The sequence below is a fragment of the Tauraco erythrolophus genome, chromosome 10 (assembly GCF_009769465.1).
Source record: "Tauraco erythrolophus isolate bTauEry1 chromosome 10, bTauEry1.pri, whole genome shotgun sequence".
NCBI classification, from domain to species: Eukaryota; Metazoa; Chordata; class Aves; order Musophagiformes; family Musophagidae; genus Tauraco; species Tauraco erythrolophus.
Window position 1 is genome coordinate 28,577,350 of NC_141474.1, and position 234,312 is coordinate 28,811,661.

At 39.7% G+C, this 234,312-nt stretch overlaps 4 protein-coding genes across 15 annotated transcripts; 1 reads left to right on the plus strand and 3 right to left on the minus strand.

Annotated features, from left to right (window-relative positions):
• Window positions 1-5,346: 5,346 nt before the first annotated feature.
• Window positions 5,347-59,310, minus strand: EPS15 (epidermal growth factor receptor pathway substrate 15). Of its 7 annotated transcripts, none has more exons than XM_086617096.1 (26): window positions 59,200-59,310; window positions 51,432-51,473; window positions 46,303-46,392; window positions 45,922-45,969; window positions 44,831-44,926; window positions 44,336-44,401; window positions 43,769-43,894; window positions 43,212-43,271; window positions 41,409-41,609; window positions 39,707-39,852; window positions 38,654-38,813; window positions 35,081-35,166; window positions 29,280-29,352; window positions 23,628-23,789; window positions 22,819-23,016; window positions 20,651-20,848; window positions 20,015-20,092; window positions 19,566-19,656; window positions 18,134-18,169; window positions 15,500-15,636; window positions 13,854-13,923; window positions 12,561-12,637; window positions 11,896-12,058; window positions 9,164-9,264; window positions 8,562-8,612; window positions 5,347-7,240 (listed from the first exon to the last, which is right to left on the minus strand). In XM_086617096.1, the coding sequence occupies exons 1-26, from the start codon at window positions 59,224-59,226 to the stop codon at window positions 7,094-7,096; spliced, it is 2,730 nt and encodes a 909-aa protein (XP_086473222.1). In that variant the 5' UTR covers window positions 59,227-59,310; the 3' UTR covers window positions 5,347-7,093. The 7 variants fall into 7 exon arrangements, with proteins under 7 accessions (XP_086473222.1, XP_086473220.1, XP_086473221.1 ...); XM_086617094.1 differs by having other exon boundaries at window positions 9,164-9,342; XM_086617097.1 differs by having other exon boundaries at window positions 7,198-7,240; window positions 8,562-8,598; window positions 9,164-9,342.
• A 21,466-nt stretch (window positions 59,311-80,776) lies between these two features.
• OSBPL9 (oxysterol binding protein like 9) lies at window positions 80,777-147,132 on the plus strand. 6 transcript variants are annotated; one of them, XM_086617482.1, is made up of 24 exons: window positions 80,777-80,967; window positions 91,611-91,661; window positions 96,065-96,143; window positions 108,573-108,649; window positions 119,038-119,133; window positions 121,142-121,189; window positions 126,228-126,257; window positions 127,139-127,189; window positions 131,557-131,595; window positions 134,604-134,697; window positions 135,196-135,297; window positions 137,547-137,706; window positions 138,409-138,521; window positions 138,774-138,892; window positions 140,312-140,397; window positions 140,635-140,813; window positions 142,306-142,383; window positions 142,651-142,761; window positions 143,142-143,205; window positions 143,314-143,454; window positions 144,390-144,468; window positions 144,842-144,933; window positions 145,386-145,521; window positions 145,625-147,132. In XM_086617482.1, the coding sequence occupies exons 1-24, from the start codon at window positions 80,857-80,859 to the stop codon at window positions 145,697-145,699; spliced, it is 2,211 nt and encodes a 736-aa protein (XP_086473608.1). In that variant the 5' UTR covers window positions 80,777-80,856; the 3' UTR covers window positions 145,700-147,132. The 6 variants fall into 6 exon arrangements, with proteins under 6 accessions (XP_086473608.1, XP_086473609.1, XP_086473604.1 ...); XM_086617478.1 differs by having other exon boundaries at window positions 80,818-80,967; window positions 140,635-140,809; window positions 142,299-142,383; XM_086617483.1 differs by lacking the exon at window positions 131,557-131,595.
• Window positions 147,133-147,186: 54 nt separating this feature from the next.
• On the minus strand, window positions 147,187-177,377 carry NRDC (nardilysin convertase). Its single transcript, XM_086617476.1, has 31 exons — window positions 177,046-177,377; window positions 171,716-172,040; window positions 171,443-171,524; window positions 170,613-170,766; window positions 168,755-168,828; window positions 167,465-167,560; window positions 166,411-166,533; window positions 164,854-164,911; window positions 163,770-163,843; window positions 163,506-163,575; window positions 163,027-163,104; window positions 162,479-162,599; window positions 162,341-162,399; window positions 161,677-161,731; window positions 159,071-159,175; window positions 158,675-158,798; window positions 158,050-158,136; window positions 157,328-157,447; window positions 156,535-156,586; window positions 155,318-155,468; window positions 154,191-154,318; window positions 153,667-153,829; window positions 152,331-152,362; window positions 151,902-152,040; window positions 151,384-151,431; window positions 150,966-151,018; window positions 150,133-150,216; window positions 148,466-148,556; window positions 148,022-148,138; window positions 147,680-147,769; window positions 147,187-147,404 (listed from the first exon to the last, which is right to left on the minus strand). Exons 1-31 carry the CDS (start codon window positions 177,375-177,377, stop codon window positions 147,207-147,209), a joined length of 3,483 nt encoding a protein of 1,160 aa, XP_086473602.1. The 3' UTR covers window positions 147,187-147,206.
• A 4,705-nt stretch (window positions 177,378-182,082) lies between these two features.
• RAB3B (RAB3B, member RAS oncogene family) lies at window positions 182,083-233,891 on the minus strand. The gene is made up of 5 exons (XM_009981465.2): window positions 233,871-233,891; window positions 227,507-227,734; window positions 194,052-194,170; window positions 186,008-186,132; window positions 182,083-182,270 (listed from the first exon to the last, which is right to left on the minus strand). The coding sequence occupies exons 1-5, from the start codon at window positions 233,889-233,891 to the stop codon at window positions 182,083-182,085; spliced, it is 681 nt and encodes a 226-aa protein (XP_009979767.2).
• Window positions 233,892-234,312: the final 421 nt, after the last annotated feature.

The window sequence follows — 234,312 nt, forward strand, 5'->3', positions numbered from 1 at the left end:
CAAAGCCTCGGGGGAGGCAGTGCCGGTCCCGCGGGACGCCCCGCCGCCCCGTCGGGGGCTGCAGGCGGTGGCTCCGGCGGGAGAGATGCTGCTGCCCCCCGCGGCCTGAGGTAACGGCGCCGGCGCCCCCTCCGACGGCCGCGGCCCCCCCGCCCCGCCTCAGCCCCGTACCGGGCGTCGCCGCTCCCGCCGTTGGCCGCGCGGGAGTCCATGAAAGCGTCCCGCGGGGCGTCGCCGGCTCCAGAAGCTGCGGGAAGGGAGGCCGGAGCCGAGGGCTGGCAGCGCTGCTGTTCCCGGGCGCCGGCGGCAGCCGCCTCGCATGGTGCGGAGCGACGGCGGCGGCGCGCCTCGGCGCATGTTCGGGCGGGGCCGGGCCGCGCCGCGCCGGGCGGAGGAGCCGCCCCCGCAGGTGAGCGGCGGCGGCAGCGCCCGCCCCTCCGCCCCGGCCGCGGTGCTGGGAGGGTTCGCTCGGTACCGGGGGCCGGTGCCGTGTGGGACGAAGGGCTTCAAGGCAGCCGGTAAACCGAAGGGAGCCCTGCGGGCCCCGAGAACGGCCGAGAGGAAGGCGCGCGTTATTACTGTACGCTACAATTAGAGTCGTTAGTTCCTCCTGAGGAAAAAAAAAACCAGGAGGAAAATATAATTCATATTTAGCGGAGTTCTAAATGAGCCTACGCGTCGTCACAGCCTGGTCCCAAGAACGTGTTTGCCTGGGTGGAGCCCTCTACCCCAACACACAATGGTCAGTTAATGGCACAAAAGGAGTTAACACCCACCGGTGCGCTCATTTCAAATCAGCACTTTATGAACAAATTATTTAAAATAAAGTACAGAGTCAAAAGAAGCTAATCCAATTGAAAGTACTAACGGATATGCAATACTGAAAGAAACTTTTTTAATTTGGCCATTTCATAATTATAATCATATCAGTCAAGCAGCTTCAGGGTTACAGGGATAACAAAAGAAATGAGTTTGTGGAAGGAAATGAACACGGGGAAAGAAGGCAAAGGTATACATGGCCGAGGGAGCGGCAGGACAAACAGAAGGACTGGGTTGACATAAAGAAACAATGGGCGCATTAATGACGACAGTGGGCGTATAAGGTTAAAAAAAGAAAGATTTTTATGAGCTGAACACCAACAATGTGGTTCGTGATGTGCGGAACGAGGGGTAGGCGGCAGGCCTGCCTCACGCTCCGGTGCACGGGCGCAGCTGCTTCCAGAGGGAAGCTAAGACAATTGAAGGGAGCACATTTGATCCGTTTGAGCGTGATTCTTTAGTCAGACAACAGGCAAAAATTCATCATTGTCTTGGCTAAATCAAACATTTTAGATAAATGAGGGATGTTGTAAGGAGTGGTGACAAGCACCTTCTCGGAGCTATTTTGGTACAGATGCAAAACCACATTTTTCAGCGTAAAATACTTGTTACATACATTTAGGTTTTTGACCTGGGAAGCTCATTTATTCCAACTCACAGCTTTCATAAAGAAGACAGACTTGCTGTGCGGATCTGCACTTCAGATACAGCCCATATTATATTCAGATACAGCCAGTCACATTTAGCCTAAAGAACATTTTCATTAAAAAACACCCCAGAATATACTCTAAGTTGCTTTTTAGAACTTTTAGGAATTCTGTTGTAGGGAAGTTGAAAAAGCTAAAACTGAAGGACAAATTTGCATCATTAGCTTAACTGCGGTTTGAATTATTCTCCCAAGTATACTATTGTATGTTCATAAACACCATATTTGTAATTTTAATGTCTGACAGTAAAATAAATTAAATATTTTAAGATAAATTGATAGCATATCAAGGAAAATTAGAGAATTTAAATCTATGACAAATATTCAACTAGTACTTTTACATACCATTTTCAGGATTTTGGGTCACTGGTTTGAACCTCAACTGAGTTATTTATTCAGTAAAAGTTATTACTGGATGTGGGCCCAAAATGGGTTTCATACTCCAAACTCCTCAGAACTCTTTGGAACTCTAGTCTATATTACAGAAGAGCATTTAAGAATAAGGAGGTATTAGTAGAGCTTCAGATAGTATTTTTAAATTTAAAAAAAAAAATCTACAAGAAGAATTTTACCTAAAAATGCATTTGGCCTTTTCAAAATTATTTTTTTTCTGTCTAAGTGACCACACCGTTCATTTAACATCTCAAGAGAGACTGCATTCTGTGGAAAACAATCCTGAAGACCTTTGGGCTTTGAATATAAGGTAGTTCAATGCTACATAGTCTCAACAGAATAAATATTGAATCTGTCCACACAGGATAATGAGTCTGATTAAGTGAATCTGGATGAATCCTTCTGTTGACTTGGGCACTGTCAGACGCAAAACCAAGAAAGCTGACAGACAGTGTTACAAGGATCTCTTGCTGACTAACGCCAGCTGGGACAGACCTCTGAAATCAAAGGTAAGAATTTCACCTTGTATTATCAGCAAACTAAATCCTCGAGCAAGTATCTTGTTCAAAGCAGCACTTCTGTTCAAATTCTTAATCTATTTCCAGTTATTTGTATAGTCCTGGAGTGCAACTGGCTGCTTATACTAACAGAGAAGAGAAAACACCTTGTAACATCTCTCCTACCTATAGGATACAGGCAAGTAAAATGGGGTAAAATTCCTTTTACACTGCAGATTGTCTTTCTAAATTACAGCAGTTACATAATATGCTGTCTGACCCATTGTCATTTAGAAAACAGCAAACAGACTGGCATTAAGAAGTGGTTTGTCCACTTAAATCTGCAAGAGAACTAGAAACAATGTCCTGACCTCTTGAATACAGATCCAAACAACTAAGCGTTTTTCCCCCTCCATCAGCAAACTACTTGATCACCTGCTTTAAAAACTAATGCTTTTTGTTTTCAGTTTGAAATCGAAGGTCCTAGGAGCTCTAGATCTCTCCATTTTAGCACAACAGGAATTCTTAAGTATTCTGAGCAAGGAGTGGCAATGCAGCTGGTATTATTTATGTGGTTTTTTTGTTGTTATTCATGTTTCTTTAAACATATTGTGGTTGAAAATAACTTATGTTTCAGGATTTTACTGACCTAGACTTGGTGGTTTGTCACCTGACAAATTCAAAGTTCCTTCCCATCTTTTCTAGGAGAACAAACATAGGCCAAAATTTACTGTGAAGCTTCCCACAAAAACCCCCAACAAGGGATTCTCATACTCATCTATCTGTCTATAAGCACAAGAGGAAAATATTTTTACTTGCTTTTTGCCCTCCCTGACTTTTCTTCACAGAACAAATTCCTTTACACTTGCATGGGTAGTGAGTTACAGTTCTGCAATGAGTGCACATGGCAGCTTTCTTCATTTTAGCCTCACAGCTCTGTGGAAACACAACTCTGCAGAGAGTTCAAGACTTCAGTAACACTCATGTAGGCAACTAAAGCTCGACTCTACCTACCAAAATGGTAAATTTCAAACGTGCATCAAGAAAGATCTTCAATTTGGGAACGTGACTGTACTTCCAGTATGACCTGTTGACTATCTGCTTTTAATTTGACATTGTCTTGTGTTTGATAATTGCACAAAGCAAACAAATCCTCTTCCTTCTTCTGATAAAAAATGGATGCATATGAAAGCTGACCTTCATGTTCACTCTAATTAACAACGGAATTAAATTCAGGAGTATTCAGTGACATGATACAGAGTTCCATAAAGACATATGACTTTAGTTGCCAATGTTTTGAACAGATACGTTACTTTTCCAATTTTACTCTTTTATAAATTAAACCTGTACGCTCTATATTATCTAAAACCACCATTCTATCAATATTGCAAAAACATGAGGTTGCACATCTATGTACACAAACACTTCAAAGATTCAGGCTAAGGCATGACTAAAACTTTGTAATACTTAAGTTATAATTTTGCTAAATATTCAAATTCTGAAAACAGTCAATTTAAATTTAAGTAGCTAAACAAAACTGTTGCGAATTTAGTGAGGAAACAACACTAGGCAACATGGCTCTGACAGCTGGATGCTATTTCTGTGAAGAGGTGACATACAGCAGGTGGGTCAGGCGGCAAAGGATGGCAAGGAAGTCCATGTGCACCAAAGAACGTGGTAAGTCCAATACTGACGTCTAAACACAATAGCTTTTAAGTATTAAGCAGAAGGGTTAGTATTCTCTGTGACATCAAGTCTCCTGGCTTAAAGTCCACTGTGCTGAAGCAGACAGCTTTTTAGAGAACTCCACTTAAAAGTCAACCTGGTATGTTAGCACCTTTACTGCCATTTTATTCCTTGTCAATTCTTCACTGTGATATTAACAGGCTTAACATTCATCCCCAGTACATTCTTCCAATACGGTTTCTAGTTAACTTGCACTGGAAACATACCTGTCAAGCAGCCAAGTCATCTGCCAGGCGTTAGATAATCTCTTCATCTTTTGAGTGCAATGGTATTCTGTGAGTACAAGAGAAACTTTTACATGATAGTTAGAACTTCATAGTATCGGAAGTAAGAGAAAGACAGTGAAAAGGGGATATCAAATTATTCAAGATGATTAGCAACCATCTTCAGTTTCATAATAAAGAGTGAAATGGCGAACTGCACACAATTTGGAGGGGAGAGAGGGTTGAAAGCCACACAGTCAGAGGCAAAGCATACCCAGGATGGAAACTTGACAGAGGATTTCAAAGGGGAAAAAAAACACAACACAGAACAACAGATAGCCTGCAGAAGGATTCTAATAGCCTCAAGAATGTGTGTGAACCTGATAAAATTCATGAAGATATTACGTTGCCTAATCCAACTGATGTCTTACTAAAAGAAAAGAGGCAAAAAGATCTGGGTCCACTTAGTCAAGGATATTAAAACCTAGCACTTCTGTAACAAAAGATCAAATACATGTAAATGGTTGCTGGAACTCCTTGACCTCTGACCAAAACAGTCTATGCCTTGACATAAAGGAGACGTTACGCTCACAGACATGTTTAGAAGAATCATATATGCTGGGTCAAACTAAATATCTCTTAAACCTTGTATGTTGACAGGAGCCAGCAGAGGATGCTTAAGATTTATCTGTGAGGATGCATAAGGAAACATTTAGACTCTGGAACCCTTCTGCAGGCAAAAAACCTTGGACAAGAGCAGCTTGAGTTTTCTTTGATGCTGCCACAGCTCCTAATGAAGCAAGTGACCGCTGGGATTAGTGTGCACTTCAGATAACCTCGAGATTCAGGCAACTTTTTTCTCTGATGATTAACCCGCTCCCATCAGACTACAACTGGAAAGCTTTATGTTGTTTGCATTACATTTACACGTTGCTTTATAGCTCACAGCACCCTTTTGAAATAATAGGCAAACAGTTCACACTTATGTACTTAAACTTTATTTCTTCATAATTACAGGCTATTGTTAGAATTTTTAAACAAAAAGGAAGTCTATAAATAGAGGCTAATCCCACCTGAACAAGTTGTTGGTTTTTTTTTAAAAAAAACAGTTAAAACTTCATAAAGTAATGCCATTTAGCTCACAGCAGTGGTTTGTTGGTAGTCTGAGTAAAAGTACTATAAGTCAGAGTCAGTAACATGAAATGTAACATCAAATGACTCAAAACTTTAAATTCCATAAAGGAAAGCAGGAATATATATATAATATATACATATAATATTGTGTTGGTCCACTGAGTACACATTTTTAACAAAAGATAAGAAACTATGTAATCCAGTTAAGCATATGATTTGCAAGATTAGTGTACACTCATTACAAAGATGTATAGATAAGTTATTACTATTTAATACTTGCAAAATTTTAAGTGACTTTTTTTGAGCAGGTGTTCAAACGCTCATTTCCCAGTGCAAAAGAAAAACCATCTCAGTCAGGTCACCCATGTTTCCTGAAAAATTGAAAACTGCCCTCAAACTTGTGCAACAGCAGCATTGATAGGTAATGGGAAGAGCTTAAATATACTGAAGCATGTCTGAGTTTTCCCCTTTTCTCCCCAGTGCTGTGTGTTGAAACACGTCAATGTCCTCAACAGAAATACCACAGGTTAAAAGTGCAAGAAAAAAAAAAATCTCTTTATATTTATGCTGCTGCCATCCATTTTTCTTAGATAGGGCAAAAGATTATTCTTTTTGGAATTATTTTAATGAAACTGATTCTCCAAAATAGAGTTCTTTCAAAATGAACAATAAGTTATTTTCATTAAGTTATTTTCATTAACATTCTATCAATCCTACTCTGACTCAGTGACCATAAAGAAATCATTCAGTTTAAGGTGCAACTATCAGTTGGCATTCAATAAATTACATATACAGAAAACAACCGCGGTTAAAAAAAATAAAATCAGACTACCTGTTTCTTCTTTCTATTCTCAATCTTATTTCAAATTGAACTTCTTAACTTGCCAGTTCAGCTGCATATTTCACAGGCAAAAGTGGCTCAAATAGCAGTGGGGTCTCCTATTTCGACAGTCATCTTGGCCAACAGCAAATGCACATGAATCTTCAACTTAATTGCTTTATAAAACAAAATAACAGGTCTGTCTTAAAACCTGTAACCATGCAAGAAAAGCAGTAAAGTTTTCAGAAAGACGCACTCTTTCTTAGACTCCATGAAGATTGTTACTTCAAATCCAAACGTAGAATCGTCAATGAAGAGAAAAGTCTTTACGCATACATGTAAAATAAAGCACTCCACAACTCTGGCATTACTAAAATCTCTTTAGAAGGATAAAAGGTTTCAAATGACTAACTGCTTGATGGGAGACAGTCAGCCATGGCAGAATAATTGCTATGTTCACTTTATGCTCGATTACCAACTGCTGACAGGTTACAGTCAAACTACAATCTCACTATCTGCATTTTAAACTGATTTGCTTACAGCTGGGAAAAGCACTTTGTTCTGAAAACTTGAGGGAAATTGAATGCTAAACTTAAGTTATTCAAACAATAACCAAAAGGACTGAATTTAGCAGAAACATTCACACCACCTTCAGAAATTTAAAACCTTTCATAGTTCCTTGTATATATGTATTTTCTGATTAACATTTAAACAGGTTAAGTATTCAGGAAAAGGGACAAAACAGTTGACATAAGACAAACTCTTATTCTAAACTTCATGCTTCTGATATTTCAGATTTACTGAGTGCAATAGCCAGTTCCAAGTCTTCTTGCTCTTGCTGTTTTAGTCTCGCCAATCTTTCTTTCTCTTCTCTCTCACTTTCCCTCTTAGCCCATTCAATCATGTCTTCCTCAGTAGAATACTGCATTTTTAAAAGACAAAATAAACTAGATTAATAATACAATAATAACTAATACTGTCCAAGTCCTTGGTTTAAGAGACAATTACAGTTTTCCAAAATATTGTATATATTCTAGTCTATAATATTCTATATATTGTATATCTAGTATTATATTCTATAATATTCAAATATTACTTGCTTTTTAATACGCTATTAAGATTAGCTTAGCCTAAGGTTTACCTTATTATTAAGAGCGGCACTGAAGCCATCCAATTGATGTATTTTAATGAAATATGCCATGTTTCAAATTTCAGTATTAAGTTTTGAAAAAGTTACTGAGCAGAAAGTGCTATAATTTAAATTCAAACTCTTCTGGATAAAAAACAGTCTATGTAAGAAAAATTTTGAATAAATCAGGAGAACATACTGCCAAACACAGCCCTAACCACACTGCGGAACATCCCGATCTACCCTACTTTAATTAGGGATGATTTTTCCAGGTGACAATGACTGCAAAAGTTAGCTGTAGAATGACTGGGTTTAATTGTGCAGATGAAAAATACTCTTGCCAAGAAGCAGCCAAATAAGGTAACCATACAGTTAGAAGCCTCGTAGTAACATAGAGAAAGGTCAGTGTGATGTAATAGAAAAAAAAAAAGAACAGATTCTTTCCATGTATGTTGATGTGAACAGAACGTGAACTCAATTTCTGTGGCACAATGATTATAAATCAGAGACAGTTAAGGGTATTATATAAAATACAAAAGAGTATGCTAAAGTCTGTTTCTAGTCAGCATGCAGAAAAGCTAAGAGGTAGGTGAAGCCCATGTCTTCATGAATGTACCAACGTTAAGTCTGAAACAATTATAATATACTCCAGCTAGTTTCTGCTTTGAGCTGCTGCTTTGGGGAACAAATGCAGGAAAGCTTGAGTTATTTCCATAGTTCACTCAGTATTTTCAGTAATTGCAGCTGGAAAAGAGTACTTTTTCCTTCATAAAGATAATGAACACTTTTGCTTTCTCCTCCGTATTCCACATTCCCTCCTCCCAACTGGCTTCTCGGTCCCTCTAACTAATAACAGTGATCAATAACAGCATTTCAGAAATTATCATGCTACAGACACATCAACCAGTGCAAGTCAATTTTGAGAGCCTGTCAATCCTCAGTTTACTTCAATCAAGCACATAGTTTATTAGGCCTGAAAATAAAAAAAGCAGTATGATCACGATACTGTAAATGCAAACTGCATTTAATAGGTATCAAGTTTGAAAGTGAGATGATGCCTTTCAAAACTTCTTTTTGCAAAAGCTCAAAAGAAAAAAAAAAGGCATGCACAAACCTTTAGATTTGCTTCTACTGCTTGGACACCACGACTTCTATGAAACGGATTCTGGTTATAAAGAGACACTTACTACTTTTTACTTCATTGTACATGTCTGGAATTTACTAGCCATTCAAAACTCATCAAATTATATTTCATTAAGATACACTGTTATGAGGCTGTTTATCAATATTTCAGTACATTGAAATTATGACCAAACGGTTCAGTGACAGCTAAATTAAAATCACACGGTTTATTTTTAATTGGATAGTTAACAGTGTGCTTGTTATAGATAGATCATTTAAATCTGCTGCGTGCTCGGATAAAATGGATAATCCCTAGAACATAGATATTTAAAAAGTCCTATTTTCTAAAAGCTAGGAGGCCTTCAAGAAAAGACTCATAAAAGCAATGAACTTAAATATTAACTACAACATTTTGCAGTATTTTGTTTTAGGACAGCCTCAGCTGTAAACTAAACGTAAATACTGTTTTAACTGGAAGCCAGATCCTTTTGTACATGGGATATGTTTTAATATTTTAAATTAGAGTGAAGACTTCAGTGTGAACAATTCAAAGCTGTCATTATACTGAAACAAATGTAAAAAGTGTTTACTCACAGTACTGAAGTTTGCAAAATTGTTGGGGTCAGCCTCTTTACTGATGCTGGTGGGAGCAAATGGATCACAGAATAGATCTGCTTCTTGTTCTTTGGGAATGTCTGGGGTGGGGAAAGGCTGAAATGGGTCGCTCGGTTTAAAGGAATCTGAAGAGTCTATTTGATTGATAGGTCTTTTCCCTTAGATTAAAACGAATTTAAAATGAATTTAAGATAGCAGGTAATAACATGCCAAAAATAGTAAAAAAACAAAATTCAAAAGCTACTTGGAATGCAACCTCTTCTAGCAAACTAGTGTAGTTGCAAAGACTTCAGAGGAAGGGTTGCCAATTTAAAAATGAGGGTATGGTCCACGTTTTGTTAAAGGGTAATCAGATAAAAAGGAACACATGTATGTTAATAATTCAAGAACACAGTTATGTACTAATTAACTGTTTTGGGAAGAAAATTCCTAACAGTTTTGAGCTCCTATGCTATCAGCACAGTATTTTTCCTTCTGCTTACCAACTGTCCATGGTAATTCCAGCAAGGCTCTTTTATTATTTGTTTGGATCAGGTTAACACAATTTCTTTCAGAGAACAGAAATATGTTTGTAAGTCTTCAAAACACTGTATCCTCTCACTATGCTAACACCTGGAATTTTTGTAGCTCTTAAACTAACAGGATGAAGGAGTATGATAACAAGTCATCACAGGCTTAACTCTTTTGTTAATCCTTGCCTAAGTAGCTGCACATATAACAGACTCAGGCAGAAGCCCCTCACTTATCTTGTTCTTTTTTTCAGCTTAACCCCAGTCAGCTTTCAACACCTTTGAGGACATTAACCCAAATACTTCCAAGAACATTTGAGCTGAATTTCATCCCACCATTCATTCTCTCCACATGTTATTGCTTACAGAAAAAGTTTCTTTGCAGTTTCCTGAACTCAACTAGCAGGTTCTGCAAGTGGTTCGACACTTAACAATGGCTGTATTTTAAAACTTGCTTCTGTTGCCATTTTAGATTAAAACTGCAGAATCGAACAAAAGTGCTTATTATTTTGCATATCACTTTTCCAATTTAGTTTAAAAATTCTTTCATAGACCAAAAGACATTCTAATTTGGCAATGATTTAGAGAATACCCCCTGTGGAATATATCATTTTAGACACTTCACAGATAACTTTGCCGTGACAGCTCTCACTCACTGATGATGTTCTATTCCTGGCAAACAACCCATGTCTAGTTCTTGAATAGTGTGGAAGAAGCAGCTTCAGGTGATATCTAGGGAATTTTATTTCTACATGGGAAGGAGTAATAAGAATATGAAGTATACCATCTCCAAATCTGCCCCCAAAAAATCATTAAATGAGGGTCCTTACCAGTATCTAGAAAGGCAACTGATTTCAGAGGCAAGCAAACAGCCCTGCTGCATGCTTTCCAGTAGCATGACAAATTAAGAGAAAGATTTTGGGGGCATTTCTTTGAAAAAGCATTCTCTGCACCTAAGTATCTCCAATTTTTATTTCCATTAGAAAAATAATTTATTTGGAATGGTTATCAAGATAACCACAGTATCATTTTTAGTACATACAGATCAAAACAGGCCACTTTTTTCTAGTCAACCATTCATAAAGATGCTGTTGTTCTGCCACTAGAAGCTTGCACTCGAAAAGAGGATCTGTATACCATGTCATAGCCACTCCCATACAATGAAGTCAGAAATCCTTTTTTTGTTTTAAATAAGGACCACTGTAAGAAGAAACACTATCAAATATTCAAATTATCGTCATGTCAGCTGTTTGAATTTTATTTACAATGAAACTGATTTCTTGCATAAGCATGAACCAGATCTCACATACCATTAGAAACTCAACAGCTTAGTTTAAACTTTAACATTAATACTTTTACATTTACCATGTTCCCCTTCTTTTAAGAACAAAGATGAATATATGTTTTAAGTTTCATGCTAGTTTTCCAAAGCACCTTAGGATTCATCCATATAATGTAATAGTGAAGGAACAGTACAGTAGTTTTTGAAGAAAATTAAAGAAAGGACAGGAACTTAAAAAGGAATACCAGTAATATATTTTTCCAATCTACACCAAAAAAAAATTGAGAGTGAGGAGTCTGTTGTAACACGGGCTTGTTGCAACCACAAGAAGGTGTTATCTTGGCCTTTTCTGGAAAGCAGAGCTGTTTGTGTCATGGAGTAGACCAGAGGACTCGGCTACCACAGCGCAGAAAATGGCACAGGAAACTTGCATTTATCACTATTACCTTGGCTAGGTTTATTACTACAGATCCCTGGCAAGGCCATCTGGAAAAAGTTAATCTGAAAACCTGAGACAGACGTTTAACCCCATTTAATTCATTTCTCATTACAACCAGAGGTTTTGCAATGGATAAAACACCAGTCTCTCACTTTAAGCACAATTTAACGCAAGATTCACAATGTACCACATTAGTAACCATTTAATTTGTAGCTATGCTATGTTCTTGCAGATACTTGTAATAACTCTTTTTTTTTTTTTTTCCTGTTTTCTAAATCCTTTCTCTCTTCAAAAAACAATGACCCCAAACGCCATGCCAAATTTAACTCTGAGGAAACCACCAACAGATCAAGAACATACTTGTTTCACATCTTGCTCATTCATTCTAAATCCAGACTCCGCACCATCCCCTCCTAACTGCTGTCCCACTGCCAATATCAAAGGGGGGAATTGTTAACAATATCTCCGTGTCATCTCTTACCAGGCGGTGGTGGACAGGGCCTTGTGGGAGTTCCTGTTTTAGGGGGCAATGCAGGAGGAACATCCTCATTTTTAGCTGGTGGTTCCTCAAATAAGTTTTTAGTTATGATCACATTGTTGACAGAACTTGATGTGGAAGAGCTAAAGGGATCCTCATTGTTGGCCTTCAACAAAGAAAAGAGCAACATACACATTTTCAGTGCAATTCTACTAATAATTTCCCATCTTTTCAATACTGCAATATTTATTTAGAACTGAAAGTTTGGACTAAGACAAAAAGAAAATACTTTTGTTTGTTTTTAAACATACCATCTACATACTCCAGGAGATTTAAAATAAAGACAAATCAGCAATGGCTCATGTGCACAGCAATATAAAGTTTAGTACAGATATATATGCAAAAGTAATACTTTTGCTGCTAAACTCAGCAATTTTTTTAAAAATAATATGATTCTATAAAGAGAAAATACTTATAAAGCCACATTGCATTCTGCACAGTGGAACTGCAGGACAATTTACTATAAAGACCTCTTTTTCAAGAAACTCAGCCATGACAGATTTTAAGTAGTGGCAAAATTATAATGAAACCGTTGGTAGAGACAGTAAGCTACGTCTTGTTGCTGCAGTTTCATGCATTTTCTATGAGTGGCAGTAGCTTCATGTTACCTTTGACAGCGTGCTAAAGTCAGCAAAGCCGCTTCCAAAGGATTCATTTCCAAACAGAGAGGCAAAGGGGTCTGTAGCTAAATACACACAAATCAAGCAAACAATAAAATTAAAAGTATGAAAGAGATTGAAGAAAATCCCACAACAAAAAAGCAACTGGTACGTATTTTGCAGCACAGACTAATTCAAGTGAAATGTTCTATGAAGTGGCCGCTTTTATTTAAGTTACTAAGTAGCTTTTACAAAAACTTAAAGTGTCAACTACTGATTAATAATTCTTCTGAACGGGAAGTAATTAAAAAGAAGGTACTGGTATTCTGGTTGCCTACATTTAAAAAGCTCAATTCCATTGACAGTATTAAATAACCATACTACTAGACGTTCTGCTGAGACACATCTGTATATACAGAGGTATTTGTTTGTGTGCATACCCCTATAAATATACACACACAGACATCTCTGTGTGTGTGTGTGTATGTATGTATGAACAAGAACAAGGGCTCACTTCTGACTGCAGGCTCGCTTGTGGAATAAAGTATCTGAATCTCGTATCTTTTCGACCTAATTCAACAGTATCCTTTCATTCCTATGTGCCTCAGAATATGTAAAACCTGCAATTCTACTGTAAAGCAAGAGGTGCGCCATCTTTACCAATAGTCACTTCTGCAACTCTAGAAAATAGCAAGGTTTCATCCTACAATTAAACCGAACAGGTTTACAATCGGAAATCACATGTGGATTCGTGTTTTGGTTTACCTCTTCTCAGTGTAACTTAGGAAAATAGGAGATTAGAGTCTTCCCTAAAACATCTTTAGTCCTCAGATGAGAGAGGGTCATAGGAAAACAAAAGGAGCAAACTTTTAACAGTAAAAACTGATGAAGTAGTTATTCTATCCCACAGCTCCTCTCATAGTACAAAGCTATCTTTGTTACTTTGTATGTTACTTAGAAAGTAACATGAAATCTCTAAAAACAACCCTAGCCCTACAAACCACTCAAATAGTCTAAATGCTTGGTTCAGAATATTTTACCAGTTTTAGGTAAGGCAGAGGAACATTGTTGCAGTTAACAGTCTTCAGTAATATGCACTTTAGATAATGAGATAGTTTTGTTTTCCAAAAATACTCCCCTGCAAACCTGCACCTCATGCCATATTTCATAGGAAAATTCAGAAAACTTAGGAAATCCCTAAAACGCTCCATCACACTTTCAGTTAAAGGACTAGAAACAAAAATATACAAAAGCAAATAAAAATGAAACGCAAGAAGTCTGATGTATATAATCTACTTTTACCTAGATCATTTGATGTCGTAACAGTTGTTCCACCAGGAGCAAAAGGGTCGTTCTTCTTCGATATCTCTGTCTAAAATAAAAAATTCCTTTGGAGGGAAGTTTGTTTTTCAGCTTAAAGAGGTTCCTCATTCTAATACAATCATGATTTATTTCAGTTTAGAAGAAGTTTTAAGATAAAATATTTTTGAATTAGCTTTCATCAGCATGAATAAACTAGTCTGTTAACAGAAACTCCTCTTCAAAACAGTGATTAACTCTTTCGAAGGATGGAAAAAAGGTACAAAATGTGCAACGTACTTGGTAACCACTAACACAAAATTTAAGAATATCTACCACTCATTTTTTTCTCAGATTTCTACAACCAGAGCCACCTTCGTGAAGATATAACTACAAGATATTAACACCACAAAGGTGCACTAAAGCTTTCAGGATGAATGCGTAACTTCAGTTCAGAAATACACATCTCTCAAGAACCAACTGCTAATTCCACACCACAGCTCTGACCCTTTTATTTTATTTCCTCTTCTGTACTTCTCTTATTATGAGACTGTATTATGGCCAAGAATTGGTTATATTGGAATATTAAGACTTGGCAAAGGATAGTGTGCTGAGGAAGTAGTAAAAGTGTAGACTGTGGTGTGTAACACGACCTGCGTGCACACGACATGGAAGGACACCGCCACCACTGGCAGGTGCAGTGATTGCTCACTACCTTGGCTGTTGCGGGTTTGCCTCAGGCACACTCTGCAGCCACTTCACTTGCTTCCTAATCCACAGGAAATTAGATTCCTAATCCTAATCTAATTTTATGTACGTATGTGCATATTTTATACACACAAAATCAGAAGTGAGGAGTGAACAGAAGCAGTACTAAGAAGGAAAGGACAAGCCAAAAGCATGGAGATGAACTTAAGACATGAAGAATTTCAGCTTCTTAGATTGTTTGACAACTCTAGATATTACCTCATTTTTATCAAGTTCTGTCCTAGATCAGAGAGGGTTTCATTCCCAACTCTACCTTATTATAGGCTCAAGACTAATCAATAACTGCTCAGTTATAATGTGAACAGCTAAAAGTTACACCTAAGTGCACTTCAGAAGTATGTTCGGTAACAATCTCCACATTATGAGAGGGCTTCAATGACTTACTAAAAAAACTACAATGAAACCCAAACAACATACCCCTATAGAACAACTTGACTTTTCAAAGGGAAACTCCGTACCACATCAGATTTCAGGTAAGATATAGAATATACTTATTGATCCTGTAAGCTTTGGAGGCAGAAATCAAGTGTCTCAACACAACTTGGCAAGATCAATCTTTAGTTTCTTTCAATGTTTAGTACGTTCCACCAGCTACCAATAGAACTTAGTTCATTATTCTTAAAAGTTCTTTTCTGTGGAGCAATGAAGCTCCACACTGAAATATTTACAAACTGGTTTTATTTTTACTTCTGCTTCATCTGTGACTATTTCTAAAAAATACAACACAAAAAAAGACAAGTCAGAGCCATAGGGTAAGAGGTAACCTTTTATCTATATGATTTCGGAGTATCAGCATTTCAAGCCATGTCCAAATGTACAAAATAGGTTATTTTGTACAAATTGTACATAGAAAGTAGTAAAAAGTATGTTATTGAACGTACCGTGATATTACTACTGTTGTCTGCAGTGCTAAATGGATCACTGCCAGCAGTCACAAAAGGATCAGTGGAGGACTGTTTGAAAAAACAGTCAGCCGCAAAAGGATCCGAGCCTTTGAAGGGATCACCACCAAAGGGATCTAAAAAGTAAACATCTCATTAACATTTCTGCTAGCTTTACTTAGCTTGATAGTTTAAAAATTAAACGTTATATTGCTTTTTTCATATTGCAAGAAAGTGACACATTTAAGATAAAGGATCTTTGAAGTACAAAATTCATCTGTGAATAATTTGTATTCTGTGATTCAAAACATTAGACAAGCCAACGTTTTCTGCACATCATGAAAAACTCTGGAATGTGTCAGTGGTTCAGTTCATGAATCACCTGAGCATATAGGTTTTTTAACCAGTTCCCCTAAACCCAAAGCATTTTACAAAACCTCATGCTTCTCAGAACTCTCCTACCCTTCTCTCCTTCACTCTCCAAACACAATTCATGTTTTCTTACTTGGCACTTGATTGCACAAGGCTATTTTGCTAGAGCCTTCCCACTGGCCGTTTTGCTTTTTTGTCACCAGTAACTCCATTCGGGACCCAACAAATAACACAATGATGTTGCCTGTACAGCCAATCTCAATACACACTTCCCACCTTTTTCAATATTTACTACTAAAGAAAGTTGGTAAATTAAGAGCCTTTAAAAGAGTACAGTCCTACTTCTTCGCATACAAAACAGGCAGGAGGATTTCAAGGCCTTCACATACTTAAATCCCAACTAAGGATACTTCCAACAGCAAAAGAGAAGTTCACTGGCAACAGGCTTCTCTGAAAAGCTTTAACACAAGTGGCCAGCTCCTACTGTCATATCCATCTACCCCACAGTAACTTTTTGGGTCATTTCATAGAATCACAGAATAGTTTAAGCGGGAAGGGACCTTTAAACGTCATCTAGTCCAACTCCCTCCTGCTGCGGGCAAGGACATCTTCAGTAGATCAGGTTGCTCAGAGCCCGGTCCACCCTGACTTTAAATGTTTCCTGTGATGGAGCATCTACCACCTCTCTGGGCAACCTGGTCCAGTGTTTCACCACTCCCATCCTAAAAAACTTTCTCCCTTATATCTAGTCTAAATCTACCCTCTTTCAGTGTAAAGCCATTGCCCCTTGTAAAAAGTCCCTCTCCAGCTTTCTTGTAGGTCCCCTTTAAGTACTGGAAGGCTGCCGTAAGGTCTCTCTGGAGCCTTCTCCAGGCAGAACAACCTCAACTCTCTCAATCTGTCTTCATAAGAGAGATGCTCCAGCCCTTGGGTCATCTTTGTGGTCCTCCTCTGGACTCAATCCAGCAGGTCCATTCTCTTCTTATGGTGGGGGCCCAAGAGTTGCCTGTAGTACTCCAGATGGGGTGTCATAAGAGCAGAGTAGAGGGGGAGAATCACTTCACTGGACCTACTGGCCACACTTCTTCTGATGCAGCCCAGGATACAGTTGACTTTCTGGGCTGACTAATTCCTTGAACAGCTGAAATTTTGCTTTCTTAAAATTCAGGGTCCTGACTTTACTCTTTGCCCGACCCATATCCCTTAGGACTGCAAACTCCACCAGTGTGTGATACTTCAGCCCAGGACACCAACCACAAGGTTCCCTTTGTTGCCTCGGTCTCTAATTCTTACCCATAAGCTTTCAACCTGCTCGTGACTATACTTTAGAGACAGCTCTTCACACTCTATCCATTTCTTGATGTAAAGGGCAATCGCTCTGCTGCTCCTTCCTTGCCTGTTCCTTCTGAACAGCTTGTAGCCATTGACAGCCACACTCCAGCCATGGGATTCATCCCACCAAGTTTCAGCAATAGCACGAGGTCACAGCTTTCTAGCAGTATGGTGGCTTCCAGCTTCCCCTGTTTGCTGCCAATGCTATGTGCATTGGTGTAGAGGCACTTGAGCTGGGCTGTCAGTCATGTCACCTTCTTAGAGGAACACCCTTTAATTCCTTTGAGGTATTGCACTGGTGTTTCCTTGTTGGCTCCTATAACATCAGAAGCCCCTGGCTCATCTCTGTAAGACTTCAACTGTGCTCCAGTGTAGCCAGAGCCTCTCAGAGCAACGGGCTGAGGGCCGTCGCTAGCACCCCATCCCTCTAACCTTGGCATGTCATCCTACAGCTTGTCACAGGCAGGTCTGATATTATCCCCCTCCCCCTTCAGGTCTAGTTTAAAGCCCTGTCAATGAGCCCCACTAGGTCAGAAGCAAAGACCCTCCTCCCTCTTTGAGAAAGGTGAATCCCATCTGACATCAGCAAGCCTGGTTCCATGTAGGCCATCCTATGATGGAAAAACCAAAAATTGCAGCAGTGACATCAGTCATGGAGCCACGTATTAATAGACTGGGTGCATCCGTTCCTTCTAGTGTTGCTGCCCAAAACTGGAAGGAGAAAGGGAAAAATAACCTGTGCTCCAGATTCCCTTACCAACTAGTCCCAAGGCCCTGAAGTCTCTTTTGCCCTTGGACTACATGTTGCAGCTTCATCACCATCAACATGGAAGAGCAGTAATTTCCACCTTTTTTGCGCTGAAAACACATACTCTGCTAGTAGGAATCAGTTAGAAGAACAAACACATTAGAAGTTACAAAGTTACTTACCAATTTTCCCAAAAGGGTCATCTTTGAAGGGATCATCTTTTTTAAAAAAAAAAAATAAAAAATATTACTTGTCATAAAGCATGTGCTCAATTGAAGTCTTTTGGACACAAACTCATTTCTACAGCTAGAATTTAAACAACTCTCACTCAGAAACAATTTCACTATTTTCAGTGGAATGACAAGAGTGAACATTAGAAAAAGCAAATATTAATCAAGTAGCTCATTACCAGCATGACACACACAAAAAAAGCAGCCATCTCAAAGACGCATTTCTGTTGGCTATTATCCATACACACCTACATTATACAGTATTTACCACCACAGTAATCCAGGCTAACCACGGATAGAAGGTTAGTCTCAGTTTTGATTAATTCTCACCATGGATGGTAGCTCCTAAGTGTTCATTTCTGTACTGGATACATGGTTCCAAGTGCATCAATTGCACTCCCTCATCTACATCTGAGGCATACATGTACTGTCTCTTAGCTGTAGGTATCCACTCCTGAACATACTGAGCACACAAAGACCAAAAGGTTGGCTACAACAGACATATCTTTCTCCTCTGAAAGAAAGGCCTTGTCATGTGCTGTAAGTAGAACCACTTCAATATAAACAAAAATCAAGCAATATCTACACAGAAGCATTCAAGCTGTTTTCAATTAGTTCATTTATTCATTAAAAGTATTAAACCTGCACTGACATTCTTTCAGAAGCCAAGTGATCTGTAACAAATTTAGCTTGTTTTCCTTTCAAAGCAATACAAGCTAAATTGATCAGACCATGTTGATTCTGAAAGCATGTAAAATCATTAATGTGGCTGAAAACATTTGCTTCAGCAGTTAATTCAAATTAACTCCCCTTCTCCAAGTGGCTCCATACATACAGATCACTTCTTCCAACATAAAAGAAAAAAAATCAGAGCAGCAGCATTCGTAAGTGTCAAGTTCTTAAAATAAAGCATAGCACTTCCACAAGACGAACAGATGGTGCAGTTCCATGTCACCTTTTTCTGAGTGCCAAAGTCACCATAAGTAGGCCACAGCCATTCATTCTCAGCCACCCACACCCTCCCCACACCACAGCTCACTGAACCCTCAGCTGATCTGTTTGTTGATCTGTCCTGCAAATCAGGGGTGTGGGAAGGAGGGAGAGGAAGTAGAAGATGTGCTCAGGAAGAGCGGTGAGGGAAGGGTGCAATTTTCACAGCTAATTAGAAAGTCCAGATGAGTTTCCAGTCCTTCCAGATGAATGAAGGAGAAACCCCGGAACTCTCATTTCCATTTTTGTAATGCTATTGGCTCCACGCTCCTGTCACTCAAACACCTTCACATTTATTCTATAAAGAGCAGTTCCAAGGTGAAGATTAGTCTGAGATGTGTTCATACAAGACATATTTCTGCAAATCTGCACTTAGTGAGAAAAGTTTACTTACTGTCAACAAAAGGGTCAGACTGGAAGAACTCTAAGCTGGCTTCAGAAACTAGGTCAGGCAATGGATGAGATTCAGCATCAAATGGATCTTCCTGGGTAATGCAAAAGAAGTAGAGAAAGGTATTAAACTTTTAAGACACACAGGACGGAAAACGCTTATGTCGTCTTGTGGTACCATTTAGTACTTTCTTAAAGCTGAAAGAAAAAAGAGACAGCTAGAATTCTACATAATTCATCAACGGAGATGCAAAATATTTCTCAACAACCTGCCTGCTATATGAGATGACATGTTTGCAAGACATTACACTCTAAATAAAAACAGCAAGAAGTGACAATTTTATTTCTCTGTTGTTCTATGACCATCAAGCAAGTGACAGGATCCAAACTTGAAACAGCTTAACTAATTTTTTTTAATTTACTTTTTCCTCCCCCGAATCTGAACAAACTCACTTTTTTGGTAATAGTTGCAGCTGGGGTCTCTTTCTCTTCTTCTACAACAGGGGCTGTTGTTTCAGGACTATTCCTCATCTATATAAGGATAAAAGCAATCATAAATAAATAATCAGAAGACTACACAATATACATAATTTTAAGTATTAAATAGCTAAAAGAATATACTAAATGGCACTTCAAGAGGTTCGTACTTAATACAGAACATACTGAAATGTTCCATAAATCTCGTGAAAGTTTAAAAAAAAAGAAATCAATCAAGAATCTACTGAGACATAAGGAGAGACATTTAAAGCAAGACAGCTTTAGGTTTTCTGTACTATTCCTTATTCCATTCTTGTTACATCAACTGGAGACAGCTGCTCTCCTTTAACATTAATTCTACTATTCAGTTGATGATATTTGCTTTGGAAACAAACACAGAAAAATTTTTAATGCCACTTTCCAGCCAAGCTAAAATTACCTCCTTTTCTGCTTATCAACTTTCAGATTGCTGAAATATAGCCCCTCAGAATAACGCCCTGAAATTTCACTTGTGCAACTGTTTAAAAACATAATCAATCTCGATACATTCCTAACTTATTCCAACTTCACAGCTGCATTGCATCATGACTAAGCAGGCAAAACACTACTCACTGGAGACACACTGTTTATTTGTTCATCTTCTGCTATACTCTCCCTTTCAGCATTCTCATTAAGGTTAGCAGTTTCACTGCTGCTGTTACTTAGACTAGAATGATCCGCAGTTCCATTAACAAGTGCATTATGTGGCTGAGGCGGCCAACTAAATTGGTTATTTTCCAATTCTTTCAGCTCAAGAAGTTTTGTCTGCACCTGTAAACAGAAATAAATATATATGCATCAGTAAGGCAGCACACAGAAGCTAGTATATGACCATCAGCTCTTAAATATAAGATGCAAGTTATATATCTGAAATTCTTATTTTCAAAAGCAAATATAATAAAAACCTTGTTCTTTCAATCAAAGGGTGAAATCTGAGAGATAAGCATAAATATGATTTACAAGGGAAGCAACATGGTTGAAGGACAGACCTGAGAACCTTCTGCCAAGGAAGCACACTGCATCACTAGCAAGATCATGACTTGTTGCTTTATTTCTACTCAAACTCATAAAAAGAGTTGCAAAGCTTTCAGGATTTTTTTTATTTGGATGGTTTTGTTTGAGTTTAGGCTTTTTTTCATGGTTGTTTTTTTGTTTGTTTGTTTGTTTTTAAATCACGTATTTGCAATTGCCTTAAACTGTAAATTAAAAAAAGCTGTTATCAAAATTCTCATCTTCCAAGAAGGAAAATTACAAATTCATGATCTTTTCCCACATGACCATTGAAGTCTACAAAATCCACAGTACGTATTCCTAAGCAGTTACATCCCCATGTTATTATTGCAGCAATATGCTTAATGCAGTGCCTTATGGCAAACATTTACAGCCAACCTGCCAATTATGAAGGAATTGAACAATTTGGCAGATTATGCAGAAGGATGAATGTAGTTCAGATATTTAGGTGTCTAAATCTCACTGACTTCTGGTAGGTCAATCACCTAAAAGAGTTTCCATTGCATTGCACCTGTCACAAGTCAGGTGGCAGCAAAGACAATACCAGGTGTCTTTCAAATACACTGACCTCCGCCCAGCCATTAGAAAATCTTGCCTAAAGCACCAAAGCACCTATTGTTGATTATGTGTGAGCCAAGAGCAATAAAAATCAAGAGTACTGATATAAAATCTATTAAAAAAGTTTCTAGTACAGTCAAGCATAACCACTCATATTATCAGCCTCAAATCTGTTGATTGCAAGTACCTCTTGCTAGTACGTTAATATTGAAACAGCACAACCTTCCCTCTACCTGTGATGAAACAATGGAAAGTACGTTTGTTTATTTCTCAGTTTCTAAACCTCAAAGCCAAATTTTAAAATTATGAATATGTTACAAGGCTCTTCAACAGAATAAAGTGTTCTTGCATGAACACTAGCAGTGGAAGTCTTAAGAAAAACAAATTGTGTTAACAAGTTAGACATGAATTGTGTGAAATGACCAACCCAAAATTCAGCCATTTCTAGGGTTCAAAGTTAATAGGAAGGCTTTTTGTTTTAACTTGATAATGATGTGGTTCTGGCTAATGTATTAGACAGCTGCTAGCAAGTCTGAAGGAGAAGAATGATGAGGAAAGGGTGTGCAAGCTAACAGACCACTGAAGTTAATAGTAAATCACTGACTACAGACAGGAGCTAAAAGCGTTCCTTTAACGTAACAGCAGGCACTTCAAACCACAGTTCCGTGCTTAAAAAACAGCGCAGCCATCTCTGCTGCTTAGTATCTAGTTTCAATCCAAATGATTCTTACCTTCACCTTACTTTTCCCCCTTCAACAATGCACTAAGTCAATGTTGTTAGTAATTTTGCACTGACATCACATCAATTAAAGAATAGTGAGAGCATGCCCAAGGCCACGGCTGAGGAAGAAGGCTTAAATAACTATCGGACATGGAGAATTTAAACATGCATTACCCATTTTTCATTCATTACATTAAGACAAATTTATGAAGTATAACAAATTAATCCCTTTTTATTAACAAAACTTGGAGAAAAATCATTAAGTACTTTGAGTGACTTGACTCAGCCTCTAAGAATCCCAACAACTAGTAGCACAAAACACGTGTAAGCAACTAAAGACATGAGCATACAGCGAAGAAAAAAACCCCACCACCTTCCCCTTAAGAAAAAACACACTAAAGGCTGTCAGCTAAAAACCTTATTTTTTTTTTGGTCTTTCACACTGCCTTACTGAATTGATTTCCTGTTGTGAATCCTGCAGATGTTGCTGAAGAGGTCCCAGCTGTGCTTTCCCAGACTCTATGCAATGCTCAAGCTCTGCAGTTTCTTGCTGCAAGCGACTCAGCTCCTCTTGAGCTTTGGTCAGTTCATCTTCATATGCTGAAATTTTTGATTCCTGGCTTGTTATTTCAGCCTTCAGCATGGCAATCTAAAGCACAAACAAGTATTTCAAAACCAAATGAAAAAAAACACCACACTACCAAACACCGCCAAACACATTATTTGTGACCAGAAAAAGTAAAAACCTCATAGCTATTGCAGAGATTATAGATCATATCTGAATGAAAGGTAATTCACTATTGGTCTCTATAAGATCATAGTATTCTAGCTGTTTTCCTGACCAACACAGATGTTTCTAATACTGAAAATGTAATTTTAGACCTTAGAGAAATAATATAGCTTTATATTAGAAAATAAATCTACATAAACATTATTTTTTAACTGCTACAAAATCAGACCTATTAATTAGTGCTTCTAATTACACTTATATTGCAGAATAATTCAGCAGCATTTTTTATTTGCACTTAATCTTATCTGTGTTCAAGTATATCTCAGTATATTTGTTGACACACTGAGACAAAATTAGGAGGTCACTGAAGTGAGCGATATAATTCCTATTCTCTGTTGGTCGCAAAACCTTGACACTCAGGCTGTGTATTCATTAACGTTTTTTCTCCTGCCCCAACAACTGTAATGCTGCAAGTCCAAGTTCTTCAAAATGAGGCATTTAGTCTAAGGGCCTTAGCCACGAGACCTTACCAAATGGGCCTCCTCTGCACACTTCTGCCTGATATCATTAAGTTGCTCTTCCAACTTGGCCTTCTGCTCATCAAGATCGTTAAGGATTTCCTGTGCTTCCTGTTTCTGAGCTTGCAGCTTTTGCAGATTATTGCTCTCCCGCTTTACTTCATCTTGTAGATCCTGTAAAAAAACAGATTAGCTTTGCATTTGTTCCCTCTCTCCTAACTACTAAACTCCACAGTACAAATTACAGTATTAAATCAGGTTTCAAAGTATCAACAAATTATCTTTCAAAAGCCAGCATTTATAACATGTCAGGCAAGCAAGTATCCTCAGATTCTAAGGTATAAAAATAATGAAGTTATTTGCTTTTTCCTTTTCTTTAGTAAAAAGAACCTGTCCGAAACATTGAAGATCGTGCATCAGCACAGATTAACTGTCTTACTCACAGGGAGGTGTGCTGATTTTGGCTGGGATAGAATTAATTTTCTTCACAGTAGCCAGTATGGGGCTATGTTTCAGATTTGTGCTGAAAACAGTGTTGATAACACGGGGATGTTTTCGTTATCACTGAGCAGTGCTTACACAGAGCCAAGGCCTTTTCTCCTTCCCACCCCACCAGCGAGCAGGCTGGAGGTGCATAAGAAGTTGGGAGGGGACACAGCTGGGACAGCTGACCCCAACTGATCAAAGGGATATTCCATATCATATGACATCATGCTCAGCATATAAAGCTGGAGGAAGAAGGAAGTGAGACATGTTGGGAGCAACGAAGTTTGTCTTCCCAAGAAACCGTTGTGCATGACGGAGCTCTGCCTTCCTGAGGATGGCTGAACTCCCGCCTGCCCATGGGAAGGAGTGAATGAATTCCTTGTTTTGCTTTGCTTGTGTGTGCTGCTTTGGCTTTGCTTATTAAGCTGTCTTTATCTCAACCCACGAGTTTTCTCACTTTTACTCTTCTGATTCCCTCCCCCATCCCACCAGGGAGGAGCGAGCGAGCAGCTATGTGGGGCTCGGTTGTCGGCTGGGGTTAAACCACAACAGGAGGTTAGGGTTTCATTTTGAATTTTGAAGTCATCTTTATTCAGGATGCTACATTGTCTCTCTCCTATATTTTAGCAATATGTTACTGAGTTCCTTAATAATAGAAATTCTTTGTTCTGCTCCTCCCTCTTCAAGAATATAGCACCAAAAATAGGAATGTGTTTTAGCAACATGCTAAAGGACCAAACCAAATGCACTCCCTTCTAGAGCCTCCCTGCCTCTGATTTTTGCAAAATCAACCAAAAACTTGTTTTCCATAAAACAGCACTGGTAAGAAATGCACATTCCATACACAACGATATAGGATTTTTAATTTATGAAACAGCAATAAGTATGTATTTTGTGTTCTAAGTACATTAAGTAGCATCATATGAAAACTAGCTCATTTCTGAGCAACAGGAATGGTTATAGTTCAACAAACTGCAGAGATAACATTGAAAAAATGTCAAGAAAAGAATTTAGGAAGAAAGAATCGTCAAAGTCAAGAGGAAGAGATAATACAGGGAGATCAAAAAGGATTAATACAAAAGGAAAAGCATTAGATGAAAAGAGAAGATTGCAGCCTTTCTGAGAAAATATGGTAATTGAAGGAAGAATCATGAACAACAGTAAAGAAATGAATAGAGATAAAAGAAAGTTAAGAAGGATAAAATCATCTAACATGAATTTCTAATTAAATCACACATCTGTGTGCTGCTCTAGGCTGAGATCCTCCTGTCCTTTCTCAGGAGTGTTTTGTTTGGTGGTTTTGGGGTTTTTCTTTGGTGAGGGAGATAGTTTATGCACACGTGTGAACACCTCCAGATAATCAGGACAAAAGCCAGTTGAAACAGAAAAGCGTAGGGTGCAGCAGTCAGATGCTAGAGAAACAGGTAACCTCAAAACAACTTGAAGACTACCTAAATAAACATCATAAATGCTTTAATGAAAAGCAAACAAACCCCAAACAAAGTGAAACACAAAACGGCAAAAAACCACACAAAACCCTCCAAATTAAATATAAAGTTCAGTAAAGGGTATATGCAGGGTATGCAGCAGTCAGACTACGTGAATTACTGGTTCTCTCTAATCTAGGAACGACAAGCCAGAGCACACACAAAAACTCTTACAGCAGCTACTGACTTGGGTAATTGGGACACTCTCGGTGCATTCATTTTTAAAATCCCTTTGAAAAGCAAGTATCAGCTGACACTCAACCCAAGCAATGAGGGAAAAAGTAACAGCTTAAAGAGATTTCAGTCTCCTTTCTCCGAAGGGAAGCAAGAATTCACATATGCACATGCTAAATATAGATCATCTCCGCTCTTGCTACTGTTCCTTGAATCCCAATGTCTGTCCTAGGCACAGCAGTAGAGAAGCAATGAAGTGACCTGACTAAGCCTGATGGCTCCCAGAAGAGAAAAGGGAAAAAACCACAAACCCAAACGTTCATGTAACCACTCCAAAATTAAAGGTCGGAGTAGATACAATATACAGCACTGGGGATAATACTCAAAGATACAACTTCATGCAGTAAATCAGGCTCCAGTTAAGCTTCGACTTCAAAGAACACCCTCAGCAGAGAAGCAGCATCTTAACGTTCAAGCACTGAATGAGATTCTACATGAAAACCATTAAAATACTTGAAGTGGTACAAACTAGCATTTTTATGGTAACAGTAATATTTGTATTAGATTTACGATCATTGTAACTCTCCATGCTAATGTAGAGTAGGACAAGGAAAGTCTAGAGGTCTGTATTTCCACAGAGAGAGAGAACGGATTTAACAGCTTCTCAGTCTGTGCTCCACCAAATGATTCATGTGCTAGAGAATGGTTACCTGGAACAGCACAGAAAAGTTAAAACTTCAATTACTTGCTAATGGCTTTGGTGCACTGCAACAAAGAATAAGGAACATCCGAAGCTGAGCGGGATAGCGTAGATGTGTTTAAGAAAACTCAGGCCAGCAAGGAGATCAAAACGCTTGAAGAGAACACCAGAAACCTTCTGGACTACTTGGAATGTCACGGTCCCAAAATACCTTTCACTTTCCTCCCCTCCCCACTTCTGTGAAGCAGTGTCTCACATACAGTTACATTTTTTTCCCAGTTGATGTAAACACATTATTATGCTTCGTTTGGGAGTTACATGCATTTGTTCTAAAAATTTCTTAACAAAGTTTCAGTATCTCATTGAAAAGCAAAACATAGACCTTTTGACTTCATGTCAATAACATTCCAGGGAACATGCCAGGAGAATCTCCACTTATTTCAGAGTCCTAGCAGGCAGACTGACAAACCATGCCCATACATGTGAAATGCTAGACAGAAGATGAGAGTCTTGTGAATGTGTCCAAAAGCCCACTCCTTGAGGCAGTGCCTAGCTGCTGAGGCACACTGTCCTTCAACATGTGTGTCTAGAAGAGCAAGCTGGTGATTGAGAGAGCAAGGGGACAGCCAGGTGAAGACACTTTCAGATGCCACTTGGTATGTGGCCAAAAACTAATGTTTCGGTTACACACCAACTCTGTAAAACGAAGTCCTCTATTGCCAAGAACATTTCATATATGAGTTGATTACTCTCATATTTATAGAAAAATGCTAATCTGAACATAGAAAAAGTTAAGGAAATGGCACCTTAGAAGTTTCCTGATCTTACTCTGCCCATAACTTCCAGAAAAAACACCCCTTAATCTTTCCTACTAAAGAGCTAATATTTTAATAAGCTCATTAAAACTCACCAGTAGGCTATGTTTTCCTGTCAACTCTTCTTGTCTCTTTGCTTTTTAGTATCTATTTACATAGCATATGAATTATTTTATAGAAGATAAATGGTCATTCTTTCCCTCCTCCCATACAAATTGGTTTGACCCATCACAGATCATGACTATATTTGAGATTATAATTTGTGTCTATGGAAGTAATTCCAGCATCAGAAACCCTGGAGTGTGATGCCACGAAAATCGCTTGATCCAAGGTGGCAGATTAGAACACACTGATTTTGTACACCATCTTTAGAAGTGTCACCATTAGAATAAAACCAGAAGAAAAAAGCACGAGGTAAAGATATTCTTAGTCTGCCACCACTATTCTCTGCAGTTCTAGAAAGTTTCACTGAAACATGCACGTCCTCCAAGATTCAGGATCAAGAAAGGGACCAGAGATAAAGGGCCACCAGCTTAAATACACGCTGCAGCCATATCCTATTTGATCCAGATGGTTTCTCATTTTTCTGACAAGCCATAATAGACTGTTCATTCTCTGCAGACTGACAGAATTCTAATTCTATATTTAACGAGGGACAAATAGCTGTGCGATTACTAAGAGGTTAAAGACCTGAGACAGTTGCTTCCAACGTTACTGCTCTAGATACAATGACTGAACTGATTGTGTGATGCTGCTGACTACCAAAAACTAAACATAATGCAGATTACACTAATACTGTAACATTAAAGGTTGCAAAGGCACCAGAGAACTCAATCTTCACATGAGCACACACAGATTCCAGAACACACTAAACAAAAAAAATAATCCTGCATACGAGATCAGGAATATCCATAAGCATTTTTAACAGTGTGAAAAGGCAATCTGCAGGGCAAGGAAGGGAATGACCGCTGCATGCACGGACAGAATCACAGACATGGGCAACTTCTGTACGCATTCCTGCAGCTGCTGAATCTGGCTGCCATCGCGGCTAACGAGCCAGCATCTGATTATCTTCTGAAAGGTCAGACTATTAATTACCATCCAGGCTTTAAGGATATTAAATAGCCAAGCACAAAATTCACAACAGTCGTAACACATTGTGTTGGGCAGAAAAAGAGCCAAAGTAAAATGAAGAAATCCTGCATTATTTGCTTTTAATCACACAAAGATTATTTGAAATAATAAAGATTTCTAAAATAAACGTAGAAATAGATGTAAGTGATCAGATATCACAATGAAGTTTTTTCCTAAAGCAGCAACTCCAGCTGCTTCTGCAGCTTGAAATTTAATTGAAATATTGCTTTGCAGCATTTAATTCAGGGCTTGGCTAGACTGTTAGCACCTTAAACACTGATGCTGACTGTATAATTTCTAATCCCTGCAAAACACTTGTAAAATTTTAATTTTTCAACATTCTGGAAATTCAATGTCATCCTTTAAAATAAAAATAATTTTTAAAATTCACTTCTGTTAGGTAAAATTAACTTGAGGCAACATTCCTCCCAAGGTGGTAATTACTGCGACTCTTAAGCAGCAGCCCCATATACAAGCCCTTTTCATTTAGCCACTTAAGTTTATTAATTTGCAGTTCAACAGTATCTTATTTAGTTTTAATTACAATTAGATAGCCTTGCTAAAAAACAAAACAACAGAAATCTATTCTTTTGTCATAATTTTCACTTAAAACTCTATACAAGCTACATATCCTAGGAGCTTGCACGTTTATATACACACCTGCACCAACCCACATTGACACAGAAAATATGCTTCAAAGGAAATTCTTTCTTAGCCACCAATTTTTTTTTTTTTTTTTTTTAATTTTCATACTGATCATCACATCACTGAATAAGTAATGTGATCTAAAGACTCAGTAACCCCACTACCATTAAAGCACCACATGGTGCAATATCAGGTCTCCGAACAATAATTGTGTCTTATTTACCTGAACCTCACTTGTCCTCTGCTTGATGGTATCTTCTTTGTCCTTCAGGTCTTGTTCTACATTATTCTTTTCCCTAGAAGACCAGCAAACAATGCAAGAATACTTAAGAACATCAGCTACAGCAGGTACAGTTATCCAGCCCCCTAAGCCTGTATCTCTCTTTAAATACATAGTGAAACATTAAACACAAAAGATGTGAGGGATTTCTGCTTTCCAAATTATTTACAAGACAGAAGCCCACACAAGTGTTCTGCATAAAACCCCCCTGTCTTTTCACCCAACTGCACTTCAGTGATAAGAATGGCTCAAAAATGGAAGGGGGCGGGAGGGAGAAATCAATGAAATACTGTCTCCAGTGATCTCACTGTTGCTATGGAGCACTTGTCTAATGAAAACTGCTGGGAAAAGTGGGAGGGATTGCATCAGATTCCATCTATTAACCCCTGCAAACACAGTAATTCCTATGCTAACAGCAGCTAGAAAACATTTCCGGCAGGCCCATCTAGCTGATTAATTAACTTTCAGAATTTCAGAATCTCGGAATTAACTAATCAGAATTTAGACATATCTTTTGGTTAGCCCAGTCACGAGAAGAAAGGTTAGCTTGCTCTAACCACTATCTGCTCAGAGACATCATACAGAGTTATTTGCTGTGTCATATCAAGTCTGTCTCTACAGACATTTATTCAAGTTTTAAAATGACTACTGATGACAGGGGAATTTACCATCAATAAATTCTTGGCAGTCAAACATAACAATAGCTTTAAGAATGGGAAAAAAACAACATACAACTCAGAAGTCGTACTGTTTTAAAAAAATCACAAAAGCATTTCTCTCTAGACAGCATATGGCATCTTTCCTCCTTTCGCGGATACAGAAAAGCACTAAGCTTTACAGTTTTAACAATATCTTCTGTATACAGATATTTACTTTCATAAAGATTTTGTTAATAAACTAGGACACACATTAAAATTTAGAATTTGAACGACAAACCTAACATTTCTAAATGAAATGCCATGGTGAAAAGCTATCAAATTATATTACTAGCACATATTGAAATTAAGGTAACTTCATATTTTAATAGCAGTAGACTGATTACCAATCTAAAACTATTAATCTTATTGTTTACTGTTATCTAATACAGAACAAAGCATTTCTGTTTCCAAAGTAAAGCAGGTCTACTCTAAGTTCTCTTTATTCAAGCTGAGGCATACTTGTTTACTGCTAAATCATATACAATGAAAAATAAAAAAATCCAGATGTCACAGATATTAAATGAACATTTGCTCTGAACACTATGTTCTGCTATTATTTATCTCAGTATCTGTTTAAAGAACAACTTGCTGAACATGCCCAAAGGGAAGGTTTACACAGAAGGAAAAGGAAAGATGTGGAAAGAAGGACTTTGAAGAACAAATTTTAAGTGTGAACCTTCAAGTTTCATGAAATTCCTTACTCTCCATTCACCAGAAAGAAGTATCATGGAAATTCTAAGCAGATCGTTACCATTTCCCTCAAAGCTATAGCACACTCCTCTAGCTCAATAAGCCAGCATTTGTAGCACAGCGTACTCAGATATTCAAAGCATTGCAACACTAGGTTGAAACAAGTTCTGTTGATTTTGCCTATGGTAACTTTCCATGAACAAAGGGTCTCAATCTCAACAAAGCACTTCCACAGATCTAAATACAAGTCAGGCTGAAAAATACCTTCAAGCCCTCAGACAAGCAGAGCAAACACCCAGGCATGCTATTCCTGATGGAAGATAAAGGAGAATAATTGACTAGGTAAGCAAATACTTGTTATTTTTCCTGCTGGGGTATGACAACTGAGCAGGAAACAGAAACGCAAGCAAGTATGTATGCTTTAATGTACAACCTTTCCACATTACTGACACTGATACGCCTAACAGACTGTCAGAGATGAAGATCACTTCCCTTTTATTTCAACAGAAGCCAGGTACCTAAGCCTTGCAATGTGGGCTATGCTAAGCAACAGGATACAATACCCACCCACAGGCAGCTTACACTGGCCAAATCACAACACAAACAATGAATTGGAAAAAATCAAGTGAAAGAAGTATTGTCAGGCAGAACAAGAAAAGCTTAGGCAGCAGTCTCAGGCAAAGGAAAACAAGCTGAGTGTATATAGTCTACACATAACACATCCCCTCCTCCCTCCCAGTAATGTGTCTTTGTTTCAAAAAAAAGACAACACAGACCTACTTAATTCACTAATTCTTCTGAATGCCTTCATTTCTTTTACAAACTATCTGGTATGCCCCTGTAGGAATGCTCAGCAACTGAAAGAACCAAAATCAAGTAACAAAATTGATTTATTGGATATGACATATTTCCTGGATCATAAAGTCCTTTACCACATCAGCACTTGAAAAAAACCCAAAACAACCCAAAAAGAACTGTGGTCTTGCCAATAAAGGACACTTGAAACCAATTCAAGTCAATTTATGAAAACAATATAATTTCCCTATGTATTTTAATAGTAGTCAGGTCAGGAGAATCTCCTACCAAAGAAACTAAAAGCAATGATTAAAAAAACTCCCACAAACTAACAGATGGTTTCTCCAATGCAGATATCTCATGATTTACAATCAAATAACCTTAGCAAATCTGTAAGTTTTACAATAATTTGTGAATGGAGCAATTTATAAATGGGAGCCAGCACATTGCAAATATTTGTTATAGCTGACAACTGTGGAGTCCCCAGGTCAGTAGAGGCATTCCAGTCAAACATGAAACAAGCCTGGCCAGGGCTTCTGTGATGGCCTACACTTAGAACCACCTTAGTTACAAAAGCAAAAAAAAAACAACTCATAGTTCTTTTCCATAACAAGTGACAAATGACTACTCACAGAGCTGGTAGCATTATCTACACTCACAGTCGACAAACATTTCTTATTTTCACATACATTTGTGATTTTGGGAATTCCTAGTGCAGTAGTACTTCAGTATGGCAATGCTAGAAAAACGCCTAGGGTTTGCCAAGTTCTTTCTCCCTTTTGTTCCCCCAACCTTTTCAGCTGCAACAGCTGTTACTTCCAAACCAGAGGTTAGAAGAAACAATCTAGCCTACATTAAAATTCTTACCTGTGGATCTCTGAGCTTTGAAACAAAGGCTTGATGCACGTGTACGGCAGGAAGAGGTTGCCCTGTTTTTCTGGGGATGTTTTGCTGTTTCCTTAACTTTTGAGAGACCAACTTACCAGCTTCATGGTCCTTTTAACCTGATTTATATTCAGGACAAATAACTGTTGCTGTCCAAAACGCGTGAAGGACAGCACCTCTGGTGAGGCAGACTAAGTTAAGCTCAACTACTTAACACACTTAGAGAGGAGCACAGTATTGGTAAAGCTTGAAGAAATTCCACTAATTTGTGGGCTGTAGCCAGCTTTGAATGCACGAAAGCAAAGCAGGGTTAGCTGGCTAAGAAAAAGGTTTTATGGCTCAAAAAAGAATATTAAGAACATCTGGTCTAGCCTCCCACAATGCCGATCAAAAAGCTTCAAATAGCTTTCTAAAAATACAGCAGTGCAACTGAAACACAGAACTTACAGGCAGCAGTCTGACAGGCTCAAAACGATGCAGATTCCACAACATCCCTAGGCAAATCATTCCTTTTACCAGAGGGGAATTATCCTCGCTAACAAGCATTCCGCATTTTATTCTTCATCTGATCCTAAACCTCCACCTTCCGGACACTGTTTTTATTTAATTAGATTAAAAAACTATTGGCTACCAGAAATCTTTCCCACACAAGCTGTTGAGCTACAAACATATCACCTCTGTATTCTTTGCTCAGTCTCTCAAAAAGCTGTTTTTCACACACTGTCATTCTTTTGGGCATTTCCTCTGCTTTTTTTTTTTTTTCAGTGCACTTCAAAAATAGATTCTATTATTGGGTCTCAAAAGCAGCTCTCATGGTTACTTCAATGGAATCATGGACTAGAACTATTACATATTGAGTTCAGCAGATGAACAATATATCTTGTTTAATAATGAACAAAAATATCTTAAGTTTAAATCACAGTTTTATGCTATAACTATAAAGACTGAAGGTGTACTTTACCAGTTATAACAAAAAATGTAGATTTGCTAAAGATGAAAAAGGTTTCCTACATTTACCATAAAGACTAATTTGTTGCCTAGCACTGCCACCTGTGCTTAGGGAAGGTAGAGAAAAGTAACATTTACTCTGCTACCAAAATAACTCTTCTAACAGTGGCTACAGGATTTCCAAGTAATCAAAAAAATAATTTTCTTGAAAAAAATAAAAATGAAAAAATTTTGCTTGAGTCACGATTCACTTCACAACATTGAGAGTTTGCTAGTCATTCTCAATGAAACCACACAAACCTCTTACTATTGCACTTCGGTTTGACAACACAGGCTTAAGACTCTGGTTGTTAATCCAGTTCTGTTCTGAACCTCCAAATCATATGCAAGTAAATTTCCCCTTTCTAAAAATAAATACATATTAATAGTTGCCCCTACCAGATCTTTGACAATCTAGTACCATTCAAATGTGCCTTAAATAATTGTCCAAGTATATTTGCCACTGAAGAAATGGAAGCAATGTCTTTACAAAAGCCATGGTTCATCCATACCTCACAGTAAGGAAAGAAAACAAGACAAACAGACTGGCTTGCATGTTAGGCTGCAAGCTCACACACTGAAAGCCAACTTCATCTAAAAATTCATGCTAGTGAACAATTTGTTTCCCCTCTAAGATACTAAAAGCAAATATACATGGTTGTAAATGCTATTTCAGGTTAATAACTGTGAGAGTCCAAAACTGGAATTAATACTACCTAAAGAACAGAGGAAGGCAGAGCAGAGAGAAGTGAGGAGGTAGTGGGAGTAGTAAGAGGGAGAATAAGCAGCTGAAGTGAAAAAACATTTATGTATTTAGGAAACAGACTGTGCTTTGACACATAGCCAAATTAAATCATTCCTGCAAGTGACATGAACAAGACAGACAGATTTCACCATGACAAACCACCCTCGTTTATAAAACAGTAGAATTAACTGTTCTTAATAGAATTTTCAGCAGATTTATGGTAGCAGAAAGAAAAAAAAAAATCAGTGGAGAAAAATATCTGCTATGTCTTTAGAGTATGATGAAGACTATACAATATATATGAACTTGATTTTCTCAGTCTCTCTAAGTCATCTTCTTAATTTCTTAGAAATAATTAGTGGAACTCAAGGGTCTGCAGACCTTAAAACAATTTTTCTCAGTGCAACAGTTAATTTTACTAAACAGAAGCAAAGCAAGTCCATCTTTATCACCACCAAAAACCCTAGCAGAGATCCATATACAAACTGTCATCTTCCCACTCTCTACCCTACATACTTCTTGATCTTTCCCATCTTGCTTCCTTACTGCCACTAGAAAAAAGTCCTTAGAACTCCCGCTACAAATCAAAGACAACTGATACCAATTTATATCATGGTTCCAGCATCCTAAAGATCTGCTCCATTCTCATCTGCCAATAAAGAGGAAGAGAGAATATTTACATCTCGGGATGCTAAGATATGCAGCTCTGAAACATACCCAGAAGGCATGATGGACAGACCTTTCACAGTCTTGTTACTAAATGCACTCATCTGAGTGAACAAAGAGTAGAAGTGTTAAACAGTATTACAGACATGCTAATCATTTATTTTAGCAAAGCAGACTATTACCATCTGGTTTTCTCTTATGCATTAAATTGTTTTTACAAAAACAGTAAGTAGCACAACGGAATCTAAGGCAACTATGACTATTCCTCTTTTACCTACCTCTGCAGGTCTACTATTTCATTGTTTAATGTATCAAGTTCTTTAATTGCAGAAAAATCTGCTACAGAATTCAGTCCTTGAGTACTCTGAAAGATAAAAAATAAATAACGTTAGTTTTTAGTTTATGCTGTCCAACAACCATATTCACTTTACTTTTGTGACAGCATGAGCTATATCCTCTTGTAACCACTGTTTGAAGTACTGTATTTCAAATCTTCAATCCTAAAACACCCAAAACAGTCCAGATGTTTTATTAACAGAACACAACATACATCCAATGCATCTAGTAATTCAGAGTTTGTCTCCTGTAAACTCTTGAAGATAACTTCTGCAAAAGCACAGGACCACCTGATCATGAAAAAAAAAAAAAAGATCTAGTTCTAAAATGAGATTTATTTTACAGTTTATGTTTAGCTGGCTTCCTAGCATTCATTTAAGAGTGGTTTGGTTTGTTTGCTACTTTTACATTTATATTTCTTCATCTGGTGATTCTCCTGTTGCACAGTATAGACACTTATTTGCAATGCATTACATCATACTAGGCTAGTTTGACATGAACCTCCAGAGTCCTGAATGAAACTTTGATAATACAAAGTGATAGGTAAGTTACACCCATGACTTCCCATTTACTCAATGTCTGCATTATAAAGACAGCAAATGTAATACAAATTATTTGTTTCAAAAAAGCACACATAAATGACTAGAGAACAAATGCTGAAGACAGAAATTAAGAAATACTGTAATTGTTCTGCTATGCCTTGTCACAACATGAACATGCCACTGTAACTATAACTTCTATAAATACATTAGTTCCTTCAAGTCTTGAATAAAGTCATCCAGGACAAACAAAAGTTCAGAGGAAATACACGTATAATTAAAAAAGCCAAGTGATATCCCCAAAGTAACACAAGTCATCAAATGTTGAAGTTTCTCTAAAGATAAATCAAGATGCTATTAACTATGTGTTTACTCAAGTTTATACTTAGGAAAAAAAAATAACAGCCATGAGAAGATCTAAACAGTAAATCTGAGCACACAGAGGCAGCAAACATTATTCAGGAGAACTACAGATTATTCAGACATGTTTTATAAGAGCAAATGGCGAGAACTGAGAATAAAAACAAACTATAAAGCTATTCTTAAACCGGTTAGCGTACAGCTTCCCAACTGGGCAACATAGCTATGAAGTTCAACCCTATTCTAAAGGAATTAAGCAGGAGTTTTGTGGAGTTGGTCATGGTGTTCCAACAAGAAAGTTTTTACTTCTCCTATGAAGGGGACAGAAGAACAACATTGAGCTATTAGCTACAAATACAAATTCCTTCCAGGTCTCCTTCACTAAAGAAATTCTGCACACTAACATCAGCATCAAACTTAAAGAAAATGTAGTTCAATCTTATTTTCAGTTGTTCAGAACTGGTGTGAGGGAGGAAGACAAAAGGCAACGTTTTTAGCTTCAGTAAGCAAGTTAAAAAAGACAAAAAATTAGAACTATGTGCTGCCATTTACTACACTGCAACATGCTAGCAAACAACACTGAGTTTTTAACCCAAAATAGTAACAAAAGTCAATTCCTGTCAAAATTCTTTAACAGGAACTTGCATGTAAGTTTAAGTTTTATGGCTGGTAATGCAAGTGCAATTTGCTGACTACAAATAGTTCTAAAAGGAACAAAAAGAAACACAGCAATGAGTACTAGACTGCTGCTGCATTCCATTCATGGGATCTGCAATCAAGCCTCAAAACTGAAATAAAAGTTACGCTACTGTGGTAATAAAATTCTGTGAGGAAACCAAGTATTTGCATTATGAATATCTACCAAGAAGGATCACAAGTTAGCTTTCTCTACTTTAAAAACCACAACAGATTTCCATTATATTTACTGATAGTTCTGCTACTACCTTTGCACTGGTCAATTCAGAAGATGAAGCCTAAGGTCTTTGGCTTCCCCCCCTCCAATGTCAGCCATGTCACTTCAAGAAAACCAGCAAAAAGTCTGTTTCTGCCTACTGCTCTTATCCTTTGGGTTCAATTTTGAGCAATAATTTTGGACAAATGGGTTCCTTCACATCAACATCATCTATTTTGAAAAAGCTCAAAACAAGCTGAAGGCTCAGCTCAATCTAGTAAAGGTAAGGTGAATCTTTGGTAAGGATTTACAGAGCTAACTAAAAACTAACTTACCTTCTTTCACAATATTCTTATTTATGTTAGTAATGCAAAAAAAAAGTCACGCTGGTATCTTTAAGATTTCTACAAAAACAATTTGCACAGACAGAACAGCAGTAACCAACACTGATCTCATCTAATATGTTCTAATCACTACATCTTCTGCAATATAATCAGTAAAACCATGTGTATTAACCCTAATAACTGTCAACTGTCACATTGGGCTACTACTCTGTCACCACTTTGCCAGCAATTTCAACAGGATAAATTTAAAACAGAAAATGCAGGTAAGAGTCACAGAAGTCTGGGTTCAGGGAAGAACCTTGGGGTTCTTCCAGATGAACAACACCGGAAATTCACAATAATTTGAGATTGCAACACACTATGACACTTCAGAGAAGTGCTGTGCTATTTCAGTGATTATGTAAGAGTCTTAGAAGGATGTTCATTATTAAACCAACAGACAGTAAATATTAGAAAAGCAAAGATTCTCTAACCTTGAGAAAGCAGAGTTAACAAACTGACAGAATAATAAGGATGAAAAGCAGAGTGGTGCAGAATGGAAAAAACAGTCCAAACTAGAAAAGAGACATAGAAAGGAAAGCAAACATACAAAAAAAGATTAGTAGAGTTGCAAATAAAGCAATTACTTTTTAAAAACAGAATGTAGAAAGAAATTAGATACCAGTTACAGAAACTCAAAAGTAGTGCCAAATTTTGAGTTTCATTTTTTCAGATGCAAATTTTTCATTCTGTTTAAGAAAGCTGTAGAATTAGGTCAATGTTTTGCACAACCAAGAAAAGGCAACTCACATCAGACTTCATGATGTGTAAAACAAGAATTTGTGATGACCTCTACCATTCTGAGAAATACAACTTGAACTGCTGAGGTACAGTCTACTGCTGGATTAAGATAGATGGCAATCAACAGACTATGAAGACGTTTAAACTATCTGTGAAGTATAAAATGGAGGACCATTGACTTTTAAAATTTTAAATATGTAACTCTACACTTTATTTACTTCACATTGTTTCCAGACTTCTTGATCAGTGTAAAAAATAACTGTGAACACATTAGGAGAAAAACATTGAACTTGTGCATGCTATTTCAGATGCAAGCTAAAATTTCTTTAGATAAGCAGTAGAAGGATTATTCTTCCAGAATACAAAATAATGCTTTCTCAACATAAGATCTCTCTGCTTGGTTGGCAGGCGTAATAAATGACAGTTTCATTTTGAAAAATGGATGGAATAGTTTTTTGTCAATTCTTTGCACTTAAGACTTGTTTTCTTCCTGATATTATGACAGATTTAAGGTATGTCAGTACTTGAGGTGCTTCTTGCATAGCTTTTGAAATTAACATTCTTTGAGATTTATACCAAAAATGAGAAACCCATCCTTACCTTCTGTAAACTGACACCCCTGTCTGAAGGTGGAACCATCTCTGGAGTCAGAGCCTGAGGTGGATCAATGCCCTTTGTTAACTTCTGATTAATTAAATAAAAAGCCAAAGCAAACTGTTCCTTTGAAAGCTTTCCGCAGTCCTTTGTGTCACAGAGAGCCCTGTACAGAGATGCAGATGAAATAAATCAAATCCTCATTTCTGCAAGTACAGCCCTATTTATCGTACTTGCTGTCATTTAGAAACGTGAAAATTGCTAGTGTGTAGCTCCTCTTCTAAAAAAACACAATACAGAAGTAAGGTATAGTAATACATGGGAAATATTACTCAAATATACACAACCACTTTCTCTTTGCATGCTAAGGTCCACAGCTCTGTTACAGTAAGTTCTGATTTGCTGAAAGGCAGAATCAGGTCTAGGAGTCACTAACACCACCTGAGTATCTGTAACTGAAGTTCCTTTTAAATTAAAGGACCTTTCACAGCCAACACAAGTTTATCTAAATTTTCTAAATGAGAGGTTGTGTGTTAACTGTATCTTTGGGGGACACACGTTTTTCCTATCAGAGTGCCCACAAAACCTTGTGGTGGGGAAAGAATTAAAAAAGCTGTGGGTGTCACTACCAGCTGTAATGAAAGACAAATAAGTTGTAGAATGAGATGAGCTACAAGTCCTGCATGCTAAGAATTTTATACAGATAATTCTCCTTACCAGTATATGGATACTATCAGTGTTTAGATACACAGCAACACTATGATGCCTTAAATGCAGGGCTTTAGCTGAAGTGCAGTATTTGTTTGTAACAATGTGTTCAGGCACTTTACCTCCTTCCCTAAGACATGATGCATAGCATAAACCCATTCCCCCCCTCCCGATTTCTGTCCAAAAGTAAAGGCAAATAAATTACCACTGCTTATATAGAGGCCACACGATTACATACAAAAAACAACTTTCACTTTCCAGAAATGTCAACTAGCACTTTTCTTGAAAAGTGCTAAGAAGAAGCGAGAACCATGCCATCGTCTAAACAGCTGCCATGGAAAAAAAACCTACCAGATATGCGCAAGAAGAGCAGAAGGCAGTCCTGTCTTCAAGAACAGTTCTCTGGCTTCCACACCTGACACAAATCCATCCATGTCCTTGTCAGTTTTCACAAAGATCTCATCATACTTAATTTTGTCTGCAGGCGATACAACCCACTGAAGGGGGGTGGAGATGGAAGGAAAAAAAACACAACAAGAACAAAAACCACAATACTAAGATATAGGCAGTTCTGTTTTCAGATAGTTACTTTCAGAGTTACATAATTCAAGAACTACAGCACAGATTTTAAAAGTGATATAGGTGCCTAGTTCACGAATCAGTTTTGTCCTCCCAAATACAGACACACACAGAGATCCACAAGCAACTCTGAAAGCAGAAGCAAAGTATTTTCATCAGTGAAGCACCAAGGCTGGTTGGTACTGCTCTGCTTCTTTGCCTATGCATTAAAAGTATTTCCTGCAGCCTAGATCTCCTCCCAGCATGGGGTTGTGCTCAGTCAACAGTCTCGCTTACTGTCTGGCTCTATCAATTTTATTCCTCTTTACACAGCTGGACAGCTTTAGCTGGAGGGACTGAAAAACTGCTCAAGCCCAGACTGTCAACAGCTGGTGCGTTCCAAATTGTAGAATTTACCTCTGATCAATGTAAAGACAGGAATTAGGGTTACTTGTCTTATTTCATCAATTTTTCCAAGCACTAACCCACTATAAAGATAGGGGTGTTTTTGAGTGAAAATGGCTTCAGGTGTGTGCTTACAAACACTTATTAATTTCAACATACAAGGACACTTAACAGATGAATCCCAAATTGTGCTGTACATAAAACATACACTGAAACACTCATCCAGAATGGCAGTGCTTTGTAATACATATAGCAAGACCTACCGTCAGTCAAGTAAGTGTCAGATAAAAACCTTGGAATCTCCAGAACTAAGACGCCAGTTTCCTACCAATTACTCAAACATGGGTACCCAAATGTCCAAGCAGCATCTTAGGCATTAAGTACTACAGTCTTTACCTTAGATTCCCCTCTCAATTTTTCCTTCTTTTGAATAGAACATGCAAGTTATAATCCACTTGGAAAGGCATTTTCCCAAATTCTAAAATGACCAGGAGTACATACAATTCTTGGGGGGGGGAGTTAAGTTTCTTAATAATCACATTTGGAACAAACACCAAGTCTAATGTATTTAGGTGAATATGCCAGATCTTTTGTCTGCTTTTCCCACTGCGTGCATTTATCACTCCGTTTTCATTAATGTTTTCTTCAAACAGCATGCTTGCACACGCATACAACAGCATATACATGTCTGCCACTATTTGTTTGAAGAACTTGTCCATATTCAAATCAGTCTTCAGCCAGAACATTCTGCAGATGTGTACCTGGACTACATTTTAAAACTGTTTTCTTAATATTCTGACTTTTGGGTTGAGCTTGATGCCTTGAAACAATTTATTTTAAAAAATATCTTCAAAATTGCTACTAAATAATATCTTTTTATCCAGTTCCTTACATCTGAAGACATATAGAAAAACCAGAACAAGGTAAATTTCATAGCTGGTCTTCCCATCAGCATCCTCAAATTCATCAACCAATCAACAGGGCAAGAAAGAAACTAAAAACCTGTCTCAAGACTCTTCATACAGGCAGTCTCCAAAGCAGAGCTTTAAGAGCAGAAATCTTCTAACTCCAAGTAACTTCAGAATTGTACCTGTGTTAATGGTGTTTTGGCAGCTAAAATGCCTACAGGTGGCAAGGACTGATGAGACTCTTTGGTAGATGTCGAAGATGGAATCAACGGCATTGCTCCTGGAACACCAACAGGCTTTCTCTTGGATGGTGGCACCAAAGCTGCAGGCAAGGACATTGGCACTGGTTCTTTCTCCAAAGCGCAGTACACCAAAAACATGGCCTGAGCAAGAAAACAAGGTGTACAGATGTAAATATATAAGTATATATATAAATTAAAGAATTAGTTAAGAAATAATGAAAAAATGCTACAAAGTTATGTTTCTTCTTCACAAGCCCCCTCAACCAAATTGCAGCTTATTGCCTTCTGATTTGTGTTTATCTACTTTCTTTTGAGGTTCAGTGCTTAGGCAAACAAAGTTCAGTATCTTTTAAAACATTAAAATGATTCTCCTAACTATGACCAAGCTTGTGCCATCACTTGCGGAATTTTACACTTTAAAACACTTAATTTTAATGTTATCACTGTTTTTGCAGGAGTCGCTCCACTTAGTGACTATTCTTTTGTTGCGGTTGTACGTTTTAATAATTTTATGACTGTTCAAGAAACAGAACTGCATCTTAAATAATACTTCACAGAGTATCAATTTATGTCCAACATTTGCCTAGAGCATATCAATCCTCTAATCTCAAAGCAAAGCCTGAAGAATTGCAGCATAAACACAGGAAATCAAGTATAGTAACAGCTAACTACTGTTACTATATACACAGGGTCTTAAAGGAATTGGTTTCAGAAGAAACCGAAGCATACAAGTGACTGAAGATGACAAGAACAATATTTGAGAAAGTAATTTTTACATTTTTATCCTTTCTCAAAAATATACATGATAGCAGAAAAAGGTAATTCATCATATTTATCTTTGAAAAAAAAAAAAGCGAGGTTTTGACACTGTAAAGTCAATTCTCGGCAATTAAACATATTTTTAACTTTCTTTTCACTATATTTTTTAACTTGGACCCTGAAAGGATGAGCAGTAGTTTAGTTTGTAGAAAATAAAATTAAAATGAAAGGCTGGCTTTAGTCCCACCTGAGGACAGAAAGGTCACATTGTTTTTTCAAGATTCTTGCAGCGCAGAATGCCGTTAAGATACTTTGTTAGCTTTGGCAAACCTTTAAACTTAGGTTTGATGTTTCTCTGAGTAAACTGAAACCCTCTCCTCCAGAGTGGATGTAAAATTCCTTCCTCTCTAATTCACTTACATACAAAACCAATCTGAAAGTTTTGAGAAAAAGTTGATGCATGTTTATTATCACATTCAAGAGTTCCAGAGTCTTTGGAAGCAAGAGCTTCCCACTCTCTCCTCACCTGCCATCTCTTGGGGGAAGAGAAACTTATTTACCACTTCTTACATTAGTTCATCCGTCCTGGCATTAATAGTGTTAAAATTCTAACTTGTTACGAACTTTTGAAAAATTTATACATAATTGCTTTAAAATTTTCCTCAACGGTATCTTGAGGCATTCAAGTACTATAAACACTGAAGGTTAAGGTAAAACTTATTCAGCAAAATCACTCGGTCTCTCATGGGACAGCAGATCACAGGTGTAAGTTTTTAATGGCTCATTTAGCCCACAAAGAAAGTTACTGCCGTGTAATGAGAGGCACTCAATAAACTGACAGAAACATTACCTAGTACTAAAACTTGATTAAGGTCTCTAAACAAAGACCATAAATGAACATACAGGCAAAAATTAATACATAAAGCATCTATTTAAACCTCTGCCATTAGGCTTCCAAAATCCCAAGAGGCAGAAGATACTTACAACTGCAAACTCATCTCGATCCAACATTCCATCACGGTCAATATCGCTCAATTCCCACACCTACCAATAAAAAGCAGAATATAGATATGTTTGCCTAAACTGCAGCAGTTTTCAATTTAAAACCTCATTAACAACAAATGTGAGAACAGCCTCCCTTCACCATATCCTAAGTTCTATTAAGATTAATAGCATTATTTTTCTGTGAGAAACACACAATTGATATAAACCGTGCAAAAGTAGAGAGATTAAGTTGGAGACAGAGTGCACTAACAGCCCCTGTCCTAAACCAAGTGTTAAAAAGAGTACATGTAATTGATACACTGTGTTAAGAGATAATCTATCAAAAAAAATTTGGGGTTTTTTCGGGGGGTTTTTTGGTTTGTTTGGGTTTTTTTTTTTTCACAGTATAACAGTTACGCATGTGTGGCTACTCCATAAGATAGTATTTAATATAGTTAGGCTTATTACTACAAATCTTCCATTTGAAAAACAGATATTGCTGAGTGCAGCACAGATAGTATGTGTGAATTAACAATTAAGTATAAAAATATTCTTACTCGTCCTAAGATATCCACTGGCAGTTTTGAGTTAAGGAGTACAGGTTTCACCTTGTCACCTGACAACAGTCCATTGACAGGATTTAGGCTGTCAAAAATAGCATCATACTTGGTCTTGTCTTCCAGCTGCAGGGACAGAAGAGGAATATTACCTATTGAAATAGTCACACTAGTAGGCCAAGAAGCAGTAGTTCTTTCAAAAGTATTAACTTTTTTTTTTTTAAGTTACAGTTGGAAACACAGAGATTGCAGCTCCTGAAGTTTAAAAGAAAATATGAAAAAGATACTATTTCTAAGTCATCCAGAGACTCATCCTAAACACAGTGAGATTTATTCCTCAATTATTTTCATGGCTATTCTTAATAAATCAAATTTCTAAACGCAAAGAGATTTCCCAAGGGACAAATGTTTTTATCACATTAGGTCTACTAGCCCAATTACAACTTTGACATGAATGGTAATTTATCATACTTTATAAACTATAGCTACCAGTAGCATTATGTTTTTCTCAGACTTTTCTTACAAACTACACCATAGTTCTAGGTACCAGCCCAATCTTTAGTTTACCTTAACAGCCCATGGCACATCACTTGATGCTGTTCCACTGAGTAGCAAAGGACTACTAGTATCAGTCTAAAGAAAAGCAAGAAAAAAATCCACATTAAAAGAGAAATGGTTCTGACCTTGCAAAAATCACTCCCTTATTTGAGAAGGTGCTCTTTCTCAAAGCCAGCACTACATTTCAGTCTCTCATATCTTAGTTAAGGATATTAAAATTTACAGTAAGAAATTTGAAATATTTCTTCCATTAAGGACAACACTAATAGAACCAACACCATATATATTCAAATTATATACAATTTTATATCCAAATCCCCACTAGAACATTTAGCACTTTATTCGTATTCCACATTGCTTAGTTTTCTCCTATTGTAGGGCCTTATTACCCTACAACATTACTTTCAAATGTTATTTGGTATTTATACCAAACCTTCCTAGTTGTTCAGTTAAAAGTAGTTCTTATTAATGAGTTGATACGTTCAATTAAAAAAGAAATCTTACAAATCTTGGTGGAGGAACAGGCAAATTAAGACTACTCAGGGAAACATCCAATCCATTCTGTGCACATGCTACAAGTCGTAAAGCCACAAAAAATTCCTACAGGAAAAATGAAATTTTAAAGGATTTATTATATGAAAATACTCAAATTTCAGAAGAATTAAGAGCGTTTCTAGTATTGCTATATGTACAAAGAGTTGCAAATGGCCTCAAAGGTGGTCAGAAAGTGACAGAAAGCTGCAGTCAGCAACCACTGAATTGCTCCAGCGAGGCAAAGTTTGTAATTACTAGCTCCAAGCATGTAGTAGCTTCCTGGCTAGTGTAGTCAGTTCTCAGCACTCAGTTCCTCTATGGCAGAGCACTGAAAATTTAAAGTAGCAATTACAGCTGTTTATCTTGGAAAAACAGCGTTGATCTCAAAGGAAGCAGCTGATGTGGAAAGAGGAGAGAAAGGTACAACAGGTGAGAAAAATGAATCAAAAGGAGAAGTCTGAAAAAAATTTCTTTGGTAGATGCTACAACTCCTCCTTTTCCTACCATGGGATGAAGCAGCTAGCTCTCCACATGTCCTCATTTAAATAACAACACTTCAAACCAAACAGCAACGAACATTAGAGCTTTTCAGCCGCACCACAGATACGCACGTCTGACTGCCCGTACTGCTCAAAGCTACAGCTTTGGAAGAACAACTCCAAACAGAATGTGTCAATGTGAAATCCACCAAAATGAGATAAATAAAAATTCTGAAGATTTTACTAGAATTTTGATTTCTGCATGAAGTTTCCTCCAAGATTAAGAGTCACATTTGTAGTAAACAGAGGACATTAACCCTTAAATTACTTCTCACTATATTGTATTGCACAGCAGCTCATTTTATGACTTGGGACAAAAAAAAAAAAAAGAGGTAGCTGAAGGCTGCTTAATTTACTGTAGCTTACACTGACATGAGAAGTACATATCTAGTTCCAATTACAACATTCTGAAAATAATCGGCTAGAAAAACTACTTTCCTGAAGCAGAAATCTTAGCTTTTATCTTATTTCAAGGCTTGTTCACAGTTAGAGTAACCTCATACATCATATTAATAATCGTACCTGTTTGTTCAGGATACCTTTGCCATCAGTGTCAGCTAAGTCCCAAATCTAAAACAGAAAAAAAAAAAACAGACACAAAGTGTTCTACAACACTGAGAGGAAGCTGGCACATTCTCACTCCATTTAGCTACGCATTCTTGGATGAAAGTTCAGGTCTCAACTTTCAGGATAGCACTTACTAGTGGTGACAAATTTAAATATTGTTTTAATTTCCACCACACAATACATACATAGTAAAATAAGCAAGGACACCGAAGTTGGAAACAACTGAAAACACATGAGGGAAGATCACGTATCCTGTAGTATCACTAAATACTTTAATTTATATGAGATACTAACTGAAGCAAGAGATGGAATAATTAAATAATTGTCATTAAATACCTTTCCAAGTACCAAATCTGTCAATCCAGACTTTTTCAAGAACACAGCTGCATCAGAAGCTAACACTCTTCCAGCATTAGCAGAATCAACCTTGGAGGAGAAAAAAGCTCACGTGACAAACTAGCTTTTGAATTGATGCAATCTCTTTTACACAGGCTCTCAAAAAGCTAGCAAAGAAGAATGCTCCAGTTAAGATAGCCACTTTGAGAACAATCTTTAGACTTTTTTTTAAAAAAGAAAAACTCTCTTTTGTTGAAAATAATGTTACATTAAACGACATTCTGAACTAGCTGCTCCAGATTTCATATTAACAGGCAGGCTTTGGAAGTTGATATCTTATATCTTAAATTTGTCAATGTTAGTTTATTATGCATATATATATAGGCATCTTTCCCACTCGTATGCTTTACAATGTTCCAGAAAAATAATCTCCATCTGTCAGTACATGACTAAGGCACAGAACAAGAATTTTGCCTAGATGATTCAGTTTGGGTAGAAGCAGGAGACCTGGGTTACCTTCCTCAAGTCACAAGCCAGCACCCCAATACAAGCTTACTCTTACAGGTCATCAATGAAGACTGAGATTAATTCCACTTAAAAACTGAGGAAAAAACACTAATACACATGCAATAAATGTCCACTGTTTTAATGCTTGGATTTCAAGCTCTCCAGCAGAAAGTTTCAAGTACAGACAAAGGCCCCAGAATTTCTCAAGAAATTATGCAGTAGACAGGGAAGCTTGTTCATAGCAGACAATCATCCGAACCTATCTAATTAGCCTTTTGTAGTCACAGCATTTTCTTCTTGATGCCTGCAAAACATTTGATTTGCAAAGACAGAAGTCCCAGAGTTTGACTACATTTGATTGTCCAGCTCCGAATTCATTACTGTTAACGATCTGAAAAAAAGGCTCTGTTTGAAGATACACCTTTACCATCCTAGAAGAGGGAAATGCCTACTCCCTGAAGTGAAACTTATTTACACAATGAAGTGAGTGATAGTCTTGACAGAAGATCAACCATCATGCACTTCTCCCTTGATCAATAGGGAGATAATTAAAATAGATTGCTACTGAAGTTCCTAAATGAAAACAGTACCTCAGCTATATCTTTGGGTGGAAGAAGAATGCAGTAAAACTTATGTCACATACATTAGGACAAGTTAAATAGAGGAAAAGCTGTGAGTCTTTGAATGCCTAAAGCAAAAGGATGCCTAAAAAGGGCATGGTATGAAGATGATGACTAAGAGAATCTTTGGTCAATTCAAACTATCAGGCTTACTACAGCAGACAGGTAGCTGTACAGGTCCTACAAGATCTGGAGATCAAATAATCTATTACATTTTATAGATAAATATTATACAATATTATCTTCAAAAACAGAGTCTTTCCATCTACGATCAGCTAAGGTGCCCTGCAACTCTGAAGGATTTGTGACATGATAAACATTTCAAAGGACAGGAAAGAAGCAACAAAGGTCACTTACTTTCCACACTTCCTGAAGAGATCGGGAGAGAGAACTGAAACTGAAATCGTACAAAGCATGCGTGGAAAACTGTACATGCACAGAAAGAATAACTTGATGCTAGCAATAGATTTCCCAGTACTCCCTCTTGAAAACCAATGCTTTTGGAGCACTTGCTGAACACTGAGTCATCATGGCTGTCTGAAACAGCCTGAGAACGTCGAGTAAAAACCGGTGCTTCAGACAGAACAGCAAGTTTGGGAATATACAGTAAAACACTTGATGATGATGATGATGCATTGCATCATTTACAGTCTTGCACAAAGACTGTATTTAATGTTTTGTTTGGAACATAAGACCAACCTTTCACGTTGACAGGAGCAGCACACACAAGGTGCTCAAAGCAAACCGCTCCCAATGATGGGCTTAAACTAGTTAGTGAACGACTGCAGAGAATTTATCATTTAGGAAGCATGCTGCAGCAGATGAAAGTTGTCTGTAGACACTTCTGCTTCTAAAAATGAGCAAAAAGCTTCGAAAGCAATCCTGAAAGCATCATTTAATACGAAAATGAAAACACCTTTTGTTCTCATTATAACGAATATGATTTTAATTATAAGAGGTTGTTTCCTATAATTGAGGGCTCCCTAGTCAGGGCAATAAAACTACAAACACTACAGCCTTGTAGTTAGCTTGCTCCTCAGATCCTTAAAATATCTAATTCAGCCTGTACGAGAGCGCTGTTCACATTCTAGGCAAAAAGTTGCCAAGACACTGCATCAAATCCCCTTTTCAGTTAGTAGAACCGACCTTGTCCATAAGCACAGTAATCTTGGCATACTCAGTCTCCAGCCTAGGACTTTCCTACTCTTTTGGCAAGGTCACAAAGCAACATAGCATCGGTTGTGTTTATTTTTTATTTCCTCATCTCCAAACCAGAGGAAGGTGACTTTAAGAGATTTAAGCAGGATTCTTATTTAACCTGATATGGATACGGTTTCTTTTTGTGCAACCAATTCCCTAAATTTTAGTAATTTTTTTTTTAAAGGGCTGATTTAAATTTCTTTACAAATTACTTGAGTCTTGCATGCTGGGATGGGGGTACTTACTAAGCATTAAAATTGTGCAGAAAATTGGCTTATGCCTGACTATCGCCCTGAGAAGACCACTGTTGTTTCTCAGTTATACACCAGCTCAGTAGAACTTTTTCTCTGATGTGCAAAAAGCAGTTTTCACAGCTGTACTCGCCAACAATTCTTGTTGCAAGTTCTTTATTGTAGGGCCAGAAATGATCAGAAGTTAAAAATGTACCAATGATGTCATTAGGTCATAAGGTAACGGTGAGAAGTACTTCAACTCAGGATTCACTAAGAACTTATTAGCAGCTCAGGTATGGCTTTTCTGCTACACCGCATCACATGATTAAGTAATTCCCTACTACTTTATCACACATATTTCAATTTATCCTTTAAGCTCACTCTGTTTTGAGAGTCAGTCTAGACAAGGTTAAATGGAAAAACTTTTATCTGAAAGAAAAGTGTTCCCACTGAAAGGTTAAGATTTCAATTACATTTTAAGTACAAAGCCTGGGATTAATACCCATTTCACAGGACAGGTTACGCAAGATTAATTACTTTAAGTTTCTGATAGAACTGGAAGTGTACTAAGCATCAGAGCTATGTCAGGTGGTAAGTTTATTCTCAAGTTGCATGGGAACACTCTGAACCGTTTCTGGTATGAAAGAATAAAAAACACACTCTACCAGCACCACAAGACAAAGTGGGAAATGTCCTTTTAACGTTTCTATTCTGAGAGTTGACATCTCCTTATCTACGGGAGGGAAGCAAAAAGTTAAGACTTGCAGTTGCACAAGGTAAGACATAGTACATTTGAAAGCTACTGTTTATGAAAAATGCTTGCAGAAGAGAGTTTGGCTGAGCAAGTCAGAAAACAATCCCCTGGAAAACAAAATTATTGGCACAACTTCAGTAACAGTAACATCACGATTAAGGAATCCCTGTTCCTGTATACTACTGAGGCTGTTGGACAACACACACTGCTCCAGTTTCACCAGGCTATATATTCCAACAAACGCAAGAGGCTAAGTGACTTAGCAACCAATATCTCAATTGTGCTCAAACTCAGTTTCTGTATCCAACTTTTTGCTTCTCACTGCAGTGGTTAAGCAACTGCAGTCAGGAGGAAGAGCCAGACAGGCATATGGCAAAGATGACACATGGCAGCAATAGTCAGTATTGAGCTAGGAAACTTAAGGCAGAAAAAAATCAGTTCCTTGCCTTTTCTTGTGACCTGACAGTGATCACCATAACATGTGATTCTCTTAAGGCTTTTAATCCAATGCTTAGAGAGACACACAGTGGATTTGTCCATCAGAGTGAAGAAAAACTTTTGTGAGGGTGAAACTATCTCCTTCAACCTTCAAGAGCCACCCGAACTTAGATAAAGCTAAACTCTCTCTTCTTGTTCAGCAGTTTCAAAATTGCTACTCTCCTGAAGTGGAAAAAAACTCCTTGTGAAAGTAAAATAGAAAGCTCAAACTTTTCAGGCATCATAGGCTGATACACTTTAACTGCAGTTTTATGTGCTTGATAACAGGACTAATCCTCTAAACACAATCCAAAAATAGAGCACAGACAGACATGGTGGTCTTCTCTCTCCCCCAGCAGACAAGCTTACATTCTAGTGTTGATGCCCAAAAGAAGTTCCTAAATAAACAGGTCATATAAACTATATCCTGTCTTAGGACAGACAGGAACATTACCAGTTGCACAAAGGAAAAAAAACTTCCTATAAGGTTGTTTTTTTTACAGGGTTCATCAATTACTCATCAGGTCTTTCTATTAAAAAAAAAACCACCCACACCAAAAATATTTTAAATTGTTTTATATAGTCATTAATTTAATTTTTATTTCCTTTAAAGTTTTCATATATCTATGTTTGTACAATATATTATGCACATGATACTAAATATCGCTATTACAGAGTAGCTGAAACAGCTATTTTTTCAAAAAAGCTGTATTTATATGAATTAATGAACCTTATTTTTGCTAGGACTAAATGTAAAAGACAAATGATAAATAAAATTTATATTATTATATTTTAATTTTTATACATTATTTTATTTTTACATTATAAAGTCAAAAGATTTCTATCTGTTGAGTGAAGCTGCAAGAACTACATGTGTTCTTTTGGCCTTCCATCCAAATGCCACTCCTTACAGCATCCTGTAAGAACTTCTGGGGATACTCAGAGAGATGCAAGTCCTACATAACACTAACCGCACTACAAACAGAAGAAATTCAGCTTTGCTTGTAAAAAGGAACAAAGAACATCTCAATGCAGTATTTCACAAGAATTTACTCCATTCCAAGAGCTAACAGTGTTACAACTGTAAAGTGACGTGTCATACGTACCTGGTAGTTCCCTACTAAATTATATAAGTCATCTTACAACCAATATTAAATTTATACTGATATAGCTCAGACCTAAGTGTTAGTTACTATTAAAATATATTTTTAAGCAGAATAATTTTCCTTGAACTTTTATTGTTTAAACACTGTTGGCCATGCTTACGTCTGTAACAAAAGAATATTCTTTCTTTCAAACACAAAATAAAGTTTCTTCTCTCAATAAGAACACACATACCTGCCGATAGAACTTCTCATACACAGGATTTGCACTCGATAGCTGTAAAAGAGAGAGAAAGATAAAGTTAGCCCTAAACATTCCTATTTCAATTCCCTTCTTCCTGGATAAATAAACACAGGAAACACTTTCCACTGGTCTTCCAAGAAGCATTAAACATTTATATAATTCTGTTTATTCTGTAAAACGATGAGGTCTATGACAACTCTTCATGCTGTAACTTTTAGAAGATAAATTCGTGTTTCAGAGTCAGTGATACTAGGCCACTATCAGATTACTCTCAGACAGGTCACCAGGTTAGGCAGTGTGACACAAGAATTCTCAAGCAAGATCATCTATAGGCAGAAGAAAAAACCTGAAACAATACAGGCTACGAAATGCTCTCTAATGAATACAAAGCAATATAATTCCATTTCCTTATTCACTGCATCATTCTTTAGATTTTAGTGTCATATGCAACGAGTCTGTAAAATTTTCAGATATCCAAACTAATTATTGGATTCACAACTAAATCCACAGCAATGGTGCAACATTAAAAAAAAAAACAACAAACAAACCCGACAAAACTTAGTTTTTTAATCTGAATCCATGCCAGAGATAACTTCTCCCTTAATTCCACTGCCATCTACCAGGCATTGAGTTCTCACCTAAACTTCAGTGGACAAGGATAAAACAGCTTCTTTGGAAAAAGTCCTTTCTTTATGAATTTCCTTTTGAACCATTCTTAGAAACTCTAAAAAAGGCCAAAGCCTGAAACTATGCAAAACCTAATATCTTGGTCTACACTAAATACCCTTACCCAAGACATTCTCAAGACACGTACCGTTAGGGTTACCTCTTTTCCTCTACATAAAAACATGCACAAAATTAGATACTAATTTCATGAAGTGCATGTTGCCTAAACCAAAGTCTGTGTGTGCATGACTGGGTGCATTTGTGCAGAGGATAACCTGAGAATAATCGCAATGTGTTGCCCTCACAAACCCAGCTGGAACAACTGAGCATAACACAAGTTAATTATATCATACATACTTAAAAAAAACCAACCAAACATCCAACCACACAAAAATAGATTTCTCCCCCTTAAGAGGAATATGATCTTAAAATCGAGGATTTACAGACCTTTGAACAAACTGAAACCAAACAAAGTAGCTTTTTTGGCTTTAAAATTTGGAAATTTGCATTGAAATAGGGACCCAACAGTATTCTAGGTGTTGTCACAAAGTTGTGGAAAACACTTTACTACAGCACATATAAACAGTGACAGCTTAAATAAAACCACACAGATTTTCCTATAGCAACAACTAATATAGTTGTTGTTTTGGCTAAGCTCTTAGTTGTTCATAGGTGTCAAATATCAAAGAATATTAAGAGGGGAAGTTTGGTAGAAATCAGGGGCTTAGTGTCATCCTGTTCAACTACAGAAAGCGTGCAGTATCACCAGAACACCCTGAAAGATAAATTGTAAAGAACAGCTAGAAACAACAGGAGAGCCTTCACTGAGATCTTGATATCTGCTTTTCAGCAAGTACACTGCTCCGGAGACACTCGGTTTCTTCTAAGAGCCACATGGCATTTCTGATTCTCTAGGGGGTTTTGTTTGGTTTTGGTTGGTAGGGAGTTTGGGAGCAGGAGGAGGGAGGGGATGGTGAGTTTTTGTTTGTTTGTTTGTTGGGAAATAACCTTGCACATAGCAAAAATTACACATGCTGGCAAATCATCATTGCTGTTCACTGCAATGCCTCCTTTTCTACACCTTGACCTTGCTCTGGTACCCAAAGACTTTTATTATTTCAGCCATCAACTAAGCAAGTGTTTACACATCTCTTAAAATAGCCTGATGAAACATATTCAAGTTTTGCCAGACCTCTGACTACCATAACACCAATATTACAAACACCACTTTCAAACACTTTCCAGCGTGCTCCAGAGCATACTGTAACTGCTTAACTAAACCTCAAACACTTTACCTACCAACACAGCTACACTTTGAACAGCAATCTAGAGGCAGAGTTCTCCTACACAGTCAAGTTTTTTACTTACTATTACTGCATTACAACGTAAAAGTATAGGCACAGAATCAAATTAAAGCTATGAGCAGAAACTAGAACAGAGTTGGCCAGCGCACATGCTGGAAGTATCAATTCTCATGCACCATCCCTCTTGCCCAATATCATCCTTCGTTCAGCCAAATATTTACTACAGCCAAACCGATCATGGTCACTCCTGGACAGGAAACATCATGTTGATGTCCTGCAAGGAAAACACTAAGTGTAAAACAATTTTTTCATTCAGTACTTAGAGTACAAGCCAGTAATTCTTATTTCGTTAGTGCTTCCAGTGTCCATTTTAACATCAGTATCACTGCAATAACTGGAATTTCCTGTGATGCCAAATAGAATAATAGCAGTAAAAAAAATCCCAGGCTATTTTACTAGTCATAGACTTGTTTTTCCTTCAAAGTATACCTCACTATAAAATAACAGATACAAATATAGTCTAGGATATTCTTATCTTCTTGGATAAGAAGAAAAATACTGCTCAGCATCTTTCAAAGTGCTGCTGCAGAATCTACCTGGCAAAATTATTTTTATGGGATCTAAAACATCCAATCATAGAGAATAAACTCAACTTGTTTTCCATGCAAAAAGGAGGGAAAAAAGGTCAGATTTCACAGCGTGCAAAACCAGAAATGTATTATTATGATTCCATTTAAAAGTTTATAACTTCATAAGAGTAACTTCTGTTCTAGTAATTACAATCTTTGTTACAAACCTATGAACTTTAGAATACTATCCCAGGAAATAAAACACACCTTCAGGGACACCCGTCTTTTTCATCTTTTGGTGTCAATCAAGCCTTTATATCCCCATGTTTTCAACCCTCTGGCACGCTCCCATTTAGATGTAATAAGATACTACTACCAGTCTCTCCACCCCATCCATCCACAACCTTCCTTTGCACAAAAAGGTTTAAAAACAAACAAAAAGCTCTCCATTGAGAAAAACGAAAAGAACTTTCCCCTCCAACCCAAACGAGATAGAAGTGGAGAAACAAGCTATTCTATCTTGATTAAAATCCAAAATACTGTATTCTATCATGATGCAAAGCTCTAGGATTCTTTAAGAGTTTCCAGGCCAAATGGCACAACCTGGTTGTAAATGTTTTTCACATAGTTGCCCTCTTGATGTTTCCTGGATCCCAAAGGACTCAGTGTGGAAAAGAGCAGTTCCTCTAAAACACTGGAAGAACCCCAGCTCTCTACTTTCCAGAAGAAAAGAAGGGACCATATGGAGGAATAAAGCGCAAGCAGTTCCTATCAGCACTCTTTCACCATTAGATGCAGTTCCTCCTAAAGTTGGAGAATGGTATGAAATTAATCCAAGAAGACAGCCATAACTACGAGGAATTATCCTCCTTGGAACATTTTCTACAGCAGCGGGTAGCCTGGACACAGTACTGCTAGGACTACAAGCAAGAGATAAAATAGCAAGAAAAAAAAAGCCAGCCAGCCAGCAGGTAACTTCAAGGCACGCTGTTTTTTTTATGATGTCCTTTACAAACAATCAACTCATCTCTTTCCACCTACTGCTCTACTGTCTGATCCAAAGTGTTCCATGGTAAAGCCTTCTACCACTTTCCATTCTATAGCCAAGCACACCTCCTACAGCAATAACAAAAGTAAAGATAAGAAAATATTTACTATAAATTTATATACAAACATTACCAAGTGCTTCAAGATTCAGCACTTTCATTCCCATTGAACAGCTGAAGCATGCACTGAAACCGTCATTTCCTCTCTGCATAGATGTCTGCCACTGAACAATTAAGAACGGTTCGATTTAATTTTAAAATCACTACAGGAAGCCTCCACCATCTTCTTATCAGTACTGAACAATGCCTGTGTAACACAAAAGAGTAGCTTCACTGCCTTTTTATATGCAGCTACTCTCTAATGTGGTTGATGCAGTATCAATCAAAAAAACGTAAATCCTATGTGCTTTAGGAGCAGTCAGTTCTTATGCAAGCTTAAACACACACACATATGCATGCTCAGATTTCCTCATCTTTCACGAAGGACAGAAAGAAGAACAATAGATCTCTCACTCTGGTAAAAAGCACAAACTAAGATCTTAATTTAAAATTTTGTTGATACCTAAAAAAAAATAAAATCAGAAGTTTGCCTCCAAAGCTTTAGGTCTACGTTATGCGTAACATATGTGTTTCCACGGGACTGTCATTCATAGAGAATGTATTTACGTCCTACGTATTTCAGCAACAAGACATGAATCCTGGCAACGTGGGCAATAGGCAGGCACCTTGCTTAGCCTCAGCTGTAACAGTCAATGCTTCCCTTTGACAGCAAAGCACAGCGCTTGGCTCCGTGACACAACACTGAAGTTTAAACTGAGACATGCATCTAATTAGGATACAAATTCATATTGCATGACTTTGTCTTGTTTACCAAAGCAGCTCACAACTACTTTGACTACCACGTTTTTCACAAAGGGTATTTCACCACATCAGGAAAACAAACATGAAAAGTTATCTTCCCATTCCCTGAAAATTTCTTTACACCAATTTCTTTCTACCTCTAACTGTGAGTTCCCCCCTCGATCACACATAGGCAGTGTTTAAGAATAAACCACAAGTTCCATTTTCAAGAGCAACAAGTTTTTGAATGTCTGTATTACATTAGCTTTCAACAAACGTATCTTCCCCAGTCTCAACATGCATTTTTTCCTTCTCCAGTTTTCTGTTTTTCCTCCCTAAACAAAATAGGCCCAATAAGCAACCATCCTCAGAAGGTCAAAAATACAACTCCTCACACTGGCCATAGCTTAATTTGAGTTTTCCAACAACAGATGACAATTTATGAGATAGGAACTGCTCCCTCTCATGGATGTTCCTAGCTTATTTTCCAACTAAAAGCAAACAACAGAACATTCGCTTGGTAGAAGTCGTCTTAGAAGTTCCGTATTAAATTCGCAGTTATGCTCAGCCCGTAACACTTAGTGAGTAAATGCAAGTGGCAACAAGATGCTGCAGAATTAGTTCAAAAAGGGGAGATAAAAGATACTTCAGATTATTACTACACTGAGGGGAGGAGGAGATAATGACCTTCATTTTGCCACGCTCTTTCAAGCATACTTGGTGCAATAGATTTCACCTCAGCTATGTGGTCCTGAAATATTTTTACTAATCAGCCAAGAGAATACAATTAGCACCAAAAAGTTTCAAATTACTTCAACAGAGCTTTGATATTTAAATGAAGGACGTCCAGCCCTTTCAGATGCTGCAGCTGCAAAGTCATCTGAAAATACCCTAGTCTCATTTGGAAATACCCAACTTCCTAACCACGTTAAAACACCGTCAAACCAAGCATGGGAAGGGAAAAGAAAATTCGACACAACTGTGAGCTTGACTGCAGGTTAATATGCCTCTTATTCTCTGCATGTGGTCTGCAGCAGAAAGTACCGATTCTGTGTTCTTTTTATTGCTGGTGTTAGCAACTGATTTAACTGCAGCCAGAAACTGTACCCCTCACCCCTCATACTGCTGTTTTCACTTCCTCATGCCCATCTAAACAGATTTAGAACACTTAATTTGTTACATCTTTTCATTACACTGAAATTCCAGAAGTTAGAACCTACACTGAAAAAATTATCTTTAGGCTTGCTTGACTTTCTAAGATGATTCTTATGCAATGCAAGAAGAAAAAAAAAAAAAAAGAAATCCCCCACAAATGTCAACACCAACAGAAATAGCTTTCTCAATTTAACCACTGCTGTAAGCTGTAGTCACAATGGTTTTAAGGATACTGGTGATTTTTCTGCTTCTGTCAACATTATCACATTTGTATTTAGTTCCCCTTCCACGTGACCAAAAAAGTAAATAAATTCCACAATGAAAGGATTACACAGCCTGTAAACAATAATGTCTTGCTGTAGAACACACCAGAGCAGCCACCTCTCCCCAGATAAAGAGCCGGAATAGCCCATGCCTTTAGACCAGCAGAATTAAGGCTGCTGGTCTACGAAAACCTTCCTCCTCTTCAGGAAGATGTTTTAAACTTTTTCCTTTTGCTTAGACTGTTGACAAAGAGACACAGAAAAGTCTAGCCTAACATTTTTTAATATCCAAGCAAGCTTTCACAGAAGGTAGAAGGTACCATACTTCATAACTATATATCTTTAGAGCTTTAAAGACACATTCATTTTCTCCACATATTTGAAGTTCATCTTTTCACTGAACTATCCTCTTCTCTTCCCTTGAAATAGTTGACGATTTTCTCAAAAGTCAACTACATCAGCAACTGCAAATTGAGCAGTCTTGCTGCCAGCTTCTGAAGTTTGCTTACACGTGCTTGAGTGAGTCACCCTTATTTACCAGCTTTACTTTCTGTAAATGTGACAACTGATTGAAGCATCCCAAGCCAATAGGCCTGCCTCAGGCTTATGTCAGGTAGGAATGCAAGTTTCTCACATCACCAATAAATGAAACAGAAAAGTACCAAAAAGTACAGTTTATTAGCTATCAAAACTCTAGGGAATTAACATAGTCCTAACAGTATAGAATAACCTGTATGAAGTGATTCTACTAACATCAGGAAAAAAAAAACCACTAGCAACAAAGATTTAGGCACAGTGAGATCACAAAATGGTGCCAAGGCTCTCCAAGTTTTCAGACCACCAGCGGCAAAGCTCTTCAAGATTAGGCACCTGCACAGGCAGTATGCAAAAACGGTGTCCCCACACCACGGGGCCCACCAAAAAAACGGTAAAATGACTTCCAAGAAATATCTTTGGAGTTAAACTTCTGCTGAAGCGAGAAGCTAAACTCTCCTTTCCAAGCTCCTTTTCCTGCACTCTGCCCACTAACACGCTGACACTTGCCGACAGTCACCGCCCGAGAATCGCTCGGTCCCGTTGCTCCCCACGCCGCCGGCGGCAGAGCTCCGGGAACGGGCAGGGAGGCCGGGCAGGCGGCTGCCCGCACCAACACCCGGGCACAGTTACCTAATCCAGGGCTATCGCGTTTCAAGCCCTCTGCGAACACTCCCGTGGCCTCCGAGCTCACCACCTGCCTCCAGAATTCACAGGGCAGGTTTTATTTTTATTGTTGTTGTTTAAACCAGGCGCCCGGCGCCCTTCCAGGAGACAAAAGCCCGACCGCGATTACAGCCGCCGCAGCCCAGACCTCTGCGGGCTGCCGGAGGGCCGCTCCCCGGCCAGGGGCGCACCTGCGGCCGTGCCCCGCCGCGCTCCGGCAGGCTCGGTTCCCCCCGCCGCCCCGAGCGGAGGCACCTGCAGCCGGGCGACATTTCGTTTCACGCCCGCGGCGCCCCGGGGCCGCGGCTCGGTGTCACCCGGGCGAGCTCGGGGCTGCCCGCTCGGCCGCCCCCCCACCGCCTCCCTCACAGACACAGCCCCGTCCCCCGCCGCGCCTCCGCGGGCACCTGACGGCGGCGGCGGCCGTTAGCGCGGCGGGGCAGGGCCGGGCTGAGCCGAGGGGCGGCGGCGGCCACACAAAGCCGCGCCGCCGAGGGGCCCTCCGGGGAGCACCGAGCCACTCCCCAGCGGCGCCGAGGCGGCCCCGCCACCCGCCTCAGCGCTGCAGGAGCGGGGAAGCCTCAGGCCCCGCTGCTGTCCCGAGCCCCCCACCCCACCCCCGGGCGGCGCCGCGCCTCGGGGCACGCGGGGGAGGGAGGCGAGCGGCGGGCAGGGGTGGGCAGCCCCCTCCCCGCGCGGAGGCCGGCGGGAGGTACCTGTGTCAGGGAGAGGTGGGCGGCCATGCTGCTTCCATCATGCACCGGCCGGGCCGCAGGAAGGACGCGCCGCGGCCCCGGCACTCACGGCCCAACTTCAGCAACTTCCCAGCCGGCCCCGGCCAAAACCCGGCACCGGATCCCGGCCCGACCGCCAGAGCGGAGCCTCGTCCGCCAGCGCACGGCGGCGGAAGCCGCAAGCAAAACCGGGCGCCGGAGCACACTCGCCGGAGCCGGAGCCCACTCGAGGCAGCTGCCACAAAAACCCGGAGCCGGAGTTATTGGCCGGATCTGGCGGCCAGAATCCCCGCGCCCGGTTCCTGGCCCTGGCCTGCCCTTCTCTGTCGGCCGTGCTGCCGCTTTGGATGCTTCGAGCATTCTGAACGGTCACGGTCCCCGAGTTTAGTCACGGCACAGGGTGGGGAAGTCCCAAAACAGGAGCTGCACCAGGTCTGGGCTCTGTTGCAACGATCGGGCGCAGGGCCCGAGAGGAAGCGGCGCGTGAGCCGGGCAGGATGTGCTGACCCGACACATCCTCTCCTGGCTCAGCAGCCCTGAGGGGCAGCCCTGGGCCTGGCCTCCCGCTTCTCCCCGCTCACAGGAAATTATGTGCCTGCCCAGGCAACTGCTGGCTGTACCGTCCATCTCCCCGTCAGACGGTTTGTGCTCGGTGGAACAGTGCGTCTTCTGAAGGACAAAAAGCAGAAAGGGGATGAGCAACCCTTATGACAGGAGAAACCATGAGACAACGTAGGCAGCGAGGGAAAAAGGAGCAAGCTGGAGCAAGAGGTGAACTGCACCAAGTTCTCCTAACCTGCGAGAAACAATTGTGGACAAACTGGCTGAAAGTGATGTTCCTGTCACCACTTTCTTGCTCTTTCTCCAGCTCAGGGCCCCAGCTTCGCCCAGGCAAATCTCCCTCTGGCACACAGAGCCAGGGAACAGGAGAGCACGAACTGATCCTCCTGTACCTGCTCGCTCCCATGCGCTGGCTCTTTCAACCACTATTCTGAGCTCTTTGCACTACCACATCATACATCCGTCACTGAGGGTGGAGGGAAAAACATTCCTATTTTTTAGCTTTACTCCAAGATGGACTAGGCACAAATTTGGACTGGACATACACATCAGACCAGAAAGAGGAAATCACCTGGAGTCATACCTGATTATTGGACGGGTGCCACAGTGTGCTTTGTTTTCTTTCTCTATTCTTAGTTCTCTACCACTCTGCATTTTTTTGTCCGCTTTGGCTCAGTTTCACGTCTGTGAAATGCTTGTGCCTCACCTCTGCATCCTGTCATTCCTCAGCTGGCAGTCATTCTGAGCTGCCATTTTGCATCATCTGCCGTGAAACGTGTGGGATCCCTCCTTCCCACCTATTCTCTGGCAAAGGTTTTACAGAAGCTCTGCTCTACCAACCTGTTTTTCAGTCATTGTTTCAGCAAGAAAAAGAAGATATGGAAGGGAAGAATATGAAAAACAAACAGTATAGATGTAAAAATACTCACACCATTCACATATTCACTGTCACACCTCGTACTCCACCTCACACTCATTTCCTCTTAAGTAAAATCCCTAGAAAATAGCAGTCTATTACATTTCTAGGTTGATTTTTTCTTCTTTGATTAAAATTGGAATACTATCCCACAATAATTAATACCTGGAAATTAAACCAGAAGATTGTAAAACTACAGCTGTGTCTCCTGGGTCAGCAGTGCGTGAGCCCGGTGGTATTTGGGAGGGGGTCCCTCGGTAGAGATGTGGAGGGCCTGGGTTTCTGTTAGCTGCCATGATCTCACACAGATGCCCTTTGCTCTCTCAGTTGTTTTTCCCTTCTCTCAGTCTCCTCTCCTTGGGGCGAGGAGAACAGCTACAGCTTGGCGGCAGACTGGCCGCCTCTCAGGAAAGAGGTTACGCCCAAGCTGATGTCTTCTCATTGCAAATAGAAGGGAAATGAAAAACAGAGTAATAGGATCTGGCTCTGGAGTTAGAGGCTGGATGTAGAGAGCTGTTGCGAGCAGGATTTTGTGAGCAGGCTATTTGACTTGGCAGATGTGTCCTTGCTGCTGTCCCCTTTCTCTCTGCCGAGTATTGCATCAAGTGTTTCCCATCTGGTCCAGGACTAGAGCCACAGCTGCAGTGAGGCTACTGAAATAAGGGTGTTGAGTCCAGGAACCCCAGGGACTTGTAAGGGCACTCGCCTCTCCCAGCAGAGCCCTTCATGCAGGGCAGCCTCACCCAGAGCACAATTAAATGTCTCACTTCCCCTCTGAGCAGGATGTTCTGTCCAGGAGCTATGTCTGCTCTGGCCTGATGACCATTCCTGAGGGCCTGACCTTTCTGAAGCCTCTGAGTCAGAAAATAAACACAACAAGACCCACCGTTTTACTCCCTGCAGCTGTGAAGTGCACGGCGGTCTGCTGATGCAGAGAACATTTTCATGCTGCTGTTGAGCTCTCCTGAGTGGCAGCAGCAGCAGACTACGTGGCACTTGCTGCTTAGGAACGGGCACTCAGTGCCAGGTACGTGGTTACGTACCATCACACCCTGGCCGTGCATACAGCACGCTTGGCTCCTCTGAGAGGTGGACAGACTTTCAAACCACATGGTCATCACACATGATCACTCTGCCCGCAGTCAGAGTGCGAGAACCACTCAAATTAATCACTGTGGCCTCTGCAAATTAAAATAATGAGTTCCATTCAATCAGCACTGGATTGGTGTGGTCACATAGATCTTTGCTGTTGTTGAGTGTTCTGTGCCTCCCACAGGCAAACGTTGTCCTGGAAGCCTCCAACCACCCGACTTAAACCAACTAGCTCATGGCCTCAGACATCTCTGTAATAGTTACAACAGTACTTGCCAGCCTGCTGACGATGAATTGTTGTACTGCAGATTTCTATGGATCTAGAGTGACAGCTCCCAGAGGGAAATAGCTATCTGCTTCTAAGCTGGAATCAAAATGTCATCTCTTGACATAGGATCATAAAACTGGACTTCATACTTACTCTCTGTCAAGAGAAAAATTAGGGCTACTAAAATTTACCTGAAACCATTGACAGGTTTACAAAGCAATGCCCTCCAACTGCTTTCTCGGCTTAGCCACAAGCAGCTCTCTAGGACCTGGCTAGGGTGGAAGAGAACCTGAAATCTGGAACTGGGGGAGTTACTAAATGTACCTCTCCCCTTATTTGCTCCTCAGTGGAAACCCTGTTTTCCTGTCTCTCCCTTTGCTGACCCCAGGAGTCTTGGCTTTTTGCAATATCTCCTGCACTGAGAATTGTGTAGATGTTGAAGGGGTGGTGGGATTGCATGCTGGGTTTTTGGGAAAGCTTGTTAAGAACATAAGAAAGTCAAAAGGTCAATGAACTAGGTAAAAACTGAAATTAATGGTTTCATTGTATATCTTCTCACATTCAACATAATTATCTTGCAGGAAATGTGTTTATCTGTAACCCGCTCTGTAATAACTGCTACATGTTGATCTACTTGTCATAAGATCCTCCAGTACAGGACACTTTTGATACCAAAAGGACACGGAGAACAGTATTAGCATGCTATTACTTATAAGTACAATAGGATTTTCTATGATTTTAAGTACTGACATTTTGGGAAATGAGTACCAGATCTCAGTGGGTTTTATTGTTTCTTTAAAAGTAGAATGCCCAAGGTTAAGTCTACACTGGACAAGCAAGTGACTACTAACAAATCAAAACCAGCCAAATGACTTGTGAAGAACGGGGCTTGCACCAGCGCTGCTACAATAGCCACAGCAGAACCACTGTGGTGCAAATCCCCATTGTTAGATACTTCGTGAGTGTATAAAGTGACTTGTTCTAGTACAGCTGACTTGAATTTGAAACCTGTGCTGCAGCCAGACAGCATAGAAAGATCTTACACATCAGAATCAGACACTAATGACCTCTGTGTTCTATAAATATCTTATGATCACCAAATATCTCTGTTAGTAAAGCTAATAACATTTTAATCATATCCACTGGTCTCCCTGGAAATAGCATCTTAAGTGTCCATCCCTTCCTTTTTTATAACTTTGTTTACATTATGGATCAGCACGCAGGAAGCCCATTACCTTTTTTCCAAAACAACACGTAGGCATTTAGTATGACCTGTTCTGCTCGTTCTAGGAAATGTATTATTACCACCCATGAACACTCGGGAGGCTGACTAGAGGAGTGACTCACTCCTGCCTCCTGCATACCTGAACACGAAATGACCTACTCAGCTTTCTGATTTTTGGTGCAAAGCAGATTAGTACCTCCAGTATTACAAACACAGAAGGAAGGATGTAAATATCAGAAGGATTAAACCATTTTGAGTTTTACTGAGCAAAAGGAACCATATGCATGAACACACAGAATGCTGGCAAAAAAAAGAATTACTGTTCTGTGATCAGAGAATGAAATGCCAGGGAACCGGCTCGCTCACAGGTAAACAGACTGTCTTATGTTGCACAGGTTTTGGAAAGCCAAGCAACAGCTGTGCTTCTGATGCACAACGGCCTTTTCCCACACTATTATTGGAGATTTCCCACACTATTATTGGAGATTATTGAGAGATTCGTCCTGAGACATGAGGAAGATCATCATACAAAACTTTGATGACCTTTTGGACTGAAGGCACCTTTTATCAGAAATCTCAGAGTGCTTTCCAGGACTAGTGACACAAGTTGTTTTAGGAAGTCACAACTACAGGCGTGCCTTTAACTGGAAATACACCCCAGGATAGGCTTTATGTGCTCTTTACATTTTATGCAGTTGCAAGTTTTCTAGACATAGGGTTACTGATAGGCTGGTATGTTTTAAGGCCACAAGAGACCATTACAATAATCTAACCTGACCTTCTTCAGATCTGGTATAGAGATTTGTTTTGGGTTTTTTTTGCATAAAACCTGTAATGCAAGAGTCCTACAGTGTATCTTCTAGGAGACTGTCTCATTACTAGAGTATGTCCACTGATCACTATGAAGACTGCATAGGACTAATCTGCTAATTCCTCTTGTGCTGTGCTCTTGGCTCCTCATGGTGGTCTGCAGACTTTCAAAGTTATAGCTGCCGTGAAAGTGTTTTGAAGTGGGTTGTGGGATGATCAAATTTATACAAAACTGTAGCAGTGTTAAAGAAGCACGAACTTGGATATTAAGGTATCTTTGCATATTTCTTCATCTGAACAGTATTTTCTGTTCAGATGTTCAGAAACAGTTGAATATATCTGAATTTCATTTCTTCATCTGTCACATAGAAACAGAGTACAGTATGGAATAATTGTACCCCTTTGTTTTTGTAAAACGATGTCATTTATATTGCAAATATTCAGAATGCCAAAGGGCAAAACTATTTTTGAACTGTGATAATTAGAAAGAACAATCTTGAATTTTTGTTGAGAGATTGGAATGTTACAGTTGATAATAACCTGAATAACACTTGAGTCAATCTCTTCAAAACAATTATGTTTGGTGGAAGAGTCGGCAAATTTAAAATGCAGCACTACAGACCCATCTATACCATTTAAAAATATACACAAATTATTTTTTTCATTAAGACTGTAAGCATATTTTCTCCAACTAATTTGTATGAACCAATTTCATGGGGCTATACCTCATGCCGCAAAAGAATTAGAGAAAATGTAGGTATATACCAGAAGTCAACTTGACCTCTTTATAAGGAGACAGATGGACACAGCAGAGTGACATTTTTCACATAGGACTTGATTTTTAATTCAAGATCAAATTTGAAACCCAGAAAAATCTTTAATAGGCACTAATTTGACATGATGTTCAGCTAATATAGCATTTGGATATTTAGCAATTCCTTGTACAGCTTAATATATGCTCTGAGAGACACAGAACAAGCAATACCACTGCTGAAACAGCAACAGTCTTCATTATAAATTAAACACATCGATATCATAATGTGTATTGCATATTCAACCAAAATCAGGGTTGAAAACTAATATGTTTACAAAGTAGTGGGCAGAAGGGCTTCTGCCAACAGTTTCTTCTGTTCCCTTTCTCCTTAGGCATGTTATCTGTACTATAAATCCAGGGAATGCATGGCTCACCTTTCTGAAACAATTACAAGTCTATTATATTTTAAGTAAATAGAAAATATTAAAAAACAAAAAGTCTACACACTGAATTCCCAGCATTCCCCTAACCTAGAACTAATTCACTCTGCACTTCACAAAGATTATTAATTCATTTCAGAATTAAAAGGTACATGAAGTAATTAGGTAAAAGAGCATGTTATTGACTGATTTTTTTTCCTTCTCAGGAAATGGTTTGTCTTTAAGACAAACTCATAACTATTTACAGCATGATGCCATTTTTATGGTGTTACTGTAAATCTTGATACTAGCAAGTGTTTCTTCTTGAAACTCTCCTTTTTTGTCTTCCTAACTTTTTATCTTCTTATATATTCTTACCCTCAATTTGCTTTCATCTTCTAGTCTTAATTACAATCATAACAATGTAAGAATGGTTTAGAAAATAGAATTCTGTATAGAATAGAGGTAATTCAACCATGTTAGTTAACCATGATTAAGCCACATTTAAAACTGCACTAACTAAAATATATGTTTTGATGCCTTTGCTGCTTTGGAAAAGATCACAAATTTCTGACAAATATAATGAGAGGCAAGAGCAAAGCATTACTTGTCTACACCTGTATCAGTCACGTGTGCTGCAAGGGAGACTGCACGTTGTACTTATGCAGGCTATCAGGTAGTATATTGCAGCATTCTTTCTGCAGACAGAAGGAATTTGGTGTGATTCTGTAGGAATCTCTACAGATATTCTTTCTGCTCTACTCTTCCTTCTCAGAACCACAACCCTGCTGTATGTCTATAAATGAGAAACCATCATGAGGGATTATTTTTGATTTACAGCTCTGTAGCAGGGAGAGGAATCCGTTCTGTTTCTTGGCCAACTATTGCACAACACCGGCAGGCAAAATGTTCCTTAAAGTGCAAAACATACAGTCCCACTGGTGTCAACATGTAAGACACAGGAATGCTGCCTTAAAACCTCTCTTTGTTTTCTAGACTCCTGAATTATTAATGTGTAATTAAATTTTTTCATTCTCCTAAATTGGTTTGGTACTATTGATAACAGTAATGTAACTTGCCTGATGAGATAGCGCCTAAAATATTTTCCTTCATGAAAAACATTTTAAATACGTACAGTAAGTATCACTGCTAAATATCAGAGACTGAATATTATCTCATTGCTGTAAGGTATGGGAGCAGTGAATAGTTCACAATCCAATATATGTTCCTGTTTGGTTGCACACACAATGCAATTGAAACGTGAAATATCCTTAAAGATGACCAAATTAGTTGCCTAATGACTGATTTGGTTTCTGTTTGGTTTTGGTTTTTTTTTTTTTAAGATTAAGTTGCAGAATTAATGCAGCAGTGATTCAGCCTTGATGGAACAGTTTAAGGTATGCACGTGACTGATCAGATGCAAAAGAGCATTAGTTGAATTTGAACTTCATCAGCTGACAAGGACTTACCTCTGTGTCATCTTATGTTTCTTTCCTTTGACCTGTAATAAAAGATGTTTCATCAGCTTCACCTGTTGTCTTCAACAGATGTAGCTACAAAAGTCTTGGGATCATTCATAAGAATATTTAACTGAATTTTAGTAGCAATTAAAGCAGCCATGGAAAATACTTCCAGTGTAATAATCACTGTGCCTGTGAAAACTACCTAACGGATTTCAGTAGTTTCACAATAGGTCTTCTATCAAACTTGCTCAGTTTACAAATAAAATTACATTTAAATGTGTTCTGGCCTCAAAAATGCACTCCAGAATCTGAAAGATAAGCTGAGTTAACTCCTGCTGTTATTGGTAATATTAATTTAAATGAGATGCACAAAAGTTAATAAGCAATTGAAGACTGTATCAGTGTATTTGTACATACATATATGTATCAGATTACAAAAATTACTGATGATGATGATGCACAAGCATCATACCAGCCAGAGTTTTCAGATTTCTGCATCAGTTTAATTTGTGCAAACATGACAAACAAATTTGTCATTCCTTAGAAGAGCAAATCCCCAAGGTGCTCACAAGACAAATAGATATGATGAATAAAAATGATACAAAGAACATTGTGGTGCAAAAGAGGAAAGAATCGAGGATTTAAGTGTAAGGCAGAGAAAGAAGCCATATAAGCTAACTAAGATCTAAAAGCTAGAGGAGTTGTGCAGAAACAGAGGATGTTCTCTTCATAAAAGAATCTCCATGGTTCAAAAGTCTTTCAAATTACATCCAAAACTGAAACATTCTTGATTGTCAGTCAGTCTCTTCCTGTTTACTGAAGAGGCAGGATTTGTTCCTGTTTAAATCAAGTTTACCCTAGTGATTTTCGTTAGAGAAATATTTGTAGAAAATGATTTATTGACTTTGTCTCCTTTTCTTGTGATAGCTCTAGATGATGGTAAATTACATACATACAGATAAGCATGAGAAAAAAATACTTGAAAATCATCAGTATAGCTATTTAGTTAACTGTAAAATGAATATATAGATGAGATACTTAATTTAACTCCAATTCTCCTAAGTAGGGAGTGAATCCAAAGCTAAAAGTGAGCTGCATGCGACTACAGAGCAAATCCTTTAGCTAGATGGCACAACTCTCGGCCCAAAAATACAAACCAGAGGGGCACCTTGCAGAGGTCAAGGTCAAGAAAACCTGTATTGTTGTGTTTGTAAATACAGGTATCTGCTGTTTATTCTCGCTTTTCAGTCTCCTTATTTTGCTAGCTAGGATTCTCAGGTATGAAAGAGTCTGTTAACTCTAAACAACAAAAGTTTGTGACAGGCCTGGATGATATCATAAAGTTTACTGTATTCAAACACAATTTATTTTTAAAAGTCAACATAATATCTAATTCTGGTAATTTCAAATTCCTTCTTCCAGTATATGGAGTTCCTACAATAGCAACTTAAAATCTACAGTTACCTCAATATGGGATTGAGACTTGTGTTCACAGAATAATTTAAAAGATTAAGTGAGTTACCAATATTGTCACACAGATGTAGGCTTTGGGGGGGAGGGGGAAGCCTATCTCTGTCTTTTGCAAAAATAAAGTACAGAAAACAAAGCTACTACCTGTAGCATCTCAGAAAGAGTAGTTGCTAATTAAAAGAATGAGAAGATTTGTCTGGATTTTGTTTTATTTGAAGTTTTGGTTCTGTTTTGTTTTTTAAGTATGTCTTTATCATGTGCATTGGACAGCAAATTGTAACAGATCCTACGGCCAGGCTGTTTTGCTGTCAGTGAGGCTTGAAAGGGGAAAAGTGTTCAAAAATTGCTTCAGGTCATGGAATAGGAAACTTTTGATGAAGGTCTCTGACAGAAGCACAGAAGCTTGGATCGCTCCCTTGGGTTTCTAAATCACTTAATAGATACATTTCCAATCAGGTAACTGGGAATTACTGCATTTTAAATCAAATTCCTACTTCAAGAAATGTGGTAGAGGCAGGACAGGGGGCTTGGCCTATATAACAACTGGCACAGATGAAAGCCAGCCAGATGGCATTACTCTAAAAGAGTTCTCTCACCCAAAACATAGCACCTATGTCCTCAGCAGATTCTAAAACCAGCAGAGAATCTCTCTCTCTACCCCCTCGCCCTCAAACATTATCATACAGCTCACTTTTCTATATACCTGCAGTTCTGTCCCCTGCCCTTGTAGCTTTGTAATAACTTCACAAATTGACCATATGAGAAAAGCATTTATTCTACTAACAAGATCCAAAAAGTCAAAATTTTAACTGGACATTTTTTTTGTTTCAGGTACCTCAGTTTTGTAACATTGCTGAAATAACATTCATCAATTCCTGTAGCTCTTTGGAACTGCTAATTTTAAAAGTAATACGACTTAATACTTGAGTAAACAATGTAATATAAATATCTATTTTTGAGCAGATGAGCAGATGAAGTATACTACGGGAAGTAACATTTCTAAAATTTTAGATGTGCAAATTGCACATATACAATTATCTGATTAAATGAGCTGTATGTGCAACTTCTAGCAGGTAGAAATATTTCCAAGCACCTCACTCAACCTAATGTCATAATTAGACTCTTCATGCACGTCGAATAAGATCTTCCCAAACAACATAATAGATCTACATTTGGTCAATGTTCTGTTCACAATTTATTATAAACTATATTTTTATATATATATCAGATTTCAGTCTGATCCTCATCACCAGAGGACTTAAACTTTGCTGATAATGCAGACAATGTGAGGGTTTGGCTAATGTGAAAAACTATAAAAAGGAAATACAGTAATCTAGAAAGAGAATTTATGACAAAATTACACTTATTCCTCAAGTTTCCTGGCTGGTTCTAGATTTACAATTACTTCCATCACTGCACTACATAAGTCAAATTTCCTTCTCTTATACACAACTGCACAACTGCTACCCGAGTCCACAGTTTCGGTGTATTCCATGAAGAGAAGATGGTCTGCTTGGAAAGAAATCTCTCCCATCTCCAGCCAGCATGTTATTCAACAGCCACAACAGAGCTGCACAATGCTGATGAGAGGGAAGTAATGTGTTCCACTGAAAACCAGAGAAGGAAATGCCTAAAACTGCAAGCTGACTGAAAGAGTAAAAGGAATCGAGTCAGCATTCTGGGGAAAGGAAGGAATAGGGAGGGGAGGAACAAGCAGTATATTCTTCAAAAAAAAACGTATGGTCAAAGCAGATAACATATGAGAAAGAGAAGTGCTACTAGTATGCCATAAATAATACAAAATTTACCTAATGCATCATTAAAGTTTATGGATCAAATCCTCTTTCCTGGCCAAGATGTACTTGCATAACAAAGTGAATTGGTTATAGCTTTCTGATTCACCACCTCCAGCACTGTGATGGGATTGGAGGTGATTCATTAATGGAGGGAGCCAAATTGCAGCTTCTCTACCCTACGATCCCGTTAAAACACTGTTTAAATGGGCTGTAAAACTGGTCACTATATCATGTCTTAGCCCATTAAGAACTTTTAAGCCTAGAAGAGAAATTTCCTGTCTGAAGACCTTGGGTGGTTTTCTCTTACTTTGCACTGCCTGAGCACTGTGTAAGGGACACAGGACAGTGAACACGGCCGAAGGCTTTCCCCTTACAACCTTCCGCAGGTTTCTCCAGCTGTATAAATGCTACAATTTCCCCAAAATAAACAAGAGTTTATTTGGATGTATGATTACACATCCATGTTTACAGGTTGCTAAACTGCAAATCCAATTCAAATTTCTTGTTTTCGGGGGAACTGTATCCCTGGATGCAATGTGCCCTCTGAGCATGCATAATTTGAAACAGATGGCTCAGCAGATGAGCTGCCAAACACACAAGGCCAATTCAAATGCCATCCAAAAGTAAAAGTTAAGTGGGATAAAAGTTTTCCTTGTCTCACTTTAGATAAACAGGACCTATCTGCTTGGAAGATGCTTTTTTCTCATTTTCTGCCTTTCTACTTACTCTTTTCAAATATGGCATGCTCTAGAAAACAAATTCAGTTTTATCAGCTCCCAAAATTTTATAATCTATTTTCCAATTATTATTTTTTTTTAATAAAGCTCCAGCCTCTGGAGTTAAGCGCTTGCATGGGTTACTTGAGCTTTAATTAAAAAAAGGAAACAAGAAAGCAGCAAAACATAGGACCTTTTTCGCCTTCGAGGTTGCCAAGGAAAGCTTGAAAATGTGAACCCTGAAGGTTCAGAGACCAAAATTCCTTTTTAACTTATGCTTTGGTTGGCAGAGCTTAGCATAAATAAAATGCCTGGAATATGAAGCCTACCGATTTCCCATTTGAACAATCTGACACAGGAACAGCTACCAGAAAGTTCTGCCGAGCTTGTAATATTTTCTAGCCATTCCACAGGACCCCCTGCCAAACACTTGGTTCGTTGCTTGCCTAAGTGGAGTCATTGCTCCTGCTGGCATTATTATGGCTTAGGCAATGCCTTCACTGTAAACTAAACCTGACTTAAAGCTACCATATGTCTTGATATTTCCCAGATATGCCAGTTTTATCCATCTGGATTTTTTTCCTGAGGATACACACACATCTGTGTACATCTATATCTATTAATCTGTCCGTCTCCCCAAACTCTGTATCTAGTTGTCTGAATTTCCTAGCATCGGGAATCCGACACGGTACATTCAAAAAAACCCAGAGGATGGCAGACTGCATACTGTAGAGTTTCTCTGTGCACGAAAAAAACAAGCATTTCCATGAAGTAAGTACACTGTCTGAGCATTCACTGTAGAGAACATGCCCATGTTGCTACTGGGAACAGAAATGACAGCCATCACTTCAGCCAGTCAAGCACTACTAAGATGAGTTAGACTGCCCAGCATTACCTGTGCTTCACACAGCCACTGCGTCAGCCAACCCTGCACTGATCCTCCCCAGAAATCTTTCAAGTACTACAATGCTACAATTAAGGATTTGTGGGTATACGGGATTAAAGCTAAAAACCACAAAGAAATTGTGAGTTGAATTAACTCTACAGCCAAGAGAAATACTCTGGATATAAGATTGGTTCTCTACCTACAAGAAAAAGAACGTTGTCCTTGTGTTTTAGACGTTCAGTGCCATGAGTAAATTCAATGCAGCAACTCTGCAGTGATGAAAGGTATGAGACATCACCCTGATATTTAACAGATTAAATTCCCATCCAAAAGTGTGAAGCCACGTAGATACAACCTTTACAGACAGAACAGGTTAATGTTATCAGCATGTAAATGATAGTTGAATCAGGGAAGACTGTGGGTAGGATTTGGTTTTGTTTAAAATTGTCAGATATGTAAACCGAAATCTGAAAGACTGGTAAGACAACAGTTCAATTGCTACTGATTCTGCTCTGTTCAGAAGAGCTGCATCTTTTCACTAGTTGGCATACCAGAAATAGCATAATTAGAACTAGTCAGCGTAAATCAGACAGTGTCATACTCCTGAAAAGCTCAGATCCTCCTCCTTTCTTACACAATATGAATAGCAGAGCTTAACTTTGGGTATTTATGTGCTTTAATCTTTAAGTCAATCGGATAAATTTTGCTCTTGATTATGTACATGAAAGCACATCAACACCAATGGAACACACAAGTATGAACAACTTTTGGCCTGTTCAGCCTGAACTGGAAACACCCAGCCAAACTCATGCTTTGGTTTGTTGTTATCTTATTTCAAAAGGCTTAATGCTGCCAGTCTACAAACTATACTGCAAACTTGACCAGTAAATTAAAACAAACTATTTATTGTGCATACCTCAAGTAAATACACAACTGTAAGAAACTGTGAACCTCCTAAACATTACCAACTTCAGCTTATGCTATGGAAATCAAAGTCTCATTGTATATTGCAGACTACTTTTATAGTTAGATTTGCTTGTTAGTATATTCCTTACAAGTTTATTTTCAAAAATTAATACTCTTGGGCAATGGAAAGCAAATGATGTAAGTCTTCATTTTCTGACAATGATTCGGTTAACTCTAGTAGCATTTACAGATTTTAATATTCATGTTATTTTAGCATTTGCTTAAAAGTTACATTGCAGTTACTGTTCAAATTACATAGTTTACCAGGGCACTGGGAAGTACTAACAGAACAGCCTGAACGTTTGAAACTTGCAAGCAAACAGATGCAAGAAGGCCTGGATTTTCAAGTTCTTGGCTTCGAAGCTGAGTAACAGAGTCCCCCTGTGTGTGCTGCTGCTGCCTACAAGCTGAGTAGGATTCCCTTTGTTTCAGTTCGTGACATCTGGGTGTATTTCAGCAGTTCTGAGCAACTTCAGCTCCAGCAAAAGTCAGTGAAACTGATAATGTTAGAGAACGGCCAAAATAAGGCTTGACTACTACAATGTAAAATTAGGCTACAATATCATTAAAGATCTCCACGGAAGTTCCACTATTTCACTGGAAGAAAAACCAAACAATAAAACCCTCCTTGACAGGATACCTACAGAGTCCCTTAGCTAACTCTGTGAAAATAAGAACATAGGAATGGAGGTAGTGGCTCAGAACAAAGGTCCAAACAGGCCAGTGTCCTGTCTCCAGCAGTGGCAACAGCTAGTAGCTATGGAAGATGGTAGGAATAGATAAGTGTGTAGCGAAACAGCTCTAGTGTACTTTCCAAACCTCCAATGATTTACAGCTCAGAAGTTACCTGAGCTGGAGTTGTTCAGTTGGTATGAGTGGTTGTTTTAGTCTAGACAGCTGATGAATGTGTCCTTTAATATGTCCCAGGCTTTTGTCTTCATACTACTAAGGCTGGAGACCCAGCCAGGGTACGCTAGAGCTTTCCCCTGATCTTTGAACCTGGGTTTTCTTCCTGCTGATACCAAGCTGGTGAAGCTGCAGGAGGTGCTGCTGTGAACTGAGGTCTCACTTCATCTGGAAATCAGATGTGGCTGCATCTTGCACATGAGTCTGCAAGTTCACACACAGCCGGAATAGTCTCCTGACAGCTCCTGAGAGCTGTCGAAGTAGCAAATCATCCATCTGCTCTCTAAATTGAGGTCCAAGTGCAGATCATGATTTTTGGGGAGCGATTTGAGTTTATTCTGCCAGTTCTGGTGGCTGCTTATTTTTCTTTTACTGAATCAATTATCCACTTCCTTCTCCATTTCTCATGGAAGACAGAGAGAGACTTGAGTAGGATGAAAAAAACAATTTCTGCATTTTCGCTTCCATCAGAACAAGGAGGAAGCAAATATTTCAAGCAGGGACCAAAAAGGATTATTTTAATTCTCAAATAAAAAGACTTCTCCAATTTTTGGTAGGATAAGCCTTGCTACCTTTGTCTCCCAGCCTTATACAAGAAACAGTAGCCCTAAAGAAAGATCTTTTTGGCATCCCCAAATCAGGGCAGTATTAGATGAGGGATTATACTTTATATAGGGCTCCTCCTATGTACAAATCACTGGGAGTGATTATAGATCTAAAGAAAAATTATTTGTCCTTCAGTCTCAGAGTGAAATGCAGAAGGAGTCAGGAAACTGATTCTAAATTGACACAACTGAAACTTAAGTTCTAATACATACCCCTTTAATACTTCCAGCTATGGAAATAAAATGAGTAATGGAAGCACTCATGGGATAGTGCTCATCCTATATGCTTGTGTTTTATAATTGATTGCTGAGCTCTAGGTCTCCTTGACTTTACTTTTATCTTCCATCTCCTTCGATTTCCCACCCAGTACCCTAAAAATTACCATAGTCAGATTTATGCTTAAGTCTAATACATATTTCTGCTATTTACCTGGACAAACAAACAAAAAAAAAAAAAAGAAAAAAAAAACAACACAAACAGAAGGAAAAAGGTATTTTTCCTCCAGATTTGAATAAGACTTTGTACCAGACAGCATGGAAACTGTTCATAACAGCTTAATAATACACATATATTTTGGAACCTACCGTGTGTGTATATACATTAGCTTTAAATACCAGCTTTGATATTGCTGTATCTATTAATAACAAATAAATATAATGTATAAAGAAAAAAGAAACACTCCTTACTGAAAATAGACATAACATATAATACTTATGATTAATGACAATATTCTTTAAAGTATGAAATCAGTTCATACCTTTCCCTTGCTAAATTTGCTACACATCAAACACTTCTGTAAATAGTCTAAATTTTGCAAGAAGACAATGTATCCATTGCATTCTTGCAAAACAAATTGACTACAAAGAGCAAGTAGCCTTATTTGAAACATATTAATATGCCCAACACTATGAAAAGAGGTGATGCTGAGAAAGCTTTGGGAAAAGAGACTGCCTATTTGCCTTTTTGTACCAGTGGGCTGCATACTGTGGCTGCAGTGAAGTAAACATTCCAGTTAAGCAGCATTCCTCTGTATATTTTCAAAGTCTCTGTGGAGACTAAAGCAGAAATCACTTATTTGTGGTTGAGAAAATAGCATGGACTTCTGCATTAAATTTTAAATAAATTCTGCCCACAGGATGATAAGATGCTTAAATCAAATGATGAGACGTTACCCATCTAGGCAATGCATTAGGAGTACATAATGTGATTCACCATGCCGTGAACTCTAAACTCTTGTACTCAGCAAAGACATCAGGCCCGTTGTTCTCAAGAATAAATTATGATGTTGGAAGTTTTATAATAAAATAATACTAAGATTAAAGTGAATTGTTCACCCTGCAAAACTCATTCCAGCATTTTTCTAGTTGCTAGATTGATTTCCAGATTACCAGAGCTCAGTCTATGTGCAGATGGAAAATAGCTTGTATAACTGTTTCTTCAGTGTAAAGGCTAGGCAAATCTTTGAATTCTTTTGGACTAGATTTATAGTATATTTCAGTTACAGATTTTGTTAGAAGGTGCTCTCCCTATTAAGTTTCTACTGCTATTAATGCCTTCATCTCTGAACACTGAAAGATATCTCAAGTTGACAGAGGCATGTGGGAGGAATTTTCTGCCCTCCTCTGTTGCAAAGGGATTACAGAAGATACCCACACTTGCATTTCTAAATGACAAACCCCTCAGCAAGTTCAGAAATGTACTTGAAGAAATGTTGAGTCTTAAAATGTCAGTTTACGTCTCTTGCAACTCCCAGATAAGGTTGTTATGTCAAACTGTCCTGCAAAACTGTAACCTGAATTTACTCTCTTGTGAGACCATAATAAAATTTATGTTGTTGTTATAAAGCTACTGAAATTTGGAATGCCCTTACCATGTGTTTCTCTGTAGACCTTGCAACAGGATTTGGTCAGTAAGTCAGTCACTTGAATTGCTTAACTGGATACCATCACACCCTGATTTTAACACATTCTGCAGCATCTGACAAACTTTTCCTAGTCCTGTAAAGTATCGGTGCCAGTTAGGTGAGTCAGCTGTGTCTTTACTGTGTCATCCTCCAGACGTACACCAGTACTAGAGAGGATTAAATAACTACAGATAAAATAAATCTTATAGTTTCAGAATAATCTATCTGTTTTAAACGCACGAGAGATTCTTCAGCCCTTTCTTAAGTGGTACCACATTTTGGCCAAATGTGTTCTGGCGAAATGGCTCCGGTATCATAATACTCTCCAGTGTAGCTCTAAACATAGAATCACAGAATAGTTTGTGTTGGAAGGGACCTCCAAAGATCATCCAACTTCCCTGCAATGAGCAGGGACTTCTTCAACTAGATGAGGATGCTCAGAGCTCCGTCCAACAAACATGCCATGAAAGGACGAGAATCTGGACAGTAATAACACAGATCATCATGAAGTTCAGGAGGAAAAGTCCCTTCTCTTGTGAAACCTAGTCCAAACACAGCCATAAGCTACAAGCAGAAGCAGAACAGGGACTCTGAGGCCTGAGGACTTAAATTCCATACAGCCTGTGGTAATCTGACTTCTTCTGATGTATGCTAATATGGAGACAGTTAGAAGACTCAGAAAGGTCTGCTTAGCCCTCAGTGAGGTTCCTCATCCCTGACCTACAGGATTTTATGACAATTCATTAAGATCAGAGAAAAACTAGATTAAAATGGACAGGATTGGGAAAATTTATTGCTAAGGGCTTTTATCTGCTGGGATCATACAGGAATTGGCAAGGAAGGTCCAAGACAGAATTGTTTGCCTCAGAAAGACAGAGAACCAACTACTGTCTTCGTTCCACTGCAATGCTGATTTTTTTCATAAACATTTGTATTAAAAACCGTGACAGTATAATAAATCTATTCAGAAAATCTACTTACAATGGCACTTATTGGCGTATTTGATTTAATTATCCTCTTTTAAGAATGACTGCTTGTACGGTAAAGGCGATTCTCTCCCATCTATCTTCTTCTCTGTAATCCCCTAAACCAAACATAATTCTGAAGAAATAAAATAAAAAGTGCTTAGGCTCTGCTATTGTTCTTATTCTTAGTGTAGTTGGCAGATGCATAGAGGGATTAGAAAATACCTTTAAAGGACACTAGCAGGAGACTGAAGATGACACAGAAGGCTTAATCTTCTACTTGATTGTAGTTTATTAGTGCGTTTGTTACCCATAAAAAAGTCAAACGGAGGAAATTTTTTCCTGAAAGTACAAATAAAAGACATTACTTGCTACCAACAAGCAGAAAAAGAATCACCCACCATTGGGGTATAACATAATTTCTTAATTACGATGATTATGTTGTCAGTAGTTGACACAGTGACCTGATAGGACAAGAAATACAAAATAAAACTACCAGTTCATTCCTGAACTGGAAAAGGGAAAGGAAACAAAACGTCATTTGTTCTCTTCTCAAATGGCTTCCTTATGTTCTACAGAACCCCAAGCAATTGCAGCTGTTGGAAGAAGCTAAAGCGACTTTCACTACTGCCAGTCACCACTCCCAGACACCCTTAAGGAAACCCATAAGCCGCACAACTTCATCACTGAGGTTCTTCAAAGTTAGTTCAGCTATAACTTTAGAAAAATTTACAATAGAAAAGCATTTTCTTCTTAAAGAATCAGACTTTCAGTATACTCCTGCTTCTCATTCCCTCTACCCTGGTCCTTCTCTGGTATTTACTCTAAATGGGCAGGGCCTTCGTCTTGGCTACACATTTAAACTATAATAGCCAAAAAAACCCAGATGTAATTTACTGGACAAGCTTGGACAACGGAAAAGAAAATAGAAGAAAATTTTAAAAGTAGGGTGCAAGTTGGGATGTCCTGGAAAACACAGTAAGGACTGGACATAACTGAGGTTTCACCCTACCTTCCTGCTGGGACAGTGTGAGTACTCCAGAGGCCGCTTTAAGGGCTAAACATTGTAGCTAGTCAGGAAATCTGTGTGTGGCTGGAGCACCACAGAAAGATAATTAGTTGAGGCCTCTATGTGGCAAGAGAATGACACTGGACAAGACTTTCAGCTGATGGAGCAGTGCATAAAACAAAGGCAGGACAAGGCAACAGCTGCTGCTTTCCGCCCAGTTCTGTCGATCTCTGTAGTACCTAATTCTCTCAGATGGCAGTAGGTACTCTACTTAATGTTAAAGGGGGGTGACATACTAGTCCAATTTAAGTTTTGTAAAATATGGAGAACATCACAATGAAACTGTCTGTAATTACAGAAAATAACAGCTCTTTGTAACTGTTCCAAATCGAATATAGCCAGAACGTGTTACAGCAAACTAAATTCTTCTATTAAGGAAGTAACTTACTAACTTCTATTTCAAGTAACTTTTTATTCAAAATCATTGATGCTGATGATGTAACATACAAAGTATATAAAGGTAGGTTATATCACAGCTGCGGCTGATTTCAGTTTGTTGACAAACTAAATTAACTAAAATGTTTGCACTGATCTTTAAAAAAGATTTGAATGGGCACCTAGAATCTTTATCAGAAGGATCTAGCTAATTAAGCCTAATCTCTTCAGCAATGCCCTCATGAACCATGTTCAATATATACTGGAGTAATCTGATATACACAGAATATACATCATTCTGGCACGTCAAGAAAGTACATAAAACTATATGATATTGTATCCTGAATACTGGTAACAGACTATGATTTCGTATGTATTTATTTCAATTTGTGTGGGGTTTTTTTTTGAAAAGCAATAATTCTCTGATCTCTGCCAAATTACCTAAAGAGAATATCCACACTACATTTCTAACAGAAACCTGGAGATGAATTGCCCTTTAACACCTGTTAACACAACTCTTTCATCCTCCCTAGGGCTTTTAAGGTTTAGCTAAACTGAGCTAGCTACAATACATGCTTTTTCTAGTAGAGACAAGTCTTTGGCACGTTTCCCTTCAAAAAACTCAAAGAGAACAAAGAACTAGTGCAATATTCAGTGTATGCCAAAGTTCAGCAAATTCAGCCTCTAGCAAACCAAAGTAAACGGAAAGCTCTTCTGTCGAGAATTTCTCATTGACAATGCTTTGCCTAAAGACAGTCCTTTAACAGTTAAGCCAAGAGGGTTTTTTTGCACAAACTCTGCATAGTTTCAGCTCTTGTGATATAATACAGCCAAAGAAGCGAACTGAGATAATAAAGCTCCAGTCCAACGACAGCTTTAAATGGTAGTACTAGTAATGTTCTGGCACCATCTGATGTTTTTTGTTTTGCTTTCCTGGGTATAATCTCTAGGCAGCCACGCTTTGTTTAGTCAGTGAAACTAAAGAAGAAAACAGACTACTAAGGTCATATGCAGCTTGAGAAAGAATGTTATCAGAACTAACAAACTGGGTTTCAAGACCAAATTGTACATTAGCTAGATTAAACTGGTAACACCATGCATAAACACACCACCAGGTAACTCCAAGGGGTATTATAAAGTCAATGCTATAAATTCCACTTGGTAACAAACTAGTAAGCAATGTGACACGTTGAAATGGAAAGATGAATTAGAAACATGTAGGTATTTATTTTCTAAGATCAAACACAGAAGCTCTGCCTTTGAGTGATTCTTTTTCACAAAAGGGGTAACTGGAGATTTTCCTATTAAAATTAGCTTAACTTAGTACTAAGTTGCAATGTTTTAAGACACCAGACCTATCTCAGCTCTACCATAAAAAGATTTATATATTAAATTCATAAAAAGAAAAAAACAGGCTTATATTTGGTTAAAAAAAGGAAAAAGTTATTCCATGAATACCATAAAGATTGCACAACAAACAAAAACCTCATGGTGAAAGTGCTATTTCTGCAGCCACACTGTCGATCCCTAGGAAAGAACATGAGTATCTCTATGGGTCCTTTTAAGTTTTTACGTTGAAGTACAACTGAAGTTATGTACTCAAGTCAGAGAAGATCAGTGCCAAAGAACATGCCTTGCACTGAACAACAGATTTACAATTGTCCACAGCTCCTGGGGAATTCATTCCACATTCTTGGATCAGACCACAGGAAAGCTGTGTCCCATTTAAACAAGCCTTACCCTTAAAAGGTTATCTCAAGTCCTGAATATGTTTGGTTTTGGTTGTTTTTTGTTTTTGTTTTTGTTTTTTACACACCCTGGCCGTGTAGCCCCTTCAGGAGAAGACCCAGGCCCTTAGACTCAATTCAGAAGCCCAACAGGTGCTTTGGACAGGCAAACAGCAGAGAGGCACAGGGACAGGCACAACAGCGAGAGAAATTAACACGTGTCGTGGTGCCAGGTATTTTAGGGGACAGGATAACGCTCCCTCGCCCTCACACAACCGAAGCACCCGGGCGCTCCCTCACGCCGTGCCCTCTGCCTCCCCGGAGCAGTGAGGGGAAGCCCCGCTATACCTCAGGGATGGCATCCCTCAGGTAGGACCCACGAATCCAAAGCCCCCCGGCTCCCGCCGGACACCCCGACTCGTGTCGCATCCCCTGCTCTCCTCACCACACACTACCTCGCCCCCACCCGCCTTCCCATCGCCTCAGGGCGCCGCACCGCCCCTCCCGCCACCGGGCTGCCCGCCCCACCCCGCCCCGCCCGCCCCGCCCCGCCCCGCCCCCGGCGCGCGCCCCAGCTGCGCGCGCAAACCACGCCCCTTCCCCATCCGCCCTCCGGGGAAGAGTGGCCTGTGGCCCCGCCCCCTCCCTGCGCGGCCCGCCCCCTCCCCTCCCGGCGGCGGCCGTGTCTCTTCCCTGCTCCCCTCACCGAACGGGCGGTGTGCGGTGGTGCCGGTTCGGTGCCTAAGATGGCGTCTATCATGGAGGGCCCGCTGAGCAAATGGACCAATGTCATGAAGGGCTGGCAGTACCGCTGGTTCGTGCTGGACTACAACGCCGGGCTCCTCTCCTACTACACGGTGAGGGGCAGCGGCGGGCCGGGCGGGTGAGGAGCCGGGAGACCGGTGGAGGCGCAGGGTGGGGGTGGGGAGGGGAGTCGGGGCGGCGTGAGCGCTCGGGTGGCCAATGGGGAAGGAGGAGGCGGCGGGAGCAGCCAATGGGATGGCCCTGCGGGGAGACAGAGCGGTGGGGGCGAGCGGCGTTGTTATTGTTGGCGGCGGGCGCGGGGGGAGAGGGCGGCTCCGGGGCGGGGTCGCGGAGCGGGAGCGGCGCTTGTCCCCGCGCGGGGAGTTCCCCGGAGGCCGCGGAGTCGGCCTGGCCGGTGGGGTCTGCGAAGCCGTAGGTGCTTCCCGCTGCCCCCTGGGGCCTCGCACCCACCCCCGGGCGGGCGGCGACTCCTCCGCCCCGGGGGAGCGGGGCCGGCTCGCTCGCTCCGGGTGGTCCGGAGCCGCGCTCGGTGATGGCCTCGGGCTCCTGCGTCCCGCTGCCTCAGCGGCCCCCGCTCCGTCCAGCGAGAACTTGCTCTCGCCCTGGTTTGGCCGCTCCGCCCGGGCGACGGGCCCGCGAGGGTGCCGCCTTCCCGGGCGGCTCGCCTCGAACGGCTGCGCCGAGCTGTGGTCTCCTCCGGCGCTTCTTACCGAGGGCCGCGGACACGTTACCGCTACCAGCGCTGGGGTCGCTGCCCAGTTTGAGACTGACTTTCCTGTTTCCGCCGAGGACTTCCTACTTCGAAGCACGAACTTTTGAAGTGCGGTGCATTAAGAAACCGTGATGTTTTTCTTGACTCTGTGTTTGCGTAACCGCTGGCAGATCCTGACTCGCTGGCTTGTTCAGCTTCTTATATCAAAATGTGAATTAAATCACGAATAGCTTTATGGTACGAATTAAGTTTTTCAGAGATACGCCTTTAAATGGGAAGGCTAACTGGCTGAACCACATGCATGCGTAGTTAAGTTTTCTTAGCATGGAGCAATTCATGTTATAGTCTGTATAGAACACAAATTTAACCTGTAGTAAATTGTAATCGATTTACAGCAAATAACTTGGAGTATCATGCTGTCTGTGAAAATGTATTTGTACGGAAGCATTGCGTATAAACTTTTTTCCCCTAAATCTGGATTTCCAGTCCTACTTGGAGAGAGTTTATCTCTCCAGATCTAGGAGTTTGTAAGGCTTTCAGCATAAAACAGTTACAGACACAAACAATTTTGGTTCGCGTAGGTTCAAAATCCCTTACCTGGAATATGGATGGAGAAATAAAAGTGCTTTTATAGTTGCTTTTTAATGTCTGTTCAAATGTCAACCGTTTGACTGAAATGAATTAGTGAGTGTAGTCAAAGTAGAGGTCCAAGGTGCAAAGTCATGTAATGCTCAGCTACAGAAACATTTGCTGATGTGTATAATAACGATTCTGGTTATTGCAGTGACTTTTATTCTATGGTCTTCACCTGTTTAATAAAAATCAGTTCTTACATTTCATTATTTGCTATGATTAAGTATCCTTTCATATGCATTACGCTTTTATTTTGTATAAAGTATTATGTTCTCTGTCATTATAGACTTTTAGTGCACAAATTTAAAACCCCTTTTTTTAACTACGTGTCCTAAAAAATTCAAGTTGAGATCAAGAAATAAAATCATGTTCTCTGCTTTGTGTGGCTTTTACCACTAAGAAACGCCTGCAGTTAACATTTACTTTAGAATGCTTTCCTTATCCATGTGCTGTCTTTTCCGCACATATGTCTGTAACGTACGTGTTACGCCATTCTCTAGACGTCTGAATTCATTCTTGTACTTAAGGGTGTGTATCGTGTTGAACTTAAGCTGGTGAAAGACTGACTGCCAAAAGAAGTGATCCTTCAGCGCGCACGCTTCTCCATGTGTGCTGGTGTGATTAGTCATAGGGCTGTAGGGTCAGCTGGAGCATGGGTTTGAAAGATAATTCAGATCAAGTCCCAGTTGACCACATGCCTCACAAGTACTAATATTAGCACTCAGAAGGTAGTGGGATACTGTTTCTTTCAACTCTACCTTTACTTTTGCAGAGTAAGTCCTGACCGTGGTACATATGCAACGTTAATGTGGAGCGTTGGCAGGTTTGGGGGCTTTATGTATATCGAGAAATGGCCTGTTGTGATTCTGTACATGCAGAGTTGTATTTTGAATTAAAAGTCTTATCTATGTGAGCGGATACGTACGGTCGTGTACTCCGTTTCCTCTGGGCCAGTTTCAGTCTGCCTTTGGAAGGGAATGATTTCCAGGCTGAAACTGGTCCTACCCTGTGAGTGTAATGCGTGGGTGGGGTACACTGAGATTGTTTCCACCTGGCTGTTTCGACATGAAATCTGGAAACAGTTTTGCTGATAGGAGAGATTATGTTTTAACTGATCAGTTTTTACCTGCTCCTCGCCTCTGGTGGACTCCTTAGCCCATTTCAATCCAGACAGTTGCACAGGCAGGACATGCTTTCTCCAGCAGATCAAATAGCCAATTAACCTTTGGCGGAGGAGCTGTGGAAAACTGCGGGGTAATAACTTCTGATGCAGCTGAACTTTCCATTAGAGCTAGAGCCAGAAACATGTCTCTTCATAGGTGTGTCCTTGCACTGTTGTGTTTAGCCTTCTTTGCTAGTAACTTAAAATAGACTGCAGAAAAGTACCCCTAATGTGGAATAAACATTGAAGCAGAATTAGTGTGCAACAGTACTGCATTGGGGGGGGGAAGCAGCACCTAAATTAGTGTGCTTTGTCTTTTGGTAAAATGAGTAGATGTTGACCTGAATATGTTTTGGGCACATACATCAGAAGCAAGTGAATTCAATTAAATTTACATTTCTGACGTGATTAGAACTTTCAAGGAGCAAGGCAAAAGACTTTACATTAAGTCTGAGTCAGAGAAAAGATGAGAATTTAATGTTCGTGCTTCTTTCTGGTTTAATTTGTGTATTCTTTCCTCTCTACTTAGTTGTATTGCAGTGAATACTAGGTGTACTACTTGAAAGCATGAATGCAAATGTTTCTCACACACATTTCCAGATGAGTTTACAAAAGTTGTTTTTTGCAATGCCAAATTCTTTGCTTTTTCCCCCCACTTCTTCTGTGGTTTGTGTTTGTATGTTTCTATTTTGAAAGAAAAAAATCCTCAAATTTGCTTACAATTATATTTCTTCAAATGTATTTGTGAGATATATATTTCAGAGAGTATGATCTGGACTTGTCATCCAAACATTGTCTTTACATGGTTTTGCTCAAATAAATGATTGTCTAGTAGCAGTAAATGGTTACTTCTTTCCTTCTTTTTGGAAGAGCAAAATATGAAATAAATGACTGCCATTTTGGATCAGTTTGACCACTGATTTCACAAATTACTACTTCTTTTTTTTCCCCTCAATATTCTTTGATTTGTGAACCCACCAGTGTTTTCTCCTGGAGATGTAGCATATGTAAGTCTGCTGAAGCATTGTGGATTTTATGATGTGTAGTTGGCTGCACTGACACTATTTAACAGAAACATTTTGAAGTGGCTCATTTCTGCCTTCTGCTGGCACACGAGCTGTAAAGTTATTTTGTGAGTTGGATTCCAGCTGAAAAATAACTTTCTGATGATTTATTTTTTCAGCTGAATTTGTTCTGTAGTTTGTTTTCTGCATGTCAGTATAAAAATGTGTTGGCATTGTACTGGAAGATAGCATGAAGACAAAGAAATGGCTGGGGACGAAGAAGGGAGTTGAATGCAACTCGCTTTTTGTTTGTGTTTTCTGGCAGAAGTACTGTCTTAAATACGCATCAGCTATAGCCTGGATTGCCTTTGGGAATCCTGTAGAAATAATCCAGAGAACCCCTGAAGGTTGAAAATCTGATTTAAATTCTTGGTTTTAGTGTATTCTTTAAAATAAATACTTTAATTGTATAATAAATTAAAAGCAGAATTGGCAGAGCTATGCAAACAATGCTAAAACCAGGGCCAGTAGATAGGAAGGTCAGTTCCTTAAAAGTATTCTAAAACTTTGTGGATATTTGACGTATGGTGGTATTGAAAGGAGAACTGTTCAAAATATTGCAGACTTAAACAGCTGCCTTGCATATTGAATGAGAGTTGGGAAAAAAATTACTGTGTATGACAACTCCATAGTGTGTATTCTTGAAGCGAAACTGGGTAGCCTCCCATCATCTTAACAGTACTTGCATCAGTAAATGCCTAAATAATAGATTTAAATGTTTAGATATTCTATTGTTTTGTTGATCGTTCCATCAAACTACTTTTAATAACATGCTGGTTGAATGCTTTCAGGAGTAAAATCTGCATGAAAACAGTCATGAGGGGGAAGTAGTTGTAGTGGTGTAAAAATATTTTTCTGCTCATGCTTTTTGAAGATTGCTGCTAGTTGACAACTTTGATGCTGGTTGTACTGTATTGAAGAACTGCTTGCAGATCGTACAGTCCGGATCTTGAGGAGAGGAACTCAAATTTTGCAGCAGTTTCATGAACCTTTGGTGGTGAACTGAAAACAAATCTTCTCAACTTGATTTCAAATAATGCCTCTGAAGCTGGAGTCATGGCTCACTGCCGCTATAGCAGAGACTTTCAGTTGAAGGCATTTTCCTGCTTTTTCCAAATATGGTTTCTGAATCAATAGCTGCTTGCAAAAATCCCAAGAAAACATGAAAAGAAAATCTGCTTTAGCACAGACATTCCCTTTGAGGTCTCTGCTTTTCATTCTCAGCCAAGGTGACACTTTTTCTTGTAGTAACTTGGTCTGCCACGTGCACTGCAAACAGCTCGGTGACCTTAATAAAAACAGACAAAACTATAAGCAAACTAGGTATAATAAGAAAAAGAATTCTGAATTTCTGAATTCAGGATAAAAAATATTGATGGCTGCTACACAACAGTATCTAAATTGAAGTTTGTGTGTAGTTTTAACTTTGTATCACAAGTTTTGATGCACTGAATAAGTTGTTACAGGACTATAATTTAAGTAGTTGGCTCCTCTTTAGTAGTTAGGCTATGGGTCTGGTTTTAGGTCTCGTGGTGCTTGATCATCACTTTGCAGTTAATGTCCGTGGCATTTCTCATCCGATATAAACATTTTGTTGCTGTTTGGATTTGTTCAAAAGTATTTGGTAGATTAATTTTGTACTGGCACGCTGAACTGCATGTGATCTGTCCTCCCAAAGTCGGCTGTGTTGTCTGCCCTACCAACTTGCTGAAATGTAGTTGAGTGCTCATGTAGGGTCCGGATCACGATGGGTACAGTTTGGCAGATCAGTAGAGTACAGATCATGTGCTGATTGTGGATCCAAAGAAAACCAGTTCGGTACTAAATCTGTTCACTTACCTGCAAAATCTCATCTATTGCATGTTTTTTGTATTTTTTTTTTGTTTATATAGTGTGCAAAATAAAACCAGTAGCAATTTAGAGAATCAAATTATTTTTTTTTTAAATTAGGTTACATCTTAGTTTAAGGCTTCTAGCTATTTAAAAGCCTTTCCTCAAAGCAGGTTGGGAGCAGAGGAGTTCAGCTGAGTCTAATGAGCTAATGAACTGTCAGGTGAGAGAGAAAATTTAATGAATAAGCTTTATTTAAAATAACTTAGAATTATACAGTATGAACTTTTAATATCAATTACCGTATTTAGAAACCTGAAAAGATGGACTTAGTGATCAGATACCCAGTTCTGTTGCAGATATTGTCTGTTTAGTCTGTAGCTGCACTTCTTGGGGAAGAGGCGGAAGGGAGAGTCCTGTGGCTGTGCTGTATCTTCTACACCTTGATCCAGTTAAGGCCTCTCATGTATTAATTTTTTGTAGGATTCTATAAGCAGTGTAATGCTTTTCCATGGCAGGAACCATTTCAGATACACATGGCATCTGTTGGGGTTAAATGGTCCCTGGTAAGAGCAACTGCTGCCTGATAGTGGGTAAAGCTTAGCCAGTTTTTGCTCTTAACATTTAAACTCTACAGGAACTTTTCTCAGATTTTTATAATTATTTTTTCAAGACATCTATAAGCACCAACATATAGTTGTTTGCTTGCTATGAAGGAGTAATTAGAAATCACTGAACATACTGCAGCCTACCTGAGTTTTTTTGTTTGTTTTGTTTCTAGAAAAACAGTTGAATAGTAGGTGCTATTGACACACATTGAATCCCTAGAAATAGAAGCTTGGTCTCCCACCTTTGATTTGTAGACTGAACAGTAACGTGCATCATGTGGGAGCAGATGCATAATCTAAGCATTAGAAATTTGAATTTTGGTAAGACAAAGTTTAGAGACTGGTTTTGTTCTGGGAGGAGAGTTTTGTGGCTTATATGAGGCAAGTTTTCCTCCAGTGTTTGGTTAACTTTAGCTGCATATGCTTTCCTTTCAAAAAGAAAATATGAATTCGTGCACAATTTGTAGGAAGCCAGTTGTTGCAGCCTTTATTTCACTGCAAATTTTTATATATATATCTATGCACATTATCAGACAATAAATGCATTGATTTGGTGTAACTGAGTCTCTTAAGAAAGAGGATTTTTCTTAAGAAACAATGATTTTTAAAAGGTTTTGTTTCTACTTTCTTTTTAACAGTGGCTTGGGTTTATACTGTGTGCTTTTTCTGAACATACTATCTTTCCACTGAAAATGAGTTTCTTGCATCTCTTACACTCTCAAAATCTGAGAAAAAAATCCGCTTTTCTTACAATCCTGAATCACGCTTTAGGACTTACTGGTGCCCCTGTGGCATCCTCAGTTACTGCTGCAGTGTTTTGGTACCTGCTTTATGACTGCATCCGCAGAAGTCAAAGCTTTATCTGCAGCAATGACATGGCTGTTGGATGGTGTCCCTGTGCGCAAGGAGGCCCTTCTCTGAGACTGGGGTGCACCTTGCAAGGGAGCTAGAGGAATGGTGGGCTGGGAGTAGCATGCTAAGTTTTTTAATTGTTGGGGGTTATTTCTGCTTGAAAAATGAGGGTTGCCTTAGCATTTGATGAGAACAATAACTTTTATGGAAAGTGGTCCAAAACTAAAGCTTCTCCTGTAGGTGAAGTCAAACAGCAAAAATCACTGTTTATAAACAGAGCTTTTTCCAAGTTCTTCATCCCTAACGGGAAATAAGTGACCGAAGTGGTTTTGCTCATCTGTGTACTTAAGTTAGAGATTTCCTTGACAGCACTGTGTGGGTCAAGAATGTGCCTCTTCAAGTTCTGTGCACTTCTGCACATGCAGAACTTGAGCCTGAGAAGTTTGGGAGGCAGACAGCAGCTGGGTTTTATATTGAAATCTTAAACTTTCCATGCAACAGCTAGAACTCAAATGAAATAGTAGTAGTTCTAAAGATGAAGGAGTGCTGGGGGCCTCTGGGGGATTAAGATTTTAATTTCTCTAAGAAATTGTAGGTAACCTGAAATGCCTCCTGTTAGATCAGTTCTGTATTTGATCAACTTCACTATGTGGATGTAAAAAAGAAAGCAATAAAGGCTATATTTTTTTGAGATATCCCTACATTCCCCCTGCAGTAATACTGTATAGCTTTTTTCATTTTTACCGATTTTGATTTGAGTTTCAGCTGAAATTTATCTCATGTTGCTGTCTGCTTGTAACCTATTCAAGTTTATTATCATCAAAATCAGTGCACTGTGTATCGAAAGTTTATTGAAAATGTAATTTTCTGTCATTTTGTCTGGTCATAGACAGACACTGAAAGATGATAGCTGCATATTAAAACTTTAATTGTAAAAAGAAAGTAAAATGGGACATTTTATTAGCCGTTCAATTAGTAGCAGCCCTTTTTCTGCTGTTTGAGATTTTGTTCAGTGGAATGGAACCATTCCTCAAAACAGTTATGGGATGGCTTTATTTATCCAAGAATACTTGACCAAGTGTAGGACATATTGGATACCCACGCCTAATTTTTTGCCCTTCAACCAAAGAGTAGAACATAACAGTCTGAGGGGAAGCTGTCTGAATTGTGTTTTTTTATAATATCTTACTTTGGGGTAGGGAGAGGGGAGTCTGAAATGTCAGCTGAGTTATGTTTTGAAGTACTTGTCCTGCAGCAATCAGTAGAAGATTTGCTGTATTCCGATAAGAGAATAGAGCACTATGTGCGATGATAGCTGCATGTACAGGGAGTTCAGATACTGGAACGATAGGTGCTTTATTCCACTTGGGTAGAATGAATTAGATTTACCGCTTCATTATAGTTGGTATTAACTAATTAAAGCTCTGTCTGAAGATGAGGAGATTGTAAGTTTATGGGACCACACTCTGAACCGATGAGTTATCTTGTGAATCTTTTTGCAGACTAAGAACATTATAATGTTTAAACTTCATTTCCATTCCATTAAAATGTGATGTACAAGAAAAAGGAAGGCTTTTACAGTATCTTTTGCAGTTGAGTCGATAGCCGGCCTGCACAGTGGAAATCAGGGCTGTTGTGACTCTGCCCTCTCTGGCACTAGGATAGCTCTCATCTTCCCTCCGTTTACCTGGTTGAGGGGATCTAAACCAAGCCAAAACGAATGTCTTTCTTGCTACCTTTGGGTTTTGTGTGATTCGGTTCCCCAGCTGTGTTCCGTGCAGCGAGCGAGGTGCTGTGCCGGGCATGCCGGAGGGCCTGGCGTGTGTCAGCCGGACAGTCAGACCTGGTGGGTTTGGTTCAGCTGCTGCGGAGTTGCATCCTCAGTCCAGATATTTTCTTTCCTGCTAAGGCAATGACAATATTTCTTCTGGAAACCACCAGAGGGAGTAATAAGCTCTCAGTAGTGTCCTCCCATTTTAAGAGAACATGCACCATAAAAAATGAAACTGTGCTCCAGTGAGGTGTGTCCCAAGTATATGTAATTTGTGATAGAAAATTATTGGAGTAACTTTGTTTCTAGATCTTTTCCTGGTTTTGAGCTATTAAAAAAAAAATCAAAGAAATCTTTTCTATGTAGAAGTTTTCACTCAGGAAATCTACAAAGAAGTTGTATATCTGTGGAATACATTACGGATGCACTGCTGGTTTTTACATCCATTTCATTTCGACCAGCTAACATGTATTGATGTAAAAACAGATAGATTAATGCTGATGGTTTCTAACTTTCAGAAGTCAACTCTGACAAATTAGAGACTGAATTGAGTGAGAGATCAGCAAAAGCATAACTTTATTTGAAGCTCTGACTGCTATATTTTTAAATTTTATTTGAAGCTCTGACTGCTATATTTTTAAATTATCTTTAGTGAATAGGACTTGCTGTGACTGCTTCCTGCTTTCCTTGTAGCTATGTCTCAAATATGTAGCAGATGAAAAATAATTTGTTGCTGTTAAGACTGATGGTTCTGGTTCCTGTCTTTTATCTGGCTGATATCAATAAGATTTAATTGCCTAATGGCTTCAGGGAAAACAGGGCTGGTCATAATCACATCAATATATTGTCTAGATAGAATTGTTAAGACATTGTTGGAAAAAAAGTGGATATTTCAGAAGAGGACAGCAAGAGAACCTGTTCATGAGACACCAGTGATAGCTGTGTTTTCATGACCTGAAAGAATGTAGTTTGAATATTGGATGGTAAGAGAGAAGGGGTTGTATTAGTCAAGACTGGCTTTGCAGATAAGGCTACAATGGCATGTAATGTATCATTTAAAAATCAGAAAGTGTGTGTGTGTAGTTAAAAAACAGATGATGTTTTACATCTATTAAAAAAACTGAATATTTAGGATGTCCGTAATGTTTTGGATTTTTCTTTGTCTTAGAGAGTTTGTGTGTGTGCTACTTGGGTTTGCAAATATTGCCCGATAACCCTTACGACATTGGCAGGAAGTTACTGGCAAATCTACCTGAGTCAGTGCTGGGAACAGCCGAAAGTTCAAGGTATCACAATTTCAAGCTAGAAGTGAGTTGGCTGTTTGTTGGCTGTTCAGAATTACCTGTTTGGAGGGTTGAAGTTTTTTTCCCTGGAATTCCCTTGTCAGTGGTTCAAACAGATACTGAAGAAGAGATTCAGTAATTTAGCTGCAAGGTGGGCTAGTCTACAGATTTGAGCGCTGATTATGGACGTAGGAATCCTGTTTTCTGATCTGAGTTCTTTCTGCTTAAATGGCTGTAAAGATAACTTTTCTAACTGTTGTAATGAAAACAGGCTGTGCTATCTAGGAAGTAGACATAGAAACCTGTCTAAATGTGAAATTTATATCTGTATGAAAGGGTGTAAGAATCTGGGAATCTTTCTGGCAGAAATGTAATTTCATTTGTACAATTCTGCCTGTACAGCTGGATTTTGTTATATACTTTTCTGAGAGTAGGAGAGAAAGGAGAAAGGTGTAAATCAGTGTAGTGCCACTTTTTAATATTGCTTAATTACTTTTTTCTTCACTTCTTACTTACTGTAAAGGTGTAGACTGCATCTTCTAAGTATTTCTTCAAGGTATCTACAAAAGTTCTTTAAGTGTATTCTTAAGATATTGTATTCTTATTTTTTAAAGGATTACTTTTTTGATACCACAGTGGTGTACTTTCTTTTGTGTGAGAATGAACCTATTTTCTAACAGAAGTTGCATCTCGTTTAATCAGTCAATAAAAATGATATAAAAATGCTTTATTCTTTTCTCAGTTGCTTTGAATAACTAACTTTCTCCTTGCATTTCTTACTGTATTTGTTAATCCAGTGATCTGTTTTTTTCTATTTTAGTCAAAAGACAAAATGATGAGAGGATCACGCCGAGGGTGTGTTAGACTCAGGGTAAGTGTTTTATTCAGTCCTTAATGACTTACTGTGAATAATGTGGCATGATGGAGACAACTGCAAGGAGACTTTTGAGGTTTGGGCTCTACTCCTGACTCAGCAAAATACTGAAATAGTGAAAGTATTTAAAGAAACAAAAGATTAGAGGTCAAGTGACATGCTGGGCTAATTATATTCTATAATTTTATATACTGTATAAAACCTTGTATTTTATGCATTGTATAAAAAGCTATGTGACAGTAAGATGGGTTAGTAGCAGCGTGCTATGATAAAGTTGCTGTTTGCAGTTCTCATTGCTTTGTGTGTGGAGATATATATGTATATACACGTATGTTCTGTACCTACAGAAGTCATTGCAAAGCCATTTCCTTCTGTCCTTCTGATTTCCCTTTATTCTCTTACGATGTCCTCCATTCTGCCAGTTTGAACACCCTTTAGGCATGCCACTTGACTATGCTTGAGCTAGGTAAAACAAAGGAGGACTGGAAAGGGAAGGAGGAACACAGCAGGAAAAGTTTTTGAAATATCAGCTGAGAGTGGGATGCAAATTGAGGAAAAGTGGGAAAGCTGAGTGTTGCCTGTTTGAGGCACTGGACTTGGCACATATAACCTTGAATGGAAGTGCCAGTACTGAAGGGAGCTGGGAATGCTGGAATGTCTTTGCACGTGCCCAGTTTCTACCTCTGGGTGATGCATTTACCAAAAATATTTCTTGCACAGGTCCTTTTTCTGTATTTTTCCCCATTCCTTATAGAATCTCTGGTTTCAGTACGCAGTGGTGTTGTGAAGAGCTGAGGTAAATAGGAGGAAGAAGTCAGGAGGATGATGAGTGTGCATGGGAGCATTTTGAGTCTTGAAGTAAGAGAAGTACAGGGAAGGTGATCTGTGGTCTGACACACAATGTATGAGTATTGCAGCAGAACTCTGCTTCTTCCAGTTATTCCGTCCTTCTGTTCTTGGTCCTTTCTAGTCTTTTTGTGGGCCTTATAAAGGGGAACCAATAACCTTTTGAGATTCATACAGAGAATCTTCATTCATCTGGATTCCAGATACTTTTTTGCACTTTCCCCTGTTTAACGTATTGGTATCTTAATTTAGAATTTATTTAAGGGTCATGTGAACTCAAACCGCTGTCTAGAACATTACATTCCCAAAGATTCATGAGAACTTTGTAGAAGAATTTAATGTGAAAAACCGTGCCTGCTTTAATAGTGTTGTGAGCCAGTTAATGTGGAGGTTGGTCTCAGCCTGCCAGCTTAGGAAATATTAAAAGTGAACAATCTGTTCAATATTGCATGATACATTTTTATATGTATTTAACATAAAACAATCCTTTTCTTTTCCCCTATCTGTCACTTTCCTACCCCAAATTACTCTTTGGAGTTTTCTGAAGATTTCCTGACTCCATCCTTTCTCTGAATGTGTGCGTTTTGGGGATTTTTTTGGGAAGGAGGAAGGAATCTTTCTTTTTTCTGCTTTTGTAAAGCAGCTTTTCTGGCAGATGACAGTGATACTGATAGCTGAACAGATGGGCTTCTGCAGTCTGAAATTCTATCAAAGAGGTTTTCTGTTTAGAGTAATTGTTGATTTGTAACTGTAAGTGTGAATATAAACAAACATGTACTTTAAGCAATTTGGCTGAAACACTTCCTTTTTTCTTGAATGGATTTTTAAAAGCTTGTTCCTCACCTTTTTGCTCTTGATACACCTCTCATGGGCCTGAAGTTTCATCTTCAAATTCTTTTGTTGACTGTCATAGTGTATTTAGGAAGGTGTGTTCATAGAGGAATCTATGTCATCTATACTATGCTTAGCTCCTGATTAAGTTTTCTGGAATATACACTTATATTTTAGTTTTTCTTTTACTTGTCCATGTGTATTATCTATATGTCGACAGAACCACCTTCTATGCTTATGCTCCAACCCTTTGCCTCAGTGTTGCAATTAGAGTGTGTGCACTTGGTGCAGCTTTGTGCTGAGATCACGGACAGTGGAGTGCTCTTCCTCCTCCTCAGTTTCCTCCTACCACTTAGGATGGAGGCAGGTCTTAGCTGTCCTAGTCTGACCTTTTGAGCCTTACATTAGTTTTACCTCTATTCTCGGGGGAGAATATTTTGGTCATGTTCTTGGTGTCTGACTTACAGGTCTTTTATGTAGCAGGTGAGGAGAATGATACTGTACAGCTTGCAGTGATCTGATTTATTGCGTAGCAAAATATGTACTTCAAGGGCCAGACATTTTTTATCTATTGATGTATTTAAAAAAAGGTCATTCTGGCAAAATGGATCTGGCCCGTCATGTCATGTCACTGGCACACTGCATGATTACCAGATAGTGTCCAAATGTAAGGGCTGGTCATTTGGTGGTTATGTCCTGACGCTAAAAGCATCCACGTTTGCAATGGCTTGGTTACACTTTTTAGGTGCCTCTTTTATAGCAATCACAGAGCTGTCCTTGGAAAGCCTGTATGGAAGATACTCTTTTGGAGAAGTTAAGTGGTACCTTTTTGGCAGTGGCGAGAAGAAAAAACAGTTTGGAGCTATCCTTTCCTGCTATACAGCCTTGAACTACAGATGGTTGGCGCTGTTCCTAAATAGGACCTGTTCCTTCCACTCTGTCTTGTGGTGCCTGTGGTAGCCACAGCCACGCATGAGCTGGCACCATTGGCCAGAAACCTCATGTAGGGGCTATGAAGAATATGTGTGAATAAGATTGATTCCGGATCCCTCTGCCCTTAAGTTTATACCAAAATAATTCTTATGTTTTGGCCAGCCTGATATTTACATAACCCCCTGCTCTGCACTTGCTGTGTGATACTTGGCCGAATGAAATAAAGTGGTTGTTGGAATTGACTCACAGGTGCTCGAACTACTGTCGCTTCCTCTGTACTTACTAAGGGCAGATTTTAGCCTTTAAATATGTGCGCCTTTGTGCTAATTTTGGCTGGGATAGAGTTAATTTTCTTCACAGTAGCCAGTATGGGGCTATGTTTCAGGTTTGTGCTGAAAACAGCGTTGATAACACGGGGATGTTTTCGTTATCACTGAGCAGTGCTTACACAGAGCCAAGGCCTTTTCTCCTTCCCACACCACCCCACCAGCGAGCAGGATGGGGGTGCACAAGAAGTTGGGAGGGGGCACAGCTGGGACAGCTGACCCCAACTGACCAAAGGGATATTCCATATCATATGGCGTCATGCTCAGCATATAAAGCTGGGGGGAGAAGAAGGAAGGGGAGGACATTTGGAGTGATGACGTTTGTCTTCCCAAGTCACCGTTACGCATGACGGAGCTCTGCTTTCCTGGAGATGGCTGGTCCTGCTTGTTTTGCCTTGCTTGTGTGTGTGACTTTTGCTTTACTGATTAAGCTGTCTTTTATCTCAACCCACGAGTTTTCTCACTTTTGCTCTTCTGATTCTCTCCCCACTCCGTGTGGGGAGAGTGAGCAGCTGTGTGGGGCGCAGTTCCCAGCGGGGTTAAACCATGACAACCTTCCAGTGAGGTCTGTCTGTTTTGTGGGAAGGGGAAGGACAAAACAGATCCTGACGCTGTGTCTCCTGGAGAAGGAGAGAGAAACTGAGTAAATCCATTGTTTTTTTAAGTATTTTGAACTAAATGTCGTAATTTGTTGGAGAGTTGACAGAGGCTTGGAATTGTTCTTTTTCAGTGTCGTCTTCTGTGTGAAAAACTTATTTATTAAGTGTTTGAGGTTGATTTGAGGAATGAAGATGATGTGGATAGATTTGTAATAGCTGAACACAGGTGGCCTTTAACTCTATAATTTATTTGCATTTCCTTCTAATAATTCATGAGGAATTAGAAGACAAAGCTAGTTGCTTTTGATATATCCTGTTGACTTACTGATAATATTTACTTAGGGATTGAAAATCAGATCATCCAGTGTAGCAGTCACGTGACACAATGGGCCAAATTAATTTTGCTGGATTTTTTTTTTTTTTTTACTAAACTGGTAGATAAAATCAGGTCAAGAGCTTCTTTTCGTAGAGTTTCTATGAATTAGTATTTTTGTACATGGAAACTACTTATAAAATATTGCTCCCCACTCTTCTTTAAAATATAAGTTGGAATATAGTAGAAAACTGTTTACTATAATGATGCTGTAGTGTAAAGACACCTCCATTACAAAAATAAAAGATGCATATTATTACTCAGAAAATCACAGTTTTACAAAAAATTACTGTTTTTTTCTGCAACTAAAAATTTCTTATTTTAAAGAACTAACTTGCATCCTATGACTAAATAGAGAATCTTTCTGCTCTTTACTGTATTCTGTTTGCTTCTAATTTGTCAATGCTTTTTAAATTCCAGTGGTGTAGTGATAGAGTGTATGCTGCTGATGTCACTGCTTGCCTTATCAGGATTTTGTTCTTTGTTTCACAGGGAGCTGTGATTGGTATAGACGATGAGGACGACAGCACCTTCACAATAACTGTTGATCAGAAAACCTTCCATTTTCAGGGTGAGCTGAAAGAAGAGATTGTTTTTTTCTTATAATAGATGCCACTTGTATTTGATGGATGATTTTAAATGTTTGGCAACAGAACAGCATGAATGAGCACACTGAGAACATTCTGGATCCAGGGGTGCTGCAGGTTAGGCAGGGATTTACATCTGCAGTGAATACATATATGCTAGAAAGAGACTGTAGCTCTGGCAGGATTTGGAGATTAAAAATGTAACAAAAAATCACTCAAGGGGAGAAAGTGATGGGCTTCTGATTATGGGTTTCGCTTACAAACCGTTTCTGATCTTCGTTATCAAGATACAATTATGCGTTTCTGTATGAAGAGCATCAAGACTGGTCTGAAGGTTGCAATTTGTATCCAAATAGAACTTAATGCTCAATTATGAGGAGACTAGAGGCAACATTTGGCTTAAAGGTGGAGCTTTGCTTCAAGATTTACCAGCTTGCATTCATTTCATCTACATTTCTGTGTCTTATCTGCCAGTCACCATTTCTCTGCTATTATCCTTTTATTCACATTTACTAACACCAATGCCATCTGCCACTGCTATGTTTCGTCATTGCATGCTATGGTTCACCGGTAGAAAGGGTAAGGTACTATATAATTGTTATGTACTCCTTAAATTATTTTATCTGCAGCAGTAGGACAAAATACTGTGATAATACTGACTAGAGAACTTCTCTTTTTTGAATGTTAAAATCCTAGGGAAGTGTGCTGAAAATATTTTTCAACTAACATTTGTTAGTCCTTTTGCTTTTCCTTTAAAATGTAGTGACTAAATCATTTAATTGTTTTGCATAGAGCTGCAAACTGTAAATATCTGAGAGGCACATTTGCATGTAAGCAGTCAATTTATATAAACTGGAATAATTCTATAACCTATATGGTACTGTACATATTTTTAAATCAGTAATTTGGAAATGTGAGTTATCATTAATACTGCTGTGTTTGTAAGAATATTTCTAATGATAAAATATTAATTGTACACCATATTGTCACTGGTATCTGTATTCCTTGTGCTACAGTTCTTCCTAAATGCTGCTGCTGTACTCTGGCTTTTTTACTGCATTAAGCCTCATAAACATGCCTTCATAATGCTGAGCTCACAGTAATACTTAAATCTACTGTTCCTAAGGATAACTGATAAAATGCAAGCTAATTGCTAATGCAGTAATGGAATGCTGTACTGTGGCAGTCTTTCAGTACTATGAAGCTAAATACTGCTGAATATTTGAGAACTTGATACAGGTAAATCTAGAAATCTCTCATCTTCAGTTACTATGATATACCTTTTTTAATATGTCTTATTTGCATTGATTTCTTTTGTGCTATATTCTCTTTTGGATAGTCAGATGCCTTAAAAGAAGACTGATAGTATTTGATAGCAATAATGTTCTGCTCTGAGTAATATTGATAGTTTTTGAACACCAGTTTTGTCACATAAAATCTCATGCTTTATAATCTCAATTTGTGTGCGTTTCATATAAGGTCAGGATTTGTGTATGCTCATTTAGTGTAGGACTAAGATCTTGTACACTATTTTCTGTATTATGGTTTTTCTATTAGTGTGTTATGAAGATATCGTCCCTGATATTCAGCAAATTGTAATGATACAAGCACAGTATTAGTATTTGTAGCTCTATAGCGAAAATGTGAAAAGATAGGTAAGATATTAGTGCTGGGATATTTCAGTACAAAACAGCTCTGTGGAGCTATATCTGTAGTTCTTACGGTCACTGTAAATGTATTCTCATCTCATGCAACCCTTATGTCATATATATAAAATGTTTGTTCATTATATGAAATTAATTCAGTATTACACAGGCTTTAATTTGTGAAATATAGGTCACTATCAGTCATGAATAGTGAATGGGTAATAATGTAAGTACTACAATGTGTATTCTGAGACTACATAGGATACGAATGATACGAAGAACAGATTCTGAGATACTTTATTCCTAGCAATTTCTTTCTAAGATTTTTTTTATACACTATCCAGATAGAGCTTTTTGTTCTGTGAGATAGTCACAGCTATAAACACATTCACTCTTTATAAAAGAAGTCTTGTACAAGAGAAAAACTGCTTCAGAAATGGCAACTTTTTAAAAGATACAATCTCTTCCTTCCTTCTTACTGCCTGCCTTCATTCTCAAAGACAGACAGCCAGGGATCCAAACAACCTGGAGCTTAGTTGGGAAAACGACAGAACTTTAAAAATACCCAGATTTCAAAGATCTGCTGACCTGCGTGTACGTTAGGGTCCCATTTGCAGTGGAACAGTTTCTCTTTCAGGCTGCAGAAGAAAAATGTTTTCTGTACTGAGACTTTAAGTACTGATTGGTGAAGACTCGAATCTTCTTTGGCCTCAGTGAAGTTTTGCTGATAGGCAGTGATAGAATTTGAATTTGGGAAAAGAAAGAAAAACTTTGTACTGGATTCATTAATTATTTCTTAGTGTCAGTTGCTCAAAATTCCACAGCTGTCTAACACGCTAAAGATGTAAGTAAAGAGATGAAGGGCAAATAAGTAATTTAAAGATGTCTGATCAACTTCTCACAGGGATGTTAGTTCCTTATGTGTGTATGTATGTGTAACTGAATTTCTGAAGCGCTAAACCTTCAGCATTTTCCACTAAGAGTTGCCCGTCTGTGGATCTTGGGAAATTCCGAGTCTTTCCAGTGTGTAGTTTGTATTTTGTTGCTGCCTGTGACAATCTCCCTCGATTCCATTTGCAGCTGTACTTCCTAGTGGCCATCTCTGAATTGAACATTAGTAAAAGTTAAAAAGTTTTTATTACCAAGCAAATATAGGCTTTGAATGATGACTGCCTAAATATCAAATGCTATCCATGTACTTAGTACCTGGGTATAAATGAAAGAAGCGAATTTAATAAATATGGGCAATAAAACAAACAATATGTTTTGCTTTTACTGTCAGCTTAACTTCAGCTCTTCCAGAGTGCCCAGCAGATTTTTTTCCTTTATTTTATTGCTATGTAGAACTGTATTGATACCCATTCACACTGGAGGGGAAGGAAGGGGTAGAATGTCCAAAAAAAAATCAAAATATGTTTAAAAGTAATGTATTTCATCTCCCAATTTGTCCTTGTTTGATTATACTATATATCCAGTTTCATGGCTTGATTCTAAGTCTTCTGAATTAGGTAGATCTCAAAGCACTCCCTTATGGGTTTGTTCAGATTAGATGCAAAAATCCATTCAAATTGCTGCAAGGTATTTGGGATAATACTCTTAGTCTAATGCACCTTCCTGTCAGGAAGCTCTTTCTTGATAATATATTTTTCTTGCTGTAATACATGTCCCTGTTCTAAATGTTCCATAGCCTTCAAACACTGGGGGGGGTGTTGTGTTTTTATTTTTATTTTAACATCTTCATATCGTCACTTAGCCATAAGCTCTTTCCATTTGGAAAGTCAGTTCTTCTGTCCTTCATATCACTTAGCTGCTCTTTCTGCTCACTAGGATGCTTGTGGCTTAAATTCAAGAGTGGGAACATGATGTTCAATATAGTCCGTCAAGGGTATTGTTGCCTCCTTTGTATTTGAAATGCTGTCTAACCTGAAGCAATAATGGCTTTTATTTGGACTGAAATACTTCACTAAACACACACTGTATGCAGAAACAAGAATTCAGATTTTTAAACACCTACCTGATAACCCAGCTCTTATTGTTACAGCCTGCAGCACAGTTCCTTGGAAGGCCAATCAGTCTTGTCTCCACTGTTGTGTAATAAAGGATTGAAAGATTGGAAGCAGTCCAGTGCATTGATCTGAGATGATTTTGCTTTAGCTTTTGTCTTTCCTTTCCTACTCCTGCCGCAAAAGTATCTAAGAAATGAAGCATGAATGTTGCTGTGCAGCTTATTCTCCTATTACATGAAAGCTGTCAGCTGGTAAAGGTAGATTTCTCCTTCTTCCCCATCCTGCCCCAGTTTCTAGCTTGATTTGTGACTGCCTACCATCCCAGCTGAGAAGAGAGGGAGATATGCATAGTAAGAGATTTCTTTAATGTTGTAACAGCAAGGAATTTTTGTTAATGTGGCACACAGCTATTGCTAAGGATATACTGTGATCCACAAAGGCCTCAGTTGCTGAGCAGTATCAGAATTTGAGATTTTAAGTATTTGTATTAAGTATCAAAATTAAGTATAATGGCTTTAGACCTGCATTTCACCACTACTTGGGAAAATAGTCAATATTTATCGTCTTTACAAAACCTTAGCATTGTCCACCAAATAGATGACAGGAAGCTGAGTGCCCTTGTGGTATAAAGAGGCACTTTAGTCTATCAGATTACCCAATTTAAGTAACAATTCATAAATTGCAGCCTTTTTCCCAAAAAGTTTTGAGACCTTTTTTAATTTAATATTGAAAAATGCCTAGAAAGAGATTTTGGTGTGAAATCTTCATCTGTGCTAGTTTCCTCAATGATGTTTATAACTGCTGTGACTGCATTGTTTGCCCTAAGCTAATGTTTTTCAGGGCCTTTTGGAGTTCTGGTATGGCAGAGGAGGACGAGCAGTGGTGTGAAACTTCTAGTCTTGTCCCTTCATACATTTCCACCAGAGCTGTGCTATCCATCCTCTTCCCTTTTCATAATACAAACACTACTTCTGCTTTGTGATCCTGACCAGATCTGTGCTACTCAAAGTTCCGTGCTGCATCTCGTCCTCTCCAGACTGGCAAAACTGCAGTAATTCCTCTGCGAAGCAGAACTAGGTTTAGCTTCTGCAGTATGATTTTTCTGTCTTCCTCGCTCTTCTGTCTACCTGCTTTTTGCTACTAATGTATTATACTAATATTTTGAGCAGTTGGAACTTGTGACCAGAGCGCAGAGAATGGTGTGTGGTTGTGCTTTTAAGGTTTCATGCAGTTCTTTCTTGCATCCGCAGCATCCTGTATAATAAGTGTCCATTTTCCAATCATACCATGAGTATGCCATTTTTAATGGGGCTATCTGCACTCAATTTTTATGGTCATATATCAACACCTCCTGGTTTTCCTTTTCTTGAGGTTGAAGTAGCAGCTTTCACAATGTATGTTAAACTTGAGATTAGCAAAGAAAAGAATACCTTGAAACAGTATTTGTGTGATATGTCCAGTTGTTTTCTTTTTTCCTTGCTCTGGAAGAAACAACATATTTATTGCTTGTTACTTTTGGCATCTATCTAAAGGTGTTCTCTCAACTGTATATATGGTACACGGCAACTATTTTGGAAAGATGAGCTTTGTCAGTGTGAGAAAAAGGTATAGTGAAAGGGGAGAAATGGTCAGAGAAGGTCTCACTATAAGGAGGGGAGGGATACTAAGAAGTTCCATGTTCTTTTCCTTCTATTATAGCAAGGAATTCCAAGTAGCAATAAGCTTGAATTTGACCTGTTAAATTGAGAACTATATTATTGGCTAAGGAAAACGGTTATATTTTTGTTGTTCTGGTTTTATTTTTTTTTTAGTTCAAGCCAAAATACAGTTTCTACCTTAAACTAGTAGTTTCTGAGCTAGTTCAGTGTGATCTGCAAAGGCTTTTAGAAGCAAACATACCTTGAAAGCCATTTCCACGGAATATACCGTATAAAGTATTATTTAGAGTTACTACTATGATTAATATTTAAATATTGACATTCTCTAGTGAAAACTCAGATACTTGCAGATTGTCCCACATTCAAAATTTTTTCATTACTAAATTGCACGTTGTCTATGAATTCCTAGAGAGAACCAATAGGATCTTGTTTGTGTGTCTCCTTTGTCACCCAGGTTTCCACCCGAAGGTATGTTTATGGGCTGATTATAAAGCTTGCTAAAAAAGCTTTTGAGCTTGGGTAACATTGAAACAGCAGTTTAGTTGGTTTCTCAAGATCACAGATTAATCTTACCGATACATTTTACACAGGAGATCCATTTGATGGTTCTTTTTGGAAAAGATTAGACTTTCTCTCTTGTGACTGTGCTGGGGTCTTCAGCAGGTACAGGGAGAGCAGGCTGGTCAAACACCTGCAGAACAAAGTGAGAGTTGATTTATATGTGTGAGTGGAGAATGGCATCAGGAGGAAGATTAGTAGAAGAGAGACTAATGACTGTGCCAACTCTAAAGTTATGATACAGAGGAAATAGAACTATGTTCAACCTACTGACAGATGTGGCAGCTGCATGTGGTAGAAGGGTATTTGTAAGCAATGAAACTATAGTATTTTGGTACGCTTATATGAAATGCTGCTGCATCTTGCATGTTTTTCTATGGTTTGAAAGGCCTTCAGTGACTTTAAAAGGAGATTTATTTAGCCACGAAACAGTCCATTGATCTGTGACTTTTCCACCTTATTGGGCACTACTGATAAAATCTCTCTTCATTGAAATTGGTGGCAAAAATCCCATCGATCTCAATATAGTCAGAGTTTCACCTCTATCATCTGGTTATTTGTGTGTAAAGATACTACGTTAGTTCTGCACTTGGCTGAGAAAATGCAGTAATTTTGCATAAAAACCAGTGGAGGTTTTGTCAGAATGAAGGCTGCATAATTGACTCTATTGACTCTGTGGGTGTAATAGACTTTTTAACTGAGTTCTGCCTGTAAGTAGGTCACAGTGAATGAAAATAAAATAAGCATTTCACTTTGCAACAGTATGGTGTATTTATAAGTAATCTAGTGATTTTTTTTTTTTTAACTAATTCTTGAGGTTTTTCTTTCATCCTGATGCCCATGTAGATGCACGCAGGAAAAAAAAAAAAAGCGCCAGTATGCTAATTCTGAGGTGATATGTTTTATATATTCAGTCTTCCAAGTACTGCTGTGCGTGACCTAGAAATGCTAGTGGTAAATGCTTTATCGTGGAGCAGAGTTGTTAAACTTGTTTATATCTAATCTTCAGATGCTATCAAGCTTAGGCTAGAAAAAGTAATCTGTTTTATGCTGTACTTTAACATTTGGTATACGTTATATAAACACATATAATCTCTTCACAACAAAGTGAATATTATAGAAACTCCAAATTACAAAATTTATTCTCTATTTGGGAAATTAATAGAGGCTGAGAGCTTTTAATGTAGTTGCATTTCATTTGCCTTCTTATCTTCATAGAATAGAACTTTTAAAAATCCCTGCTGTATCTGACTTGGCAGTTTAGGAAGTTCAGAGATAAGGGATTATTTTAGGGGTTGTAAAACATTGTTTTTCTGAATTACAGAAATTCCTCAGTAGAAGCAATGATTCTTGTCTTTAGTACTTTTTTCATTCTATAATCTTCTCCTTGGTAAAATAATTGCTTTTCTTTCTTTGTACCTCCTCTAGGAAAGAGTTCAGATTTTATTTTTTTTTAAGTAAAAAATGGATGTTAAAAATGTCTTATGAATGTGTCAAGCAGACAAATCACCAAAAAAAGCATGTCTTTAAAAATATTATTATCATATTAAATTTCACTGTAATGCAATTACATACTTTTCAAGTGTGCTTCTCTGAACTAGTCACAAACAGGACTGTGTTTGTGTTAAGTACCTGGTGGTTGTCTCAGACCTGCCTGAGATGTCACAATAAATCATACAGGTACCTTTTGAAGGATGCACTGTAGACAGAGGAGGGAAAGGTTAAGCATATGGGAACAAATTGTAATCTAGCTCATAAATACTAGTTCTGCTAGAAAAATATAACAGTAGCTTAGCTGACATAATCATGGTAAATTTGCAGTTTTTCAGCTATAAATGATTCCAGCCTCACGCATACAGCAGTGAACGTGTAGCTCTATGTGGATTTAGCTGGTTCCGTGTGCAAATGTTCACTGTTAAATTGCAGTAAAAACTGAGTTAATGATTCTGGCACTTAAAATAGAGAAAAGCACAGGGACTGCTAGTGTTCTCTCAATTGCAGACAGCATTGATATTTTTTTGGATATTTGATGCCCTCGTACAATTTGAAGTTCGTCTGACAAGGTAACTGTCGCATTAACCCCTCAGGCTAAGAACCACAGTGAATATTCATGTAGTGTAGTGGGCTTCTCTATTTAATTTCTTTTTCTGATTAGTATAAAAAAAATTGAATCGTTTATGAACAGCCGAAGTAACACCTTGTATGTTTTTTAAGTGCCAGGTATTTCTCATGTAGATGTCTCAGTGTTTCTTATTTGTCTTTTGTCATGCTGTTATTCTAGTCAGCCTAGGAAAAAGTAACTTGTTTCTGTCTCTTGCCCCCTGCCCTTCTTCTTTCTAGAAGTTTTGTGTCAGGAGAGGCCACGTATCATTCCTCCGTTTTTATATAAGCACAGATACTAGTGAAATTCCTTGGTCTTGATAATAATTGCCTTATCCCAAATATGTTGGCAGAAAGAAATCCTGGAGAAAGAAATCCAGGGAAATCCTGGCGTTCTTGTCCCCTACCTGGTGAAGAAAGCCTCCAGCATTTGCTGATGCAGAGTGGATATCATGTAGTGTGCATAACAAACTTTTTAGCTGAAAAAATATTAGAGCTTTTTCTTTGGCCAAAGTTGCCCTCTTTAAATGAAAAATGTCTCGGATATCTAGCTTTCCCTACAGATGGGTGGATAATGATCTCTGACCATTGTGTGTAGATTTTTCCCATAAATTGTTTCTGAGTGTGTTGGCTAATCTCTTTTTTGAATGTTCCCATTGATTTTTTTTTTCATCAGTGATCTTTTGGCAGCTGTTCAGTTCTAAATTGCTTTTACCATTACGGAGCTTTTACTTTCACCTAATCTCACAGCAGCCATTTTGATTAGATTTAATATAACTTTTCTCACAGCTTGCTTTACTAAAAGCTGCATCCTACTGTTTTCTCCATGGTTTTCTTAAAAGAGTGTATGGAGGAAAGCCAGAAGGATCTGCTGTATGATAGATGATCTGGAAGTTAAACCGGTGTCTTGAACAGAGACTGCTTAAAAGGTTACAATGCCATGTGTTTCCGTGCAGTAAGCAGTCTTCTCACGGCAGCGTTCCGGATTTATCGTGGCTGAGACTTTGTCTTAGCAGGAGGGTTGATGAGATTCATGTGTTCTACCTAAGGATTGATCATCTTGCAATGTCTAGTATATGAGGAAAAACCACAGCTTTTTTCCTTCTGCTGAACCCTGGTAGAAAGAGCTATGAAAGGAGTGTTAGAGAAATAGAAGCTTCAAAAGTTTGGTTTGTTCATGAGCATGGGAAAGTCAGTTCAGTTTTCTGTACTGGTTGGTTGGTTTCTAGGGCTCCCCTGTTGCTGTAAGCCTTCTCTGTGCTGGTAGTGGTTCATATACAAGTCTTAATGTGATAACCTTTGTTAATGGGCTGCTGTGTATTGAGATCAGTATTTAACTAATGCAGTGACCTCTTTTTGCTGCCGGTATGGAAGATCATAGGAAGTCTGTTGCAATACAAGGATTAATTCATTGGCCTGCATCTTAATTGTTCCTTTTTCACTTTAAATAATTGTGCTCAAAATCTTGAACACGGGATTTTTGTATCCTGTGAATTACTTAGTAGCTCCTCAAAGACTTGCACTCCGGTTCCCCAGTAAGATGTTCTTTGGGACTGGGAGACAGTTGATTAAAAAAAACACAAAAAACCAGAAAACAAACCCGAGAAACCTTACACACGTTGAAATACGTTAACCATTGCCACTTTGAACACACCTTTGAAAAGCTGAAGCATTGATACATTTGGAGTACTGATAGATTAATGACACAGGTAACTTTATATGTTTACTGTTCAATGGTGACTGGTGTAAGAAGCATTAAGATTGATTAATATGTCTGTCAGGACCAGGCAAAGGGGCTTGTTCTTGGTAAGCAGAACCAAAGAAGCTAATAAGCATTAGAATTACTGTCAGAGGAGGATATACCTGGTTCTAATTGACTAATTCAGTAATGGAAATTAGTGTTAAAGTGTAAGCTGTGCCATGAAAAAAGAACAGGGTGTTTGTGTGTGCATGTGTGTGTACATAATGTGAAAAGAAAAATTATAATTTGCATATTGCAAAATATATTTGGCTTAATGCAGTCATCTGGGCAGAGTTCCTAGGGTTTCTGTCCCTTCATCCTGTCTAGTTTCACTGCGTTGTAAACTTGTCCTCAGCAGCTACTTCAGCTTTTCAATTAAAATATAGAGAACTAGTAGAAAGAACCCCTGTAAGTTAGAAGTTCCTTCTAATGAGTTTTTGAGAGTATTACAGATGGCAAAATACAGCTTTTTAATACTTGCTGCAGTTCCTGCAGGAGAGTTATTTACCTGCTGTTCCGAGTAACATTTAATTACTTTAACTTCTTCCTACAGGCTTCCTTTGTGCATATGAGAGCACTTTGGGTAGTCACTTTCCCTTATGTCTAGTTTTTATTTGTGCAGGTTAATGGTATCGTTACCAGAATACCTGTGGCAATTGATCACCCTTTACCGTTTTAAAAGAACAAAGAATAGAGATTGACTTATAGTATCTGGGAAAATATGTATTTTTTAAAAAACTAGCTAGATTTCAAGCTAGGCTTTTACTTTTACCTCACGTGTAACAGAAGTTTTGCCGCAGTACTTTGTACGACCACCTCATCAGTTAGACTTGGAACAAGTTTCTGTATTAGAAAGACGTTCTTATGTATTTCTCACAAACACATAAATTGTCAATTCTTTCCTGACAGTTTTGTTAATTTGACATAATTAGTGTATATACACTGAAGTAAACAATGCAGTACGTTTATCTTGATATTGATAGGGTTTTCTTCCGGGAGTCTCAGAAAAATCTACACCTTCCTCCTCCTGCATGCAGAGGGGGTGTAAGAAAGAGATTCTTCTGTGGATTTCTGATTCTGTCTCCCTCATCCCTTCTTCTGGCCAATGAAATACCCTTTATAGGAATGGATGTGTGAAAAAGTAATACATAATTTCCTAAAGGAGAGTTTATTTAAGACATTTGGAAGACCTGCGGTGGTTTAGAGTATAGATAGGTTTGAGCTGCAGAATTACAAAGAATAAAAGCAATGGAAATATAAGGGTGAGAAAGGGAACATTGAAAACAAAGCATTTTGAGGCTGGAGAGTACATTTCAGTATAATAACTTGCAGATATTTCCTCTGAACTCCATAACAAATAAGTCAGATAGCAATCTTGGTTCTCTGATTCATAATAGGTGCTAGCTCACTTCAGCTTTCCTTGCTTTTAGCAGGCTTCCTGTTTCTTTTAAATGCTTTCCACTTGAATAAATACCTTCCACTTGAACAAGGAACTAGAAACAATTGTCAATAACTATTCTAAATCTGTATACGGGCCAGTTTGCTTACAGTCTATTTAATGCCTGTGGATTTTTCTCTTCTTTCTCCACCTGGAGGCCGCTGACTCTGCTCCTGTGTTTTTTAAACACCCTTAGAGCACAGCAAGGAACTCTTTCAAACTAGTAAAGTAAAGGTGGCATATCTGTTCTGGGAGTAAGGGGAGAAGAAAAGCAGTATCGGGGGGGAAAAAAAAGCCGATGATAGTCCTTAGTCTGTTTCGATCTGTTCTTCATCCTCCTTCTCCAGCTTCTCTTTTCTTCCTTGTTCCCCCAGTCCTGAAAGCGATCCACTGCCTCCTTTAATCATCACTTAGTATATTGCTTTCTTAACTATCACCATCTGCAACTGAGAAGCATCATCATCTCATTTTGTCATTACTTCCTGACTTGGATTCTTAATTAAAACTGTATGGTGGTCTGTTGCAGAAGTATGAAAAAATATTATTGTGTGTGTTGTTTTTAACATATGATGCAGGTTCTATTCAGTTTTAGAGTAGAATTGTCTCGAGTTTAAAAATGTTTATTATATATTTCAGATTATTCTTTGTGCTTCATTATTCACATTTGTGACCTATTAGAGTTGGTGTTTGTCCTGTCTTACGAATCCGTACCTGAAAGGCTAACTTATTCAAAGTCACTATGTCCACCCTGAAGTAGAATTACTGGGTAACTTATTACAGGCTGAACAGCTTCTCGTAACTAAGAAAATTTAAAAATTACTTAATGAGTTAAGTGAGGAATGTCTGTGCAAACTCTTCTTACGTATGCCCCTAAAGATGGACAAGGCACAGATAATCACAAATAGCAATAATGCAGATCTTTGTTATGTTTTTCATATTCTTAGATTTGGATTTTTTTCATTTGACATATATGGTACAGAGTCATTAGTAGAATACAATTTCTGTCAAAGCAGAAAGGTTTTTGCATGCATGGTTGTTTAAAACATCTCTCCAGTACCACAGAGTAGATTAACACAATAATGTTACAGAGCTGTAATCACAGAAAACCAAACAAGATATTAAGACAGCTGTGGAATGATGTCCTTGGTGACTTAACAAAGATAGTATGGTTTAATTTCCATATTTAGTGAGGACATCAGACCTGTTTGCTTACGGCTTTTAGTATGCTGCATAGAATTTAACGATATCTTTTGAATACTTTTTCAGCTCGAGATGCGGATGAGAGAGAGAAGTGGATTCATGCTTTAGAGGACACCATTCTCCGCCATACCCTCCAGCTTCAGGCAAGTGTCACTTTCACTTTTATCTTGTTCTACTTTCTTTTTTTTCAAAGTAATGAAATACAATGGCATGACTGCTAATATCAAACATATCTTGTTTAACATCTGGCTGCTCTATGGCCTATACAGTATGACACAAGTATAGATACCTGAGATTAGGTTTGAGTCTTTCTGTTGCTATTTTCTTGTTTTACCATAATGAAAAGTCAGTATATGGCTTCTTTTTATTAACTTATATTTTTAATTGGTGGTTCCAGACTGATAATTGCGTGTTGAGTTTGGTTTTTTGTTTGTTTGTTTTTTCCCCCCTTAAACTGGGAGTAGTTAGTTGTTTTTGTGTCAAGCAGAGTGAGACATCTGGAAGCCTGTTGTGTGCTTGTACATCACCAGATTTTGAAATTAAAATGAGGCAGCAGCATTGGTAAATAGCTTCTGTTTGAACGTGTGAGCTGGGTATTGGTAGTTTTCTGCTTCTGAAAGCAGATGGTTGGACTGAGGATGGTTCTTAGCACTAGTTACCTAAGATCAGTTCCTGGAAATGTTCTAGACTTGGGACATGCCTACAACCCTTGCGAATACTTTATTTTTGCCCTAGAAAGAAGCTCAAACTCTTCATGAAAGGGATTTTCTCATACTTGGTTTGTACCACACAGGTTTCTGATGACAGTGTAGAAACCTTGAAACAGGTATTCATTATTTGTGTTGAATAAAGGTTTAGTATGCTTTTGGAGGGAGTACAAGAGAATTAGGTCTCTTAATGATTGACACTGTGTAAAGAAAGACACATTAAAATCCCTAATATCACAGAAACAGAAGCAGCTTATAAAGACTGATTTAGATGACATTTGCCCAATCTAAAGAGTTAGAACAAGCCTGGATTTATCCCATCCAACTTTAGGCAGTTGTGCTATCTCAGTCAATTTACCTTAACTTCCTGCTAAGTAGTGGCTTTCAACTTGTTAAAGACCACTACAAATTTTCTAGTGGATAGCAGACCTCTGGATAAAATTTCAAGTTTGACAATCAGCTTTGTATCCCTAGTAACATGTCATGGATATTTTAGAAGTATTCTCTCTATCTGGACAGAGTAGCTGACCACAGACTTAAGAACTCCACTCTGCAGTGGGTATGAGGAGACAGATCTAGAGAACAACATGAGGACTTAAAAGGGCCAAGCTGCTTCCCAAGGGATGCCTCTTTCCCCATCCTCAGCTTGGAGAGAGAAAGTGAATAGGTTAACTTGAGTGGTATAGGATCTGAAATGAAGTAAAAGGAATCTTTGCAGTTTTCTCCACCTGGAAGACTTTTTATGGCTTGGAGATACCGAGTACAGAATGAAACATCAAAATACACTGTGGTTTTATCAAAATGTACACTTCCACGCTCTCTAGAAATTCTGATTGTAGTTTTATTGGCAGACATAGATTTCATGATTGCAGCTAATGACAGGACTGTTTCCCATTCATAACCTGTTCATGTTCCAGGAGTTTTTCAAATAAGTAAGGCATATTTAGATAAAAAAGCCTAAGTTAGTAATTCATCTTGTAACGTTTGAGGGAATAATGAAAAATCTAGAACCGATTACTAAGAAACATATCCTCGTCCCTATTAAATATGTTCACCATTGAGCATACTACCTTGTGGGCCACTGTTGTGAGTTCACCATTCATTTCCAAGAACCTTCTTCAGTGTGCCAGTCATGGAACGTTTCCGAGGCCCTTGTTTTTAGGCTACACCCCAGTTCAGGATCTGTCAAGGCTCGCCATCTTCACTGACATGAGCTGCTGGGCAGATACTGATTTACGAATGGAACTTGCAAAACCTCTTTCTTTCATGAGGCAGGACGGAAGGTCTCCGTTGTCGTTCACCCGCCGGGCACTCGCGCCTCGCGGGCGGGACGCGTGGGCAATGAACGAGCTCCGCGGGGCCCGGGCGGAAGCTGCGGAGGCAGCCTGCAGCGCCGGGCACCGCGCGTCTCCCCGGGCACGAACCGCTCGGTGCCGCTCGACAGCCGGCCGGCTCCTGCCGGGCGTTCCGAGCGTGCTCTCGGCTCGGCCGCTGCTGGAGCCCGCGGTGCCTCTGACGGGGCGACCTCGACGCCGCCTTCCCGGCGCCCCGGAGCGCCGCGCCGGGCTGCTGAGGGGCCTCGCCCGCCGCGCGGCGCCCCGCGCGTTTTGTTCCAGTGATCGGACGCGCGGCGCCGCGCCCGCCCTCGCAGCCTGGCCGCGGCCGGCCCTTGCCGCCGGCCTTCCCTCACGGCGCGGCCGCCGCTCCCGGGGCGTCCCCCCTCCCCGTGACCGCCATTCTCCGGAGGGAGGGCGCCGCCCCGCCCGCCCGCCAATCGGCGGCCGCCTTGTTCGTGATGCGAGCGGCGGGCCCGCGGCCGGGGGGGGGCCTGTTTCCTTCCCGGCCCCGCCGCCGCTGCTCGCCCCGCCGGAGCCCGGCGGGCGGCCAGCCAGCCCCGCCGCTCCGCACCCCTCGCCGCAGCGCGCGGAGGAATGGCCGGTGTGAGTACGGGGCAGGGAAGGACGGGGGGGCAGGGGCAGGGCTGTCGGGTGCCCCCTCCGGGGCACGTCCCCAGCCCGCCGCAGCCCCGTGGCGCCTTCCGGGCTGGAAGCCGAGCGCTGCCTTCACCCCGCGGCGGCCGAGCGGCTCTGGCCGTGCCCTGCCCCGCCCGGGCGGGCGCTCGGGGCAGCCGCGGGGCAGCGGCGGCGGAGATCGGCGTTAGGCAGCACCCCGGGAGCGGGGCTCCGCAGGGACGGCGGGCACGGGCTTCCTGCGCAGGGGGCTGGCGGAGTCGCCGGGAATGGCTTTGATTCCTTAGCGGAGTGCCCCGAGTTCCTGTGCGCCCCGCGTGCCTGGAGGGATGCTTTCGTCCGCTTACAAGAGCCCGTTGTACGCAAACACGCCTTGGCTGCGAGTAACGTTTGAAACAAAACGCCACTTCATGCACTTGATGTGCTTTTCTTTCCTTTTTGTTCGGACAATAAAATCAAATGAGTTCCTTGGGAGGATTATTGGCTCAGCGGGTATGGATGGGGGTTTCAGTGCTGCAGCAGAGATTATTTTCCGTAAGGGTATTTTCTTCGGTTCTTAGTTTCTGTCGCAAACAGAAACACGTGGTTATCTGTCATATAAAGCCTTTGTGCATCTGTTTTTGTCCAAAAGGGTCTGAGTCTTTTTTCTGAGTCTTTTTTCAGATTTTCATGTGACTTTCAGTCTGCCTGTTCTGTTACTGGGCTGTTCAAGTTGGGAAAGTCAGACTTTGATTAAGTTTTCTTCATACTGTCAAACATACATACGTAAGATGCAAGAAAGTGTACTGATACCTAAGTAGTTCGTGTCTTGTGTGAACCAAATCAGAAGGGATAAGGAATTAACGTGAGGTGGAGAGGTGAAGTGATGTCTGGGTGTTCTCTAGTCTGATTAATCTTTCTAAGTTTATTTTTGCCTGAATGTCCTACTGTATTGTCCTGCAGTCTTTGTAACTGAAATGTTTTTGAAACACTTAAAAATAAACACACCTTCCCCTTCCCCCCCCAACAGACTTAAACTTGCAAGAATGAGCTACAGTCTGCAGAAGAACTGGGTCATAAATATAAAGAATGAATAAAGGGATCTTAGCTGTCCAGAGGAGTGACAATTAGTAATGTTGTATTCGAATGAAACAAGGGAGGAAACATTTCAGATACACCTGTAATCTAATTTCTCTGAATTTTGAAACTGAAGTTTCAAAAGTTTCAGAAACTGAAGTTTCTGAATTTTGAATCTGAAATTTCAGGTATGCCTGTAATCTAATTTCTCTGAATTTTGAAACTGAAGTCTGTCTGGCTGTCTTTTTGTATGTTCTTATATTAAAAGCATTACTAAAGGCATTACTGCATGCATAGTTCTTCTAGTGTTAGCTTTGTCTATTGAAAAGTCCTTGAACAGTAGATGTTGCGATAGTATTAGAAGTACCATTCTGAATCCACCAGTGTTTTTCCCTTACCTCTCCCAAGATGTTATTGTTGTGGAATTATCAGGTCAGTGGCTTTGCAGTGGCAGCACATCAGTTGCTTCGTACCCACAAGAGATAAGGGGAAGGGTGTGCATGGGGTGAAGGTGTATTGTGGCTTGGCTTTCTTGTTTGTCTGGACAGAGGTAGGACAGTGATAAGTTGTCTCCAATTTTCTTTTGTACCTCACCAGCATCTTATGCCAACCAGCAATCCCATTCAGACTGGGAGTACTTCTAGTCTTCTTGTTTAGCATAAGTGTCCTGCTTTTGTCATCTGTCTTTCAAGTGGTATCCTAGTGCTACGTGTACTTTTTGGATCTGGAATTCTGTGTGAAAATCATTTGAAGATAGCTCATGTCTTTTAGGACCACAGTAACTTTCTTCTTTCATCTGAAAAGTCCAAGACCACTGTTAAAATACGAATCTACCTAAAACCCACCAGTAACTATATTCTTCTCATGCTATAAAGGAATTCAGTAAAAACCAGAATAAATTTTAAAATTCTAAATGACTGAGTGTGTGCATGTGTTCTGGTAGTGTTATCTGTAGGAGTCATGCTCACCCTGAGCTGGAGGGATGAACTTTGCTTTTTTTGTTTGGTTGGTTTTTATTTTTTTTTTCCTCCTCCTCCCTCCTGTTAACTGAAGCTTTCACACTCATTCTTGCCTTAAGTCCAGTGTTTGAAATGTACTCTTCCCCTGTGCTGTTCTAGTGCTGCTAGAGCATCTTGGTAAGTGTCTCAAAGTGCTAACTATAGAAGCTGTTGAGAATTGGATAAAAGACAACTGACTACCAACTTGATTTAAAAAGTAAGTAAAAATGCAAAGCTGAAACTTGCATGTTTTACAAATAAGATGTCTTTCATGCTTTCCGAGTAGGTATGACAGTGATAATCCACGTTAGAGAATCTTTAAATACTTGCAGGCTACAAAGGATTTTCTACCCAAGCTTATGAAAGCCTTTCAGGTAATGCCCCAAACTATTTCAGACTCTTAAGTGCACTTACTGTAGAGACAAAGGAACTGAAGTTACTGTCAGTACAAAGGTGGGCCATTTCTTACCGCCATAAAAGTGACAGGAATTTAAAAAAATGAATTGCTCTGTAGTTTGATACTTCCATAATTTAAACAAGGTGTTTATTTCATAAATAGCAAATAGTAGGGTAAAAAACTGTATTCTAAGATCTGGGATGGTTGCTGTGAAGAGTGATAGAATGACTTAAGAGTTACACCATGGCTTCACCAATACTTAAAAGTTGGTATTGCTTCTGGAAACAGTCCTGTCTCGCTTCTCCTGTTGAGAGAGAAGAGGCAGTGTGGCAAGAATAGCTGAATTTGGAACTGGATTCGGAACTGGCCCAAATTAAAACTACTTTTCCTGCTGCCCTCCCTTTCTGAGTTTAGTTTTAACCCAAATTTGTTTACACATTGAGTTGATTATCTGGCAAGGTAAATGTTTATGCTGACTCAAAAGAAAGAGCAGAGTAATGATGAGAATAAAGAACAGGGGAACTGATTTGTTTCTCGTTCACTTATGCTGGTGTAGAGTGCTTATGAAACTGTGTTGCTAGTAGCAGTTCACTTAGTATCACATTAACAAGGATTTTTGATGACGTTTTTAAAGCTGCAAACCAAGAATAAAAGATGGAGTAAAGCTTCCTTATATGTTTCTCTGAAGTGTATTTTGTTGTTACTCACTGGCTTTCCAACGCTGCTTCTAGTGTGAGTCAAGAATGCTTGCATAAAACTAGGAACAGGTTCTTTTAGATTGAGAGTATATCCAATACAGATGTGTTTCAAGTGCAGGTGGAAGGGTATAGAGTTGACAGGCATGCTGCCCTTTTTCAAATTTTGCTAACAAAGTAACTATGATAGTGAATAAGCACGTTAGAGCATGTGCACTGTCTACATCCATAATAAATTATGTAGGTAAATGAATGGGACTCTAGGATATACTTGGTGTTTGAGAGGTTTCAGGATTGTGACCTATGCTATAAAACAGAATTTTACATCAGTATGTAAATACTTCTGGTTTTTGAACTCTTTCTGTTTTCCTAGAAGACCTGATAATATCTAGAGCTACATAGTCTTTGTTAAGCATTTTGTGTTTTGTCAAGCAGAAATACTTCTCTTTTTAAAAAAAAAAAGAAGTACAATATTCTGTTTGGAAGGCTCATATGCCTTCCAGAACTTGTATGTTTGTTTTTAAACTTATTTTGAGACATTTACATTCTGAGCTTTAAATATTGCTTAAAAATCTAGCAGAGGAAAAAAATATAGTTGTCTGCCACAAATAAAAATAAAAGAAGGTGCCATTGTTTAGTGGCTTACTAGTTGATTTGTTGTTTTTCTTCAGTTTTCTGTCAGTGCTTCTTATAGGCGATGTCCCACTTGACAAACATGCTGTAGGCAGAAGATATGTTTCTGATGAGGTATTGCAGATGGAGGGAAAATGCTCGTACTCGCTTCTTTTAAACTAACTCCCAACAAGATTTTTTTGTTGGACTTGAGTATCCTAATTAAATGAAGAATGTATCTTCAGAGCGATAAGAAAGTCCGCTCTGTACAGCTTGCTCTTTTCCTCCTCCAGTAAAGCTATTCTGCGAGGACAGCTCTTGTCAAGTCTTTGCTGTTGCCTCTATCTTTTTCTTTGTTTCCCTGCCTTCATTACTGTTCGTTTTCCGCAGAGCTTGTTATTGTAATGCTTTTAGTTGAGAAATATATTTGAATTTTTCTGGTGTGCTTCTTCTAAGGATGATGCAATCTCTTCATCCCATCCTCATTTGAAAGAACTAGTTTAAATTAAGCTGGAATTACTTCTCAGCATGGACAAGTTTTGAATAGAAATGCATTAGTGATATGTGTGACTTCTAATTTGGAGGACAAGGAAAAAACGTATTAACTCCCTTAGTGCTAGCGGTTCTATAATGGAAATAAGGCTCATAATATGTATTTTTAATTGATTTATGTTTTGTTATTGCCCTCCTGTTTACCCCCTCCAAAAAAAGGTTCGTGTATGAAGGGAATAATTTTGCAGGACTCCTAGCATGAAAGTTCTTTACTCGCCCCCAGACCAGCACGTAAAACCTTTCCTAGGATAACCATCCTGTCTCACTCATTAGCGAGTGTCGAGCAGATCACACTGGGAGACCGCTAATTGGGCAGGCCAGTGTGCTGCACGGCCCTGTTTTCTCCTTTCTACCTACAGACACTGGGATTGGCATGTGCCCTGTTGAGTGTAGTCTTCAAGCTTTTGATACGTCCTGAAGGGACATCCCAGAAGTTGTAGGAGGGAGGGAGGGATGAGGGAAAGAATGCTATGTTACCTTTTCCTTTTTTCCCTAGAGTTGTTATCAATATGGGCTTCTTTGTGGGGAGGAGTCAGATACCAAATGTATTGTTGTGGGAGGTGGTGGGCAGACTAGAAGTTACATAAATCACTTGCTTCTGCACCTATTTCATCTGGTAATATAACTGTTAATTCCTTAAAACCTACATGAACACAGAGTAGTCGTTATTTGAGGGAAATAAAGTGTACTTACCAATAGATCTAGTTATTCCATGGAAAACCAGGTTATGTTACTTTGAATCGGTACTGACAATAAGAAAGAATCAGTGTATTTCTGAAGATCTGAAATAGCCTGGGTTCCTATTATTTTTAATAATTTGAAGATACTTATTTTAGAATCACAGTATAACTTGAGCTGGAGAGGACCTCTAGAAGTTGCCTGGTCCAAGCCCCGTCTCATCATGAGACCAACTTCTAGGTTAGATCAGGTTGTCGAGGGTCAAATCCAGTTGAGTCTTGAACTCTGCTCTCCAAGGGTGGAGGTTCAGCAGTATCTGCAGGCAACCTCTTTTGTCAGTTTATGAATAGGTGAACAGCATATAATGCAAGTTTGTCATAAAAATTTTATTGCTAGTTCACATGTGCAGTTTCCTAATTTACATGTTTAACAAGCTGTTAAATGCCATTCTGTTGACACTGCTCACCCATTTCTTTTGAAGCCTCATTTCCTACATGCCAGGGGAGGGAAGAAAGAGAAAGGGTCCCCTTTTTTTCCTCTACTGTGTCTTTGGGTGACCAGATGATGAAGAAATCAGGATTTGTTATGCAAATCTGCACTTTGTATATCTGCTCTTTCTAATTTACTGCTGGGTTTGAAATACTCATTGATTTTGTTTGCTGTTTATACAGTGTTTTTTTCTGTGCTTTTGCTAATCTTGATATTTTTAACTTTCCAATTATCTTTTGGTTTTAGATTTTAAAACTATGTGAGAACTTACAGTTATTAACCTAATCTCATATAACACGGACTAGTAAATTTGCTCAGTAGGTTATCAAATTTCATCTAAACTGTCTTTATACAAACCAAGCGCAAACTAGTGAAGTGCTACAGCTTTATGTACCTGTGCTTCTTTTCAAAATTATTTTCATCTTTCATCTCTGTGCTGTGTCAGCTTGACACTGTACTCGGTTTTATGGCTTTCTCATTACGTTGATTGAAGTTTTAACCTTTTAATAGAATTCTTAGGTCACAGTTTTCACTCTGTGTTTGATAGGGATGTCTGCTCAGTTGTAACACAAAATGTTGTAATCAGCTTTTCCCTTAGTGCTAAGAGGCTGAAATTTTAGAATGGCATTTCATCTTTAAGCCACCACTAAAAATACCAGATTGTTACATACTAGTAGTCATAGACTGATGACTGAAATAAAAATCAGCATTTTGATGCAACATTCAGATAACTTGCACCATAAACTATATTTCTGTGTATAGTATCTTCAGCAGAAATTTTCCGTATAGTTCATGCAATTTTGGTGTATGAAATCTGACCTCCAGAATTTTTTAACTAGACCGTTTGCTGAAATGGTGTTGGCTGCTAGCTGTACAGCCTATTCTGTTTTGAACAAGGAAGTAGAATACTAATTTGATATAGTTTCAGATCTAGCTTGGGTGTAATTTTAAACTTGACTAGTTTGAGGGAGTGTAAGAAGTTTCCTGGTTGAAAGGACTCTCCCTTCTGCCTATTAGTTTCTTTTTGATAGCTTGTTACACTAGGGTTTTTTTTTTTGTCTTTTCTTAATTTCTTGGCATAGTCAAAATGGTTGCTTTCTTTTCTTCTCTTCTCCCTCTTCCTTGTTTCACAACACTATTTCTAAATTTTTCCAGTGTGGACTGTCTAATACAGGGTGAAGTATCTTTTTTATGCTGGTTTACAAACTGATCTGTATGGATAGATTTACTGATGTAGAACTGTTGTCAAGACCTGGGTCTTGATCATATTTTAGATCGTATTTTAGATCAATGTGAACATGGGTGAAAATATTTAGGCTGGTAGGAAAGTCTTGTCACTGCTGTGATGTTCTCAGGGTTATGCTTCTGTTATAACCAATGTTTGCTTCTTTATCCTTTGTGGTTTTTTTCCTCATATATGTTTAGCTTGCATTGTACCATCTTTTTTAAGCTGAGAGTGTGTCAGTATTTGTTTTGCAGTTCCATTTACATTAAAGGTGTTATATAAATAAACCTTAAAATGTGTTTATGTAGCATGTGTGCATGAAGTCAGAAGTAACCAATTTCAAGAATCCTCTCTTTTCTTTCCTGTGATTAAAGATGTGGCAACCTAGTGGGAATTCATTCAGGTCTTTAAATACATGGGGTTTTAGTTTGAAGGTAGGGATTATGCTCTATGCAGAAACGTGCTTTGAGTCTTATATTATTAAGCGAAACAAACTTGCAAGCAAGAAAATATAAAAGTAATCATTCTCATGGCACTCATGCTTTGTCCTTGTTGGCATATGTGTGACAAAATGTAAGAAACCAAATATAGTGACAAGGATGCAAATTGTTATAGCTATAAAGGAACTAGGGCAACCAGGAGTAATAATTTTGAATTTCTCGGCTCAAAAGTGAGTCCGTGTTTAAGAAGAGAGCTAGCACTCATTAGCTCAGTTCTTGGCTAAGGAGCTGTGAGTTGAGCAATATTGTCTGAAGTGTGAAAAGTACAGTTGTCCAGTTGGGTATGGTTTTTGTCTTCCTTAACTGAAATGTAAGAATATGGAATCACAAGACAGTCTTCAGAAAAACTTGAATTCTCCTTTTTATTTTCCAAAGAAACTTTAATTAGTGTAATTTTGATTCAATCATAAGTAATGAAATACTCTAGTGTCTGATGATTATACCTCCCACTGAAAATGTGTAGCAATTTACTGTTACTGATTTAGCTGCAAATAGAAGACAAATGTGTTCAGCTGTGTGCCTGCGTTTGCACATGGCAGGACGAGAGGCAAGGCAGTGTTTTATCAGTCAGTTGTCAGGCAAAACTATTTTTTTTTTCCTCCTCTGAAGTGCTAGTTATGTATTTGATTTTTATTTATTTATTTCTGTCTAGGGTGTGGATTCAGGATTTGTTCCCAGCGTTCATGATTTTGACAAGAAACTTACCGAGGCTGATGCTTACTTGCAGATCTTGATAGACCAATTGAAGGTATGGTAACTAACTGGTGCGTTTGCTGTATTGGGAGTCTGCTTGTCAGTGCGGATTTCAAGATCTGGTTGAAAGGAAGGTCAGCAGAGGGAGAGTCATGTTTTATGCTTGGCACGTGTGCTGGTAAATGTGGGATGCAGAGAGAGCTCATCTGGCTGAGATGACTGTGAACTCGAGAAAACTTACCTTTTTTATATATGAAGTCTGATGATGATAGGCTTTTACTGTCTCTTTCTCCCTACCTTAGGATGTTACTTAAGTTCTAACTGCTTCTGAAATAGAGATACATTTAATAGAAGTATAAAAATTAAAAGTTATAAACTAAGAGCTGAAATAAACTGAAAATGGCTTTCTCTTAGAATGGCTCTTGGGATTGTTAAAATAGAATAACTCAAACAGATTTTATAGAATAATATTCAGTGGCTGAAACATTCTTTTGTATATATAGCTTCATGGAAGTGGCAGAGATGACTTAAGTTTAATTTTAAAACATACTTAAATCATTATATTGTTCATAGCATTTTAGAATTTATCTTGAGAAAATTTTGTCAAGTACTATGTAACTACAGTTGCAGATAGTTTCAGTCTTTGTTGCAGTAGTGATAGATAATTTGCTCTTTGTCCGTGAGTGAAAACGTGTAGAAATTTGGTACAAACACAATTCTTTCACAAGTTGTATGTGAATTTTAAGAGTAGGGGGGAAGGTGAGGAATGATGAGGTCACATCGTCACATCTCTCAGTACCCACCTTACTGAGAAAAACAGTTTTTGCTGCTGGTTAGGACACTTCTTCCCATGACTCAGCAGGTTAAAATTGCTGTTAAGATTGTTTCAGTTCTGCTGGTTTGGATTTTTTTTTTCCTAATATAGTGGGCGAGTATTGCATGTGGGATATTCAGCAAAAATTCAGTTGCAGGGGAGGGCGGAGAGGGGGAAGAGTATACCAACAAAAATGGAGGTAGGCAAAAGAGATGCAAGCAAAAATTCAAAGCTAAACTGCAAAGACTTGATGAGGAGTTGGCTTTGTCTCTCATTCTGGAGCCATCTAGCATGCTTCACTGAAGGAAGGTACTTAAATCTTTACACCTTCTGATTTTTATTTCAGGCTGACTGGGAGGAGGAGTTACAGGAATTAGTTAAAAATGAAAGAAGAATGAATTTGAGGACGGACAGGGACCAAGACTACAGTCTTTTTTCAGAACTAGAAATCAGCCCTCAAGGGAAAGAGAACACATGAGTAGGTTTCAGGCAGACAGTTGAGTGAGGAACTGTAACTCACCTACTGAAAATTACAGCCTGTTTTCTGAGCAAGGGTAGATGTGGTGAAGTTTTGAGCATTACCCTTAATCTTGTATTTCCTTGAACAACTTAATGATTATTCGTATGTGCACCTCAGAGTGCACTTGGAGGTAACTTTTAACTTTCAGCTTTCTAGTAAGAATTTGTTTCACTTTTCTTAGCTGCATCTCATATTCAACTTTCAAAAAAATAAATGGGAGTTCATGCTGGGAAATCACTACATATCTTTGCAAAAGAAGTGCTTACAAATCTTACGTGATTTGAATCATGTACCTGATTAACAAGGTACTTGGAAGGGTTGATAAGGGTTGAGGCTGTTTTGGTAGGCACTTTATATGCCCCAAAGGTCTTCGCTGAAATAAAAGAAAGACAGTTTGAGGTGTTTTGATGAGTGTCACTTTCATCACTTAACCTCACCTTTTTGTTCAAACTGTGGTAGAACCATGCCAGACTGAGCTGTGAAACTAGCCAGGATCTGAGATTTGGTCTCTTGCAGAATGGGATAATGTGAGAAATCAGTTACAAATTTGTTGTATCACAAATACTGTAAAGAAATATTAGGCAAAAACTGCTTTGGCTCCTAATATCATGCTCGTATAACTTCAGTACTTATTAAATGCTTTTGGGTTTGACATTTTGGTGTTTCTGGCAGATATTACATTAAAAAATAACAGTTTCAATATTTTCACAAGTTATCTCTTTCTTTTAGCTCTTTGACGAAAAACTCCAGAACTGCAAAGATGATGAACAGAGAAAAGCAAGTACATTTTGTCTTAAATATTGCTTATTTTGCTTATCAGATGGTTTTGTGCATCAATTCGCTATAATCTATAGAAACTTCAAGTCCGGTTCTAATTCGTCAAGTTGTCAAACTCACTTAAAGCAATTTGAATAACTGATAATATTTGTGTTGTGAATAGGTTGCAAACAACTTTTAGTGGTACTGGGTGTCATAACATTAAAAAATATTTCAGTCTGCAGGAAATTATTACTCCTCTGTTAATCAACTGTCGAAACATTTTAAATAAAATTTGCTATTTTTTAATCTTTAACAAGTTGGAAGTCTGAGAATACCATAATTCATGCACCTTAGGTGAGGATGCCAAAAATGTAACTTGCTACGTGGGGAGCACTGCTTTTTCAGCGAGTTTGTAATTCACTTAAGTGTTGTATATTTTTTTGCACCCTCTCCTGTTCCATTTCAAAGTCAAGTTTGTAGGTCAAAGTTCAATTGCTGTGTTTGAGAAAGGCTAGCACACACCTTTGGTGGTGTGGGTTGGCATTAAGTAGCATGCTGGTTTTGTGTATTGATTTGTGTGGTGTGGAGGAGTAATTTAACAATTCCTTGTGAAGGGTTTATTACTGAGGAGTTGCTTTTGTTTTCAGCAAATGCAGTAATTTCAATATGATAAAGTAGTGGTGTATTTCATCCTAGTTCCGTCTTTCCCCCCCAGCTTCACTTCTGAAAAACACTCTGTTCTCTTGGTGGTTGGTTTCAGTTTTGCAAGTTTGATGCTTTCTGTGATTCGTTTATTTCTTTACAGTGGTTGTGACCTTTCATGTGTTACCCATATTGTTTGATGTGTTATGTGGCATCTTAGAGACTTCACAAGTGATGATATTTCGGGAGTTCTTTTGCATGTACAGACTTTTAAAATAACTTTGAAGCACAATTTTCTCTGTGTAAGTGTGTTTAGTCTGTAGACAACTGACCAAAAGAGTAAGATCTAAAGATTTTATATTTCTACTTTGGTACGTCTTACTGAGAAGAGTTCTCCTTCAATTTTGACCTCCCTCCAGATGCTACTTTGCAGATCAGGCAGTACTTTCTTTTTCCCTGTGACAGTGCTTCGAATCCCTGGAGACTTTGTGCATGTTGTGCTGATTTCTTTCTTTATCTCTGCAAGGTATCTATGGAACAGACAGATTGACTTCATTATAGAGAAAGCAGGAGGCTTGTTTAGAAGAGGTCAGCTTCTTCTGGTTTTAAATCTTGATGAGTGTTACTATTCCTATAGATTCCATTTATTCTCTATTAAAAATGAAAAAGACTTGGCAAAGCACTTTTTTGATCATGTCTCTTCCTGTACTAAAGCAGCTAAGAGGTTTTTTTGATACTGTATTTAGCAGTTTTCCTATTTATTTATGGAAGTATGGTTCAGCTATCAGACTATGAGCTGAGTGTAAACTGCAGGATACTTCCATCCAACCATTATTTTTTTCTGCTGAGGAAACAAAATTTTGTTATTTGAGTGTTACGTGCTTCCCAGCTAGCTGAGTGCTGTGTTCTGCAACTGTTTATGGCCAGGCATTTAAAACCTGAGCTATTGGTTTTGCAAGTGTACGGAGCACTGGATGAGCTGTTTTTTAGTTACAGAATATTTGATCTTTTGAAGATAATGGTATAGAGTATAGGTGTTCCAAGATGGTTCAAGATCTCTTGGATATCTTCTTTCTGAGACCTGGTAATCCGTTGAACTTGGAAGAAGACAGAAGAAGATAGACTTGATGAGTTTTGAAGACTGAGAAACATTGTGGTTATAGTGAATTCCTTGTGTTATATCAGTACTCCTGGCAGAAGTACAACTAACACTGTATAGTAGGGTCATATTATCTTGCAAACGTACTATAACTAGCAGTGCTGCCAGTTCTGCTGAATCTGCTGATGGAGCACAGTCTATATATCCGATTCCGTAGGAAGTAAAGGAAGGTGTGTGATCTGAGGATACTGGCATTTCAAGGTGAAGACAAGATAGTACCTTGCTTTCTTGCAATGTTAGCAATATTATTGGTGAGAACTCGAAGAAAACTTTTCTGTTCAGTTTTGTGAAACTATCTTGACTGCATCTATCAGGGAGAATAAAACTGTAAGCGTTGAAGAGCATCAGAACAGCAAAGAGGTGTATATTTGGCAGACTGGAACAAAGCTGACATTACTCACCAAGATTTTTAAGGCAAATGTAGCCTGCTTAAGCTGTTTGGGAGTACTTTTTGTGAAGTAAACCCAAGGCTGAGCACAGGGATTCAGGTTGCACTGTATCACAAGTCAGCTACCGCTATGTGCCTCTGCTGCCTCTGTTTGCTGGACGAGCTGATCCCTCTGTAGTCACGTGATTGTTGAATGAGGCAAAAATCATGTTCTTTGAAATAAAATTAGCTTTCTATTGGGTCACCAGTGGCTTCATAAAAAATCGGATGTCAAGGATGTGCAACAAGTAGCAAGTAGATGGAGTGGTTTCAGCAGCAGCCTGCAGTTTGATTTGATTAGATATAGCATATGGCTGCATTCTGCAAATGTAAGTCTGCAGAAAATTAATATTTTATTTGAAAATATGTGTATTCATTACCTAAAACCGGGGAAACGGTCCTATTAAAATTTTATCTTCATCAGTTTTCAAACAGTAGGGATGCTGAAGAGAGAAAATTGTGATAACTTTTAATAGTAAATTATGTTCTTTGATTTTATTTTTATTGGTAATGGTTTTATCTTCAACACACATGTTTTTACCTGCTTATGATTTTCCTTACAATTTTATATTTTCTAAATTATCTATATTACTTACTTTAATGCAAATTTAAACAGAAGAAAGTACAAGGATTGTAACAACGTGTGTATGTATCAGTGTAGATCTGTACCGTTGATGAGATATGATACAAGCATTCTCCCAACTTCTCCTCCAAACCAACCACTCTTGTAAGCGTGCTGGTTTTTTTGCCGGTAATAGTCCATTTGATTTTCTCTCCCCAGTGTCATGTCTACAGTTTGTTTGTGTGAGATCTTACAGGGGGAGAGTTCATAACCTTGTTTTGTGCCTGCTTACGTCACCATTCTAGAATATCACAAAATCCAGAGGCTTCCATGTCAGCATTTGCTTAGCCTTAAAGAACAGGGCTGATGCTCTTTAGAAGTGTCTGTGCAGGGACTAAGTGTATCCAACCTACCTGCATTGTTCTGATAATTTCGTGAACATATGAAGAAGACAATATTCCAGCTCCATGTGCTGTATTCTTGCAATGTAGCCCTACAGCACGAATGTGAAAAATACTGGATTAATGCGTAATGTTACTACTTAAGCTGGCCAGCTCACAAAGAATTAATTTCCATAGAGGAAAAAATTATGATTGTGTATTTTGTGGATAGGCCTTAGAAACCAGGTGTCCTCATTTTTTTTTTCATCTCATATCTTCTGTGTGATCTTCAACAAATTACCCTTTTGTCTGTACCTATGTCTAAAAATGACAATGTCTTAGAGTTTACTGTTTGGAAAATGGAAAATTACAAATGGGTAGGGGGAAAACAGTGTGACTGAATTACATTATATGGCCTGACATCACTTCCAGATTTTCAGTAAAGATGATACCAGCAAAGAAAATGAGATACCTGTTTATTTGATGTGTAAATACTCTATAACATGTTGGGGAAAAAATAGGTAAAGAATAATCAAAACTGCTGACAGCTGCCTGCAGTTGGCTATAAAGCTTTGAGACCAAATGAGACCGAATTTCAGCTGTATAATCTTTCATCTGACAAGATATCTATGTTTGGGTACATACAGTGAAGCTCAAAGCTTCACTGCTGTCATATTTAAAATACTTTTTTCAATACATGTTGATAAAGTTTGGACTAGAAGTATAGTAGAGACATGGAAAGCAAAGAAAAACAAAGGAATTTTTAGCTGTTTCCATATTTCTCTGCTAGCAGCAGAAGTAAATACAATTTTGTGATATATGTGATACAACATCCCTGGTACGCTATTTCCTAGATCAGCATCGTCCAGTCTTTCCAGTGGAAAAGGCTGAGGCTGGGTGCTGTTCAGCCACCTCTTGCCAATTAATCATGAAGTAAATATATAACATCCTTATGAATAGTATATGGAACAGACTATAAATGAAAAAAAAGTTCCCCAAGTATTCACAGGGAAGCCGTCACTGCATTTATTTTCTTTTTAATCCACAGTTTGAGACTATTCATTCCATAGATTTATAGGTGCATGTTACTCTCTTACGGTGTAAAATTTGGCTTGCAACGCTGTGTGAGGAAAAAAGTTCCTTTACACACTTTGATTATTCAAGATTCAAAAAGATTAATCAAAACAAAAAGTTCCTGTAATTGAATTAGTAGAGGTTCAGTGCTGAGTCCAATTTAATAATTTTGCCTTCTGCAGACGGACCCAAGGACATCAAAAGGATGCATATGCTTCTTCGATGCATCACGCTTATGTGTAAAATGGCATGCAGATGCCTTTTGCCTGCCCGAAGTGCAGTTTCACACAGGAAATCTTCATGAACCAGTGTTTCCAGATAAAATTAACTAGGCAGGCTTCCAATGCACTCTTACTGGAGGCTTAGAAAGAGCAAGAACATGCATGTGCTGTTATTTTCTGTGTTTTTTTTTTTTAAACTGTGCTGATCTGCATTTGTTTATTATAATTGAATGATGGTAATTTCAAGTAATACTGATCATTGAAATGTGCCAATCGCTACACTATATAAGGATTCAAACTCAACTTAGAGTGAATCGTCACAGTGCATTTCATTTTTGTTAATGTTATGCAAAACTGAAGTGTAGACTTTGAAGACCTCCTCGTCTTTAAGCTTTAATTATCAGTTTGACTTCTGTCTTGTCAATTACAAAATGAAAATTGTGTCTGTATACAGGAACAGTCTTTAACATGTTGGTTGCTTTTTTCCTCTCTGAATTTAAAATTAAAATATAGTGTTTGAACAGTATTTAAGTCAAACTAAATGCTGGAAATTGTGTCTTTCACCACAATATTTTGTTTTTACTTTTACAGAAAATTGAAAGTCTTAAAGAAACAACCAGTGTAAGTTTCTTTAATTTTTATGTCTGTTACATATAGATTCTGAAATTCACCTTATTTTCTTTGGGAAAGTTTTTAAAGCTTTTTACAGAACAGTGAGAATCCGTATTAGATCCAACAGTGTGATGGCAGAGGCAGCCTGGTTCTGGTGCTGTATTCAGATTTATGTCTAGCACCTTAGAATCATAAAATCATAGAATAGTTGCAGTTGGAAGGCACCTGTGAACAGTCCAACCCCATGCTCAGAGCACGGTCAGCTAGAGCAGGTTGCCCAGGACCAAATCTAGTTGGGTTTTGAGTAACTCCAAGGATGGAGGCTCTGCAACCTCTCTGGGCAAACTGAAGTCAACAGCTTGATCATCCCTAGAGTAAAAGAGTATTTTCTTGTGTTTAAGGTGAATTTCCTGTATTTCAGTTTGTAGCCATTGCCTGTTGCCCTGTCACTGGGCACCACTGAGAAGAAGAGTCTAGCTCCATCTTCTTTACACCCTGTCATCCCAATCAGATACTGATGCCCATTGATAAGGTCTCCCCTGAGCCTTTTCTGCTCCAGGTTAAGCAACCCCAGCTCTCTCAGCCTCTCTTCACATGACAGCTTACCTGCTTGGAGCGCTCTGAAAGTTTGAAGCTGACCTCCTTTTTGCCCTGACAACCTGTGTTGTATGTGGCTTTTGGAAACCTCAGTTTCCTACTGCTATGCTTTTGTGTCTGGAAAAAAAAAAGGGGGGGAAGGGAAAGTACGGGTTCTACAGAAGTGAGTGTCCATTTAGTTCTCACCCAATATTTCAGTTAATATTCTGTATAGTTAATAAAAATACCTGTAAATACAAAGTATTATAGGATAGTAATTCAAGTTTTTTTTCCTGTTATTTTTGTTTTCCTAGAGCATGGTAGAATCAATAAAACACTGCATTGTGTTGCTACAGATTGCTAAAGTAAGTACACTATAAAATGTTTTGAATTTTAATTATACAGCATTAATCTGTGTGAAAATAATTGAAATCTTAAAGTGCCTTCTGTATGACCTAGGAGATATATATATATATTGAAAAATTGATACTAGTCGATTTATGCTACTATTTTAATGACGTTTCTGAAATACTGAGTTCCATAGCAGAGAGTCCCGTCAATGTTTGTGGTAAGTCGTGTTGATGAGAAAGCTTTTCTTTTGAGACAAACTTTCTTTTGCAGAGTTTGCTGTTAGACTAAATAAGAACTTCAGCAAATGTAAGGGTGACAGAATAGAAACTTAACAAAACTCTTCTTTTTGTTTCATTTAAGAATATTAACATAAATAGAGAAAGGGAAAATTGTGATGTTGATAATCTAAACTGGTGTGGCAAGGTTTTTAATAGGTCTGAAGTTGATGATGTTGGAACTTCTTGAAGTACAAATTGTGTTATTTGAGAATGCAATACGGATAATGCACTTATGATTTTCACTTACATGTTTTGTTAGTTTTTAAAATTTAGTGAGATTTGAATTTTATCTTATGTTTTGTCAAGTCTTATTTTTTGTCAAGTTTTACTCTTACAGGCCTTCATATACTGTATTTAGGGTACGCTAATTACAAGCTGCTGATTTGTATCTTGCGACCAAAGTGAAATATGACAGTCTTTTGCAGAGAAATTAATTTATAGTATTTTCAGAATTTAAGGCTGAATTTAATCAGAACACATGCTGATTTATTCAGAAATAGGCATAGGCTCTTCAGTTATTTTTCTTTTTTTCTCTAGTCTAGATCAACTTTTTTTTTGCAGCTTTCAAATACAGTACTGCTGTTTGTCTTCATTCTAGATGCCAGATACATTGTACAAAACTTTGAGGCCAGTGAAAATTTAAGTATTTAGAACCTTGCAGGATCAGAAGTCATTCACCAAAAGGATCAGTGCGTATTTTGTGAAATTCAAATTTCATGTCAGTACCTTAAAAATTCTGAAGAAAATTTTGTTAGTTAATAGGTTTATACATTTTCAAAAATATTTTACTAGTAGGATGCACTGAAATAGTTTTGCGCCATGTGAACCTTGAGCTAGAACAGTATTTGACATACAGGGACACTGAATCTTTCACTGTAGTGATAGCAAGAAAAGCCTTGTCAGCACTTAGTACAGTTATTTAGTACTGGTTACATTTAGAATTGTTTTACTACAGTGAAATGAGTAGACGATATGTCATTCTTTGAGGATTTGGTGGAGCCAATTATAGATAGATCAGATGGCAGTATGGTAGTTTTCTTACACAGCTATATGTGACTTGCTGTATTAAGGTAGTTGTTGGAGAAACTTTATGCAACAAATGACTTGCTCATTTTTTTTGTTAATAACTATATAAATGTATTTAATAGTCTTTATTTTCACAGAGGTTTAATTACTATGAAATTTTGCTCTTCATTGAAAAAGCTCTACTATGCAATTAGCAAATCTGAAAGAGCAGAATTATAATCTGCTTTTCAGGTTCTTAAAGATGGCTGAATTAGCTTTCTTGCCTCTATTGAATATCAAATTCCATTTCTGCTGTGGGTGAGTTTATTGGGGAATAGGCAAATATGATTGCTTATCTTGCACCGATGCTAAGCATATTTTGAGTTGGTTGGGTGGTTTGCTGATAATGGACAAAACTGAACTTGTAGTGGCAGTTGTAGTTATTTTCGATCGAGTTCAGTGCTTTACTGCTTCAACTACCATATAAGCATAAAGGTAGGTGGAATTTGGGTCCCCCAGAGATGTTAAGGCTTGCTTTCTGTTACGCTAAATCTCACCTTGAAGTCCTTTTGTGAGTACCAGTAAATATTAACCAGTGTAAATAGGTGGGTTTATCCATTGGGGAGTTGGGGTTTTTTTGTATGTTTTTTTGCTAATCCATATCTAAAGCTGTTGCAGAGCTATTGAAGATAAGGTGGTTTAAATGAGTGGTTAATGCACAGCTAATTGGAAGAAGTTGATTCATGTATATCGAAAAATACCCTCTATAAATCTTCCCACTATTCTAATAACCTTTATTCTGCTTCATCTCCTTCCTCTCTCTCTCTTAGGCAACTATACTTGTTAACTACATGGCACTTCTGTTCCCCCTCACCCTCTGTCTCCTTTTCCGTAAACTATGTTGGTATCCTGATTTCTTACTACTGTAGGAAATTAAGGATACAGGGGGTTTTGATTTGTTTTTACACTTCTGTAAGTTACATGTGTATGAAGCATTCTATATGTAAAAACATGTCGTGTCTGACTGATAGCTTTCTGTTCTGCAGTATAGAACCTTTTAAGATTCTGCAAGTTTTTTTCCCAAAGCTGTAAGGCAAGTATGGCTGCTAACTTACACTGCTGAAAATAAATCATATTAACACCACCCCTGCCCCCTTTTTTACTTCTACAGTGCCTTTCTCATTAGGAGACAGACTTCACAATTACCTTCTGATTGTTTGCATACTTCGAAAATTGTTATCGCTTCTCTGTGTACTCAGAACATCTCTCTGTTTCAAACACACAGCCATTTATTATTCAGATGATTTTGGTACATAGAGGCAAACTGGATTTTTTTGTGGTTTTGGGTTGTGCAATGTTTTTTTTGGGGGGTTGTTTTTGTTTTTTTTTTTTACTGTGTGTTAAGTGTTCACGAAACAGCTCAATTTGAAACAACCTGCCTTAGGACTTGGACAGTTAAATGTTCATTAAACTTACTGGTAAATCAAGTGTGTAATCACGCTGCTTGTACTTGAGGTGACTCAAGGCATTTCCAAAATAATGAAGTAAATACCAGCTAAATAGGAATATGTTATAATACGTAAATTGCTTATCAAAAAGCAATCAAAATAAACTAAGTGGGATGAGTAGGTGGAGCATTTGGCTTGTGTTTTCCGCTTTGTGTGTATGACAGTTGAAGATGTCCAGCTTTGCTGTTGTGTGTGTTTTTAAAATATACCTAGTGGTCCGTCAGTGAGTTGGTAAACTACAGTCTTAAAAATATACATTATATGTTTTTTGAAGTAGCTTTTATAATTTAGATGTTTAGTTTTGTATCTTTGCCTTCCCTTTTTCATTCCATGATTTCTGGTCAGTCTTGCCTGCCTAGTTTTGTGGCTTTTCTGCCATTTCTGCCTTCCTCAGTTCATCAACATGCCACGTTGCTGATTGTGCATTACTGAGATAGGATACCAAGCTTCAGTACAAATGAAGCATCTTTGTGTTTTGTTTCTTAGGTCTTAGACATGATAGCATAACATGGAAATTTTGTATGTTGAAAAAAACACAATATATTTGGACTCCAGTTGTTACTCTTTCTTCTTTGTTTGTAAGTTTGCAACCCAATGGAACCCATTGCCCTTAGTGTTGTTTTTGTCATGGAAAGCCTTGCTTAAGAAATGTCGACTAGCAGGCATGGAATTTGAGCAGCCTATTGCCAACTAGCTAAGCTAAGGAAGAACATACAAAGTATCAAAACATAAGTATGTGCTAACTGTCTTAATATTATTTACAGCTTTTTTTTTTTTCGCTTGTTCCTATTAACACCTGGAAATCTGGGGAAATGCTCTGCAGACAAGTCTTAATGCTTACACTGAACAAAGTTATCGATTGACATACTGGTAATATGAACTTTGCAGCACAAGTGAAGAGATTTGGCTTAGTGTTTAGTAAAAATTATATTGTTGCTGGTACAATGTTAAAACTATGCTAACTGTAGATTGGCATTAACTTGTCTGTTGCTAGTGTAATTTCCCCTGACGACAGTTTTATTCCATGCATTGCCTGCTCTTTCACATATGCTTCTAGCCAAAAACCCCCAAACCCTAGACTGTAAATAATCTAAAAACATTTTAAAATCTAGTGGATACCCAAAAGCAAAAGTTAAAAACATTTACCTTATAAAGGCACCTCTGCCTTTCAAAAGCAGAAAATCCTTTTGAAAACTGACCTGTATGCTAGTTGCAGTTCTGGAGGAACTGAGACCTTTGTGTCTTTTGGTGTGCAGGGACTTACTGGTGCTACATGTTTTGAGGGAATCTTAGGTATTTGGGAAGAACCTACGTTCTAAAGAGTAATTGTACTCTGCAGTGCAGAAAGGATATTTTTAAAATTGGTCGAACTTGTGTGGACAGATCCTCAGAAAACAGTAATCTTCAGAGGTGCAGAGATTATGTATAGAATTGTTTCTTCTAAGTTTATTTACTGTGTCACGGGATGAGGAACACTTTATGGCTGAAAATGTAGACCTTCCTGAGAGAAACTTGTTGTTCTCGCATAACACAGAACTGATAAGTCGTACAAGATTGTTATGTTGATATTTTTAACATTTTTTCCTTAAGGACCAAAATAATGAGGAGAAGCACGCAGATGGACTTATAGTAAGTTTAAATCTAATCTTTATCTCCCTTTATTTCTGCAGAATATGTGAACAGAGACCTGAATTTCCACTCATTTTGCAACATATTTCTTCCTTTCTCTAATTTAGTGCTTCAAGTGTCTTGTTAAAGTTACTGTTGAGTCATTGGCTTCTGAGGTTGGCTAACATCCTTGCCTTTAGAAAATACAGTGATCAGTTTTATACTGAGTGTCTTAAATGGAAGTGTTGTGACTGAACACTTAGATAAAAATCTGCCATGTGAACAGATGAAAGGGAAATTATTGGGTAGAACGAGTTCTGTGTTCCATCTGAAGTGTCTTTATGTATGAAATAGATCAGCTATCTGTGTGCTTCAAGTAGTTTGTCTTTTCTACAGTGTTGCTCATTTGATGCAAAGTCGTATTGTGTCTGTTTAAGCAATGTTTCTTCTTTAATATAAGTTCTGCATTTTAATGTAACTTCTGTCATCTTTAGTTTCAGTCACGTGACTTCTCTTTCTTTCTTCTCTTTTTGTCACCTGAGTACATTTCAGATACTTTTAATAGGAGATTGGTTTCAGTAAAACATAACTCCGAAAATCATAGTGTGTTTTCATTACAGCTGACAGTAATTGCCAAGCTTTATTTGTCTTTCCATTATATGCAGCTTTAGCAGTATGATTTTCTGGTATGAACTTTGGAGTGAAGATGCACACACAGATTCTGGTTTCATGCTTATTGTAAATAAGAGAAGCGATTACCCTGTGGAGAGTCACGTAATTCAGATTTTAGTGTGATGGAACAGGTTCTGTTGCACGACCTGGAAAAGAAAGGTCGTGCAGCTAGACACTACCACAGTTCTGTGGCAGAGGAGGAATGCACAGTACACCTGCAACTCAGAAATTTCATACAAATATTACAACTTAACTCTAGTCCGAATTTGATTAATCACTATTTAGCCACTGTGGGCTGGCTTATATTGAGGAGGAAAAAAAATATTTCTTTAAGAAAATATTAGCCGATGCACCAGTGATTGTGAAGACTGAAATTTTGATGCTCTTGAGGTCAACGTTAGCTTGGGCTAAAGGTCAGGATTTCACTTTAAACTTAGGCAGGAATATGATCAATGTTTGATACCATGGTGGAATGATGGTCGTCTTGTTTCTATGTGGTTTTGTTACTGAACTCAGAGTCGGAAACTTTCAGGTCTGCCTTTGTATGTTTCTAAACCATGAAGGCATACCCCAAAATATCTAACAAGAAACTCCAGTTTATGTTGCAGTGTGGAGACTTAAACATTTAAGGATAAGGTGACAACCCTACATACAAAGTCAAAGTTACTTTGTTGGTTGTTTTTTTTTCTTTGTCACACCAGTGTTTCTTATCATCTGCATTAGTTTCCCTAAAAACTAGGGGAAATAAAGATAGCAGTAGCATCCTATGTATCATAGGACCATCTTGATTTTTACGTTTCTTAACTCTGAAAATGGGATCATGATTTTAAACTGTGAAATATGTGGGACAGGGACCTACCTGTGTTGCATGCATAATTGCACAAGTAGTTCAAGTAATTCGTAAGGGGCGTTGATGTTTTCCTGCAATACAGTGGAGTAACAGTATATGTACTGGATTATTAATTTATATGCTAGTTACTAACACCAATGAAAATGTAGAAGGCAATTTTTATGCCTTTTTTTAAAACAGGATTTTTTTTTAAAGATGAACAGGGAATAATAGTTTTGTTTTCAATTAAATAAATCCTGTGCTAAAGAAAAAAAACATTGCTGCTTCACTGATTTTTAATGTAGGATAAAGCTCAGTGTTACAGTTAACCAGGAAAGGAGACAAGAAAGAAGTCTTCCTTTTGTAGGAAAATAGGAGGAGGAAGGTTAAAATGACCCTGTTACCCTCAGTCTACATGCAAATAGAAATTAATAGACTAAAGGGAGGGAAGAACAATTGGAGATTCTCTTCTTTTTCTAATGTTTGAAATATGGATCTAAAAAGAGGATAGGAATAAACATAATGACTAAATTTAAAGGTAAAGCTCATCTACCTTTTTTAAAAGCAGAACTTTTTTAAAGTAGGTCTTGGTCTGTATGACCTTTTTGTGCTTGATACTCTTCAACTTAAGCACAGTAGCAAGATTTCCTAGCAACTCGAGGCAAAGATTTTCACAGTTCTGACATAGATGAATGGTTTTAAGTTGCAGGGTGTTTGGGAAAGGATTTTATGTGCTTTTTATCCATTTAACAACCCTGGAAATGTAGAAGTTCTGGTTCTGGTATGTAAACATGTATAACAAATGATGCTTAGATGATAACAAAGTTACAGGCCAGTGAGGCAAGACAAAATCATCCTAGTTAGGATTAAAAGACATTGTAATTTAGATTTCCAAGAGGCTTGTTGTGTAAAAGCCAAGAATATATATCGAAGTCAATGACTCTTGCGAGTGTCAAGTTGAATTGGTGCTTCATTTTCAAAGTGCCCATGTTCATAATGAGATTGAAATGTCCTCTACTGGAGACGCTCTGAAAACTGTCAGCTTGCGTTGCAAAGAGCTTTGGCAACAAAGCTGCTTCATGGCTGTAAGCATGCTGATGATTCTTAATTTATGGGTTGACTTACTATAGTCTAGACAAATTATTTTGGGGAAAAAAAAAGTTGTTTAAAAAATACAGATTACTTGTCCTATTTTTTGCCAGATAATTTGTGTCTAACCTTCTACTTTTGGCATGCAATATTTATTAATGGACATTGGAAAGAATACCAGAAGTTACAACTTGAAATAAGAAATTTTTATGGGACAATTCAGATCTGTAGCAAATTCAGTTTAGTGTAAAGAATTAAAGTATTACCACTTTGAAAGTATTTCTCGTGTTCTCAACTGTCAATTTGTGTTTCACTTTCTCTCTTAGGAATTTGCTATCTTGCATTTGGGCATTTCTTGTGTTCACAGTTCTCTTGCTATCTGTGCTTTATTATTTTTTTTTAATTCAGAAAAAATGTGCTTTTGTTTCTTTTCTCTCAGAGCACTATCAACCCTGTCGACGCAGTATATCAGCCCAGTCCTTTGGAACAGTCGGTGATCAGCACAATGCCTTCCCAAGCTGTTATACCTCCAGGTATGGTGTACAGAGAGAACCTCCGCAGAAATGTTCATGAGCAGAGCAGGATGCAACTGCAAACTAGATGGAAGGGCTGCATCATGGTGGACAGCTTCTGTCTCACATATGCAGTACAGTTGCATGCTGGGCTTAGTGGTGCACAGGCAGGGAAGGGAGTGGGAGGCATGGAGCTTCCTCAGCCATCAGGTATATCTGCCTCCAGTTCTGTGGATAGGCTGATATGTTTTACTTGCTCTAAATTAAACTATAATTTTCAGAAGAGAGAAATGCTTTCTAGCTGACTGACTGCAATTTTTTAAATGCCGTCTTTGCTTAGCAATAAAAAAGAGCTAGATAACAGTGATGGAATCATGTTTTTCTGTCTGAATGGCTTTTATAGAAAAGGATTTCATTTTGAAGATGAGGTGAAATAATGTGGAATCTCCTTCCCAGCAAAAGTATAATTCTCATATTTAAATGTGACTTTTGGGTTTAACATATCAAAATATCCCCTAGAACCTGCTCAGTTGTGCAAGTCAGAGCAGCGACCTTCGTCTTTGCCAGTGGGACCTGTAGTAGCATCGCTTGGAAATCAGACTCCAACACCAAATAGTACAGGTACAGTTCTGTGTAACTGTCTTATTGAAGTACAAGAAAACAGAACCTAAATATATACTGTCTGTAACTTAATGTAATTAGCTATTAAGATAACGTCGTATTGGCCTACATCTTGCTTTTAATCAACACATATTTCAGTGTGGTGTTAAAAATCAATTACTCAGCTCTTTTTCCCTCCTATGTATACATAATAGATAGATAGGAGTATTTCCAGCATGCTTTCTTGTCTCCATCATTACAATCTTGCAGTGACCGGCACAAGAACTTTGCAGTTACTACATCATGTGTGATCTTTGGGTTTTTTAATTCATTGATTCCCCTGCTTTCCCCCTTAAATAATAGCATTCATTGGGCTTTTTAAAACTACAACAGGTGCTTTGAAGCGAAGTTGCTATAATGTGTATGAAGTTGCTATAGCTATGGGTTTACAATTCCTGTAATATTTTGAAGTTTGTTTGGTTTTTTTAAAACCATAGCTACATACTTAACATAGATTTTTATTGATCTGTCTACAATGACTGTTACTTCCTGATCAGTTGTATTGATTATATTGTCCAATCACGCTGAAACTCAGATCCCTCCCAAGGTTTTTTCTAAGCTTGTGGGTAAATGATTCTGTCGTTACTTTATTACCACTTTTCCTTCCCAGAACACCAGCATGTGATTTAAACAGTGCTTGCCCCGATCTGGAAGATGAAGAATACCCCTGCTGGCTTTTTGTCCTGACAGAAAGTTCCTTTTTTCAGTCTTACTTTGTGCATCTCATCTTCTAGTTAGTTTCTGATGATTGTTGTTTATATAAAACCTTAGCTTGCCTACTAACCTCTGTTGTGACTTAAGCTTCTGCAAAAGGTCTGTGTCAGTGTTAACCTGGTTTGTCTTTATTGCTATGACTCTTTTGAAAAACTATGAGTTAGTGGTAAGACAGGATTCATGTAATCCAATTTATAAACTGTATTCATTAGATCGATGGTTTGGGTAAGTAGAATACAAGTTGAGTGAAATTCGGCTGGACTGCCAGGCCAGAGGCTTGGCCATCAGCTGTGTGAGGTCCAAATGGCACCCAAGAGACTGCTGATATTTCTCAGGGCTTGATTCTAGGTCCAATACTGCTTAACATCTTAGATAACCAAGGTGCAGACCTTGCCAAATTAGGGAGAACAATGGATAGGAGAGGACTGCCAGTCAGAGAGGCTGTGACCAGCTGGGGAAGTGGACGGAGAGAAACTTCATGTAGTTTGGTGAAGGCAAGTGCAAAGTCCTCCACCCCCCTGCAGTGGGCATAGACAGCCTTCAGCCTGCGCTGCTGCATGGAGTGAACTGCCTTTTGGCAGAAGAGGAGTCAGGGTTCTTGGTGAGCAACAAGTGGAACACGAGACAGCAGCGCGGGGGTGAAGGCTTTGCTGCGTACGGGGCTGCGTTAGTGAGAGTGCAAAGAGCAGATTAGGAGAAGTGTTTGTTCTTCACTACTTGGGATCTGTGAGACCACATCTCGAGTACTATGTGTAGTTTTGGGTTCTATAGTACAAAGACATGAACCACCGAGATTAGGAAGCTGAGATGTGCTTAGAGGCTGACAGAACTGGGTTTGCTCAGCCTTAGGGAGATCAAGCTAAAGAGGGATGTTACTGCTGTCTTCTGCCAACTGTTGAGATAGAATGAAGATAGAACTGGACTCCTCTTGGAGATGCACAGCAAAAGAATGAGGTGTTCAGCACAAATTGTAAGAAGGGGAATTCCAAGTAGATATTAGAAAATGTTTTGTTTTCTTAATGAGGGTTATCAAACTTTGAAATAGGTTCCCCAGAAAATGGAATCTTCATTTTGGGAGATATTTAAAACCTGACTAGGTGTGATCTTGAACAAACTGGTATAACTTTGAAGTTGTCATGTGCTCAAGCGAGGAGTTGGACCAGGTGACTTCCAGAGGTCCCTTCCAGCATAAATCATACTATGAATCTATGTTACTGGGAGGGGGAAAACATGTCCTTATACTTCAGTAATTTTGTTTTCTGTGTTCTTGATTTTCCTTATGATGTTTCTTTTGTTATCTGTTAAATAAAACTGAATATGAACCTGACTAGTGATCACTTTTAATTTTGTAAGATACCATACCTTCTGAGTTTGTATTGGTCTTCATTGACCAAGATTTGAACAATCTTATAAGTTAGAACTGATGGATTTTAAACTCATCTGTTTGTTTGTGTTTTGTTTTTTTTTTTAAATCTGTAATTTTTAATACTCCATAGGAAGTGGGCAGTCAGCACCTAGCAGCAGTCTCACCTCTCCAAGCCATGTCAACCTGTCTCCAAACACAGTCCCAGATTTTTCTTACTCAAGCAGTGAGGATGAATTCTATGATGCTGATGAATTCTATCAGAGCAGTTCTTCCCCAAAGCGATGTATGGAGTAAGTAGCTGAAAGCATGCAGTGTGTACTGAATACAGTTTTCATCTACAAGGGTATGGCTTGTCTGCTTGCAGAAGTTGGTTAAGCTAAATAAGCAAATAAGCCACGTTGGCTTTAAAAAAAAACAAAACAAAAATAAAGGTAGGGGGAGGCAAAAAAGCCACTCTGTGCAGCAGAGTAAGATTACCCCCTGCCCCAGCACAGTTACCTGTGAGGGATGCAGTTTCCTCATTTGCTCCTTCCCATTCCATCGAGTATATATGTTGACAAAACTCTAACATAAACCAAACTTGGGAAGCCACCAGCTCGGAGATTGAATCTGAGGCTGTGGTGTATTTCATATGCATTGGTAAATAGCCAATTCCTACTTACATTTACTAAAACATTTGAGTGCCTTTCCCCAAAATCTCTATTTACTGTTCTTTTTTATGAATCAGAACATTAATTTGAAGAGATGATACACATTTCAAAGAGGAATTAGTCAGCCGTTTTATGCCTTCAGGCGTTATTATCTTAGACTGCAGGCTTTCCCATTCGTTCAGCTACAGCTGATTTTAAGTTTTCTGTGAATTAGCATGCAGCACATATATTAATGTCCATCAGTAAACTGCTTAGGGAATTGATGTCTGTGTATACCAAATTATAATAATTTGCTCTGAATTACTTAATTGCGAATCGTGAGAATTTGTGACTCTTCTTCAGTTCTTCAGGGTCTGCTGCAGTCCTGACTCGGAGCAGCACAGGAAGTAGTCTGAAACGTCCAGATACCACAGAGTCCCTCAATTCTTCCATGTCTAATGGGACTAACGATGCTGGTAAGTGGACTGTGTGAACTTTCAGTAAGGAGCTCTTGATTGTTAATCTGTATGTAAACTGTGTCAATATATGTATGATCATACATAGGTGACAAGGTTTATCTGCTGTTTCTTTACTAATGGAAGATTGTTGAATTGTAGGATGTAAAAGCCTTAGTTTTATAAATAAGATCTTTTTGACAGCCAATAAATATGCTAATTAAATACAGTCTGAAGGTTTAGAGAAAAACAAAAATAATTTGTTTTTTGTAGATCTCTTTGATCCTCCTGATGATCGAGATGATGATGGGGAAGGAGAATCAGTGGAAGAACACAAGAGTGTTATTATGCATCTATTGTCACAAGTTAGATTAGGAATGGATCTAACAAAGGTAAACTTGTTGACTGTTCATGGGGAAGGGAGGGGAGTAAACCCTGAATTCTGTGTAAATCAATTCAATGTTAAAGTAATAATTTAACTCTATTTTTGTTCTAAGAGCTAGTTAAGCTAGAATCTCTCTAGCATGGTATTTTTTTAATTGGAGTTGTTACTGGGAGGGGGAAAATGAAGGCAGAATAAATATATCCAACTGCTAAAATCTGTTTGGGACAATAGTTTGCCGTGGAAAGTAGCTTGTTGTTCTCTTTGAACCTGGAGTACCTGTAAATTTGAGATAAGAGAAATGCTTTATGCAGTATTAACATTTATCCTGTCTTTAGCTTCCTAGAACAAAGATCTACAAGATCCCAGTGTATGGTGACATTCAGTAAGACATAAATAAAATAAAAAGGGAAATTAAGCATATAGTGAAATGCTTTGCTTAATTGAGATCTCGTTGAGTAAGTTGCTTGTGTATTTTAAAATGCTACATGTAGGTCTGGCAAGTAGAGAGTTGGATTTTCTGTCAGTGTGATTCATGTTGATGTCTGTCTTAAGGCTGAATGAACGGCGTTCTGAAGGTGTTGATCTTTCTAGGCAGCTTGGTTAAATTTAAACAATTCATTCCAGATTGAAAAAGAGTAGGACAGACCAATGCTATCATTAGTTTCCGTAAGTGGATGACTTTAAATTCCCAGTCTGGAATTAACAATAGACAGTAAAAAGATAAACTTTAAACTTTTCTGGAGAAATAGGCAGCAGTTCACAAGCAAAGGTTTCTGGCAGTTCTGAACAGGCATTCATCCAAAACGTGTCTGGTTTGAGAACTCCTGGAATAGTTGAAAATTACTGATATCGAGTTAAGCTGCCAAGAAGCATCATGGGTGTGCATCTTATCTGCATGACTTAAGTCAACAACAGCAATCAGCACCCCGTTCAGCAGTGGTCTGTACCGCACTGAAGCAGACGGCAGATCCGCAAGAACGGAATTTGCAAATGCTGTTGGGGAAGAAAAGTAGTAGGGAAGAGATTAACCATCATGGTAGCAAAGAGGCACATAAGATGATATGACTACATGGAATGAGATTTTGACTATAACTGAAAATCAACAGTGTACGTATAGGTGAAATTAAATAAATGTTACTATAATTAAGAAGAGCTTTTGATAAGCTCAGCCAAGTAGTTGGATATACTCTAAGTGGGACTAGAACATACGTAAGACACGAGACAGTTCCTCTTAAATCTTAGTTTTATAGAAGATGTCAACTGACCTGCTTGTGTCAGAACTCATTGGTAAGTTTGAGAACACAATCAGCTTACAGGGGCACGGAGCCTCGGGTGCTTTGTGTGCTATTTACAGTTGGTACGTAGAATGCTTTTGGGCAGGGTGTTAAAGGATCTTGATCTGTAAGAGTTGTTTTTCTCCATCTAGGTGGTTCTTCCAACTTTTATCCTGGAAAGAAGATCACTGTTGGAAATGTATGCTGACTTTTTTGCACATCCCGACTTATTTGTCAGGTATTTGATTTTTAAAGTGGAGCATTAACTGGTTCTGATCTGTTTATGGCCCTTGTGGGCTGCCAAAAGTAAGTTGGTAGTTTTGAAGAATATTGCTTGGGTTTTGATCCAAACTTGAAAAATAGCCAAACTTCTAGTTGTGAAACGGCCAAACATCCAAAAAGCTCTCCTGTATTTGAGGTATCTGCTTGTATTTCATTTTGCCTGTCCTTCTTTTCTCTCTTTTGGTCCATGTAGCATTAGTGACCAGAAGGATCCAAAGGAACGAATGGTGCAAGTGGTTAAATGGTACCTCTCAGCTTTTCATGCAGGAAGAAAAGGGTCAGTTGCTAAAAAGCCTTACAATCCCATTCTGGGCGAGATCTTCCGATGTCATTGGGTGTTGCCAGGCACTGAAGGTGAAGATGATATGGTGAGTTTCCTGTGGTGGTTTTTTTGGTGCCTAGAATGCAGGCGAGTAATTCACAAAGATTTATTGATTTACTGATGGAAACGTCACTTTTGCTACTGTGTTAAGTAGCAAAATCAACAAACTATGGCAATTTCTTAACTGATTTCCCCCCCTTCCTCCTTTTCTGTGGATGGAGGTTTAAAATATCTTGCCTAACAAAATTTGAGTTATTAGTTTTTTAAGAACTATTTGACATGTTGAAAGCGTTCACTTTTTTCCTGAACTATTTTGTAGCACTGAGTATGAATTCCTTTCTTTCCAAAGTTCTGATTTTTATTTTTTTTTAATAATTTATCTAAACTCTTGTATTTTTAACAGCAGGGTTTCTTTCCTCATTAAAGCCTAGAAAGCAGTGCAGTTTCTCCAGTATATTTAATTTTCCTTTTAAAATCTTTTTGTAGACTTTTCAAGTTTGGATTCTGAGCTTGGATAATATTTTAGTTGTACGTCTGTGTCTGACTGCTACTCTTCCTTTTGTACTTTCTTGGAGTATGTCTGGTGAAGTGAAGGACAGTAACAGTAGTGCCACTCTCGTAATCTGAAATCATCTACCAGTGTTATGAGCTTTTCTCTCACTTAACAAAGTTTCAGTGAGACTCAAGGATTAATGAGATTTAGGCAAGTGAACTGTAGTCAACACAGTGCCCCACTGGTTCTAGAGAAAAGCTGTAGCACTTGCAGTGCAGCCTGGTGTGGTTTTTTGTTGTTTTTTCTTTTTTTTTTTTTTAACACCTTATTCAGGCTTTTCAACTTGGGAACTTACAAAGGATGCTGTGGGAAGTGCTGTTTCTAGATGCTCCATATAGCCTCAGTGTAGTATATCTAAACGTGTGATTGTTCAGACGTAAAGCATGTCTTTTTCCCATTTCATTTGCTTCCCCCCATTTGTTTGCTAAAATCTTTCTCTTGTTTCTGAGGTGAATGTTTGGCCTCGTGTTTGCTCCATAAAGGCAATATTGGATTTGTGCTTCCATTGCTTCAAACAGTGAATTACACTTTTCATTATTTGCCACAGGGAATGAATATCGTGTCATGGTTTTGTTATACGTATAATCTGAGCATTATTAACATGCATATCAGACTTTCTCAGAAGCAAAACTTGAAAACTGTTTCTGCCACCTGCTTCTTATTAACTAATAAAAATTAAGTAAGTTTAAATATTATTTTATAGTTGGGTTTATACATGACTTTCAGTTTAACTGTTTTTCTTGGAGACATCTCCCCAAATACGTTTATACTTAAAAACAAGAGAGTAGAAACTCTGTTCTTCAGAAAGCATCATAGTTTCAGGAGTAAGGAGTTATTCCCCACCAAATTAGCAAACTGACAAATACGTTAAAATCACTGCAATACGTTTTTAGAAGCCTTTAAACATAGAAGCAATTTCTTTTGGAAGCATCCAGTGTTTTGTAAACAGTCAGTGATGAAAATCCTCTCTCCTGTCACACAGGAGCCAGTTTCAGAAGGACCAGTTCCTTGGGTCAGTAGAAGCAGTGTAACGTTTGTGGCAGAGCAGGTCTCTCATCATCCTCCAAGTAAGTTGACAATAACTTTGCTAATAGAGATGGCATCTGGATAGGAGCAACAGTAAAGTTAGCTCTTTGTTTAATTATTGGATTTACGTTTTCTTGCCAAATTTAAAAGCTGAAGGTTTTCTCTATAAACTATTTTTGTGAGAAACAAATTGCAAATTCTGTTGCCACGCTAAGTGTGAAGCACTTTGAGATACTTTCTGATAAATGAATTTGGAAATGATAGTATTAATGCCTTTTAATATATATTTTTAATATCTTTTTCTTCAGTTTCAGCATTTTACGCAGAGTGTTTTAGCAAGAGGATACAGTTCAATGCTCACATATGGACCAAGTCAAAATTCTTAGGAATGTCTATTGGGGTTCATAACATAGGGCAAGGTACGTCTGTGTAAGTTTAACAACAGAAGAGAAATTTACATTCTGCAACTAGAATTTTTACAGAAATTATTTAAAGTCATCCTATTGAACATTAGGAATGTTTGAAGTTATGTAACTAGAGCTTTTGTATGTAGGAATCGGAGATTCCTTCTGCACACTTGGTGGGCTGAAATCACTTAGGGCTCAGTTTTTTGTGTAAATACAGCCGCCCCTGCCCTCTCTAGAAGCTAGGTGTTCTCGGCACTGATGGAGAATAAGGCTCTTCACCTTTCCTTTTTATGGTACCTGTTTTTAACAAAGTGTTTCAGGAGATCATTATAAAATTTTTGCAGGGGTTTTGCTTAGTGTTTTTTAAATCTATTTTTATTTTTCTTTAATAGGGTGCGTCACATGCCTAGATTACGATGAACACTATATTTTGACCTTTCCCAATGGTTATGGAAGGCAAGTAAATGCTCTATTTGGTATTTTAATTTTTAATGCCTGGTAATATTTCATGCTTAATATGTCGGTTAAGAGGTTATGAATACATACATATATTTATAATTGCAGGTCTATTCTCACTGTGCCATGGATAGAACTTGGTGGAGAATGCAGTATTAATTGCTCAAAGACAGGTTATAACGCTTCCATCGTCTTCCACACAAAACCATTTTATGGAGGAAAGAAGCACAGAATTACAGCTGAAATTTTGTAAGCAGGTTTCTTCAGTTAATCTCACTTTTTCTCTGCTTAAATGCCGGCTGTGCTTTTTCAAGACTGTCAGGAGTGTAAAATACTGAAACAACACTACTCAATAACTTAGCTCACGACTGCCTGCCACAGGATGCCATTTTAAACTGTGAGAGGAAACCTGCACAGGCCCACGTCCTGCCTTGTCCTCCTTTAAAACGGTCTCAGCTGGTGACCAAAAGGAACTTAAATTTTCACTGCTGAGTTATCCAAAATGCCTTCATCATTACCCTTCCTAAAAATAAAAATACTGAATAAAAATACCTAAAACTACCTTGTAACACTGCTGCGTTCATAGCATGTCAGTTAAAGTGCTGCTGCAGACTTTTACCTATTTATCTGTACCTGTGGTTTGGTGGATTTTGGTTAGACCCTGTGCACATGCCCACAGCAGAGAATTCAGTGGAGATTCTCATCTTAGCTGGAGATCTGCTGCAATGTCAGTAAGTGGATGTTGACAAAATGAGGTCCATAACTAGGTTTTAAATCGCTTCTGGACACACATTGATAGATGTCATTTGTGAACTAGTGTCCGTGTTTCCCAGTAGTCTGGGGAAGAAGCTTTGAGTTTGTGAATTTTTTTTAAGTTTAAACACATCATTCTAAATCTGTTTTGAAAGCCAGTAACTAGTTTCCTAGACTCTAAACAGATACAGCCCTAGGGCAAGACCTGTCTTATCCTGGAACAGCACTTCCTTTTAACATTTACCCAGTTGAACTAATTCATACAAAACTTCTCACTTGTGAACAGAACCCTCATCTTTTCTGTATTGGTGATGGACATTTTAAGGGCTGATATAAAACAGACTTTACAGCAACTGGGATAAAGTTTTGATCCTTTAGGGTCTTTCAGTTGCTGTAGTACAACTGAGAAATGACTGTTTCTTTCTGTTTAGTTCTCCTAATGACAAGAAACCCTTCTGCTCAATTGAAGGAGAATGGAATGGTGTCATGTACGCAAAATACACAACAGGGGTAAAGCAGCTTTTTTTTCTTCTTTTTGCTTTTCACCAGAAATGGAAGATTGTGCTTAAATTGTATGTTGGTGCTTTTTTTGTGCTGTGTTTTTTTGTTGTATTTTTTTTTTGTTTTTTTAAAAAAAAAACACATTAATAGTCAGGAACTCCTATGAAGCGGCACAAGATCACAAGAATGCTTAATTTGGGCTAGAATTTACTTTGTTAATTTATTCTTAAGGTAACTTGATTTTTATACCAGGAGAAGAATCTAAAGAATTATATTTTTTCATGTATCTCCTGACAACCACTGTACTAGAGTGTGAGGGTATAGAAATTTTAAGTCTAGCTAAAGAACTTATTTTTATTTTTTTTTAAATCTCACTCTCTAGGAGAATGCTGTCTTTATAGATACCAAGAAAATGCCTACAATTAAGAAGAAGGTAAGGAAATTGGAGGACCAAGAAGACTTTGAGTCTCGCTGGTAAGAACTTTAGTTAAACGGGCAAAATAACTTTTTTTTCCCTTAGTTAAGATGCAAGTTTGCAGTACAGAGTCTGACTAATGATACGTGTAATCCATTCACTGCATGGATGAACTGTGCTCCTCAGTAGCCTGTGCTGCAGGACAGAACCAAGGTACAAGCAGGCTGGGGTTTTAACAGGGAAGAGGAGAACGTAGTTCTTGATCCCATCCTCAAAGGGACCAACTTTACCAGGGAGGTGCAGAGAGCTTCACTACGGCCTCCTCATTCCTGGCGACAGATGGTGCCGTTGTGGTTTAATATATATTGGGATTTTTTTCTGCCCTTTCAATAAGTGAGACTGACCTTAATTCAAACAAATACGGATGACTTAATAGCCAGTAATATGTTTCTACAACCCTGTAGCACTTTGCTTTTATAAAGCAGTCTCCATTCCCATTTCTTTTTTTAAGCTTATGGAAAGATGTAACCTACAACTTGAAAATTAGAGACATCGATGCAGCCACAGCTGCAAAGCATGCGCTTGAAGAAAGACAAAGAGCCGAAGCCAGAGCCAGAAAGGAGAATGAGACCTCATGGGAAACAAGGGTGAGCTTTATTTGTACAGTGTCAGTGCCCTCTAACCTGTAGCGTTTGTTCCTTTCCAGCTTAGTCATAAAAAGCTTACATCCGATTATTCCCTTTTTTCTAGTTATTCCATGAAGATGGAGAATGCTGGGTTTATGATGAGCCACTATTGAAACGACTTGCTGCCAGCAAACATTAAGTGGGTTATAAAACCAGAACACATTCAAGCCTTGGCTTAGCAAAGTTTACATCTGATACCAAGATAGTCATCAGTTATCACGTACGTACCGTCTGGAGAACCTGACCCCTCCAACTACAGTGGTTCCTATCTCAGGGATACTGGACTTACTGATGCAGATAAGCAATTACACGAAACAAGAAACGTCTTGGCTGTGCAGTAACTGACACTGGACTCTGCTATACAGGTAGTGTATTCCGGCTTCCAAGGCAGGCTGTTGGAGCCCTGTCACTGATGCTTCTAAAGCACGGAGGATCTGGGCCGAGAAGCAGATACACTTTGTATAACCACTGGGAAGGCCATGGCATTGGTATCAGTTGCATAATATTCCTGGGTCCTACGTATTTAAAAACCAAGAAACAAAATGCAAGACGTCATTTAAATCTAGCTAATGTTTGCAATGTGTAAATATGAGGATTCCTTTGATGGGACAATTTGTTAGAAAACGCTACGTCAATGTTATCTTCCACCTGTATGATAATCAATTCTTTTGGCATTTCAGTGTCTTGCCCAAAATAACTTTGTTATTTTGAGATTAAAATGTAACCATAGATAATTCCACTCAGTGCATCTTAAAGCTTCATAAAATAGATTTTTCAAACTTCTATTATGGACTTTTTATTTATTTCATAATAAACCTTTGCAGCAAGACTGTTTTTTTCAGCTGAGTGATGATCAATTGTTTTATGTGAAATGTATTAGTGGTATTTTTTCCCACTGGAATCCTTGCTGCTAAACCTACTTTGTAAAGTAGTTAGTTGATGAACTAGCGAAAGGAGCAGAATTTGCAGCACCCACGGTAGAATTTTTATGGAATCTACATCCAGCCCTGCTTCTATACTAGCCCACCAGCGCTTCAGGAATCTTTGCATTTCTGTGCTTCTGCTTGAAATTAAATAATGGTTGAGAAAGTAAGTAGCTATATGTAGCAATCAAACTGGTTTTCTTTCCACAGTTAAGTCTAGCTTTTATTCTATTTCATCTCAATTTTGTCTATGTTGCACATACAGGAAAACAGGATGGGGGAAGCAGTGTGAGATTGAAACTGTAGGCTTTTTTTTTTTCTTTCCTACCCACCCTGTGCCTCCTCCAGAACTGTGGAGCTTGAGCCTTTGAGGAGCTGTAACTGCTATTAAGCAACTGCTCCCGCACTGCAGGAATGACACACAAAACAAGGCACAGCCCACCACTTCAGACAGCTGGAGAGGAGAATGTGGCATCCTTCTGGTGGTGAGGGAAACTCCTTTCACTCCAGCTGGAAGTCAAGGCTGTGCCTATTCTTAATGAATTTGGGAGATTAACGAGAAAGGTTGGCTGGAAACTTACTTGAGGAAAGCTTCCTCTGTATCTGAAGGGATGTCTTCATCCCAGCTAACACTACAGCCCTGTTTTTATTAAAACAGGTTTGCAATGTTTATGTTGCAGAAAGCACCTGTATTACACATCAGTGCAGGGCAAGATGTTGATTTTATTTTAATATTTTATGGTAAGGGAGAACATTCAGAGTTGATGTGTAAGCTTTGATGTCCTTGATGGAAGTAACGTTAGTCATCAAAGATGATGGGGGCAAGAAAATAAGATGAGGTATTTCACCAGATGAAGAATTCTGTACTTCTGAGACAGCTGTAACCTCTGCGTCCCCTTCATGTTTTCCATATCCAACCACCTGGAAAAAAGTTACCAAAAAAGAAATTTGACTCTAAGCTTCTAGAATTTGGATCTCATTCAGCGTTCATCTGCCCTGACAATTAAATATAAATACTTAAAAGCACTTCAAACAACCATAATGATTGGAAATGTAGAAGATATGAGCAGTAATGTGGATAACCACCACATGAAAAGTTCAGAGGACAGAGCTCTTTTACTACACCCTGACTGGACTCTGGGTTATCAAAGTTGGGCATTTCAGAAGTTGGCAACATGGAGCTGACAAACACTCACGTGTACGCTGAGCACTTTCTTCTTGTTGCTTCTGTGAGCTTGGAACCAGGTGACCAGGTCTGATTTTGTAACAGACTTCAGAGCTTCAATCTGAAACCCACAGGAATGAGGTTCAAGTAGCAAAGGGGAGATTCACATAATTTTAAACATAAAAAATGGTTTCTCTACAAACTATATCCCTTCAGATAAAAGACTGTTTTTAAAATAGCATGTAGTTTTAGAATCAGTGTGTTATGAGTAGCATAAATCCCTGCATTCATGCTTTGCATTTAAAACTGCTGCAAAAAACGAGGTGTGAGTGTTCCATTTGGCATCACTTAACCACAAGGAGGGACCACCAACCTCACGGGCCAGCCTGTCAAAGAGATACTGCTGTGTCACGACTTCATTCCAGTTCCTGTCTACTTCTTCTCCAAGATGGGAGTCTTCACATTCTTTAAGTTTTATCAACGCTGTAACCTACATTTGAAAAAGACAAAACAATTAGTTCTAATTTAAAACTACCTTAATTTACCATCACATTCACTGAAGTTGAAAAAAAAACCAAAACAACCCAAAAAACCTCAAATTACATTAACGAAGTAGTTCACTGCTTTCAAACTTAACTGTAAGTGGCCAGAGAGCCAATGTTTAGAGAATGACTGCAGAATGGAGCAAGAGGCAGGATTTAAAAGTGAGTCCTTTGTCCAGAAAACCTCAGAAATATGCCAGATAGATGGAACCAAATCCTCCAGTTCTGGTGTCATTTAGCAGTTCAAGGCAGAACTTCTCAAAATCAAGTTTTACCTGGGTGCTAAAAGCATCTTCAGTTAAATGCTTGATCTTCTCTTCAAAGCAAGAAAGAAACTCCTCTATTTTCTTGTCAACCAATTCAGAACTAAAAGAGAGTTAAGTAATTAAATTAGGCAGGAAAAAGAAAAAAAAACCAATACTGAGGGGTAAAGTAGCAGAACAGCCCCCAAATGATGAGGGAATGTTTGGGACAGGCTCACTTCCCTTCCCCCTTGAAAAGCTCACGCACCTGTGAACACCACCTCTTCTGTCTTCCCTAGTATTGGGGAATAAAACCAGTGCTGATTTTAGCTACACTAAGTGTTGTTCAAGCACAGGGACTTTTGATAACGAAGCAGCATGAGGAGTCGCTGCTGTGATGCTATCAGGGACCTCAGCTCTGGTATCCCCATCAGCAGCACCACACGCTGGAGTGTGCTGTATCCGGAACCCCAACTGCAGTCCTGAGCCCTGCACATAAATAGTTATCTTCTATGGGATTAAGACAAAAAATAAAGAAAAATCATGTGATGTGATGGACTGTGAGGTTTCTGAAACATTAAAACCTTCACAGATGACAGAGACCTCAGAAATGGAAGTGTCATCCAAACGTAAAAATTAGAGGCAGCAATACTTTGTGCTAATTAAACTTTCACTGACACAGCATTATTTTTCATAAATTGCCTATTTTTCTTGTACCCCTTCAACTTTGGCAGGTGAAACACCTGTAATTAGCCTCAGCATTGAACAAAACCATAATATTGTTCTGTCTGCTGAAACCGAGCCAGAAGAACGGCTGTACAGGATTTACTTGGCAACAGATTTAGCTCTCCTGGCAGAACAGCTTCAAAAGGGCAGTGGGGGATATTTTACTTCATCTTCGGATTACGTGTCCGTACTCAAGTCAGGCCTGCTGCAGTTTTAGGAAGCTTAAGGCTATTGCTTTGTTTAGGTGTTGGTTTTGCCACTGTCACAACTGTCAGCAGCGTCACAAGCTGAGGCCAGGACTGCTCTTTTGACATTCCCTTTGGGGTCTTGCGTCACTCCCCTCATAGGAGTTAATTAGAAAAACACCTCCGTGGTCTGAAACAGGTGTGAACTCTTATTGACAGCAGGTGTACAGAAGAGCTCAAGCAAAAGCAAACGGAAATCAGCTGTGATCAATCTAACAGAACATGAAATTAAACTCTCAGCAATAATTCTTCAGCTGGATGTTGTGTGACTGCAGCACTCATACAGAATATGCCATGTAAACACAGTCATGCAGTTAGTTTGATACCTCACTCTATCCCGTGACGCTCAGATGTTCAGTGCCTGAATACACACCAGGTCCACCAGTCACCTTGTTAAGCTGGACTTTTCTAAACTCAGTTGCCATAAATTTCCTGTGCTAAAATCCTTATTTGGACAACAGCAGGAACAGCTGCCATTTACGGAGATACTTTACACAGCAAAACACAGTGAGAACGGCCACCTGATTCCTCGAGTCCCAGGCTGGCAGACCCAGGAGATGCCTCCTGGAGCAGAGCCGGTCTGTGTCAGCCAGGCCCTACTGCCCGAGCCTCTGCTGGGGGGACGTAGGGGACACGGTGCAGTAAGAGGCACCAGGAACAGGCGCTGGCTGCTCCCCGCAGCCCAGGCCTGGCACTGGTGACAACATTAACCACGGAGCACACACTTACTTGTATTTGGTTGCCTGGGTTGCTACTGTGACCGAGAAGCCAAGAATCCCAGAAGTATTCCTGCAGGTAGGGTACACGTGGTAGCTTAAAAAAAGAAATAAGAGGGGGGAGGGGAGAACAATAAAGTCATTCCACAAGGACAATTAACTTTTCATTTACAGAACAAGTGTTCAAGGCCAGGTTGGATGAGGCTTTGGGCAACCTGGTGTAGTGGAGGATTTCTCTGCCCATGGCAGGGGGGTTGGAACTTGATGATCTTTAAGGTCCCTTCCAACCTTAACCATTCTATGATTCTATGAACATGCTACAAGTTAAAATAATGTTGGTATTTTAGAAAGAAAAATCTCAGATACAAATTCTCAATAGTCTCCCTTATTTCCTGCATCACTCCACTTCAGGTTTTCTCATTTTCAAGAAATCCTTTTCAGCTTGTCAGTCTCTGTGTTTGTGTTCCCACAGACTAATTCACCAGTGACAGACCTATAGCTGTGAAAAGCTTGTTCCAGTTTCCCGAGGTAGAAGGGTGCCTCTGAGGGAGGCTGCTAGTCACCACAGAGCCGCTGTGAAAACAGCCCTGAGGAACAGGGAGCTGATTCAGGCAGTAGAAGGAACAACTTTATGCTGAATAATTCTGAGTTAACACACTGGTAATAGATGCAATTCTTACAGGAGTCAAAAGCAACTTGGCTGTTCTTGGTTTTGATGTGTTTATGTTGCTGTTTCCATTACAAGAATTGAGGAATTAGCCACTGTGCTGGAAGGGTTTCCAGAGTAAAAATACGAGGGAACAGCAAAAGCAGGTGTGTAGGAGCTGTCCTCCACAGCGAACTCACCCGAGGGTCTGCTTGGTTCTCAGGAAGTCAAAGCAAGGCTCTTCCATGTGCATCTGAAATGGAGCACAAGTGCGTTACAGCAGAAGCGACGCTCCTCTGCAGCCACCCCTCGGGCTCCATACGGACACATGACCACAACATGTGAAAACAACTGAAGTTCTGCCTCTCCAGCTACACCCACTGAATTACGAGAGGTCTCGATCTTCTGAGTCAGGAGCTCAGAGAACAGTCTTCCACACTGTCCGTCACTGCAGCAGCTGGGGGATCCTGTCCCAAACACTCACAACTTTATTCGGAGTGAGCAATAGGTATCTGCTGTCCCCTCTGTACCACTTAGCCCCATGGCCTTATCTCAGTTCCAAGCGCTGTTTTCAGGGAGGACACTTTGGGGAGTTAGGAGACACAAGCACTAACTTACCACAAGCAGCTCCATAAGGGTGTATTCCCTTAGGTTCCTGGCACCTGACTAGAAAGAAAATGAAGAATTTAGGGTGATTTCATGGAGTTAAATGCTATAGTTCAGACCAAGGTGACAGTTGTGGCACACACCTCAGCCTGGATTGCAGCCCTGCATTACAATTCATTGGGAAGTTCTTGTTTTCCACAGGGGCCTCAATACAGCCTTTGGAAGCGAGGGGAGGGGCTCAGCCCCGGACCATGAGATGAGGGGTGAGTACACCAGGAAATCACCTCGGCACAAACTCAGCTACTAGCACGGGCCAGGAGGGGAAGATGCTGGTTTAGGGAACACCAGACACTCTGAGAGCCCACTTGGGTTTAGCCTCTCGGGCCAAGGGCATGTGCATACATGAGGTTTCAGTGCACTCTGTCATGTCCCTCTGCAGAGCCCGCTCTCCAGGCTGGGACATCAGCACAGCTGCAGCACGAGCAGCTACCAGAGGGAACAGACCAGTACACACCAAGCTAACGTGTTACCTGGTAATAGACTGTCACGTCAGAGTTGGCATCACCTTTGTTGAGAGTTTTCACCTTGCAGAGCAGATGTGTATTTGGTAAATCCACCACCCGGAATTGAACAGGGCAGGGATGGGCCAGGGGAGCGAACTGGAGTTTTCTGAAGGGAGCACAGACCGCACAGCGTCAAACGCCCGCTCACATCTTAGCCAAAACCAATACAACACCCAGCCCTTTACACACTCGGTCTGACGTTATTTTTCCCTTCCCCAAACCAGAACAATGTTCTGCTTGAACGGCCACCTCCCGCAAACACCAGGAGCCCTGTATCCAGGAGGGGAGAAGGGAATTTCTGCACTGCTCCCACCCTGCCCCCTTCCTCCAGCAAAGAATCTTAACTCGATTACAGTTTCTGCATAATGAGTGGTGCGAGAGTCAAGAGATACTCACTGAACAACGTAATTCAGAAAATCCTTTGCTTCCTGGGAGAGAAAGCAAGAAAATGAGTTTTATTTAGGAGAGAATTATTAGCCCAATTCTCAGCCACAGGCCACAGTGCATCCCTTGAGAAAGCGTCCCCCCAAGCAAAGAACAGCCGAGCTCTGCCGCACCACCCGTGTCCCTGCCCCCTCGCCTTATCCCAAGCCCCCAACACCTCCGCACCACGCTGCAACGCACACGGCCTCCAGGCAGTTTCCTGCACTGTAATTTCTCCACAAGGAGAATGCAGAAGACAGAGACATAGCGTCAGGCATCACTACAGCAATGGGTGCACACAGGAGGAGATAAAGCCCCACTCCTGTGCTTGAAGTTGGAGCTCAGGGGAGGAAACCCTTGGGCTTAAGTGGAAGAAATGGGAGAAATAAGAGAAACAGTAAAACTGATGCGGGGGTTAGAGTTGCGCGTGCCACTGTGAAAGGAGCTTCGTTCACACAGAGGCTGCAGCAATAAAAGCATTTTGAATGAATGTTCTTAGCTAATCATGATTAGATCCTCAGACCTCCTCCTGTTCCACCGCTCAGGAGGGGACAGCTGACATTACATGAACCTGACCTCCCAAAGGACATTAACACATTTTCTTTAGGAGGCTTTCAACAGCTTGAGGACAAGCACCGCCAGCTAAGACAAACTTCTTGGCACAAATCGTAACTGCAGGTTTCTCTCCCATGCCACACATGGACACTCAGTGACGCTGGATACATGGAGATAAGCCCCATTACAACCCGATTTTAAAAAGCCTGAGAGGACTGTGTGTGTGTGACCTAGTCCCAGGGCAGACGACTTCAATGAATAGTGCAGGTGTTTAACTGAAGACTAAAGATGACTGGACCTCACTGAGGTTTGATCAAACCAAGTAGGCAATCAAATTTCCAGGATAAATGTACTCTGAGGGAAACCTCCTCTGTGGCACCACCACAGCAATTTCTCAATATCAAATATATCAATAGAGCAAAAAATATTAAAAACAGAGGCAGCAGAGGCAACAGGCTGCAGGTGTATTTCCACTACATTTTCCCCTCTCTGCAGTTTAAATCAAAATTCCTGAAAAAAAACCCAAAAACAACCCTCTGTTCCGACTCGGCAACTATGGGCTCCCCAGAGGCTTATCCAGAGGAGCACTCCGGAGGTGTTGGGAGATGAAGCTGTCCTGTACCAGCAAGCCTCCAGATTGCCAGTACAGAAGAGGCAGTTAGCTGACAGGTGAGTGCTGGAGTTGTGGCAACTGCGTAAAAGCACATTTTAAGAACCAGTTTCAGTGCATGTCAGCTGCTGAAGCTGTACTTACTCTGCTCGTGAAGTTTCCTTGCACAAGACCCTCTACAAAGAGCTGTGATTTGAAAGCCTTAACAAAGGACGAGAGTGACTCAATGGAAAGGCCGTTCATCAGTGTCTGGTATTTATCTATCATGGACCACCTGCCGTGTTCTAAAATCAGGAGCCGCACATCCCTGCAATGCAAGAAGGAAAACAAAACCACAGGCCATCGAGAGCTGTTTAACGTAAGAGATCCCACGTCTGACTCGGCACCGTACTGGAGACAGGGAGACGCTCCCCAGGAGCGTTGCTGTGGGCTGATCCTGCCCTCCCTCAGCACCTGCTGTTGGCCACAGGTGGCTTCAGAACAGCAGTTACTGGGATGTCCAATCTGACTCACACATTTGACATGCTGGTTGCAGAGCTGCTTGAGCTCTAAGCCACAAACTAACCCTGGAACCAGCCTCCGTGAGCACAGAGCAGCAATTCCTGAGCTCTTCAGCTCAACCTCAGCACTTACTGTGCAGCCACTTTTCGCCCTCCCCCAGAACTCACTTGGCCAGAGTCTCAGGTTTGATGAGGATGTTGAAGTATGTTTTCTTCAGCTGCTCTGTTATCATTTCAAAAACTGCTGGAGTAAAGCTGAAGTCAGACAAGTAATCAATGATGAGCTGAAACAAAAGCTGTAACGAAAACAGTTTTAAGTCTTTTTAAAAAAACAAAACAAAACAAAACTCATTTAAACTTAATCCTATATAGTAATTAAAAAACCACAATCATTTGGTCAACATGAGACACAGTGTTACTAAAGCACATTCCTCAGTTCTGTCAGACATTCTTCACTAAACAATTCTATACCAAATTACAGTCAGTTTCAAAACGACTGGATTTTTAGAAAGTGAATGAAATAAGCTCAATATCCCAAATCAACAGGAGTTTCCACATTCTACTGAAACAAACCTAGCCTGTAACTCCAACATTTCTGTATTAGATATTCCAGTTTCCCCTTTTACAGCTGACCAGCACAGTGGCATCACAACAGAGCAACATTCATGATTAAAAAAGAATATTCAGACCGTGCCATTTGCATCTCTGGCTTTTCCTGTTAAACCTCACATTAATAAGTCTGACAGATGATTGACAGTCAAGCTCCTGCAATGAAAGTCTGAGGAAGCCTGGTGGCTCCCTCCTCTTCCATCTCTACGTCCCCTGTTTGTGCTTGCCGTGTCTTACAGGGCCAGCGTTTAGAGAACGGGAACAGAGATCCCTCAATCCTCCTAACGTAAGCTCTTAGCAACCCAACAAAGAAAAACTGCACCCAGAATTAGTATGTTCAGAAGCTGCATCTCCAAAGTCAAACTGTAAATAAAACCTATTTTCAGACACAGTTAGTCTTAACGGAGACACAGCTTTTAATTAAAGGGAGATTTCTCTTAAGTCAGGCTAAGGTCAGTAATTTGAGCTTATTTAAGTGAATAAAATGACATCTTTATACACGTAAGCACATGAAAAGCATTTCATGCACTATCATGTATCTGAACAGAGACACGAATTTTCCAATTTAAAGTAACCCATATAAAAATGCCAAGCTCCAGCCAGCTAGGCTCCAGCTGCTAGGAGAATAAGCACATACGCTGAAAAGCAGCAAGCATGAAAGTATTTAGAATATCAGCAGCACTTACAGGTAGTTTATGATTGAATCCTTTCACTCGAATGACTAAGCCATGCTCTCCAGCTACCAACTTGTATTCCAACTGGGCAACGTCTGCTTCATAAGCTGGTTCACCAAGATTGTGGGCAAGGATGTTTACAAATGTATCAAACAAAACTATGCTGGATGGAGAAAAGGGCAGAGTTAAAGAAAAAAAGGAAGGAATAGAAGAACGATAAAAATCAAGCTCAATGAGTTTGATGGTACACACAAGAAGTTCTCCAACAGAAATGAATACTTGAGTAAAATGAGATTCAAAAAGAAATTTTCGACAAACCTGGCAATACAGAATGCAAGTTTCCCTTTGTCCAGAAAGCACTTGACATTACTTAAAAATTATTTTGACATTCAACTATTCTTTGCAATGAATGAGATTCCAGATTCACATGATTTAAGATTTCTGTGAAGTAGGAATGCACATTGTAACATGCCAACACTCAAAACATTGAAAAATCACTTTGTGTAAAGGAATGGGGGATGGATGGACTCGGTTATGCTGAAGACTTGAGTAGTGAGATGATTATTTATCTATCAAGATAAAAAAATAAGCTACAGCAAATCAGGCTACACAATGTGGAAATTGCAGTCTGTGCTTTCAGATTTTTGTTATTGCCTGGATTCCAGTTCAAAGTTCAAACTAACAAAGCCCTGATGAAAACAGATTTATAAAGACTTTCCCAAAACGTTACTTGTGCAGGTCTCAGGCTTATGATAAAACTATGGAATTTGTTGGAAATGGCAATGCTGGCCTGAGACCAGCAGAAGTGCAGAGCTATCATCCTGAGGTCTAACAAACAGTTGGTTTCTAAATGCTGCCAACAGTCTCTTCATCTGCTCCTAGAGGCTCTCAAGTTGCCGGTTCGGGACACGACTGCAGACCGCTCTTTTCAAGACCAACTCCTTGTCTTAGCACTTCCTTCTGCTATGTGCACTGCTGCTGTGACATTAATTTTTCCAAAACTTGCACTGGGGCTTAGCACGCCACTGAACTCCTATACATCTGTCGGCTACAGCAACGGCTGCAGAACCACTCACTGAACTACCGATGAGACCACAAGGAAAGCGTAAGAACATCAGAAAAGAAGCCTTATTCTATTCCAGTTTAAAATTAATCTCTCTCCATGGTTTTTCACTAGGTATGGGAATTTAGTTGCTCTGCAAGGTAAGTACAAATAGTACAATGCTTACTTCTCTGCAGACTGCTGTATCAATGGAGAGATCAGATGGAAACGAACATAACCTGGTGGGGAAAGAGAAACTTAAATGAGCAATTGTATAACGAGTGACAACTTTCTAAAGTCGAATATATTTCCATCGGGTTATTCTTTGGTCACAATTTGAGTCTAACAAAAATGGTCATTGAGCTACAAGAATACGTTTTTGCTTATATTAAGTCATCATCAAGCGTCTTCTCTTTTTCACTCCAAAAACTTCCCTTAAAAATCCAAATAATAGAAAATACAAAGCTGTGCTTTGCAGAATACTGACTCACACGATGTGACCAATATAAACAAAAAAGAGAACTCCACGAAACATCTGTTTAACAGACTCTGAAAATTGTGACATTCTGCTTGAAAGCAGCAATGTTTTCCGTGTTTGTCTCAGAACCAGGCTATATTTCTTTTTTTCCGTTTAAGAGACTATAATCTCTTCTGATTAACATGTTCCTTCATTCTCAAGCCCTGTCTCAGTATCATATTCTCTCTGCCCAATTCTGTCCATGGTGAGACACTCAGAAGTTGGTATATTTCAGCAGTTCCACATTTTAACCTGAGGTATCATCAGGGTTTCTTTGTTGCAAGCTAGTTTACCTGCTTCTCTGTTACTGTAGCTAATAAACATATCGAAAGGACCAGAGAAGAGCTGACAGTGAAAACTGAGTTTAAGTGGTGAGCACTATCATGGGTTATTTGCCTTCAAATAAATTCCAGATGGTAAGAACAGGGACTTCCTGTTCTTCAGAAAGCTCTAAGGCATTTACCTTTTGGGATTTTGAATTTATCATCCTTCCTATACCAGAGACAGCCTTGTTGTGTGCTTAGTGTTTTGACTGGATATTCCGTCTCAGGACAGTCAGCAACTTTCAAAGCAAAGTCAGTGGCTAACAAAAAGAAAAAAAACAAACCAAAACCAGAAGTTAGTGGGTTTCCCAGACACAGCCAGGCTACATGCACGAAAGTCTTCAAAATAATCAACAAAATACATTTTTTTCCTGCCAATTTGCTAAAGTATATGTGATAATGCTTTCCTGGACCCAAAGAACATTTGTTTTTCAGTTCCACACCAGAACAGTGGCTCCAAAGCAGTGCGGAAACGGTGATGTTGCATTTCCTCCAGGATACAAGTTATGGGTTTATTTTCATTTGGTTTTGCCAACAAAGCCAGATGTCTTTCAAAATCAGCAGGATTAAGCAAATAAAATTTCTCTTCTAGGGTGTCCAGAGCTCTGTGTTAACTCTCACTGGTTGTGTGAGGCCTGCTCTGTTATGGCTATCTGATCTGTATGTTTACATCTTACAAAAACTCAGTTCTCAAGCTTATAAATAAAATAATATTAATTAAAATTGAGGTGAACAGAGCTCTCATTTTTTAATTTGCAAAACCAGGTTGATGTGCAGGTGGAAATAAAGATTGTTTCTAAATCACAGCAAATTCTCAAATAAATTATTAGGGGAAGATTTCACTCATGCTCAGGTGCCTTACCTATGTATTTGTTTTCTTCTGGAAGGTGTAAATCCTCATTTAACTCAAAGTCACTGGCCCATAAATCACTCCAGTACTTGTCAATATCTATTAAAAAACACGAAATGCATTTAGTTCAACAGGAAGGTAACAGTATCCTATTTCCTAGGCCAGTCATCCCATCTCTTAGCTTTCTCCGTGAAGATCTGCAGTACCGTAGGAGTTTCTTAACGTCACCCGGTTCATCACAACTCTTTCTAAATCCCTTCCTACAAACGCCCCTAGAGCAGGACTGAAGCAGTCCTATTAAAAACTAAATCAAGCCTGTGTGCATTAGTAAACCAGCTACCAATAGGTCCTGTCCTTCACTGTGTTCATTTCTCTGTTCAGGACATGAGCACCAGCCAAGTGGAGGGCTCGCTGGGATCCCCACCTCCTAAAACAATTGTAAACTAGGGTGTTGGAATCAACTGATACCAAACAGAGAAGATTAATTATTGAGTAGGACAGAGTATTTGACTAACGACGAAGTCAGTAAAGCACTGAGGATTCCTTTCCCTACTTCCACGTGGTTGTATTTTGTCACTCTTTTAATATCTCTTAACGCATGCATCAGACAGTCTCTAAGTTTCTGCTGCTGTTTTACCTTCCACACTGTATTGCGTTCCAAACCACCGCTCTTTTAGATGACATTGGCCTTCATTGGCAGCAGACAGCAAAACGAGGTTGGCTCTCTGAGGACTGAGCTGGTTAAGGGCATCAGCAATGATCTACAAGTTCAAGACAATATTTCAGTTCAAATGCAACTCTGGCTCTGCCTGACCTGGCAACGATTTCTTAGTCTGAACATAGGGAGAACAAGACACAACAAGCTTACAAAAAAGGAGATTTGCTTTCTGAGTATAATAAGAGTGATTCAATTAATGCAAAACCTGTGCCTGTATGATGCTTAATTATATGCCTATATATGTGCCTACATTACACAGTATACCTGTGTTTTCCTTACATCAAAACATGTAATCAGAGTTCAAAGAATATTTACCTCAGGCTTGTATTCAAACAAGAGCTCATCTCCTGTCAGAAAATCCTCTTTTGGAAACAACTGCATGTTCTCACAGAGGCTTTCCACATAGTCAACTGGATCTGTCTGGAAGCAAATAGATAAAGCTATTTTTCAAATAATCAGAAAACTAAAATATCAATTTTCTATTCTGAGAAGAGCTTGACTGGTCAGGTATGTTGACCATGAGTTGCATGCTGTGCTTGTTATGGCATTTAGTTTCGATTATTAAACTAAATATATTTCATAACCATATCTAATGCCCAAAATCCCGAAATATCAGACATCATCTTTATAGAAGAAATGGCCTTGAGCATGCGTTTACAGTCCTTAAACCCCTAGGTTAAAGACCCAGTAGAATGCGCTCCTCTGCTCCAGGGAACACCAGCAGAGTTGCACAATTCAAGACTTAAAGTGATCTGGAAGCTGGAAAGAGCAAGTTGAGGAACTGCTGCTGCATGAGTATCTCTGATTCTGCTCCTTTCCCAAGTTCTCTGCCATGAGGTGCAGCGTGAGGAGGAAGAAATTCTCTTACTTGGACAGAAAGTATAGATTGTCTTTTAGCTGTGTAAGACTGCCTAGTGGAGAGCTTCTTGCTGAGTGCTATTTGTTCTTTTTGAACCAGGCAGCATCATACCATACAGATCCTGGGTCCAGATACAGACTACAGTTCGCCTGAAAAGAGGCGAGTTTGACGCATCCGTGTCTTATAAATGTAGTGGAAAATATGACCAAGAATTTCTTAAGAGACTGTACCTCTGAAGAAACACTAAACCTTTCTTGGGGCACTAACTGCTTATCCCAAAACCTCTTATGCCTCTGTGACCATTATTCTTTAGGATGGCCACGTACCAGCTCTTTCCATCACCCAGAAGAGTGGTGTACCAAGACACATTCATCTGTCCCCAAGATGCACAATCCTCTCACAAAAGCACATATATATATATATATATACCCCTCAGTTCTTTGCATTCTGAGTTAAATCCCTGCACTGTCAGTAATCTCTTAATGATCACTCCAAATCGACTGGGCAAAAAGGCAGGTCTCTTAACAGTGGGTATTTCCCCAGTGTAACTCAGATCTTTTCTATCGCACCTGGCTTGATACTGGGAAGTACATAGTCTATTAGAGCAGTAACAGTTTTGGGGAACATAAAATTCTAGCTGGGAGTACTAAAAAGAACCAAGACGACTAGTAAGAACCTTTCAGGACTAAATAGCTTCGTTTGGATAAAAAAGTCAAACTTCCAAGTTTGACAACTTCTGTTGGAAATTATTAAAGACAGAATCATAAAACTAAGTAGGGCAACAGATACTCATTCCTGCTATGTCCCATATGCTAAATAGCCATCCTTCATAGATTTTTAGTTCTTCTCTACTGTTCTGGGGAAAGCTTTTGTTAGAAGACAGTCTGTTGTAATCTTGTAAAAGCTGAACTTTGCTAACAAATTCATAAAAGTTGTATTCCACTAAAAGAATCACCACTTGACAATTAAAAAATGCACTTGTAAATCAGTGTAAACTTGTTCCTACCAAAGAAATCCACCGCTCTGTTATCTATCACTTCGGGTTGTTGGCAGCAGTTCTTGCTGTCTGTCTCACTTGCAAATCCACTTCTGTTATTCAAAGGCCACTCTAGACACTCAATATCCTCCATATGCTATTTTGAAGGCAGAGCTACAGATGCAAGGATTTGCTAAAAATGACATTTCTAACATCCCGATGCTCACAGCAGACTGGCAGGTCTTAAGAGTGTCTGAAAAGACTTGGAGCATCTGGAAAGAAAAAAACTCCACCTTCAATATTTCCTATTCCTTTTTTTTGGCTCCTTCCTGCATCTGTGTATCTTAAAGAAACCAACAAACTTCAGTGATACTTGCAAGCCATATATGTAGTATATGGATCTGTTTTCCCAAAACGAAATTCTAGTGCCATTCAAGAAAACCAAGTTAATAAGAAACAGAACATGGCTAAATGCAGTGAAAGTAAGAAAGTCATTGAAGTAAGGCTTGTCAAATTATCAAAATTATTTTTATTAAAGATAAAGAAGGGAACATAAGTAACATTTTTTTCTAACTGCTATTTCAGTAAGCCAAGGAAGACTCGACACAAAACCATATTTAACTCTGGAATGTTGTAACAGCAGACAAGGGGGTCATTAGCATCCTAGTCTTTGTGAGGCCAGGTCACCAGCAAGTCCCACTTTTCACACAACATTGCTCATCTATTCCCAGAAATCAGCAGTGCCAAAACAGTTTTAAAAAAATGAAATTAGGTAAAAATACTGAAAAGCCTCAAACAATTTGCAGAGCACTATTATTGGGCATGGAATTTCACACACAAGGGCCTAATGATTAAAACTGAAAGAGTCTACCTACCAGGAAGAGAATGAAAAAAGTAACATTTAATTCTGATAAGGAAAAAGTCATAATATTTCTCTGCCTAAATACAAATTATTTCAGAAAAATACAGCCTCATTAAGTACATAATCTGTTTCTGGTTGAACAGAACTTTGAAAATGTGTTTCAAAATTAAAAAGGAATCCTTTTTATGGTTTACCTATATCAACACAAAACAGTGGATGAATACCTGTTCCTGGTAGTGAAATTCATTAGCTTCAATCTTCTGTATTTCTTCCCATATTCTGTAAAAGAGGGAGAAGAGAATAAAAGTGGATTTCCTCCATTATTGCACAACGCTTATCGAGAATCTGAAAAAAAGCAGTCTTCTAGGAAAGGCATCAAGGGTGAGTTCAGTGATTCAGTCAGGTACAAGACATAGAAGCCAGTATTACATACACCTCCCTTCCATCCAAAAGCACATTCCACAATTGGCAGAAAGTTCTGCTATTTTCCAAAGAGGAAGAGACTTGACTGCAAAGAGTCAAAATCTGATACCAAATTAACGTAAAGGCTAACAGCAGAACACCACAGTCCTGACTTCCAGAGATCTGGCTCAATAAATTTATTTAAATAAATGCAAAACTGCACCTTACATCTATACTAGTTCAGCTTATTAAAATCAGAAATCAGATCACAATAAATCTAACTAAAGGCACCAAGAAACAAGCATAGACATTTAGCAAATTCATTTTTAAACTTTTTAAACTGATATGTTTCCCACACAGACAAGCTTTACTACTGACTCACTGTTTAATGCTCTAGTAACTCCACAAAAAGTGCAAACACTACGAATAAAAGGCTAATGGAAAAGGACAAGCTCGCAAATATCTAATGTAGTGGCAAATACTTGCCTTTTATCTGGCCCCCTTTTCTGCAGCATCTTCACATACTGAAACACAACATGGGCCACCTGCAAACAGAAAGGAACAGATTAATTTTTCCAAATATTAGGAAAACAAGTAAGAAAAACAAGTTGCAGTAAACCATACCTCATAGAAGTGCTTGTAACCTTCATCAGTCAAAGTCACAGAAATGCTGAAGATGGAGTAAGTGGAGTTCTGTTCAAATCCCGTCTCAGCATTTCCTCCATATAATGCAAGAGCCCAAAATCTATGGAAGAGTTAAAGGTACTCATTGATTACTCTTTTCAGCTTTATTTGAGTTTAGTTACAACTAGCAAATCATAGTTTTACTTCCATGGCTTTCAATCCATTTACAGTCTACACAAAGCTTGTCCAACACAGGAACCTCAGGATACAGAATTTAAGAAACACAGTGAAAAAGCTAAGTTACATTTTGGAGATTATCTTAAAGATCAGTCACAGACACTCCTGATCCATGGATCACAGGCCAGAAACGACTAATGTCTTACTTGGGTCTATCATCGATTTAAAGAATATCACTACAAAATGCTGATGGAAAAAGGCAGACATGGTCTGATTTTATACATATAATAAAATATATATACACAAAATAGAGCTTGCCTGTATTTTAATGATAGCAAAGCATTGAATAACTATGCTTAAAAAATACATACTTTTTCCTAAGGAAAGAAAGAACACTGCCTTTGCCTTCATGCCCCACCAACCAGGAAATATAATGAAGAGGCTTCACCCTAAAAGAAAATTTGAAGGACATTAAATGCCAGGAGATAATAGATTTCACAGAAAGAACTCAAATCACTAGACAAATGACAAAAACATACACTGCCTGTTTCTTCACAGCAAGTTTTGCATTTTCGGGCAGCATTAGAATAAGAAGCTAAAATGTGGGAGTTCAGAACGTAATGACTGATCTGAGTCAGTGAGGAATGACTTTAAATCAGCTGCGTACCAATTCCACTCAATTTATAAAAGGAACCGTAACTGCATCAGTTTAATTCATTTAAAAAATGTTCCTCCAGCCGAACCAAAGTAATCTGTAATACAAATCAACGAGGTTTTTTGGTTTGTTGTGCAAGTCAATAGATTATTCACAACATAAACATAATAGAAGCAAAATGCAGCACCACCATACCTGTAATACTGTTCTTGTGGTGGAAGTGCCCAAGTGATACTCAACGAGTGAATTTTCCTGACTGGAACAACTGAACACAAATACATTTATTGAACACAAATACACATTATTAGACATAGATAAGAAATTGTACATAACATAATGCAGAAAGAATGGTGAAAATTTATTCAGAACCACACAGAATTATTCTACAAAGTATCCGATCACACAGAGGAAATATGAAGCTATGTATTCAAAACATTTAAATAAATCCATTTTACTTACCTCTGTAAAGCTTGTGAAATTCTGGTGTGTCAAAAGGCTGAGTCAGGTGGCCAAAGCTGGGTTTGGGTAAACCACTTAAAAGCAAGATTAAAGTGTGATGTTAATGGCAAGGATTCAAGGCTACGCTGAGATAATCACAAGACAAGCACCCATAGCTCTGATGCGACAGAGGCGGTACACCAGACAACCAGAAAGTGGCCCTTAACAAAGGGTGCAGCCCAGGATCCACCCAGCCCAAAGTGGAAGGCAACCTGGGATTCACCCACACTCTGCCCACAAAACAGAGTAATTACCCAAGGTTTAGATACCACATCAACTCTTCCCCCTCCTTCTGCTCAAGGTGGTAGCAATAAAAAGCTTGCTTTCCTAACACAGGAAAGGAAAGCCAAGACAGTAAACAACCTCCTGAGTTGGCCCTGGATTCACAGAATCCTGATGGACTGTCTTGTGGGGAAGGAGGAATGAGAAGGACAGGGGTTGGCAGAGACAATGTGTCTCCGTATGGCATTACACTTTCACAAGCACATTTCCATGTACCACAGAAATAAACACCTTGCAAAAGCAGAAAATGAAAGGGGAAATAAAATGCTTTTCAGGTGAGTACAGCTTTTGCAGAACTCCCTTTTTAGACAGCACATTGGAGTGGATTATTGAAAAAAAGATCCAAGTTCTAACCAGTTGCCACCCTAAGGATGACACTTAAATTCAAGATATGGTCTGAATTTATTTTGCTGCTAATTATTTTTTACAGAAAGTAAAGATGAGAAATGTAAAATGATAATCTAGGTTTGAATGATTTATCATAAAATCAAGGTATCAGTACACAGTAAGCAAACACTGCTGCAAGTTGGCACCACCCAGGTTGCAGGCTAAATAATTGTTAAGTGTAAACAAAGTCTTCCTGAAACAAGAAATGCCAATCTGTAACTTCTGAAGTTGCCCATTTTTTAATGGATAAGGATGTTAATTAACAAATGTTAATTTCCTTATCTTCTCTAATAAGAGATTTTTTTAAAAAAACGGTCATTTTAAGAACAGATAATTTTATAATTTGTAATGCCTTTATGGATCAAAACAATCTTACTTATTTGGAATCTCAGAGAAGATTTCTGTCACCCACTTTTCCAATGTATCCAGTGTTTCTAATAAGAAGAGGAAACAAGAAAGCCAGAAATGTAATTTCCTGAAGATCTAAGACAAATTCTTTATCTTATCTCACCAACTCAGTAATTTTGAAGAGGCTGTAAGTCAGTATATTTTAAAATTGCAAATTTCTAAATTATAAGCTTCAAAGCTGTTGGTTTGAGCCAATTCTTAATTAACTAGACTATATTTTTGGTCACAGCTCTGGTTTTGTATATACTGCTGAAATCTCAGGCTGATACAACTGGGATTTAAAGTTCAGCAGTATCTGGTGTGACTGTGAAAAGGCATTACCAACTTAGGGATCTACAAAACCACCAGTACTTGCTAGACTCATTCCATCCCTCTATGTCCAGAACAACACAGTTCTGACACCTAAATGCAGTCCTACAGTGTTAAGAACTCCTTTTCCCCATCCTCTTTCCTGAAGGAAATGTGTCAAGAACTAGCAGATTAATTTTTTTTAAATGAGCAATCAGAGACTGCTAGTTTAAGCTAGCATTCTGTATTCCAAAAGTGATGTAGCATATGCTAAACAACAACAAGGAAATAAAGGGGCGGGGAACAGAGCAAGACTCACAGTTTCTTTTGTTTTAACAGAGACAGAAATACAAAGTTGACCAAGCTTGCTATCAGTCCTCATGCTTTTCTTCCCAATCACCAAAAGAAATAATATTACAATCCATTGCTATATAAACAATTATTCAAGAGGCATTCAATGCCCTAAGAATTTTACAATCTAGACAGAAAAGCAGAGGAGAAGAAAAGAACTACCATCTCTGTTACTACCATCTCCATTTTACAGATGAGAACTGTAATCAGTTTTAGCATCCAACAAAACCTGTAAGCACAAACCTAACTTCAATGCACACAACTATTTATTTTCAGCACAGGTCTCTACTACATGCTTAATTTCTAAGAAATTTCTTTCTTTTATTGTCAGCAGAAACAACTCATAGATCTGAAGTTCTTTGCTGAAATGAAACTCAACTCCATTTGAATAGAATTTTTCAGTCTACAGGGAAAAAATTTATATGCTCTGTTTTTCCCAGAGAAATGTGTTTTATTTTAAGACCTCTTCTGAAAGAGCCCCAAACAGAACGAGACAACTGGGAGACTCAGCCTCAATCTCCCCATTATTTTCTGTGGAGGTTTACTGTTGATGGCAGACAAACCAGCAGCATTGAGTCATTTAAGTGGTCTGACTCTACGTTCCACAAGATTCTTTTTTAAATATATCTTTGAGATTTTACACTCTATGTTAATTTGGAACCTACTCAACAGTTTCAGTTAAAAGTTTCACAAGAAGTGGCAGAATGACAATAACACAGCACAATTGCTCAAGTTTCTTTTGGAAAACAGGCTAAAATCTACATATAAATACCTCCTGCAGGACTGGACAACCCACAAAAAGGGCCTGGGCTACAGCTGAACTGATGCCGAAAGCATTACACCACCAGCAGCAATGAGCCTGTTTGTAAGGAACACGTGATGTTACCTTTAGATTGGACAACTAAAGTCATATAGTGAGCAGAATAATGGCGCTGCCAGAAGTCCCTCAGTCTGGTGTAGGTATCAATATTATTCATTTTAGGCTCGTGTTTGAGTGTATCCGCATTACCTGGAAACATGAAAAGCTGGTTAGTTATCTAGACACTGGTTAAGTCAAGACCAGATATACCAAGAATTTCTCTTCCTGAGTCGAGTCAGGATAAGCACATTAAAAATACCTAACAGAAATTTAGAGTTAAAGGAACATTAACTGAAAGTTAGTATCTTCCAATTTCTAGTTCCTGTTCTAACAACAGTTGATATTTCTAAGACAAGGGAGGACAGGGTCCTCTTGCACTATCAGATCACCCATACTGTGTAGGGCCCAGCTCACTGTGTGTTGCCAGCTATTCCCTCACCAACAGAACTTGCAGAATAGGGGAGGGGAAAAGAGAGGAAAAGATGATTTTCAGTATATGTCACTACAGAACTTTATAAAACTATCTTCCTTTCAAAGCTGGCTAACTCTATTACTCATCACACTGCAATTTACATGCTCACCGGCATCACAAGTGTGAGGAGGGAGCTAGGACTCTGTATTGTCCAGGAGACGAAGGACAAATTTCCCTTCTGCTCCACTCACATGGCTGTGAAGGTCTACTTCTGCAAGTTCAACACTGAATTACTTACTTTGAAAAGCCTCCTTAGACACAAACCCAGAAATACTTTGTTTTTCCAGGAAATTTTAATAGCAAAAAACAAGCTTCAGCAAGACAGAGATGACTCAGAGAGCACCACCTTTACATTAACAGAAAGTTACATGATTATATGCCTAAGGCAACCTAGCTTGAACATCAGCAAAAAGCAGTACTAAAAGGAAAAATATCTTAAGAAGCAGACAGCTGCTTTTACTCCCAAACGTTGTACTGTAAAATGAGTAATTGCTCTAATACTTCAGAGCAAAGCTAGTGTCTGCTGTGATAAGATAGTTCACGTTAATGCACCTTTTAAGTGGTTACAAGTGTATTATCACCACCTTATAACATAAATTCAAAACTTACCCCAAAAAAATTTCTTCATAGGATGTCCAGGCCTGGCAAGACTCCCAAATAGCATCTCCTTTCTGTTTGCATCAGAGGGTCTTGCTAGCTGATACTCTGTTAATTTAAAGAATTTGCAGTGGCATGCATTAAAATTTGAGGTTGCATTCCCACAAAACAAAACAAAGCAAAAACCTCAACCAAACTGAAAAGCAGACATACCACACAGATTAGACTGAAATTGGTTTCGTTCTAACGTATGACAAAGCAGTTAAACAGGATAAGAAACAGGACTTGCTAGCAGTGATGAATATACATCAAGAGAAGAGGAAAACTGTAGCTCATTGCTGAGGTGTACGGAAAGGGATGAGGAGGGAAAGCATGTAAAGCCGCAACCTGTCCTGTCTGAATGCTCTCAATCCGATAAATTTAATGGGAACACAAGGCCATCAATATTGTACAGTGAGGCCCTTCAGAAAGGGCTGGAGAACAATTACAAATCTGCTTCTCCCATATATCATTTAGAATAACTTCTAGCCTAATAATGAAATAAGAAATTGAAAGCTGAGCAAGATAGTTTCCAGAAATGCAGTTTTACAATCGGTTTACACTAATCTAAACATGGGATTCTGTCAAAATCAAGACTTCACCCTCTCGAACTGCATTTTCCTGTTCCTGTTTTGCTGATAATAAGAAACATGCACAGGAGAGCTGTAAAATAATTACTTTGGCTGAGTTAGTCTGCAGCTAGTTCATCAAGTCGATGCAGCTTACTGGGAGGCTCGTTACTACAGTGCCAGTACAAGGGAAGGAGTGGATCTGCGTGATGAAGGCAGTGCAAGCAAAGGTGTAAGTTGGCTCAAGCTGTTGAAGAAACCACACCTTAACGACAGGTCCCTGTTTATCCTGATGCTTATTTAAATTCATAGATCAAATCGCTCAGTTTTCCTTGTCAGAGGACAGATGAAGACGACTTGGAATGTGTATCTGAACCAGTTAGTATATCTGCCAATAACATTTTTTTTCAAGACAGTGAAGTTTTATAGGCAGCCTGGAAATATTCATAACATACTAGAAAAATCAAGTGAACACTCCATTCACTTCTATGCCAGGTTCAATTTGCTTCTGTGAAGCAAATTTGTAGTTATTAAGGTGTCAGAATAAGGAGACAAGCACAATGACGTCGACTTACTGTATTTACTCCACAGAGAACTGGAGAGAGCACTGGGACTATGCTGGAGGTATAAGCATGTTGTTCACTGTTATCTCTTTAACAAGATGGGCTAAACACACAGAAAAAGATACTCTTACCACTGTCTACAGCCTCGACTTCTCGGTCTATTGCATCCCTGATCATCAGCGGGTGAATGAAGAACTGTGCCCACCTACAAAACAGAAAAATTCATATGCTTTTCTTCAGTGTCTATTAAGCTAGGGCAAAAACCAACAATTAAAACCCACATCTGCTATTTTTAGCTTATAATGTTGCTTGTCTTTCTACAAATTATGCCATTCTTGACTCTACTGTCTTAAGGAAAGATAAAAGCCAGTTGTGTGATAGCACCAGAAACCAAATGGCAGGGGTCCCGTGCTCCACAGAGTAGGAATTAATTGGGTGGACACAGTAGGGTATGATATTAATGGATACAGTAGGATCTGTGTTTACATCTGAAGAACAATCATACAGATCAGACAAGTGACCCATCTAGTCTGGTTCCTGGCTCTAACAGGGACCAGTATCAGATGCCTCAGAGGGAATCCTCAGTTGTTCATTAGGAACAACATGACCATAGGAAAAGCTTCCTTTCTAACTCCAGGCAACAAATTCTTGTTTTATGTCCTGAAACAGAAGTTTCTATAACCATTACGATTTTATTATCTACTATAAAAGTCAGTGTTGTCACCCAGATACATATCTTCTCCTGTACCCATAGAGCGCTGAGCACTGGAAAGGGACAACCTGCAACGAATGGAGACACTGCAGAAAGCTGCCACAGGATCTATTATTTCTATTTCGTTTGCCGAGTTTTTTTGATGGTGCACTGAACTTGTTGAAGCAAAAGGTGAACAGTAACACACTGCTGACAGAGTTCTATGGCTACAGGATCCATTGAGCTAAACACTATTGAAAGGTGACGTCTTTCAATTTCTTTAAATTCACAAGCGCTTGAACAAGAGAAATCATCAGCAGCATCCATTTATCTTCTTTTATGAGATGCTGTTCTACAGAACTCAAAATCTGTTTCCCCTCCACTAAGTGAGCTGTTGTATCATACTGCAATTATATTTTTTGATTCTTTTGCACTTCCAAACATCTGAAACCTGCACTAATCCACAAATGAAAGCTGAATTTGACCCAGTAAAGTAAAATCTAGGCAATACTTGGTAAAATGTGCAAACGGTTGCTCTTGGTCAAAATACATTGCTGTGATGACACCAAAGTAAACTCCCAGTGGAGTCTACTCTCCTCCTGAGATACTTTACAGCATCAAGAATACTGAGGTGACACCCCTGTGAACAAGAAATTTCCTCTCACTGAAGAAAACCATACCAACAGATGAAGCTCTGTTGTACTAACATATCCCACAGCAAAAAAGAGCAAGTTAAGTAGTTTCTGGGAAAAGATATATACTTGACTGAATAACCTGGGTCGGGTTAAACATATCCTTCTGAGACACATTGTACCATATCCTTCAAGGCTGACCTTCCACCCACTTGATGAATTAGACTTGGAACCAAAAAAAAAACCACAAAAACAAAAAACCACCACACTAACTCTAACAGAACAGATATTTCAAAGGATGAATCACTGGGATTCGGGGAGCACTTCCCCTCTGAACAGTTGTCACACCGCATAAAATTTCTCCTGTCATCAATGTTACGAGTTCAAGGGTGGTAAAACAATCAAAAAGCTATGTGCATTAAGACTTACATGTGAATCCTAAGTAATCACACAGTAGCTACACAGGCACTATCTCAAAAAATAGTAAGCTATCCAAAGGGAAATCATATCTCTTATGTTCAATATCCTCTGTGGCAGTAGGAGTACCTATGGAAGTTCAGCAACTGCCTTAATCACCACAAAATGAAGAACTGGACAGCTATACCCAACCTCCCGAGGCACATGCAAACATTTGGTAACACCTAATCACCATTTATACGAAGTTACCTATCGAGTGCTTCTTTGAAGTACTTCCTCTGCACATCAAACTGGAAGACTGTCCGCTCGCAGTCAGTTGAAGCGTTGTCACTGCCCCCATGTTTCTTCAGAAACGCATCAAACCCGTTCTCATCTGGATACTTCAAACTGCCCATAAAAACCACTGGAACAAAAATCAGCAAAATTACCAAGATGACATTAAATTGTTATTCCTAATTACAACTATAATAACCCTTCTTCAGCACAGTGTTACCTACAGCTACCCACAGTTCCCATGCACAGGCTAACTGTCAAGTAGCAACAGACCACATAATCTGCCCAATAACCAGTATAACCTGCCTTTAGCAGAAAGCCCGAATAGACTGGAAATAATAGTGCCTTTCTAGGCATGACTGGCCTCAATCAGTCACGAGTAGCGTTTTAAGATACATCTGGTCAGAAACTTCATGTGCTTTCTGCGCCTGTATCGCTAATTCATCATCCTTTACTGGAGACAGAAAGGTCTGTAGCTCCAGCCTAGTTTATGAAGCCATAGGTAACACGCTTCCCCTCATACTGAATAGACAACAAAGAATGTCACTATACGTTAATGTATAGCCTGCCAAAGGGTATGAGACACCTCCCATATTAAGAGTTCCTTACTAAGTCAGTATTTGTATAAAATCACAAGTTTATTTAACTAATGAAAATAAATTCTGGGATGGCTGAAATAGGACATGATACTGAAATACCACAGAAATTCATAGTGAATTTTCTGTAGTCAGACAGAAAATGAGTGCTAGATAGTGCACTCCTTTTGCATGGAAGCTGGAGAAGATGAAATAGGAGCAGATACATACTATGTTCCAGGAAGTGTGCTAATCCAGGCAGATCTTCCGGATCAGAGAAGCTGCCAACAGCAACGCAGAGGGCTGCTGCAGACTAGAGAAAATACAACACTCTCAGTAAAAGCTGTTTCAAGAAATACTTCAGGAAAGTGACAGAAGTGTAATATAAATCAATCAGGACAGGCATGATAAAAAGACGGTCCAGTCTGAATACCTAATCACAAAGTTTCAGAGCACAAGAAAGTGCTCTCTATATTCTTCCACCCTACAGCTTTAAGTACATACCTGCTTTTCTGTACAGCCTCTCTTTCTTGCCTCTTCCTTTTCAGCTAGCTCTTCTAATTCACTGTCATCAGGATCATTGAAATCCTCATTATCTCCATCATTGTCCTCACTCTCATTCCCCTCATCACAGTCCTCATCATCAAAACCTTCTCTACCATCTTCGATCTCAGCTCCAGAGTCATCATCTTCATCACTTTCCTCATCAGATTCATCATCGTCATTGTCTTCCTCCTCCTCCTCTGAAGATAAAGCAGCTGGGGCACCATCCAAGTAATTCAAATCCGAAATCAAAAGTGCACATAAGCCATTTTGCAGTTTGATATATCTGAAAGAATAATTATTTGCAATGAATACACTCATTTCCCAAATGTGAGTTTTCAGAATAGCAAAAATTTCTGTACTTCCTACAATAGTTCTGTGCTCTTCAACTGAGATTTCCTAATGAATATCTAATGGTGGATAAGGCGAGCAGTTTTGTAGTGGGAAAGTAAGAACACTCTTCTGCTATTCAACAGCTCTAAGAATGTGAAAAAAGGCAAATAAAGGGAGTAGCACAAGCCCTTCTCCCCATAAGGTCAGCGACACTGATCTGGGCTTTTATTTCTCTTTCTGTGAAGTACTTAAGCTACTAGCAGCCACTTAGAGAAAACTTTATGTACTCAGAACAGGTAAACCCAAATTTCAATAGCTTCTTGTGCTTCTCAGGCTCTTGGAAACATATATGATGTGACAGAACTAAGATATTAGTCTTTGCCTCTAAATAGGCCCCAGGGTCTTCATTTTATTCAATTTTATCAATGCTTGCTACTAAATGGGGTCCACAGTCATAGCAGGCATGTGTTAGAAAGGACAGATGACCTCTGTAGGCTTAATAAAACAACTCACAATAGGTTGGTTGGGTTACTATTAAGAAGCAATATACACAAAGTTCTGTGTGTGTGTATACATACATATATAGAATTTTTTTATATGCGTGTCTGCATATATATACACGTATTTTTTATGTAAAAACCCACAAGCCCTCTGTCCAGCACCCTTCTACAACTTTTCAGACTGAAGACTGGAAGCACCAATGATCTGCACTACAAGAGCTCTCAGCAGTACTAGTTTCACATCAGCTTGCACCGGCTAGTATGCCAGCTGCAGAAAGGAAGGAATGCTGGGTCCAGAAAATACTTGATCCAGCCTAAGAATTAGTATGAAATAAACAGGTGATATCTGATTCAGAAAAAAAAAAAATGCTAGCATAAAACAAATCCATGGTCACATCCCACACTGACAGAAAAATCCGAGTTACAGAGCACAGAATCATAGAACAGCTTGGCTTGGAAAGGACCTTTGAAAGTCACCTAGTCCAACCCTCAAGTTCTAACAGATCAGAACTTTGCAATGTGGCCACTGCTGTAATTAGGTAGCAGAAATTTCAAAGCAGATTTACAGCTCAAGCTATGTAGTAAGCACCCAAAAGAAAAACAAAAGGCATGTTGTGTGTTTTCCAACTCCATGGCTCCCAAAGTTTCTCACAAGACATTGCTCATGTTTCATTCATGGTTGTCATTACACAGTTTCGACATTTCCCAGCAATAAAAAGCATGGGTTATTATCAACATTCCAATCCAAAATATGAAGTCAGTGTAAGTTTCACTTTTTGCTGGAGCTGCAGGCCACCTGCTACGGCTCTGCAAACCACAGACCAGCTTGGAAACAAATTACCCTGAGTAGCTCTCTCCCAATTGAATGTCATGGGAATGTGTTTGGAGGAAAGGGGTGAAGGAGGCATTGTGAGTAAGAGTTAAGCAGCTCTTAGACAAAGGAAAAAACCCACACTTCTTGGACTACCAAGTCTATGAAAAAGGCTAAAGAACAAATGTTTAATAGTTGTTTTCATAAATTACGACCACTCATCCAACAGGAATTGATAGCACTTGCTCTGGGCGAGAGTGTCATAACCACTAGTACACCCGTTTTGGTTGCTGCAGGACCAACGAGCAGTACAAAACTGTTCCAACCAAAAGCACAAGTGCATTTTTGCTCGTTCAAACTACAGCACATGGTGTATAACTTGCAGAGATGCTACAACTAACGGCAGGAGGTACAGATAGTACTAGGTCCACACTAGTGCCTGGGTACAAAGTTAATCATCCATACATTCTGAAAGCCTGTTTGCATCATAACCATATGTCACATTATGCAGATGCAGCACTTCTGAATGCACAACAGGGGTCCTAAAAACAGACACACCGTATGTTCAGGCGCTTCAGCCGCTGGAGAACTCAGAGCAAGAACCCAGACAATGACAAGTCAACTTTGCTACAGCAGATCTTTCAGCACAACCACCATCTTCTTCAGCTCTGCATACAACTGTCGCCTTCGGGTTTTCACAGCCTATAAAGAATACTGCCTTCCCAGTGATCAATACATGGTCACAGAGCACAGAGAATCATAGAATGGTTAGGGTTGGAAGGGACCTCAAAGATCATCCAGTTCCAACCCCCCTGCCATGGGCAGGGACACCCTCCACTACACCAGGTTGCCCAAAGCCTCATCCAACCTGGTCTTGAACACTTCCAGGGACGGGGTAGCCACAGCTTCTCCGGGCAACCTGTTCCAGTGCCTCACCATCCTCAGAGTGAAAAATTTCTTCCTTCTATCTAAACTAAATCTGCCCTCTTCCAGTTTAAATCCATTACCCCTTGTCCTATCACTACACGCCCTTGTAAAAAGTCCCTCCCCAGCTTTCCTGTAGCCCCTTTAGGTACTGGAAGGCTGCGATAAGATCACCCCGGAGCCTTCTCTTCTCCAGGCTGAACAGCCCCAACTCTCTCAGCCTGTCTCCATAGCAGAGGTGCTCCAGCTCTCGGATCATCGTCGTGGCCTCCTCTGGACACGCTCCAGCAGCTCCAGGTCCTTCTTGAATAGTGACGTCCTTCCAGGAGAACCATTTGTCATAAAAGCTGTTTAGCCAGGTGTATCCAGTAGCTCTTGTTAATCCTTTCCACATACCTCCATTAAACTAATGGAGCAAATGATACTTATTTTACATGATTCATCTTCAGGCTTGAGGGCATTACATACTAGGACACCAAGCGCCGAGTAGCAAGGTAACAATTGAACTAAGGTGCTGTTGAAGGCTATCAAATTTCACTTCAGGAGAATCTAGAACAGTTTAGGTTATACTGAGCAGAGGCAGCAACTGACATAGGTGTTCTTTACTTTTTCCATGTTTCAGTCCAATGGAAAAGGACAAGTGTAACCAATACATAAGTATCAATTAGTATGCAAAATACAGTACAAAAAATTACAATCATGTAATGTAGAAACAGAAGCAAGTGTAAGCCAACTGCTTTTTTGATGCACAGGCATCAATACAAATAAGGCTTAAATACAAAACAGAATTTGAATTCTTAAAAGTACCGTTTAAACATCCTGGATAAGTTTAAACAGGATTGTTCTCACACTAAGTTTTTTCTTATGTCAATGATAATTGTTTAGCAGTCAAGCGAACATTGAAATATTTTAATTGAAATGTTTTAATTTCCCCAATTACCCAAAACAAACAATACAAGCCCATTGAATTCGATATAGCGATGAATTTAAATAAAACATATTTCGTATGCTTATAGCTCTAATGAACAAAGCCAACTTTGATGATGATGATTATTTTTGTCTCACTTTGGAAAACACATTCTGCCATCTTTGCCAGAACTCTCTTGTTTTTACAACTACTGTATTTGAGAAGATAAAATATAACATTTTCCACTAAGGTAAGACTGATGTCACCAGACGGACACATTCAGCCTGGTGAATGTGACTGGTCTGAAGTATACATCACTGATGCATGAACAGAGGATGAAGTGTACATGCATCATCAAATCACCTGCCACTACATCTACTTAGGAAGTTTGATATATAGTTAGGAGCCATAACTATGCTTTACTTTCAGCCGCACTGAAGTCCTCCTTCCTAAGACTAACATTTGTGTCTGTTCTGTGCAAGAGTTCACTTCCCATAAATGGAAATCAGTGCAAAAAGATGTGACTCTCTGCTTCCAAATGAAAAAAAAAAAAAAAAATCTGTTAAGCACAGAGAGTAGGATTTCTGGAAGATGTTGCTATTCGTTTATCCTATGCTATAAGCAAACACACTCTCCAATTCTCTACATGCAGAGGAGGTTCCTGAGCCACAAAATAGAGAGCCAGTGATGGTTTCCAGTGGACTTCCCAAGCTTCATCACTACGCTACTTCAGGTAGTAAAGGCAGAAGTTTCCTAAGCTGATAGTCTCTGTAACTGTGAACTTTGCAGGAAGACGAGCCTCCTACAAAGTAGCACGAGTAAGAATGCCAGCAGGAGAGGCAGGCAGGGATCCAGAGGAAGCTGCAAGGAAGTAGGGCAAGAAGGGAGGGAGCAAGTTTCTCCCTGAGCCAATGGGCACAGCCCGCTTCACGAAGTCAGCAGCGAATTTCACCATCAACCAATGTCACTGCAAATCCAAAATTCAGTTCCAGGTTTCGGCTTAAGCAGATTCTCCACTGGTGGAATAGATTAGACGTCATGAAGAGTAAAGATAAAAAAATAATTATCTTTAACAAGAGCTGAATAATCTTCTTCCTAACAGAAAGAAGTTGTAACAACATCCCTTCAAGAATGGGCTGTGCTCAGCGAAGGTGACCGTTCTTAGCACTTCCAGTAATTTAAGGAACTTTCAGCACTTTAAGTAATTTTTTTCTCAACTCACAGCCGTATTTGTGTTAAAACTTCGAAGCTCACGTAAAACGGGAAGAGTACCAGACTTTTTTTAAGTTGCTCTGTACGACTTCGGCCGCGTTTCGCACGTCAGCGTTAACACTTCTGGAACGGGACCGCCCGGCCGCGGGCTGCAAACAAACAATTCGCTATCGCCGTGCCTTGGAAACGCAGACGGAATGGAGCCTTGGAGCAGGCACTGCTCTCTTCGTTTCTAGGCGAGCCCCAAGCCCGTTACTGCACGCGAACCGGACAGCCCATCTCGAGAAGAAACACCCCCGTGAACCCCCGGTCTCCACGTTTCACAGAAAAGCCCCGAATTGCCCGGTCACTCAGAAAAGCCCCACTTCAAGCACCTGAGGTTACAGCCGTGCCGGAGCGCCCGGGACACGGGGCAGGCCGTAACCGGCCCCGCACGCTCCCACACCTACCTGCTCCCGCCCGCCGGGGCTGCTGTTCCGCGGGCAGCCGGGGAGCGGACACTCCGGCCTACCCCACACCCCGGCCGGGGACTGCGCCAACGGCTCGTCCTCCCTTCCCCCCCCCCGCCTTAAGCCTTCCCGGACCAGCGGCCGCCGGCGCTCACCGGTACTGCTTGGGGTCGCTGGGGGACTTGACGATGTCGGGGTCACCAAGGTTGGCGCCAGGACGGATCTCTCCGCGCTCCTCGTCTTCGCCGTGAGGCGAGCGGCCTCTGGCGTCGCGGCTGCCCTCCCCGGCCTGCTGCCCCACCGCCAGCTCCGGGCGGCTGCAGCTGGACGACGCCTTGTTCCTACCGGGCATGGCGGCGGTCACGCGGCCGCGCAGAGGCTGGGTAACGGCACCCACCGGCCGGCCGCGCCCCACCAGCCCGCGGGCCGCCGCCGCCGCCCGCACTACTCGGCCGCTCCGTGCGAAGGCGGCCGCGACACTGCGCATGCGCCGCCGCCGGCCGCGGCCGCCCCGCCCCGCCGCGCCGCGACGCGACCCGACCGGCTTCCGCCGCACGAGGAAGTGGCGGTGACGGCTCCGGGCCGCACCAGTCAGCGCCCGCCGCAGTGCCAGGTGGGGAAAACGGACCAATCCCAGGCCCTCGCCTGGTCGGGGGGGGGCGCTGATTGGCGGAGAGAATGCTGGCGGCGTGGGAGGGGTGGGGGGGAATCATGGCTGGAGAGAGCGATGAAAGAAAAGACAGCCCCTTTCAGAAATCAGCCTGGGAAACCACAGGGATGAGAAAAAGCCAGGAGAACCGAGCCGAGTCCCGGGAGCTCCTCTCTGTGCCGCCGCGATCCACACTTATGCCCGCCTGCTGTTCGCTGTCCCCCTGCTCTGGCGTTGGAATAGTCCAACCACCGGTTGGTGGAAGCCAGCCGCCTCCTCTCATTTCCTTCAGCTATTGGTCCAATTAGATGTCGCTCACTCTCCACAGGGCCAATCAGCTCGCGAAAGCTGCCCGAGGAGGGCGTGGCCCGCGCAGCCCTCTCAGCGGAGGGCGGGACCGCTCTCTGCCGCCGGCGCTTCTGGCTCAGCCTGACAACGCGCCGGTGATGGCCGCGGCCGGTCCGCCTGCGAGCCCGGCTCCGGCACCCGCGGTGAGGTCCGGCGGTGAGCTCGGGGCCGAAACTTGGCACGAGGAAATGGAGTCGTCGTCATCTGCCTCCCTCAGCGGCCATTAGAGAAGCCAGAGGCCGAACGCACGGGATCAGTTTGAGGAGGGGTGACGGCTCAGAGCGCCTGACCGCACTGTTGGTCCGGCAGCAAAGCCGGCGTTCGGCTGGTAGTTTTCAACACTGAAGCGAGCTAGACTTAATTTGTAAGTTTATTACAGTACCGCTGGTCTGTCGGGAGATCCAGTATGTGCTTACTGTTGGCTGCTGTTTTTTTAAATTTTTTTCTTTCCCTAATTGTGTCCTTAATAGCTTAAAGTTTGTGCCCGTGACTGTTTAACAGAAAAGACTATTTATTCTTGCTACGGAAACGTAGTCTTTGCAGCTTGGTAGGTCTCAGCCTTTTCCAAGCTGCGAATATACTTTCTCCCGCTGTGGAAGTGCAGTGCTGATGTTGCAGTGTCAAGTTCTGACAACAGGAATGCTGCTTTTCCTCTTGTATCTCTTCGAAGATGGTGTTTCCAAATGGCATACGTTGCCAACATCCTTTTCCTTGTCACACTTTGCGAGCCGTTAGGAAGCGTGCTGTTGCCTTTGCGACATCCCTTTTGCGTTGTCCCACGTTTGTTCTGTTTTCCACTATTCCTGTAATACCAGCGCTGTTGGTTATTTTGTGTGTGTGTGTGTGTGTGTGTGTGTGTGTAAGTCCATGTTGACTGCAAAAGCGATGATGAAAGCAAGGGGTCAGAGGCCGATACAAACGAGGGGGGCTGTCTGAAATACAGGGATTACAATTTACTGGATGTCTGCCTGATGTTTCAGTGCTTTATTTCTCCACAAGATGGAAGCCAAGACCCACGTCTAACCCAGAGCCTCCTGTATGGCTTTTCCTTGAGAACTGCACGCTCGCTGCTGTATTGTACAATAGAGAGAAGCTTGTCAAGAGCAGTCACCTCTTTCCTTTCACATTCTAGTACCCCTTTTTCTATCTTGTAACCATACTGTTTTATCAGCGCCACTGTCCTAGACCACCGCCAGTCAAATGGAAGGCTCTCCACAAGACTGCATCAAGCATTTTGGGTTTGTCTTTGGTGCAAGCGAGTCTCTTGCTTCCCTTGCCTTGACAAATTTCTGTCACACATTCTGCCGTTACCTCTTACAAGCTAGTATGAGTAACAATTACTGACTTACTGGTGATAATGAAATTAGCTGCATGCTGCTTAACTCAAAAGACTCTCTATATTCATTCACAGCTTTTAATGCGAATTTAAGATTATGAGATACATAAAATACACGTTAATGGAGAGATGTGTCAGTTGCCTGTGATGATTTGATTCCTTATTTGAAATAAACTCTGCAGGATTTCTACACCAAATACTAGGCTCCTCCATGTATGCAATATAGGGCAGGGTAGAATTCGTAACTCTTTTCCAGTTCTTTGGCCTATACTGCCACGTAGCTACTTGCTGGCTAGTGCTGTAAAAAATAATTCTGCCCATTCTAGCATGAAGGGCCTGCAGTGTACTTGCAATTCTTAAAAAGATAAAAAAAGTACATCTGACTTGACTGGAACACAATTATATATTGGGTAGAGAAAAGGAAGGTCTTTTTTGCTAGGAAAAAAAGGTAAAGCTAATTGAAATTCCATTTCTGCTTTATCTGTTTTCTTTTATTATCGAGTTGCTGAGCTGAAAAATCATTATTTGCACTGAGGTACTCCATTATACCTGCACAGCTCAAAATCATCACTCCCAGCTGTGGAAGTTTTTGTTTCTTTTTGTTAGTTACACAAGTTACCCTATACCTTACTGCTTCTACAATTAAAACACTGCACTGCACATTTATTGGCCAAATAATCCTTCTCTTTGCTCTGTTTTAAATCTGCATAGTGATTCTTGGTTGCTGGGCTCAAGGATCATCACCTTGTCAAAAAAAGATCAATGTAGTTTGATGTGTTTTAAAAGCATTACAAAGGTACCTCTTTACCTGTGCACATGATGGCCTAATATATTAGTCATGCAGCTCACAAAGGTCTCTGGCCACACCCAGTGACTACATTTGTCTTTATTTTCCAGTTTCAGGGATTTGGATACAATAACCATGTTCCCAGCACCGCACAAATCACACTTTCAGTACTAGATCACACATACCCAAAATATGTCACACTGAAGATTTCTGAAAGCGACACAGAAACAAATTAAGGGATCAAGCCTTTAGCACAACGAGCTCGAACTATGTCAATGTAGTTGCATTTTTTCTTCAGAATATTGTGCTCTTTTCTTAGAACTATCACACTTCAAGACATAACGAAATTACAAAAGCATTCGCTAGTGTCATGATCCAGCAAATTACAGTGCAGTGGGCAGGTACTCGACTCCAGTTTGACATGAGGAAGTCTCCTCAGTCGGAGGAGTTCATAGGCCATAAAACTTCTCAGAATTTTCACCTTAAGAGAGCAGACTCTCCATATCCACCTGATTTACATTTACAGACACAACTTGCAATTGTGCTTTGGAATTGGAACGCGCAAACAAGCGTAGGATCATAAAGGCATGCAGTGTGTGTAATTTCACAGATTCACAAACGTGGTTCCTCCATACCTTTCAGAGAAACAGAAACTCTACATGTGGCTAACGCACAGAGTTCTACACACGGAGAAGTTTTGTTATTTTAGAGATGTTGTAAGTATATTTTAGATGTTAAGTATTAAAAACTGTTCCTCCCTTCAAAGAATGGTGCAACAAAACGTCCACAGAATAACTCTACCTGGACGCTTTTTGCCATTTTTCACTTGCAGTTACGTTTTATTAATCAATCTTCCTTTTTTTAAATTATATTTGGTGGCTGAATCTGAAGCCAGAAGAATTATCCCACACACGCACCCATCTAACATAGAATTTAAAAAATAAACAACAAAATGCAGAAAGAAAATCTAATAATATTGGCACTAATATTTGCCAACACTCACGTTTTGGCTCCTGATACTTTTATTGTTCTGAGACACTACTGTTCCAAGTTCTACACGTCAGATTTTGCCTCCAACTAAGCATGCAGCAGCCAATTCCTCCTTTCCTTCGCCCTGCAACAAATCCACCGTCAAGCAGTTGATCACAGTAGATCCAAACCCGGAGAGGTAAAACTACAGGATATAGGGGGAAAGCTGCAGGACAGTTGGCTTTTGGGCTTCTAGAAACAAACAACTGGGCATAGCAAGGTGTCGAACACAGCAACACCCCCAGCACTCTGCAAGCCCTTACTGGTGGCTGTGGAGAAGGTTGCAGGCAAGGGCAGTCCCTGGAAGGCCTCTTGCTCCTTCACCCAGCAGCAGCCAACAGCACAGGGAAATGCTGGTATGGCTGCAAGACCTTCTCCTCCTCCTCCCCTGCCTGGAACTTTGATTCCTCCATGTGCTCTTTCTCCATTTTGAGGCTTGACACAAAATCCAGCCTCCATGCTCTTGGCTGTCTGGAGGACCTCAAATTGTCAGACAGGAATACATTGCTTTCTGCTCCATCATATAGAAAAACTGAGGTCCATGTCTAGAAAACAGCAACAATGACTTAAAATATCTGGAGATAAGATTTATTTTTTTTTTATGTAAAAAAAAAAACACCAACAACCGTATTCTTGCTTTATAAGATATTTTTGTCTCCCTTTTCTTTTAGACCTGGTCCCTTCTGATGGGTTTTTATGTTTCCTGCTGTTCTTGACAAAAAAAAACTCCTTCTGCAGTAGAGGAATTTATATTTAAAAACGCAACATTCTCTGTGGAAATAACATTTGCAACACTATACAATTCTTTTCAGTGTAACTCACATCAACACTAGGTGCACTTACAATATTTAGTCAGATTTATTTTCTTTTAAATTATTGGATGAGGAAATATATAATATTAACACTTCAGCACATTAAACAAACAATCCAGTTTCCTACAACAGAGACTTCTGCCTTTGGACTACATGATAATGCACCACCACAAACGAAAAGACAAAATTTAGTCAGGAAAGGAGAAGGGCATTTCTCAGTGAGAAAGATCACTAGCACGAGCAGTTCTGCTGCGAAGGGGGTGGGATGTCTGTGAGTCGCATGCTCCTTCCAGAAGTGCCCCTGGAAGGGTCTGATTCTATACTCTCCGACATCTTTTCACAGATTATATCCACGAGACGCTCAAACACCTGCCTTACATTGATGTTTTCTTTGGCACTAGCTTCAAAATAGTCGAAACCTGTAAGAAAAAGTGGAAAAAAAATCAATAGAGACTGATGATAATAGAGATGGTTTTTAAAATACTAACCATTTTTTTCAGAATTCACCTTAAGAAAACAAGACATTAGACAATTCTGAAGCTCAGCTGATTCTCGCAATCTCAGAATACTGAGCAGAAATACTTCTAAAATTTATCAAGCATCAATAAGAGTTAAAGGCATAAACAGAGCCGTACCCTGGTAAACACATCTGCAGATGATACAGATCTGAACAAACTCAGGACAAGGGAGATGAGTTCTCCCAATGCCACTAACTGGTGAGGTACGGAGAGGCATTCCCAGGCTCCACGCGCCCCTGTGCCATAGAGCCAGGCTCTCTGTGAACCCCTGCTGCAGTCTGGCAAGAGCAGAGATCGGGAAGAGAAGCAAGAATGCGGCTGTATGCCTTCTGCTGACCAGCTTCTGCACTCGTGAGCAAAACACTCCATGATTTTGGTCCTGATTTTGCTGTTCTTTGCCTGATTAGACAGAGAGCTTGTCCTGGTTTCAGCTGAGACAGAGTTGGCTCTCCTTTTTAACAGCTAGAAGAGCTCTGTGTTTTGGTTTTAGTAAGATTTCAGGGTGATTAGTACTTGTGCAGCACATGCCATGACAGAGCACCCATCCTGACAATGCCCGTTCAGCACTGCCGAATTACAGTGTTGTGTGCCTCCTGCAGAGCAATTCCAGAGTCCAGCCTAGCTGCCGTGATGAGTACGGATCCTCACACGCTGACCCTTTCTGATTTAAAAAAAACAGTGAGGCTGGAGCTCCGCCAAGGTGAGGATGGCACCGACAGCTATTCCTGCTGCTTCCCGTTGACACCCCGCGCTGCACCAGAACAGCCTTCTCACAGACGAGCCTGCACCCTGCCTCAGCCAGCAGAAGTGCGCTGAACTGTGAAGCATTTTGTTATTTTTCTAACCCCAGGGGCCTCAAAGGCCAACCATCACTTACAATAGCTGTTGCTGCTGTTCTGCCAGGTCATTACATTGCCAACAGCGAGAGCTCCAGCACCACAGAGAGTTTATTTTGCAATAAGCTACGTTTTGTTGTGCTTCATTTTGGGGGCATTCTGCACTGCATCAGTTTTCTTTGATTCTGCCACAAACGAAGGGAAAGATAACTCGTCTTAAGGGATTAGTCTGCCACTGCTGGTAGACCGAGTCACACTGATGTGTGAGATAATAAGGAAGTATCTACCCCATTCTAACACTTTTTTGAAATCATGGGACAACGGGTGAAGCGATGGTGGAGACGTTTGCCTCCTTAGTTAATAAGGACAGCTGTCTTGCATCAGATGAGGGTTCCATCCACCCCACTTGCTGTCTTTGATCATGATTAAGAATGTATATAAACGGCACAAGAAATGTGAGAACTGAACTGGGATATTTGTCAGTCCAGCATTAGTCTAGCTTTTGCTGTTGCTGAAGCTGTTTTTGGTCAATTTACATTCAGGCTAACAACAATTTCTTAATAAAATTATTTCGCTGATGTTAATGTCAGTATACAAACTTAGACAGACATGCTGAAGGATAACCTTTATGTGAATCATTATGATGAAAACCAGCAGTTTAAGCAGTCGATAGTCAATTAGAGGGATTCCTCCCACCTAACACACAAAGTGATTTCAGATAATGCTGTACACATTAGCACAGTTAATATAAGGAAAAAACTGACTGATAAAACCTCATATATTTTCAGCCCTTTTAAAAAGAGCATTAGTATGTTGGGAGGCTACAGAAGAGGAAGATTGGGACAGCACTGTCCAAAGGCACGGTTAGCTTTTGTTTTGCTTTGCACCAGGAATGTTTCTCCAGGGTGAGCTGGACAAGCGTGAGGACAGGCTGGGGCAGAACGGGGCATTCTTCAGCAGAACGGTTTCCTACTGATGGAGTCAGTTGCCATGGTAACTCTGTGCGCCTGTGTGTTTTGAAGCATCCCATACATAAAGGATTCAGATTCTAGATGCCAGGTTTGTATTTAAACAAACAGATGAATGATTTCTTGGGGGAGAAAAAACATCAGAAGTCTAAATAGGAGTGGGAGTTCAGTAAAAACTCTCTATTTGCTGTCACATTATGCTGGACAAATTTTCAGCTACTAATAGTGTAATTACTCTTGCAAAATACGTGGGCACACTTGCATTCACAACTGGTTTTGAGAGTCTGCGAAGCCAGGAACCAAGTTTATTCACATTCATATTTTCAAAAAAAATTAAATTCTGATGGATGAAAAAGAGCCCATAACAGATTTTGCAAACTAACCATGTCTTTCTTTGCTTTAATAATCCTTTACATGTACGACTAGTATTACAATAATAATAATGATGGGAAATTAGAGGATTTAGTTTGGTGTTTGCTCATTATTTGTTTATGATGGCAGCATCTCAAGGCTCCAGTCATAAATGGGACCCCTGCGTGCTTAGCATATGTAGAATTTACATTTGAAGGCTCTAAAAGTGCAGGCCTTTGCAGACACACCTATTTTTGTGGCATGTGAAACATGAAAAAACAATGTGACTGCTCTTAACTCTTCGGAGCAGTGACCAGCTTTTTATTTATATCACACAGGTCCCTATCACAAAGCCATACTTTATACTCATCTATAAGCAAGGTTTCTATACCTTCCCTTCATTAAAAAATGAAAACAGAACAACCATAACAAAACACCCAACTAATAAATACTCATTATCTAAGATTTAATCATAACTGGCAATTTGACCAAGGTCACACTTGAAACTACAACAACGTACGCAGTACTGGAACTCCAGTACCCCCCAGTTTAACAATATATTATGCGCCCACCAATTACTGCTTAAGAGTTGAAGACAACATAGGATTTTATAACCTGGGGATGATGGTGATTCCTTTGGGTCTGGTAAGAATATCTACTCTTACAAGCTAAACAAACATTTACCGTATGTCTACTGTAAACGTCTTCACTATCAACTGAATTAAATTTTAACAGGATTTACTTGGCATTGTGAATTCTTCAATAGAAGATGACAGTATAGTTAAATCTTAATACAGAAGCCCTGATTCCATATTAAAAAGACCATATATGCTATAATATGTAACAAAAAATGAGAAATAAATGAGAAATTAGGATGAGTTTATTTTGCTGTTCACTCTAAAATTTTCATTGCAATCCCAGCTTCCTCTCAATGGAAGTGTTTAGCTTTTTCTCTCCCATATCAATATCATAATGTCATTTCTCTACCTGGATAGAGAAGCCTGGTAAGTTTTTAAAATATATTTTACTCAACTCTACAGTTCTGATGTATAAACTTCTTTTTTTCATTGTTTAGTTGAAAAAAAAAAAAAATTCTTCTACAAAAATCCATGTCTGCATTCTGAAAACGTCTATGTGGTACTCAGAGACCAGGAGACAGAACTGTGTTTATGAAAACTTTTCCGCTTTTTATTCCACTAAGCTAATAAAAGATGTTCTCTCCCGACAAACTTTATCTTCCTTAAATCCTTAGATATTAGCTTTACAGATACAGCAACACGACAAGAAGGTAGTATTCAGCACTAAGCAGTAAAATATGGACCTAGAATATACTACACTTCTTAGTTGTGATACTATTATTAAGGAGGACTTACTAAGTATTGTGATATTGTTATTAAGAAGGACTTTTTATTGTACAAATTAAAAGGAGCACAGTATAAAGAAGCAGAGGAAAAAGAGTAGAAAGAAAAGCTTTGACATGTACCTAGCTGATCCGCCAGATGTTTCCCCTTCTCCACAGGAACAATTCTTTCATCCTCCATATCACATTTGTTTCCGACCAGGATCACTTGCGCATTGTCCCAGGAGTAAGTCTTGATTTGTGTGGCCCTAAAGCAGGTCAAAAGATTGTTACCTTCCCTCAGCCGAGCCAAGTACAATCGTATATTAAGTATGAAAACAAGTACCAGTAAAGACATCATCAACATCTCCAGACTGCAGCTTGGTTAAAAGACAAACGACCAAGCTTACACATACAGCAAGAACATGGACTATGTAATTTATAGCACCGTTCTATTTTACTACTCCTTAACTTCGTGTGACAATAAAGTTACTTGCTAAGACTTTGCATGAGATCATGAGATTCAGACAAAAATCTGAATTGAATAATTTTTGAAGTCTAGGCAAAAAAAAAACATTCTTCTAAAGCTCATTTTCCTTCACCTGTAATCTGTCAGAGGAACGACGATCAAGTACACCTCTTAAGGATATTCTCTCTATAGAGAAATCCATACAATAGATATACACTTCATGCTAGATTTAGAACTTCTTGTTAAACACATAATGACAATAATTTAGAGCAGACAAAAAAGATGCTCATTTGCTGCAGAGTTTTAGTAACACCACAAGAAATTGCGTTTTGAGAGTCCAACAGATGGAAGCATCAAGTCATCTTTGCTTGAACAGGAAAACTGGTTCATCGAGACTGAAAATTGCATAGAAATGTGGAAACAGTTGCTAAAGAGAAACAGAAGTTTACCAAATTGGGAAGACAGGGGATCAAGGTAAGGCTCTGTGAGCTAATACTTGAACCCAGCAGGATTAAGTGACACCTAAGGCAGGAAACAGCAGATGCAATGACAGACGGTGAGTATCAGGCAAACGCCAACTTCAGTAACAGAGCGATCAAGTGCACGGGAGCTTAAGCAGGAGCACTGGGATGAACTTAAAGCCTCTAAAGCTCTCTGTGGCTCATGGGCTGAAACTGGAGTGGAGCTAGCTATGGACCCCAGGAGTCTGACCTTACGTTTGGCCTCTTTTAGTTTTTCTATGACAAACAGAAGATTTTTTTTCTATTTATCTTGAGGAGTCAGTCCTTTCCCACCATCCTCCATGAGGTGCTACAGCAGCAGAACAGTATTAGCTCGGTAGCATTCGTTTTCATCCATTTTTTCAGACTCGCCCAACCTATTTTACCTTCACCAAGTCAGCTCTATCTTTCAAGACTCCCTCCTTCCCAAAGGTAATTAGGCTGCTCTGCCAGAAGCGATACACTGCTTACCTCCTCCACCTCTCCTCCAGCCCCTAACTCATCTTCCCACTCTTTGTCCCTACTCGCCACCCCTCCACAGACGGCACTGCAGTTTCAGTGAAACCTACCATTTCCCCGGAGAGCCAAGAGTGCCCTCAGATTTTTTCATTTGCTTGAACTCCCTTAACAATAAAGCATTTGATTCCTTCTCTTTTGAATTAGCCGCAGCCTCCAGCTCTGATATACTAATGATAATTTTTAATTAGTTTGAGTTGCTCACTTGCCTTTTCCATGGAAAGCAGCTAGTCACATCACTCCACAGATATCTATGAAAGAGGGGGTCATTTTACTCTGTGACTTGCCTTTAAGTAGCAGCCTGTTTGGATTGCACTGGAAAACAGAAACCTAAATGAAGCCCACTGCACAAGCCCAGACCCACACTGCAACACGCAAAAATAAAGAAAGACTTTGTGCAGTGAAGCTTCTTACTCTTCTTGGTGTCCTCCTGGCAAGGCACTCACTCCAATCCCACTTCTGGCTCCTCCACTTTCACCCTTCTGAGTGCCTCCATGTAGACAAGCCCTGTGAGAACTACTATGACTCTGTGGTAAGTTTACATGGTACTCTGGGGTTTCTCAAGGTTCATCACAGAAAGAGATGACCTCAAAAATCAACCAAAGCCCAGGAAGATGAAATCTCCCCAGTCTCCCTCCACAAGTAATAGAGAGAAACAAAGTCTTCCAGGGTTCAATTTAGAACACCTATAACCAGGCTTCTCTTCTGTTCCTGTTCCTCCCTCTGGATTCATTTCAGCCGCTGACACTGCGAAATCTTAGCTATGTAAACAGAATTACTTAGAAAATTAAAAAGAAGAAAAAAGCATGATCTCCCACAGAAACTCATCCTTCTCCTTGTTTAGTACAAGTTAGTGAAAATCCTCTCTCACAGAACACTGCCATTTACATTTGTTAGGAATTAAAAACAAAGCAAGCTATGAAGAAGGATGTCTAAAAGAAACACCGATCTCCATACAGAAACAAAGGCAGCAAATTCCCAGAAGGTTTTGGAAAGGTAAATAAATACATAGGCTTGTGCAACTGACATGTTTCAACACCTATCAGGGCAATCCAATATACACACTGGAAAAAATATATTTCTGTGACACAATAACAATGCTGTGCCTTATTTGTGCTGAATTCCCCAAATTAACGATAAAGCATGGTTTTTATGCTTCATGCTTAGAAGAAAAATAGTCTCAGGTTCACAGTTACATGGATATATCAACAAGCGAATTTGGAGATCAGCCCTAAAGATAAATAAAGCTGATGATTTGCGAACCCAGCTGTCACTTAAATCTAAGTTAAATTTAACCAATTTTGTCTCCCCTTCTATTAAATTGTTTATATTGTCCAAAGCAGAGTTTCCATGGTATTTTTTATTTACTTTACAGTATCAAATGCTGAGTATATTCTAGTTTCGGTACAGTTTCAAATGAGGTATAAACCACTGATTTATCTATACACAAAACTATCAAGCCCATGTCAAATAATAATTATCAAAGGAACCTAACAAAAAGATCTAGAAACTGAGCTGAAAGCCATGAAAGCTCATGTAACCCTTTCACTCACCCTACAGGAAAGACATCTTATTATTCAAACAAAACAGTTATTTTCAAATATCAGGTAAAATCCACCTTTGCTTTTGCCCATTTATGCTTTTTCTTGTAAAATAACCTGACTGTACTCTTGTCAAACTTCAGTAAGGAAAAATCACTCAGGCTTAATCTTTTAAGGCTTCTGGTGCGATCTGCTGTACCCTTCCCAGTGAAGGAGCAAGAGAACAGGTCGTGTCCAAATGCATTTAAATTGCGTATCTTACTCTTTCTCACCTGCTTCAAGATAATTGTCATTAATTGAGGAGTTTCATGTGAATGAAGGACAGGCCGTGCCTCACGTTCATATACTACCTCGAGAGCTTGTCTAAATACCCGATACACAGTCATGATCCTCCTCATTCAGGAGAAAAAAGTGCCTTTACTTGGTTTAAGAGAAGTAATTCTGAAGTGACACAAAGCAAACCAGAATCCTCTTTAGGACATCCACCCATAAGAAGGGTGCAGTAAAAAGATCACCCAAGGAAGAAATCGTATGGCAGACTGGAAGAGATACTCTCATTTCCCTTCTGGGCAGGTGAGGCCAGGTCAGAAGGCTGTTAAAACAGTCACATGCCAGTGAGACAGAGATGAGAGGTAAATTGCACCATACACACAGTTTTAGAGAGGATGTTGGAGCTTCATGAAAAGGCTTGGAGAATAATAAGGCTAGTGAGCACAACCTGCTATTGCAGTTTCCCAGCTAGAGAGATGATGTAAACTCTAAGATGCTGGAGAAGCCTAGAAGGGAAAAGACTTCTTTCTGATGGAGAGCTGACTTTGCACGTAGCTACCTTCCCATAATTTGAGTTTAATTATGAAGATCTATGCACACCCCTATGAGCTCAACAGACGGTCAGAGTTTGTCATGGGCGAGAGCTTACTTGGAGTGCTAGGTCTCTGGTTCAGCTGTTTGTTCATGCTTTTGGCTTGTTTTCTGTAGGGAGCTCTGCAGGAAGAGATGGTACAAGAGAAAGCAGTGAGATGGGCTGAGATTCATGCTGACAGCCTGCTTACACAGCATCTTAAAAAATCTGAATCACCAAACAGCAATAGGCAGGGCACCAGCAAGAAGGGACAAGCTTTAGACTGGAGAATGTCCTACTGTAAAACACATAGATGACTACTGTACACAACTTGACCCATTCCAAGGTTTTGTGAATGGGTATAATTTTAGGACCGGGAATTATATTCAGCTAGTAAATTCTTACCAGCCAATGAGAAGGGACTGGGATGGAAAGTAGCCAAGTTAGCGGAAGGGGCATCACTTCATATTTTATTTGCTGATGCTTTTCTTGAGGTATTCTCCTAAGCTTGATTGTATTTGCTTTATAAGCCCAGTGCCATGATCACATGGCAGATAGTTTATTCATCTTTTTATGCCAGCGAAAACACTCAAATTCCAGCCACATATGGTATTTTGGAAATAACTGCGAAGGTTAACAGGTTCCTTACTGGATTTTATTCACATTAACTGAGTACTGCTTATTTATTCTCAATGTCTAAAAGGGCAGCCAATCTGCTGCATCATGCAGCATTTATGACAAAATATTCAACTTAACAGTATTCTTTATTTACTGTAGCTGGACACTGAAAAACACATGACTAGCCAGCTAGGATTGCAGGACAGATGAGAGACAGGAAGTGTAGGATTAATTGCTGTAATTTTTGAGAACTTGCAGGATGTAAGAAGACCTGGGATGAGCTTTGCTCTTAGTTTTTGCATATATTCTAGGCGGATGCCCCATTTAATTTCAGTGAGAGTTGAAGTATGGTCTTAGAACCAGTGTGGTTTGTTGTAGCCTCACCTAAACCTCTGCAAGCAGAGAGGCAACTCACGTATTGGGCCACATGCCTTCCTTGCAAGGCAAAAACCAGCTTGCAACTTTGCCATTTCCTAGGGCATCTAGAAGCAACACTACTAAGGGTAACAGCTTCATTAGTGGACAAGAAGTAGGTCAGGCACTTGTCTTCCCATCAGACCATTTCACATCCCAAACCTTCTGGCTCCAGCCCTCTCACTCTTATGGAGGTCCTCCCTCTTGGGCACAGCAGGCTCAGCAGGAAGGCTGTACTATCCACTTGTGATGGATGAGACAAGGCAGGGCTGACCATCAGTGGTATGCTTTGCAGCCTGTACACCTTCCCAGTTGCTGCCACCCCATCCTCTCACCAGCACCAAACAGAAGCACCGCAGGGCTTCTAGGGCTCCGTTTTTATCATTACGCACACTGCTACTGTCTAGCCCTTGACCTTAAGCGGCTCATGGAGATAAAGACTCTGAGCTAAAGGAGTTCAAGTAGTGGACAAGTTAGTTTTCCACAGAGAGTACAGATCCTGACTGAGGACCAGATCCAGTATAACGTTTTCTTGAAATACATCACACAGCATGGTGAAAAAAACTCAAAAATTTCTACCTACTTACTATGCTAGCAAATGTCAGAGGCTGATACAGCAGCACCAGCTCCAGACAAGCTTTTGTTTCCATTTCTTGTCCCTTCAGAAGTTTAGAAAGCAATTTTGCAGCCTGGGAAAAAAACATGTCTGAGCTGCATGGCCACTAGAGGACTCTGCTGGCACAGCAATGCTGGCTTTGCTACAGTCCTCATCTCATCTCCTGTGGACAAGCTTCAGAAAGGGAGGAAATGGGCTACAGCAGGCCAATTTTATCTGCCACGCTACATCATTTGGGCTCAGAATCTTAAAACTGATGGTTGGAAAGGTTCCTGACATACAGAGTAAAAACCAACAGTGATGGTTCACCTCTGTCCTTTGGCTGATAAGGTGCTCTTAGCGAAGATACTCATGAGGCCCCTGTGGCGCAGGAAGACATGAAGTCAATTGCACAAAAGCGGACCTTTCCTAATTCTTACACTCTTGCACCAGTGCCTTTGATGGAACAGATGTTAGACCATCTCTAATACAAAGCTTCAGGTTAAACTTCACTTTTGCAAACTTTAAAATAGTAGCTCACAGTGGCAGCTCATAGATTGAGATTTGGTATTTTTTAGCTAAGTCAAGACTGATAAGAAAAACTTACTAGAAAGGAACCTCTAGACAGACAGATGAACTGGTCATATATACCTTGTTTCATCAGGGAACCAAGCCAAAAATATTTATGGTTTAGTGAAAGATACTGCCCTAGCTCACATGCCTGTACTCCTAAGGAAAAAATCCCTGTGCAGACATTCGCAAAAACAGCTTCATCTGAGCTTGGGGGGGGGGGTGCGCCACATGGTGGAACCTGGTTTTGGCAAAGCCTTTGGGTTTATGTTTCTAGTAAGGAAAAAAATTTATTCCTCCGTCAATAGCTGCAGAAGGACAGCTCAGGGAAGGTGCTGCAGTTCACCTCTTGCAGCATGGTGTCATGATACTGGAGATGGGGTAAAAGCAGAGACTACATCTTTAACTGTGATGATCATCATCAACTACTTCAGTGGACAGCCAGAACAAATAATGGGCACCCTTGGAAGAAGGCCAAATTACTAGAAACAACGAATCACATTGTTGCAGCTTTGAGTTACAATCTAGATTAGGGGATATGGAACAGGTGTTCAACAAAAAGCCAGACGAGCTGGATGCTAAGAGCCAGTGCCTTAGGCAGCATATGTCACATGCTCCCGGTAGGTCACTGAGATCACTGCAAATCAATCTATCAGATTTATGAGATTACATTAACCACTGCATTGTCTGTCTTTGCGTGCTGACCATGCCCATCTGCAGTATACAGCAACAGGATAACAAGCAGAAATGACTGCAAGACATTTGAGGGGAGCCACAAGGGTACTACTTCTGAGGATAAACACAGCCCTTCCCCTGCCTCCCCATGCCCTCTGTTTCCTACACAAATTCTGGCATCCCTTTGAGAGGATGTCATGTCAGAACGTGAGCTCCAGCAACAAGATTCACCCTTCCGCTTCTCTGTGCTGTGCCTGTGGCCACTACCTGGTAGCAGTGGCTCAGATGTTTTCACCCCAGGCACTGTGCTGGGTCCCTGCTGAGAAAACACCTCCCATCAGCTGCCACCGAGGGGGCTGCAGGCGCTGCCCATGCCTCTGGCTCTTCTGGCAAGACCACTACTCTTCCTGTTCTGTACATGTACTTGTCTAGAAGGCAGGAGAGCAGGAAAGTGGTCTGGGTCACAGCTCCACTTCCAAAATCAGCTCACAGTGTGGGGTGAGATGAGCTGTTTCTTCCTGAGGAAGAGGACAGGTGGCATGAGCTACAACAGGAGGGGAAGGGAAAGCGCACACCAAGATGTGGAGGAGTGGGTGTGGGTACCAAGATGTGGGTACCAAGGCAGCTTTGATACTGCCGTGGAGCTACTGAAGTGACTGACCTGGTGCTTGCTTTTTTCATTGTAAGTCAAAAATGTTTCCTGGCTTTTTGTCATCAGAAAGTCCAGAAATTATTTTCTGCAGTGGAGCCAGAGGAGCTTGTAACAGCTGAGAATCTGTCTCATACCTAGTTTTAGGGCTAAGTCCCTACCCTTCCATTTAATAGGTAACTCCTTCTCTCCCGTCCTACCATCCCACACGGAGCACTGTCTTACAGAGTTGTTCAGGTGCTTTCTGTAGTCAGTGGTAACAGACAGGCCCCTTCCAAGGGGTATGCTTCCTTTCTGTCCTAGACCTTGCTCTTCCTCCTCTTAGTACAACTAAATTAAACTTCACAAGTTTTAAATGGGTAAAGTTAGATTTTTAATTATCTCAAGTTAGGCAAGGTGAATACTGTTCCATATGTCTACACTTGTAGGTTCCAAAAAAAAAAAAAATCACTTTTTAAGACAGTTTGGAAACATTTAGCTTTATTAGATTTTAAATGAAATTTGACTCAAACAACCACTGTTAAACTGGATTGTTTTAGCAGCATAGCCAGAAACCTCATAAGCCCAAATAATGCATTAAAGGATTAATTTCTTCTATGCAACTTTTTCATTAAAGTGAAGCTGTAGAAGTTTTTCTAAGGAGAGTTTAAAAACCAAGTTCTTTATCCCAAAGTTTAGATGAAGAGGAAAGAAGATGGTAATGCAAAGCACTGTGGAGGGTGGGACGTCTAATGTTCTCAACAAACAATTGTGAGGAGAGAATCAGCCAAAACCCAAACAAACCCAACAATATTTCATACCAGTCCTGCACTGCATTGAAGGAGTCTTCACTGGTGATATCATACATGAGGATGAAGCCCATGGCTCCTCGGTAGTAGGCTGTGGTGATGGTCCTGTATCTTTCTTGTCCAGCTGTATCCTGGCACAGAAAGCAATATTTAGGCTTTAAGACTTCAATTCTCAGAAATAGGAGTTGTAGTTAGGTCCTATATCTAAAATAAAAGCAACCACTTTTTGTTATTATACATTTTAAAATTCTCATTTGTTCCCAAATGAAATGAACCCTACTTACATTTTAGCATTAATTGGGCTTTTGCATCAACTATGATTTGTTAAATGCATTTTGACACATGTACTATTAAAAAAATACCAAAGATGTCAACCCTTTAATTGCTCTTCTCTGCTTCAGCCTCAATGCAATAACAAAACATTAGCGGAGTTCACTGAAAGCTGACACTTCAAAGCACAGGCAACAGAAAACAGTCCAGGACTGTACCAGGCAAAAGACATTTACGTGTTGCAATTTAATGTCATGGTCAGGAAAATGCCTTTGAGATAGATGCTGCAGGTGACTGTTCTCACCTGAAGTTAGAGACAACAATTAAAGATGTGATGCAATGAAAATTATTCTATAAAGTGAATTTAATGTGGAATATCCCAATCACAATGTCTGAGGTGCATACTAATCTGAGATTTACTAATCCTCTTCTGTTGGTTTAGCTTAATTTTCTTTACCTATAGAGCACTGCAGAATACATCTACCTGCAGTTGTCATTTCTATGCTCAGCCTGGCAGCACAAAGGTGAAACTCTGGCATATACAACAGAAGAATTTCGAAATACTTGTGACAGCTGGAAAACATGTCATCTACCATCTGTTGGATGCCAAAAACATTTATTCCTTACGTTTTGGGTGCCTGCTCTTAAACTGAGGAATATTTCTATATCAGATCAGCAGTCCTGCAGCCAGTCCATTCCCTCTGGACCTGCCTTCTGAACCAAGGAGAGAAGTTGTGTGCTTAACATCTCTCTCATCCAGGAGGTATCTATCATTTGAACAAATACATTTCATCCATCTTTTGGCAAACGGCAACCCTGTGAAACAGCCTTACCTTCAAAGCATATGTTCAGCATAAGGTGTTGACTGCTAATTACTCTTATGGGTCAGCAGTTCTGAAATGAATGGTCCTTTAGTCCTCCAAAACCCATGCTCAAGAAAGCTTTTACTGCCACTGGTTTAAAATGTGATTAGTGTTTCTCTTCTCTAGAGAAAAAGACCCTAAAGAACTTATCAATCATATAGCTAGTTGGAAGAGTAAAATAAATCCACGTCGAGCACTCGTGCAGGAGTATAGAGCCAGGTTTTGATCAGACACTGCACATCACCATAACCCCAGAAAACACACAAGATGCAGCGAGTGGGAAACTACTCAGCTTTAAAATCCTCCTGTCCGTCATTCCCATACAGACAGCTTTGTTTTCGCTTCGTGCAAGAGACAGTGTTGGCCCTTCCAGAACGCATGCTAGCCAGTCTATGAAAGAGGAAAACATCAATGATCGCCTCTTGTTCTGCACCAGAATATCACAGAGGCTTTCTGTAGGAGGAAAGCACTTGTAAATAAGCTCCCTGCAGCTTGCTTAAAAGGCTTTGCCTACTGCACCACTGTGAGACTATCCACAGCTGTAACACACCACGAATTTCCCAGTGGAGAGATTATGCAGCAGGAATATTGCCGATTCTCCATCACACTTCTGGAAAAGTAAGGGATTTTTCCTTGAAACTTGGGCATTTATTTCAAGACAGGGTAATCCATTGGCTGATCACAGCGAGGCACTGCACATTGACTGAGAAAGAGTCCTCCTGTTCCCTCCTGACAAGAAGTACCAGAATGAGGTAGACTACACCTCGCAGCCCAAGTGACCATGTCTTCTCCTGCCATCGATAAATCTGTCACAGAGCATTCTCATATCCACTGACACCACATCCTTGCTTAGCTGCTAAACAGCTAAACCAGCCATGCCAGCTAGATCCTGACTGTACTAGTACAAGTGGGAAAGGTCTCAACAGCAGTAAGATCATTCTGTTTATTCAGAGACATGATAGTTGCTTTATTTTAGCCAGGTTTCCTAAGGACATGAGTCTTATTAAATCATCAGTCTCCACACGTGCACATGTATATGCTCACTACAACTCTACTGACTTTTGATCAAATTTGACTGAGGGGAAATGCTCTCAAAGGTACGTTCTTACAAATGTCAGGAAAATAGTGAGGTGAAGAAGAGAGACCTTAAGCATGCCTTAACTGGCGAAAAAAGCTTAAGTGCAATGCTTATCTTTTTCCAACACCAAAGGATCCGCAGGGGAGAGGCTTTCTTCATGCCTCATTAGGAGAAAGATCTAAATCAGTATCAGTAATTTCTCAGAACCTGCAACCAACAAAAAGAAACAAATACATAGGAAGTCAGGCTTCTTCAGTTCCCATGCTCACAGCGTTATTGTTTTACACCTGCATTCCCAGCATCTTCTGTCTCTAAAATCTCATCATCTATTTTCTGCTCTGTGTTTAACTAGCGTTCATTTTGGCTTATGGCATACGGCATGAGGCTGTGACCAGGCAGTAAGCAACTGCAAGACACGTTGTCCAGCTGCACGCAGAATAACTTGGAAAGAAATTAAATTTGACAATGGCTCAGAGCAAGGAGTTAGCTCTGAGGATGTACATCCAGGCTGTCCTGGGAAGCAGCCCCAAGGGACTCTGAGTGGCTTCCCAAACCTGCCCTGGTACCATCGCAGTGCCTCGGCTCAGTGAGGAACCAACTGGACTCAGCCCACAGAGTTCATCTGTATTAAAAGCAAACTGTGCCATTGCCTGAAAGCTCTGAAATTTATTAATTCTGGTTTGTTGATTTCAGTATTCTACCTGTGAAACCCTGGGCGGGGGTGTGGGCCCCAATTTATATGTTAACGAGAGACAGGGATGTGGCTGCAGGAGGTACAGAACCCCAAAGGGCTACATCCGTTCGCTCAGCCAAACCTGTTCTCTGGTGGACCATGCACTTACCTCATTAGGAAGGCAATTTGCATATTCATTAGTATATACTTAGGTGCCTGCCTTCCCAGGTTATCAGAGGAGGTGGAGAGGGGGAGAAAGGCATCCTGTATTTCATGGTATATAAAGTTTATTCATAACCTTGCCCTGGCAGCAATGTGGTATAATGCAGAGATGTGATTCATCTCTATGTGAGTCACCGACGGATTCCTCACTTTGTTTTACTGTACAGGTACAGAGCATATCACCTCCCTTTAAAGGTTTTTACTGCATTTTTCCAAATCCGTTTGAATCTTTGTAATATCACCCTGAAGTGAATTTTTTCCTCAGGTTATGTTAGCTTCTTAGACAGCTATAAGCTGGCTTAATTCTCTTGACTCACACCATGTTTTATTCTAGCTTCAGTGAACACCCGCATCCCCCCCAGATACTTCAACATAAATAAAATAGAACAAACTGCAAAATCCGAGCTCAGTTTCTTCAGCATTTACAGTAGCTGCCTTTACACCAGTTCAACCACTACAAACCTTAGGTAATTAGACATTTCAGTTTTTTATGTGCAAGATGTTTATCTAATGAAGGAGAAAATAACTGACGCAGATTGCTTCCCTCTCTCTCCCCCAAATTGTTTGCAAGATTTCCAGGTAGACCACAAGCTCATTAGAAGACAAGTAGATGAGGCACAGGCAGGGATCAGCAGGTACCTGGTGTAGCTCTAATTAACAGTCTAGTAAATGCCTAGGAAGAATAGCCTGAGCCTTCAGCATCCAGAATCCTGTTTGGCTGTCTCTGATGAGGAATCAGAAAGCTGGGTTGTAACCAAGCACAGAAGGGTTTCTGTGAGGTATATTCACACTAATGTGCTAACAACTCTGTCCTTTTGTAGCTTACATACGCTCCTGTCCTTGATACAAACAATTAAAAACCCCCGCAAGACCATTAGTTGGTAGCTTGAAACAAAAATTTGAGGGTTTCACACTAACAAGCAATCAAAACTCGATGTTTATCAGGGGAGAAAAAGATCTAAATGCATTTGCATTACGTGCAGATGCCCTCTACTCACAAGATCCACCACCTGAACATTTATGACTGGAGCACAACCAGCTTTTCTTATGTTTACTTGGCTGTCTCAGCAGAAACAGCAAGGTACTGACCCAGGAAACAAATGAGTTTTTAAATCACAACAGTTGCTCTTTGCTGCAGGTCTGAAAAATCAGAATCCCTGATTCTGAACTATCGTCCTTCTAGCGAACACTTCCAGCCTCAAGTTCTTTGCTCCCAATAAAACGTCACTGAAACTTCTCATCTGTACCGGATTTAATCCCCTCAGCACCATGACTGTTCTAGCAGTGTATGTGACAAACAGCCTCCAAATAAACAAACCTTTCCATTTTTTTAGAGGATTATGGTTTGATTTGGTTTTTGGTTTTGTTTTTTTTAAAGAAGAATAATATGTAAGAATAAGAGTCACCCATTGTCCAGCTGGTTGGCAACAACTACAAGATGCACGTACTTAGCATCGTCCGTGCTTAGGCTGCACAGAGTCAGAGCAGAGGCTACGTCCACACCAATAACCAGCAACAACCACAATTCTGGGGCTTCATCAGCTGTGATGAAGGAGAGACCTCTTCCCCTTCCTTGCTGTTCAGCGTCACGTTGTGACACCCACGCTACAGCTTTTTGCACCTCATTCAAAGTTTGGTCAGCCTTGGAGACAGGATATCTGACTTCACGGACCCGCAGTTATAGGGACAGCAAGTTGTTAGACATCAAAGTGTCACGAAACATCTGACTCCCTGCAAAGACGGCTCAGCTCCCAGCAAGACTGGCCACCTCGGCCGCTTTTCTCTAGCGGACAGATAACCTGAATAAGCAAGAAATAAAGGCACGTCCTGAAGGCCGAGGGCCGTTTGTCCTGCTTCAGGCCAATCTAGGGCTCAGTAATACTTGACCCCTTTACTTTCCCTTCTGCACGGATGAGGGAACATTCATGCTCACATGGAGCTATACCAGGGTCTGTTGTGAACAGCAAGAGTGCCATTCTGCCATCCATAACATCTGCCCCATTCTGCCTTCCTTGCTGGACCCAGCTAGCTGCTCAAAGCTGGAGACGCAAACAGCATCACCCTACCTTTTTCTGGACTGTCGCAACGTGAAGTGTGACATTTCTCATGACCTCCAACAATTCTATGGTTGTTTTGGTCAATAGTATTGATGCCTGCAGCCAGGTGGCTGGTATGTTCCCGTCCCACTATGCTCATGACAGCACGTGCATTTCAGACTGCACAGTCTCTGGGGCCAAGACCCCCTTAGCTGTGTGTCTGTCCAGTTCTCAGCACAGAAGGGCTCTGCTCTGCCATCGGAGCTCCTGGATGTTACATTAACACACACACATTTCCTTTGCAAAAGTAGACTTTGGAGTGGAAGCCACCAAGAAGCAGCTAAACAAAAGTCACCTTGAGGAAGAGGAAAAAAAACCAAACCAACTCACCAAGAACCAGAATAGTGAGTGAAGTGGGTGACCTTGGGCGGACTAGTATGTGCCATTAATAAGAGAAGGCTAACCTTGAGCTTACTGTTCCTGCTGGCAGCTAGAAATAGGAACAAACAGGCAAGCAAGATGAGTCACTGGTTAAGACATGGAAAAGACGTGATGTCATGAAAAGCCTGTGAAGTTTCAATTGCTGCCAGGAGCAAAATAACACCTGGCTCCTTCAGAGCTCAGCTCTGATTAAAATGCTCCAGTTAAACAGATGATATTAAGCATGTTTTTTTTCCCGTCTTGTTATTGAGCACTCCCATTGCCCAAGAGTCACTAGAACCTACTCAGACACATTTAGGTACCTTGAGAGCCAGCTTCATTTGAGCAATATTAACAATATGCAGTAAAACATTTCTCTTGAAAAAAAAAAAAAAACCAACACAAAAAACAAACAACACAAACTCCATGGGTTTTTTTGATGAAAGGCTCTATCCTTGCAAAGTGTTTTTAAACCTTTCCCCACTATGGCTATCTTCACTTCAACTCTTTAGAGGTACTAAAACCAGAAGCCTTGGATAATTTCAGTACTACCAGTTGCAGAAGCTTCACTTTTCCCATCCCATTTTGCTTATCCTGTAAATAAGCTCCTACCACCCTGTCTTCTCTAACATTCCCACACTAACTGCTCCCACTAGGGAGATGAAAATGTTATGAAAAGAGACTTTTAATGCCTTCACAGCCTACAAGAGATCACCAGTTTCTGGTCAGTCATCAGAGGTCTCAGTCTTTCCTGACACACATACGCTTTTGAAGTTGTCCCTTGTAACTCAGTGGCTGAGTGTCCCTTTGGGTGAGACACTGCACTTACTTTTCTTTTTAAAGTACTTTTGTAAACTAAGCTGATGGACAAGGAGGAAAAGTTAGTGTAGGTTGACCTCATCCACCATTAAAACATTTCTGGTGGTTGGGAAGCCCCAGCTCTTTAGCTTTGCTCAGAGACTCCACACCAGGTAAGACAAAAGGTGAATCACTGAAAATGCAACGGGGTGCATTTGCTCAGCAGAATGTAATTTCTGAACTGGAATCAGGCCAAGGTACTGTGATTAACACTCCTGCTCATGACCTACTAAGATGTTAAAAAAAATATTTCCAGTTTCCCAGGTGCCTTGAGATCGTGGCGAAGATTAGCAGCAGTTGCCCTTCCTGATCTGTCAAGCAGTAAGGAGGACTGAAAGAGGGCTGCTTGCTTATGAACATTATCTGCTCTTCTCATCTTTTAGCAGGTTGAGTTTCTCTGTTAAGAGTATTTAAAAGATAGTGGCTGCAAAACAGAGAAATCACATGAAGAGGTACACACAAAGATTAAGTTCATTGTGCACATTTCTTAAATCTTACGGAACTGAAAAGTCTTATTTTTCATGACTTAGAATTAATATGAAGGTAAGTTAGATATTTTTTGATTCTTCCTGATCTAGTTACCTTGATAGAAAAATAAAGAAATGGCAGTAATAAAAACATGTAGCATCCACACCACATGCCTACTTCCAGCTTCCACTTCTCTAGCTGTAAATGAACAGCAAACGACGTTCAAGAGGTATGATGCATTTGAAAGCACATCCACTGTGGACAAGTGATAAAACCATCAGAGGATGAGATCCTAGAATAAGAAGCATTTTAGGCACTGAATGCATTGTTATATAAAAATATTTTGCCATTTTTTGAGACCTTTTTAGTTGTCCCACATATATCCTTTAATTCTGTTACTCAGCCTCTGTAAGAACAGCTGTGCAATGCACAGATGTCTGAGCAGTGTTAGCCACTATAAGCATTATTAATTAGCTAAGGTTGTTGAGAAGCAGATAAATTAATCACCGCGAGAGTACTTCAGAAGCAGCACTACACTACTGTGAATGAGTGAGTGTGGACATCCCTAGATAGCCCTGTGGACAGACGTGCTACAGTCCAGCTACCACTCTGTGGGTCGTAACAGCAGTCTGCTAGCCCATAGAGATGCATGGCAGAAAGGAAAAATCTCAATACATTGTGAATCAGCTGCCAAAAGAACAAACGTAGAATCCGTGAGGAGGAAGTTAAACGATCTGTGGTACAAATCTGTCTAAATTCAGTAGCCTGGTTCTTTGATCTGGAAAGGAACACGGACAGGTGACGGGAATTAGCACCACAGTGCTATCAGCCTCGCTCCCCCTCAAACGCACACAAGCGAAAACAGAGCAAATCCCAGCTCCGAGAGCAGCAGAACAAGACCTAGACATCCTGGAGCCTATTCCTATGTGATCAAGTGTCATGGTAACCAGCAAGAGAGCCAGGCAGCGAGAGGGGCTGCCCAGGTCCCTGCAGAGCCGGCTCAGCGCAAGGGTGGGCGGCAGCCGCCCGGCTCCGGTGCCCGGCAGCACGGGGTACCCAGCCCCGACCGCAGCTGCGCAGCTCTTGGCAAGACCTTCTCTTAACTCATTTACACAGAAATATTTATGTCCAAAGGTGTTTAGGGAGCTCAGTGACTTCGTGCCTGGAAGACCTGTTAGTACCCCTGGTTGTAATAAAACTACTCTGCTACGAGCATCGCTCCTGGGGCTTGTTCTTACCAAGGGAAGATTTTGAGTTATTTAGTAGTGGATTAGGGCTAAATCTAGGCCTCATACTTCACAAGAACCCCCTGGAGATATCATGTCAAGGAGGTCAATTCTAAGACAAAGTGCTCAGAAATTCTGGGAAGGTGTTTATAATATTTCTAATAATAATACCAAATCAAATTACAACCATGAGGCAAGAACACGTGCTTTAAACTGAAGGGCAACAGCAAGACAAAAAGAAAACAACCAAACATAATTTATATTAAGAACCACACTCCAATTAAAAAAATAATAATATTCTTTTAAGGTCTTTAAAACCCTATGTGTAACTTTTTCAAGATTTGGTGGAAATTAAGAGTTGATCAGGCAACTTCCAATTCATTATCTTCCAAATTAAGAAAAAAGCCCCACTGCTGAATTTAGATGAGCATTAAAGAAAAAAAAAAAAACAAAACATTTAAGGTTCTAGCACTCAAGAGGTAGAATAAAAGGTTAAGGACAACAAAACTCAAAACCAATCTGAAGCTCTTAAATCAGAAGGTAAATAAAAAAGAACAGAAAAAAGGTATGTATCTCATTTCAGTGGAGTTTGAAATACAGTTTCCAAATGTTGGAAAGATAGCAGTAACATGGATTCCTCTATCTTTATACATTTATATTTGATAGAAATATGCACATACTTTGAAAAGCAATGGAATAAATAAATCTGATATAGTTCTTCATTGGTGACATGAAGGAGTTTTTGTTTAAATTCACAAAAATGTTAAAAAACAATCAAATGGAACTTGAAACTTTCCAAGTAAACCCACATCTCTGCTGAGAATAGAAAGGAAGACTTTCAGCTAAAGGACAGCTATTTTGGAGTAGTCGTAAGCATCTTAAAATAGACGTTTAGAATTCAAGCTCTTTGTCAACCACAACAGCACACGCATGATGATGCTCAGTAACAGCACAAGACAAAGAAAATAATCTGCTACCATTTACCGTAATATTTTCTATTGTAACCACACAGTCCAGATGTTAAACTAGGAATTTCATTGTGCAGCAGCTGCAGATGGCTTTACTGCACTCCTGAGGCAGTTCAGTAAGCTGCTGTGAGGTCCCTTTGGGGCTGCCATGTGGTTACAGTGCCTATGGGTTCCTTGGTGTGAGGTCCTTTGGCACGCTATTTTAAGTTCACCCACCTTTGTGGTGATGCCGTCTCCTCCTTTCCGTTTGGAAAGAGGGTCATGAGCAAATACTTCTGGACATACACATGAGATGTTTTTGCTGTTTGGTATTTTTACTGTGCACTAATCACTTCATTACCACGACACCTCCCTGCTCTGTCTAGGCCATGTGCTGCTTCCAAGCCTTTGGCCACTGAAGACACTAAGTGGCTCAAATTTTATTGATGAAAAGCACATCTTCATATTTACCTTTTTTTAGAAAGAGAGGGGAAAACCATATCAGATTTCCCAGCTGAAGAAAACGTGTTGTTGGCATCATAAAAAAGGGAGGATAGATAACTAATGTATCTGACATTTAATCAAACTTCTAACCCCGTTCCAATCCTCACCCAGCCACTCCCTATCTATTAAGAACTGCTTCTCCCTGCTCTAAGATCAAATGGAGCACAATCAGGTTTTCCCTACCACCATTACCTGCTTGAGATGTCCCAATTACTTCCTTCATGAGGTGTTTAGAAAACTGACTTTTAGCAGCTCTTCTTCACAGGAATCACTTTGCATTTCTTCTAATTTAAAGGTTTGCTACAGCAGCGCTGTTTACACTTTTTACAAGATTTGAGTGAGCTTCTACTGGAGGCAACCAAATTACTGTTATCGGGGTCAGATCTATGGGGCAGAGAAGACTGCTACAGGGACTGCCCGTGTCCCACATGGTGCACTCACCTGCTCTTCTGATGGAGAGAAAGCACAGCTCACTACCTTGTACTTACCAGGACCACTCAAGTTCAGCCCAGATTTGGGGAGATGCCATTTGGTGATTGAACTTGGATCTAAAATAAGCCCTGAGGAACTGTAAGGTCCTGCCTGCAGTGACCCTCAGTGAAGAATTCTGCATACGCAGAGGTCCTGACTTCTCTCCCATGAGACTGTTTCTAGATAAGAGGAAGATACGTTTTCCATGTGATCTGTTTCTCAAAACACATAACAGATCTCAGTCCAAGGAAAGAAGGCTGTAGAAAGAGCTGTTAATGGCAACTCCAGACCACCTTATTTAAAGGGAATGAAAATCCCATGTGCAACAGGAACAGCATGAGATCATATTTGCACCAAACACTAAACACTTTACAGATCAACAAAAATATGGGTGCATCCTTCTTCACTATATTCTATCAATTTTAAATTAACATAGCTTCATAAAATAGGGAAACTGACCCCAAGCAAGCAAAGGTCTATCAACAAATCCGTAATAGAACCAATCACAGCATCAGGCACAATACAAGCTCACGCATAAGCATTATGCTGCTTCCCAAATTTCCCAGACTGTCCACCAGAAGAAAATTGACAACAGACTCCCCGGACCACCAGCTCAGTTCAGCAAAACGCAATTCTACACTCCATTACCATCTCAATTTTAGAAACACTTCCCAGCTTAGCAATGAATTTGTCCTGTTACATTGGGGAGAACACATACTGAAATATTTATCAAATGAAACCAGCTTCCTTAGCGAGAACTAACCTCTGGGCAGATTGAGCTCCTCTGCTTTCATGTGGAGCTAAGTGATCTGTCTGGAGAACGTGCAACAAGTTGATGTTTTGAGGAATAAAAGTTATTTAAATACAAGTTATTTACTATGACAGAGACAAAAAGAAGGCTCTTAGGACTTGTTCTTGGTCCTACTCCAGTCCAAACCACTCCCCTTGACTGAAAGGGTGCAAAAGCAAACTTTGGAGCAACGCGTAAGGTGTAAGTGAGCAGAATTAGATCTGCCAATGTGCTAAAGACATTTTAACACTAAGGGAACGTGACTTCAGCAACAGCATAACTGCTTCAAAACATTATGAAAATACATTTAAATGAACTGCACCTTCTGCCCGCCGCTATCTGCCTTACTCCGATGTCAAAGAATTATAACGCAAACCAATTTTGGGGGCTTTAGAGCAGCAGGGGCAGCTTTGGTGTTGGCTGCCGGGATCTCACCCTAATGCTTTATATCAAGATTCAGACAGTGACAGTATCTGACCTTTCTGCAGAACAGAATGATTTCTGGTCTTGCAGAAAACAGATAATTAGTTTCTGTTTCACTGATACACTCATACCACAATCACCATTCTCAGAAGAACAGTCCAGAGAACAAAATGTATCCCCATTTAAAGCATTAATAAAATTCATACAAATAACTAAAAGGAAAAAAAAAAACCAGCCTCTGTGTTCACACAGCACTCAGGTCTGGTCTCCATCCAGTGTACAAAAGTGAACTTAACTTCCCTTAACCAAAGATTTTCTCTTCATCTTCTGAGTCAGTTAAAAATTATGAAAGCCACAATAACACCCAGATCTCTTGCTTAGATGTATTCTTTTGCTAGTTCTTCATATAAAACCTGAAGGGAAAGAAGACGACTTCATCCCTGTCCTACCAGCACTCACTGCATAATGACAAAGCACATATGTAAGGACAAGTACATCCTGTCTTACAAACTGAGTGCTCCCACAAATCTCAGACACCCTTAACCAGCTCATCTTCTGCCAACGCCTGCAGCTGAGGGAAGGGAATCCTAAGCTCTAGTTCTCAATGAAGAGTTTTTTGCCACAGCTGAGCAGTACTTTGTGCCAGCCCTCCTGATGCTTAGTGACTAAAAATTTCCTAGATCCTAGATATCCTCATCAAGTAGGGCATAAATAAATACGCTGCAAAGTTTAATCTGCGGTATGTACTCTTCCTCGAGTCAAACAGTCAGACAGTAAGTATTAGATGACAAAGAATATATGCTCTGTTCTAATCTCAAAGCGTCCTTCCACAGCACTAATGATGTCATATCAAATCAGCCTTGCATTAGGACAGTTATATCAACAGACAGGAAACGTTACATAAAACGTCTTTGATAAGAACAGGCAACATTCTGCCACATTTACTTCCTTTTAATTAATGGACAGTCTAGTTGCAGTCTATCTCATGAAACGAGATGTAAACAGAAACGACCTCCACAAATGCCCTGTCCTTCAAAACAGCTTATTGACAGGAGCTGCAGGAGCAACCTCTCATCCACACTTTCTTCAGTGCTACATCCATTGCTCTGCCACTTCGAAAATGGAAGAGGCTGCATTTTTGCCCAGAAAGAAGAAAACCAGCAGTTATTAAAGGTGCATCTGGCACACACAGAGTTCGTCCCTGTGCCCATGAAAGAAAACGGGAGGGATCATACTAGAAATACACTGCATTACTGGGAAAAAGACACCTCGTGACACATCTTGGTGGGAGAAAATGGGACAAATTGAAATGAGCCAAAAGAACAGCAAAAAAAGATGACGGGAGGGCTGGTTTATTAAAAGACAGTGGAAGGGTGAGCTGTGTTTGGGTAAGCTAAGTAACAATGATCATCCCAGGATGTTAGAAGATTTGTTTCAGCAAAGGCAAAACAAAGGGTTTCCTTGGGCGGGGGACAGGCTGCTTCAGCTGTGCCAGAGATCAGCAGGACCAGGTCTTCAGGCAGTCTCTCCTTCGAGCTTGAATGACTCTCTGCTTCTGCAATTCCCAAGGAACATTAGACACTAAAGATGATAAAGTGGTATTATCCTTGTCATAGTCAATAAGACAAAAGAACTGCTGTTGATCTCACTGGGTCTAGAACTTGTGCCCATTTCACTATTTAAATTTTCAATGGAGGAGGAAAACACTTCAATCAGTTATTTTATTTGGTAATCACAGACCTCTGCTTCTGCTGGTGGTTTTCTTTGGTTGTTGGGTTTTTGGTGGGTTTTTAAATCTTTGTGCAGTTCTAGAGGTTTGGCCAAACTCAGCACCCACAGAGTTGTGAAGAAATCTGGTAAAGCTTAAGACACTCAAAGTCGAAGATGTATTTTTTTCATGCTCCTTTTGCATCCAAGAGTCTGAGACCAGGATTTGATGCTTTGTGACGTATGCTTGTAGCATGTAGCAGTATCCTCTTGGACCTTTTCCATTTTGTCAGCTTGCGACATAGTCTGAACATTGAACAATTTCATAGCATGGTAGGGCAGATTAGTGCACAGACTGCACTGAGAATTATAACCGTGCTGTGGAGAAGCAGAGTTGTCACTACCTCTACGTCCACATCGTTACTGAAAAGCCGTTTCTCAGACCACTCTCAGATTTCAGGAGCAAATGATGGAAATGCAATTAATGAAATTATCTAATGAAAACAGAAACTGAGTTACAGGCTTCACCTTGTGTCTCAATTAGATTGTGCTTAGGTCAGAATTCTCAGGTGTTAATAGGATTGTTAAAACCAAAAAACGAACAAGTGAAGAAAAAAAATCAACTAGGTACAGTAATAAAAACTCTCGTAATTAGCATCTTTGTTTTACTGAAGGTATTGCAAAATTTCAATAGCAGCATATAGCATCAGAGAGTTTTCAAACACACTATTACAATAAAAGGGAAAACAAGAAATTCAGAAAGAATATGCTATAATAACCTGATATTGCCATGGTAAACAGTTTTACGATCTTGTAAGAAAGATTAAAAAGATCACAAGTTACCATGGTACCATTGTTCCTTGCAGCTTCATGTTTTCAACACAAAATTGAACACTTTGAAGGCAACACAGAGCTGTACTTTCTCCACTGCAAACTCACTCATCCTTTTCTGTGGGAAGCTGAAATAACCAGCACAGGATTTTTTCAGAACTTCTTTGTTCACAGGAGTCACCAGCTTGTTATTCATTAATTCATTAGAGTTTCCACAATTTTAAAATGAAATAATTTCTGGATGTAGTTTTTCAAGGTAACTTCAGACATGGCATGTGAACCAGACTTTGCCCTTCAGTACGCTGCTGTAGGAGCTGGAGTTTTCTGGATTTGTCTCATCTCAGCTGAGATTAGCAGCTGATCTGCCGTTTATTCACTTGCTCAACAGCGACAAAAAACTGCAAATTACAAAGCATGCTCCTATCACTCTAAACAGGCAGCACTAGAGGGGCAGCTCGGAAAAGCAGACGAGGAAGCATGTCACACGGAATTAAAGCAAGGGAGACAAGGGCACATGGCCAGGACCTTTCAGGAGCCCTGCTGACTCTTTGCGAGGACCCTTCTCTCTTCGCTGACCTTTTACTACCAAGTATTTTCCTCCCAACTATACTATCACCTTCCTGCCTCCACTGATTACTTCTGACCACTTCCAGCGCCCTAGGCCTACTTGTATCCCAAAACCGTCCTTGCAGAGACGACCTGAATTTGGAGCATGTGAGAGACAGACATCTATAGAGACTGGTATGACACAGCCACATCCAAAACTACTTTGTGTATTTGCTAAAGTAAAACAGGAATTCAGTTTCAAGGAACGAAGAGTTGATATATAAAAGAAAAAAAAATAAAAGAAAAAGAAACACCAGCCTGGAGGTTGCTATTAATTTATATTGAAATTTGGCCACAGAGAAACATTAGGCTTCATAGGTTCGCATTAAGAGTATACGTCACTTGCCATTACTGCCTGTCTGCTTACCCACTTCAATGAATATAGGTGTTATCTGACAAGCTATACTTTCCAAATATCATACACAAACTGCTTCACAGACATATCACAGCTGTCATCTGCTACATCCAGGAGGAGGTGCCACCCTGCTGCTTGACAGGAGGAGATTAAATATCAGCAAACCTTTTCCTGATCTTAGTAACCACACTGATGTCACATGAATCACTCCTGCAAAACACACAGCAGAAGCAGGAAAGTCAGGTTGTGTTGTTCTGTGCCCAAGGAGAATGCCACACATTGCTACGGAGCAACCTTTCATACATCAGTGGGACTTTCTCCTTCACAGGAGTGCCATCTCCTCCTCTCAACACATCACTTTGCCTAAAGGCAAGAAAACTCCAGAGTTTTTCCAGCTCCAGAGTCCTCAAAGCAACGTCACTGGCACTACTGCAGCTGTGCAGCCAACAGTACAACGAGCACCGCGCTTGCCTTGGAGCCACCCTGGGAGAAAGCCACTGCAGCTCTGCCATCCGTGGGCACTCGCCAGCTTCCCTTACCTGAGAGTTTCTTCTCTGCAGGGCATAGTTTCCTGCCCAAGCACAAAGCTTGACCCCACCAAGGGACTTTGTGGGGAAAAAAGGAGCAAAGCTTGCCTCCTGCTCCAGCTTAATACAAGAGGCTCTTGTCTACTTGAATAACTGTTATCTGTATGCCTCTCCTTGGTAGCACAGGCAGTGTGATTACTCAAGTGCTGTATCAAAAACATCACAGAGATAGCTGTAAAACATCCCACTCTCCTTCCTCTCCTCCTGCAGCAGCTGTGTCTATAGTGATTATTTGCATAAGTCACTCAGATCAGTTGCTATGAATGACTATATGGTGGATTATCACTTAATGTTCTTATATAAATAAGGTTTTTACGTCCTTGATGAAGTAGGTATTTTTGGCTAGATGGAAAACACTCTAGGCCTAGACATCCGCCAAGTCTCCCATAAAGAGAGCAGCTGACTTACTATGACACAACTTAATTTACTGGCCATTTGGAAAGACTTTTATTTCAGTACCATATTGATATGGGTAAGAACAATGAAGCTGATTGTTCAGTATACTTGGAGTAGAGCATGACTATTAAGCATTTGCAGGATCACTACATAGGTAAGTTGATGTGACTTTTTAGGAGCACAGGAGGAATAGCTACATCAAGGAAGGAGTTATCACTTTTAGTTACTTTGCAAAGAACAGCACTTCACACCTTGGCTGATTTATACCCACACAATACAATAGGACGGCTTTCTACCTATAACTGAATGTTCACAAGAAAAAGTTTTTAGCCTCAGGTTTGAGATGTTGCGTACAACAATCTGCTTTCTCTTAAAATTCTCCACTACAATATTATGCTTTTTCTCCCTAAGCCACATGTACACAAACATCTAAAATGAACAGGCTTCAGTAAATTAAAAACTGAAGGACCAGTTTCAAAGACATTGGTCTGAGCTGGGTGCCTAGACCTCATACACCGCTAGTGGGAGTTCAGCATTGCATTTGAACAACCACCTTCTGAAATTTTTAGATACAAGAGGTTATTTTGGCACTTTGCTCTTGTAATGCAACCTCCTGATCCACAGGCAGAAGTTTTGCTGAAAAACGGCACTGAGTTACCCTCTTCAGTCACAAAGTGTGGCAGCTGGAGGCTGCTGCTATCCAGCAGCCAGAGGTTTTCTCACACCTCAGCATGGGGGTGCAAAGCTGTGAGCCCCAAACTCCATACTACTGCCTGGTTAGCAGGTTTTCTTTGGTTTGGTTTTTTGGTTTTGGATTTTTTTTTTTGTTTTGTTGGGGTTTTTTGTTCTGTTTATTTTACAGCTACCAGTATTATCAATTTTGTGAGGCAAAGAAATATATTCATCCTAGCTAGATATATTCTATTTCTTATTTTGTACTGACAGAAGAATGTGTTGTCAAGCTGCAATCAGAATAATGCATCTCCTCCTGTTCATCAATGAGTAACCACTGAGAAAAATTTCAAAATAGTCCAACACATTTTCTCCTGTACTTTTCATGCATGTCATACAAACATTATGTATCAGCTGTGCTAGAAATTGAAACAGTCTTTTAGACATGATGGATTGTTTCTCATTAGCATATCCTCATGTCAGTAATCAAAATCAATCAACGTAAATCAAATTAATTCTCCATGTGCTCAGTTAAAATGTATACCATATGCTGGCTGAAATGTATACCAAACCAAGACTGTGCTACTGTAGAAAGCTTCTTTCTGCAGCTACATCTAACAGCAACATTGGGTCAATTTCCATTAAAATACTAAGAAAATCTTTGTGCAACTATTTTCAGCCAGCCTCGTGTAGTTCCAAAGGATCAATTAACTGACTTGCTGAAATTGGTCATTACCAACCCATCACATTATGTGCTGTCTCCGTTGGGCCCAATCAAGGGTTAAAGACAAAGGTTTACTCTCTGAACAAACAGGACCTCTGAGAAATCACAATTCACAAGGTGTATCTAGACTCTCAGCTTCAGTAGCACTTGCAAGATATTTTTGATGGTATTTAGAGCCATCACTTACTCCACCTAGTTAAACATCTGGCTGCTGTCAATTTTTCAAGGTACACCGAGCTGGAATGCACCTGCTTACAAAACCAACCGCTTCTTAACGTCATTTGTATTACAAGAATGCTTAGGATCCTTCATCGTGAAGCCGCTGCAGAAAGGTAACCCAGAGTGGCTGAGCAGCACCAACTCCAGCCACTGCTGGAGGTGCATCTGGCCAGGGGGATCAGCAGCGAGTGCGCACAGCCACAGGGCTGCAGGGACCACCACCCTGACCAGCACTATGGTTGCCTCCTTCCTCCTAGGCTGCCTACCTGGCATTCCTGGAAGACGCTGGACAGATGGCTCTTTGCAGATCCGCATTTGGTTTTTATCCCATGATTTAGCTGGAGAATCAACATGAAGTGTAAGATTACACACCACCAGTGTGCTCCCGTGTCCTCAGGGACTAGGTGAGAGCTGAGCCACCCTATAGTCCACTCAGTCCTCAGCCTCTCTACTGCAGTGGCTAAGAAAACCAGCTGTAGTGGGCCGTCTGAAGTTGGCTGGGAAGTGGACATACAGCCTGTCTTTATATTGAATCCATTTCAGTTATTTTAATGGCCCTGTTCTGACTTGATTTTAAACAGCAGGAAACCTTTGCTTGCCTCTCCACTCTCCTTACCAGAAGCCTCAATTTGTACCCGATGAGACAACTTGTTTTTCTCTCAACCAATCACTGTCATATGCCTAACTAAATGTGTCAAGCTAACAGTATTCTAAGAGATTCATAAATGCTAAACCTCTAAGAGGCTTAGGAATGAGAAACATAATCGAGTGTCACTGCCGGAGGCAGAAGAGTTGTTTAGGAATTCTGATAAGCACCAATTCAGCAGATACTCATTTTTATGCTAGTTAACCAGAAACAGGCAGCTTCAGAAAACCAAAATGTTTCTCTGCCTCTGTGCTTATTCACCATGGGTAGAGAAATCACCATGGGGTAGAGAAATCACCACGCCATCTCAGATCAGCAGTTGAAGTGTTTCAGCATCTGGTCCTGAACAGTACTAATTTCTGATCCAAACAGCAATCAGTAATTGATGTTTCTGGAATAGACATAAAATTGCAGTGAACTACAATTATGTAAAACTTTACCTACAGGGGAAACATTTTCCTAATTTAGAAGCCAATTACCAACAAACCAGCTTGCAGTGGACATCCTTCTCAATACTGTTTTATGTACAACTGAGACACTGAAACCTCTCCTCCTCCTTCTCCTCCTCCCTTGCCTGTAGGGCCAAACATGCAGATTCAGACAAATCCCACAGACTTTTTATGACACAATGCGCTCAATTTAAAATTTTTTCTTAACCCTATAGGTGTAATTTAAAGGACTTCACCCCTCACAGGTCCCTCCCTCACCAGCAAAACTACAAGATGCTCCCTGATCATTCTTGGTCATAAGCCTTAGAAAGCCACTGTTGTCATGTACATCAGACAAGTTATCTCATATCCCACTGGCTGATAAATTTTCAGTCAAATTGTCTATCATCACTACCGGTCTCTCCCTTTCAATGGCAACCAAGGAATTATGGCAGAAGGAGGACTGTAAATTGATGGGGTTTGGTCCCCCTCCCAGAAGAAGCCTGTGGCTGGAAACTGGGACCTGGATGGGCTCACCCTGGTGTCCCCTGCAGCTGGCAGCAGTGCCAATGCCTGGGGCTGCTCTTCTTTCATATTTCTATTCACAGCACACCGTGCGTAGGCTCCAAGAGCCAGACCCTCTTCCCTTGCACTCTTCTTAGCTTCAAAGCAAAAGTATATTTTGCACTGAGTAGCCAGCTAGACAGCCCCTCTTCACTGCTTTCCTATTCAGCTCCTTCTGCTTCCTGCAGGTAAATTGAGCCTGTATTTAACCTCTAAATTTGAAGCAATATTTCTTGTTTATTTTCATACTGGCCTTGACTGCAATATTTCATGCACAGGTATATGCTATGCCACCAATCTGTACACTGACTTCCCATAGAAATCTGTCAAAAGGTCTTCTTCGTAGCATCAGAAAGGCACCTGAGCACAGCAAGACAGATAACCTGATGGAGGCATTCACTTTGCTGTTCTGATCTAGTTAACCAGCAATCGTATCACCTTGCTCTTTCAATACCTCTGGGCTCACTTCAATTCACTTTGGTCTCTCTGAACTTGACACTATTGTATCTGCTGCTGTAAGATGCCCTCCGAAATAGAGTTTGATTTTACAATGAGCTGAACACCTTCAACTCCTGTTTCACCAGTGGAAACACACTTTTGGTCAAAACACATCTAGAAGCAGAGTGATCACTACAGCACTGTCAATTAAAAATTAGATGCAGGCTTCCAGTGAACTGTCTGAATGGAGGTGGGATAAAGTAGTCAACAAGTATATCAGTTATCTGTCAACTTTGAACTGCCGTATTTGTTAAAGCCAGAACATGCATACACATAAAAGGGATCTGCACTGATAGGCTAATAGCAAATTACTTCCTTGTGGTTTCCAGAAGGAAAACACCCCTTTCCTTTAGTCACTTTTTGCACTCTTCTCACTAAACCTACAGGAAATTTCAATAGCACCATCAAATCAATGCGGATACACAATCTGCACGCACTTAACTTCAAAAGTAGCATTACTAACTGCTTTCTAGAAGGTAAATGTTTCATGTTATCAAAATAATTCTTAAGACATATTAAATCTCATTACTCCTTGCTACTTTCAAAATTCAGTTCTCTCCCACAGCCAATCAAGAAAAATCTCTAAATAGGTTCATAGTCATCTTCTGTTCATTAAAAAAAAACGTACTTTGCAATGCTACTTTGAAGGAGGCATTCTGTAAAAGTAGAGCTGAAAAACTGAATTGTATTACAAGTTGAAAAAGCAGAAAGCATGCTGCCATTCATTTTAGTCACTTCCAAGCAATTTCATTTGAATCTGCTGAAGGCAAATTTCAGCGTAAAGTATGAAAGCTCGAGATCATCTAGTTACTAAGATGAATGCCTGTTAAATCTTCTGTTGGGACTATTGCCTTCATTTATAAAAACACAATTTCTGCTCCAACAACAGAATTAGCATACACGTCCTTACAGTCTTGCTCACAGGATCCACCAGCTCTATCTTCTTTCTTATTCCAATCTCAGATTGACGTCAGCAGCATTCACAACCTTTTGAGAACTAATTCTCCAGTTTCTACTTAATTCGATGTCTCAGAACATTTATATGACTCACAAAATTTGGTGTTGGAAGCTTCAGGGCACAAAGATGGAAAGAAATCCAAAGGGAAAAAAAGATTGTGTTTAATATAGTAAAATAATAGTAAAGAAAAAGCTGGAGAAAATAGAGTCAGGTGCTATTTTTGGCAAGAGTTCTGCGGTAAAAGAAGCGCAATTTTCTCTTTTGTTGCTCAATAAAACAAAAGAAACACAATTTTCTGTTCCATTCGTTATTCATAGCAAATGAGAAGGTCAGTCATAAAAGCGACGTCAGACATACACAATTTTGCAGCAACCTGCAAGAGTTGAGCGATACTTTGGGATCACCAAAGCAAAGAACCAAAGCATCAAGCCTCTCAACAGAGAACACTTCTTTACACAGAACACATACATCTGACTCCGGGAGAAAGCTCTTCCAGAGTCAGAAGTCCTCCTGGAAACAGCTCCAAATTACAAAAGTGAATTCAGAGTGTAATCTGTGCAGAAGTGCAAAACTTGAGAAAGACTCATTTCTGAGGAGTAGTCAGTAGGATGTAATCACTGAGGCCAATACAGATTTTGTTCTTGTAAACCCCTGTCCCTTTGCAGATACACACGCATTGTACATCCTCTGGATGAAGGGAGGACCACACACATGGGGACATGCATTCCTGATTGCACTTCACAGGGAGACAGCCTACTGCAATGCTTCCGCTCTTTCCGATGGTGGTCTCTACTTCCAAACCTGGGTCTGTGCAAGTCCACCTCTGGTAAAAAACAAACTATCCCCCTTTTTCTGAAAGAGAACACCAATTATACAAATCCCTCAAGCCTTGACACATTGTCAATTTAATACACTTACTGTTATTAATCAAGAATTTAATAGACGAGATCTTAAAATTAAGATGTCTTGGGAATCTTTTCATTTTAAAAAATTGGAGATCCAATGAGTCATGACTGAAAAAGTCACTCAGTATCTCCCTTTGAGAGACTATTTTGAACATATACTTTATTGAGCAGACGGATTCTAGCAGAACACACATGACTCACCTGTGGCATGAGGGCAATTAAATCTTTATCAATTTTTTTTTATAGCCATAAAATAAGTAGCCAAATTAGAAGTGAAAAATCTCCTGCTTCTCATATTTCCTAGGAACAGTCCCAGCATTAGCAAATATGATAGCCTGGATTTATTCTCACCTTCCTTCATGAAAAACATAATAAAAAAAGAAACCAATGCTGCAGTGCTTCTCAGACATGTAGATTATAGTTTAAAAAAAGAAAAAAAAAATAAGAGGGCCATATTGCATGGATTCTGACATTATAATCAACAAAACAAATACCACCTCTTCTCTGCCCTTGTATTAAGTGATAAAAAGCAGGTTGGTTGGTTGGATGTTTGTTTTAAAAAAAGGTCTGTTTTTTTCTAATCATCAAACTGACTGCACTGACACTCTCGCAGTTGTAGGATGACATAATATTATACATTTTGAGGGTACATTCTCAGGCAGGATAAACACCTACCATTCCAGGAACTTTGAAGATCCCAGCTGGATTAAAAGGGATGCATAGGTTTGATACTTTCAGTACCAGAGCGAATATACACCTTGTATGCAGTTACTGGAAAACAAAGTTATTAATTTCCTTCTGTTTAAGCACTTGGAATTTGTAAACGGTATGGCAGGTGACTACCTTGCCATCACTTAGCAACATCAGGCTTTGGCAAGCAACTGGAGCTACTGTGCTTCCCAGTCTCCCAGCTGTGTGGACAGGATTTCCACAGCCCACGCTGCAGATGGGAGAACTGCCACATGACTTTGAGCCAACGACGCAAAGATGCTGTTGTGACTAAGTTACAGCCAGACTGTGCAAGCACCACTGATTCGGGTGAAATTTTCCGTTAAAACAGTAAGTATATGGAAGACCAAGACCATTTCCAGATGTAGGTAAAAGACTATTCAAATCAGTTTTGCCATGACAATGGTGTGAATGATTTTTGCTGAATTTGTTCCCTTTAGATTTCTTGCAGTCTCTTGATAGAATAATAAGTAGCTCCTATGCATATTTATATCAGAATTTTAGCAGGAAATCTGAAATAATTTCAAATGTGTCCAAGATTTCAGGATGATGGCCAGAGCTTTGAACTAGCTACTGTGGAGCGGGGCATACACCACTCAGAACAGTAACAAGTACATCACGGAGGCAGAACTTTACACAGATTCTTCCCTTGGAAGAGTTTGCTTTTCCCTAAATAAATCATTAACCAGCACAAGTGAAAGGAAATGATTAATTTTACCCTTCCAACCCCCAAAGAGTCAGGGAGTACTAAAAGGTTCTCACAAATTTACTTCATTTAATATCTTTGCAGTAGTTACTTTTCCTGCATGCTGTTTTCAAGATGAAAGACATTCTTATAAAGAGAAGATCCACTTCAGCTAGGATAAGGAGCCTTAAACAGGTATGGATTTTCAGCTGTCACATAATTATAGCACAACAGTTGGAATGAGCATCAGTATAGAATTACTGTTCATCTGGAGCTCTGAATTCCTGTAATCAGCCAACCTGTTCAAGTCCCTTCTGTGCTTTACACCATGTCTCATACTTAGGAAAACAACCTAAGAAGGGGGTTTGGTGAGGAAGGATGTATAAAAACAGGCTGAGGAGCTTTGCCAAACACATACATTCCTCATTTCAGGAAGCGCTACACCCAGACACCAACCACCTCACAGGAACGCATTGGAATCCACAAGATTTTCACGCAGACTGACAGAATCTTAGAATACCTCAAGTTGGAAGGGATCATCCGCTCCAACTCACTGCTCCTTGCCAGACTTGCTAAAACTAAACGATATGACTAAGAGCAACATCCAGACGCTCCTTCAATTCTGCCAGGCACTCTGTGACAGCAGTCCCATCCCTGCAGAACCCAGCTCTCCCAGGCTTGCTGCTTGGGTCTACTCCTTGCTGCTTGCAAGCCAGCATTTATGAGCGCTGCTTCTTTGGTGTTGCTCTCCACTGTAATTAACGTAATCATTAAAGGTATTGTTTTTTTCAATTCATGGTCCTGCTCTGGTTCTACTCTAGTTTTGTGCCAGTTTTCACTCCACCCATTCGCTGGCTTCAGGGCACATCAGCACTGCACAGTGGAGTTTTCTACACAGGCCCTGACTTCACGGAGACAGAGCCAGCTCCAGAAGCGGAGACGGCACAGCTGGGTCAGCACAAACCTGTGCTTTAGCTAAATTAGGCTTGCTGCAAGCGCCCTGCTGTGCTGCAGTAAGCACAACCTTCTTGCCTTCAGGCACTTATCTCCCCTCAGTGTTTTACTGTACCGCTGAGCAGCTGGATGCACTGGGCCAGGCTTGTATGGAAGATCCTCCAGGTTTACACCAATGTAAGAGATTAGAATCACGTCTTAAAGATCCTCCTTATTTTTCTGGTAACTGTTAGCACTGTGTCTTCGGGATTGGAGATGGGAGAAAACCACTGCAAATCCAAACGCTCGATGGCATTTCAACTTCTGTACCTTAAACTGTCACTTACGTTTCTCTCTCTAATAGCGGCACACAGCCAAAACTTGCTCTCTGGCAATCACAAATAAGCTTCCACAGTCCTTCAAGCAGTTATTTCTGAAATAGCACAACATTCCCAACAACGTGCGATACAGGCTTTCAGCCTTGGCCACCTTAGAAATAACACAGGAATAAAGCAGACACAAGGCTGGACTGAAGCTGGCACTTTGTGTTCGTTCCATTAGGAACTGGAACAAACCCTGCTATGCTGCATTGCAGCAGAGAGGCAGTTTGCAGTAGTTAGAGTAAGAGAAAAGAAGTTTCATCACCCCTTCTGACCCCTAACTAGCTTTTTCACCTTCCATTTAGCCCTCTGCACCTCTACAAAAGGAGCAGAGAGCAAACCTCAAATCACAGCCTCAGTTAACCTCTGTGGGGCTGTCACCATTGTTGTAGCTGAAGTTGGTAACAACAACAGAAGTAAGTTAGAGTGCCTCTTGAGAAACTGTACAGGCATACACACGAACATGGTGAGGTCTGATTTTCTTCAGTTTTGGTAGTTCTACTCTCAGCCCTTGCTGAGCTGAGAGAGGGTAAGAGAGGCATCAACGTTAAGGTCCATTATTCCACTCTTATGCAGGAGAGACTTAGAAAATGCATTCCTTGGCTATGAGTTTCCAGTGTTGTTATTCCATGCAATCAATTGATGCACCAATGTGCTATGTCACAATCAGAATATTTCTTCTGTAAAAAGGAAACAAATAAATTTACTTCCTCTCTTTTCCCCAGTTCTTGTTCACTCTTATGCACAATTCCATTATTTCAAATTCTGTTATGACAGTACTCTGTGAGAAATATCCTTACAGTTAATGTGAAAGTATTTACAAAGGTGCTATCTGATTTCACCAAGAGCAAGCCAGGGTGCATAACACAGAACGAAGAGAAAAACTATAGGAAAAGTGGTATGGCCTTACAGAAATGTGTACAGCATGAGGCTAAAATGCACAGCAAGGAAGCAACTTAGCATTTGGTGGTAATTCCAACAGGAATGTATTTTCTAGCCTTTCAATAATGTAGGATAGTTTTAGAGTTAAAAAAAACAAATCCAAAACACATTTGATGGGAGTTATTTCTTTCTTCCCTCTGAAAAAAAAAAAAAAGACCTGCAGACCACTTAGTAAAAGACTTTCCATGGACTTATCAAAGCTGACTCATGCCAGTCGACCACAATTTGGCACTCGGAGCACTTCCTTCCTTTTAGAACTGGGAAGCGCTCAGTGCCCACCGGCAGTCGGCAGAGCAGGATGCAGTTACCATGGCACTTGAACACTCGGTGACTTCAGAACTGCCACAGCATTACCACTGGTGTAGGGACCAAAGGAGAGGAAGCAGCAGGTGGATCTTTGAATATGCACATGCAAAAGCAAAAGCAGCATTAGGGTGAATATCCTGCCTAGTAAACATTCTGCACATAGATTCCTGTATGTTCTGTTTTATTTTATCACGCTGGCTGCAAGTAAAGCAGAGCGACAGCAACACTTGATATACATCAGAAGCATACGTGCACACACATATCTACACATACCTCTCCCTCCACAACTTTACCCTCTAGCACTGGTACCCATCTGCATCGGTTTGTCAGAATGACTAACCAGAATCTGGCTGAGAAAATACCATCGTTGAGCTTTAAGTAAAACACACAATTTAATCACTTGAGTCTTACACCATATGAAGTTATTTCAGTTAATGAAGCACAGCAGCTCATAACACAGCGCATTTATCTGCTCCACTCACACCTGCTCCTCCCAAGTTTCAAACTCTCTTGCCTCCTTCTGTTTCAGTTTCTAACATAAATTCGTAGCAAAGCAATGAGTACCTGATACACGATTAGCAAACAAATGGATCAGAAGCAGAATTAGCAAAAACAAAGGACTTTTCAAACAAGATAAAAGTGCACAACAGAAGCACAGGATGGCATGTGTAAGGCAGGTAAAACACTTGGGACCAGCAGCTCCATTTGGAAGGAGGAACATCTTAGCAACACAGCATAGCCTGGGCTGTGACAGAAGCAAAGAAGGACAAACTAGGACACCTAGGATACATTTTCGGGCTGCAGTGGCCCCTGACTAAATGCAACGTGCTAAGCTGCTAGTGAAAGATATATCCATCCCCAAACAGGATTTCTTTTTTTTCCAACTTTGCCACTCTCATTAGCATTTGCTGGGCAGCCAGAACAGCTCACCAGAAATCTAGGTTGACATCAGTGCCTCCTGGTAAACGTTACATTGTTCTGCATGGGTGAGAACCTAACCAGCAAGTCGTAGGCTTCTCTGTTCCCCACACTGCAGAAGTGTGCTGCATTTTTGCCCAGTTTCTGGTGCCTCTCACCAGTGTTTCCTTCTGTCAGTCCCATACACATCCGCAGAGTCCAGTGCTGCTGTCCTCCGATACAACTACACAGCAGTTAGGTGGATCTCTGAGCACGCTGTGGTTACACCGCAGCTTCAGCACAAATTAACTACAATAACCAGATAAGAGGTCATTCTGGGGACCTGATCATTAAAAGAGAAAAAACCCAAACCCCACAGATGATTTTATGTTGTGGATAGGGAATCACCATTTTCCCTGTGCTGGAAGGATCATCACTCATTTGCCTTTCTAACAAATCAGAAGGTGCTCCAGAGATCCTTATACTACCTTCCCTCCACGTGACTGAAAATAGCTGACAGAAGTCCAGAAAAATCAGTGTTCAACATCTGGGAGCTTAGTTCATGTTGTTTAATGAATTGAGATGACATTAATTAGCTAGACAACAGGAAATAAATGACAAAATCCCCACTGCTAAACTCTTAGGCACTCCAGTTGTGCTACAGGTTACAATTTCTCACATCTGAAAATCAGGTTTTGTGGTCTTGGGTTCCTGTTTTTATCTTTAAAATCAGCCGTTCAGCCTACTCATAAGTGTTCCATAAACATGACACTGCAGTAGACCACACAATTCAGGAAAGTTATAAATGTGAATAAGCTCAGCAAATACCTATATTTTTCTTATTTGACCAAATACTTACAACACAGGTTAAGAATGTGTTCATTTGTGACAAATACCATGAGAACTCATAAATTCCACCCACTGCATTATCTCGTAACCAAACACAGTGTAACCAAGTATATTTAAATATAGAACATATCTAGTCATTATGTAGAAGATAAGACTGTGAAAGAAAATCATAATAAGGGTGATTTTGATAAGATAAGACAATTGGAAAATGTTTTGAGGCATGTGAGTCTAAGATCTTATGTAAAATGTTTACTGGAAAGTACCAAAATATCTATTCTGAATTTCTGCTGTAAAAAGCATTAAATGAAAAAGGTCAGGAGGTCAGCAACCCATTTGTCCTTTCAAAGCTTAACTGCCTTACTACATCAACTAAAGAATTTCTCTTGAAATCTTCCAAGTACTGCTTTTCCCCTACTGGACAACCACTTAACATTGGACCATTTTTCTCTAGAACTAAAGGTCCAAACCTTTGAACTATCAGCAGTTCTTAATCAACTAAAACAAACTGGCTGGACCTTGCACTTGGATACAGCATGGTACCTCTGAATGCAATATCGTAACTTTTTTCATTTTACTGAAATGCACGAAACAAGGGAAAATGCAGCATATACCTAGTAACTGCAAAGATGTAGCACAAAAAGAGATACTAAACTTTGTGGTGAGAGTAAATCCAATATTGTAAGCAGGAATAATTAGATTGAAGTTGAATTTGGCCTTCGCTGTAATATAGAGTTATAATGAGATAACAATGGGATTGAGGTGATTAACTATAAACAGAAATAAACCTTCTATGTCAACTGTTTAACTGCAAATACAGGAATTCTCTGCTCAGCAAGCTTAGGCTGTTAAATAAATTCAATTGTGAGTGGGATAAAAATAAAATCCTGGGTGGTTAGTTAAGTTTTTATTTCTCTCCATTGTATTATTCTTGCAACTCTAATCTTAAATACCATTCAGAGTGGCATGAGCACCAAGTTCTTCCCTAAACAAGAGTATTATCACTTGAGATATAACCAAGACCTTGGAATTGAATTGCAGACACTGTTATTGTATCTCTGTTCTGGTCAAATATTCTGCATTGTGTTTTAACATCAGTAGCAGTGCTTTACATCCACTCATGTCAACTGATTTTTATTCCTGGGACTCAGTAAGTCCTCAATACTGCAAGTAAGATGTAATCCTTGTCTCTCTTGCAAGGATCAACCTGTTCTTTTCATTGTCATGACTTTGACCATTTTAATTCTTTGTCTAAACAGCAAATCAGGATTTCACAACAGCTGTGAATCCACTGAGCAAAATCAGGCCCATGAGATCTTTAGAGATATCCACTGCTATTGCATCTATATATTAAATCACAGAACTCATTATCTTTTTTTAGAAACAAGTTTTGTGCAAGCATTCAAGTTTAAAGTCAGTGCTTATAAGGAACTTAGCAAAAACATGATAGGAACAGGATGCCAGGGGAATAGATGATGCTCTCATCTGAAATGCATAATTAGCTTTTGGTTAAGTGTGCAATTAACATTAAAATTTACAATCAAGTATGACAGTGTTCTAATTTTACCTCCTTCAAACGAAAGGATGAACTTAGTTACCAGTGTTGTTACTTTGAATCCCTTCCCTATTAGGCGAACTGCACAGTAACATCCTGTCATCCAAGCAACAACTGATGCAAAAAGTTTTTAAAAACACTGCCTATTTGCCTTCTGGATGGCTACACAGCTCGGGTTTTATCTTGGTTTACTTTTTTTTTTTGTTTTGCAATGTTAACTGCCGCTCAGCATAATTAGCAGTTGTCATATTTCTGCTTGTAAAGATCCCTTCCGCAAAACCAGAGTGATGTTGCTTTGCACCCTCTTCCCAGCTGTGCCTGAAAGCTGTAACCCTTATTTCAGACATCCACTACAGCTAATCTCAGATCCCTACAGGTTTCAGCAGTTAGGCCATGGAAACGTTTTTGTTAATGGGAAAGAAAAAGCTATACTCATCCTAGCAGTTTAAATCTGACAAGCAGCATCTTAAAAGAAAAATCATACTGCGGTCCAAACATGCTGTCTCCTTCTGAACATCACATCCTCTCTGCCTTTTAACCTGAAGCTAAATTTAACCTCTGCTTGCCTTTAAAAAAGGGGGTTGAAAGCAGCTTCAACTGTGACATCAGCTCCCAAACCCGGTATTTAGTTATGTTTATTATTAATCACATGTTTATGTGTTATGTATAGTATGTGCAACAAAAATGAGACTCCATTGTGTAGGGTGCCATACAAAAGTATAATGGAAGTGTAATGAAATTCCTCACACAAGGCACATATTATGTGGTATGCAAAGTGTTATGGCGTGCAAGTGTTTTGGGCTGAACACTGCCAATGATCTTCCACCAGTAAATTTCTATTACTACCCAAAGAGCTCATGGAATTAACCTGGACTGGGCCAGCATGATGGACCAGAGTTTGCCCCTCAGCAGTTAACCTCAATGCTACGTTGCTCAAGAGTTCTGCTGCTATTATTACTTACCATCATTATTACTTACCACCTATAGACACACAAGCACAGAAAAGAAGAAAAAAAAAAAAAAGAAATCTCACATTGCTCTCACCTAAAACCAAAATCACTTTTATTCATTCACCCTGCTTCCATCTGGATCTGGACAAAGTGACCTTCTCTAGCTGCTAGGCAACCTGAACACTGCATTGAGTATTAACTGTATGCATTTGCTGAGAATATAATAATGTTACCTTTGAGATTTATTTATAATAAAAATCATACCTAGCTGAAAATATAATAGCTTTGCTTCAGTAATCAGTAATTAGCAACCCTGGGAATATAAAACTGTTGGTTAAGAAAGAAGTCATCCACATGTGCACCCCAAATGCAGAGAGATACTATAAATTGGCTCCTTACAAATATATCATGAGGGAGATGTTTTATATGAAAGTATTATTACAGATGGCAGAGGCATAAAAGAATTCTAATGCACGAATTACATTTATGTAGATATTAGAACATCTACATAATATAGGATTATATTTACATAATATATTTACATAAGTAATGTTTTAAATTAGAAACGTTTAAATTACCAAACCTCATCCAACTACAAATTGAACTTTCTCAGTAAAAGTCATTTATTCAATTTACATAAAGCCACCATTCCTAAACAAGAGAGAAAACACTTGAAGCTAAACCACAGTCAACTGATCTCAGAGTTCTTTAATAAAAGAAAAAAAAAATCTATGAAACATTATTTCACACCATCTGGACCATTTTACTGTTTTGTTCTCTGGCAACTATCATTCTAACTTAGAAAGACCATGAATACCTTTGCCATGTCCCATGCCTCTCAAACTCATGATATTCTCCTTTCAAGTCTCTGAAAAGCAGGTAATTTCCTGGACTGCTAGCTCACTAGTGTAACTGATAGGAATTTATTAAAATACCAATTTGGGCGATTGAGGTGTTAATGTCTTCAAAGCAAGAGGCCCACTAATGACATCAAAATTGAACAAAGCGGCACTCTTTTTTGATCATTACATCCAACAGCTTGTCAAATCTGGAATCACAAAATACAGACTTCCTCAAACTCAGCACAAACACAAAAGCTAAATCTCCAGCTTAAAAACACTCATCAATTTCTACCGGAGATATTAACCATGAGACAGGTCAGAAAGACATTTACTGACACGACACACTGTTAGTCTTTACGTGCAGCTGCTTGGCAGTTGAAGCAGTGTGAATTTTTCTTAGCTTTAAGAAAAACCCAAGGAGCTCTTTGTAGCTGGGGTCCTACACCCAAATATTCTGCTCTTCTGTTCAACACAGGCGAAAGTCAATGTAGAAAGTCCCAACGATCACTCATCTCTCTGGATCACAGCACAACAGTAGCAACTTCCCCCCTGCCTTGAGATTCGTAGGACACAAACCAAGGTTATTTGTCCACAGCCCTTCACCACTTCCAGTCTGCCACAGCTGCATACACTTAAGAACTCCACAAGCACCCATGAACTGAAAGAGACCTGGCTCCATGGAGCAGAGAACATTAGAGGTTCCTAGAAGTGCTCCTCTCTGGATTTTGTAGACATTTGAAGTGCTTAATTTAAACACTTTAAACTTCTTCACTTAGTTTCACGTTAGTTTCACATTAAGTCTGATTCAGGTAGGACTAACATCAAGCTTAGGGGGAGCACAATCAAAAAAAAAAAAATCAACATAACTGGAAAGTTGTAAGTGAAAGCAAAGTCCTCAATGGAGCCACAGAGTCCCACGCTCACAGAAACTCAATAGCAGCTGTAATTAATTTTAAAAAGTAAATGGAAGACAGGTATGCAAGAAAACTCTTCCTTCCTGCACATAGGAACACACAGTTCTGGTATGCTAATGGCCTCCACTACTACTACATGTACCCCAAAGAATACATTGAAATTACAACTTTAGTCTCAGGACAAGCAGGAGGGAAACAAGTTCAAACACTGTTTTTTATAGAGGTACACAATTAATATTTTTAAGGTCTTTAAATCATGATTCACATCAGGGATCCATGCAAGGTGCTCAGAAAGAGAGAAGAATGCAAGTCACTCTAGAAACTGTCAAACACCTACATGAAACTTTTATTGAAAATAAACTTTAAATCAACAGTGTTGTTGGTAACTCCAATATTGCAGGTCCTATAGATAGCACCCTCTGAGGAATCCACCTGACGTCTTTTTTCATAAGAAGTTTAAGGTTATTAAAGTCGTCTTCCCCCCCAAAGCCTTCAAACAGATTTAATTAAAATTATTGCTTAATTCATTAAAAAAAAAAAAACAACACACAAATATTTCATGGTGCCTTCTGCATTGTTTTTATACAACTTATTAGAGAATTTCATGTTCCAAGATTAAGAAGGACAAACTGGATAGAAATCAACCTTAGTTGCTTACAGGGCCTGAAGCCGAAATATTCTTACTACCTAAACCCTAAATTAAATCAAACAGGTTCATGTCAGGTTATCTACATTAGTTTCAATGCCAGAATTTTGCAACATGAAAAAGATCTTTTATTAAATAATTTGTTGTACCTTGTACCCAATAACACAGAAATAAAATGAATCGTATTGTTGCAATAAAAAAAACAATTAAAAAATTCCTCATTTTAGATTCTCACTATTTTATTGTGACTATTCAAGATCATCACAACAAGTAAAAAACCCCAAAGTGATTACTATAACATTACATTTAAATGCAATAATTAAAGATTAATTATAAATAAAATGTATATAGATCAATTAGAAAACTATGGTCTTAGCTGGGGCAGGATTTGGGTAGAAATGCTGTACAGTTTCAACTCATCTTCAAGTCCGAACTTTAGGCTTAAGTTGTGTGAGAAACCACTAAGTAGGCAGCTACTTCGAGTTGGTAAGTTAACTCCTTCGAAATTGTTTATGAGAATATTAGCCTCATATCTTCTATCTGAGATCTCTTCTTTTAATGCAAAACAGAAGAGAACCACCGTGCTAACTAGAAGTTCAGTTGGAGCCCCATGGTACTTTAAAACACAGCAATCTGAGCCTAGGTTTTTTTAAACACACTGAGTTATTCACTGGGACACAGAGGGTTTAAGCACTATCAGGGTAAATTGCATTTGCACTGTAGGGTTTAAGTCATTTGCCAGCACGTAGAATAAAAGAAAACACTTGCTTTCCATAAAAAGGAACATCACGAGCTACTGACAGTTGCTTACCATTGGTCCTTCACTCTGCAGCTTAGGAATTTTTTTTTTTTTTTTTTGAATGGCTAAGATGCTGCAATTGGAAAAGGCTGAAGAGATCCCACGACTGCATGTTTGAGCAGAGGGAGCCTCCAGCTTACCTGCACAAGTTCTTTTCTCATTTGATTTACCAAGAAGTCGTGTCAGCAGAGGTGGTTTGAAGCATACCTCTGTCTTCCCCCTGAGGAATCCTGGATGGACGAAGTGAGCTGGCTTGGTGCTGCTGCCTGGGCACAGGAGTTGCAGGAATATACAAGTATCTCATTTGAAGGACATAAGCTGATAGAAGAAGCTACGCCTAGAGTTCACTGATCAAGCACTCACTGAATTTGTTCACCTACTAGTGCTCACTCAAAAGATGTTAACAAAGGGCTCCAGACCTGCTTTGGGTTTGTTTCAGTTGAATACTACACCGACTCCCGAGAACATAGAGCAGCTGCTTAAGACCACGTCAGGAGTCCCACTAGTTGAGTGAGACAGCAATACAAGGAAAATTTACTCAGCTGTGCTGCAGGGATACAAACGAGACAGCCACATAAAACTTAAGAACAACCAAAATCTACATTAATCCAAAAATCTATTTCCAAACAAGCTATTTTTTACCATCATTATCTTTACTGAGACTAAAATAAAGCATTTTTGAAAACACTGGCACTTACCCAAATCTGCAGCTTCACCCGCTTGTCATTCCTGTAAACTGTTTTCACTTTGAAGTCAATTCCCACTGTGCTAACGAAGGCCGGTGTGAAAGTGTCATCGGCGTATCTGAAGAGGAAGGATGTTTTACCCACGCTGCTGTTGCCAATGATCAGGAGTTTGAACATGTAATCAAAATTTTGATCCGAAGTATCCTTCTGCCTGTATCTGGCATCTGTTACTGAAGCCATCTAAGAAAATGACAAATATTGAAAAAGAACAGATTTAAGAGCAGTTCAGCATTTGTTTTTCTTAACTGTGTACCATATGTTTATCTTATCTCTCTTCTTTCTAATATGACAACCACTATATCTGCTGAATAAAGAGCAACACACCCTGAAATCTTCTTTTAAATCCTGACTTTAAATGTCTATTAGCCACTTGCACCGGTAAGATTTCTAAACCCAAGAAATACACCTGTTGCACTGCTTTGTGTTCAAAAGAATAACAGATGGCTATTGCAGATTGTTCAAATACTAGTGGGGAAACAACATTCTTTACTCCTGTGGCAGGGTGCCACTTCTGTTGCTCCAATTAACTGTGGTACTGCAACCAAGAACTAAAACCTTTGACAGTGCATCCCACTACGCAATTCATTAAGCAGCCTCAAAGGCAGGTAAACCTAAATAATTCCTTTTATGACTACTAGGGAAAATTTGCATTTCTAGCACATGCACGACCACCATTTTATCCTTAGAAAAGTTCTGTCCTCAACATTTATAGGAAGGGGAAAAAAAAAAAAGCCACGGGAGAAGATGAAACATCAGGAATTTCAACTGACAACTTTGAATCCATCCAATACCTAGCTACTCTCGAGAGTACAATTAAAATAAACAGCACCTGCATAAAACATGACAGCTCAGCGGGGCTGCAGGCAGCACTTGGAACAGATAAAATATCCCTTTTGATTATGAGGGAAGCAAAAGCTGGGGACGTTAGTAAGGTGAGGAGGAAGGAGGATGCAGCCTCAGAGATCTTTCCTTCTCTTGTGACCCTGAATTGGATTCAGAAACCAAAAAGTCACTGCGCAATCTGAAATACCGAGACGGGTGGAACTCATGGAGTGGCCCTGGCTGCTTTAACATATGCAGCTCAGACACTCCGTGGGAGAAAGCAAGCCCCTCATTTTTCATCTCTGTTTGTACAGAGCAGAAGACAACTACACAGACCAAATTACTACATAGAGGAGAAAAAGGAAACTTTTTACCTTTTAACAGATATACCACACTTTTCATCTGTAATGCTGTTTTAAAATCTACCTCATTTCAAACAAGCAAAGGTCTCGGCTCCTTATAACCAGTCAGGGGGTTGTGCAAACTGGGGCACTAACAGCATAGCTCCAAGTAGCAGCTGCTCCTCCACCAAACTAGGACATGGGCTACTTGTGTGAAGTGTTAGAAAGTACTGAGTGGAGACAAAAGTCTCGTCTTCCCCTGGTGTCCAAAGAAGTAAGTTAATGTTCCCCTGAACTCAGATTCATGGGCATCTCTGGGAACAAAACTCTCACCAATGTCTACTCTCACCATGTGACCAAATACTTTCCTTCTCAGCAATTCTCACCTGCACACAGGACATTACTCACTCACTGAAAAAAAACTAAACAAAACAAACAGTGCAAAACTCACTGTAGTTACACAGCTGTAAACCAAAATGCTGTCCAAAGACAATTTAAATTGGCATGACGATTTAACTTAAATTCCCAACAGAGAGGAAATAAACCAGAACCAACCCAGTTTAAACTTCAGTAAAATATGAATGACAGTTTATCTCCACCTGAACACATGCCACTTTCTCACACAGAAACGGGCTGGTGCAGAAGACATTCCGTTCACAGATTGCATTAACAAGGACAGTTTCTGAAGAACTTTATTTGTAGCTTGACAGTCAACATCTGCACTGAATGCAGTAAAATCTTCCCACAAGTGATTCTCTGTGTGACACAACACAATTCTGACACACACTCTTCTGAACTTCAGCTGCTATTCTGTAAGACTACAGTCCTTTGCAAGCACTCCAGAAAACTCAAGTACAAATTTTCTTCTCACCAGTGTATCAGAAAAGGACTCTTCTTATGCTTTGTGGTTCATAAGGGGAATTTCTAAAACGAAGAATTCAACATCCAACTGACTTCGACAAACACACTCAGGCCAATGAGCTCACTGCCTCAATTTAAATGTTACAAATCTCAGCTGAAAAAAATTATGAATCCAGGTGATTAGTTGATTTGTACCATCACCCGGCTGGAAGACAGTAAGTTCTCTATTTGAGTAATTTATCTTCCTCATACACATACATAACTTCCACAAATCCCCCTGAGAACACGTGCTGAGAAGAAAGAAAATTTAAAAATCTCTACTTCTCTATTCCACTCACAGAGGCTGGAAAAAAGTGAGATGCCCTCATCACTTGAAGCCTGGTCATTTAAAGATTCAGAGGCAGACCTTTAACAAAGAAGTATCCCACTAATCATACAGGAATCGATATCTTCTTCCTACCCCTGCCTTCGCAGAATCCGCCAGCATGCTCCAAGCTGATCTTTTAAATGAAACACTGCTGCTCCTATTAACCCCCCTAGATTGCTATAATCAAAAGTCTACCTGGCTACAAATGCGACTTTCAGATCTCAGTCAAAAAAGCAATTACAGAATGTGGCCAGCCAGAGCAGCTTTGTCAGAAGCACAATGCAGAAAACAAGATCAAACGATACTCGCGCAGAACGCGGGGCTGTTGTCATAGAAGCACACTCCTCGCTGCCCTGCGCGTGCCTCTGTGCGACGCTGAAGATGCTGCAGGACGGCTCCTTCAATCATTAGAGGCAGCGTTGGAGCACAACAATTTCAAAGAGAATTCCATCCTCTTGCTTAAATTTGACTTTTTCCTTTCCCCTCCTCTGGTCAATAGAGGGAAACTGAAAGGACTTTAGCACTAATTAGTGATTACTCCTCTGATTGCAGATCATTACTAAAGCTGTACTCCACCAGCACTCGGGCTGAACGCATGCACAGGGCTGCCTCTGAATTTGTGCTTGAATCCTGAAGCCAGGAACCAGCAGACTTTTTCTCTCAGTTCTCTTCTCCTCCCCTCCCTTCCTCTTCCCCACTTCTTGTCCCACCCCTGCTCCAAGCGCTCCCTAGTCGTCCGTCCTGAGGACCCTGCAGAGAGCTAGTTCAGAGAACAGAGAGATCCCAGATAAAAATAAATCCTCCCACAACTTTTCCTGTTTTTCAGGGCTGTTTTTAAAGTTAGTTCAGTTCCTGATCCAGCATAGCTGAGAGAGACAAGCAGAGGGGACCGAGCAGTGGGAAGCGATGGCAGTTGCTATGCTACTGAGAGAAAGGTCCACAAAACCACATCTCCTGCGGGCCCTCAGCACCTGGCAGAGATTCAGCATCAGAGGGAACAGGCGACAACGTGCCGATGTTGGGCAGCTCCCGTCCAACTCATCAGAACAGCTCGTGCAGTCATCGCGCCCAGAGGATTTTATTCCCTCCTTGGTGGAAGGACATTGAGCTGGCAGTGTACGCAGCTACATACGCTCTTTGCTTAGGATGACTCCAAATCCAGCAGCATCTCTGCTGTACAAGGACACGCAGACTAACTAGCGTTTTCTTACAGAAGACCAAGTCAAATATGACTGGCACATAGAGTGCAAAAGAGAGGCTTGTGACTGTTTCCATTTTGACTGCCTTGGAATAATCCTCAAGAAAATACCTATACAGGAAAGATTTAGCTGCATTACAGAAAACCTGTTACACAGGAGAAGAAAAAGCTGCCAATTGGATTGTCCTTGAGAACACTTCAGTATAAGACCTCGCATCTTTTAGTTCTTCGTCTGGGTAGCCCACTTGCTTGTAGCTAAGAGCGTACTAATATTGACAACGTTTTCCCCATATGTTGCCCAAAGATGTTGTGGATGCCCCATCCCTGAGGTGTTCAAGGCCAGGGTGGATGAGGCTTTGGGCAATCTGGTGTAGTGAAGGGTGTCCCTGCCCATGGCAGGGGGGTTGGAACTACATGATCTTTCATCATCAGGTCCCTTCCAACCCTAACCATTCTATGATTCTATGATATGCTTTAGCAATGGGAACAAGGTCTCAAACACGTCTGCTTCCAACCAGCTTTGTAAGAATAGGCAGTTACGTAGCTATGATATACCTTATTACATCCCTATTGAGGAAAAAGCCTGCAGCACGAGTTTGTCTTTTATTAGACAGAGAAACCACATAGGAGGAGGATGCTACAAACACTCTAAAGCAATAAAAAAATTAATCAGAGCTTATTAGCCACCAAATAATATGTTCCTCAGTCAAGGTGGCTCTCCTGCCTTTATTTTCTATTTTGGTCTAATGAAGTTTGAAAAAAAAAAAAAGCTTATCACCCTAAGACACCTCCATGGGAAACCAGCCTTCACTGCTTTCAGTGCTCACTGAAATGTGTCATATAGATGGCTCCACACATCTGTGCTCTTTAATTTGTGACCAACATCATGGTGAAGAATCAAATTGTTTTCTAGTGCAACACAAACCGTCAAAGTCTTACTGCTCTTACAAATGACCACTAAAAGTGGTCGCTGCAGCCCCTATTCTGCAGCATTAACTGCCTAGACACAACTTCAGTGAAAAGGAGTACATGAACTGCCTAAAACTGATGGTGATGGCTAGAAATCAACTGGTATATCTCACCATCCATTTATTTCCAGAAAAAAAAAAAAAATCAGGTCAACTTCAAGTCTTTTCAGCCCTTATGGTTTGGCTGTTCTTGTCTATCCTCTCACAGACAAGAAACAATACATCTGATCATTACCTATAAACTTTAGGCATCTCTGTATTAGCAACCGGATGAGTCTGTTTCCACATCCCGTTCTCTCTCACAACATTGCAAGGAAGAAGTTTGAATTTGGAAGAGTCTCCTTGTCTGCTGTCAGTCACTCCAGTTAACCATGAAACATGGTCACACTGAGAGAACTTATACTTCAAAGTACACACTAAGACATACTCGCAATTTCAACTTCTTATGAATCTATGTATTCTGTGTATTACGAGTTTTGTGCATTTCTAACAGTAAAAACATCTTTTAATGTTCCTCACTGCTTTATATTTAAGGCCCAACCTGAAATTTACTACATATGTTTTGTGTTATATAGGATCAATGACAACTTAAATGTGACTGTTTAACTGTTTCATCATCATCCACCAGCATACACACATTTCTTTTATCAGGCAGATGAGAAGATGGGGGTGAAATCACTCCTCTATATGTCTAAGAGCCAAAGATCTGAAGACAGCATGCTATTCCAGACTGGTCCAGCCTTGGGGTGTGCGTGTTCAGCAGCTAAGCCTCTGCTGCTTCTCCTGACATACTATTTCACTGCATTACAGAGCTATCAATGTTAAACCATTCCTTTATTTCAGAGCCCAAACTTCTTACTTCCATTTTAGTGTTCCAGTGCTCAAGATCAGCCAACAGAGAAAAACTAAGAAGCAAATGACTATCAGTCTAGAAGAAGTGGTAACAGCAGGTAACAAGGGAAGGGGCACAGTCACAAACACAGCTGTACCTGTTAGACTCCTGGCTATCCATAGGCACTGAGGAGTGTGGAAGGAAGAAAAGAGATTAGTAGACACACATTTGGTGAAAGCAGAAATAGTGAGGCTAAATAAAGGTAGAAGTTTTTAAAAAAAAACGCGTACATAGTGCTAAAGTCAACATGTTGTGCTAAAGTCAAACAGATCACACTCGTGCCAAGGCTCTTATAGAAACGTAGGATAGGAGCGTTGTAGACAGCTCTGAAGATGCTAAAAGACTGTCGAAGCTATTCTGTAAGTTATGTGGTAGGAAGACAAAAAAGTAGCTAAACCAGAAGATTTTTTCATCTCTAATATTTACAGCTGAGTAATCCATGAGAGACATTACTGACATGCAGTGTAACTTCTTTTCAAGAGCTAATACCTTATGGTTTTTTCCCCCCAAAGAGTCTTAAAAAGTGCACCTACATTAAAAACATTCTAGTTCACAAATTACACATCTATGTCAATTTTCTATTACAAAAACTCACTCCTTTATGTGCTCCATCATCTGAAAAAATATTTTTGTTTTTCTTTTTCGGGAATTAAATTAAATCCTGAATCAGATTTCTATCAAGTAATGGAATTTTGTTACAGCCAATGTGTGCTGTCCTAAGAATAAAGCTCATAAAGGAAACAAGGCCGTGACCTTAAGAAGTCTTACACAAATGCAGTACTGCAAGAGAGATTTATCAGAAGCAGAAAACATAGCATGAGCAAGTAACACAACTGCTAATAAATATTGGAAGCAAGTGATAGTTACCAATTTAGATCTATAATCCATGAGAAAGATGGAGGCTTTGCTGTGAGTATATGAATCAAGAGAGCAGTCACACTGTTGAACCTGCAGCGTAGAAGCAAAAGGATTACAACGTTTACGATCTAGATGGATAATGAGAATATTATGTAAGGGACTAATGGATAGGCAGGTTAGACTGTGAACACACACTGCTGTGTAAAGGTCTGAGCTGCCTTCACGGGAGGTAAAGGAGAAAGTCCCGTAGCATATCAAAAGAATACAAACAGTGCTCAAGTTAGTGACAGATATTTTGAGGCATCAGTTTAAAATTTATTAGAGAGAGATTATCTAGATTAATCTAAAATAAAGGTTCTAGATAAATCCTACAAGTGGATGAGAAACCTCAGCCAGGCATCATTACACCTAAATGGAACCAAGGAGCAGCTGAAATACATCTGTATACATT

Bases quoted from the DNA above. Each gene is read 5' to 3' on its own strand.
- OSBPL9 (XM_086617478.1), top strand. From the start codon at position 80,857: ATGGCGTCTATCATGGAGGGCCCGCTGAGCAAATGGACCAATGTCATG. The intron at 127,190-131,556 runs GTAAGTACACTA...TTTTTCCTTAAG, and splicing joins TGTTGCTACAGATTGCTAAA to GACCAAAATAATGAGGAGAA. The intron at 143,455-144,389 runs GTAAGCAGGTTT...CTTTCTGTTTAG, and splicing joins AGAATTACAGCTGAAATTTT to TTCTCCTAATGACAAGAAAC.
- NRDC (XM_086617476.1), bottom strand. From the start codon at position 177,377: ATGCGCAGTGTCGCGGCCGCCTTCGCACGGAGCGGCCGAGTAGTGCGG. The intron at 171,525-171,715 runs GTATGTACTTAA...TATTTTCTCTAG, and splicing joins GAGGCTGTACAGAAAAGCAG to TCTGCAGCAGCCCTCTGCGT. The intron at 164,912-166,410 runs GTAACATCACGT...TCTTCTTATTAG, and splicing joins TTTAGTTGTCCAATCTAAAG to AAACACTGGATACATTGGAA.
- EPS15 (XM_086617094.1), bottom strand. From the start codon at position 59,226: ATGGCCGCCCACCTCTCCCTGACACAG. The intron at 46,393-51,431 runs GTATGTGTGTTC...TTCTCCTCCAAG, and splicing joins ATGAGAAGTTCTATCGGCAG to GTTGATTCTGCTAATGCTGG. The intron at 12,059-12,560 runs GTAACATGAAGC...TCTTTGTTGAAG, and splicing joins ACTTTAGCACGCTGTCAAAG to GCCAACAATGAGGATCCCTT.
- RAB3B (XM_009981465.2), bottom strand. From the start codon at position 233,891: ATGGATTATAGATCTAAATTG. The intron at 227,735-233,870 runs GTAACTATCACT...TCATTTTCTTAG, and splicing joins TGGATTATAGATCTAAATTG to ATGGCTTCAGTAACAGATGC. The intron at 186,133-194,051 runs GTATGAAATATT...GACCTGCTTTAG, and splicing joins TTCAATGCAGTGCAGGACTG to GGCCACACAAATCAAGACTT.